The sequence below is a fragment of the Lonchura striata genome, chromosome 27 (genome assembly GCF_050655825.1).
Source record: "Lonchura striata isolate lonStrDom1 chromosome 27, ASM5065582v1, whole genome shotgun sequence".
NCBI lineage: Eukaryota > Metazoa > Chordata > Aves > Passeriformes > Estrildidae > Lonchura > Lonchura striata.
This window is the reverse complement of record NC_140729.1, coordinates 12,145,841-12,431,665: the sequence shown is the minus strand read 5'-3', so window position 1 is coordinate 12,431,665 and position 285,825 is coordinate 12,145,841. Positions and strand designations below refer to the sequence as shown.

General features: G+C 49.8%; 4 protein-coding genes and 2 long non-coding RNA genes across 19 annotated transcripts; 2 read left to right on the top strand and 4 right to left on the bottom strand.

Moving 5' to 3' along the window:
* Positions 1–147,235: 147,235 nt before the first annotated feature.
* MRC2 (mannose receptor C-type 2) lies at positions 147,236–174,103 on the bottom strand. Of its 2 annotated transcripts, XM_021542313.4 has the most exons (30): positions 173,879–174,102; positions 164,576–164,974; positions 164,129–164,302; positions 163,774–163,938; positions 163,487–163,600; positions 162,147–162,290; positions 161,448–161,636; positions 160,538–160,692; positions 160,159–160,266; positions 157,690–157,805; positions 157,404–157,552; positions 157,070–157,287; positions 156,719–156,861; positions 155,891–155,993; positions 155,664–155,802; positions 155,383–155,418; positions 154,731–154,891; positions 154,351–154,418; positions 153,991–154,088; positions 153,749–153,894; positions 153,223–153,337; positions 152,979–153,142; positions 152,666–152,774; positions 151,989–152,227; positions 151,733–151,901; positions 151,410–151,559; positions 151,014–151,133; positions 149,844–150,023; positions 149,417–149,443; positions 147,236–148,546 (listed from the first exon to the last, which is right to left on the bottom strand). In XM_021542313.4, the coding sequence occupies exons 1-30, from the start codon at positions 173,991–173,993 to the stop codon at positions 148,326–148,328; spliced, it is 4,434 nt and encodes a 1,477-aa protein (XP_021397988.3). In that variant the 5' UTR covers positions 173,994–174,102; the 3' UTR covers positions 147,236–148,325. The 2 variants fall into 2 exon arrangements, with proteins under 2 accessions (XP_021397988.3, XP_085418278.1); XM_085562152.1 differs by lacking the exons at positions 152,979–153,142; positions 153,223–153,337 and having other exon boundaries at positions 173,879–174,103.
* Positions 174,104–182,619: 8,516 nt separating this feature from the next.
* Positions 182,620–225,530, bottom strand: TLK2 (tousled like kinase 2). Of its 10 annotated transcripts, none has more exons than XM_085562155.1 (24): positions 225,059–225,429; positions 223,635–223,712; positions 223,155–223,243; positions 221,347–221,412; positions 214,691–214,762; positions 212,224–212,293; positions 211,148–211,191; positions 209,973–210,068; positions 207,178–207,345; positions 206,534–206,629; positions 203,647–203,739; positions 201,993–202,103; positions 200,725–200,861; positions 199,226–199,378; positions 195,388–195,454; positions 193,481–193,578; positions 193,030–193,111; positions 191,286–191,377; positions 190,151–190,240; positions 189,508–189,677; positions 187,957–188,095; positions 186,763–186,874; positions 185,730–185,837; positions 182,620–185,254 (listed from the first exon to the last, which is right to left on the bottom strand). In XM_085562155.1, the coding sequence occupies exons 3-24, from the start codon at positions 223,233–223,235 to the stop codon at positions 185,081–185,083; spliced, it is 2,319 nt and encodes a 772-aa protein (XP_085418281.1). In that variant the 5' UTR covers positions 223,236–223,243; positions 223,635–223,712; positions 225,059–225,429; the 3' UTR covers positions 182,620–185,080. The 10 variants fall into 10 exon arrangements, with proteins under 10 accessions (XP_085418281.1, XP_085418282.1, XP_085418284.1 ...); XM_085562156.1 differs by lacking the exon at positions 225,059–225,429 and adding an exon at positions 224,817–224,900; XM_085562158.1 differs by lacking the exon at positions 221,347–221,412 and having other exon boundaries at positions 223,635–223,709; positions 225,059–225,451.
* Positions 225,300–228,258, top strand: LOC146765238 (uncharacterized). Of its 2 annotated transcripts, XR_014950241.1 has the most exons (4): positions 225,300–225,440; positions 227,279–227,311; positions 227,613–227,714; positions 228,131–228,258. It is a non-coding gene; the product is annotated as an uncharacterized LOC146765238 (long non-coding RNA). The 2 variants fall into 2 exon arrangements; XR_014950242.1 differs by lacking the exon at positions 228,131–228,258 and having other exon boundaries at positions 227,539–227,677.
* Positions 228,259–228,644: 386 nt separating this feature from the next.
* LOC146765237 (uncharacterized) lies at positions 228,645–231,496 on the top strand. The gene is made up of 4 exons (XR_014950240.1): positions 228,645–228,783; positions 228,890–229,006; positions 229,587–229,982; positions 230,131–231,496. It is a non-coding gene; the product is annotated as an uncharacterized LOC146765237 (long non-coding RNA).
* A 10,376-nt stretch (positions 231,497–241,872) lies between these two features.
* Positions 241,873–257,495, bottom strand: LOC110476972 (tRNA N(3)-cytidine methyltransferase METTL2). Its single transcript, XM_021542304.3, has 9 exons — positions 257,389–257,495; positions 255,796–255,887; positions 251,058–251,419; positions 249,085–249,134; positions 248,433–248,493; positions 247,113–247,252; positions 246,254–246,360; positions 245,990–246,055; positions 241,873–244,696 (listed from the first exon to the last, which is right to left on the bottom strand). The coding sequence occupies exons 1-9, from the start codon at positions 257,475–257,477 to the stop codon at positions 244,545–244,547; spliced, it is 1,119 nt and encodes a 372-aa protein (XP_021397979.1). The 5' UTR covers positions 257,478–257,495; the 3' UTR covers positions 241,873–244,544.
* A 4,948-nt stretch (positions 257,496–262,443) lies between these two features.
* Positions 262,444–283,170, bottom strand: ITGB3 (integrin subunit beta 3). 3 transcript variants are annotated; one of them, XM_021542300.4, is made up of 15 exons: positions 282,766–283,170; positions 278,026–278,111; positions 273,691–273,883; positions 271,522–271,774; positions 270,653–270,815; positions 269,905–270,066; positions 269,652–269,747; positions 269,398–269,487; positions 268,877–269,011; positions 267,825–268,254; positions 265,429–265,651; positions 265,065–265,165; positions 264,824–264,943; positions 263,671–263,837; positions 262,444–262,778 (listed from the first exon to the last, which is right to left on the bottom strand). In XM_021542300.4, exons 1-15 carry the CDS (start codon positions 282,869–282,871, stop codon positions 262,710–262,712), a joined length of 2,394 nt encoding a protein of 797 aa, XP_021397975.3. In that variant the 5' UTR covers positions 282,872–283,170; the 3' UTR covers positions 262,444–262,709. The 3 variants fall into 3 exon arrangements, with proteins under 3 accessions (XP_021397975.3, XP_085418280.1, XP_085418279.1); XM_085562154.1 differs by lacking the exon at positions 278,026–278,111 and having other exon boundaries at positions 282,766–282,830; XM_085562153.1 differs by lacking the exons at positions 262,444–262,778; positions 263,671–263,837 and adding an exon at positions 264,620–264,717 and having other exon boundaries at positions 282,766–283,010.
* Positions 283,171–285,825: the final 2,655 nt, after the last annotated feature.

Below are 285,825 nucleotides of genomic sequence, written 5' to 3'. Positions count from 1 at the left end.
CATAATTGTGCTGCCCTGATACATCCAAGGGAGCCCTACAAACTGACATCAGGAAGCTGGAATGGTGAAGTTTCTTTCCCAGGGAAAATGGCCAAAGGATGTGCCCAGGGGCCCCTGGCCCTGGGTTGGCACCTGACTGCAAGGAATCCTTATATCTAAGGATGGATCGCAGAGCGAAGTTTTCCCCTCCTCAAACTTGCGCGGCCCAGATAGACTCAAGTGAGCACAACAAACTGACATCAGCAACCTGGACTGGTGAGTTTTCTTTCCCAGGGAAAATGGCCAAAGGATGTGCCCAGGGGCCCCTGGCCCTGGGCTGGCACCTGACTGCAAAAAACTCCTTATATCGAAGGATGGAACCCAGACCGAAGTAGTCCCCATCTCAAACTTGTGCTGACCTGATAGACCTAAGGAAAGCCTACAAACTGACATCAGGAACCTGGACTGGTGAGTTGTATTTTGCATGGATAATGGCCAAAGGGTGTGTTCAGGGGCCCCTGCCCCTGGGTTGTGACCCAACTTCAAAAAATCCATACATCGAAGCATGGAGCCTAGACCGAAGTTGTCCCCTCCTCAAGGTTCTTCTGTCCTGATAGACCCAAGGGAGCCCTTCAAAGTGACATCAGCAACCTGGACTGGTGAGTTTTCTTTCCCAGGGAAAATCGCCAAAGGTTGTGCCCAGGGGCTCCTGGCCCTGGGAAGGGCACCTGACTGCAAAAATCATTACATCGAAGGATGGACCCCACACCGAAGTAGTCCCCACCTCAAACTTGTGCTGCCCCGATAGACCCAAGGGAGCCCTACAAACTGACATCAGGCACCTGGACTGGTGAGTTGTATTTCGCATAGAAAATGGCCAAAGGATGTGCCCAGGGGCCCCTGGCCCTGGGCTGGCACCTGACTGCAAAAAATCCTTATATCGAAGGATGGATCGCAGACCGAAGTTTTCCGTAACTCATAATTGTGCTACCCTGATAGACCCAAGGGAGCCCTACAAACTGACATCAGGAACCTGGACTGGTGAGGTTTCTTTCCCAGGGAAAATGGACAAAGGATGTGCTCAGGGGCCCCTGGCCCTGGGCTGCGACCTCACTGCAAAAAATCCTTATATCGAAGGATGGACCCCAGACCGAAGTAGTCCCCACCTCAAACTTGTGCTGCCCAGATAGACCCAAGGGAGCCCTACAAACTGACATCAGCAACCTGGACTGGTGAGTTGTATTTCGCATGGAAAATGGCCAAAGGTTTTGCCCAGGGGACCCTGGCCCTGGGCTGGGCACCTGACTGCAAAATATCCATACATCGAAGGATGGACCCTAGACCGAAGTTGTCCACCCTTCAAGGTTCTTCTGCCCTGATAGACCCAAGGGAGCCCTACAAAGTGACATCAGGAACCTGGACTGGTGAGTTTTCTTTCCCAGGGAAAATCGCCAATGGTTGTGCCCACGGGGTCCTGGCCCTGGGATGGGTCCTCACTTCAAAAAATCCTTATATCGAAGGATGTACCCTAGACCGAATTTGTTCCCTCCTGAAACTTGTGCTGCCCTGATAGACCCAAGGGAGCCCTACAAACTGACATCAGGAAGCTGGACTGGTGAGTTTTCTTTCCCAGGGAAAATGGCCAAAGGATGTTCCCAGGGGCCCCTGGCCCTCGGCTGGGACCTCACTGCAAAGAATCCTCATATCGAAGTATGGATTGCAGACGGAAGTTTTCCGTACCTCATAATTGTGCTACCCAGATACATCCAAGGGAGCCCTACAAACTGACATCAGGAAGCTGGACTGGTGAGTTTTCTTTCCCAGGGAAAATGGCCAAAGGATGTGCCTAGGGGCCCCTGGCACTGGGCTGGGCCCTGACTGCAAAAAATCCTTATAGCGTAGGATGGATCGCAGACCGAACTTGTCTCTACGTAAACTTGTGCTGCCCTGGTAGACCCAAGGGAGCCCTACAAACTGACATCAGCAACCTGGACTGGTGAGTTTTCTTTCCCAGGGAAAATGGCCAAAGGATGTGCTGAGGGGCCCCTGGCCCTGGGCTGGCACCTGACTGCAAAACATCCTTATATCGAAGGATGGATAGCAGACCGAAATTCTCCATACCTCATAATTGTGCTGCCCTGATAGACCCAAGGGAGCCCTACAAACTGACATCAGGAAGCTGGACTGGTGAGTTTTCTTTCCCAGGGAAAATGGCCAAAGGATGTGCCCAGGGGCCCCTGGCCATGGGGTGGCACATGACTGCAAAGAATCCTTATATCGAAGGATGGATCGCAGACCGAAGTTTTCCCCTCCTCAAACTTGTGCGGCCCTGATAGACCCAAGTGAGCACAGCAAACTGACATCAGGAACCTGGACTGGTGAGTTTTCTTTCCCAGGGAAAATGGCCAAAGGATGTGCCCAGGGGCACCTGGCCCTGGGCTGGCACCTGACTGCAAAAAACTCCTTATATCGAAAGATGGATAGCAGACCGAAGTTGTCCCCTCCTGAAACTTGTGCCGCCCTGATGGACCCAAGGGAGCCCTACAAACAGACATCAGGAACCTGGACTGGTGAGTCTTCTTTACCAGGGAAAATGGCCAAAGGATGTGCTCAGGGGCCCCTGGCCCTGTGCTGGGCCTTGACTGCAAAAAATCCTTATATCATAGTATGGACCCTAGATCTAAGTTTTCCCCACCTCAAAATTGTGCTGCCCCGATAGACCCAAGGGAGCCCTACAAACTGACATCAGCAACCTGGACTGGTGAGTTTTCTTTCCCAGGGAAAATGGCCAAAGGATGTGCCCAGGGGCCCCTGGCCCTGGGCTGGGGCCTGAATGCAAAGAATCCTTATATCGAAGGATGGATCACAGACCGACGCTATCCCCTCCTGAAACTTGTGCTGCACTGATAGACCCAAGGGAGCCCTACAAACTGACATCAGGAACCTGGACTGGTGAGTTTTCTTTCCCAGGGAAAATGGCCAAAGGATGTGCCCAGGGGCCCCTGGCACTGGGCTGGGGCCTGACTGCAAAAAATCCATATATCGAAGGATGGACCCCAGACCGAAGTTGTCCCCTCCTCAAAGTTGTGCTGCCCTGATAGACCCAAGGGAGCCCTACAAACTGACATCAGCAACCTGGACTGGTGAGTTTTCTTTCCCAGTTAAAATGGCCAAAGAATGTGCCCAGGGGCTCTTTGAACTGGGCTGGGACCTTAATGCAAATAATACTTATAACGATGGATGGACCCCAGACCGAAGTTGTCCCCTCCTCAAAGTTGTGCTGCCCTGATAGACCCAAGGGAGGCCTACAAACTGACATCAGCAACCTGGACTGGTGAGTTTTCTTTCCCAGGGAAAATGGCCAAAGGATGTGCCCAGGGGCCCCTGGCACTGGGCTGGGGCCAGACTGCAAAAAATCCTTATATCGAAGGATGGACTCCAGACTGAAGTTGTCCCCTCCTAAAACTTGTGCTGCCCAGATAGACCCAAGGGAGCCCTACAAACTGACATCAGCAACCTGGACTGGTGAGTTTTCTTTCCCAGGGAAAATGGCCAAAGGATGTGCCCAGGGGCCCCTGGCACAGGGCTGGAGCCTGACGGCAAAAAATCCTTATATCAAAGGATGAACCCCAGACCGAAGTTGTCCCCTCCTCAAAGTTGTGCTGCCCTGAGAGATCCAAGGGAGCCCTACAAACTGATATCAGCAACCTGGACTGGTGAATTTTCTTTCCCAAGGAAAATGGCCAAAGGATGTGCCCAGGGGCCCCTGGCCCTGGGCTCAGGCGTGACTCTAAAGAATCCCTCTATCGAAGAATGGATCACAGACCAAAGTTGTCCCCACCTCAAAGTTGTGCTGCCCTGATAGACCCAAGGGAGCCGTACAAAGGGACATCAGGAAGCTGGACTGGTGAGTTTTCTTTCCCAGGGAAAATGGCCAAAGGATGTGCCCAGGGGCCCCTGGCCATGGGCTCGGACCTGACTGCAAAAAATCCTTATATTGAAGGATGGATCGCAGACCAAAATTGTCTGCTCCTCAAATTTCTGCTGTCCAGATAGACCCAAGGGAGCCCTACAAACTGACATCAGCAACCTGGACTGGTGAGTTTTCTTTCCCAGGGAAAATGGCCAAGGGATGTGCCCAGGGGCTCTTTGAACTGGGCTGAGACCGGACTGCAAAAACTCCATATATCGAAGAATGGACCGCAGACCGAAGTTATCCCCTCCTCAAAGTTGTGCTGCCCTGATAGACCCAAGGGAGCCCTACAAACTGACATCAGCAACCTGGACTGGTGAGTTTTCTTTCCCAGGGAAAATGGCCAAAGGATGTGCCCAGGGGCCCCTGGCACTGGGCTGGGGCCTGACTGCAAAGAATCCTTATATCGATGGATGGACCCCAGACAGAAGTTGTCCCCTCCTCAAAGTTGTGCTGCCCTGATAGACCCAAGGGAGCCCTAGAAACTGACATCAGGAACCTGGACTGGTGGGTTTTCTTTCCCAGGGAAAATGGCCAAAGGATGTGCCCAGGGGCCCCTGGCACTGGGCTGGGGCCTGACTGCAAATAATCCTTATATCGATGGATGGACCCCAGACCAAAGTTGTCCCCTCCTCAAACTTGTGCTGCCCTGATAGACCCAAGGGAGCCCTAGAAACTGACAAGAGCAACCTGGACTGGTGAGTTTTCTTTCCCAGGGAAAATGGCCAAAGGATGTGCCCAGGGGCCCCTGGCCCTGGGCTGGGGCCTGACAGCAAAGAATCCTTATATCGCAGGATGGATCGCAAACCGAAGTTGTCCCCATCTCATACTTGTGCTGCCCTGGTAGACCCAAGGGAGCCCTACAAACTGACATCAGGAACCTGGACTGGTGAGTTTTCTTTCCCAGGGAAAATGGCCAAAGGATGTGCCCAGGGGCACCTGGCCCTGGGCTGGCACCTGACTGCAAAAAACTCCTTATATCGAAAGATGGATAGCAGACCGAAGTTGTCCCCTCCTGAAACTTGTGCCGCCCTGATGGACCCAAGGGAGCCCTACAAACTGACATCAGGAACCTGGACTGGTGAGTCTTCTTTACCAGGGAAAATGGCCAAAGGATGTGCTCAGGGGCCCCTGGCCCTGTGCTGGGCCTTGACTGCAAAAAATCCTTATATCATAGTATGGACCCTAGATCTAAGTTTTCCCCACCTCAAAATTGTGCTGCCCCGATAGACCCAAGGGAGCCCTACAAACTGACATCAGCAACCTGGACTGGTGAGTTTTCTTTCCCAGGGAAAATGGCCAAAGGATGTGCCCAGGGGCCCCTGGCCCTGGGCTGGGGCCTGAATGCAAAGAATCCTTATATCGAAGGATGGATCACAGACCGACGCTATCCCCTCCTGAAACTTGTGCTGCACTGATAGATCCAAGGGAGCCCTACAAACTGACATCAGGAACCTGGACTGGTGAGTTTTCTTTCCCAGGGAAAATGGCCAAAGGATGTGCCCAGGGGCCCCTGGCACTGGGCTGGGGCCTGACTGCAAAAAATCCATATATCGAAGGATGGACCCCAGACCGAAGTTGTCCCCTCCTCAAAGTTGTGCTGCCCTGATAGACCCAAAGGAGCCCTACAAACTGACATCAGCAACCTGGACTGGTGAGTTTTCTTTCCCAGTTAAAATGGCCAAAGAATGTGCCCAGGGGCTCTTTGAACTGGGCTGGGACCTTAATGCAAATAATACTTATAACGATGGATGGACCCCAGACCGAAGTTGTCCCCTCCTCAAAGTTGTGCTGCCCTGATAGACCCAAGGGAGGCCTACAAACTGACATCAGCAACCTCGACTGGTGAGTTTTCTTTCCCAGGGAAAATGGCCAAAGGATGTGCCCAGGGGCCCCTGGCACTGGGCTGGGGCCTGACAGCAAAGAATCCTTATATCGAAGGATGGACTCCAGACTGAAGTTGTCCCCTCCTAAAACTTGTGCTGCCCAGATAGACCCAAGGGAGCCCTAGAAACTGACATCAGGAACCTGGACTGGTGAGTTTTCTTTCCCAGGGAAAATGGCCAAAGGATGTGCCCAGGGGCCCCTGACCCCGGGCTGGGGCCTGAATGCAAAAAATCCTTATATCGAAGAATGGATCACAGACCGAAGTTGTCCCCTCCTCAAAGTTGTGCTGCCCAGATAGACCCAAGGGAGCCCTACAAACTGACATCAGGAACCTGGACTGGTGAGTTTTCTTTCCCAGGGAAAATGGCCAAAGCATGTGCCCAGGGGCCCAAAGCACAGGGCTGGGACCTGACTGCAGAGAATCTTTATATCGAAGGATGGATCCCAGACCAAAATTGTCCGCTCCTAAAATTTCTGCTGTCCAGATAGACCCAAGGGAGCCTTACAAACTGACATCAGCAACCTGGACTGGTGAGTTTTCTTTCCCAGGGAAGATGGCCAAAGGATGTGCCCAGGGGCCCCTGGCCCTGGGCTGGGGCCTGACAGCAAAGAATCCTTATATCGCAGGATGGATCGCAAACCGAAGTTGTCCCCATCTCATACTTGTGCTGCCGTGATAGACCCAAGGGAGCCCTAGAAACTGACATCAGCAACCTGGACTGGTGAGTTTTCTTTCCCAGGGAAAATGGCCAAAGGATGTGCCCAGGGGCCCCTGACCCCGGGCTGGGGCCTGACTGCAAAAAATCCTTATATCGAAGAATGGATCACAGACCGAAGTTGTCCCCTCCTCAAAGTTGTGCTGCCCAGATAGACCCAAGGGAGCCCTACAAACTGACATCAGCAACCTGGACTGGTGAGTTTTCTTTCCCAGGGAAAATGGCCAAAGCATGTGCCCAGGGGCCCCTGGCACTGGGCTGGGGCCTGAATGCAAATAATCCTTATATCGAAGGATGGATCGCAGACTGAAGTTGTCCCCATCTCATACTTGTGCTGCCCTGATAGACCCAAGGGAGCCCTACAAACTGACATCAGCAACCTGGACTGGTGAGTTTTCTTTCCCAGGGAAAATGGCCAAAGGATGTGCCCAGGGGCCCCTGGCACTGGACTGGGGCCTGAATGCAAATAATCCCTATATCGAAGGATGGTTCGAAGACCAAAGTTGTCCCCTCCTCAAATTTCTGCCTCCCAGATAGACCCAAGGGAGCCCTACAAAGTGACATCAGGAACCTGGACTGGTGAGTTTTCTTTCCCAGGGAAAATGTCCAAAGCATGTGCCCAGGGGCCCCAAGCACAGGGCTGGGACCTGACTGCAGAGAATCCTTACATCAAAGTTTGGACCCCCAACCGAAGTTGTCCCCTCCTCAAAGTTGTGCTGCCCTGATAGACCCAAGGGAGGCCTACAAACTGACATCAGCAACCTGGACTGGTGAGTTTTCTTTCCCAGGGAAAATGGCCAAAGGATGTGCCCAGGGGCCCCTGGCACTGGGCTGGTACCTGACTGCAAAAAATCCTTATATCGAAGGATGGACTCCAGACTGAAGTTGTCCCCTCCTAAAACTTGTGCTGCCCTGATAGACCCAAGGGAGCCCTACAAACTGACATCAGCAACCTGGACTGGTGAGTTTTCTTTCCCAGGGAAAATGGCCAAAGGATGTGCCCAGGGGCCCCTGGCACAGGGCTGGAGCCTGACGGCAAAAAATCCTTATATCGAAGGATGGATCGCAGACCGAAGTTGTCCCCACCTCAAACTTGTGCTGCCCAGATAGACCCAAGGGAGCCCTACAAACTGACATCAGCAACCTGGACTGGTGAGTTGTATTTCGCATGGAAAATGGCCAAAGGTTTTGCCCAGGGGACCCTGGCCCTGGGCTGGGCACCTGACTGCAAAATATCCATACATCGAAGGATGGACCCTAGACCGAAGATGTCCACCCTTCAAGGTTCTTCTGCCCTGATAGACCCAAGGGAGCCCTACAAAGTGACATCAGGAACCTGGACTGGTGAGTTTTCTTTCCCAGGGAAAATCGCCAATGGTTGTGCCCACGGGGTCCTGGCCCTGGGATGGGTCCTCACTTCAAAAAATCCTTATATCGAAGGATGTACCCTAGACCGAATTTGTTCCCTCCTGAAACTTGTGCTGCCCTGATAGACCCAAGGGAGCCCTACAAACTGACATCAGGAAGCTGGACTGGTGAGTTTTCTTTCCCAGGGAAAATGGCCAAAGGATGTTCCCAGGGGCCCCTGGCCCTCGGCTGGGACCTCACTGCAAAGAATCCTCATATCGAAGTATGGATTGCAGACGGAAGTTTTCCGTACCTCATAATTGTGCTACCCAGATACATCCAAGGGAGCCCTACAAACTGACATCAGGAAGCTGGACTGGTGAGTTTTCTTTCCCAGGGAAAATGGCCAAAGGATGTGCCTAGGGGCCCCTGGCACTGGGCTGGGCCCTGACTGCAAAAAATCCTTATAGCGTAGGATGGATCGCAGACCGAACTTGTCTCTACGTAAACTTGTGCTGCCCTGGTAGACCCAAGGGAGCCCTACAAACTGACATCAGCAACCTGGACTGGTGAGTTTTCTTTCCCAGGGAAAATGGCCAAAGGATGTGCTGAGGGGCCCCTGGCCCTGGGCTGGCACCTGACTGCAAAACATCCTTATATCGAAGGATGGATAGCAGACCGAAATTCTCCATACCTCATAATTGTGCTGCCCTGATAGACCCAAGGGAGCCCTACAAACTGACATCAGGAAGCTGGACTGGTGAGTTTTCTTTCCCAGGGAAAATGGCCAAAGGATGTGCCCAGGGGCCCCTGGCCATGGGGTGGCACATGACTGCAAAGAATCCTTATATCGAAGGATGGATCGCAGACCGAAGTTTTCCCCTCCTCAAACTTGTGCGGCCCTGATAGACCCAAGTGAGCACAGCAAACTGACATCAGGAACCTGGACTGGTGAGTTTTCTTTCCCAGGGAAAATGGCCAAAGGATGTGCCCAGGGGCACCTGGCCCTGGGCTGGCACCTGACTGCAAAAAACTCCTTATATCGAAAGATGGATAGCAGACCGAAGTTGTCCCCTCCTGAAACTTGTGCCGCCCTGATGGACCCAAGGGAGCCCTACAAACAGACATCAGGAACCTGGACTGGTGAGTCTTCTTTACCAGGGAAAATGGCCAAAGGATGTGCTCAGGGGCCCCTGGCCCTGTGCTGGGCCTTGACTGCAAAAAATCCTTATATCATAGTATGGACCCTAGATCTAAGTTTTCCCCACCTCAAAATTGTGCTGCCCCGATAGACCCAAGGGAGCCCTACAAACTGACATCAGCAACCTGGACTGGTGAGTTTTCTTTCCCAGGGAAAATGGCCAAAGGATGTGCCTAGGGGCCCCTGGCCCTGGGCTGGGGCCTGAATGCAAAGAATCCTTATATCGAAGGATGGATCACAGACCGACGCTATCCCCTCCTGAAACTTGTGCTGCACTGATAGACCCAAGGGAGCCCTACAAACTGACATCAGGAACCTGGACTGGTGAGTTTTCTTTCCCAGGGAAAATGGCCAAAGGATGTGCCCAGGGGCCCCTGGCACTGGGCTGGGGCCTGACTGCAAAAAATCCATATATCGAAGGATGGACCCCAGACCGAAGTTGTCCCCTCCTCAAAGTTGTGCTGCCCTGATAGACCCAAGGGAGCCCTACAAACTGACATCAGCAACCTGGACTGGTGAGTTTTCTTTCCCAGTTAAAATGGCCAAAGAATGTGCCCAGGGGCTCTTTGAACTGGGCTGGGACCTTAATGCAAATAATACTTATAACGATGGATGGACCCCAGACCGAAGTTGTCCCCTCCTCAAAGTTGTGCTGCCCTGATAGACCCAAGGGAGGCCTACAAACTGACATCAGCAACCTGGACTGGTGAGTTTTCTTTCCCAGGGAAAATGGCCAAAGGATGTGCCCAGGGGCCCCTGGCACTGGGCTGGGGCCAGACTGCAAAAAATCCTTATATCGAAGGATGGACTCCAGACTGAAGTTGTCCCCTCCTAAAACTTGTGCTGCCCAGATAGACCCAAGGGAGCCCTACAAACTGACATCAGCAACCTGGACTGGTGAGTTTTCTTTCCCAGGGAAAATGGCCAAAGGATGTGCCCAGGGGCCCCTGGCACAGGGCTGGAGCCTGACGGCAAAAAATCCTTATATCAAAGGATGAACCCCAGACCGAAGTTGTCCCCTCCTCAAAGTTGTGCTGCCCTGAGAGATCCAAGGGAGCCCTACAAACTGATATCAGCAACCTGGACTGGTGAATTTTCTTTCCCAAGGAAAATGGCCAAAGGATGTGCCCAGGGGCCCCTGGCCCTGGGCTCAGGCGTGACTCTAAAGAATCCCTCTATCGAAGAATGGATCACAGACCAAAGCTGTCCCCACCTCAAAGTTGTGCTGCCCTGATAGACCCAAGGGAGCCGTACAAAGGGACATCAGGAAGCTGGACTGGTGAGTTTTCTTTCCCAGGGAAAATGGCCAAAGGATGTGCCCAGGGGCCCCTGGCCATGGGCTCGGACCTGACTGCAAAAAATCCTTATATTGAAGGATGGATCGCAGACCAAAATTGTCTGCTCCTCAAATTTCTGCTGTCCAGATAGACCCAAGGGAGCCCTACAAACTGACATCAGCAACCTGGACTGGTGAGTTTTCTTTCCCAGGGAAAATGGCCAAGGGATGTGCCCAGGGGCTCTTTGAACTGGGCTGAGACCGGACTGCAAAAACTCCATATATCGAAGAATGGACCGCAGACCGAAGTTATCCCCTCCTCAAAGTTGTGCTGCCCTGATAGACCCAAGGGAGCCCTACAAACTGACATCAGCAACCTGGACTGGTGAGTTTTCTTTCCCAGGGAAAATGGCCAAAGGATGTGCCCAGGGGCCCCTGGCACTGGGCTGGGGCCTGACTGCAAAGAATCCTTATATCGATGGATGGACCCCAGACAGAAGTTGTCCCCTCCTCAAAGTTGTGCTGCCCTGATAGACCCAAGGGAGCCCTAGAAACTGACATCAGGAACCTGGACTGGTGGGTTTTCTTTCCCAGGGAAAATGGCCAAAGGATGTGCCCAGGGGCCCCTGGCACTGGGCTGGGGCCTGACTGCAAATAATCCTTATATCGATGGATGGACCCCAGACCAAAGTTGTCCCCTCCTCAAACTTGTGCTGCCCTGATAGACCCAAGGGAGCCCTAGAAACTGACAAGAGCAACCTGGACTGGTGAGTTTTCTTTCCCAGGGAAAATGGCCAAAGGATGTGCCCAGGGGCCCCTGGCCCTGGGCTGGGGCCTGACAGCAAAGAATCCTTATATCGCAGGATGGATCGCAAACCGAAGTTGTCCCCATCTCATACTTGTGCTGCCCTGGTAGACCCAAGGGAGCCCTACAAACTGACATCAGGAACCTGGACTGGTGAGTTTTCTTTCCCAGGGAAAATGGCCAAAGGATGTGCCCAGGGGCACCTGGCCCTGGGCTGGCACCTGACTGCAAAAAACTCCTTATATCGAAAGATGGATAGCAGACCGAAGTTGTCCCCTCCTGAAACTTGTGCCGCCCTGATGGACCCAAGGGAGCCCTACAAACTGACATCAGGAACCTGGACTGGTGAGTCTTCTTTACCAGGGAAAATGGCCAAAGGATGTGCTCAGGGGCCCCTGGCCCTGTGCTGGGCCTTGACTGCAAAAAATCCTTATATCATAGTATGGACCCTAGATCTAAGTTTTCCCCACCTCAAAATTGTGCTGCCCCGATAGACCCAAGGGAGCCCTACAAACTGACATCAGCAACCTGGACTGGTGAGTTTTCTTTCCCAGGGAAAATGGCCAAAGGATGTGCCCAGGGGCCCCTGGCCCTGGGCTGGGGCCTGAATGCAAAGAATCCTTATATCGAAGGATGGATCACAGACCGACGCTATCCCCTCCTGAAACTTGTGCTGCACTGATAGATCCAAGGGAGCCCTACAAACTGACATCAGGAACCTGGACTGGTGAGTTTTCTTTCCCAGGGAAAATGGCCAAAGGATGTGCCCAGGGGCCCCTGGCACTGGGCTGGGGCCTGACTGCAAAAAATCCATATATCGAAGGATGGACCCCAGACCGAAGTTGTCCCCTCCTCAAAGTTGTGCTGCCCTGATAGACCCAAGGGAGCCCTACAAACTGACATCAGCAACCTGGACTGGTGAGTTTTCTTTCCCAGTTAAAATGGCCAAAGAATGTGCCCAGGGGCTCTTTGAACTGGGCTGGGACCTTAATGCAAATAATACTTATAACGATGGATGGACCCCAGACCGAAGTTGTCCCCTCCTCAAAGTTGTGCTGCCCTGATAGACCCAAGGGAGGCCTACAAACTGACATCAGCAACCTCGACTGGTGAGTTTTCTTTCCCAGGGAAAATGGCCAAAGGATGTGCCCAGGGGCCCCTGGCACTGGGCTGGGGCCTGACAGCAAAGAATCCTTATATCGAAGGATGGACTCCAGACTGAAGTTGTCCCCTCCTAAAACTTGTGCTGCCCAGATAGACCCAAGGGAGCCCTAGAAACTGACATCAGGAACCTGGACTGGTGAGTTTTCTTTCCCAGGGAAAATGGCCAAAGGATGTGCCCAGGGGCCCCTGACCCCGGGCTGGGGCCTGAATGCAAAAAATCCTTATATCGAAGAATGGATCACAGACCGAAGTTGTCCCCTCCTCAAAGTTGTGCTGCCCAGATAGACCCAAGGGAGCCCTACAAACTGACATCAGGAACCTGGACTGGTGAGTTTTCTTTCCCAGGGAAAATGGCCAAAGCATGTGCCCAGGGGCCCAAAGCACAGGGCTGGGACCTGACTGCAGAGAATCTTTATATCGAAGGATGGATCCCAGACCAAAATTGTCCGCTCCTAAAATTTCTGCTGTCCAGATAGACCCAAGGGAGCCTTACAAACTGACATCAGCAACCTGGACTGGTGAGTTTTCTTTCCCAGGGAAGATGGCCAAAGGATGTGCCCAGGGGCCCCTGGCCCTGGGCTGGGGCCTGACAGCAAAGAATCCTTATATCGCAGGATGGATCGCAAACCGAAGTTGTCCCCATCTCATACTTGTGCTGCCGTGATAGACCCAAGGGAGCCCTAGAAACTGACATCAGCAACCTGGACTGGTGAGTTTTCTTTCCCAGGGAAAATGGCCAAAGGATGTGCCCAGGGGCCCCTGACCCCGGGCTGGGGCCTGACTGCAAAAAATCCTTATATCGAAGAATGGATCACAGACCGAAGTTGTCCCCTCCTCAAAGTTGTGCTGCCCAGATAGACCCAAGGGAGCCCTACAAACTGACATCAGCAACCTGGACTGGTGAGTTTTCTTTCCCAGGGAAAATGGCCAAAGGATGTGCCCAGGGGCCCCTGGCACTGGGCTGGGGCCTGAATGCAAATAATCCTTATATCGAAGGATGGATCGCAGACTGAAGTTGTCCCCATCTCATACTTGTGCTGCCCTGATAGACCCAAGGGAGCCCTACAAACTGACATCAGCAACCTGGACTGGTGAGTTTTCTTTCCCAGGGAAAATGGCCAAAGGATGTGCCCAGGGGCCCCTGGCACTGGACTGGGGCCTGAATGCAAATAATCCCTATATCGAAGGATGGTTCGAAGACCAAAGTTGTCCCCTCCTCAAATTTCTGCCTCCCAGATAGACCCAAGGGAGCCCTACAAAGTGACATCAGGAACCTGGACTGGTGAGTTTTCTTTCCCAGGGAAAATGTCCAAAGCATGTGCCCAGGGGCCCCAAGCACAGGGCTGGGACCTGACTGCAGAGAATCCTTACATCAAAGTTTGGACCCCCAACCGAAGTTGTCCCCTCCTCAAAGTTGTGCTGCCCTGATAGACCCAAGGGAGCCCTACAAACTGACATCAGCAACCTGGACTGGTGAATTTTCTTTCCCAGGGAAAATGGCCAAAGGATGTGCCCAGGGGCCCCTGGCACTGGGCTGGAGCCTGACTGCAAAAAATCCTTATATCGAAGGATGGACCCCAGACCGAAGTTGTCCCCTCCTCAAAGTTGTGCTGCCCTGATAGACCCAAGGGAGCCCTAGAAACTGACATCAGCAACCTGGACTGGTGAGTTTTCTTTCCCAGGGAAAATGGCCAAAGGATGTGCCCAGGGGTCCCTGACCCCGGCCTTGGGCCTGACTGCGAAGAATCCTTATATCGAAGGATGGATCGCAGACCGAAGTTGTCCCCTCCTCAATGTTGTGCTGCCCTGATAGACCCAAGGGAGCCCTACAAACTGACATCAGCAACCTGGACTGGTGAGTTTTCTTTCCCAGGGAAAATGGCCAAAGCATGTGCCCAGGGGCCCAAAGCACAGGGCTGGGACCTGACTGCAGAGAATCTTTATATCGAAGGATGGATCCCAGACCAAAATTGTCCGCTCCTAAAATTTCTGCTGTCCAGATAGACCCAAGGGAGCCCTACAAACTGACATCAGCAACCTGGACTGGTGAGTTTTCTTTCCCAGGGAAAATGGCCAAAGGATGTGCCCAGGAGCTCTTGGAACTGGGCTGAGACCGGACTGCAAAATCTCCATATATTGAAGAATGGACCGCAGACTGAAGTTATCCCCTCCTAAAACTTGTGCTGTCCTGATAGACCCAAGGGAGCCCTACAAACTGACATCAGCAACCTGGACTGGTGAGTTTTCTTTCCCAGGGAAAATGGCCAAAGGATGTGCCCAGGGGCCCCTGGCCCTGGGCTGGGGCCTGACAGCAAAGAATCCTTATATCGCAGGATGGATCGCAAACCGAAGTTGTCCCCATCTCATACTTGTGCTGCCGTGATAGACCCAAGGGAGCCCTACAAACTGACATCAGGAACCTGGACTGGTGAGTTTTCTTTCCCAGGGAAAATGGCCAAAGCATGTGCCCAGGGGCTCTTTGAACTGGGCTGAGACCGGACTGCAAAAACTCCATATATCGAAGAATGGACCGCAGACCGAAGTTATCCCCTCCTCAAAGTTGTGCTGCCCCGATAGACCCAAGGGAGCCCTACAAACTGACATCAGCAACCTGGACTGGTGAGTTTTCTTTCCCAGGGAAAATGGCCAAAGCATGTGCCCAGGGGCCCAAAGCACAGGGCTGGGACCTGACTGCAGAGAATCTTTATATCGAAGGATGGATCCCAGACCAAAATTGTCCGCTCCTAAAATTTCTGCTGTCCAGATAGACCCAAGGGAGCCTTACAAACTGACATCAGCAACCTGGACTGGTGAGTTTTCTTTCCCAGGGAAGATGGCCAAAGGATGTGCCCAGGGGCCCCTGGCCCTGGGCTGGGGCCTGACAGCAAAGAATCCTTATATCGCAGGATGGATCGCAAACCGAAGTTGTCCCCATCTCATACTTGTGCTGCCGTGATAGACCCAAGGGAGCCCTAGAAACTGACATCAGCAACCTGGACTGGTGAGTTTTCTTTCCCAGGGAAAATGGCCAAAGGATGTGCCCAGGGGCCCCTGACCCCGGGCTGGGGCCTGACTGCAAAAAATCCTTATATCGAAGAATGGATCACAGACCGAAGTTGTCCCCTCCTCAAAGTTGTGCTGCCCAGATAGACCCAAGGGAGCCCTACAAACTGACATCAGCAACCTGGACTGGTGAATTTTCTTTCCCAGGGAAAATGGCCAAAGGATGTGCCCAGGGGCCCCTGGCACTGGGCTGGAGCCTGACTGCAAAAAATCCTTATATCGAAGGATGGACCCCAGACCGAAGTTGTCCCCTCCTCAAAGTTGTGCTGCCCTGATAGACCCAAGGGAGCCCTAGAAACTGACATCAGCAACCTGGACTGGTGAGTTTTCTTTCCCAGGGAAAATGGCCAAAGGATGTGCCCAGGGGTCCCTGACCCCGGCCTTGGGCCTGACTGCGAAGAATCCTTATATCGAAGGATGGATCGCAGACCGAAGTTGTCCCCTCCTCAAACTTGTGCTGCCCTGATAGACCCAAGGGAGCCCTACAAACTGACATCAGCAACCTGGACTGGTGAGTTTTCTTTCCCAGGGAAAATGGCCAAAGCATGTGCCCAGGGGCCCAAAGCACAGGGCTGGGACCTGACTGCAGAGAATCTTTATATCGAAGGATGGATCCCAGACCAAAATTGTCCGCTCCTAAAATTTCTGCTGTCCAGATAGACCCAAGGGAGCCCTACAAACTGACATCAGCAACCTGGACTGGTGAGTTTTCTTTCCCAGGGAAAATGGCCAAAGGATGTGCCCAGGAGCTCTTGGAACTGGGCTGAGACCGGACTGCAAAAACTCCATATATTGAAGAATGGACCGCAGACTGAAGTTATCCCCTCCTAAAACTTGTGCTGTCCTGATAGACCCAAGGGAGCCCTACAAACTGACATCAGCAACCTGGACTGGTGAGTTTTCTTTCCCAGGGAAAATGGCCAAAGGATGTGCCCAGGGGCCCCTGGCCCTGGGCTGGGGCCTGACAGCAAAGAATCCTTATATCGCAGGATGGATCGGAAACCGAAGTTGTCCCCATCTCATACTTGTGCTGCCGTGATAGACCCAAGGGAGCCCTACAAACTGACATCAGGAACCTGGACTGGTGAGTTTTCTTTCCCAGGGAAAATGGCCAAAGCATGTGCCCAGGGGCTCTTTGAACTGGGCTGAGACCGGACTGCAAAAACTCCATATATCGAAGAATGGACCGCAGACCGAAGTTATCCCCTCCTCAAAGTTGTGCTGCCCCGATAGACCCAAGGGAGCCCTACAAACTGACATCAGCAACCTGGACTGGTGAGTTTTCTTTCCCAGGGAAAATGGCCAAAGCATGTGCCCAGGGGCCCAAAGCACAGGGCTGGGACCTGACTGCAGAGAATCTTTATATCGAAGGATGGATCCCAGACCAAAATTGTCCGCTCCTAAAATTTCTGCTGTCCAGATAGACCCAAGGGAGCCTTACAAACTGACATCAGCAACCTGGACTGGTGAGTTTTCTTTCCCAGGGAAGATGGCCAAAGGATGTGCCCAGGGGCCCCTGGCCCTGGGCTGGGGCCTGACAGCAAAGAATCCTTATATCGCAGGATGGATCGCAAACCGAAGTTGTCCCCATCTCATACTTGTGCTGCCGTGATAGACCCAAGGGAGCCCTAGAAACTGACATCAGCAACCTGGACTGGTGAGTTTTCTTTCCCAGGGAAAATGGCCAAAGGATGTGCCCAGGGGCCCCTGACCCCGGGCTGGGGCCTGACTGCAAAAAATCCTTATATCGAAGAATGGATCACAGACCGAAGTTGTCCCCTCCTCAAAGTTGTGCTGCCCAGATAGACCCAAGGGAGCCCTACAAACTGACATCAGCAACCTGGACTGGTGAGTTTTCTTTCCCAGGGAAAATGGCCAAAGGATGTGCCCAGGGGCCCCTGGCACTGGGCTGGGGCCTGAATGCAAATAATCCTTATATCGAAGGATGGATCGCAGACTGAAGTTGTCCCCATCTCATACTTGTGCTGCCCTGATAGACCCAAGGGAGCCCTACAAACTGACATCAGCAACCTGGACTGGTGAGTTTTCTTTCCCAGGGAAAATGGCCAAAGGATGTGCCCAGGGGCCCCTGGCACTGGACTGGGGCCTGACTGCAAATAATCCCTATATCGAAGGATGGTTCGAAGACCAAAGTTGTCCCCTCCTCAAATTTCTGCCTCCCAGATAGACCCAAGGGAGCCCTACAAAGTGACATCAGGAACCTGGACTGGTGAGTTTTCTTTCCCAGGGAAAATGTCCAAAGCATGTGCCCAGGGGCCCCAAGCACAGGGCTGGGACCTGACTGCAGAGAATCCTTACATCAAAGTTTGGACCCCCAACCGAAGTTGTCCCCTCCTCAAAGTTGTGCTGCCCTGATAGACCCAAGGGAGCCCTACAAACTGACATCAGCAACCTGGACTGGTGAATTTTCTTTCCCAGGGAAAATGGCCAAAGGATGTGCCCAGGGGCCCCTGGCACTGGGCTGGAGCCTGACTGCAAAAAATCCTTATATCGAAGGATGGACCCCAGACCGAAGTTGTCCCCTCCTCAAAGTTGTGCTGCCCTGATAGACCCAAGGGAGCCCTAGAAACTGACATCAGCAACCTGGACTGGTGAGTTTTCTTTCCCAGGGAAAATGGCCAAAGGATGTGCCCAGGGGTCCCTGACCCCGGCCTTGGGCCTGACTGCGAAGAATCCTTATATCGAAGGATGGATCGCAGACCGAAGTTGTCCCCTCCTCAATGTTGTGCTGCCCTGATAGACCCAAGGGAGCCCTACAAACTGACATCAGCAACCTGGACTGGTGAGTTTTCTTTCCCAGGGAAAATGGCCAAAGCATGTGCCCAGGGGCCCAAAGCACAGGGCTGGGACCTGACTGCAGAGAATCTTTATATCGAAGGATGGATCCCAGACCAAAATTGTCCGCTCCTAAAATTTCTGCTGTCCAGATAGACCCAAGGGAGCCCTAGAAACTGACATCAGCAACCTGGACTGGTGAGTTTTCTTTCCCAGGGAAAATGGCCAAAGGATGTGCCCAGGAGCTCTTGGAACTGGGCTGAGACCGGACTGCAAAAACTCCATATATTGAAGAATGGACCGCAGACTGAAGTTATCCCCTCCTAAAACTTGTGCTGTCCTGATAGACCCAAGGGAGCCCTACAAACTGACATCAGCAACCTGGACTGGTGAGTTTTCTTTCCCAGGGAAAATGGCCAAAGGATGTGCCCAGGGTCCCCTGGCCCCGGGCTGGGGCCTGACTGCAAAAAATCCTTATATCGATGGATGGACCCCAGACTGATGTTGTCCCCTCCTCAAAGTTGTGCTGCCCTGATAGACCCAAGGGAGCCCTACAAACTGACATCAGCAACCTGGACTGGTGAGTTTTCTTTCCCAGGGAAAATGGCCAAAGGATGTGCCCAGGGGCCCCTGGCCCTGGGCTGGGGCCTGACAGCAAAGAATCCTTATATCGCAGGATGGATCGCAAACCGAAGTTGTCCCCATCTCATACTTGTGCTGCCGTGATAGACCCAAGGGAGCCCTACAAACTGACATCAGGAACCTGGACTGGTGAGTTTTCTTTCCCAGGGAAAATGGCCAAAGCATGTGCCCAGGGGCTCTTTGAACTGGGCTGAGACCGGACTGCAAAAACTCCATATATCGAAGAATGGACCGCAGACCGAAGTTATCCCCTCCTCAAAGTTGTGCTGCCCCGATAGACCCAAGGGAGCCCTACAAACTGACATCAGCAACCTGGACTGGTGAGTTTTCTTTCCCAGGGAAAATGGCCAAAGGATGTGCCCAGGGGCCCCTGGCACTGGGCTGGGGCCTGACTGCAAAAAATCCTTATATCGATGGATGGACCCCAGACCAAAGTTGTCCCCTCCTCAAACTTGTGCTGCCCTGATAGACCCAAGGGAGCCCTAGAAACTGACATCAGCAACCTGGACTGGTGAGTTTTCTTTCCCAGGGAAAATGGCCAAAGGATGTGCCCAGGGGCCCCTGGCCCCGGGGTGGGGCCTGAATGCAAAGAATCTTTATATCGAAGGTTGGATCGAAGACTGAAATTGTCCCCATCTCATACTTGTGCTGCCCTGATAGACCCAAGGGAGGCCTACAAACTGACATCAGCAACCTGGACTGGTGAGTTTTCTTTCCCAGGGAAAATGGCCAAAGGATGTGCCCAGGGGCCCCTGGCACTGGGCTGGGCACCTGACTGCAAAGAATCCTTATATCGAAGGATGGATCGCAGACCAAAGTTTTCCGTACCTCATAATTGTGCTGCCCTGATACATCCAAGGGAGCCCTACAAACTGACATCAGGAAGCTGGAATGGTGAAGTTTCTTTCCCAGGGAAAATGGCCAAAGGATGTGCCCAGGGGCCCCTGGCCCTGGGTTGGCACCTGACTGCAAGGAATCCTTATATCTAAGGATGGATCGCAGAGCGAAGTTTTCCCCTCCTCAAACTTGCGCGGCCCAGATAGACCCAAGTGAGCACAACAAACTGACATCAGCAACCTGGACTGGTGAGTTTTCTTTCCCAGGGAAAATGGCCAAAGGATGTGCCCAGGGGCCCCTGGCCCTGGGCTGGCACCTGACTGCAAAAAACTCCTTATATCGAAGGATGGAACCCAGACCGAAGTAGTCCCCATCTCAAACTTGTGCTGACCTGATAGACCTAAGGAAAGCCTACAAACTGACATCAGGAACCTGGACTGGTGAGTTGTATTTTGCATGGATAATGGCCAAAGGGTGTGTTCAGGGGCCCCTGCCCCTGGGTTGTGACCCAACTTCAAAAAATCCATACATCGAAGCATGGAGCCTAGACCGAAGTTGTCCCCTCCTCAAGGTTCTTCTGTCCTGATAGACCCAAGGGAGCCCTTCAAAGTGACATCAGCAACCTGGACTGGTGAGTTTTCTTTCCCAGGGAAAATCGCCAAAGGATGTGCCCAGGGGCTCCTGGCCCTGGGAAGGGCACCTGACTGCAAAAATCATTACATCGAAGGATGGACCCCACACCGAAGTAGTCCCCACCTCAAAGTTGTGCTGCCCCGATAGACCCAAGGGAGCCCTACAAACTGACATCAGGCACCTGGACTGGTGAGTTGTATTTCGCATAGAAAATGGCCAAAGGATGTGCCCAGGGGCCCCTGGCCCTGGGCTGGCACCTGACTGCAAAAAATCCTTATATCGAAGGATGGATCGCAGACCGAAGTTTTCCGTAACTCATAATTGTGCTACCCTGATAGACCCAAGGGAGCCCTACAAACTGACATCAGGAACCTGGACTGGTGAGGTTTCTTTCCCAGGGAAAATGGACAAAGGATGTGCTCAGGGGCCCCTGGCCCTGGGCTGCGACCTCACTGCAAAAAATCCTTATATCGAAGGATGGACCCCAGACCGAAGTAGTCCCCACCTCAAACTTGTGCTGCCCAGATAGACCCAAGGGAGCCCTACAAACTGACATCAGCAACCTGGACTGGTGAGTTTTCTTTCCCAGGGAAAATGGCCAAAGGTTTTGCCCAGGGGACCCTGGCCCTGGGCTGGGCACCTGACTGCAAAATATCCATACATCGAAGGATGGACCCTAGACCGAAGTTGTCCACCCTTCAAGGTTCTTCTGCCCTGATAGACCCAAGGGAGCCCTACAAAGTGACATCAGGAACCTGGACTGGTGAGTTTTCTTTCCCAGGGAAAATCGCCAATGGTTGTGCCCACGGGGTCCTGGCCCTGGGATGGGTCCTCACTTCAAAAAATCCTTATATCGAAGGATGTACCCTAGACCGAATTTGTTCCCTCCTGAAACTTGTGCTGCCCTGATAGACCCAAGGGAGCCCTACAAACTGACATCAGGAAGCTGGACTGGTGAGTTTTCTTTCCCAGGGAAAATGGCCAAAGGATGTTCCCAGGGGCCCCTGGCCCTCGGCTGGGACCTCACTGCAAAGAGTCCTCATATCGAAGTATGGATTGCGGACGGAAGTTTTCCGTACCTCATAATTGTGCTACCCAGATACATCCAAGGGAGCCCTACAAACTGACATCAGGAAGCTGGACTGGTGAGTTTTCTTTCCCAGGGAAAATGGCCAAAGGATGTGCCTAGGGGCTCCTGGCACTGGGCTGGGCCCTGACTGCAAAAAATCCTTATAGCGTAGGATGGATCGCAGACCGAACTTGTCTCTACGTAAACTTGTGCTGCCCTGGTAGACCCAAGGGAGCCCTACAAACTGACATCAGGAACCTGGACTGGTGAGTTTTCTTTCCCAGGGAAAATGGCCAAAGGATGTGCCCAGGGGCCCCTGGCACTGGGCTGGGGCCTGACTGCAAAAAATCCATATATCGAAGGATGGACCCCAGACCGAAGTTGTCCCCTCCTCAAAGTTGTGCTGCCCTGATAGACCCAAGGGAGCCCTACAAACTGACATCAGCAACCTGGACTGGTGAGTTTTCTTTCCCAGGGAAAATGGCCAAAGAATGTGCCCAGGGGCCCCAGGCACTGGGCTGGGACCTTAATGCAAATAATACTTATAACGATGGATGGACCCCAGACCGAAGTTGTCCCCTCCTCAAAGTTGTGCTGCCCTGATAGACCCAAGGGAGGCCTACAAACTGACATCAGCAACCTGGACTGGTGAGTTTTCTTTCCCAGGGAAAATGGCCAAAGGATGTGCCCAGGGGCCCCTGGCACTGGGCTGGGACCTGACTGCAAAAAATCCTTATATCGAAGGATGGACTCCAGACTGAAGTTGTCCCCTCCTAAAACTTGTGCTGCCCTGATAGACCCAAGGGAGCCCTACAAACTGACATCAGCAACCTGGACTGGTGAGTTTTCTTTCCCAGGGAAAATGGCCAAAGGATGTGCCCAGGGGCCCCTGGCACAGGGCTGGAGCCTGACGGCAAAAAATCCTTATATCGAAGGATGGACCCCAGACCGAAGTTGTCCCCACCTCAAACTTGTGCTGCCCAGATAGACCCAAGGGAGCCCTACAAACTGACATCAGCAACCTGGACTGGTGAGTTGTATTTCGCATGGAAAATGGCCAAAGGTTTTGCCCAGGGGACCCTGGCCCTGGGCTGGGCACCTGACTGCAAAATATCCATACATCGAAGGATGGACCCTAGACCGAAGATGTCCACCCTTCAAGGTTCTTCTGCCCTGATAGACCCAAGGGAGCCCTACAAAGTGACATCAGGAACCTGGACTGGTGAGTTTTCTTTCCCAGGGAAAATCGCCAATGGTTGTGCCCACGGGGTCCTGGCCCTGGGATGGGTCCTCACTTCAAAAAATCCTTATATCGAAGGATGTACCCTAGACCGAATTTGTTCCCTCCTGAAACTTGTGCTGCCCTGATAGACCCAAGGGAGCCCTACAAACTGACATCAGGAAGCTGGACTGGTGAGTTTTCTTTCCCAGGGAAAATGGCCAAAGGATGTTCCCAGGGGCCCCTGGCCCTCGGCTGGGACCTCACTGCAAAGAATCCTCATATCGAAGTATGGATTGCAGACGGAAGTTTTCCGTACCTCATAATTGTGCTACCCAGATACATCCAAGGGAGCCCTACAAACTGACATCAGGAAGCTGGACTGGTGAGTTTTCTTTCCCAGGGAAAATGGCCAAAGGATGTGCCTAGGGGCCCCTGGCACTGGGCTGGGCCCTGACTGCAAAAAATCCTTATAGCGTAGGATGGATCGCAGACCGAACTTGTCTCTACGTAAACTTGTGCTGCCCTGGTAGACCCAAGGGAGCCCTACAAACTGACATCAGCAACCTGGACTGGTGAGTTTTCTTTCCCAGGGAAAATGGCCAAAGGATGTGCTGAGGGGCCCCTGGCCCTGGGCTGGCACCTGACTGCAAAACATCCTTATATCGAAGGATGGATAGCAGACCGAAATTCTCCATACCTCATAATTGTGCTGCCCTGATAGACCCAAGGGAGCCCTACAAACTGACATCAGGAAGCTGGACTGGTGAGTTTTCTTTCCCAGGGAAAATGGCCAAAGGATGTGCCCAGGGGCCCCTGGCCATGGGGTGGCACATGACTGCAAAGAATCCTTATATCGAAGGATGGATCGCAGACCGAAGTTTTCCCCTCCTCAAACTTGTGCGGCCCTGATAGACCCAAGTGAGCACAGCAAACTGACATCAGGAACCTGGACTGGTGAGTTTTCTTTCCCAGGGAAAATGGCCAAAGGATGTGCCCAGGGGCACCTGGCCCTGGGCTGGCACCTGACTGCAAAAAACTCCTTATATCGAAAGATGGATAGCAGACCGAAGTTGTCCCCTCCTGAAACTTGTGCCGCCCTGATGGACCCAAGGGAGCCCTACAAACAGACATCAGGAACCTGGACTGGTGAGTCTTCTTTACCAGGGAAAATGGCCAAAGGATGTGCTCAGGGGCCCCTGGCCCTGTGCTGGGCCTTGACTGCAAAAAATCCTTATATCATAGTATGGACCCTAGATCTAAGTTTTCCCCACCTCAAAATTGTGCTGCCCCGATAGACCCAAGGGAGCCCTACAAACTGACATCAGCAACCTGGACTGGTGAGTTTTCTTTCCCAGGGAAAATGGCCAAAGGATGTGCCCAGGGGCCCCTGGCCCTGGGCTGGGGCCTGAATGCAAAGAATCCTTATATCGAAGGATGGATCACAGACCGACGCTATCCCCTCCTGAAACTTGTGCTGCACTGATAGACCCAAGGGAGCCCTACAAACTGACATCAGGAACCTGGACTGGTGAGTTTTCTTTCCCAGGGAAAATGGCCAAAGGATGTGCCCAGGGGCCCCTGGCACTGGGCTGGGGCCTGACTGCAAAAAATCCATATATCGAAGGATGGACCCCAGACCGAAGTTGTCCCCTCCTCAAAGTTGTGCTGCCCTGATAGACCCAAGGGAGCCCTACAAACTGACATCAGCAACCTGGACTGGTGAGTTTTCTTTCCCAGTTAAAATGGCCAAAGAATGTGCCCAGGGGCTCTTTGAACTGGGCTGGGACCTTAATGCAAATAATACTTATAACGATGGATGGACCCCAGACCGAAGTTGTCCCCTCCTCAAAGTTGTGCTGCCCTGATAGACCCAAGGGAGGCCTACAAACTGACATCAGCAACCTGGACTGGTGAGTTTTCTTTCCCAGGGAAAATGGCCAAAGGATGTGCCCAGGGGCCCCTGGCACTGTGCTGGGGCCAGACTGCAAAAAATCCTTATATCGAAGGATGGACTCCAGACTGAAGTTGTCCCCTCCTAAAACTTGTGCTGCCCAGATAGACCCAAGGGAGCCCTACAAACTGACATCAGCAACCTGGACTGGTGAGTTTTCTTTCCCAGGGAAAATGGCCAAAGGATGTGCCCAGGGGCCCCTGGCACAGGGCTGGAGCCTGACGGCAAAAAATCCTTATATCAAAGGATGAACCCCAGACCGAAGTTGTCCCCTCCTCAAAGTTGTGCTGCCCTGAGAGATCCAAGGGAGCCCTACAAACTGATATCAGCAACCTGGACTGGTGAATTTTCTTTCCCAAGGAAAATGGCCAAAGGATGTGCCCAGGGGCCCCTGGCCCTGGGCTCAGGCGTGACTCTAAAGAATCCCTCTATCGAAGAATGGATCACAGACCAAAGTTGTCCCCACCTCAAAGTTGTGCTGCCCTGATAGACCCAAGGGAGCCGTACAAAGGGACATCAGGAACCTGGACTGGTGAGTTTTCTTTCCCAGGGAAAATGGCCAAAGGATGTGCCCAGGGGCCCCTGGCCCTGGGCTCGGACCTGACTGCAAAAAATCCTTATATTGAAGGATGGATCGCAGACCAAAATTGTCTGCTCCTCAAATTTCTGCTGTCCAGATAGACCCAAGGGAGCCCTACAAACTGACATCAGCAACCTGGACTGGTGAGTTTTCTTTCCCAGGGAAAATGGCCAAGGGATGTGCCCAGGGGCTCTTTGAACTGGGCTGAGACCGGACTGCAAAAACTCCATATATCGAAGAATGGACCGCAGACCGAAGTTATCACCTCCTCAAAGTTGTGCTGCCCTGATAGACCCAAGGGAGCCCTACAAACTGACATCAGCAACCTGGACTGGTGAGTTTTCTTTCCCAGGGAAAATGGCCAAAGGATGTGCCCAGGGGCCCCTGGCACTGGGCTGGGGCCTGACTGCAAAGAATCCTTATATCGATGGATGGACCCCAGACCGATGTTGTCCCCTCCTCAAAGTTGTGCTGCCCTGATAGACCCAAGGGAGCCCTAGAAACTGACATCAGGAACCTGGACTGGTGGGTTTTCTTTCCCAGGGAAAATGGCCAAAGGATGTGCCCAGGGGCCCCTGGCCCTGGGCTGGGGCCTGACAGCAAAGAATCCTTATATCGAAGGATGGATCGCAAACCGAAGTTGTCCCCATCTCATACTTGTGCTGCCGTGATAGACCCAAGGGAGCCCTACAAACTGACATCAGCAACCTGGACTGGTGAATTTTCTTTCCCAGGGAAAATGGCCAGAGGATGTGCCCAGGGGCCCCTGGCACTGGGCTGGGGCCTGACTGCAAATAATCCTTATATCGAAGGATGGATCGCAGACCGAAGTTTTCCGTAACTCATAATTGTGCTACCCTGATAGACCCAAGGGAGCCCTACAAACTGACATCAGGAACCTGGACTGGTGAGGTTTCTTTCCCAGGGAAAATGGACAAAGGATGTGCTCAGGGGCCCCTGGCCCTGGGCTGCGACCTCACTGCAAAAAATCCTTATATCGAAGGATGGACCCCAGACCGAAGTAGTCCCCACCTCAAACTTGTGCTGCCCAGATAGACCCAAGGGAGCCCTACAAACTGACATCAGCAACCTGGACTGGTGAGTTGTATTTCGCATGGAAAATGGCCAAAGGTTTTGCCCAGGGGACCCTGGCCCTGGGCTGGGCACCTGACTGCAAAATATCCATACATCGAAGGATGGACCCTAGACCGAAGTTGTCCACCCTTCAAGGTTCTTCTGCCCTGATAGACCCAAGGGAGCCCTACAAAGTGACATCAGGAACCTGGACTGGTGAGTTTTCTTTCCCAGGGAAAATCGCCAATGGTTGTGCCCACGGGGTCCTGGCCCTGGGATGGGTCCTCACTTCAAAAAATCCTTATATCGAAGGATGTACCCTAGACCGAATTTGTTCCCTCCTGAAACTTGTGCTGCCCTGATAGACCCAAGGGAGCCCTACAAACTGACATCAGGAAGCTGGACTGGTGAGTTTTCTTTCCCAGGGAAAATGGCCAAAGGATGTTCCCAGGGGCCCCTGGCCCTCGGCTGGGACCTCACTGCAAAGAGTCCTCATATCGAAGTATGGATTGCGGACGGAAGTTTTCCGTACCTCATAATTGTGCTACCCAGATACATCCAAGGGAGCCCTACAAACTGACATCAGGAAGCTGGACTGGTGAGTTTTCTTTCCCAGGGAAAATGGCCAAAGGATGTGCCTAGGGGCTCCTGGCACTGGGCTGGGCCCTGACTGCAAAAAATCCTTATAGCGTAGGATGGATCGCAGACCGAACTTGTCTCTACGTAAACTTGTGCTGCCCTGGTAGACCCAAGGGAGCCCTACAAACTGACATCAGGAACCTGGACTGGTGAGTTTTCTTTCCCAGGGAAAATGGCCAAAGGATGTGCCCAGGGGCCCCTGGCACTGGGCTGGGGCCTGACTGCAAAAAATCCATATATCGAAGGATGGACCCCAGACCGAAGTTGTCCCCTCCTCAAAGTTGTGCTGCCCTGATAGACCCAAGGGAGCCCTACAAACTGACATCAGCAACCTGGACTGGTGAGTTTTCTTTCCCAGGGAAAATGGCCAAAGAATGTGCCCAGGGGCCCCAGGCACTGGGCTGGGACCTTAATGCAAATAATACTTATAACGATGGATGGACCCCAGACCGAAGTTGTCCCCTCCTCAAAGTTGTGCTGCCCTGATAGACCCAAGGGAGGCCTACAAACTGACATCAGGAACCTGGACTGGTGAGTTTTCTTTCCCAGGGAAAATGGCCAAAGGATGTGCCCAGGGGCCCCTGGCACTGGGCTGGGACCTGACTGCAAAAAATCCTTATATCGAAGGATGGACTCCAGACTGAAGTTGTCCCCTCCTAAAACTTGTGCTGCCCTGATAGACCCAAGGGAGCCCTACAAACTGACATCAGCAACCTGGACTGGTGAGTTTTCTTTCCCAGGGAAAATGGCCAAAGGATGTGCCCAGGGGCCCCTGGCACAGGGCTGGAGCCTGACGGCAAAAAATCCTTATATCGAAGGATGGACCCCAGACCGAAGTTGTCCCCACCTCAAACTTGTGCTGCCCAGATAGACCCAAGGGAGCCCTACAAACTGACATCAGCAACCTGGACTGGTGAGTTGTATTTCGCATGGAAAATGGCCAAAGGTTTTGCCCAGGGGACCCTGGCCCTGGGCTGGGCACCTGACTGCAAAATATCCATACATCGAAGGATGGACCCTAGACCGAAGATGCCCACCCTTCAAGGTTCTTCTGCCCTGATAGACCCAAGGGAGCCCTACAAAGTGACATCAGGAACCTGGACTGGTGAGTTTTCTTTCCCAGGGAAAATCGCCAATGGTTGTGCCCACGGGGTCCTGGCCCTGGGATGGGTCCTCACTTCAAAAAATCCTTATATCGAAGGATGTACCCTAGACCGAATTTGTTCCCTCCTGAAACTTGTGCTGCCCTGATAGACCCAAGGGAGCCCTACAAACTGACATCAGGAAGCTGGACTGGTGAGTTTTCTTTCCCAGGGAAAATGGCCAAAGGATGTTCCCAGGGGCCCCTGGCCCTCGGCTGGGACCTCACTGCAAAGAATCCTCATATCGAAGTATGGATTGCAGACGGAAGTTTTCCGTACCTCATAATTGTGCTACCCAGATACATCCAAGGGAGCCCTACAAACTGACATCAGGAACCTGGACTGGTGAGTTTTCTTTCCCAGGGAAAATGGCCAAAGGATGTGCCTAGGGGCCCCTGGCACTGGGCTGGGCCCTGACTGCAAAAAATCCTTATAGCGTAGGATGGATCGCAGACCGAACTTGTCTCTACGTAAACTTGTGCTGCCCTGGTAGACCCAAGGGAGCCCTACAAACTGACATCAGCAACCTGGACTGGTGAGTTTTCTTTCCCAGGGAAAATGGCCAAAGGATGTGCTGAGGGGCCCCTGGCCCTGGGCTGGCACCTGACTGCAAAACATCCTTATATCGAAGGATGGATAGCAGACCGAAATTCTCCATACCTCATAATTGTGCTGCCCTGATAGACCCAAGGGAGCCCTACAAACTGACATCAGGAAGCTGGACTGGTGAGTTTTCTTTCCCAGGGAAAATGGCCAAAGGATGTGCCCAGGGGCCCCTGGCCATGGGGTGGCACATGACTGCAAAGAATCCTTATATCGAAGGATGGATCGCAGACCGAAGTTTTCCCCTCCTCAAACTTGTGCGGCCCTGATAGACCCAAGTGAGCACAGCAAACTGACATCAGGAACCTGGACTGGTGAGTTTTCTTTCCCAGGGAAAATGGCCAAAGGATGTGCCCAGGGGCACCTGGCCCTGGGCTGGCACCTGACTGCAAAAAACTCCTTATATCGAAAGATGGATAGCAGACCGAAGTTGTCCCCTCCTGAAACTTGTGCCGCCCTGATGGACCCAAGGGAGCCCTACAAACAGACATCAGGAACCTGGACTGGTGAGTCTTCTTTACCAGGGAAAATGGCCAAAGGATGTGCTCAGGGGCCCCTGGCCCTGTGCTGGGCCTTGACTGCAAAAAATCCTTATATCATAGTATGGACCCTAGATCTAAGTTTTCCCCACCTCAAAATTGTGCTGCCCCGATAGACCCAAGGGAGCCCTACAAACTGACATCAGCAACCTGGACTGGTGAGTTTTCTTTCCCAGGGAAAATGGCCAAAGGATGTGCCCAGGGGCCCCTGGCCCTGGGCTGGGGCCTGAATGCAAAGAATCCTTATATCGAAGGATGGATCACAGACCGACGCTATCCCCTCCTGAAACTTGTGCTGCACTGATAGACCCAAGGGAGCCCTACAAACTGACATCAGGAACCTGGACTGGTGAGTTTTCTTTCCCAGGGAAAATGGCCAAAGGATGTGCCCAGGGGCCCCTGGCACTGGGCTGGGGCCTGACTGCAAAAAATCCATATATCGAAGGATGGACCCCAGACCGAAGTTGTCCCCTCCTCAAAGTTGTGCTGCCCTGATAGACCCAAGGGAGCCCTACAAACTGACATCAGCAACCTGGACTGGTGAGTTTTCTTTCCCAGTTAAAATGGCCAAAGAATGTGCCCAGGGGCTCTTTGAACTGGGCTGGGACCTTAATGCAAATAATACTTATAACGATGGATGGACCCCAGACCGAAGTTGTCCCCTCCTCAAAGTTGTGCTGCCCTGATAGACCCAAGGGAGGCCTACAAACTGACATCAGCAACCTGGACTGGTGAGTTTTCTTTCCCAGGGAAAATGGCCAAAGGATGTGCCCAGGGGCCCCTGGCACTGTGCTGGGGCCAGACTGCAAAAAATCCTTATATCGAAGGATGGACTCCAGACTGAAGTTGTCCCCTCCTAAAACTTGTGCTGCCCAGATAGACCCAAGGGAGCCCTACAAACTGACATCAGCAACCTGGACTGGTGAGTTTTCTTTCCCAGGGAAAATGGCCAAAGGATGTGCCCAGGGGCCCCTGGCACAGGGCTGGAGCCTGACGGCAAAAAATCCTTATATCAAAGGATGAACCCCAGACCGAAGTTGTCCCCTCCTCAAAGTTGTGCTGCCCTGAGAGATCCAAGGGAGCCCTACAAACTGATATCAGCAACCTGGACTGGTGAATTTTCTTTCCCAAGGAAAATGGCCAAAGGATGTGCCCAGGGGCCCCTGGCCCTGGGCTCAGGCGTGACTCTAAAGAATCCCTCTATCGAAGAATGGATCACAGACCAAAGTTGTCCCCACCTCAAAGTTGTGCTGCCCTGATAGACCCAAGGGAGCCGTACAAAGGGACATCAGGAACCTGGACTGGTGAGTTTTCTTTCCCAGGGAAAATGGCCAAAGGATGTGCCCAGGGGCCCCTGGCCCTGGGCTCGGACCTGACTGCAAAAAATCCTTATATTGAAGGATGGATCGCAGACCAAAATTGTCTGCTCCTCAAATTTCTGCTGTCCAGATAGACCCAAGGGAGCCCTACAAACTGACATCAGCAACCTGGACTGGTGAGTTTTCTTTCCCAGGGAAAATGGCCAAGGGATGTGCCCAGGGGCTCTTTGAACTGGGCTGAGACCGGACTGCAAAAACTCCATATATCGAAGAATGGACCGCAGACCGAAGTTATCACCTCCTCAAAGTTGTGCTGCCCTGATAGACCCAAGGGAGCCCTACAAACTGACATCAGCAACCTGGACTGGTGAGTTTTCTTTCCCAGGGAAAATGGCCAAAGGATGTGCCCAGGGGCCCCTGGCACTGGGCTGGGGCCTGACTGCAAAGAATCCTTATATCGATGGATGGACCCCAGACCGATGTTGTCCCCTCCTCAAAGTTGTGCTGCCCTGATAGACCCAAGGGAGCCCTAGAAACTGACATCAGGAACCTGGACTGGTGGGTTTTCTTTCCCAGGGAAAATGGCCAAAGGATGTGCCCAGGGGCCCCTGGCCCTGGGCTGGGGCCTGACAGCAAAGAATCCTTATATCGAAGGATGGATCGCAAACCGAAGTTGTCCCCATCTCATACTTGTGCTGCCGTGATAGACCCAAGGGAGCCCTACAAACTGACATCAGCAACCTGGACTGGTGAATTTTCTTTCCCAGGGAAAATGGCCAGAGGATGTGCCCAGGGGCCCCTGGCACTGGGCTGGGGCCTGACTGCAAATAATCCTTATATCGATGGATGGACCCCAGACCAAAGTTGTCCCCTCCTCAAACTTGTGCTGCCCTGATAGACCCAAGGGAGCCCTAGAAACTGACATCAGGAACCTGGACTGGTGAGTTTTCTTTCCCAGGGAAAATGGCCAAAGGATGTGCCCAGGGGCCCCTGGCACTGGGCTGTGGCCTGACTGCAAATAATCCTTATATCGATGGATGGACCCCAGACCAAAGTTGTCCCCTCCTCAAACTTGTGCTGCCCTGATAGACCCAAGGGAGCCCTAGAATCTGACAAGAGCAACCTGGACTGGTGAGTTTTCTTTCCCAGGGAAAATGGCCAAAGGATGTGCCCAGGGGCCCCTGGCACTGGGCTGGGGCCTGACTGCAAATAATCCTTATATCGATGGATGGACCCCAGACCAAAGTTGTCCCCTCCTCAAACATGTGCTGCCCTGATAGACCCAAGGGAGCCCTAGAAACTGAGAAGAGCAACCTGGACTGGTGAGTTTTCTTTCCCAGGGAAAATGGCCAAAGGATGTGCCCAGGGGCCCCTGGCCCTGGGCTGGGGCCTGACAGCAAAGAATCCTTATATCGCAGGATGGATCGCAAACCGAAGTTGTCCCCATCTCATACTTGTGCTGCCCTGGTAGACCCAAGGGAGCCCTACAAACTGACATCAGCAACCTGGACTGGTGAGTTTTCTTTCCCAGGGAAAATGGCCAAAGGATGTGCCCAGGGGCCCCTGGCCCTGGGATGAGCCCTGACTGCAAAGAATCCCTATATCGAAGGATGTATCGCAGACCAAAGTTGTCCCCACCTCAAACTTGTGCTGCCCTGATAGACCCAAGGGAGCCCTACAAACTGACATCAGCAACCTGGACTGGTGAGTTTTCTTTCCCAGGGAAAATGGCCAAAGGATGTGCCCAGGGGCCCCTGGCCCTGGGCTGTGGCCTGAATGCAAAGAATCCTTATATCGCAGGATGGATCGCAGACCGAAGTTGTCCCCATCTCATACTTGTGCTGACCTGATAGACCCAAGGGAGCCCTACAAACTGACATCAGCAACCTGGACTGGTGAGTTTTCTTTCCCAGGGAAAATGGCCAAAGGATGTGCCCAGGGGCCCTTGGAACTGGGCTGGGGCCTGACTGCAAAAAATCCTTATATCGAAGGATGGACTCCAGACTGAAGTTGTCCCCTCCTAAAACTTGTGCTGCCCAGATAGACCCAAGGGAGCCCTACAAACTGACATCAGCAACCTGGACTGGTGAATTTTCTTTCCCAGGGAAAATGGCCAAAGGATGTGCCCAGGGGCCCCTGGCCGTGGGCTCGGGCGTGACTCTAAAGAATCCCTCTATCGAAGAATGGATCACAGACCAAAGTTGTCCCCACCTCAAAGTTGTGCTGCCCTGATAGACCCAAGGGAGCCCTACAAACTGACATCAGGAACCTGGACTGGTGAGTTTTCTTTCCCAGGGAAAATGGCCAAAGGATGTGCCCAGGGGCTCTTTGAACTGGGCTGAGACCGGACTGCAAAAACTCCATATATCGAAGAATGGACCGCAGACCGAAGTTATCCCCTCCTCAAACTTGTGCGGCCCTGATAGACCCAAGTGAGCACAGCAAACTGACATCAGGAACCTGGACTGGTGAGTTTTCTTTCCCAGGGAAAATGGCCAAGGGATGTGCCCAGGGGCACCTGGCCCTGGGCTGGCACCTGACTGCAAAAAATCCTTATATCGAAGGATGGTTCGCAGACTGAAGTTGTCCCCATCTCATACTTGTGCTGCCCTGATAGACCCAAGGGAGCCCTACAAATTGACATCAGGAACCTGGACTGGTGAGTTTTCTTTCCCAGGGAAAATGGCCAAAGGATGTGCCCAGGGGCCCCTGGCACTGGACTGGGACCTGAATGCAAATAATCCCTATATCGAAGGATTGTTCGCAGACCAAAGTTGTCCCCTCCTCAAATTTCTGCCTCCCAGATAGACCCAAGGGAGGCCTACAAACTGACATCAGCAACCTGGACTGGTGAGTTTTCTTTCCCAGGGAAAATGTCCAAAGCATGTGCCCAGGGGCCCCAAGCACTGGGCTGGGACCTGACTGCAGAGAATCCTTACATCAAAGTTTGGACCCCCAACCGAAGTTGTCCCCTCCTCAAAGTTGTGCTGCCCTGATAGACCCAAGGGAGCCCTACAAACTGACATCAGCAACCTGGACTGGTGAATTTTCTTTCCCAGGGAAAGTGGCCAAAGGATGTGACCAGGGGTCCCTGACCCCGGCCTTGGGCCTGACTGCGAAGAATCCTTATATCGAAGGATGGATAGCAGACCGAAGTTGTCCCCTCCTCAAAGTTGTGCTGCCCTGATAGACCCAAGGGAGCCCTACAAACTGACATCAGCAACCTGGACTGGTGAATTTTCTTTCCCAGGGAAAATGGCCAAAGGATGTGCCCAGGGGCTCTTTGAACTGGGCTGAGACCGGACTGCAAAAACTCCATATATCGAAGAATGGACCGCAGACCGAAGTTATCCCCTCCTCAAAGTTGTGCTGCCCTGATAGACCCAAGGGAGCCCTACAAACTGACATCAGCAACCTGGACTGGTGAGTTTTCTTTCCCAGGGAAAATGGCCAAAGGATGTGCCCAGCGGCCCCTGGCACTGGGCTGGGGCCTGACTGCAAAGAATCCTTATATCGATGGATGGACCCCAGACCGAAGTTGTCCCCTTCTCAAAGTTGTGCTGCCCTGATAGACCCAAGGGAGCCCTAGAAACTGACATCAGGAACCTGGACTTGTGAGTTTTCTTTCCCAGGGAAAATGGCCAAAGGATGTGCCCAGGGGCCCCTGGCCCTGGGCTGGGGCCTGACAGCAAAGAATCCTTATATCGCAGGATGGATCGCAAACTGAAGTTGTCCCCATCTCATACTTGTGCTGCCGTGATAGACCCAAGGGAGCCCTAGAAACTGACATCAGGAACCTGGACTGGTGAGTTTTCTTTCCCAGGGAAAATGGCCAAAGCATGTGCCCAGGGGCCCCTGGCCCTGGGCTGGGGCCTGAATGCAAAGAATCCTTATATCGCAGGATGGATCGCAGACCGAAGTTGTCCCCATCTCATACTTGTGCAGACCTGATAGACCCAAGGGAGCCCTACAAACTGACATCAGCAACCTGGACTGGTGAGTTTTCTTTCCCAGGGAAAATGGCCAAAGGATGTGCCCAGGGGCCCTTGGAACTGGGCTGGAGCCTGACTGCAAAAAATCCTTATATCGAAGGATGGACTCCAGACTGAAGTTGTCCCCTCCTAAAACTTGTGCTGCCCAGATAGACCCAAGGGAGCCCTACAAACTGACATCAGCAACCTGGACTGGTGAGTTTTCTTTCCCAGGGAAAATGGCCAAAGGATGTGCCCAGGGGGCCCAAGAACACGGCTGGAGCCTGACTGCAAAAAATCCTTATATCGAAAGATGGACCCCAGACCGAAGTTGTCCCCTCCTCAAAGTTGTGCTGCCCTGAGAGACCCAAGGGAGCCCTACAAACTGATATCAGCAACCTGGACTGGTGAATTTTCTTTCCTAAGGAAAATGGCCAAAGGATGTGCCCAGGGGCCCCTGGCCCTGGGCTCGGGAGTGACTCTAAAGAATCCCTCTATCGAAGAATGGATCACAGACCAAAGTTGTCCCCACCTCAAAGTTGTGCTGCCCTGATAGACCCAAGGGAGCCGTACAAAGGGACATCAGGAACCTGGACTGGTGAGTTTTCTTTCCCAGGGAAAATGGCCAAAGGATGTGCCCAGGGGCCCCTGGCCCTGGGCTCGGACCTGACTGCAAAAAATCCTTATATCGAAGGATGGATCGCAGACCGAAGTTGTCCCCATCTCATACTTGTGCTGCCCTGATAGAACCAAGGGAGCCCTACAAACTGACTTCAGGAACCTGGACTGGTGAGTTTTCTTTCCCAGGGAAAATGGCCAAAGGACGTGCCCAGGAGGTCGAAGAACAGGGCTGGGACCTGACTGCAAAAAATCCTTATATCGAAGGATGGATCGCAGACCAAAGTTGTCCCCTCCTCAAATTTCTGCCTCCCTGATAGTCCCAAGGGAGCTCTACAAACTGACATCAGGAACCTGGACTGGTGAGTTTTCTTTCCCAGGGAAAATGTCCAAAGCATGTGCCCAGGGGCCCCAAGCACTGGGCTGGGACCTGACTGCAGAGAATCCTTACATCAAAGTTTGGACCCCCAACCGAAGTTGTCCCCTCCTCAAAGTTGTGCTGCCCTGATAGACCCAAGGGAGCCCTACAAACTGACATCAGCAACCTGGACTGGTGAATTTTCTTTCCCAGGGAAAATGGCCAAAGGATGTGCCCAGGGGCCCCTGGCACTGGGCTGGGGCCTGTCTGCAAAAAATCCTTATATCGAAGGATGGACCCCAGACCGAAGTTGTCCCCTCCTCAAAGTTGTGCTGCCCTGATAGACCCAAGGGAGGCCTACAAACTGACATCAGCAACCTGGACTGGTGAGTTTTCTTTCCCAGGGAAAATGGCCAAAGGATGTGCCCAGGGGCCCCAAGCACAGGGCTGGGACCTGACTGCAGAGAATCTTTATATCGAAGGATGGATCGCAGACCAAAATTGTCCGCTCCTAAAATTTCTGCTGTCCAGATAGACCCAAGGGAGCCCTACAAACTGACATCAGCAACCTGGACTGGTGAGTTTTCTTTCCCAGGGAAAATGGCCAAAGGATGTGCCCAGGGGCTCTTGGAACTGGGCTGAGACCGGACTGCAAAAACTCCATATATCGAAGAATGGACCGCAGACCGAAGTTATCCCCTCCTCAAAGTTGTGCTGCCCTGATAGACCCAAGGGAGCCCTACAAACTGACATCAGCAACCTGGACTGGTGAGTTTTCTTTCCCAGGGAAAATGGCCAAAGGATGTGCCCAGGGGCCCCTGGCACTGGGCTGGGGCCTGACTGCAAAGAATCCTTATATCGATGGATGGACCCTAGACCGAAGTTGTCCCCTCCTCAAAGTTGTGCTGCCCTGATAGACCCAAGGGAGCCCTAGAAACTGACATCAGGAACCTGGACTGGTGGGTTTTCTTTCCCAGGGAAAATGGCCAAAGGATGTGCCCAGGGGCCCCTGGCCCTGGGCTGGGGCCTGACAGCAAAGAATCCTTATATCGAAGGATGGATCGCAAACCGAAGTTGTCCCCATCTCATACTTGTGCTGTCGTGATAGACCCAAGGGAGCCCTACAAACTGACATCAGCAACCTGGACTGGTGAATTTTCTTTCCCAGGGAAAATGGCCAGAGGATGTGCCCAGGGGCCCCTGGCACTGGGCTGGGGCCTGACTGCAAATAATCCTTATATCGATGGATGGACCCCAGACCAAAGTTGTCCCCTCCTCAAACTTGTGCTGCCCTGATAGACCCAAGGGAGCCCTAGAAACTGACATCAGGAACCTGGACTGGTGAGTTTTCTTTCCCAGGGAAAATGGCCAAAGGATGTGCCCAGGGGCCCCTGGCCCTGGGCTGGGGCCTGACAGCAAAGAATCCTTATATCGAAGGATGGATCGCAAACCGAAGTTGTCCCCATCTCATACTTGTGCTGCCGTGAGAGACCCAAGGGAGCCCTACAAACTGACATCAGCAACCTGGACTGGTGAATTTTCTTTCCCAGGGAAAATGGCCAAAGGATGTGCCCAGGGGCTCTTGGAACTGGGCTGAGACCGGACTGCAAAAACTCCATATATCGAAGAATGGACCGCAGACCGAAGTTATCCCCTCCTCAAAGTTGTGCTGCCCTGATAGACCCAAGGGAGCCCTACAAACTGACATCAGCAACCTGGACTGGTGAGTTTTCTTTCCCAGGGAAAATGGCCAAAGGATGTGCCCACGGGCCCCTGGCACTGGGCTGGGGCCTGACTGCAAAGAATCCTTATATCGATGGATGGACCCTAGACCGAAGTTGTCCCCTCCTCAATGTTGTGCTGCCCTGATAGACCCAAGGGAGCCCTAGAAACTGACATCAGGAACCTGGACTGGTGGGTTTTCTTTCCCAGGGAAAATGGCCAAAGGATGTGCCCAGGGGCCCCTGGCCCTGGGCTGGGGCCTGACAGCAAAGAATCCTTATATCGAAGGATGGATCGCAAACCGAAGTTGTCCCCATCTCATACTTGCGCTGCCGTGATAGACCCAAGGGAGCCCTAGAAACTGACAAGAGCAACCTGGACTGGTGAGTTTTCTTTCCCAGGGAAAATGGCCAAAGGATGTGCCCAGGGGCCCCTGGCACTGGGCTGGGGCCTGACTGCAAATAATCCTTATATCGATGGATGGACCCCAGACCAAAGTTGTCCCCTCCTCAAAGTTGTGCTGCCCTGAGAGACCCAAGGGAGCCCTAGAAACTGACAAGAGCAACCTGGACTGGTGAGTTTTCTTTCCCAGGGAAAATGGCCAAAGGATGTGCCCAGGGGCCCCTGGCCCTGGGCTGGGGCCTGAATGCAAAGAATCCTTATATCGATGGATGGACCCCAGACCAAAGTTGTCCCCATCTCATACTTGTGCTGCCCTGGTAGACCCAAGGGAGCCCTACAAACTGACATCAGCAACCTGGACTGGTGAGTTTTCTTTCCCAGGGAAAATGGCCAAAGCATGTGCCCAGGGGCCCCTGGCCCTGGGATGAGCCCTGACTGCAAAGAATCCCTATATCGAAGGATGTATCGCAGACCAAAGTTGTCCCCACCTCAACTTGTGCTGCCCTGATAGACCCAAGGGAGCCCTACAAACTGACATCAGCAACCTGGACTGGTGAGTTTTCTTTCCCAGGGAAAATGGCCAAAGGATGTGCCCAGGGGCCCCTGGCCCTGGGCTGTGGCCTGAATGCAAAGAATCCTTATATCGCAGGATGGATCGCAGACCGAAGTTGTCCCCATCTCATACTTGTGCTGACCTGATAGACCCAAGGGAGCCCTACAAACTGACGTCAGGAAGCTGGACTGGTGAGTTTTCTTTCCCAGGGAAAATGGCCAAAGGATGTGCCCAGGGGCCCTTGGAACTGGGCTGGGGCCGAACTGCAAAAAATCCTTATATCGAAGGATGGACGCCAGACTGAAGTTGTCCCCTCCTAAAACTTGTGCTGCCCAGATAGACCCAAGGGAGCCCTACAAACTGACATCAGCAACCTGGACTGGTGAATTTTCTTTCCCAGGGAAAATGGCCAAAGGATGTGCCCAGGGGCCCCTGGCACAGGGCTGGAGCCTGACGGCAAAAAATCCTTATATCGAAGGATGGACCCCAGACCGAAGTTGTCCCCTCCTCAAAGTTGTGCTGCCCTGAGAGACCCAAGGGAGCCCTACAAACTGATATCAGCAACCTGGACTGGTGAGTTTTCTTTCCCAAGGAAAATGGCCAAAGGATGTGCCCAGGGGCCCCTGGTCGTGGGCTCGGGCGTGACTCTAAAGAATCCCTCTATTGAAGAATGGATCACAGACCAAAGTTGTCCCCACCTCAAAGTTGTGCTGCCCTGATAGACCCAAGGGAGCCGTACAAAGGGACATCAGGAACCTGGACTGGTGAGTTTTCTTTCCCAGGGAAAATGGCCAAAGGATGTGCCCAATGGCCCCTGGCACTGGGCTGGGGCCTGACTGCAAAAAATCCTTATATCGAAGGATGGATCGCAGACCGAAGTTGTCCCCATCTCATACTTGTGCTGCCCTGATAGACCCAAGGGAGCCCTACAAACTGACATCAGGAACCTGGACTGGTGAGTTTTCTTTCCCAGGGAAAATGGCCAAAGGATGTGCCCAGGGGCTCTTGGAACTGGGCTGAGACCGGACTGCAAAAACTCCATATATCGAAGAATGGACTGCAGACCGAAGTTATCCCCTCCTCAAAGTTGTGCTGCCCTGATAGACCCAAGGGAGCCCTACAAACTGACATCAGCAACCTGGACTGGTGAGTTTTCTTTCCCAGGGAAAATGGCCAAAGGATGTGCCCAGGGGCCCCTGGCACTGGGCTGGGGCCTGACTGCAAAAACTCCATATATCGATGGATGGACCCCAGACCAAAGTTGTCCCCTCCTCAAACTTGTGCTGCCCTGATAGACCCAAGGGAGCCCTAGAAACTGACATCAGGAACCTGGACTGGTGAGTTTTCTTTCCCAGGGAAAATGGCCAAAGGATGTGCCCAGGGGCCCCTGACCCCGGGCTGGGGCCTGACAGCAAAAAATCCTTATATCGAAGAATGGATCACAGACCGAAGTTATCCCCTCCTCAAAGTTGTGCTGCCCAGATAGACCCAAGGGAGCCCTACAAACTGACATCAGCAACCTGGACTGGTGAGTTTTCTTTCCCAGGGAAAATGGCCAAAGGATGTGCCCAGGGGCCCCTGGCACTGGGCTGGGGCCTGACTGCAAAGAATCCTTATATCGATGGATGGACCCCAGACCGAAGTTGTCCCCTCCTCAAAGTTGTGCTGCCCTGATAGACCCAAGGGAGCCCTACAAACTGACATCAGCAACCTGGACTGGTGAGTTTTGTTTCCCAGGGAAAATGGCCAAAGGATGTGCCCAGGGGGCCCAAGAACACGGCTGGAGCCTGACTGCAAAAAATCCTTATATCGAAGGATGGACCCCAGACCGAAGTTGTCCCCTCCTCAAAGTTGTGCTGCCCTGAGAGACCCAAGGGAGCCCTACAAACTGATATCAGCAACCTGGACTGGTGAGTTTTCTTTCCCAAGGAAAATGGCCAAAGGATGTGCCCAGGGGCCCCTGGCCGTGGGCTCGGGCGTGACTCTAAAGAATCCCTCTATTGAAGAATGGATCACAGACCAAAGTTGTCCCCACCTCAAAGTTGTGCTGCCCTGATAGACCCAAGGGAGCCGTACAAAGGGACATCAGGAACCTGGACTGGTGAGTTTTCTTTCCCAGGGAAAATGGCCAAAGGATGTGCCCAATGGCCCCTGGCACTGGGCTGGGGCCTGACTGCAAAAAATCCTTATATCGAAGGATGGATCGCAGACCGAAGTTGTCCCCATCTCATACTTGTGCTGCCCTGATAGACCCAAGGGAGCCCTACAAACTGACATCAGGAACCTGGACTGGTGAGTTTTCTTTCCCAGGGAAAATGGCCAAAGGATGTGCCCAGGGGCTCTTGGAACTGGGCTGAGACCGGACTGCAAAAACTCCATATATCGAAGAATGGACTGCAGACCGAAGTTATCCCCTCCTCAAAGTTGTGCTGCCCTGATAGACCCAAGGGAGCCCTACAAACTGACATCAGCAACCTGGACTGGTGAGTTTTCTTTCCCAGGGAAAATGGCCAAAGGATGTGCCCAGGGGCCCCTGGCACTGGGCTGGGGCCTGACTGCAAAAACTCCATATATCGATGGATGGACCCCAGACCAAAGTTGTCCCCTCCTCAAACTTGTGCTGCCCTGATAGACCCAAGGGAGCCCTAGAAACTGACATCAGGAACCTGGACTGGTGAGTTTTCTTTCCCAGGGAAAATGGCCAAAGGATGTGCCCAGGGGCCCCTGACCCCGGGCTGGGGCCTGACAGCAAAAAATCCTTATATCGAAGAATGGATCACAGACCGAAGTTATCCCCTCCTCAAAGTTGTGCTGCCCAGATAGACCCAAGGGAGCCCTACAAACTGACATCAGCAACCTGGACTGGTGAGTTTTCTTTCCCAGGGAAAATGGCCAAAGGATGTGCCCAGGGGCCCCTGGCACTGGGCTGGGGCCTGACTGCAAAGAATCCTTATATCGATGGATGGACCCCAGACCGAAGTTGTCCCCTCCTCAAAGTTGTGCTGCCCTGATAGACCCAAGGGAGCCCTACAAACTGACATCAGCAACCTGGACTGGTGAGTTTTCTTTCCCAGGGAAAATGGCCAAAGGATGTGCCCAGGGGGCCCAAGAACACGGCTGGAGCCTGACTGCAAAAAATCCTTATATCGAAGGATGGACCCCAGACCGAAGTTGTCCCCTCCTCAAAGTTGTGCTGCCCTGAGAGACCCAAGGGAGCCCTACAAACTGATATCAGCAACCTGTACTGGTGAATTTTGTTTCCCAAGGAAAATGGCCAAAGGATGTGCCCAGGGGCCCCTGGCCCTGGGCTCGGGAGTGACTCTAAAGAATCCCTCTATCGAAGAATGGATCACAGACCAAAGTTGTCCCCACCTCAAAGTTGTGCTGCCCTGATAGACCCAAGGGAGCCCTACAAACTGACATCAGCAACCTGGACTGGTGAATTTTCTTTCCCAGGGAAAATGGCCAAAGGATGTGCCCAGGGGCCCCTGGCACTGGGCTGGGGCCTGACTGCAAAGAATCCTTATATCGAAGGATGGACCCCAGACCGAAGTTGTCCCCTCCTCAAAGTTGTGCTGCCCTGATAGACCCAAGGGAGGCCTACAAACTGACATCAGCAACCTGGACTGGTGAGTTTTCTTTCCCAGGGAAAATGGCCAAAGGATGTGCCCAGGGGTCCCTGACCCCGGCCTTGGGCCTGACTGCGAAGAATCCTTATATCGAAGGATGGATCGCAGACCGAAGTTGTCCCCTCCTCAATGTTGTGCTGCCCTGATAGACCCTAGGGAGCCCTACAAACTGACATCAGGAACCTGGACTGGTGAGTTTTCTTTCCCAGGGAAAATGGCCAAAGCATGTGCCCAGGGGCCCCAAGCACAGGGCTGGGACCTGACTGCAAAGAATCTTTATATCGAAGGATGGATCGCAGACCAAAATTGTCCGCTCCTAAAATTTCTGCAGTCCAGATAGACCCAAGGGAGCCCTACAAACTGACATCAGCAACCTGGACTGGTGAGTTTTCTTTCCCAGGGAAAATGGCCAAAGGATGTGCCCAGGGGCCCCTGGCACTGGGCTGGGGCCTGACTGCAAATAATCCTTATATCGATGGATGGACCCCAGACCGAAGTTGTCCCCTCCTCAAAGTTGTGCTGCCCTGATAGACCCAAGGGAGCCCTAGAAACTGACATCAGGAACCTGGACTGGTGGGTTTTCTTTCCCAGGGAAAATGGCCAAAGGATGTGCCCAGGGGCCCCTGGCCCTGGGCTGGGGCCTGACAGCAAAGAATCCTTATATCGAAGGATGGATCGCAAACCGAAGTTGTCCCCATCTCATACTTGTGCTGCCGTGATAGACCCAAGGGAGCCCTACAAACTGACATCAGCAACCTGGACTGGTGAATTTTCTTTCCCAGGGAAAATGGCCAAAGGATGTGCCCAGGGGCCCCTGGCACTGGGCTGGGGCCTGACTGCAAAAAATCCTTATATCGAAGGATGGACCCCAGAACGAAGTTGTCCCCTCCTCAAAGTTGTGCTGCCCTGATAGACCCAAGGGAGGCCTACAAACTGACATCAGCAACCTGGACTGGTGAGTTTTCTTTCCCAGGGAAAATGGCCAAAGGATGTGCCCAGGGGCCCCTGGCACTGGGCTGGGGCCTGACTGCAAAAAATCCTTATATCGATGGATGTACCCCAGACCGAAGTTTTCCCCTCCTCAAAGTTGTGCTGCCCTGATAGACCCAAGGGAGCCCTAGAAACTGACATCAGGAACCTGGACTGGTGAGTTTTCTTTCCCAGGGAAAATGGCCAAAGGATGTGCCCAGGGGCCCCTGGCACTGGGCTGGGGCCTGACTGCAAAGAATCCTTATATCGATGGATGGACCCCAGACCAAAGTTGTCCCCATCTCATACTTGTGCTGCCCTGATAGACCCAAGGGAGCCCTACAAACTGACAAGAGCAACCTGGACTGGTGAGTTTTCTTTCCCAGGGAAAATGGCCAAAGGATGTGCCCAGGGGCCCCTGGCCCTGGGCTGGGGCCTGACAGCAAAGAATCCTTATATCGCAGGATGGATCGCAAACCGAAGTTGTCCCCATCTCATACTTGTGCTGCCCTGGTAGACCCAAGGGAGCCCTACAAACTGACATCAGGAACCTGGACTGGTGAGTTTTCTTTCCCAGGGAAAATGGCCAAAGCATGTGCCCAGGGGCCCCTGGCCCTGGGATGAGCCCTGACTGCAAAGAATCCCTATATCGAAGGATGTATCGCAGACCAAAGTTGTCCCCACCTCAAACTTGTGCTGCCCTGATAGACCCAAGGGAGGCCTACAAACTGACATCAGGAACCTGGACTGGTGAGTTTTCTTTCCCAGGGAAAATGGCCAAAGGATGTGCCCAGGGGCCCCTGGCACTGGGCTGTGGCCTGACTGCAAAGAATCCTTATATCGCAGGATGGATCGCAGACTAAAGTTGTCCCCACCTCAAACTTGTGCTGCCCTGATAGACCCATGGGAGCCCTACAAACTGACATCAGCAACCTGGACTGGTGAGTTTTCTTTCCCAAGGAAAATGGCCAAAGGATGTGCCTAGGGGTCCCTGGCCGTGGGCTCGGGCGTGACTCTAAAGAATCCCTCTATTGAAGAATGGATCACAGACCAAAGTTGTCCCCACCTCAAAGTTGTGCTGCCCTGATAGACCCAAGGGAGCCGTACAAAGGGACATCAGGAACCTGGACTGGTGAGTTTTCTTTCCCAGGGAAAATGGCCAAAGGATGTGCCCAATGGCCCCTGGCCCTGGGCTCGGACCTGACTGCAAAAAATCCTTATATCGAAGGATGGATCGCAGACCGAAGTTGTCCCCATCTCATACTTGTGCTGCCCTGATAGACCCAAGGGAGCCCTACAAACTGACATCAGGAACCTGGACTGGTGAGTTTTCTTTCCCAGGGAAAATGGCCAAAGGATGTGCCCAGGGGCTCTTTGAACTGGGCTGAGACCGGACTGCAAAAACTCCATATATCGAAGAATGGACCGCAGACCGAAGTTATCCCCTCCTCAAAGTTGTGCTGCCCTGATAGACCCAAGGGAGCCCTACAAACTGACATCAGCAACCTGGACTGGTGAGTTTTCTTTCCCAGGGAAAATGGCCAAAGGATGTGCCCAGGGGCCCCTGGCACTGGGCTGGGGCCTGACTGCAAAAAATCCTTATATCGATGGATGGACCCCAGACCAAAGTTGTCCCCTCCTCAAACTTGTGCTGCCCTGATAGACCCAAGGGAGCCCTACAAACTGACATCAGCAACCTGGACTGGTGAGTTGTATTTCCCAGGGAAAATGGCCAAAGGATGTGCCCAGGGGCCCCTGACCCCGGGCTGGGGCCTGAATGCAAAGAATCTTTATATCGAAGGATGGATCGAAGATCGAAATTGTCCCCATCTCATACTTGTGCTGCCCTGATAGACCCAAGGGAGCCCTAGAAACTGACATCAGGAACCTGGACTGGTGAGTTTTCTTTCCCAGGGAAAATGGCCAAAGGATGTGCCCAGGGGCCCCTGACCCCGGGCTGGGGCCTGACTGCAAAAAATCCTTATATCGAAGAATGGATCACAGACCGAAGTTGTCCCCTCCTCAAAGTTGTGCTGCCCAGATAGACCCAAGGGAGCCCTACAAACTGACATCAGCAACCTGGACTGGTGAGTTTTCTTTCCCAGGGAAAATGGCCAAAGGATGTGCCCAGGGGCCCCTGGCACTGGGCTGGGACCTGAATGCAAATAATCCTTATATCGAAGGATGGTTCGCAGACTGAAGTTGTCCCCATCTCATACTTGTGCTGCCCTGATAGACCCAAGGGAGCCCTAGAAACTGACATCAGGAACCTGGACTGGTGAGTTTTCTTTCCCAGGGAAAATGGCCAAAGGATGTGCCCAGGGGCCCCTGGCACTGGACTGGGGCCTGAATGCAAATAATCCCTATATCGAAGGATGGTTCGCAGACCAAAGTAGTCCCCTCCTCAAATTTCTGCCTCCCAGATAGACCCAAGGGAGCCCTACAAAGTGACATCAGCAACCTGGACTGGTGAGTTTTCTTTCCCAGGGAAAATGGCCAAAGGATGTGCCCAGGGGCCCCTGGCACTGGGCTGGGGCCTGACTGCAAAGAATCCTTATATCGATGGATGGACCCCAGACCGAAGTTGTCCCCTCCTCAAAGTTGTGCTGCCCTGATAGACCCAAGGGAGCCCTACAAACTGACATCAGCAACCTGGACTGGTGAGTTTTCTTTCCCAGGGAAAATGGCCAAAGGATGTGCCCAGGGGGCCCAAGAACACGGCTGGAGCCTGACTGCAAAAAATCCTTATATCGAAGGATGGACCCCAGACCGAAGTTGTCCCCTCCTCAAAGTTGTGCTGCCCTGAGAGACCCAAGGGAGCCCTACAAACTGATATCAGCAACCTGGACTGGTGAATTTTCTTTCCCAAGGAAAATGGCCAAAGGATGTGCCCAGGGGCCCCTGGCCCTGGGCTCGGGAGTGACTCTAAAGAATCCCTCTATCGAAGAATGGATCACAGACCAAAGTTGTCCCCACCTCAAAGTTGTGCTGCCCTGATAGACCCAAGGGAGCCCTACAAACTGACATCAGCAACCTGGACTGGTGAATTTTCTTTCCCAGGGAAAATGGCCAAAGGATGTGCCCAGGGGCCCCTGGCACTGGGCTGGGGCCTGACTGCAAAGAATCCTTATATCGATGGATGGACCCCAGACCAAAGTTGTCCCCATCTCATACTTGTGCTGCCCTGATAGACCCAAGGGAGCCCTACAAACTGACAAGAGCAACCTGGACTGGTGAGTTTTCTTTCCCAGGGAAAATGGCCAAAGGATGTGCCCAGGGGCCCCTGGCCCTGGGCTGGGGCCTGACAGCAAAGAATCCTTATATCGCAGGATGGATCGCAAACCGAAGTTGTCCCCATCTCATACTTGTGCTGCCCTGGTAGACCCAAGGGAGCCCTACAAACTGACATCAGCAACCTGGACTGGTGAGTTTTCTTTCCCAGGGAAAATGGCCAAAGCATGTGCCCAGGGGCCCCTGGCCCTGGGATGAGCCCTGACTGCAAAGAATCCCTATATCGAAGGATGTATCGCAGACCAAAGTTGTCCCCACCTCAAACTTGTGCTGCCCTGATAGACCCAAGGGAGGCCTACAAACTGACATCAGCAACCTGGACTGGTGAGTTTTCTTTCCCAGGGAAAATGGCCAAAGGATGTGCCCAGGGGCCCCTGGCACTGGGCTGGGGCCTGACTGCAAATAATCCTTATATCGATGGATGGACCCCAGACCGAAGTTGTCCCCTCCTCAAAGTTGTGCTGCCCTGATAGACCCAAGGGAGCCCTAGAAACTGACATCAGGAACCTGGACTGGTGGGTTTTCTTTCCCAGGGAAAATGGCCAAAGGATGTGCCCAGGGGCCCCTGGCCCTGGGCTGGGGCCTGACAGCAAAGAATCCTTATATCGAAGGATGGATCGCAAACCGAAGTTGTCCCCATCTCATACTTGTGCTGCCGTGATAGACCCAAGGGAGCCCTACAAACTGACATCAGCAACCTGGACTGGTGAATTTTCTTTCCCAGGGAAAATGGCCAAAGGATGTGCCCAGGGGCCCCTGGCACTGGGCTGGGGCCTGACTGCAAAAAATCCTTATATCGAAGGATGGACCCCAGAACGAAGTTGTCCCCTCCTCAAAGTTGTGCTGCCCTGATAGACCCAAGGGAGGCCTACAAACTGACATCAGCAACCTGGACTGGTGAGTTTTCTTTCCCAGGGAAAATGGCCAAAGGATGTGCCCAGGGGCCCCTGGCACTGGGCTGGGGCCTGACTGCAAAAAATCCTTATATCGATGGATGTACCCCAGACCGAAGTTTTCCCCTCCTCAAAGTTGTGCTGCCCTGATAGACCCAAGGGAGCCCTAGAAACTGACATCAGGAACCTGGACTGGTGAGTTTTCTTTCCCAGGGAAAATGGCCAAAGGATGTGCCCAGGGGCCCCTGGCACTGGGCTGGGGCCTGACTGCAAAGAATCCTTATATCGATGGATGGACCCCAGACCAAAGTTGTCCCCATCTCATACTTGTGCTGCCCTGATAGACCCAAGGGAGCCCTACAAACTGACATCAGCAACCTGGACTGGTGAGTTTTCTTTCACAGGGAAAATGGCCAAAGGATGTGCCCAGGGGCCCCTGGCACTGGGCTGGGGCCTGAATGCAAATAATCCCTATATCGAAGGATGGTTGGCAGACCAAAGTTGTCCCCTCCTCAAATTTCTGCCTCCCAGATAGACCCAAGGGAGCCCTACAAAGTGACATCAGCAACCTGGACTGGTGAGTTTTCTTTCACAGGGAAAATGTCCAAAGCATGTGCCCAGGGGCCCCAAGCACTGGGCTGGGACCTGACAGCAGAGAATCCTTACATCAAAGTTTGGACCCCCAACCGAAGTTGTCCCCTCCTCAAAGTTGTGCTGCCCTGATAGACCCAAGGGAGCCCTACAAACTGACATCAGCAACCTGGACTGGTGAGTTTTCTTTCCCAGGGAAAATGGCCAAAGGATGTGCCCAGGGGCCCCAAGCACAGGGCTGGGACCTGACTGCAGACAATCTTTATATCGAAGGATGGATCGCAGACGAAAATTGTCCGCTCCTAAAATTTCTGCTGTCCAGATAGACCCAAGGGAGCCCTACAAACTGACATCAGCAACCTGGACTGGTGAGTTTTCTTTCCCAGGGAAAATGGCCAAAGGATGTGCCCAGGGGCTCTTTGAACTGGGCTGAGACCGGACTGCAAAAACTCCATATATCGAAGAATGGACCGCAGACCGAAGTTATCCCCTCCTCAAAGTTGTGCTGCCCTGATAGACCCAAGGGAGCCCTACAAACTGACATCAGCAACCTGGACTGGTGAGTTTTCTTTCCCAGGGAAAATGGCCAAAGCATGTGCCCAGGGGCCCATGGCACTGGGCTGGGGCCTGACTGCAAAGAATCCTTATATCGATGGATGGATCCCAGACCGAAGTTGTCCCCTCCTCAAAGTTGTGCTGCCCTGATAGACCCAAGGGAGCCCTAGAAACTGACACCAGGAACCTGGACTGGTGAGTTTTCTTTCCCAGGGAAAATGGCCAAAGGATGTGCCCAGGGGCCCCTGGCCCTGGGCTGGGGCCTGACAGCAAAGAATCCTTATATCGCAGGATGGATCGCTGGGGCCTGACTGCAGAGAATCCTTACATCAAAGTTTGGACCCCCAACCGAAGTTGTCCCCTCCTCAAAGTTCTGCTGCCCTGATAGACCCAAGGGAGCCCTACAAACTGACATCAGCAACCTGGACTGGTGAATTTTCTTTCCCAGGGAAAATGGCCAAAGGATGTGCCCAGGGGCCCCTGGCACTGGGCTGGGGTCTGACTGCAAAAAATCCTTATATCGAAGGATGGATCGCAGACCGAAGTTGTCCCCTCCTCAATGTTGTGCTGCGCTGATAGACCCAAGGGAGCCCTACAAACTGACATCAGGAACCTGGACTGGTGAGTTTTCTTTCCCAGGGAAAATGGCCAGAGCATGTGCCCAGGGGCCCCAAGCACAGGGCTGGGACCTGACTGCAGACAATCTTTATATCGAAGGATGGATCGCAGACCAAAATTGTCCGCTAGTAAAATTTCTGCTGTCCAGATAGACCCAAGGGAGCCCTACAAACTGACATCAGGAACCTGGACTGGTGAGTTTTCTTTCCCAGGGAAAATGGCCAAAGGATGTGCCCAGGGGCTCTTGGAACTGGGCTGAGACCGGACTGCAAAAACTCCATATATCGAAGAATGGACCGCAGACCAAAGTTATCCCCTCCTCAAAGTTGTGCTGCCCTGATAGACCCAAGGGAGCCCTACAAACTGACATCAGCAACCTGGACTGGTGAGTTTTCTTTCCCAGGGAAAATGGCCAAAGGATGTGCCCAGGGGCCCCTGGCACTGGGCTGGGGCCTGACTGCAAAAAATCCTTATATCGATGGATGGACCCCAGACCAAAGTTGTCCCCTCCTCAAACTTGTGCTGCCCTGATAGACCCAAGGGAGCCCTACAAACTGACATCAGCAACCTGGACTGGTGAGTTGTATTTCCCAGGGAAAATGGCCAAAGGATGTGCCCAGGGGCCCCTGGCCCCGGGCTGGGGCCTGAATGCAAAGAATCTTTATATCGAAGGATGGATCGAAGATCGAAATTGTCCCCATCTCATACTTGTGCTGCCCTGATAGACCCAAGGGAGCCCTAGAAACTGACATCAGGAACCTGGACTGGTGAGTTTTCTTTCCCAGGGAAAATGGCCAAAGGATGTGCCCAGGGGCCCCTGACCCCGGGCTGGGGCCTGACTGCAAAAAATCCTTATATCGAAGAATGGATCACAGACCGAAGTTGTCCCCTCCTCAAAGTTGTGCTGCCTAGATAGACCCAAGGGAGCCCTAAAAACTGACATCAGCAACCTGGACTGGTGAGTTTTCTTTCCCAGGGAAAATGGCCAAAGGATGTGCCCAGGGGCCCCTGGCACTGGGCTGGGACCTGAATGCAAATAATCCTTATATCGAAGGATGGTTCGCAGACTGAAGTTGTCCCCATCTCATACTTGTGCTGCCCTGATAGACCCAAGGGAGCCCTAGAAACTGACATCAGGAACCTGGACTGGTGAGTTTTCTTTCCCAGGGAAAATGGCCAAAGGATGTGCCCAGGGGCCCCTGGCACTGGACTGGGGCCTGAATGCAAATAATCCCTATATCGAAGGATGGTTCGCAGACCAAAGTTGTCCCCTCCTCAAATTTCTGCCTCCCAGATAGACCCAAGGGAGCCCTACAAAGTGACATCAGCAACCTGGACTGGTGAGTTTTCTTTCCCAGGGAAAATGTCCAAAGCATGTGCCCAGGGGCCCCAAGCACAGGGCTGGGACCTGACTGCAGAGAATCCTTACATCAAAGTTTGGACCCCCAACCGAAGTTGTCCCCTCCTCAAAGTTGTGCTGCCCTGATAGACCCATGGGAGCCCTACAAACTGACATCAGCAACCTGGACTGGTGAGTTTTCTTTCCCAGGGAAAATGGCCAAAGGATGTGCCCAGGGGCCCCTGGCACTGGGCTGGGGCCTGACTTCAAAGAATCCTTATATCGAAGGATGGTTCGCAGACTGAAGTTGTCCCCATCTCATACTTGTGCTGCCCTGATAGACCCAAGGGAGCCCTACAAACTGACATCAGCAACCTGGACTGGTGAGTTTTCTTTCACAGGGAAAATGGCCAAAGGATGTGCCCAGGGGCCCCTGGCACTGGGCTGGGGCCTGAATGCAAATAATCCCTATATCGAAGGATGGTTGGCAGACCAAAGTTGTCCCCTCCTCAAATTTCTGCCTCCCAGATAGACCCAAGGGAGCCCTACAAAGTGACATCAGCAACCTGGACTGGTGAGTTTTCTTTCCCAGGGAAAATGTCCAAAGCATGTGCCCAGGGGCCCCAAGCACTGGGCTGGGACCTGACTGCAGAGAATCCTTACATCAAAGTTTGGACCCCCAACCGAAGTTGTCCCCTCCTCAAAGTTGTGCTGCCCTGATAGACCCAAGGGAGCCCTACAAACTGACATCAGCAACCTGGACTGGTGAGTTTTCTTTCCCAGGGAAAATGGCCAAAGGATGTGCCCAGGAGCTCTTGGAACTGGGCTGAGACCGGACTGCAAAAACTCCATATATCGAAGAATGGACCGCAGACCGAAGTTATCCCCTCCTCAAAGTTGTGCTGCCCTGATAGACCCAAGGGAGCCCTACAAACTGACATCAGGAACCTGGACTGGTGAGTTTTCTTTCCCAGGGAAAATGGCCAAAGGATGTGCCCAGGGGCTCTTTGAACTGGGCTGAGACCGGACTGCAAAAACTCCATATATCGAAGAATGGACCGCAGACCGAAGTTATCCCCTCCTCAAAGTTGTGCTGCCCTGATAGACCCAAGGGAGCCCTACAAACTGACATCAGCAACCTGGACTGGTGAGTTTTCTTTCCCAGGGAAAATGGCCAAAGCATGTGCCCAGGGGCCCATGGCACTGGGCTGGGGCCTGACTGCAAAGAATCCTTATATCGATGGATGGATCCCAGACCGAAGTTGTCCCCTCCTCAAAGTTGTGCTGCCCTGATAGACCCAAGGGAGCCCTAGAAACTGACACCAGGAACCTGGACTGGTGAGTTTTCTTTCCCAGGGAAAATGGCCAAAGGATGTGCCCAGGGGCCCCTGGCCCTGGGCTGGGGCCTGACAGCAAAGAATCCTTATATCGCAGGATGGATCGCGGGGGCCTGACTGCAGAGAATCCTTACATCAAAGTTTGGACCCCCAACCGAAGTTGTCCCCTCCTCAAAGTTCTGCTGCCCTGATAGACCCAAGGGAGCCCTACAAACTGACATCAGCAACCTGGACTGGTGAATTTTCTTTCCCAGGGAAAATGGCCAAAGGATGTGCCCAGGGGCCCCTGGCACTGGGCTGGGGTCTGACTGCAAAAAATCCTTATATCGAAGGATGGATCGCAGACCGAAGTTGTCCCCTCCTCAATGTTGTGCTGCGCTGATAGACCCAAGGGAGCCCTACAAACTGACATCAGGAACCTGGACTGGTGAGTTTTCTTTCCCAGGGAAAATGGCCAGAGCATGTGCCCAGGGGCCCCAAGCACAGGGCTGGGACCTGACTGCAGACAATCTTTATATCGAAGGATGGATCGCAGACCAAAATTGTCCGCTCCTAAAATTTCTGCTGTCCAGATAGACCCAAGGGAGCCCTACAAACTGACATCAGGAACCTGGACTGGTGAGTTTTCTTTCCCAGGGAAAATGGCCAAAGGATGTGCCCAGGGGCTCTTGGAACTGGGCTGAGACCGGACTGCAAAAACTCCATATATCGAAGAATGGACCGCAGACCGAAGTTATCCCCTCCTCAAAGTTGTGCTGCGCTGATAGACCCAAGGGAGCCCTACAAACTGACATCAGCAACCTGGACTGGTGAATTTTCTTTCCCAGGGAAAATGGCCAAAGGATGTGCCCAGGGGCCCCTGGCCCCGGGCTGGGGCCTGACTGCAAAAAATCCTTATATCGATGGATGGACCCCAGACCAAAGTTGTCCCCTCCTCAAAGTTGTGCTGCCCTGATAGACCCAAGGGAGCCCTAGAAACTGACACCAGGAACCTGGACTGGTGAGTTTTCTTTCCCAGGGAAAATGGCCAAAGGATGTGCCCAGGGGCCCCTGGCCCTGGGCTGGGGCCTGACAGCAAAGAATCCTTATATCGCAGGATGGATCGCAAACCGAAGTTGTCCCCATCTCATACTTGTGCTGCCCTGGTAGACCCAAGGGAGCCCTACAAACTGACATCAGCAACCTGGACTGGTGAGTTTTCTTTCCCAGGGAAAATGGCCAAAGCATGTGCCCAGGGGCCCCTGGCCCTGGGATGGGGCCTGACTGCAAAGAATCCCTATATCGAAGGATGTATCGCAGACCAAAGTTGTCCCCACCTCAAAGTTGTGCTGCCCTGATAGACCCAAGGGAGCCCTACAAACTGACATCAGCAACCTGGACTGGTGAGTTTTCTTTCCCAGGGAAAATGGCCAAAGGATGTGCCCAGGGGCCCCTGGGCCTGGGCTGTGGCCTGAATGCAAAGAATCCTTATATCGCTGGATGGATCGCAGACCGAAGTTGTCCCCATCTCATACTTGTGCTGACCTGATAGACCCAAGGGAGCCCTACAAACTGACATCAGCAACCTGGACTGGTGAGTTTTCTTTCCCAGGGAAAATGGCCAAAGGATGTGCCCAGGGGCCCTTGGAACTGGGCTGGGACCTGACTGCAAAAAATCCTTATATCGAAGGATGGACTCCAGACTGAAGTTGTCCCCTCCTAAAACTTGTGCTGCCCAGATAGACCCAAGGGAGCCCTACAAACTGACATCAGCAACCTGGACTGGTGAGTTTTCTTTCCCAGGGAAAATGGCCAAAGGATGTGCCCAGGGGCCCCTGGCACAGGGCTGGAGCCTGACGGCAAAAAATCCTTATATCGAAGGATGGACTCCAGACCGAAGTTGTCCCCTCCTCAAAGTTGTGCTGCCCTGAGAGACCCAAGGGAGCCCTACAAACTGATATCAGCAACCTGGACTGGTGAATTTTCTTTCCCAAGGAAAATGGCCAAAGGATGTGCCCAGGGGCCCCTGGCCCTGGGCTCGGGCGTGACTCTAAAGAATCCCTCTATTGAAGAATGGATCACAGACCAAAGTTGTCCCCACCTCAAAGTTGTGCTGCCCTGATAGACCCAAGGGAGCCGTAAAAAGGGACATCAGGAACCTGGACTGGTTAGTTTTCTTTCCCAGGGAAAATGGCCAAAGGATGTGCCCAGATGCCCCTGGCCCTGGGCTCGGACCTGACTGCAAAAAATCCTTATATCGAAGGATGGATCGCAGACCGAAGTTGTCCCCATCTCATACTTGTGCTGCCCTGGTAGACCCAAGGGAGCCCTACAAACTGACATCAGCAACCTGGACTGGTGAGTTTTCTTTCCCAGGGAAAATGGCCAAAGGATGTGCCCAGGGGCCCCTGGCCCCGGGCTGGGGCCTGAATGCAAAGAATCTTTATATCGAAGGATGGATCGAAGATCGAAATTGTCCCCATCTCATACTTGTGCTGCCCTGATAGACCCAAGGGAGCCCTAGAAACTGACATCAGGAACCTGGACTGGTGAGTTTTCTTTCCCAGGGAAAATGGCCAAAGGATGTGCCCAGGGGCCCCTGACCCCGGGCTGGGGCCTGACTGCAAAAAATCCTTATATCGAAGAATGGATCACAGACCGAAGTTGTCCCCTCCTCAAAGTTGTGCTGCCCAGATAGACCCAAGGGAGCCCTACAAACTGACATCAGCAACCTGGACTGGTGAGTTTTCTTTCCCAGGGAAAATGGCCAAAGGATGTGCCCAGGGGCCCCTGGCACTGGGCTGGGACCTGAATGCAAATAATCCTTATATCGAAGGATGGTTCGCAGACTGAAGTTGTCCCCATCTCATACTTGTGCTGCCCTGATAGACCCAAGGGAGCCCTAGAAACTGACATCAGGAACCTGGACTGGTGAGTTTTCTTTCCCAGGGAAAATGGCCAAAGGATGTGCCCAGGGGCCCCTGGCACTGGACTGGGGCCTGAATGCAAATAATCCCTATATCGAAGGATGGTTCGCAGACCAAAGTTGTCCCCTCCTCAAATTTCTGCCTCCCAGATAGACCCAAGGGAGCCCTACAAAGTGACATCAGCAACCTGGACTGGTGAGTTTTCTTTCCCAGGGTAAATGTCCAAAGCATGTGCCCAGGGGCCCCAAGCACAGGGCTGGGACCTGACTGCAGAGAATCCTTACATCAAAGTTTGGACCCCCAACCGAAGTTGTCCCCTCCTCAAAGTTGTGCTGCCCTGATAGACCCATGGGAGCCCTACAAACTGACATCAGCAACCTGGACTGGTGAGTTTTCTTTCCCAGGGAAAATGGCCAAAGGATGTGCCCAGGGGCCCCTGGCACTGGGTTTGGGGCCTGACTTCAAAGAATCCTTATATCGAAGGATGGTTCGCAGACTGAAGTTGTCCCCATCTCATACTTGTGCTGCCCTGATAGACCCAAGGGAGCCCTACAAACTGACATCAGCAACCTGGACTGGTGAGTTTTCTTTCACAGGGAAAATGGCCAAAGGATGTGCCCAGGGGCCCCTGGCACTGGGCTGGGGCCTGAATGCAAATAATCCCTATATCGAAGGATGGTTTGCAGACCAAAGTTGTCCCCTCCTCAAATTTCTGCCTCCCAGATAGACCCAAGGGAGCCCTACAAAGTGACATCAGGAACCTGGACTGGTGAGTTTTCTTTCCCAGGGAAAATGTCCAAAGCATGTGCCCAGGGGCCCCAAGCACTGGGCTGGGACCTGACTGCAGAGAATCCTTACATCAAAGTTTGGACCCCCAACCGAAGTTGTCCCCTCCTCAAAGTTGTGCTGCCCTGATAGACCCAAGGGAGCCCTACAAACTGACATCAGCAACCTGGACTGGTGAGTTTTCTTTCCCAGGGAAAATGGCCAAAGGATGTGCCCAGGGGCCCCAAGCACAGGGCTGGGACCTGACTGCAGACAATCTTTATATCGAAGGATGGATCGCAGACGAAAATTGTCCGCTCCTAAAATTTCTGCTGTCCAGATAGACCCAAGGGAGCCCTACAAACTGACATCAGCAACCTGGACTGGTGAGTTTTCTTTCCCAGGGAAAATGGCCAAAGGATGTGCCCAGGGGCTCTTTGAACTGGGCTGAGACCGGACTGCAAAAACTCCATATATCGAAGAATGGACCGCAGACCGAAGTTATCCCCTCCTCAAAGTTGTGCTGCCCTGATAGACCCAAGGGAGCCCTACAAACTGACATCAGCAACCTGGACTGGTGAGTTTTCTTTCCCAGGGAAAATGGCCAAAGCATGTGCCCAGGGGCCCATGGCACTGGGCTGGGGCCTGACTGCAAAGAATCCTTATATCGATGGATGGATCCCAGACCGAAGTTGTCCCCTCCTCAAAGTTGTGCTGCCCTGATAGACCCAAGGGAGCCCTAGAAACTGACACCAGGAACCTGGACTGGTGAGTTTTCTTTCCCAGGGAAAATGGCCAAAGGATGTGCCCAGGGGCCCCTGGCCCTGGGCTGGGGCCTGACAGCAAAGAATCCTTATATCGCAGGATGGATCGCTGGGGCCTGACTGCAGAGAATCCTTACATCAAAGTTTGGACCCCCAACCGAAGTTGTCCCCTCCTCAAAGTTCTGCTGCCCTGATAGACCCAAGGGAGCCCTACAAACTGACATCAGCAACCTGGACTGGTGAATTTTCTTTCCCAGGGAAAATGGCCAAAGGATGTGCCCAGGGGCCCCTGGCACTGGGCTGGGGTCTGACTGCAAAAAATCCTTATATCGAAGGATGGATCGCAGACTGAAGTTGTCCCCTCCTCAATGTTGTGCTGCGCTGATAGACCCAAGGGAGCCCTACAAACTGACATCAGGAACCTGGACTGGTGAGTTTTCTTTCCCAGGGAAAATGGCCAGAGCATGTGCCCAGGGGCCCCAAGCACAGGGCTGGGACCTGACTGCAGACAATCTTTATATCGAAGGATGGATCGCAGACCAAAATTGTCCGCTCCTAAAATTTCTGCTGTCCAGATAGACCCAAGGGAGCCCTACAAACTGACATCAGGAACCTGGACTGGTGAGTTTTCTTTCCCAGGGAAAATGGCCAAAGGATGTGCCCAGGGGCTCTTGGAACTGGGCTGAGACCGGACTGCAAAAACTCCATATATCGAAGAATGGACCGCAGACCGAAGTTATCCCCTCCTCAAAGTTGTGCTGCCCTGATAGACCCAAGGGAGCCCTACAAACTGACATCAGCAACCTGGACTGGTGAATTTTCTTTCCCAGGGAAAATGGCCAAAGGATGTGCCCAGGGGCCCCTGGCACTGGGCTGGGGCCTGACTGCAAAAAATCCTTATATCGATGGATGGACCCCAGACCAAAGTTGTCCCCTCCTCAAAGTTGTGCTGCCCTGATAGACCCAAGGGAGCCCTAGAAACTGACAAGAGCAACCTGGACTGGTGAGTTTTCTTTCCCAGGGAAAATGGCCAAAGGATGTGCCCAGGGGCCCCTGGCCCTGGGCTGGGGCCTGACAGCAAAGAATCCTTATATCGCAGGATGGATCGCAAACCGAAGTTGTCCCCATCTCATACTTGTGCTGCCCTGGTAGACCCAAGGGAGCCCTACAAACTGACATCAGCAACCTGGACTGGTGAGTTTTCTTTCCCAGGGAAAATGGCCAAAGCATGTGCCCAGGGGCCCCTGGCCCTGGGATGGGGCCTGACTGCAAAGAATCCCTATATCGAAGGATGTATCGCAGACCAAAGTTGTCCCCACCTCAAAGTTGTGCTGCCCTGATAGACCCAAGGGAGCCCTACAAACTGACATCAGCAACCTGGACTGGTGAGTTTTCTTTCCCAGGGAAAATGGCCAAAGGATGTGCCCAGGGGCCCCTGGGCCTGGGCTGTGGCCTGAATGCAAAGAATCCTTATATCGCTGGATGGATCGCAGACCGAAGTTGTCCCCATCTCATACTTGTGCTGACCTGATAGACCCAAGGGAGCCCTACAAACTGACATCAGCAACCTGGACTGGTGAGTTTTCTTTCCCAGGGAAAATGGCCAAAGGATGTGCCCAGGGGCCCTTGGAACTGGGCTGGGACCTGACTGCAAAAAATCCTTATATCGAAGGATGGACTCCAGACTGAAGTTGTCCCCTCCTAAAACTTGTGCTGCCCAGATAGACCCAAGGGAGCCCTACAAACTGACATCAGCAACCTGGACTGGTGAGTTTTCTTTCCCAGGGAAAATGGCCAAAGGATGTGCCCAGGGGCCCCTGGCACAGGGCTGGAGCCTGACGGCAAAAAATCCTTATATCGAAGGATGGACTCCAGACCGAAGTTGTCCCCTCCTCAAAGTTGTGCTGCCCTGAGAGACCCAAGGGAGCCCTACAAACTGACATCAGCAACCTGGACTGGTGAATTTTCTTTCCCAGGGAAAATGGCCAAAGGATGTGCCCAGGGGCCCCTGGCACTGGGCTGGGGCCTGACTGCAAAAAATCCTTATATCGAAGGATGGACCCCAGACCGAAGTTGTCCCCTCCTCAAAGTTGTGCTGCCCTGATAGACCCAAGGGAGGCCTACAAACTGACATCAGCAACCTGGACTGGTGAGTTTTCTTTCCCAGGGAAATCGGCCAAAGGATGTGGCCAGGGGTCCCTGACCCCGGCCTTGGGCCTGACTGCGAAGAATCCTTATATTGAAGGATGGATCGCAGACCGAAGTTGTCCCCTCCTCAATGTTGTGCTGTCCAGATAGACCCAAGGGAGCCCTACAAACTGACATCAGGAACCTGGACTGGTGAGTTTTCTTTCCCAGGGAAAATGGCCAAAGGATGTGCCCAGGGGCTCTTGGAACTGGGCTGAGACCGGACTGCAAAAACTCCATATATCGAAGAATGGACCGCAGACCGAAGTTATCCCCTCCTCAAAGTTGTGCTGCCCTGATAGACCCAAGGGAGCCCTACAAACTGACATCAGCAACCTGGACTGGTGAGTTTTCTTTCCCAGGGAAAATGGCCAAAGGATGTGCCCAGGGGCCCCTGGCACTGGGCTGGGACCTGACTGCAAATAATCCTTATATCGATGGATGGACCCCAGACCAAAGTTGTCCCCTCCTCAAAGTTGTGCTGCCCTGATAGACCCAAGGGAGCCCTAGAAACTGACAAGAGCAACCTGGACTGGTGAGTTTTCTTTCCCAGGGAAAATGGCCAAAGGATGTGCCCAGGGGCCCCTGGCCCTGGGCTGGGGCCTGACAGCAAAGAATCCTTATATCGCAGGATGGATCGCAAACCGAAGTTGTCCCCATCTCATACTTGTGCTGCCCTGGTAGACCCAAGGGAGCCCTACAAACTGACATCAGCAACCTGGACTGGTGAGTTTTCTTTCCCAGGGAAAATGGCCAAAGCATGTGCCCAGGGGCCCCTGGCCCTGGGATGGGCCCTGACTGCAAAGAATCCCTATATCGAAGGATGTATCGCAGACCAAAATTGTCCCCACCTCAAACTTGTGCTGCCCTGATAGACCCAAGGGAGCCCTACAAACTGACATCAGCAACCTGGACTGGTGAGTTTTCTTTCCCAGGGAAAATGGCCAAAGGATGTGCCCAGGGGCCCCTGGGCCTGGGCTGTGGCCTGAATGCAAAGAATCCTTATATCGCAGGATGGATCGCAGACCGAAGTTGTCCCCATCTCATACTTGTGCTGACCTGATAGACCCAAGGGAGCCCTACAAACTGACATCAGCAACCTGGACTGGTGAGTTTTCTTTCCCAGGGAAAATGGCCAAAGGATGTGCCCAGGGGCCCTTGGAACTGGGCTGGGGCCTGACTGCAAAAAATCCTTATATCGAAGGATGGACTCCAGACTGAAGTTGTCCCGTCCTAAAACTTGTGCTGCCCAGATAGACCCAAGGGAGCCCTACAAACTGACATCAGCAACCTGGACTGGTGAGTTTTCTTTCCCAGGGAAAATGGCCAAAGGATGTGCCTAGGGGCCCCTGGCACAGGGCTGGAGCCTGACGGCAAAAAATCCTTATATCGAAGGATGGACCCCAGACCGAAGTTGTCCCCTCCTCAAAGTTGTGCTGCCCTGATAGACCCAAGGGAGCCCTACAAACTGATATCAGCAACCTGGACTGGTGAATTTTCTTTCCCAAGGAAAATGGCCAAAGGATGTGCCCAGGGGCCCCTGGCCCTGGGCTCGGGCGTGACTCTAAAGAATCCCTCTATTGAAGAATGGATCACAGACCAAAGTTGTCCCCACCTCAAAGTTGTGCTGCCCTGATAGACCCAAGGGAGCCGTAAAAAGGGACATCAGGAACCTGGACTGGTGAGTTTTCTTTCCCAGGGAAAATGGCCAAAGGATGTGCCCAGGGGCCCCTGGCCCTGGGCTCGGACCTGACTGCAAAAAATCCTTATATCGAAGGATGGATCGCAGGCCGAAGTTGTCCCCATCTCATACTTGTGCTGCCCTGATAGTCCCAAGGGAGCCCTACAAACTGACATCAGGAACCTGGACTGGTGAGTTTTCTTTCCCAGGGAAAATGGCCAAAGGACGTGCCCAGGAGGCCGAAGAACAGGGCTGGGACCTGACTGCAAAGAATCCTTATATCGAAGGATGGATCGCAGACCAAAATTGTCCGCTCCTCAAATTTCTGCTGTCCTGATAGACCCAAGGGAGCCCTACAAACTGACATCAGCAACCTGGACTGGTGAGTTTTCTTTCCCAGGGAAAATGGCCAAAGGATGTGCCCAGGGGCTCTTGGAACTGGGCTGAGACCGGACTGCAAAAACTCCATATATCGAAGAATGGACCGCAGACCGAAGTTGTCCCCTCCTCAAATTTCTGCCTCCCAGATAGACCCAAGGGAGCCCTACAAAGTGACATCAGCAACCTGGACTGGTGAGTTTTCTTTCCCAGGGAAAATGGCCAAAGCATGTGCCCAGGGGCCCCAAGCACAGGGCTGGGACCTGACTGCAGAGAATCCTTACATCAAAGTTTGGACCCCCAACCGAAGTTGTCCCCTCCTCAAAGTTGTGCTGCCCTGATAGACCCAAGGGAGCCCTACAAACTGACATCAGCAACCTGGACTGGTGAATTTTCTTTCCCAGGGAAAATGGCCAAAGGATGTGCCCAGGGGCCCCTGGCACTGGGCTGGGGCCTGACTGCAAAAAATCCTTATATCGAAGGATGGACCCCAGACCGAAGTTGTCCCCTCCTCAAAGTTGTGCTGCCCTGATAGACCCAAGGGAGGCCTACAAACTGACATCAGCAACCTGGACTGGTGAGTTTTCTTTCCCAGGGAAATCGGCCAAAGGATGTGCCTAGGGGTCCCTGACCCCGGCCTTGGGCCTGACTGCGAAGAATCCTTATATTGAAGGATGGATCGCAGACCGAAGTAGTCCCCTCCTCAAAGTTGTGCTGCCCTGATAGACCCAAGGGAGCCCTACAAACTGACATCAGGAACCTGGACTGGTGAGTTTTCTTTCCCAGGGAAAATGGCCAGAGCATGTGCCCAGGGGCCCCAAGCACAGGGCTGGGACCTGACTGCAGACAATCTTTATATCGAAGGATGGATCGCAGACGAAAATTGTCCACTCCTAAAATTTCTGCTGTCCAGATAGACCCAAGGGAGCCCTACAAACTGACATCAGCAACCTGGACTGGTGAGTTTTCTTTCCCAGGGAAAATGGCCAAAGGATGTGCCCAGGGGCTCTTGGAACTGGGCTGAGACCGGACTGCAAAAACTCCATATATCGAAGAATGGACCGCAGACCGAAGTTATCCCCTCCTCAAAGTTGTGCTGCCCTGATAGACCCAAGGGAGCCCTACAAAGTGACATCAGGAACCTGGACTGGTGAGTTTTCTTTCCCAGGGAAAATGGCCGAAGGATGTGCCCAGGGGCCCCTGGCAATGGGCTGGGGCCTGACTGCAAAAAATCCTTATATCGAAGAATGGATCACAGACCGAAGTTGTCCCCTCCTCAAAGTTGTGCTGCCCAGATAGACCCAAGGGAGCCCTACAAAGTGACATCAGCAACCTGGACTGGTGAGTTTTCTTTCCCAGGGAAAATGGCCAAAGGATGTGCCCAGGGGCCCCTGGCACTGGGCTGGGGCCTGAATGCAAATAATCCTTATATCGAAGGATGGATCGCAGACTGAAGTTGTCCCCATCTCATACTTGTGCTGCCCTGATAGACCCAAGGGAGCCCTACAAACTGACATCAGGAACCTGGACTGGTGAGTTTTCTTTCCCAGAAAAAATGGCCAAAGGATGTGCCCAGGGGCCTCTGGCACTGGGCTCGGACCTGACTGCAAAATATCCTTATATCGAAGGTTGGATGACAGACCGAAGTTGTCCCCTCCTCAAAGTTGTGCTGCCCTGATAGACCCAAGGGAGCCCTACAAACTGACATCAGCAACCTGGACTGGTGAGTTTTCTTTCCCAGGGAAAATGGCCAAAGGATGTGCCCAGGGGCCCCTGGCACTGGGCTGGGCCTGACTGCAAAGAATCCTTATATCGAAGGATGGATCACAGACCGACGTTATCCCCTCCTGAAACTTGTGCTGCCCTGATAGACCCAAGGGAGCCCTACAAACTGACATCAGGAACCTGGACTGGTGAGTTTTCTTTCCCAGGGAAAATGGCCAAAGGATGTGCCCAGGGGCCCCTGGCACTGGGCTGGGGCCTGACTGCAAAAAATCCATATATCGAAGGATGGACCCCAGACCGAAGTTGTCCCCTCCTCAAAGTTGTGCTGCCCTGATAGACCCAAGGGAGCCCTACAAACAGACATCAGCAACCTGGACTGGTGAGTTTTCTTTCCCAGGGAAAATGGCCAAAGTATGTGCCCAGGGGCTCTTTGAACTGGGCTGAGACCGGACTGCAAAAACTCCATATATCGAAGAATGGACCTCAGACCGAAGTTATCCCCTCCTCAAAGTTGTGCTGCCCTGATAGACCCAAGGGAGCCCTACAAACTGACATCAGCAACCTGGACTGGTGAGTTTTCTTTCCCAGGGAAAATGGCCAAAGGATGTGCCCAGGGGCCCCTGGCACTGGGCTGGGGCCTGACTGCAAAAAATCCTTATATCGATGGATGGATCGCAGACCGAAGTTGTCCCCATCTCATACTTGTGCTGCCCTGATAGACCCAAGGGAGCCCTACAAACTGACATCAGGAACCTGGACTAGTGAGTTTTCTTTCCCAGGGTAAATGGCCAAAGGACGTGCCCAGGAGGCCGAAGAACAGGGCTGGGACCTGACTGCAAAGAATCCTTATATCGAAGGATGGATCGCAGACCAAAATTGTCCGCTCCTCAAATTTCTGCTGTCCAGATAGACCCAAGGGAGCCCTACAAACTGACATCAGCAACCTGGACTGGTGAGTTTTCTTTCCCAGGGAAAATGGCCAAAGGATGTGCCCAGGGGCTCTTGGAACTGGGCTGAGACCGGACTGCAAAAACTCCATATATCGAAGAATGGACCGCAGACCGAAGTTGTCCCCTCCTCAAATTTCTGCCTCCCAGATAGACCCAAGGGAGCCCTACAAAGTGACATCAGCAACCTGGACTGGTGAGTTTTCTTTCCCAGGGAAAATGGCCAAAGCATGTGCCCAGGGGCCCCAAGCACAGGGCTGGGACCTGACTGCAGAGAATCCTTACATCAAAGTTTGGACTCCCAACCGAAGTTGTCCCCTCCTCAAAGTTGTGCTGCCCTGATAGACCCAAGGGAGCCCTACAAACTGACATCAGCAACCTGGACTGGTGAATTTTCTTTCCCAGGGAAAATGGCCAAAGGATGTGCCCAGGGGCCCCTGGCACTGGGCTGGGGCCTGACTGCAAAAAATCCTTATATCGAAGGATGGACCCCAGACCGAAGTTGTCCCCTCCTCAAAGTTGTGCTGCCCTGATAGACCCAAGGGAGGCCTACAAACTGACATCAGCAACCTGGACTGGTGAGTTTTCTTTCCCAGGGAAATCGGCCAAAGGATGTGCCTAGGGGTCCCTGACCCCGGCCTTGGGCCTGACTGCGAAGAATCCTTATATTGAAGGATGGATCGCAGACCGAAGTAGTCCCCTCCTCAAAGTTGTGCTGCCCTGATAGACCCAAGGGAGCCCTACAAACTGACATCAGGAACCTGGACTGGTGAGTTTTCTTTCCCAGGGAAAATGGCCAGAGCATGTGCCCAGGGGCCCCAAGCACAGGGCTGGGACCTGACTGCAGACAATCTTTATATCGAAGGATGGATCGCAGACCAAAATTGTCCACTCCTAAAATTTCTGCTGTCCAGATAGACCCAAGGGAGCCCTACAAACTGACATCAGCAACCTGGACTGGTGAGTTTTCTTTCCCAGGGAAAATGGCCAAAGGATGTGCCCAGGGGCTCTTGGAACTGGGCTGAGACCGGACTGCAAAAACTCCATATATCGAAGAATGGACCGCAGACCGAAGTTATCCCCTCCTCAAAGTTGTGCTGCCCTGATAGACCCAAGGGAGCCCTACAAAGTGACATCAGGAACCTGGACTGGTGAGTTTTCTTTCCCAGGGAAAATGGCCAAAGGATGTGGCCAGGGGCCCCTGGCACTGGGCTGGGGCCTGACTGCAAAAAATCCTTATATCGAAGAATGGATCACAGACCGAAGTTGTCCCCTCCTCAAAGTTGTGCTGCCCAGATAGACCCAAGGGAGCCCTACAAACTGACATCAGCAACCTGGACTGGTGAGTTTTCTTTCCCAGGGAAAATGGCCAAAGGATGTGCCCAGGGGCCCCTGGCACTGGGCTGGGGCCTGAATGCAAATAATCCTTATATCGAAGGATGGATCGCAGACTGAAGTTGTCCCCATCTCATACTTGTGCTGCCCTGATAGACCCAAGGGAGCCCTACAAACTGACATCAGGAACCTGGACTGGTGAGTTTTCTTTCCCAGAAAAAATGGCCAAAGGATGTGCCCAGGGGCCTCTGGCACTGGGCTCGGACCTGACTGCAAAATATCCTTATATCGAAGGTTGGATGACAGACCGAAGTTGTCCCCTCCTCAAAGTTGTGCTGCCCTGATAGACGCAAGGGAACCCTACAAACTGACATCAGCAACCTGGACTGGTGAGTTTTCTTTCCCAGGGAAATCGGCCAAAGGATGTGCCCAGGGGCCCCTGGCACTGGGCTGGGCCTGACTGCAAAGAATCCTTATATCGAAGGATGGATCACAGACCGACGTTATCCCCTCCTGAAACTTGTGCTGCCCTGATAGACCCAAGGGAGCCCTACAAACTGACATCAGGAACCTGGACTGGTGAGTTTTCTTTCCCAGGGAAAATGGCCAAAGGATGTGCCCAGGGGCCCCTGGCACTGGGCTGGGGCCTGACTGCAAAAAATCCATATATCGAAGGATGGACCCCAGACCGAAGTTGTCCCGTCCTCAAAGTTGTGCTGCCCTGATAGACCCAAGGGAGCCCTACAAACAGACATCAGCAACCTGGACTGGTGAGTTTTCTTTCCCAGGGAAAATGGCCAAAGTATGTGCCCAGGGGCTCTTTGAACAGGGCTGAGACCGGACTGCAAAAACTCCATATATCGAAGAATGGACCTCAGACCGAAGTTATCCCCTCCTCAAAGTTGTGCTGCCCTGATAGACCCAAGGGAGCCCTACAAACTGACATCAGCAACCTGGACTGGTGAGTTTTCTTTCCCAGGGAAAATGGCCAAAGGATGTGCCCAGGGGCCCCTGGCACTGGGCTGGGGCCTGACTGCAAAAAATCCTTATATCGATGGATGGACCCCAGACCAAAGTTGTCCCCTCCTCAAACTTGTGCTGCCCTGATAGACCCAAGGGAGCCCTAGAAACTGACATCAGCAACCTGGACTGGTGAGTTTTCTTTCCCAGGGTAAATGGCCAAAGGACGTGCCCAGGAGGCCGAAGAACAGGGCTGGGACCTGACTGCAAAGAATCCTTATATCGAAGGATGGATCGCAGACCAAAATTGTCCCCTCCTCAAATTTCTGCTGTCCAGATAGACCCAAGGGAGCCCTACAAACTGACATCAGCAACCTGGACTGGTGAGTTTTCTTTCCCAGGGAAAATGGCCAAAGGATGTGCCCAGGGGCTCTTGGTACTGGGCTGATACCGGACTGCAAAAACTCCATATATCGAAGAATGGACCGCAGACCGAAATTGTCCCCACCTCAAATTTCTGCCTCCCAGATAGACCCAAGGGAGCCCTACAAAGTGACATCAGCAACCTGGACTGGTGAGTTTTCTTTCCCAGGGAAAATGGCCAAAGCATGTGCCCAGATGCCCCAAGCACAGGGCTGGGACCTGACTGCGGAGAATCCTTACATCAAAGTTTGGACCCCCAACCGAAGTTGTCCCCTCCTCAAAGTTGTGCTGCCCTGATAGACCCAAGGGAGCCCTACAAACTGACATCAGCAACCTGGACTGGTGAATTTTCTTTCCCAGGGAAAATGGCCAAAGGTTGCGCCCAGGGGCCCCTGGCACTGGGCTGGGGACTGACAGCAAAAAATCCTTATATCGAAGGATGGACCCCAGACCGAAGTTGTCCCCTCCTCAAAGTTGTGCTGCCCTGATAGACCCAAGGGAGGCCTACAAACTGACATCAGCAACCTAAACTGGTGAGTTTTCTTTCCCAGGGAAGTCGGCCAAAGGATGTGGCCAGGGGTCCCTGACCCCAGCCTTGGGCCTGACTGCGAAGAATCCTTATATTGAAGGATGGATCGCAGACCGAAGTTGTCCCCTCCTCAATGTTGTGCTGCCCTGATAGACCCAAGGGAGCCCTACAAACTGACATCAGGAACCTGGACTGGTGAGTTTTCTTTCCCAGGGAAAATGGCCAGAGCATGTGCCCAGGGGCCCCAAGCACAGGGCTGGGACCTGACTGCAGACAATCTTTATATCGAAGGATGGATCGCAGACCAAAATTGTCCGCTCCTAAAATTTCTGCTGTCCAGATAGACCCAAGGGAGCCCTACAAACTGACATCAGCAACCTGGACTGGTGAGTTTTCTTTCCCAGGGAAAATGGCCAAAGGATGTGCCCAGGGGCTCTTGGAACTGGGCTGAGACCAGACTGCAAAAACTCCATATATCGAAGAATGGACCGCAGACCGAAGTTATCCCCTCCTCAAAGTTGTGCTGCCCTGATAGACCCAAGGGAGCCCTACAAACTGACATCAGGAACCTGGACTGGTGAATTTTCTTTCCCAGGGAAAATGGCCAAAGGATGTGCCCAGGGGCCCCTGGCACTGGGCTGGGGCCTGACTGCAAAAAATCCTTATATCGATGGATGGATCCCAGACCAAAGTTGTCCCCTCCTCAAAGTTGTGCTGCCCTGATAGACCCAAGGGAGCCCTAGAAACTGACATCAGCAACCTGGACTGGTGAGTTTTCTTTCCCAGGGAAAATGGCCAAAGGATGTGCCCAGGGGCCCCTGACCCCGGGCTGGGGCCTGACTGCAAAAAATCCTTATATCGAAGAATGGATCACAGACCGAAGTTGTCCCCTCCTCAAAGTTGTGCTGTCCAGATAGACCCAAGGGAGCCCTACAAACTGACATCAGCAACCTGGACTGGTGAGTTTTCTTTCCCAGGGAAAATGGCCAAAGGATGTGCCCAGGGGCCCCTGGCACTGGGCTGGGGCCTGACAGCAAAGAATCCTTATATCGAAGGATGGATCGCAGACTGAATTTGTCCCCATCTCATACTTGTGCTGCCCTGATAGACCCAAGGGAGCCCTACAAACTGACATCAGGAACCTGGACTGGTGAGTTTTCTTTCCCAGAAAAAATGGCCAAAGGATGTGCCCAGGGGCCCCTGGCACTGGGCTCGGACCTGACTGCAAAATATCCTTATATCGAAGGATGGACCCCAGACCGAAGTTGTCCCCTCCTCAAAGTTGTGCTGCCCTGATAGACCCAAGGGAGCCCTACAAACTGACATCAGCAACCTGGACTGGTGAGTTTTCTTTCCCAGGGAAAATGGCCAAAGGATGTGCCCAGGGGCCCCTGGCACAGGGCTGCAGCCTGACTGCAAAAAATCCTTATATCGAAGGATGGACCCCAGACCGAAGTTGTCCCCTCCTCAAAGTTGTGCTGCCCTGAGAGACCCAAGGGAGCCCTACAAACTGATATCAGCAACCTGGACTGGTGAATTTTCTTTCCCAAGGAAAATGGCCAAAGGATGTGCCCAGGGGCCCCTGGCCCTGGGCTCGGGAGTGACTCTAAAGAATCCCTCTATCGAAGAATGGATCACAGACCAAAGTTGTCCCCTCCTCAAAGTTGTGCTGCCCTGATAGACCCAAGGGAGCCGTACAAAGGGACATCAGGAACCTGGACTGGTGAGTTTTCTTTCCCAGGGAAAATGGCCAAAGGGTGTGCCCAGGGGCCCCTGGCCCTGGGCTCGGACCTGACTTCAAAAAATCCTTATATCGAAGGATGGATCGCAGACCGAAGTTGTCCCCATCTCATACTTGTGCTGCCCTGATAGACCCAAGGGAGCCCTACAAACTGACATCAGCAACCTGGACTGGTGAGTTTTCTTTCCCAGGGAAAATGGCCAAAGGACGTGCCCAGGAGGTCGAAGAACAGGGCTGGGACCTGACTGCAAAGAATCCTTATATCGAAGGATGGATCGCAGACCAAAATTGTCCGCTCCTCAAATTTCTGCTGTCCAGATAGACCCAAGGGAGCCCTACAAACTGACATCAGCAACCTGGACTGGTGAGTTTTATTTCCCAGGGAAAATGGCCAAAGGATGTGCCCAGGGGCTCTTTGAACTGGGCTGAGACCGGACTGCAAAAACTCCATATATCGAAGAATGGACCGCAGACCGAAGTTATCCCCTCCTCAAAGTTGTGCTGCCCTGATAGACCCAAGGGAGCCCTACAAACTGACATCAGCAACCTGGACTGGTGAGTTTTCTTTCCCAGGGAAAATGGCCAAAGGATGTGCCCAGGGGCCCCTGGCACTGGGCTGGGGCCTGAATGCAAAAAATCCTTATATCAATGGATGGACCCCAGACCAAAGTTGTCCCCTCCTCAAACTTGTGCTGCCCTGATAGACCCAAGGGAGCCCTAGAAACTGACATCAGGAACCTGGACTGGTGAGTTTTCTTTCCCAGGGAAAATGGCCAAAGCATGTGCCCAGGGGCCCCTGGCACTGGGCTGGGGCCTGACTGCAAAAAATCCTTATATCGAAGGATGGATCGCAGACCGAAGTTGTCCCCATCTCATACTTGTGCTGCCCTGATAGACCCAAGGGAGCCCTACAAACTGACATCAGGAACCTGGACTGGTGAGTTTTCTTTCCCAGGGAAAATGGCCAAAGGATGTGCCCAGGGGCCCCTGGCACTGGACTGGGGCCTGAATGCAAATAATCCCTATATCGAAGGATGGTTCGCAGACCAAAGTTGTCCCCTCCTCAAATTTCTGCCTCCCAGATAGACCCAAGGGAGCCCTACAAAGTGACATCAGCAACCTGGACTGGTGAGTTTTCTTTTCCAGGGAAAATGTCCAAAGCATGTGCCCAGGGGCCCCAAGCACAGGGCTGGGACCTGACTGCAGAGAATCCTTACATCAAAGTTTGGACCCCCAACCGAAGTTGTCCCCTCCTCAAAGTTGTGCTGCCCTGATAGACCCAAGGGAGCCCTACAAACTGACATCAGCAACCTGGACTGGTGAATTTTCTTTCCCAGGGAAAATGGCCAAAGGATGTGCCCAGGGGCCCCTGGCATTGGGCTCGGGCCTGACTGCAAAAAATCCTTATATCGAAGGATGGACCCCAGACCGAAGTTGTCCCCTCCTCAAAGTTGTGCTGCCCTGATAGACCCAAGGGAGCCCTACAAACTGACATCAGCAACCTGGACTGGTGAGTTTTCTTTCCCAGGGAAAATGGCCAAAGGATGTGCCCAGGGGTCCCTGACCCCGGCCTTGGGCCTGACTGCGAAGAATCCTTATATCGAAGGATGGATCGCAGACCGAAGTTGTCCCCTCCTCAATGTTGTGCTGCCCTGATAGACCTAAGGGAGCCCTACAAACTGACATCAGGAACCTGGACTGGTGAGTTTTCTTTCCCAGGGAAAATGGCCAAAGCATGTGCCCAGGGGCCCAAAGCACAGGGCTGGGACCTGACTGCAGAGAATCTTTATATCGAAGGATGGATCCCAGACCGAAGTTATCCCCTCCTCAAAGTTGTGCTGCCCTGATAGACCCAAGGGAGCCCTACAAACTGACATCAGCAACCTGGACTGGTGAGTTTTCTTTCCCAGGGAAAATGGCCAAAGGATGTGCCCAGGAGCTCTTGGAACTGGGCTGAGACCGGACTGCAAAAACTCCATATATCGAAGAATGGACCGCAGACCGAAGTTATCCCCTCCTCAAAGTTGTGCTGCCCTGATAGACCCAAGGGAGCCCTACAAACTGACATCAGGAACCTGGACTGGTGAGTTTTCTTTCCCAGGGAAAATGGCCAAAGGATGTGCCCAGGGGCCCCTGGCCCTGGGCTGGGGCCTGACAGCAAAGAATCCTTATATCGCAGGATGGATCGCAAACCGAAATTGTCCCCATCTCATACTTGTGCTGCCGTGATAGACCCAAGGGAGCCCTACAAACTGACATCAGCAACCTGGACTGGTGAGTTTTCTTTCCCAGGGAAAATGGCCAAAGGATGTGCCCAGGGGCCCCTGGCCCTGGGCTGGGCACCTGACTGCAAAGAATCCTTATATCGAAGGATGGATCGCAGACCAAAGTTTTCCGTACCTCATAATTGTGCTGCCCTGATACATCCAAGGGAGCCCTACAAACTGACATCAGGAAGCTGGAATGGTGAAGTTTCTTTCCCAGGGAAAATGGCCAAAGGATGTGCCCAGGGGCCCCTGGCCCTGGGTTGGCACCTGACTGCAAGGAATCCTTATATCTAAGGATGGATCGCAGAGCGAAGTTTTCCCCTCCTCAAACTTGCGCGGCCCAGATAGACCCAAGTGAGCACAACAAACTGACATCAGGAACCTGGACTGGTGAGTTTTCTTTCCCAGGGAAAATGGCCAAAGGATGTGCCCAGGGGCCCCTGGCCCTGGGCTGGCACCTGACTGCAAAAAACTCCTTGTATCGAAGGATGGAACACAGACCGAAGTAGTCCCCATCTCAAACTTGTGCTGACCTGATAGACCCAAGGAAAGCCTACAAACTGACATCAGGAACCTGGACTGGTGAGTTGTATTTCGCATGGAAAATGGCCAAAGGGTGTGCTCAGGGGCCCCTGCCCCTGGGTTGTGACCCAACTTCAAAAAATCCATACATCGAAGGATGGAGCCTAGACCGAAGTTGTCCCCTCCTCAAGGTTCTTCTGTCCTGATAGACCCAAGGGAGCCCTTCAAAGTGACATCAGCAACCTGGACTGGTGAGTTTTCTTTCCCAGGGAAAATCGCCAAAGGTTTTGCCCAGGGGCTCCTGGCCCTGGAAAGGGCACCTGACTGCAAAAATCATTACATCGAAGGATGGACCCCAGACCGAAGTAGTCCCCACCTCAAACTTGTGCTGCCCCGAGAGACCCAAGGGAGCCCTACAAACTGACATCAGCAACCTGGACTGGTGAATTTTCTTTCCCAGGGAAAATGGCCAAAGGATGTGCCCAGGGGCCCCTGGCATTGGGCTCGGGCCTGACTGCAAAAAATCCTTATATCGAAGGATGGACCCCAGACCGAAGTTGTCCCCTCCTCAAAGTTGTGCTGCCCTGATAGACCCAAGGGAGCCCTACAAACTGACATCAGCAACCTGGACTGGTGAGTTTTCTTTCCCAGGGAAAATGGCCAAAGGATGTGCCCAGGGGTCCCTGACCCCGGCCTTGGGCCTGACTGCGAAGAATCCTTATATCGAAGGATGGATCGCAGACCGAAGTTGTCCCCTCCTCAATGTTGTGCTGCCCTGATAGACCCAAGGGAGCCCTACAAACTGACATCAGGAACCTGGACTGGTGAGTTTTCTTTCCCAGGGAAAATGGCCAAAGCATGTGCCCAGGGGCCCAAAGCACAGGGCTGGGACCTGACTGCAGAGAATCTTTATATCGAAGGATGGATCCCAGACCGAAGTTATCCCCTCCTCAAAGTTGTGCTGCCCTGATAGACCCAAGGGAGCCCTACAAACTGACATCAGCAACCTGGACTGGTGAGTTTTCTTTCCCAGGGAAAATGGCCAAAGGATGTGCCCAGGAGCTCTTGGAACTGGGCTGAGACCGGACTGCAAAAACTCCATATATCGAAGAATGGACCGCAGACCGAAGTTATCCCCTCCTCAAAGTTGTGCTGCCCTGATAGACCCAAGGGAGCCCTACAAACTGACATCAGGAACCTGGACTGGTGAGTTTTCTTTCCCAGGGAAAATGGCCAAAGGATGTGCCCAGGGGCCCCTGGCCCTGGGCTGGGGCCTGACAGCAAAGAATCCTTATATCGCAGGATGGATCGCAAACCGAAATTGTCCCCATCTCATACTTGTGCTGCCGTGATAGACCCAAGGGAGCCCTACAAACTGACATCAGCAACCTGGACTGGTGAGTTTTCTTTCCCAGGGAAAATGGCCAAAGGATGTGCCCAGGGGCCCCTGGCCCTGGGCTGGGCACCTGACTGCAAAGAATCCTTATATCGAAGGATGGATCGCAGACCAAAGTTTTCCGTACCTCATAATTGTGCTGCCCTGATACATCCAAGGGAGCCCTACAAACTGACATCAGGAAGCTGGAATGGTGAAGTTTCTTTCCCAGGGAAAATGGCCAAAGGATGTGCCCAGGGGCCCCTGGCCCTGGGTTGGCACCTGACTGCAAGGAATCCTTATATCTAAGGATGGATCGCAGAGCGAAGTTTTCCCCTCCTCAAACTTGCGCGGCCCAGATAGACCCAAGTGAGCACAACAAACTGACATCAGGAACCTGGACTGGTGAGTTTTCTTTCCCAGGGAAAATGGCCAAAGGATGTGCCCAGGGGCCCCTGGCCCTGGGCTGGCACCTGACTGCAAAAAACTCCTTGTATCGAAGGATGGAACACAGACCGAAGTAGTCCCCATCTCAAACTTGTGCTGACCTGATAGACCCAAGGAAAGCCTACAAACTGACATCAGGAACCTGGACTGGTGAGTTGTATTTCGCATGGAAAATGGCCAAAGGGTGTGCTCAGGGGCCCCTGCCCCTGGGTTGTGACCCAACTTCAAAAAATCCATACATCGAAGGATGGAGCCTAGACCGAAGTTGTCCCCTCCTCAAGGTTCTTCTGTCCTGATAGACCCAAGGGAGCCCTTCAAAGTGACATCAGCAACCTGGACTGGTGAGTTTTCTTTCCCAGGGAAAATCGCCAAAGGTTTTGCCCAGGGGCTCCTGGCCCTGGAAAGGGCACCTGACTGCAAAAATCATTACATCGAAGGATGGACCCCAGACCGAAGTAGTCCCCACCTCAAATTTGTGCTGCCCCGAGAGACCCAAGGGAGCCCTACAAACTGACATCAGGCACCTGGACTGGTGAGTTGTATTTCGCATAGAAAATGGCCAAAGGATATGCCCAGGGGCCCCTGGCCCTGGGCTGGCACCTGACTGCAAAGAATCCTTATATCGAAGGATGGATCGCAGACCGAAGTTTTCCGTAACTCATAAATGTGCTACCCTGATAGACCCAAGGGAGCCCTACAAACTGACATCAGCAACCTGGACTGGTGAGGTTTCTTTCCCAGGGAAAATGGACAAAGGATGTGCTCAGGGGCCCCTGGCCCTGGGCTGCGACCTCACTGCGAAAAATCCTTATATCGAAGGATGGACCCCAGACCAAAGTAGTCCCCACCTCAAACTTGTGCTGCCCAGATAGACCCAAGGGAGCCCTACAAACTGACATCAGCAACCTGGACTGGTGAGTTGTATTTCGCATGGAAAATGGCCAAAGGTTTTGCCCAGGGGACCCTGGCCCTGGGCTGGGCACCTGACTGCAAAATATCCATACATCGAAGGATGGACCCTAGACCGAAATTTTCCACCCTTCAAGGTTCTTCTGCCCTGATAGACCCAAGGGAGCCCTACAAAGTGACATCAGGAACCTGGACTGGTGAGTTTTCTTTCCCAGGGAAAATCGCCAAAGGATGTGCCCAGGGGCCCCTGGCACTGGGCTGGGGCCTGACTGCAAAAAATCCATATATCGAAGGATGGACCCCAGACCGAAGTTGTCCCCTCCTCAAAGTTGTGCTCCCCTGATAGACCCAAGGGAGCCCTAGAAACTGACATCAGCAACCTGGACTGGTGAGTTTTCTTTCCCAGGGAAAATGGCCAAAGAATGTGCCCAGGGGCCCAAGGCACTGGGCTGGGACCTGAATGCAAATAATACTTATAACGAAGGATGGACCCCAGACCGAAGTTGTCCCCTCCTCAAAGTTGTGCTGCCCTGATAGACCCAAGGGAGCCCTACAAACTGACATCAGCAACCTGGACTGGTGAGTTTTCTTTCCCAGGGAAAATGGCCAAAGGATGTGCCTAGGGGCCCCTGGCACAGGGCTGGAGCCTGACGGCAAAAAATCCTTATATCGAAGGATGGACCCCAGACCGAAGTTGTCCCCTCCTCAAAGTTGTGCTGCCCTGAGAGACCCAAGGGAGCCCTACAAACTGACATCAGCAACCTGGACTGGTGAATTTTCTTTCCCAGGGAAAATGGCCAAAGGATGTGCCCAGGGGCCCCTGGCCCTGGGCTCGGGCGTGACTCTAAAGAATCCCTCTATCGAAGAATGGATCACAGACCAAAGTTGTCCCCTCCTCAAAGTTGTGCTGCCCTGATAGACCCAAGGGAGCCGTACAAAGGGACATCAGGAACCTGGACTGGTGAGTTTTCTTTCCCAGGGAAAATGGCCAAAGGATGTGCCCAGGGGCCCCTGGCCCTGGGCTCGGGCCTGAATGCAATCAATCCTTATATCGAAGGATGGATCGCAGACCGAAGTTGTCCCCATCTCATACTTGTGCTGCCCTGATAGACCCAAGGGAGCCCTACAAACTGACATCAGGAACCTGGACTGGTGAGTTTTCTTTCCCAGGGAAAATGGCCAAAGTACGTGCCCAGGAGGTCGAAGAACAGGGCTGGGACCTGACTGCAAAGAATCCTTATATCGAAGGATGGATCGCAGACCAAAATTGTCTGCTCCTCAAATTTCTGCTGTCCAGATAGACCCAAGGGAGCCCTACAAACTGACATCAGCAACCTGGACTGGTGAGTTTTCTTTCCCAGGGAAAATGGCCAAAGGATGTGCCCAGGGGCTCTTGGAACTGGGCTGAGACCGGACTGCAAAAATTCCATATATCGAAGAATGCACCGCAGACCGAAGTTATCCCCTCCTCAAAGTTGTGCTGCCCTGATAGACCCAAGGGAGCCCTACAAACTGACATCAGCAACCTGGACTGGTGAGTTTTCTTTCTCAGGAAAAATGGCCAAAGGATGTGCCCAGGGGCCCCTGGCACTGGGCTGGGGCCTGACTGCAAAAAATCCTTATATCGATGGATGGACCCCAGACCAAAGTTGTCCCCTCCTCAAACTTGTGCTGCCCTGATAGACCCAAGGGAGCCCTACAAACTGACATCAGCAACCTGGACTGGTGAGTTGTATTTCCCAGGGAAAATGGCCAAAGCATGTGCCCAGGGGCCCCTGGCCCCGGGCTGGGGCCTGAATGCAAAGAATCTTTATATCGAAGGTTGGATCGAAGACCGAAATTGTCCCCATCTCATACTTGTGCTGCCCTGAGAGACCCAAGGGAGCCCTACAAACTGACATCAGGAACCTGGACTGGTGAGTTTTCTTTCCCAGGGAAAATGGCCAAAGGATGTGCCCAGGGGCCCCTGACCCCGGGCTGGGGCCTGACTGCAAAAAATCCTTATATCGAAGAATGGATCACAGACCGAAGTTGTCCCCTCCTCAAAGTTGTGCTGCCCTGATAGACCCAAGGGAGCCCTACAAACTGACATCAGCAACCTGGACTGGTGAGTTTTCTTTCCCAGGGAAAATGGCCAAAGGATGTGCCCAGGGGCCCCTGGCCCTGGGCTGGGACCTGAATGCAAAGAATCCTTATATCGAAGGATGGATCACAGACCGACGTTATCCCCTCCTGAAACTTGTGCTGCCCTGATAGACCCAAGGGAGCCCTACAAACTGACATCAGGAACCTGGACTGGTGAGTTTTCTTTCCCAGGGAAAATGGCCAAAGGATGTGCCCAGGGGCCCCTGGCACTGGGCTGGGGCCTGACTGCAAAAAATCCATATATCGAAGGATGGACCCCAGACCGAAGTTGTCCCCTCCTCAAAGTTGTGCTGCCCTGATAGACCCAAGGGAGCCCTACAAACTGACATCAGCAAGCTGGACTGGTGAGTTTTCTTTCCCAGGGAAAATGGCCAAAGAATGTGCCCAGGGGCCCAAGGCACTGGGCTGGGACCTGAATGCAAATAATACTTATAACGAAGGATGGACCCCAGACCGAAGTTGTCCCCTCCTCAAAGTTGTGCTGCCCAGATAGACCCAAGGGAGCCCTACAAACTGACATCAGCAACCTGGACTGGTGAGTTTTCATTCCCAGGGAAAATGGCCAAAGGATGTGCCTAGGGGCCCCTGGCACAGGGCTGGAGCCTGACGGCAAAAAATCCTTATATCGAAGGATGGACCCCAGACCGAAGTTGTCCCCTCCTCAAAGTTGTGCTGCCCTGAGAGACCCAAGGGAGCCCTACAAACTGACATCAGCAACCTGGACTGGTGAATTTTCTTTCCCAAGGAAAATGGCCAAAGGATGTGCCCAGGGGCCCCTGGCCCTGGGCTCGGGCGTGACTCTAAAGAATCCCTCTATCGAAGAATGGATCACAGACCAAAGTTGTCCCCACCTCAAAGTTGTGCTGCCCTGATAGACCCAAGGGAGCCGTACAAAGGGACATCAGGAACCAGGACTGGTGAGTTTTCTTTCCCAGGGAAAATGGCCAAAGGATGTGCCCAGGGGCCCCTGGCCCTGGGCTCGGGCCTGAATGCAATCAATCCTTATATCGAAGGATGGATCGCAGACCGAAGTTGTCCCCATCTCATACTTGTGCTGCCCTGATAGACCCAAGGGAGCCCTACAAACTGACATCAGGAACCTGGACTGGTGAGTTTTCTTTCCCAGGGAAAATGGCCAAAGTACGTGCCCAGGAGGTCGAAGAACAGGGCTGGGACCTGACTGCAAAGAATCCTTATATCGAAGGATGGATCGCAGACCAAAATTGTCTGCTCCTCAAATTTCTGCTGTCCAGATAGACCCAAGGGAGCCCTACAAACTGACATCAGCAACCTGGACTGGTGAGTTTTCTTTCCCAGGGAAAATGGCCAAAGGATGTGCCCAGGGGCCCCTGGCCCTGGGCTGGGCACCTGACTGCAAAGAATCCTTATATCGAAGGATGGATCGCAGACCAAAGTTTTCCGTACCTCATAATTGTGCTGCCCTGATACATCCAAGGGAGCCCTACAAACTGACATCAGGAAGCTGGAATGGTGAAGTTTCTTTCCCAGGGAAAATGGCCAAAGGATATGCCCAGGGGCCCCTGGCCCTGGGTTGGCACCTGACTGCAAGGAATCCTTATATCTAAGGATGGATCGCAGAGCGAAGTTTTCCCCTCCTCAAACTTGCGCGGCCCAGATAGACCCAAGTGAGCACAACAAACTGACATCAGGAACCTGGACTGGTGAGTTTTCTTTCCCAGGGAAAATGGCCAAAGGATGTGCCCAGGGGCCCCTGGCCCTGGGCTGGCACCTGACTGCAAAAAACTCCTTGTATCGAAGGATGGAACACAGACCGAAGTAGTCCCCATCTCAAACTTGTGCTGACCTGATAGACCCAAGGAAAGCCTACAAACTGACATCAGGAACCTGGACTGGTGAGTTGTATTTCGCATGGAAAATGGCCAAAGGGTGTGCTCAGGGGCCCCTGCCCCTGGGTTGTGACCCAACTTCAAAAAATCCATACATCGAAGGATGGAGCCTAGACCGAAGTTGTCCCCTCCTCAAGGTTCTTCTGTCCTGATAGACCCAAGGGAGCCCTTCAAAGTGACATCAGCAACCTGGACTGGTGAGTTTTCTTTCCCAGGGAAAATCGCCAAAGGTTTTGCCCAGGGGCTCCTGGCCCTGGAAAGGGCACCTGACTGCAAAAATCATTACATCGAAGGATGGACCCCAGACCGAAGTAGTCCCCACCTCAAATTTGTGCTGCCCCGAGAGACCCAAGGGAGCCCTACAAACTGACATCAGGCACCTGGACTGGTGAGTTGTATTTCGCATAGAAAATGGCCAAAGGATATGCCCAGGGGCCCCTGGCCCTGGGCTGGCACCTGACTGCAAAGAATCCTTATATCGAAGGATGGATCGCAGACCGAAGTTTTCCGTAACTCATAAATGTGCTACCCTGATAGACCCAAGGGAGCCCTACAAACTGACATCAGCAACCTGGACTGGTGAGGTTTCTTTCCCAGGGAAAATGGACAAAGGATGTGCTCAGGGGCCCCTGGCCCTGGGCTGCGACCTCACTGCGAAAAATCCTTATATCGAAGGATGGACCCCAGACCAAAGTAGTCCCCACCTCAAACTTGTGCTGCCCAGATAGACCCAAGGGAGCCCTACAAACTGACATCAGCAACCTGGACTGGTGAGTTGTATTTCGCATGGAAAATGGCCAAAGGTTTTGCCCAGGGGACCCTGGCCCTGGGCTGGGCACCTGACTGCAAAATATCCATACATCGAAGGATGGACCCTAGACCGAAATTTTCCACCCTTCAAGGTTCTTCTGCCCTGATAGACCCAAGGGAGCCCTACAAAGTGACATCAGGAACCTGGACTGGTGAGTTTTCTTTCCCAGGGAAAATCGCCAAAGGATGTGCCCAGGGGCCCCTGGCACTGGGCTGGGGCCTGACTGCAAAAAATCCATATATCGAAGGATGGACCCCAGACCGAAGTTGTCCCCTCCTCAAAGTTGTGCTCCCCTGATAGACCCAAGGGAGCCCTACAAACTGACATCAGGAACCTGGACTGGTGAGTTTTCTTTCCCAGGGAAAATGGCCAAAGAATGTGCCCAGGGGCCCAAGGCACTGGGCTGGGACCTGAATGCAAATAATACTTATAACGAAGGATGGACCCCAGACCGAAGTTGTCCCCTCCTCAAAGTTGTGCTGCCCTGATAGACCCAAGGGAGCCCTACAAACTGACATCAGCAACCTGGACTGGTGAGTTTTCTTTCCCAGGGAAAATGGCCAAAGGATGTGCCTAGGGGCCCCTGGCACAGGGCTGGAGCCTGACGGCAAAAAATCCTTATATCGAAGGATGGACCCCAGACCGAAGTTGTCCCCTCCTCAAAGTTGTGCCGCCCTGAGAGACCCAAGGGAGCCCTACAAACTGACATCAGCAACCTGGACTGGTGAATTTTCTTTCCCAGGGAAAATGGCCAAAGGATGTGCCCAGGGGCCCCTGGCCCTGGGCTCGGGCGTGACTCTAAAGAATCCCTCTATCGAAGAATGGATCACAGACCAAAGTTGTCCCCTCCTCAAAGTTGTGCTGCCCTGATAGACCCAAGGGAGCCGTACAAAGGGACATCAGGAACCTGGACTGGTGAGTTTTCTTTCCCAGGGAAAATGGCCAAAGGATGTGCCCAGGGGCCCCTGGCCCTGGGCTCGGGCCTGAATGCAATCAATCCTTATATCGAAGGATGGATCGCAGACCGAAGTTGTCCCCATCTCATACTTGTGCTGCCCTGATAGACCCAAGGGAGCCCTACAAACTGACATCAGGAACCTGGACTGGTGAGTTTTCTTTCCCAGGGAAAATGGCCAAAGTACGTGCCCAGGAGGTCGAAGAACAGGGCTGGGACCTTACTGCAAAGAATCCTTATATCGAAGGATGGATCGCAGACCAAAATTGTCCGCTCCTCAAATTTCTGCTGTCCAGATAGACCCAAGGGAGCCCTACAAACTGACATCAGCAACCTGGACTGGTGAGTTTTCTTTCCCAGGGAAAATGGCCAAAGGATGTGCCCAGGGGCTCTTGGAACTGGGCTGAGACCGGACTGCAAAAATTCCATATATCGAAGAATGCACCGCAGACCGAAGTTACCCCCTCCTCAAAGTTGTGCTGCCCTGATAGACCCAAGGGAGCCCTACAAACTGACATCAGCAACCTGGACTGGTGAGTTTTCTTTCTCAGGGAAAATGGCCAAAGGATGTGCCCAGGGGCCCCTGGCACTGGGCTGGGGCCTGACTGCAAAAAATCCTTATATCGATGGATGGACCCCAGACCAAAGTTGTCCCCTCCTCAAACTTGTGCTGCCCTGATAGACCCAAGGGAGCCCTACAAACTGACATCAGCAACCTGGACTGGTGAGTTGTATTTCCCAGGGAAAATGGCCAAAGCATGTGCCCAGGGGCCCCTGGCCCCGGGCTGGGGCCTGAATGCAAAGAATCTTTATATCGAAGGTTGGATCGAAGACCGAAATTGTCCCCATCTCATACTTGTGCTGCCCTGAGAGACCCAAGGGAGCCCTACAAACTGACATCAGGAACCTGGACTGGTGAGTTTTCTTTCCCAGGGAAAATGGCCAAAGGATGTGCCCAGGGGCCCCTGACCCCGGGCTGGGGCCTGACTGCAAAAAATCCTTATATCGAAGAATGGATCACAGACCGAAGTTGTCCCCTCCTCAAAGTTGTGCTGCCCAGATAGACCCAAGGGAGCCCTACAAACTGACATCAGCAACCTGGACTGGTGAGTTTTCTTTCCCAGGGAAAATGGCCAAAGGATGTGCCCAGGGGCCCCTGGCCCTGGGCTGGGGCCTGAATGCAAAGAATCCTTATATCGAAGAATGGATCACAGACCGACGTTATCCCCTCCTGAAACTTGTGCTGCCCTGATAGACCCAAGGGAGCCCTACAAACTGACATCAGGAACCTGGACTGGTGAGTTTTCTTTCCCAGGGAAAATGGCCAAAGGATGTGCCCAGGGGCCCCTGGCACTGGGCTGGGGCCTGACTGCAAAAAATCCATATATCGAAGGATGGACCCCAGACCGAAGTTGTCCCCTCCTGAAAGTTGTGCTGCCCTGATAGACCCAAGGGAGCCCTACAAACTGACATCAGCAAGCTGGACTGGTGAGTTTTCTTTCCCAGGGAAAATGGCCAAAGAATGTGCCCAGGGGCCCAAGGCACTGGGCTGGGACCTGAATGCAAATAATACTTATAACGAAGGATGGACCCCAGACCGAAGTTGTCCCCTCCTCAAAGTTGTGCTGCCCAGATAGACCCAAGGGAGCCCTACAAACTGACATCAGCAACCTGGACTGGTGAGTTTTCATTCCCAGGGAAAATGGCCAAAGGATGTGCCTAGGGGCCCCTGGCACAGGGCTGGAGCCTGACGGCAAAAAATCCTTATATCGAAGGATGGACCCCAGACCGAAGTTGTCCCCTCCTCAAAGTTGTGCTGCCCTGAGAGACCCAAGGGAGCCCTACAAACTGACATCAGCAACCTGGACTGGTGAATTTTCTTTCCCAAGGAAAATGGCCAAAGGATGTGCCCAGGGGCCCCTGGCCCTGGGCTCGGGCGTGACTCTAAAGAATCCCTCTATCGAAGAATGGATCACAGACCAAAGTTGTCCCCACCTCAAAGTTGTGCTGCCCTGATAGACCCAAGGGAGCCGTACAAAGGGACATCAGGAACCAGGACTGGTGAGTTTTCTTTCCCAGGGAAAATGGCCAAAGGATGTGCCCAGGGGCCCCTGGCCCTGGGCTCGGGCCTGAATGCAATCAATCCTTATATCGAAGGATGGATCGCAGACCGAAGTTGTCCCCATCTCATACTTGTGCTGCCCTGATAGACCCAAGGGAGCCCTACAAACTGACATCAGGAACCTGGACTGGTGAGTTTTCTTTCCCAGGGAAAATGGCCAAAGTACGTGCCCAGGAGGTCGAAGAACAGGGCTGGGACCTGACTGCAAAGAATCCTTATATCGAAGGATGGATCGCAGACCAAAATTGTCTGCTCCTCAAATTTCTGCTGTCCAGATAGACCCAAGGGAGCCCTACAAACTGACATCAGCAACCTGGACTGGTGAGTTTTCTTTCCCAGGGAAAATGGCCAAAGGATGTGCCCAGGGGCTCTTTGAACTGGGCTGAGACCGGACTGCAAAAATTCCATATATCGAAGAATGGAGCGCAGACCGAAGTTATCCCCTCCTCAAAGTTGTGCTGCCCTGATAGACCCAAGGGAGCCCTACAAACTGACATCAGCAACCTGGACTGGTGAGTTTTCTTTCTCAGGGAAAATGGCCAAAGGATGTGCCCAGGGGCCCCTGGCACTGGGCTGGGGCCTGACTGCAAAAAATCCTTATATCGATGGATGGACCCCAGACCAAAGTTGTCCCCTCCTCAAACTTGTGCTGCCCTGATAGACCCAAGGGAGCCCTACAAACTGACATCAGCAACCTGGACTGGTGAGTTGTATTTCCCAGGGAAAATGGCCAAAGCATGTGCCCAGGGGCCCCTGGCCCCGGGCTGGGGCCTGAATGCAAAGAATCTTTATATCGAAGGTTGGATCGAAGACCGAAATTGTCCCCATCTCATACTTGTGCTGCCCTGATAGACCCAAGGGAGCCCTACAAACTGACATCAGGAACCTGGACTGGTGAATTTTCTTTCCCAGGGAAAATGGCCAAAGGATGTGCCCAGGGGCCCCTGACCCCGGGCTGGGGCCTGACTGCAAAAAATCCTTATATCGAAGAATGGATCACAGACCGAAGTTGTCCCCTCCTCAAAGTTGTGCTGCCCAGATAGACCCAAGGGAGCCCTACAAACTGACATCAGCAACCTGGACTGGTGAGTTTTCTTTCCCAGGGAAAATGGCCAAAGGATGTGCCCAGGGGCCCCTGGCACTGGGCTGGGGCCTGAATGCAAATAATCCTTATATCGAAGGATGGTTCGCAGACTGAAGTTGTCCCCATCTCATACTTGTGCTGCCCTGATAGACCCAAGGGAGCCCTACAAACTGACATCAGCAACCTGGACTGGTGAGTTTTCTTTCCCAGGGAAAATGGCCAAAGGATGTGCCCAGGGGCCCCTGGCACTGGACTGGGGCCTGAATGCAAATAATCCTTATATCGAAGGATGGTTCGCAGACCAAAGTTGTCCCCTCCTGAAATTTCTGCCTCCCAGATAGACCCAAGGGAGCCCTACAAAGTGACATCAGGAACCTGGACTGGTGAGTTTTCTTTCCCAGGGAAAATGGCCAAAGGATGTGCCCAGAGGTCCCTGACCCCGGCCTTGGGCCTGACTGCGAAGAATCCTTATATCGAAGGATGGATAGCAGACCGAAGTTGTCCCCTCCTCAATGTTGTGCTGCCCTGATAGACCCAAGGGAGCCCTACAAACTGATATCAGGAACCTGGACTGGTGAGTTTTCTTTCCCAGGGAAAATGGCCAAAGGATGTGCCCAGGGCCCCAAAGCACAGGGCTGGGACCTGACTGCAGAGAATCTTTATATCGAAGGATGGATCGCAGACCAAAATTGTCCGCTCCTAAAATTTCTGCTGTCCAGATAGACCCAAGGGAGCCCTACAAACTGACATCAGCAACCTGGACTGGTGAGTTTTCTTTCCCAGGGAAAATGGCCAAAGGATGTGCCCAGGGGCTCTTGGAACTGGGCTGAGACCGGACTGCAAAAACTCCATATATCGAAGAATGCACCGCAGACCGAAGTTATCCCCTCCTCAAAGTTGTGCTGCCCTGATAGACCCAAGGGAGGCCTACAAACTGACATCAGCAACCTGGACTGGTGAGTTTTCTTTCCCAGGGAAAATGGCCAAAGGATGTGCCCAGGGGCCCCTGGCACTGGGCTGGGACCGGACTGCAAATAATCCTTATATCGATGGATGGACCCCAGACCGAAGTTGTCCCCTCCTCAAAGTTGTGCTGCCCTGATAGACCCAAGGGAGCCCTAGAAACTGACATCAGCAACCTGGACTGGTGAGTTTTCTTTCCCAGGGAAAATGGCCAAAGGATGTGCCCAGGGGCCCCTGGCCCTGGGCTGGAGCCTGAATGCAAAGAATCCTTATATCGCAGGATGGATCGCAAACCGAAGTTGTCCCCATCTCACACTGGTGCTGCCGTGATAGACCCAAGGGAGCCCTACAAACTGACATCAGCAACCTGGACTGGTGAGTTTTCTTTCCCAGGGAAAATGGCCAAAGCATGTGCCCAGGGGCCCCTGGCCCTGGGATGGGCCCTGACTGCAAAGAATCCCTATATCGAAGGATGTATCGCAGACCAAAATTGTCCCCACCTCAAACTTGTGCTGCCCTGATAGACCCAAGGGAGCCCTACAAACTGACATCAGCAACCTGGACTGGTGAGTTTTCTTTCCCAGGGAAAATGGCCAAAGGATGTGCCCAGGGGCCCCTGGCCCTGGGCTGTGGCCTGAATGCAAAGAATCCTTATATCGCTGGATGGATCGCAGACCGAAGTTGTCCCCATCTCATACTTGTGCTGACCTGATAGACCCAAGGGAGCCCTACAAACTGACATCAGGAACCTGGACTGGTGAGTTTTCTTTCCCAGGGAAAATGGCCAAAGGATGTGCCCAGGGGCCCTTGGAACTGGGCTGGGGCCTGACTGCAAAAAATCCTTATATCGAAGGATGGACTCCAGACTGAAGTTGTCCCCTCCTAAAACTTGTGCTGCCCAGATAGACCCAAGGGAGCCCTACAAACTGACATCAGCAACCTGGACTGGTGAGTTTTCTTTCCCAGGGAAAATGGCCAAAGGATGTGCCCAGGGGCCCCAAGAACAGGGCTGGAGCCTGACTGCAAATAATCCTTATATCGAAGGATGGACCCCAGACCGAAGTTGTCCCCTCCTCAAAGTTGTGCTGCCCTGAGAGACCCAAGGGAGCCCTACAAACTGATATCAGCAACCTGGACTGGTGAATTTTCTTTCCCAAGGAAAATGGCCAAAGGATGTGCCCAGGGGCCCCTGGCCCTGGGCTCGGGCGTGACTCTAAAGAATCCCTCTATTGAAGAATGGATCAGAGACCAAAGTTGTCCCCAACTCAAAGTTGTGCTGCCCTGATAGACCCAAGGGAGCCGTACAAAGGGACATCAGGAACCTGGACTGGTGAGTTTTCTATCCCAGGGAAAATGGCCAAAGGATGTGCCCAGGGGCCCCTGGCCCTGGGCTCGGACCTGACTGCAAAAAATCCTTATATCGAAGGATGGATCGCAGACCGAAGTTGTCCCCATCTCATACTTGTGCTGCCCTGATAGACCCAAGGGAGCCCTACAAACTGACATCAAGAACCTGGACTGGTGAGTTTTCTTTCCCAGGGAAAATGGCCAAAGGACGTGCCCAGGAGGCCGAAGAACAGGGCTGGGGCCTGACTGCAAAGAATCCTTATATCGAAGGATGGATCGCAGACCAAAATTGTCCGCTCCTCAAATTTCTGCTGTCCAGATAGACCCAAGGGAGCCCTACAAACTGACATCAGCAACCTGGACTGGTGAGTTTTCTTTCCCAGAGAAAATGGCCAAGGGATGTGCCCAGGGGCTCTTTGAACTGGGCTGAGACCGGACTGCAAAAACTCCATATATCGAAGAATGGACCGCAGACTGAAGTTATCCCCTCCTCAAAGTTGTGCTGCCCTGATAGACCCAAGGGAGCCCTACAAACTGACATCAGCAACCTGGACTGGTGAGTTTTCTTTCCCAGGGAAAATGGCCAAAGGATGTGCCCAGGGGCCCCTGGCACTGGGCTGGGGCCTGACTGCAAAAAATCCTTATATCGATGGATGGACCCCAGACCAAAGTTGTCCCCTCCTCAAACTTGTGCTGCCCTGATAGACCCAAGGGAGCCCTACAAACTGACATCAGCAACCTGGACTGGTGAGTTTTCTTTCCCAGGGAAAATGGCCAAAGGATGTGCCCAGGGGCCCCTGGCCCCGGGCTGGGGCCTGAATGCAAAGAATCTTTATATCGAATGATGGATCGCAGACTGAAGTTGTCCCCATCTCATACTTGTGCTGCCCTGATAGACCCAAGGGAGCCCTAGAAACTGACATCAGGAACCTGGACTGGTGAGTTTTCTTTCCCAGGGAAAATGGCCAAAGGATGTGCCCAGGAGCCCCTGACCCCGGGCTGGGGCCTGACTGCAAAAAATCCTTATATCGAAGAATGGATCACAGACCGAGGTTGTCCCCTCCTCAAAGTTGTGCTGTCCAGATAGACCCAAGGGAGCCCTACAAACTGACATCAGCAACCTGGACTGGTGAGTTTTCTTTCCCAGGGAAAATGGCCAAAGGATGTGCCCAGGGGCCCCTGGCACTGGGCTGGGGCCTGAATGCAAATAATCCTTATATCGAAGGATGGATCGCAGACTGAAGTTGTCCCCATCTCATACTTGTGCTGCCCAGATAGACCCAAGGGAGCCCTACAAACTGACATCAGGAACCTGGACTGGTGAGTTTTCTTTCCCAGGGAAAATGGCCAAAGGATGTGCCCAGGGGCCCCTGGCACTGGACTGGGGCCTGAATGCAAATAATCCCTATATCGAAGGATTGTTCGCAGACCAAAGTTGTCCCCTCCTCAAATTTCTGCCTCCCAGATAGACCCAAGGGAGCCCTACAAAGTGACATCAGGAACCTGGACTGGTGAGTTTTCTTTCCCAGGGAAAATGGCCAAAGGATGTGCCCAGGGGCCCCTGGCACTGGGCTGGGGCCTGAATGCAAAAAGTCCTTATATCGATGGATGTACCCCAGACCGAAGTTTTCCCCTCCTCAAAGTTGTGCTGCCCTGATAGGCCCAAGGGAGCCCTACAAACTGATATCAGCAACCTGGACTGGTGAGTTTTCTTTCCCAGGGAAAATGGCCAAAGGATGTGCCCAGGGGCCCCTGGCACTGGGCTGGAGCCTGACTGCAAAAAATCCTTATATCGATGGATGGACCCCAGACCAAAGTTGTCCCCTCCTCAAAGTTGTTCTGCCCTGATAGACCCAAGGGAGCCCTAGAAACTGACAAGAGCAACCTGGACTGGTGAGTTTTCTTTCCCAGGGAAAATGGCCAAAGGATGTGCCCAGGGGCCCCTGGCCCTGGGCTGGGGCCTGACTGCAAAAAATCCTTATATCTAAGAATGGATCACAGACCGAGGTTGTCCCCTCCTCAAAGTTGTGCTGTCCAGATAGACCCAAGGGAGCCCTACAAACTGACATCAGCAACCTGGACTGGTGAGTTTTCTTTCCCAGGGAAAATGGCCAAAGGATGTGCCCAGGGGCCCCTGGCACTGGGCTGGAGCCTGACTGCAAAAAATCCTTATATCGATGGATGGACCCCAGACCAAAGTTGTCCCCTCCTCAAAGTTGTGCTGCCCTGATAGACCCAAGGGAGCCCTAGAAACTGACAAGAGCAACCTGGACTGGTGAGTTTTCTTTCCCAGGGAAAATGGCCAAAGGATGTGCCCAGGGGCCCCTGGCCCTGGGCTGGGGCCTGAATGCAAAAAATCCTTATATCGAAGAATGGATCACAGACCGAGGTTGTCCCCTCCTCAAAGTTGTGCTGTCCAGATAGACCCAAGGGAGCCCTACAAACTGACATCAGCAACCTGGACTGGTGAGTTTTCTTTCCCAGGGAAAATGGCCAAAGGATGTGCCCAGGGGCCCCTGGCACTGGGCTGGGGCCTGAATGCAAATAATCCTTATATCGAAGGATGGATCGCAGACTGAAGTTGTCCCCATCTCATACTTGTGCTGCCCAGATAGACCCAAGGGAGCCCTACAAACTGACATCAGGAACCTGGACTGGTGAGTTTTCTTTCCCAGGGAAAATGGCCAAAGGATGTGCCCAGGGGCCCCTGGCACTGGACTGGGGCCTGAATGCAAATAATCCCTATATCGAAGGATTGTTCGCAGACCAAAGTTGTCCCCTCCTCAAATTTCTGCCTCCCAGATAGACCCAAGGGAGCCCTACAAAGTGACATCAGGAACCTGGACTGGTGAGTTTTCTTTCCCAGGGAAAATGGCCAAAGGATGTGCCCAGGGGCCCCTGGCACTGGGCTGGGGCCTGAATGCAAAAAGTCCTTATATCGATGGATGTACCCCAGACCGAAGTTTTCCCCTCCTCAAAGTTGTGCTGCCCTGATAGGCCCAAGGGAGCCCTACAAACTGATATCAGCAACCTGGACTGGTGAGTTTTCTTTCCCAGGGAAAATGGCCAAAGGATGTGCCCAGGGGCCCCAAGCACAGGGCTGGGACCTGACTGCAGAGAATCTTTATATCGAAGGATGGATCCCAGACCAAAATTGTCCGCTCCTAAAATTTCTGCTGTCCAGATAGACCCAAGGGAGCCTTACAAACTGACATCAGCAACCTGGACTGGTGAGTTTTCTTTCCCAGGGAAGATGGCCAAAGGATGTGCCCAGGGGCCCCTGGCCCTGGGCTGGGGCCTGACAGCAAAGAATCCTTATATCGCAGGATGGATCGCAAACCGAAGTTGTCCCCATCTCATACTTGTGCTGCCCTGGTAGACCCAAGGGAGCCCTACAAACTGACATCAGCAACCTGGACTGGTGAGTTTTCTTTCCCAGGGAAAATGGCCAAAGCATGTGCCCAGGGGCCCCTGGCCCTGGGATGGGCCCTGACTGCAAAGAATCCCTATATCGAAGGATGTATCGCAGACCAAAATTGTCCCCACCTCAAACTTGTGCTGCCCTGATAGACCCAAGGGAGCCCTACAAACTGACATCAGCAACCTGGACTGGTGAATTTTCTTTCCCAGGGAAAATGGCCAAAGGATGTGCCCAGGGGCCCCTGGCCCTGGGCTGTGGCCTGAATGCAAAGAATCCTTATATCGCAGTATGGATCGCAGACCGAAGTTGTCCCCATCTCATACTTGTGCTGCCCTGATAGACCCAAGGGAGCCCTACAAACTGACATCAAGAACCTGGACTGGTGAGTTTTCTTTCCCAGGGAAAATGGCCAAAGGATGTGCCCAGGGGCTCTTGGAACTGGGCTGAGACCGGACTGCAAAAACTCCATATATCGAAGAATGCACCGCAGACCGAAGTTATCCCCTCCTCAAAGTTGTGCTGCCCTGATAGACCCAAGGGAGGCCTACAAACTGACATCAGCAACCTGGACTGGTGAGTTTTCTTTCCCAGGGAAAATGGCCAAAGGATGTGCCCAGGGGCCCCTGGCACTGGGCTGGGACCGGACTGCAAATAATCCTTATATCGATGGATGGACCCCAGACCGAAGTTGTCCCCTCCTCAAAGTTGTGCTGCCCTGATAGACCCAAGGGAGCCCTAGAAACTGACATCAGCAACCTGGACTGGTGAGTTTTCTTTCCCAGGGAAAATGGCCAAAGGATGTGCCCAGGGGCCCCTGGCCCTGGGCTGGAGCCTGAATGCAAAGAATCCTTATATCGCAGGATGGATCGCAAACCGAAGTTGTCCCCATCTCACACTGGTGCTGCCGTGATAGACCCAAGGGAGCCCTACAAACTGACATCAGCAACCTGGACTGGTGAGTTTTCTTTCCCAGGGAAAATGGCCAAAGCATGTGCCCAGGGGCCCCTGGCCCTGGGATGGGCCCTGACTGCAAAGAATCCCTATATCGAAGGATGTATCGCAGACCAAAATTGTCCCCACCTCAAACTTGTGCTGCCCTGATAGACCCAAGGGAGCCCTACAAACTGACATCAGCAACCTGGACTGGTGAGTTTTCTTTCCCAGGGAAAATGGCCAAAGGATGTGCCCAGGGGCCCCTGGCCCTGGGCTGTGGCCTGAATGCAAAGAATCCTTATATCGCTGGATGGATCGCAGACCGAAGTTGTCCCCATCTCATACTTGTGCTGACCTGATAGACCCAAGGGAGCCCTACAAACTGACATCAGGAACCTGGACTGGTGAGTTTTCTTTCCCAGGGAAAATGGCCAAAGGATGTGCCCAGGGGCCCTTGGAACTGGGCTGGGGCCTGACTGCAAAAAATCCTTATATCGAAGGATGGACTCCAGACTGAAGTTGTCCCCTCCTAAAACTTGTGCTGCCCAGATAGACCCAAGGGAGCCCTACAAACTGACATCAGCAACCTGGACTGGTGAGTTTTCTTTCCCAGGGAAAATGGCCAAAGGATGTGCCCAGGGGCCCCAAGAACAGGGCTGGAGCCTGACTGCAAATAATCCTTATATCGAAGGATGGACCCCAGACCGAAGTTGTCCCCTCCTCAAAGTTGTGCTGCCCTGAGAGACCCAAGGGAGCCCTACAAACTGATATCAGCAACCTGGACTGGTGAATTTTCTTTCCCAAGGAAAATGGCCAAAGGATGTGCCCAGGGGCCCCTGGCCCTGGGCTCGGGCGTGACTCTAAAGAATCCCTCTATTGAAGAATGGATCAGAGACCAAAGTTGTCCCCAACTCAAAGTTGTGCTGCCCTGATAGACCCAAGGGAGCCGTACAAAGGGACATCAGGAACCTGGACTGGTGAGTTTTCTATCCCAGGGAAAATGGCCAAAGGATGTGCCCAGGGGCCCCTGGCCCTGGGCTCGGACCTGACTGCAAAAAATCCTTATATCGAAGGATGGATCGCAGACCGAAGTTGTCCCCATCTCATACTTGTGCTGCCCTGATAGACCCAAGGGAGCCCTACAAACTGACATCAAGAACCTGGACTGGTGAGTTTTCTTTCCCAGGGAAAATGGCCAAAGGACGTGCCCAGGAGGCCGAAGAACAGGGCTGGGGCCTGACTGCAAAGAATCCTTATATCGAAGGATGGATCGCAGACCAAAATTGTCCGCTCCTCAAATTTCTGCTGTCCAGATAGACCCAAGGGAGCCCTACAAACTGACATCAGCAACCTGGACTGGTGAGTTTTCTTTCCCAGAGAAAATGGCCAAGGGATGTGCCCAGGGGCTCTTTGAACTGGGCTGAGACCGGACTGCAAAAACTCCATATATCGAAGAATGGACCGCAGACTGAAGTTATCCCCTCCTCAAAGTTGTGCTGCCCTGATAGACCCAAGGGAGCCCTACAAACTGACATCAGCAACCTGGACTGGTGAGTTTTCTTTCCCAGGGAAAATGGCCAAAGGATGTGCCCAGGGGCCCCTGGCACTGGGCTGGGGCCTGACTGCAAAAAATCCTTATATCGATGGATGGACCCCAGACCAAAGTTGTCCCCTCCTCAAACTTGTGCTGCCCTGATAGACCCAAGGGAGCCCTACAAACTGACATCAGCAACCTGGACTGGTGAGTTTTCTTTCCCAGGGAAAATGGCCAAAGGATGTGCCCAGGGGCCCCTGGCCCCGGGCTGGGGCCTGAATGCAAAGAATCTTTATATCGAATGATGGATCGCAGACTGAAGTTGTCCCCATCTCATACTTGTGCTGCCCTGATAGACCCAAGGGAGCCCTAGAAACTGACATCAGGAACCTGGACTGGTGAGTTTTCTTTCCCAGGGAAAATGGCCAAAGGATGTGCCCAGGAGCCCCTGACCCCGGGCTGGGGCCTGACTGCAAAAAATCCTTATATCGAAGAATGGATCACAGACCGAGGTTGTCCCCTCCTCAAAGTTGTGCTGTCCAGATAGACCCAAGGGAGCCCTACAAACTGACATCAGCAACCTGGACTGGTGAGTTTTCTTTCCCAGGGAAAATGGCCAAAGGATGTGCCCAGGGGCCCCTGGCACTGGGCTGGGGCCTGAATGCAAATAATCCTTATATCGAAGGATGGATCGCAGACTGAAGTTGTCCCCATCTCATACTTGTGCTGCCCAGATAGACCCAAGGGAGCCCTACAAACTGACATCAGGAACCTGGACTGGTGAGTTTTCTTTCCCAGGGAAAATGGCCAAAGGATGTGCCCAGGGGCCCCTGGCACTGGACTGGGGCCTGAATGCAAATAATCCCTATATCGAAGGATTGTTCGCAGACCAAAGTTGTCCCCTCCTCAAATTTCTGCCTCCCAGATAGACCCAAGGGAGCCCTACAAAGTGACATCAGGAACCTGGACTGGTGAGTTTTCTTTCCCAGGGAAAATGGCCAAAGGATGTGCCCAGGGGCCCCTGGCACTGGGCTGGGGCCTGAATGCAAAAAGTCCTTATATCGATGGATGTACCCCAGACCGAAGTTTTCCCCTCCTCAAAGTTGTGCTGCCCTGATAGGCCCAAGGGAGCCCTACAAACTGATATCAGCAACCTGGACTGGTGAGTTTTCTTTCCCAGGGAAAATGGCCAAAGGATGTGCCCAGGGGCCCCTGGCACTGGGCTGGAGCCTGACTGCAAAAAATCCTTATATCGATGGATGGACCCCAGACCAAAGTTGTCCCCTCCTCAAAGTTGTTCTGCCCTGATAGACCCAAGGGAGCCCTAGAAACTGACAAGAGCAACCTGGACTGGTGAGTTTTCTTTCCCAGGGAAAATGGCCAAAGGATGTGCCCAGGGGCCCCTGGCCCTGGGCTGGGGCCTGACTGCAAAAAATCCTTATATCTAAGAATGGATCACAGACCGAGGTTGTCCCCTCCTCAAAGTTGTGCTGTCCAGATAGACCCAAGGGAGCCCTACAAACTGACATCAGCAACCTGGACTGGTGAGTTTTCTTTCCCAGGGAAAATGGCCAAAGGATGTGCCCAGGGGCCCCTGGCACTGGGCTGGAGCCTGACTGCAAAAAATCCTTATATCGATGGATGGACCCCAGACCAAAGTTGTCCCCTCCTCAAAGTTGTGCTGCCCTGATAGACCCAAGGGAGCCCTAGAAACTGACAAGAGCAACCTGGACTGGTGAGTTTTCTTTCCCAGGGAAAATGGCCAAAGGATGTGCCCAGGGGCCCCTGGCCCTGGGCTGGGGCCTGAATGCAAAAAATCCTTATATCGAAGAATGGATCACAGACCGAGGTTGTCCCCTCCTCAAAGTTGTGCTGTCCAGATAGACCCAAGGGAGCCCTACAAACTGACATCAGCAACCTGGACTGGTGAGTTTTCTTTCCCAGGGAAAATGGCCAAAGGATGTGCCCAGGGGCCCCTGGCACTGGGCTGGGGCCTGAATGCAAATAATCCTTATATCGAAGGATGGATCGCAGACTGAAGTTGTCCCCATCTCATACTTGTGCTGCCCAGATAGACCCAAGGGAGCCCTACAAACTGACATCAGGAACCTGGACTGGTGAGTTTTCTTTCCCAGGGAAAATGGCCAAAGGATGTGCCCAGGGGCCCCTGGCACTGGACTGGGGCCTGAATGCAAATAATCCCTATATCGAAGGATTGTTCGCAGACCAAAGTTGTCCCCTCCTCAAATTTCTGCCTCCCAGATAGACCCAAGGGAGCCCTACAAAGTGACATCAGGAACCTGGACTGGTGAGTTTTCTTTCCCAGGGAAAATGGCCAAAGGATGTGCCCAGGGGCCCCTGGCACTGGGCTGGGGCCTGAATGCAAAAAGTCCTTATATCGATGGATGTACCCCAGACCGAAGTTTTCCCCTCCTCAAAGTTGTGCTGCCCTGATAGGCCCAAGGGAGCCCTACAAACTGATATCAGCAACCTGGACTGGTGAGTTTTCTTTCCCAGGGAAAATGGCCAAAGGATGTGCCCAGGGGCCCCAAGCACAGGGCTGGGACCTGACTGCAGAGAATCTTTATATCGAAGGATGGATCCCAGACCAAAATTGTCCGCTCCTAAAATTTCTGCTGTCCAGATAGACCCAAGGGAGCCTTACAAACTGACATCAGCAACCTGGACTGGTGAGTTTTCTTTCCCAGGGAAGATGGCCAAAGGATGTGCCCAGGGGCCCCTGGCCCTGGGCTGGGGCCTGACAGCAAAGAATCCTTATATCGCAGGATGGATCGCAAACCGAAGTTGTCCCCATCTCATACTTGTGCTGCCCTGGTAGACCCAAGGGAGCCCTACAAACTGACATCAGCAACCTGGACTGGTGAGTTTTCTTTCCCAGGGAAAATGGCCAAAGCATGTGCCCAGGGGCCCCTGGCCCTGGGATGGGCCCTGACTGCAAAGAATCCCTATATCGAAGGATGTATCGCAGACCAAAATTGTCCCCACCTCAAACTTGTGCTGCCCTGATAGACCCAAGGGAGCCCTACAAACTGACATCAGCAACCTGGACTGGTGAATTTTCTTTCCCAGGGAAAATGGCCAAAGGATGTGCCCAGGGGCCCCTGGCCCTGGGCTGTGGCCTGAATGCAAAGAATCCTTATATCGCAGTATGGATCGCAGACCGAAGTTGTCCCCATCTCATACTTGTGCTGCCCTGATAGACCCAAGGGAGCCCTACAAACTGACATCAAGAACCTGGACTGGTGAGTTTTCTTTCCCAGGGAAAATGGCCAAAGGACGTGCCCAGGAGGCCGAAGAACAGGGCTGGGGCCTGACTGCAAAGAATCCTTATATCGAAGGATGGATCGCAGACCAAAATTGTCCGCTCCTCAAATTTCTGCTGTCCAGATAGACCCAAGGGAGCCCTACAAACTGACATCAGCAACCTGGACTGGTGAGTTTTCTTTCCCAGGGAAAATGGCCAAGGGATGTGCCCAGGGGCTCTTTGAACTGGGCTGAGACCGGACTGCAAAAACTCCATATATCGAAGAATGGACCGCAGACTGAAGTTATCCCCTCCTCAAAGTTGTGCTGCCCTGATAGACCCAAGGGAGCCCTACAAACTGACATCAGCAACCTGGACTGGTGAGTTTTCTTTCCCAGGGAAAATGGCCAAAGGATGTGCCCAGGGGCCCCTGGCACTGGGCTGGGGCCTGACTGCAAAAAATCCTTATATCGATGGATGGACCCCAGACCAAAGTTGTCCCCTCCTCAAACTTGTGCTGCCCTGATAGACCCAAGGGAGCCCTACAAACTGACATCAGCAACCTGGACTGGTGAGTTTTCTTTCCCAGGGAAAATGGCCAAAGGATGTGCCCAGGGGCCCCTGGCCCCGGGCTGGGGCCTGAATGCAAAGAATCTTTATATCGAATGATGGATCGCAGACTGAAGTTGTCCCCATCTCATACTTGTGCTGCCCTGATAGACCCAAGGGAGCCCTAGAAACTGACATCAGGAACCTGGACTGGTGAGTTTTCTTTCCCAGGGAAAATGGCCAAAGGATGTGCCCAGGAGCCCCTGACCCCGGGCTGGGGCCTGAATGCAAAAAATCCTTATATCGAAGAATGGATCACAGACCGAGGTTGTCCCCTCCTCAAAGTTGTGCTGTCCAGATAGACCCAAGGGAGCCCTACAAACTGACATCAGCAACCTGGACTGGTGAGTTTTCTTTCCCAGGGAAAATGGCCAAAGGATGTGCCCAGGGGCCCCTGGCACTGGGCTGGGGCCTGAATGCAAATAATCCTTATATCGAAGGATGGATCGCAGACTGAAGTTGTCCCCATCTCATACTTGTGCTGCCCAGATAGACCCAAGGGAGCCCTACAAACTGACATCAGGAACCTGGACTGGTGAGTTTTCTTTCCCAGGGAAAATGGCCAAAGGATGTGCCCAGGGGCCCCTGGCACTGGACTGGGGCCTGAATGCAAATAATCCCTATATCGAAGGATTGTTCGCAGACCAAAGTTGTCCCCTCCTCAAATTTCTGCCTCCCAGATAGACCCAAGGGAGCCCTACAAAGTGACATCAGGAACCTGGACTGGTGAGTTTTCTTTCCCAGGGAAAATGGCCAAAGGATGTGCCCAGGGGCCCCTGGCACTGGGCTGGGGCCTGAATGCAAAAAGTCCTTATATCGATGGATGTACCCCAGACCGAAGTTTTCCCCTCCTCAAAGTTGTGCTGCCCTGATAGGCCCAAGGGAGCCCTACAAACTGATATCAGCAACCTGGACTGGTGAGTTTTCTTTCCCAGGGAAAATGGCCAAAGGATGTGCCCAGGGGCCCCTGGCACTGGGCTGGAGCCTGACTGCAAAAAATCCTTATATCGATGGATGGACCCCAGACCAAAGTTGTCCCCTCCTCAAAGTTGTTCTGCCCTGATAGACCCAAGGGAGCCCTAGAAACTGACAAGAGCAACCTGGACTGGTGAGTTTTCTTTCCCAGGGAAAATGGCCAAAGGATGTGCCCAGGGGCCCCTGGCCCTGGGCTGGGGCCTGACTGCAAAAAATCCTTATATCTAAGAATGGATCACAGACCGAGGTTGTCCCCTCCTCAAAGTTGTGCTGTCCAGATAGACCCAAGGGAGCCCTACAAACTGACATCAGCAACCTGGACTGGTGAGTTTTCTTTCCCAGGGAAAATGGCCAAAGGATGTGCCCAGGGGCCCCTGGCACTGGGCTGGAGCCTGACTGCAAAAAATCCTTATATCGATGGATGGACCCCAGACCAAAGTTGTCCCCTCCTCAAAGTTGTGCTGCCCTGATAGACCCAAGGGAGCCCTACAAACTGACATCAGCAACCTGGACTGGTGAGTTTTCTTTCCCAGGGAAAATGGCCAAAGCATGTGCCCAGGGGCCCCTGGCCCTGGGATGGGCCCTGACTGCAAAGAATCCCTATATCGAAGGATGTATCGCAGACCAAAATTGTCCCCACCTCAAACTTGTGCTGCCCTGATAGACCCAAGGGAGCCCTACAAACTGACATCAGCAACCTGGACTGGTGAATTTTCTTTCCCAGGGAAAATGGCCAAAGGATGTGCCCAGGGGCCCCTGGCCCTGGGCTGTGGCCTGAATGCAAAGAATCCTTATATCGCAGTATGGATCGCAGACCGAAGTTGTCCCCATCTCATACTTGTGCTGCCCTGATAGACCCAAGGGAGCCCTACAAACTGACATCAAGAACCTGGACTGGTGAGTTTTCTTTCCCAGGGAAAATGGCCAAAGGACGTGCCCAGGAGGCCGAAGAACAGGGCTGGGGCCTGACTGCAAAGAATCCTTATATCGAAGGATGGATCGCAGACCAAAATTGTCCGCTCCTCAAATTTCTGCTGTCCAGATAGACCCAAGGGAGCCCTACAAACTGACATCAGCAACCTGGACTGGTGAGTTTTCTTTCCCAGGGAAAATGGCCAAGGGATGTGCCCAGGGGCTCTTTGAACTGGGCTGAGACCGGACTGCAAAAACTCCATATATCGAAGAATGGACCGCAGACTGAAGTTATCCCCTCCTCAAAGTTGTGCTGCCCTGATAGACCCAAGGGAGCCCTACAAACTGACATCAGCAACCTGGACTGGTGAGTTTTCTTTCCCAGGGTAAATGGCCAAAGGATGTGCCCAGGGGCCCCTGGCACTGGGCTGGGGCCTGACTGCAAAAAATCCTTATATCGATGGATGGACCCCAGACCAAAGTTGTCCCCTCCTCAAACTTGTGCTGCCCTGATAGACCCAAGGGAGCCCTACAAACTGACATCAGCAACCTGGACTGGTGAGTTTTCTTTCCCAGGGAAAATGGCCAAAGGATGTGCCCAGGGGCCCCTGGCCCCGGGCTGGGGCCTGAATGCAAAGAATCTTTATATCGAATGATGGATCGCAGACTGAAGTTGTCCCCATCTCATACTTGTGCTGCCCTGATAGACCCAAGGGAGCCCTAGAAACTGACATCAGGAACCTGGACTGGTGAGTTTTCTTTCCCAGGGAAAATGGCCAAAGGATGTGCCCAGGGGCCCCTGGCCCTGGGCTGGGGCCTGACTGCAAAAAATCCTTATATCTAAGAATGGATCACAGACCGAGGTTGTCCCCTCCTCAAAGTTGTGCTGTCCAGATAGACCCAAGGGAGCCCTACAAACTGACATCAGCAACCTGGACTGGTGAGTTTTCTTTCCCAGGGAAAATGGCCAAAGGATGTGCCCAGGGGCCCCTGGCACTGGGCTGGGGCCTGAATGCAAATAATCCTTATATCGATGGATGGACCCCAGACCAAAGTTGTCCCCTCCTCAAAGTTGTGCTGCCCTGATAGACCCAAGGGAGCCCTAGAAACTGACAAGAGCAACCTGGACTGGTGAGTTTTCTTTCCCAGGGAAAATGGCCAAAGGATGTGCCCAGGGGCCCCTGGCCCTGGGCTGGGGCCTGACTGCAAAAAATCCTTATATCGAAGAATGGATCACAGACCGAGGTTGTCCCCTCCTCAAAGTTGTGCTGTCCAGATAGACCCAAGGGAGCCCTACAAACTGACATCAGCAACCTGGACTGGTGAGTTTTCTTTCCCAGGGAAAATGGCCAAAGGATGTGCCCAGGGGCCCCTGGCACTGGGCTGGGGCCTGAATGCAAATAATCCTTATATCGAAGGATGGATCGCAGACTGAAGTTGTCCCCATCTCATACTTGTGCTGCCCAGATAGACCCAAGGGAGCCCTACAAACTGACATCAGGAACCTGGACTGGTGAGTTTTCTTTCCCAGGGAAAATGGCCAAAGGATGTGCCCAGGGGCCCCTGGCACTGGGCTGGGGCCTGAATGCAAATAATCCCTATATCGAAGGATTTTTCGCAGACCAAAGTTGTCCCCTCCTCAAATTTCTGCCTCCCAGATAGACCCAAGGGAGCCCTACAAAGTGACATCAGGAACCTGGACTGGTGAGTTTTCTTTCCCAGGGAAAATGGCCAAAGGATGTGCCCAGGGGCCCCTGGCACTGGGCTGGGGCCTGAATGCAAAAAGTCCTTATATCGATGGATGTACCCCAGACCGAAGTTTTCCCCTCCTCAAAGTTGTGCTGCCCTGATAGGCCCAAGGGAGCCCTACAAACTGATATCAGCAACCTGGACTGGTGAGTTTTCTTTCCCAGGGAAAATGGCCAAAGGATGTGCCCAGGGGCCCCAAGCACAGGGCTGGGACCTGACTGCAGAGAATCTTTATATCGAAGGATGGATCCCAGACCAAAATTGTCCGCTCCTAAAATTTCTGCTGTCCAGATAGACCCAAGGGAGCCTTACAAACTGACATCAGCAACCTGGACTGGTGAGTTTTCTTTCCCAGGGAAGATGGCCAAAGGATGTGCCCAGGGGCCCCTGGCCCTGGGCTGGGGCCTGACAGCAAAGAATCCTTATATCGCAGGATGGATCGCAAACCGAAGTTGTCCCCATCTCATACTTGTGCTGCCCTGGTAGACCCAAGGGAGCCCTACAAACTGACATCAGCAACCTGGACTGGTGAGTTTTCTTTCCCAGGGAAAATGGCCAAAGCATGTGCCCAGGGGCCCCTGGCCCTGGGATGGGCCCTGACTGCAAAGAATCCCTATATCGAAGGATGTATCGCAGACCAAAATTGTCCCCACCTCAAACTTGTGCTGCCCTGATAGACCCAAGGGAGCCCTACAAACTGACATCAGCAACCTGGACTGGTGAATTTTCTTTCCCAGGGAAAATGGCCAAAGGATGTGCCCAGGGGCCCCTGGCCCTGGGCTGTGGCCTGAATGCAAAGAATCCTTATATCGCAGTATGGATCGCAGACCGAAGTTGTCCCCATCTCATACTTGTGCTGACCTGATAGACGCAAGGGAGCCCTACAAACTGACATCAGCAACCTGGACTGGTGAGTTTTCTTTCCCAGGGAAAATGGCCAAAGGATGTGCCCAGGGGCCCTTGGAACTGGGCTGGGGCCTGACTGCAAAAAATCCTTATATCGAAGGATGGACTCCAGACTGAAGTTGTCCCCTCCTAAAACTTGTGCTGCCCAGATAGACCCAAGGGAGCCCTACAAACTGACATCAGCAACCTGGACTGGTGAGTTTTCTTTCCCAGGGAAAATGGCCAAAGGATGTGCCCAGGGGCCCCTGGCACAGGGCTGGAGCCTGACGGCAAAAAATCCTTATATCGAAGGATGGACCCCAGACCGAAGTTGTCCCCTCCTCAAAGTTGTGCTGCCCTGAGAGACCCAAGGGAGCCCTACAAACTGATATCAGCAACCTGGACTGGTCAATTTTCTTTCCCAAGAAAAATGGCCAAAGGATGTGCCCAGGGGCCCCTGGCCCTGGGCTCGGGCGTGACTCTAAAGAATCCCTCTATTGAAGAATGGATCACAGACCAAAGTTGTCCCCACCTCAAAGTTGTGCTGCCCTGATAGACCCAAGGGAGCCGTACAAAGGGACATCAGGAACCTGGACTGGTGAGTTTTCTTTCCCAGGGAAAATGGCCAAAGGATGTGCCCAGGGGCCCCTGGCCCTGGGCTCGGACCTGACTGCAAAAAATCCTTATATCGAAGGATGGATCGCAGACCGAAGTTGTCCCCATCTCATACTTTTGCTGCCCTGATAGACCCAAGGGAGCCCTACAAACTGACATCAGGAACCTGGACTGGTGAGTTTTCTTTCCCAGGGAAAATGGCCAAAGGACATGCCCAGGAGGCCGAAGAACAGGGCTGGGACCTGACTGCAAAGAATCCTTATATCGAAGAATGGATCGCAGACCAAAATTGTCCGCTCCTCAAATTTCTGCTGTCCAGATAGACCCAAGGGAGCCCTACAAACTGACATCAGCAACCTGGACTGGTGAGTTTTCTTTCCCAGGGAAAATGGCCAAAGGGTGTGCCCAGGGGCTCTTGGAAGTGGGCTGAGACCGGACTGCAAAAACTCCATATATCGAAGAATGGACCGCAGACCGAAGTTATCCCCTCCTCAAAGTTGTGCTGCCCTGATAGACCCAAGGGAGCCCTACAAACTGACATCAGCAACCTGGACTGGTGAGTTTTCTTTCCCAGGGAAAATGGCCAAAGGATGTGCCCAGGGGCCCCTGGCACTGGGCTGGGGCTTGACTGCAAAAAATCCTTATATCGATGGATGGACCCCAGACCAAAGTTGTCCCCTCCTCAAACTTGTGCTGCCCTGATAGACCCAAGGGAGCCCTACAAACTGACATCAGCAACCTGGACTGGTGAGTTTTCTTTCCCAGGGAAAATGGCCAAAGGATGTGCCCAGGGGCCCCTGGCCCCGGGCTGGGGCCTGAATGCAAAGAATCCTTATATCGAATGATGGATCGCAGACTGAAGTTGTCCCCATCTCATACTTGTGCTGCCCTGATAGACCCAAGGGAGCCCTACAAACTGACATCAGGAACCTGGACTGGTGAATTTTCTTTCCCAGGGAAAATGGCCAAAGGATTTGCCCAGGGGCCCCTGGCACTGGGCTGGGGCCTGACTGCAAAAAATCCTTATATCGAAGGATGGACCCCAGACCGAAGTTGTCCCCTCCTCAAAGTTGTGCTGCCCTGATAGACCCAAAGGAGGCCTACAAACTGACATCAGCAACCTGGACTGGTGAGTTTTCTTTCCCAGGGAAATCGGCCAAAGGATGTGCCCAGGGGCCCCTGACCCCGGCCTTGGGCCTGACTGCGAAGAATCCTTATATTGAAGGATGGATCGCAGACCGAAGTTGTCCCCTCCTCAATGTTGTGCTGCACTGATAGACCCAAGGGAGCCCTACAAACTGACATCAGGAACCTGGACTGGTGAGTTTTCTTTCCCAGGGAAAATGGCCAAAGCATGTGCCCAGGGGCCCCAAGCACAGGGCTGGGACCTGACTGCAGACAATCTTTATATCGAAGGATGGATCGCAGACCAAAATTGTCCGCTCCTCAAATTTCTGCTGTCCAGATAGACCCAAGGGAGCCCTACAAACTGACATCAGCAACCTGGACTGGTGAGTTTTCTTTCCCAGGGAAAATGGCCAAAGGATGTGCCCAGGGGCTCTTGGAACTGGGCTGAGACCGGACTGCAAAAACTCCATATATCGAAGAATGGACCGCAGACCGAAGTTATCCCCTCCTCAAAGTTGTGCTGCCCTGATAGACCCAAGGGAGCCCTACAAATTGACATCAGCAACCTGGACTGGTGAGTTTTCTTTCCCAGGGAAAATGGCCAAAGGATGTGCCCAGGGGCCCCTGGCACTGGGCTGGGGCCTGACTGCAAAAAATCCTTATACCGATGGATGGACCCCAGACCAAAGTTGTCCCCTCCTCAAAGTTGTGCTGCCCTGATAGACCCAAGGGAGCCCTAGAAACTGACAAGAGCAACCTGGACTGGTGAGTTTTCTTTCCCAGGGAAAATGGCCAAAGGATGTGCCCAGGGGCACCTGGCCCTGGGCTGGGGCCTGACAGCAAAGAATCCTTATATCGCAGGATGGATCGCAAACCGAAGTTGTCCCCATCTCATACTTGTGCTGCCCTGGTAGACCCAAGGGAGCCCTACAAACTGACATCAGCAACCTGGACTGGTGAGTTTTCTTTCCCAGGGAAAATGGCCAAAGCATGTGCCCAGGGGCCCCTGACCCTGGGATGGGCCCTGACTGCAAAGAATCCTTATATCGAAGGATGGACTCCAGACTGAAGTTGTCCCCTCCTAAAACTTTTGCTGCCCAGATAGACCCAAGGGAACCCTACAAACTGACATCAGCAACCTGGACTGGTGAGTTTTCTTTCCCAGGGAAAATGGCCAAAGGATGTGCCCAGGGGCTCTTTGCACAGGGCTGGAGCCTGACGGCAAAAAATCCTTATATCAAAGGATGGACCCCAGACCGAAGTTGTCCCCTCCTCAAAGTTGTGCTGCCCTGATAGACCCAAGGGAGCCCTACAAACTGATATCAGCAACCTGGACTGGTGAATTTTCTTTCCCAAGGAAAATGGCCAAAGGATGTGCCCAGGGGCCCTGGGGTCGGGCGTGACTCTAAAGAATCCCTCTATTGAAGAATGGATCACAGACCAAAGTTGTCCCCACCTCAAAGTTGTGCTGCCCTGATAGACCCAAGGGATCCGTACAAAGGGACATCAGGAACCTGGACTGGTGAGTTTTCTTTCCCAGGGAAAATGGCCAAAGGATGTGCCCAGGGGCCCCTGGCCCTGGGCTCGGACCTGACTGCAAAAAATCCTTATATCGAAGGATGGATCGCAGACCGAAGTTGTCCCCATCTCATACTTGTGCTGCCCTGATAGACCCAAGGGAGCCCTACAAAGTGACATCAGCAACCTGGACTGGTGAGTTTTCTTTCCCAGGGAAAATGGCCAAAGCACGTGCCCAGGAGGCCGAAGAACAGGGCTGGGACCTGACTGCAAAGAATCCTTATATCGAAGGATGGATCGCAGACCAAAATTGTCCGCTCCTCAAATTTCTGCTGTCCAGATAGACCCAAGGGAGCCCTACAAACTGACATCAGCAACCTGGACTGGTGAGTTTACTTTCCCAGGGAAAATGGCCAAAGGATGTGCCCAGGGGCTGTTGGAACTGGGCTGAGACTGGACTGCAAAAACTCCATATATCGAAGAATGGACCGCAGACCGAAGTTATCCCCTCCTCAAAGTTGTGCTGCCCTGATAGACCCAAGGGAGCCCTACAAACTGACATCAGCAACCTGGACTGGTGAGTTTTCTTTCCCAGGGAAAATGGCCAAAGGATGTGCCCAGGGGCCCCTGGCACTGGGCTGGGGCCTGACTGCAAAAAATCCTTATATCGATGGATGGACCCATGACCGAAGTTGTCCCCTCCTCAAACTTGTGCTGCCCTGATAGACCCAAGGGAGCCCTAGAAACTGACATCAGCAACCTGGACTGGTGAGTTGTATTTCCCAGGGAAAATGGCCAAAGGATGTGCCCAGGGGCCCCTGGCCCCGGGCTGGGGCCTGAATGCAAAGAATCCTTATATCGAAGGACGGATCGCAGACTGAAGTTGTCCCCATCTCATACTTGTGCTGCCCTGATGGACCCAAGGGAGCCCTACAAACTGACATCAGGAACCTGGACTGGTGAATTTTCTTTCCCAGGGAAAATGGCCAAAGGATGTGCCCAGGGGCCCCTGGCACTGGACTGGGGCCTGAATGCAAATAATCCCTATATCGAAGGATGGTTCGAAGACCAAAGTTGTCCCCTCCTCAAATTTCTGCCTCCCAGATAGACCCAAGGGAGCCCTACAAAGTGACATCAGCAACCTGGACTGGTGAGTTTTCTTTCCCAGGGAAAATGGCCAAAGCATGTGCCCAGGGGCCCCAAGCACAGGGCTGGGACCTGACTGCAGAGAATCCTTACATCAAAGTTTGGACCCCCAACCGAAGTTGTCCCCTCCTCAAAGTTGTGCTGCCCTGATAGACCCAAGGGAGCCCTACAAACTGACATCAGCAACCTGGACTGGTGAGTTTTCTTTCCCAGGGAAAATGGCCAAAGGATGTGCCCAGGGGCCCCTGGCACTGGGCTGGGCCTGACTGCAAAGAATCCTTATATCGATGGATGGACCCCAGACCAAAGTTGTCCCCTCCTCAAAGTTGTGCTGCCCTGATAGACCCAAGGGAGCCCTAGAAACTGACATCAGGAACCTGGACTGGTGAGTTTTCTTTCCCAGGGAAAATGGCCAAAGGATGTGCCCAGGGGCCCTTGGCCCCGGGCTGGGGCCTGAATGCAAAGAATCCTTATATCGAAGGATGGATCGCAGACCGAAATTGTCCCCATCTCATACTTGTGCTGCCCTGATAGACCCAAGGGAGCCCTAGAAACTGACATCAGGAACCTGGACTGGTGAGTTTTCTTTCCCAGGGAAAATGGCCAAAGGATGTGCCCAGGAGCCCCTGACCCCAGGCTGGGGCCTGACTGCAAAAAATCCTTATATCGAAGAATGGATCACAGACCGAAGTTGTCCCCTCCTCAAAGTTGTGCTGCCCAGATAGACCCAAGGGAGCCCTACAAACTGACATCAGCAACCTGGACTGGTGAGTTTTCTTTCCCAGGGAAAATGGCCAAAGGATGTGCCCAGGGGCCCCTGGCACTGGGCTGGGGCCTGACTGCAAAAAATCCTTATACCGATGGATGGACCCCAGAACAAAGTTGTCCCCTCCTCAAAGTTGTGCTGCCCTGATAGACCCAAGGGAGCCCTAGAAACTGACATCAGGAACCTGGACTGGTGAGTTTTCATTCCCAGGGGAAATGGCCAAAGGATGTGCCCAGGGGCCCCTGGCCCTGGGCTGGGGCCTGACAGCAAAGAATCCTTATATCGCAGGATGGATCGCAAACCGAAGTTGTCCCCATCTCATACTTGTGCTGCCCTGGTAGACCCAAGGGAGCCCTACAAACTGACATCAGCAACCTGGACTGGTGAGTTTTCTTTCCCAGGGAAAATGGCCAAAGCATGTGCCCAGGGGCCCCTGGCCCTGGGATGGGCCCTGACTGCAAAGAATCCTTATATCGAAGGATGGACTCCAGACTGAAGTTGTCCCCTCCTAAAACTTTTGCTGCCCAGATAGACCCAAGGGAACCCTACAAACTGACATCAGCAACCTGGACTGGTGAGTTTTCTTTCCCAGGGAAAATGGCCAAAGGATGTGCCCAGGGGCCCCTGGCACAGGGCTGGAGCCTGACGGCAAAAAATCCTTATATCAAAGGATGGACCCCAGACCGAAGTTGTCCCCTCCTCAAAGTTGTGCTGCCCTGATAGACCCAAGGGAGCCCTACAAACTGATATCAGCAACCTGGACTGGTGAATTTTCTTTCCCAAGGAAAATGGCCAAAGGATGTGCCCAGGGGCCCCTGGCCCTGGGGTCGGGCGTGACTCTAAAGAATCCCTCTATTGAAGAATGGATCACAGACCAAAGTTGTCCCCACCTCAAAGTTGTGCTGCCCTGATAGACCCAAGGGAGCCGTACAAAGGGACATCAGGAACCTGGACTGGTGAGTTTTCTTTCCCAGGGAAAATGGCCAAAGGATGTGCCCAGGGGCCCCTGGCACTGGGCTCGGACCTGACTGCAAAAAATCCTTATATCGAAGGATGGATCGCAGACCGAAGTTGTCCCCATCTCATACTTGTGCTGCCCTGATAGACCCAAGGGAGCCCTACAAACTGACATCAGCAACCTGGACTGGTGAGTTTTCTTTCCCAGGGAAAATGGCCAAAGCACGTGCCCAGGAGGCCGAAGAACAGGGCTGGGACCTGACTGCAAAGAATCCTTATATCGAAGGATGGATCGCAGACCAAAATTGTCCGCTCCTCAAATTTCTGCTGTCCAGATAGACCCAAGGGAGCCCTACAAACTGACATCAGCAACCTGGACTGGTGAGTTTTCTTTCCCAGGGAAAATGGCCAAAGGATGTGCCCAGGGGCTGTTGGAACTGGGCTGAGACTGGACTGCAAAAACTCCATATATCGAAGAATGGACCGCAGACCGAAGTTATCCCCTCCTCAAAGTTGTGCTGCCCTGATAGACCCAAGGGAGCCCTACAAACTGACATCAGCAACCTGGACTGGTGAATTTTCTTTCCCAGGGAAAATGGCCAAAGGATGTGCCCAGGGGCTCCTGGCACTGGACTGGGGCCTGAATACAAATAATCCCTATATCGAAGGATGGTTCGCAGACCAAAGTTGTCCCCTCCTCAAATTTCTGCCTCCCAGATAGACCCAAGGGAGCCCTACAAAGTGACATCAGGAACCTGGACTGGTGAGTTTTCTTTCCCAGGGAAAATGGCCAAAGCATGTGCCCAGGGGCCCCAAGCACAGGGCTGGGACCTGACTGCAGAGAATCCTTACATCAAAGTTTGGACCCCCAACCGAAGTTGTCCCCTCCTCAAAGTTGTGCTGCCCTGATAGACCCAAGGGAGCCCTACAAACTGACATCAGCAACCTGGACTGGTGAGTTTTCTTTCCCAGGGAAAATGGCCAAAGGATGTGCCCAGGAGCCCCTGACCCCGGGCTTGGGCCTGACTGCGAATAATCCTTATATCGAAGAATGGATCGCAGACCGAAATTGTCCCCTCCTCAAAGTTGTGCTGCCCTGATAGACCCAAGGGAGCCCTACAAACTGACATCAGCAACCTGGACTGGTGAGTTTTCTTTCCCAGGGAAAATGGCCAAAGGATGTGCCCAGGGGCCCCTGGCACTGGGCTGGGGCCTGAATGCAAAAAATCCTTATATCGAAGAATGGACCCCAGACCGAAGTTGTCCCCTCCTCAAAGTTGTGCTGCCCTGATAGACCCAAGGGAGCCCTACAAACTGACATCAGCAACCTGGACTGCTGAGTTTTCTTTCCCAGGGAAAATGGCCAAAGGATGTGCCCAGGGGCCCCTGGCACTGGGCTGGAGCCTGACTGCAAAAAATCCTTATATCGATGGATGGACCCCAGACCAAAGTTGTCCCCTCCTCAAACTTGTGCTGCCCTGATAGACCCAAGGGAGCCCTAGAAACTGACATCAGCAACCTGGACTGGTGAGTTGTATTTCCCAGGGAAAATGGCCAAAGGATGTGCCCAGGGGCCCCTGGCCCCGGGCTGGGGCCTGAATGCAAAGAATCCTTATATCGAAGGATGGATCGCAGACTGAAGTTGTCCCCATCTCATACTTGTGCTGCCCTGATAGACCCAAGGGAGCCCTACAAACTGACATCAGGAACCTGGACTGGTGAATTTTCTTTCCCAGGGAAAATGGCCAAAGGATGTGCCCAGGGGCCCCTGGCACTGGACTGGGGCCTGAATGCAAATAATCCCTATATCGAAGGATGGTTCGCAGACCAAAGTTGTCCCCTCCTCAAATTTCTGCCTCCCAGATAGACCCAAGGGAGCCCTACAAAGTGACATCAGGAACCTGGACTGGTGAGTTTTCTTTCCCAGGGAAAATGGCCAAAGCATGTGCCCAGGGGCCCCAAGCACAGGGCTGGGACCTGACTGCAGAGAATCCTTACATCAAAGTTTGGACCCCCAACCGAAGTTGTCCCCTCCTCAAAGTTGTGCTGCCCTGATAGACCCAAGGGAGCCCTACAAACTGACATCAGCAACCTGGACTGGTGAATTTTCTTTCCTAGGGAAAATGGCCAAAGGATGTGCCCAGGGGCCCCTGGCACTGGGCTGGGGCCTGACTGCAAAAAATCCTTTTATCGAAGGATGGACCCCAGACCGAAGTTGTCCCCTCCTCAAAGTTGTGCTGCCCTGATAGACCCAAGGGAGGCCTACAAACTGACATCAGCAACCTGGACTGGTGAGTTTTCTTTCCCAGGGAAATCGGCCAAAGGATGTGCCCAGGGGTCCCTGACCCCGGCCTTGGGCCTGACTGCGAAGAATCCTTATATTGAAGGATGGATCGCAGACCGAAGTTGTCCCCTCCTCAATGTTGTGCTGCCCTGATAGACCCAAGGGAGCCCTACAAACTGACATCAGGAACCTGGACTGGTGAGTTTTCTTTCCCAGGGAAAATGGCCAAAGCATGTGCCCAGGGGCCCAAAGTACAGGGCTGGGACCTGACTGCAGACAATCTTTATATCGAAGGATGGATCGCAGACCAAAATTGTCCGCTCCTAAAATTTCTGCTGTCCAGATAGACCCAAGGGAGCCCTACAAACTGACATCAGCAACCTGGACTGGTGAGTTTTCTTTCCCAGGGAAAATGGCCAAAGGATGTGCCCAGGGGCTCTTGGAACTGGGCTGAGACCGGACTGCAAAAACTCCATATATCGAAGAATGGAGCGCAGACCGAAGTTATCCCCTCCTCAAAGTTGTGCTGCCCTGATAGACCCAAGGGAGGCCTACAAACTGACATCAGCAACCTGGACTGGTGAGTTTTCTTTCCCAGGGAAAATGGCCAAAGGATGTGCCCAGGGGCCCCTGGCACTGGGCTGGGGCCTGAATGCAAAAAATCCTTATATCGATGGATGGACCCCAGACCAAAGTTGTCCCCTCCTCAAAGTTGTGCTGCCCTGATAGACCCAAGGGAGCACTACGATGTGACATCAGCAACCTGGACTGGTGAGTTTTCTTTCCCAGGGAAAATGGCCAAAGGATGTGCCCAGGAGCCCCTGACCCCGGGCTGGGGCCTGACTGCAAAAAATCCTTATATCGAAGAATGGATCACAGACCGAAGTTGTCCCCTCCTCAAAGTTGTGCTGCCCAGATAGACCCAAGGGAGCCCTACAAACTGACATCAGCAACCTGGACTGGTGAATTTTCTTTCCCAGGGAAAATGGCCAAAGGATGTGCCCAGGGGCCCCTGGCACTGGGCTGGGGCCTGAATGCAAATAATCCTTATATCGAAGGATGGATCGCAGACTGAAGTTGTCCCCATCTCATACTTGTGCTGCCCTGATAGACCCAAGGGAGCCCTACAAACTGACATCAGGAACCTGGACTGGTGAGTTTTCTTTCCCAGAAAAAATGGCCAAAGGATGTGCCCAGGGGCCCCTGGCACTGGGCTCGGACCTGACTTCAAAATATCCTTATATCGAAGGATGGATGACAGACCGAACTTGTCCCCTCCTCAAAGTTGTGCTGCCCTGATAGACCCAAGGGAGCCCTACAAACTGACATCAGCAACCTGGACTGGTGAGTTTTCTTTCCCAGGGAAAATGGCCAAAGGATGTGCCCAGGGGCCCCTGGCACTGGGCTGGGGCCTGAATAAAAATAATCCCTATATCGAAGGATGGTTCGCAGACCAAAGTTGTCCCCTCCTCAAATTTCTGCCTCCCAGATAGACCCAAGGGAGCCCTACAAAGTGACATCAGCAACCTGGACTGGTGAGTTTTCTTTCCCAGGGAAAATGGCCAAAGCATGTGCCCAGGGGCCCCAAGCGCAGGGCTGGGACCTGACTGCAGAGAATCCTTACATCAAAGTTTGGACCCCCAACCGAAGTTGTCCCCTCCTCAAAGTTGCGCTGCCCTAATAGACCCAAGGGAGCCCTACAAACTGACATCAGCAACCTGGACTGGTGAATTTTCTTTCCCAGGGAAAATGGCCAAAGGATGTGCCCAGGGGCCCCTGGCACTGGGCTGGGGCCTGACTGCGAAGAATCCTTATATCGAAGGATGGACCCCAGACCGAAGTTGTCCCCTCCTCAAAGTTGTGCTGCCCTGATAGACCCAAGGGAGGCCTACAAACTGACATCAGCAACCTGGACTGGTGAGTTTTCTTTCCCAGGGAAAATGGCCAAAGGATGTGCCCAGGGGCCCCTGGCACTGGGGTGGGCCCTGACTGCAAAAAATCCTTATATCGAAGGATGGACCCCAGACCGAAGTTGTCCCCTCCTCAAAGTTGTGCTGCCCTGATAGACCCAAGGGAGCCCTACAAACTGACATCAGCAACCTGGACTGGTGAGTTTTCTTTCCCAGGGAAAATGGCCAAAGGATGTGCTAAGGGGTCCCTGAACCCGGCCTGGGGCCTGACTGCGAATAATCCTTATATCGAAGGATGGATCGCAGACCGAAGTTGTCCCCTCCTCAATGTTGTGCTGCCCTGATAGACCCAAGGGAGCCCTACAAACTGACATCAGCAACCTGGACTGGTGAGTTTTCTTTCCCAGGGAAAATGACCAAAGGATGTGCCCAGGGGCCCCTGGCCCTAGGCTGGGCCCTGACCTCAAAGAATCCTTATATCGAAGGATGGACCCCACACCGAAGTTGTCCCCTCCTGAAAACTATGCTGCACTGATAAAGCCAAGGGAGCCCTACAAACTGACATCACAAACCTGGGCTGGTGAGTTTTCTTTCCCAGGGAAAATGGCCAAAGCATGTGCCCTGGGGCCCGTGGCCCTGGGCTGGGGCCTGACTGCAAAGAATACTTATATCGAAGTTTGGACCCCAAACCGAAGTTGTCCCTTCCTGAAACCTCTGCTGCCCTGATAGACCCAAGGGAGCCCTACAAACTAACATCAGGAATCTGGACTGCTGAATTTTCTTTCCCAGGGAAAATAGCCAAAGGATGTTCCCAGGGGTCCCTGGCACTGAGCTGGGCCCTGACTGCAAAAAATCCCTATATCGAAGGATGGACCCCAGACCGAAGTTGTCCCCATCTCATACTTGTGCTGCCCTGATAGACCCAAGGGAGCCCTACAAACTGACATCAGGAACCTGGACTGGTGAGTTTTCTTTTCCAGGGAAAATGGCCAAAGGATGTGCCTAGGTGCCCCTGGCCCTGGGCTCAATCCTGAATGCAAACAATCCTTACATCGAAGGATGGATCACATACCAATTTTGTCCTTTCCTCAAACTTGTGCTGCCCTGATAGACCCAAGGGAGCCCTAGAAACTGACATCAGGAACCTGGACTGGTGAGTTTTCTTTCCCAGGGAAAATGGCCAAAGGATATGCCCCGGGGCCCCTGGCCCTGGGCTGGGACCTGATTGCAAAGAATCCTTATATCGAAGGATGGAACCCAGACCGAAATTGTCCCCATCTCAAATTTCTGCTGCCCTGATAGACCCAAGGGAGCCCTACAAAGTGACATGAGGTACCTGGACTAGTGAGTTTTCTTTCCCAGGGAGAATGGCTAAAGATTGTGCCCAGGGGCCCCTGGCCCTGGGCTGGAACCTGACTGCAAATAGTCCCTATATTGAAGGATGGATCGCAGACCAAAGTTGTCCCCTCCTCAAATTTCTGCTGTCCACATAGACCCAAGGAAGCCCTACAAACTGACATCAGGAACCTGGACTGGTGAGTCTTCTTTCCCAGGGAAAATGGCCAAAGGGTGTGCCCTGGGTCCCCTGGCACTGGGTTGGAACCTGACTGCAAAAAATCCTTATATTGAAGCATAGACCCCAGACCGAAGTTGTCCCCATCTCATACATGTGCTGCCCTGATAGACCCAAGGGAGCCCTACAAAGTGACATCTGGTACCTGGACTAGTGAGTTTTCTTTCCCAGGGAAAATGTCCAAAGGATGTGCCCAGGGGCCGCTGGCACTGGCCAGGGACCTGACTACAAAGATTCCTTATATCGAAGGATGGATCGCAGACGAAAGTTGTCCCCTCCTCAAAGTTGTGCTGCCCTGATAGACCCAAGGGAGTCCTACAAAGTGACATCAGCAACCTGGACTGGTAAGTTTTCTTTCCCAGGGAAAATGGCCAAAGGATGTGCCCTGGGGCCCCTGGCCCTGGGCTGGACCCTGATTGCAAAGAATCCTTATATCGAAGGATGGATCGCAGACTGAAGTTGTCCCCTCCTTAAATTTCTGCTGCCCTGATAGACCCAAGGGAGCCCGAAAAACTGACATCAGGAACCTGGACTGGTGACTTTTCTTTCCCAGGGAAAATGGCCAAAGGATGTTTCCAGGGGTCCCTAGCCCTGGGCTGGGACCTGATTGCAAAGAATCCTTATATCGAAGGATGGACCCCAGACAAAAGTTGTCCCCTCCTCAAACCTCTCCTGCCTGACAGACGCAAGGGAGGCCTAGAAACTGACATCAGGAACCTGGACTGGTGAGTTTTCTTTCCTAGGGAAAATGGCCAAAGGATGTTTCCAGGGGGCCCTGGCCCTGGGCTGGGCCCTGACTGCAAAAAATCCTTATATCAAAGGATAGACCCCAGACTGAAATTGTCCCCATTTCATACTTGTGCTGCCCTGATAGACCCAAGGGAGCCCTACAAACTGACATCAGCAACCTGGACTGGTGAATTTTCTTTCCCAGGGAAAATGGCCAAAGGATGTGCCCAGGGGCCCCTGGCCGTGGGCTGTGTCCTGACTGCAAAGAATCCTTATATCGAAGGATGGATCGCAGACTGAAGTTGTCCCTGTCACCCTGATTCTTAAGACTTCCGAAAGCCTTCTGAGTTTACATTCCTTTGGAGAACTTTCCTACACAATTTCTGTAAACAACGTATTGGTGACATCCTTTTATGGGGGTGGAGAACACTTGATGTACTAGTAGTTTGTCCAATGTCTTTGGAGAGGTGGCCCATTCACTCTCCAATCCAATGTCACCCTTGGGAAGGTATAAAAGACAGAGTCAGATAATAAACATCCTTTTTTTCTCCTTACAAGCAGCAAGAAGTCTGCGTTGTGCTTTCACGTGTCCCACAGCGACAGTCCCCTCCTCAAACTTGTGCTGCCCTGATAGACCCAAGGGAGCCCTACAAACTGACATCAGGAACCTGGACTGGTGAGTTTTCTTTCCCAGGGAAAATGGCCAAAGGATGTGCCCAGGGGCCCCTGGCCCTAGGCTGGGCCCTGACCTCAAAGAATCCTTATATCGAAGTTTGGACCTAAAACCGAAGTTGTCCCCTCCTGAAACCTCTGGTGCCCTGATAGACCCAAGGGAGCCCTACAAACTGACATCAGGAACCTGGACTGGTGAGTTTTCTTTCCTAGGGAAAATGGCCAAAGGATGTGCCCAGGGGCCCCTGGCACTGGGCTGGGGCCTGACAGCAAAGAATCCTTATATCGAAGGATGGATCGCAAACCGAAGTTGTCCCCATCTCATACTTTTGCTGCCCTGATAGACCCAAGGGAGCTCTACAAAGTGACATCAGCAACCTGGACTGCTGAGTTTTCTTTCCCAGGGAAAATGGCCAAAGGATGTGCCCAGGGGCCCCTGGCACTGGGCTGGGACCTCACTGCAAAGAATCCTTATATCGAAGGATGGACCCCAGACCGAAGTTGTCCCCATCTCATACTTGTGCTGCCCAGATAGACCCAAGGGAGCCCTACAAAGTGACATCAGGTACCTGGACTGGTGAGTTTTCTTTCCCAGGGAGAATGGCCAAAGTTTGTGCCCAGGGGCCCCTGGCACTGGGCTGGGGCCTGACTGCAAACAATCCTTATATCGAAGGATGGATCACAGACCAAAGTTGTCTCCTCCTCAAATTTCTCCTGCCCTGATAGACCCAAGTGAGCCCTACAAACTGACATCAGCAACCTGGACTGGTGAGTTTTCTTTCCCAGGGAAAATGGCCAAAGGATGTGCCCAGGGGCCCCTGGCACTGGGCTGGGACCTGACTTCAAAGAATCCTTATATCAAAGGATGGACCCCAGACTGAAATTGTCCCCATCTCATACTTGTGCTGCCCTTATAGACCCAAGGGAGCACTACGATGTGACATCAGCAACCTGGACTGGTGAATTTTCTTTCCCAGGGAAAATGGCCAAAGGATGTGCCCAGGGGCCTCTGGCCGTGGGCTGGGTCCTGACTGCAAAGAATCCTTATATCGAAGGATGGATCGCAGACTGAAGTTGTCCCTGTCACCCTGATTCTTAAGACTTCCGAAAGCCTTCTGAGTTTACATTCCTTTGGAGAACTTTCCCACACAATTTCTGTAAACAACATATTGTTCACAAGTTTTTATGGGCGTGGGGAACAATTGATGTACTAGTAGTTTGTCCAATGTCTTGGGAGAGGTGGCCCATTCACTCTCCAATCCAATGTCACCCTTGGGAAGGCATAAAAGACAGAGTCAGATAATAAACATACTTTTTTTTACCTTAAAAGCAGCAAGAAGTCTGTGTTGTGCTTTCACGTGTCCCACAGCGACAGTCCCCTCCTCAAACTTGTGCTGCCCTGATAGACCCAAGGGAGCCCTTCAAACTGACATCAGGAACCTGGACTAGTGAGTTTTCTTTCCCAGGGAAAATGGCCAAAGCTTGTGCCCAGGGGCCCCTGGCCCTAGGCTGGGCCCTGACCTCAAAGAATCCTTATATCGAAGGATGGACCCCACACCGAAGTTGTCCCCTCCTGAAAACTCTGCTGCCCTGATAAAGCCAAGGGAGCCCTACAAACTGACATCAGGAACCTGGACTGGTGAGTTTTCTTTCCCAGGGAAAATGGCCAAAGGATGTGCCCTGGGGCCCGTGGCCCTGGGCTGGGGCCTTATTGCAAAGAATCCTTATATCGAAGTTTGGACCCCAAACCGAAGTTGTCCCCTCCTGAAACCGCTGCTGCCCTGATAGACCCAAGGGAGCCCTACAAACTGACATCAGCAACCTGGACTGGGGATAATTCTTTCCCAAGGAAAATGGCCAAAGGATGTGCCCTGTGGCCCCTGGCATTGAGGTGTTCCCTGAATGCAAAAAATCCTTATATCGAAGTTTGGACCCCAGACCAAAGTTGTCCCCTCCTCTAACTTGTGCTGCCCTGATAGACCCAAGGGAGCCCTACAAACTAACATCAGGAACCTGGACTGCTGAATTTCCTTTCCCAGGGAAAATAGCCAAAGGATGTTCCCAGGGGTCCCTGGCACTGAGGTGGGCCCAGACTGCAAAAAATCCCTATATTGAAGGATGGACCCCAGACCGACGGTGTCCCCATCTCATACTTGTGCTGCCCTGATAGACCCAAGGGAGCCCTACAAACTGACATCAGCAACCTGGACTTCTGAGTTTTCTTTCCCAGGGAAAATGGCCAAAGGTTGTGCCCAGGGGCCCCTGGCCCTGGTCTGGGCCCTGAATGCCAAAAGTCCCTATATTGAAGGATGGATCGCAGACCAATGTTGTCCCCTCCTAAAATTTCTGCTGCCCTGATAGACCCAAGGGAGCCCTTAAAACTGACATCAGGAACCTGGACTGGTAAGTTTTCTTTCCCAGGGAAAATGGCCAAAGGATGTGCCCTGGGGCCCCTGGCACTGGGCTGGGGCCTGAATGCAAAAAATCCTTATATCGAAGTTTGGACCTAAAACCGAAGTTGTCCCCTCCTGAAACCTCTGGTGCCCTGATAGACCCAAGGGAGCCCTACAAACTGACATTAGGAACCTGGACTGGTGAGTTTTCTTTCCCAGGGAAAAAGGCCAAAGGATGTGCCCAGGGGCCTCTGGCACTGGGCTGGAACCTGACTGCAAAGAATCCCTATATTGAAGGATGGACCCCAGGCAGAAGTTTTCCCCTCCTCAAACTTGTGCTGCCCTGATAGACCCAAGGGAGCCCTACAAACTGACATCAGCAACCTGGACTGGTGAGTTTTCTTTCCCAGGGAAGATGTCCAAAGGTTATGTCCTGGGGCCCCTGGCACTGGGCTGGGGCCTGACTGCAAACAATCCTTATATCGAAGGATGGACCCCAGACCAAAGTTGTCTCCTCCTCAAATTTCTCCTGCCCTGATAGACCCAAGTGAGCCCTACAAACTGACATCAGCAACCTGGACTGGTGAATTTTCTTTCCCAGGGAAAATGGCCAAAGGATGTGCCCAGGGGGCCCTGCCACTGGGCTGGGTCCTGACTGCAAAGAATCTTTATATCGAAGGCTGGATCGCAGACTGAAGTTGTCCCTGTTACCCTGATTCTTAAGACTTCCGAAAGCCGTCTGAGTTTACATTCCTTTGGAGAACTTTCCCACACAATTTCTGTTAACAACATATTATTCACATCCTTTTATGGGGGTGGAGAACACTTGATGTACTAGTAGTTTGTCCAATGTCTTTGGAGAGGCGGCCCATTCACTCTCCAATCCAATGTCACCCTTGGGAAGGTATAAAAGACAGTCAGATAATAAACATGCTTTCTTTTACCTTACAAGCAGCAAGAAGTCCGCGTTGTGCTTTCACGTGTCCCACAGAGACAGTCCCCTCCTCAAACTTGTGCTGCCCTGATAGACCCAAGGGAGCCCTACAAACTGACATCAGGAACCTGGACTGCTGAGTTTTCTTTCCCAGGGAAAATGGCCAAAGGATGTGCCCAGGGGCCCCTGGCCCTAGGCTGGGCCCTGACTGCAAAAAATCCTTATATCGAAGGATGGACCCCAGACCGAAGTTGTCCCCTCCTGAAACCTCTTCTGCCCTGATAGACCCAAGGGAGCCCTACAAAGTGACATCAGCAACCTGGACTGGTGAGTTTTCTTTCCCAGGGAAAATGGCCAAAGGATGTGCCCAGGGGCCCCTGGCCCAGGGCTGGGGCATGAATGGAAAGAATCGTTATATTGAAGGATGGACCCCAGACCGAAGTTGTCCCCATCTCATACTTGTGCTGCCCTGATAGACCCAAGGGAGCCCTACAAAGTGACATCAGCAACCTGGACTGGTGAATTTTCTTTTCCAGGGAAAATGGCCAAAGTATGTGCCCAGGGGCCACTGGCCCTGGGCTAGGCCCTGGCTGCAAAGTATCCTTATATCGAAGGATGGATCACATACCAATTTTGCCCCCTCCTGAAACTTGTGCTGCCCTGATAGACCCAAGGGAGCCCTTCAAACTGACATCAGGAACCTGGACTGGTGAATTTTCTTTCCCAGGGAAAATGGCCAAAGGATGTGCCCAGGGGCCCCTGGCCCTGGGCTGGGCCCTGACTGCAAATAGTCTCTATATTGAAGGATGGATCGCAGACCGAAGTTGTCCCCTCTTCAAATTTCTTCTGCCCTGATAGACCCAAGGGAGCCATGCAAGCTAACATCAGGAACCTGGACTGGTGAGTTTTCTTTCCCAGGGAAAATGGCCAAAGGATGTGCCCTGGGGCCCCTGGCACTGGGCTGGGACCTGAATGCAAAGAATCCCTATATCGAAGGATGGATCGCAGACTGAAGTTGTCCCTGTTACCCTGATTCTTAAGACTTCCAAAAGCCTTCTGAGTTTACATTCCTTTGGAGAACTTTCCCACACAATTTCTGCAAACATTGTATTGGTGACATCCTTTTATGGGGGTGGAGAACATTTGATGTACTAGTAGTTTGTCCAATGTCTTTGGAGAGGTGGCCCATTCACTCTCCAATCCAATGTCACCCTTGGGAAGGTATAAAAGACAGAGTCAGATAATAAACATCCTTTTTTTTACCTTACAAGCAGCAAGAAGTCTGCATTGTGCTTTCACGTGTCCCACAGCGACAGTCCCCTCCTCAAACTTGTGCTGCCCTGATAGACCCAAGGGAGCCCTACAAAGTGACATCAGCAACCTGGACTGGTGAGTTTTCTTTCCCAGGGAAAATGGCCAAAGGATGTGCCCTGGATCCCCATGCACAGGGCTGAGACCTGACTGCAAAGAATCCTTATATCGAAGTTTGGACCCCAAACCAGCGTTGTCCCCATCTCATACTTTTGCTGCCCTGATAGACCCAAGGGAGCCCTACAAATTGACATCAGGAACCTGGACTGGTGAGTTTTCTTTCCCAGGGAAAATGGCCAAAGGATGTGCCCAGGGGCCCCTGTTCCTGGGCTGGGCCCTGACTGCAAAGAATCCTTATATCGAAGGATGGACCCCACACCGAAGTTGTCCCCTCCTAAAAACTCTGCCGCCCGGATAAAGCCAAGGGAGCCCTACAAACTGGCATCAACAACCTGGACTAGTGAGTTTTCTTTCCCAGGGAAAATGGCCAAAGGATGTGCCCAGGGGCCCCTGGCCCTGGTCTGGGCCCTGAATGCCAATAGTCCCTATATTGAAGGATGGATCGCAGACCAAAGTTGTCCCCTCCTGAAATTTCTGCTGCCCTGATAGACCCAAGGGAGCCCTTCAAACTGACATCAGGAACCTGGACTGGTGAGTTTTCTTTCCCAGGGAAAATGGCCAAAGGATGTGCCCAGGGGCCCCTGGCCCTGGGCTGGGACCTGATTGCAAAGAATCCTTATATCGAAGTTTGGACCGCAAACCGAAGTTGTCCCCTCCTGAAACCTCTGGCGCCCTGATAGACCCAAGGGAGCCCGACAAACTGACATCAGGAGCCTGGACTGGTGAGTTTTCTTTCCCAGGGAAAATGGCCAAAGGATGTGCCCAGGGGCCCCGGGCACTGGGCTGGAACCTGACTGCAAAAAATCCTTATATCGAAGGATGGACCCCAGACCAACGTTGTCCCCATCTCATACTTCTGCTGCCCTGATAGACCCAAGGGAGCCCTACAAACTGACATCAGGAACCTGGACTGGTGAGTTTTCTTTCCCAGGGAAAATGGCCAAAGGATGTGCCCAGGGGCCCCTGGACCTGGGCTGGGCCCTGAATGCAAACAATCCTTATATCAAAGTTTGGACCCCAAACCGAAGTTGTCCCCTCCTGAAAACTCTGCTGCCCTGATAGACCCAAGGGAGCCCTGCAAACTAACATCAGCAACCTGGACTGGTGAGTTTTCTTTCCCAGGGAAAATGGCCAAAGGATGTGCCCAGGGGCCCCTGGCACTGGGCTGGGACCTCACTGTAAAGAATCCTTATATCGAAGGATGGACCCCAGACCGAAGTTGTCCCCATCTCATACTTGTGCTGCCCTGATAGACCCAAGGGAGCCCTACAAACTGACATCAGGTACCTGGACTAGTGAGTTTTCTTTCCCAGGGAAAATGGCCAAAGGTTGTGCCCAGGGGCCCCTGGCACAGGGCTGGGGCCTGACTGCAAAGAATCCTTATATCGAAGGATGGACCCCAGGCAGAAGTTTTCTCCTGCTCACACTTGTGCTGCCGTGATAGACACAACGGAGCCCTACAAACTGACATCAGCAACCTGGACTGGTGAGTTTTCTTTCCCAGAGAAGATGGCCAAAGGATGTGTCCTGGGGCCCCTGGCACTGGGCTCGGACCTGAATGCAAAAAATCCTTATATCGAAGGATAGATCCCAGACCAAAATTTTCTCCTCCTCAAATTTCTGCTGCCCAGATAGACCCAAGTGAGCCCTACAAACTGACATCAGCAACCTGGACTGGTGAGTTTTCTTTCCCAGGGAAAATTGCCAAAGGATGTGCCCTGGGGCCCCTGGCCCTGGGCCGGGGCCTGAATGCAAAAAATCCTTATATTGAAGGATGGACCCCAGACCTAAGTTCTCCCCTCCTCAAAGTTGTGCTGCCCTGATAGATCCAAGGGAGCCCTACAAACTGACATCAGCAACCTGGACTGGTAAATTTTCTTTCCTAGGGAAAATGGGCAAAGGATGTGCCCTGGGGCCCCTGGCCCTGGGCTGGGGCCTGAATGCAAAGAATCCTTATATCGAAGGATGGACCCCACACCGAAGTTGTCATCTCCTCAAATTTCTGCTGCCTGATAGACCCAAGGGAGGCCTACAAACTGGCATCAACAACCTGGACTAGTGAGTTTTCTTTCCCAGGGAAAATGGCCAAAGGATGTGCCCAGGGGCCCCTGGCCCTGGTCTGGGCCCTGAATGCCAATAGTCCCTATATTGAAGGATGGATCGCAGACCAAAGTTGTCCCGTCCTGAAATTTCTGCTGCCCTGATAGACCCAAGGGAGCCCTTCAAACTGACATCAGGAACCTGGACTGGTGAGTTTTCTTTCCCAGGGAAAATGGCCAAAGGGTGTGCCCAGGGGCCCCTGGCCCTGGGCTGGGACCTGATTGCAAAGAATCCTTATATCGAAGTTTGGAACCCAAACCGAAGTTGTCCCCTCCTGAAACCTCTGGCGCCCTGATAGACCCAAGGGAGCCCGACAAACTGACATCAGGAGCCTGGACTGGTGAGTTTTCTTTCCCAGGGAAAATGGCCAAAGGATGTGCCCAGGGGCCCCGGGCACTGGGCTGGAACCTGACTGCAAAAAATCCTTATATCGAAGGATGGACCCCAGACCAACGTTGTCCCCATCTCATACTTCTGCAGCCCTGATAGACCCAAGGGAGCCCTACAAACTGACATCAGGAACCTGGACTGGTGAGTTTTCTTTCCCAGGGAAAATGGCCAAAAGATGTGCCCAGGGGCCCCTGGACCTGGGCTGGGCCCTGACTGCAAACAATCCTTATATCAAAGTTTGGACCCCAAACCGATGTTGTCCCCTCCTGAAAACTCTGCTGCCCTGATAGACCCAAGGGAGCCCTGCAAACTAACATCAGCAACCTGGACTGGTGAGTTTTCTTTCCCAGGGAAAATGGCCAAAGGATGTGCCCAGGGGCCCCTGGCACTGGGCTGGGACCTCACTGTAAAGAATCCTTATATCGAAGGATGGACCCCAGACCGAAGTTGTCCCCATCTCATACTTGTGCTGCCCTGATAGACCCAAGGGAGCCCTACAAACTGACATCAGGTACCTGGACTAGTGAGTTTTCTTTCCCAGGGAAAATGGCCAAAGGTTGTGCCCAGGGGCCCCTGGCACAGGGCTGGGGCCTGACTGCAAAGAATCCTTATATCGAAGGATGCACCCCAGGCAGAAGTTTTCTCCTGCTCACACTTGTGCTGCCGTGATAGACACAACGGAGCCCAACAAACTGACATCAGCAACCTGGACTGGTGAGTTTTCTTTCCCAGAGAAGATGGCCAAAGGATGTGTCCTGGGGCCCCTGGCACTGGGCTCGGACCTGAATGCAAAAAATCCTTATATCGAAGGATAGATCCCAGACCAAAATTTTCTCCTCCTCAAATTTCTGCTGCCCAGATAGACCCAAGTGAGCCCTACAAACTGACATCAGCAACCTGGACTGGTGAGTTTTCTTTCCCAGGGAAAATTGCCAAAGGATGTGCCCTGGGGCCCCTGGCCCTGGGCCGGGGCCTGAATGCAAAAAATCCTTATATTGAAGGATGGACCCCAGACCTAAGTTCTCCCCTCCTCAAAGTTGTGCTGCCTGATAGACCCAAGGGAGGCCTAGAAACTGACATCAGGAACCTGGACTGGTGAGTTTTCTTTCCTAGGGAAAATGGCCAAAGGATGTGCCCAGGGGCCCCTGGCACTGGGCTGGGACCTGAATGTAAAAAATCCTTATATCGAAGGATGGACCCCAGACTGAAATTGTCCCCATCTCATACTTGTGCTGCCCTGATAGACCCAAGGGAGCCCTACAAAGTGACATCAGCAACCTGGACTGGTGAATTTTCTTTCCCAGGGAAAATGGCCAAAGGATGTGCCCAGGGGCCCCTGGCCGTGGGCTGTGTCCTGACTGCAAAGAATCCTTATATCGAAGGATGGATCGCAGACTGAAGTTGTCCCTGTTATCCTGATTCTTAAGACTTCCGAAAGCCTTCTGAGTTTACATTCCTTTGGAGAACTTTCCCACACAATTTCTGTTAACAACATATTATTCACATCCTTTTATGGGGGTGGAGAACACTTGATGTACTAGTAGTTTGTCCAATGTCTTTGGAGAGGTGGCCCATTCACTCTCCAATCCAATGTCACCCTTGGGAAGGTATAAAAGACAGAGTCAGATAATAAACATACTTTTTTTTACCTAAAAAGCAGCAAGAAGTCTGCGTTGTGCTTTCACGTGTCCCACAGCGACAGTCCCCTCCTCAAACTTGTGCTGCCCTGATAGACCCAAGGGAGCCCTACAAACTGACATCAGGAACCTGGACTGGTGAGTTTTCTTTCCCAGGGAAAATGGCCAAAGGATGTGCCCAGGGGCCCCTGGACCTTGGCTGGGGCCTGAATTCAAAAAATCCATGTATCGAAGGATGGACCCCAGACCAAAGTTGTCCCCATCTCGTACTTGTGCTGCCCTGATAGACCCAAGGGAGCCCTACAAACTGACATCAGCAACCTGGACTGGTGAGTTTTCTTTCCCAGGGAAAATGGCCAAAGGTTATTCCCAGGGGCCCCTGGCACTGGGCTGGGCCCTGACTGCAAAGAATCCCTATATTGAAGGATGGATCGCAGACCAAAGTTCTCCCCTCCTGAAAGTTGTGCTGCCCTGATAGACCCAAGGGAGCCTTACAAACTGACATCAGGAACCTGGACTGGTGAGTTTTCTTTCCCAGGGAAAATGGCCAAAGGATGTCCCCAGGGGCCCCTGGCCCTGGGCTGGGACCTGAATGCAAAAAATCCTTATATCGAAGGATGGTGCGCAGACCAAAATTTTCCCCTCCTCAAAGTTGTGCTGCCCTGATAGACCCAAGGGAGCCCTACAAAGTGACATCAGCAACCTGGACTGGTGAGTTTTCTTTCCTAGGGAAAATGGGCAAAGGATGTGCCCAGGGGCCCCTGGACCTGGGCTGGGCCCTGACTGCAAAGAATCCTTATATCGAAGGATGGACCCCAGACCGAAGTTGTCATCTCCTCAAATTTCTGCTGCCTGATAGACCCAAGGGAGGCCTAGAAACTGACATCAGGAACCTGGACTGGTGAGTTTTCTTTCCTAGGGAAAATGGCCAAAGGATGTGCCCAGGGGCCCCTGGCACTGGGCTGGGACCTGAATGTAAAAAATCCTTATATCGAAGGATGGACCCCAGACTGAAATTGTCCCCATCTCATACTTGTGCTGCCCTGATAGACCCAAGGGAGCCCTACAAACTGACATCAGGTACCTGGACTAGTGAGTTTTCTTTCCCAGGGAAAATGGCCAAAGGTTGTGCCCAGGGGCCCCTGGCACAGGGCTGGGGCCTGACTGCAAAGAATCCTTATATCGAAGGATGGACCCCAGGCAGAAGTTTTCTCCTGCTCAAACTTGTGCTGCCCTGATAGACACAACGGAGCCCTACAAACTGACATCAGCAACCTGGACTGGTGAGTTTTCTTTCCCAGAGAAGATGGCCAAAGGATGTGTCCTGGGGCCCCTGGCACTGGGCTCGGACCTGAATGCAAAAAATCCTTATATCGAAGGATAGATCCCAGACCAAAATTTTCTCCTCCTCAAATTTCTGCTGCCCAGATAGACCCAAGTGAGCCCTACAAACTGACATCAGCAACCTGGACTGGTGAGTTTTCTTTCCCAGGGAAAATTGCCAAAGGATGTGCCCTGGGGCCCCCGGCCCTGGGCCGGGGCCTGAATGCAAAAAATCCTTATATTGAAGGATGGACCCCAGACCTAAGTTCTCCCCTCCTCAAAGTTGTGCTGCCCTGATAGATCCAAGGGAGCCCTACAAACTGACATCAGCAACCTGGACTGGTAAATTTTCTTTCCTAGGGAAAATGGGCAAAGGATGTGCCCTGGGGCCCCTGGCCCTGGGCTGGGCCCTGACTGCAAAGAATCCTTATATCGAAGGATGGACCCCAGACCGAAGTTGTCATCTCCTCAAATTTCTGCTGCCTGATAGACCCAAGGGAGGCGTAGAAACTGACATCAGGAACCTGGACTGGTGAGTTTTCTTTCCTAGGGAAAATGGCCAAAGGATGTGCCCAGGGGCCCCTGGCACTGGGCTGGGACCTGAATGTAAAAAATCCTTATATCGAAGGATGGACCCCAGACTGAAATTGTCCCCATCTCATACTTGTGCTGCCCTGATAGACCCAAGGGAGCCCTACAAAGTGACATCAGCAACCTGGACTGGTGAATTTTCTTTCCCAGGGAAAATGGCCAAAGGATGTGCCCAGGGGCCCCTGGCCGTGGGCTGTGTCCTGACTGCAAAGAATCCTTATATCGAGGGATGGATCGCAGACTGAAGTTGTCCCTGTTACCCTGATTCTTAAGACTTCCGAAAGCCTTCTGAGTTTACATTCCTTTGGAGAACTTTCCCACACAATTTCTGTTAACAACATATTATTCACATCCTTTTATGGGGGTGGAGAACACTTGATGTACTAGTAGTTTGTCCAATGTCTTTGGAGAGGTGGCCCATTCACTCTCCAATCCAATGTCACCCTTGGGAAGGTATAAAAGACAGAGTCAGATAATAAACATACTTTTTTTTACCTAAAAAGCAGCAAGAAGTCTGCGTTTTGCTTTCACGTGTCCCACAGCGACAGTCCCCTCCTCAAACTTGTGCTGCCCTGATAGACCCAAGGGAGCCCTACAAACTGACATCAGGAACCTGGACTGGTGAGTTTTCTTTCCCAGGGAAAATGGCCAAAGGATGTGCCCAGGGGCCCCTGGACCTTGGCTGGGGCCTGAATTCAAAAAATCCATGTATCGAAGGATGGACCCCAGACCAAAGTTGTCCCCATCTCGTACTTGTGCTGCCCTGATAGACCCAAGGGAGCCCTACAAACTGACATCAGCAACCTGGACTGGTGAGTTTTCTTTCCCAGGGAAAATGGCCAAAGGTTATTCCCAGGGGCCCCTGGCACTGGGCTGGGCCCTGACTGCAAAGAATCCCTATATTGAAGGATGGATCGCAGACCAAAGTTCTCCCCTCCTGAAAGTTGTGCTGCCCTGATAGACCCAAGGGAGCCTTACAAACTGACATCAGGAACCTGGACTGGTGAGTTTTCTTTCCCAGGGAAAATGGCCAAAGGATGTCCCCAGGGGCCCCTGGCACTGGGCTGGGACCTGAATGCAAAAAATCCTTATATCGAAGGATGGTGCGCAGACCAAAATTTTCCCCTCCTCAAAGTTGTGCTGCCCTGATAGACCCAAGGGAGCCCTACAAAGTGACATCAGCAACCTGGACTGGTGAGTTTTCTTTCCTAGGGAAAATGGGCAAAGGATGTGCCCTGGGGCCCCTGGCCCTGGGCTGGGCCCTGACTGCAAAGAATCCTTATATCGAAGGATGGACCCCAGACCGAAGTTGTCATCTCCTCAAATTTCTGCTGCCTGATAGACCCAAGGGAGGCCTAGAAACTGACATCAGGAACCTGGACTGGTGAGTTTTCTTTCCCAGGGAAAATGGCCAAAGGATGTGCCCAGGGGCCCCTGTTCCTGGGCTGGGCCCTGACTGCAAAGAATCCTTATATCGAAGGATGGACCCCACACCGAAGTTGTCCCCTCCTAAAAACTCTGCCGCCCGGATAAAGCCAAGGGAGCCCTACAAACTGGCATCAACAACCTGGACTAGTGAGTTTTCTTTCCCAGGGAAAATGGCCAAAGGATGTGCCCAGGGGCCCCTGGCCCTGGTCTGGGCCCTGAATGCCAATAGTCCCTATATTGAAGGATGGATCGCAGACCAAAGTTGTCCCCTCCTGAAATTTCTGCTGCCCTGATAGACCCAAGGGAGCCCTTCAAACTGACATCAGGAACCTGGACTGGTGAGTTTTCTTTCCCCGGGAAAATGGCCAAAGGATGTGCCCAGGGGCCCCTGGCACTGGGCTGGGACCTCACTGTAAAGAATCCTTATATCGAAGGATGGACCCCAGACCGAAGTTGTCCCCATCTCATACTTGTGCTGCCCTGATAGACCCAAGGGAGCCCTACAAACTGACATCAGGTACCTGGACTAGTGAGTTTTCTTTCCCAGGGAAAATGGCCAAAGGTTGTGCCCAGGGGCCCCTGGCACAGGGCTGGGGCCTGACTGCAAAGAATCCTTATATCGAAGGATGGACCCCAGGCAGAAGTTTTCTCCTGCTCACACTTGTGCTGCCGTGATAGACACAACGGAGCCCTACAAACTGACATCAGCAACCTGGACTGGTGAGTTTTCTTTCCCAGAGAAGATGGCCAAAGGATGTGTCCTGGGGCCCCTGGCACTGGGCTCGGACCTGAATGCAAAAAATCCTTATATCGAAGGATAGATCCCAGACCAAAATTTTCTCCTCCTCAAATTTCTGCTGCCCAGATAGACCCAAGTGAGCCCTAGAAACTGACATCAGCAACCTGGACTGGTGAGTTTTCTTTCCCAGGGAAAATTGCCAAAGGATGTGCCCTGGGGCCCCTGGCCCTGGGCTGGGGCCTGAATGCAAAAAATCCTTATATTGAAGGATGGACCCCAGACCTAAGTTCTCCCCTCCTCAAAGTTGTGCTGCCCTGATAGATCCAAGGGAGCCCTACAAACTGACATCAGCAACCTGGACTGGTAAATTTTCTTTCCTAGGGAAAATGGGCAAAGGATGTGCCCTGGGGCCCCTGGCCCTGGGCTGGGGCCTGAATGCAAAGAATCCTTATATCGAAGGATGGACCCCACACCGAAGTTGTCATCTCCTCAAATTTCTGCTGCCTGATAGACCCAAGGGAGGCCTACAAACTGGCATCAACAACCTGGACTAGTGAGTTTTCTTTCCCAGGGAAAATGGCCAAAGGATGTGCCCAGGGGCCCCTGGCCCTGGTCTGGGCCCTGAATGCCAATAGTCCCTATATTGAAGGATGGATCGCAGACCAAAGTTGTCCCGTCCTGAAATTTCTGCTGCCCTGATAGACCCAAGGGAGCCCTTCAAACTGACATCAGGAACCTGGACTGGTGAGTTTTCTTTCCCAGGGAAAATGGCCAAAGGATGTGCCCAGGGGCCCCTGGCCCTGGGCTGGGACCTGATTGCAAAGAATCCTTATATCGAAGTTTGGAACCCAAACCGAAGTTGTCCCCTCCTGAAACCTCTGGCGCCCTGATAGACCCAAGGGAGCCCGACAAACTGACATCAGGAGCCTGGACTGGTGAGTTTTCTTTCCCAGGGAAAATGGCCAAAGGATGTGCCCAGGGGCCCCGGGCACTGGGCTGGAACCTGACTGCAAAAAATCCTTATATCGAAGGATGGACCCCAGACCAACGTTGTCCCCATCTCATACTTCTGCTGCCCTGATAGACGCAAGGGAGCCCTACAAACTGACATCAGGAACCTGGACTGGTGAGTTTTCTTTCCCAGGGAAAATGGCCAAAGGATGTGCCCAGGGGCCCCTGGACCTGGGCTGGGCCCTGACTGCAAACAATCCTTATATCAAAGTTTGGACCCCAAACCGAAGTTGTCCCCTCCTGAAAACTCTGCTGCCCTGATAGACCCAAGGGAGCCCTGCAAACTAACATCAGCAACCTGGACTGGTGAGTTTTCTTTCCCAGGGAAAATGGCCAAAGGTTGTGCCCAGGGGCCCCTGGCACAGGGCTGGGGCCTGACTGCAAAGAATCCTTATATCGAAGGATGGACCCCAGGCAGAAGTTTTCTCCTGCTCACACTTGTGCTGCCGTGATAGACACAACGGAGCCCTACAAACTGACATCAGCAACCTGGACTGGTGAGTTTTCTTTCCCAGAGAAGATGGCCAAAGGATGTGTCCTGGGGCCCCTGGCACTGGGCTCGGACCTGAATGCAAAAAATCCTTATATCGAAGGATAGATCCCAGACCAAAATTTTCTCCTCCTCAAATTTCTGCTGCCCAGATAGACCCAAGTGAGCCCTACAAACTGACATCAGCAACCTGGACTGGTGAGTTTTCTTTCCCAGGGAAAATTGCCAAAGGATGTGCCCTGGGGCCCCTGGCCCTGGGCCGGGGCCTGAATGCAAAAAATCCTTATATTGAAGGATGGACCCCAGACCTAAGTTCTCCCCTCCTCAAAGTTGTGCTGCCTGATAGACCCAAGGGAGGCCTAGAAACTGACATCAGGAACCTGGACTGGTGAGTTTTCTTTCCTAGGGAAAATGGCCAAAGGATGTGCCCAGGGGCCCCTGGCACTGGGCTGGGACCTGAATGTAAAAAATCCTTATATCGAAGGATGGACCCCAGACTGAAATTGTCCCCATCTCATACTTGTGCTGCCCTGATAGACCCAAGGGAGCCCTACAAAGTGACATCAGCAACCTGGACTGGTGAATTTTCTTTCCCAGGGAAAATGGCCAAAGGATGTGCCCTGGGGCCCCTGGCCGTGGGCTGTGTCCTGACTGCAAAGAATCCTTATATCGAAGGATGGATCGCAGACTGAAGTTGTCCCTGTTATCCTGATTCTTAAGACTTCCGAAAGCCTTCTGAGTTTACATTCCTTTGGAGAACTTTCCCACACAATTTCTGTTAACAACATATTATTCACATCCTTTTATGGGGGTGGAGAACACTTGATGTACTAGTAGTTTGTCCAATGTCTTTGGAGAGGTGGCCCATTCACTCTCCAATCCAATGTCACCCTTGGGAAGGTATAAAAGACAGAGTCAGATAATAAACATACTTTTTTTTACCTAAAAAGCAGCAAGAAGTCTGCGTTGTGCTTTCACGTGTCCCACAGCGACAGTCCCCTCCTCAAACTTGTGCTGCCCTGATAGACCCAAGGGAGCCCTACAAACTGACATCAGGAAACTGGACTGGTGAGTTTTCTTTCCCAGGGAAAATGGCCAAAGGATGTGCCCAGGGGCCCCTGGACCTTGGCTGGGGCCTGAATTCAAAAAATCCATGTATCGAAGGATGGACCCCAGACCAAAGTTGTCCCCATCTCGTACTTGTGCTGCCCTGATAGACCCAAGGGAGCCCTACAAACTGACATCAGCAACCTGGACTGGTGAGTTTTCTTTCCCAGGGAAAATGGCCAAAGGTTATTCCCAGGGGCCCCTGGCACTGGGCTGGGCCCTGACTGCAAAGAATCCCTATATTGAAGGATGGATCGCAGACCAAAGTTCTCGCCTCCTGAAAGTTGTGCTGCCCTGATAGACCCAAGGGAGCCTTACAAACTGACATCAGGAACCTGGACTGGTGAGTTTTCTTTCCCAGGGAAAATGGCCAAAGGATGTCCCCAGGGGCCCCTGGCCCTGGGCTGGGACCTGAATGCAAAAAATCCTTATATCGAAGGATGGTGCGCAGACCAAAATTTTCCCCTCCTCAAAGTTGTGCTGCCCTGATAGACCCAAGGGAGCCCTACAAAGTGACATCAGCAACCTGGACTGGTGAGTTTTCTTTCCTAGGGAAAATGGGCAAAGGATGTGCCCTGGGGCCCCTGGCCCTGGGCTGGGCCCTGACTGCAAAGAATCCTTATATCGAAGGATGGACCCCAGACCGAAGTTGTCATCTCCTCAAATTTCTGCTGCCTGATAGACCCAAGGGAGGCCTAGAAACTGACATCAGGAACCTGGACTGGTGAGTTTTCTTTCCTAGGGAAAATGGCCAAAGGATGTGCCCAGGGGCCCCTGGCACTGGGCTGGGACCTGAATGTAAAAAATCCTTATATCGAAGGATGGACCCCAGACTGAAATTGTCCCCATCTCATACTTGTGCTGCCCTGATAGACCCAAGGGAGCCCTACAAACTGACATCAGGTACCTGGACTAGTGAGTTTTCTTTCCCAGGGAAAATGGCCAAAGGTTGTGCCCAGGGGCCCCTGGCACAGGGCTGGGGCCTGACTGCAAAGAATCCTTATATCGAAGGATGGACCCCAGGCAGAAGTTTTCTCCTGCTCAAACTTGTGCTGCCCTGATAGACACAACGGAGCCCTACAAACTGACATCAGCAACCTGGACTGGTGAGTTTTCTTTCCCAGAGAAGATGGCCAAAGGATGTGTCCTGGGGCCCCTGGCACTGGGCTCGGACCTGAATGCAAAAAATCCTTATATCGAAGGATAGATCCCAGACCAAAATTTTCTCCTCCTCAAATTTCTGCTGCCCAGATAGACCCAAGTGAGCCCTACAAACTGACATCAGCAACCTGGACTGGTGAGTTTTCTTTCCCAGGGAAAATTGCCAAAGGATGTGCCCTGGGGCCCCCGGCCCTGGGCCGGGGCCTGAATGCAAAAAATCCTTATATTGAAGGATGGACCCCAGACCTAAGTTCTCCCCTCCTCAAAGTTGTGCTGCCCTGATAGATCCAAGGGAGCCCTACAAACTGACATCAGCAACCTGGACTGGTAAATTTTCTTTCCTAGGGAAAATGGGCAAAGGATGTGCCCTGGGGCCCCTGGCCCTGGGCTGGGCCCTGACTGCAAAGAATCCTTATATCGAAGGATGGACCCCAGACCGAAGTTGTCATCTCCTCAAATTTCTGCTGCCTGATAGACCCAAGGGAGGCGTAGAAACTGACATCAGGAACCTGGACTGGTGAGTTTTCTTTCCTAGGGAAAATGGCCAAAGGATGTGCCCAGGGGCCCCTGGCACTGGGCTGGGACCTGAATGTAAAAAATCCTTATATCGAAGGATGGACCCCAGACTGAAATTGTCCCCATCTCATACTTGTGCTGCCCTGATAGACCCAAGGGAGCCCTACAAAGTGACATCAGCAACCTGGACTGGTGAATTTTCTTTCCCAGGGAAAATGGCCAAAGGATGTGCCCAGGGGCCCCTGGCCGTGGGCTGTGTCCTGACTGCAAAGAATCCTTATATCGAGGGATGGATCGCAGACTGAAGTTGTCCCTGTTACCCTGATTCTTAAGACTTCCGAAAGCCTTCTGAGTTTACATTCCTTTGGAGAACTTTCCCACACAATTTCTGTTAACAACATATTATTCACATCCTTTTATGGGGGTGGAGAACACTTGATGTACTAGTAGTTTGTCCAATGTCTTTGGAGAGGTGGCCCATTCACTCTCCAATCCAATGTCACCCTTGGGAAGGTATAAAAGACAGAGTCAGATAATAAACATACTTTTTTTTACCTAAAAAGCAGCAAGAAGTCTGTGTTGTGCTTTCACGTGTCCCACAGCGACAGTCCCCTCCTCAAACTTGTGCTGCCCTGATAGACCCAAGGGAGCCCTACAAACTGACATCAGGAACCTGGACTGGTGAGTTTTCTTTCCCAGGGAAAATGGCCAAAGGATGTGCCCAGGGGCCACTGGACCTTGGCTGGGGCCTGAATTCAAAAAAATCCATGTATCGAAGGATGGACCCCAGACCAAAGTTGTCCCCATCTCGTACTTGTGCTGCCCTGATAGACCCAAGGGAGCCCTACAAACTGACATCAGCAACCTGGACTGGTGAGTTTTCTTTCCCAGGGAAAATGGCCAAAGGTTATTCCCAGGGGCCCCTGGCACTGGGCTGGGCCCTGACTGCAAAGAATCCCTATATTGAAGGATGGATCACAGACCAAAGTTGTCCCCTCCTGAAAGTTGTGCTGCCCTGATAGACCCAAGGGAGCCCTACAAACTGACATCAGGAACCTGGACTGGTGAGTTTTCTTTCCCAGGGAAAATGGCCAAAGGATGTCCCCAGGGGCCCCTGGCCCTGGGCTGGGACCTGAATGCAAAAAATCCTTATATCGAAGGATGGTGCGCAGACCAAAATTTTCCCCTCCTCAAAGTTGTGCTGCCCTGATAGACCCAAGGGAGCCCTACAAACTGACATCAGCAACCTGGACTGGTGAGTTTTCTTTCCCAGGGAAAATGGCCAAAGGTTGTGCCCAGGGGCCCCTGCCCTTGGGCTGGGACCTTACTGCAAAGAATCCTTATATCGAAGGATGGACCTTAGACCAAAGTTGTCCCCTCCTCAAAGTTGTGCTGCCCTGATAGACCCAAGGGAGCCCTACAAATTGACATCAGGTACCTGGACTGGTGAGTTTTCTTTCCCAGGGAAAATGGCCAAAGGATGTGCCCAGGGGTCCCTGACCCTTTGCTGGAGCCTGACTGCAAATAATCCTTATATCTAAGTTTGGACTCCAAACCAAAGTTTTCCCCTCCTCAAACTTGTGCTGCCCTGATAGTCCCAAGGGAGCCCTACAAACTGACATCAGCAACCTGGACTGGTGAGTTTTCTTTCCCAGGGAAAATGGCCAAAGGATGTGCCCAGGGGCCCCTTGCACTGGGCTGGGGCCTGACTGCAAAAACTCCTTATATCGAAGGATGGACCCCAGACCAAAGTTGTTCCCAACTAAAACTTGTGCTGCCCTGATAGATTCAAGGGAGCCCTACAAACTGACATCAGCAACCTGGACTGGTGAGTTTTCTTTCCCAGGGAAAATGGACAAAGGTTGTGCCCAGGGGCTACTGGCCCTGGGCTGGACCCTGAATGCAAAGAATCCTTATATCGAAGGATGGATCGCAGACCGAAGTTGTCCCCTCCTCATAGTTGTGCTGCCCTGATGGACCCAAGGGAGCCCTACAAAGTGACATCAGGAACCTGGACTGGTGAGTTTTCTTTCCCAGGGAAAATGGCCAAAGGATGTGCCCAGGGGCCCCTGGCCCTGGGCTGGAGCCTGACTGCAAACAATCCTTATATCGAAGTTTGGACCCCAAACCGAAGTTGTCCCCTCCTCAAAGTTCTGCTGCCCTGATAGACCCAAGGGAGCCCTACTAACTGACATCAGCAACCTGGACTGGTGAGTTTTCTTTCCCAGGGAAAATGGCCAAAGGATGTGCCCAGGGGCCCCTACCTGCTCTGCCTTCCAGGGACATTCCGTATGTCCTGTTATCCCATCCTGCCTGCCAGGGACATGCCCTCTATTTGGCAGGACTTGCCACTCCTGCCTGCCAGGACACCTGCTCCCCCTGCCAGGGATATCCCACCTGCCCTGTTGTGGACATTCCCTTTGCCCTGATTGGCAGGGACTTACTTTACCCATACAGAAACTCCACACATCCAGAGGAGGGCCTTTACCTCTAAGGAGATGCCTCAGTCACTCCTCTGTTCCACTTGCTTCCCCTCATTCCTGGCCAGCCCTTTTGCAGGAGTCTGGAAACACGGTTCTAGCAGGTCCCTCTCACTTCAGGGGTCCGTGCTGCTGGCCCCCGTCTCACTCACTCACTCACTCACTCACTCACTCACTTGCTCATCTCCCGGTTTTTCTTACCGATCCATCACTCCTCCGCGTCACTCCTCCATCACTCCTCCGCATCACTCCTCTGCGTTGCTTGTCTCATGCAGATCCTAGGGTCCGGAGGTAGCTAGCAAGTCCCTAGGGTACCTTGACACAGGTGGTCAAGCCGTCCAGCTGTCCTGGGGTCCTCTTTGGGTGTGGCTATCACAGATGAGCCCCCAAATTGAAATGAACAGGGCTTATGCCTTTATTAATGTTCAGCTCTTTATTAAAAAGGTCAGCTGGGCAGGGGGCCCCACATGGAGCTCACCGCTAGTGTTGTAGCTTTTCCAGGTAGCCAAAGGGTGAGGAGGTGTACAGAGTCTGTTGCTGAAGTCCCAACAGCAGCTGTCCTCTCTTCTTTCCTCGTGGTTAACACCAGGAAAATCTTGCCCCTTTGTTTTTGCTTTCCATGGCCCACTCTAGCCTAGTCTTCCATAGGCTATGGTGACAGGTCAAATGTCAATCAGGGGATGTGTTTTCCTCTTCCTCAGCCAGCCTACTGTACCTGTCGAGCCCCCTCAACTGTGTTTTGTTCTCCATGTAGGGGTGTCCATATCCCCCAAAACATGCTCCCTTGGTTCCATGGGTTTCCCTATTTGCATCTTATTCCTAGAATGGCAGGTGAGTGGCGGGATAGGTGATTCTCCAGGTGGTTTAGAGAAAACAAACAGAGCTATTAGCTAATTAACATTTCAATATTGGTACTTAACTAGAACTAGCAACTGTTCCATTGTTGCCATAGGAACCAGGAAGGCCCTGTCTGCCCTGTCTGCTGGGTGACCCTGGGGGCACTGGGAACTTTGTTCATTACAAGGATCACTGGTGGTACATAGCACACGTGGCATTCCTCACCCCTTACATTAGGAGAGGAAGGGAAGGAGAAGTGTAGGTGACAGTAGAAAAACTGTTGTGTATTGTCAAGGGGCACCTCTTACCCCTTAACTGAGGGAAGGTACCTGTGGTCCCTCTTTCTGTGGAAGGCAGCTCACAGTCTCTTAGGGATCAGGCACAGACAATAAGGAAAGCTCCAGGCCTCACTGCAAGACTGACAGTGGCTTTGAAACAGAGTTCATAATTGAAATTAACAGGGTCTATGCCTTCATTAATGTTCAATTCTTTATTAAAAAGTCAGCTCGGCAAGGGGCTGTTGTAGCTTTTCTGGTAGCCAAAGGGTGAGAAGGATGCAGAGTCTGTCCCTGGAGTCTCCATGGCACACTGGTAGCCAGAGGTGAAGAAGTGTCCAGTCTGTATCTGAAGTCCCAATCAGCAGACTGTCCTCTCTCCTTTCCTCCTGGCACACTGGTAGCTGAAGGGTGGGGGGATGTGCAGAGCCTGCTGCCAAGATCCAGCAGCAGCTATCCCTCTCCTTCCCTCCTGGAAACATCAGGAAGAGTGTCTGTTTTTCTTGTGCCTGCTTCCCACAGCCCAGTCCAGTCTGGTCCTCTGCAGGTTATGGTGACAGATCAAACACAGACTAGAGATGTGGTTCCCTTTTCCCCAACCAGCACACCCATCTAGCCCCCTCCACTGTGCCCATGTTTTTCATTTAGGGGTGTTTTTCATCCCCAAAACCCCCTCCCATGATTCCACTGGATTATTTTGCATCCTGGTCCTAGTGTGGGTGGGGTTGTAGGTGATTCCCAGGATCAACTGGCTAATTAACATTTCAATGTCAGTACTTAGCTCAAGCCAAAGTGTCCCAGCCAGGCTGTTCTGTTCATAATAATAATTATATTATCTTGAACTGAAAGAGGAAATGTTTTGACACCCAAGCTCTTCTCTTGAAAGAGGAAAACAAAGCATACCTCAAGCCAATGTTTTCCTCAAATTCAGGATTTTTTGTTTGGACAGAGTAGGGTGCAGAGTAGCTTTCTTTTGAGATTTAGGACTGTGAAGCTAGAGCTAGAAGGGTTGTTCAGTGAGAAGTCCCTTTTCCCTGATCTTTACTGGGTCTGTTCTTTAATTTTTATATGGATGTTTAAAACCAGACACATCCACTCTTCTTTCCACTTACCACAGCCAGTACACCTGGTTGGACCTGGTCTCCCTCTTAGTCCATTCTATCACACAATACTGCATAACCTTATCTTCACTCTTGGTATTGGGGTCACATCTCCACCAGGTTAGTCTTCTTCCCAGAGGGCTGTTTAGGGTTATCCTTTCATTTTTCCCCTTGCTTTGGGGATTCTTGTTCTTAGTCCCATTTCTTTCTATCAGCCCTTTGCAACAAAACCTCCCTCTTAGTATCTACTCATATATCTTTGCAAGAAGATCTCACCTTCTTAACAGCTAAGAGAAGACAAAGAAAAATATATTAAAAAAAAAAAAAAAAGAAAGAAAAAAATCTCTGTCTTTCTCTAAGGAAGTAAAAGCAAACAAACAGAGAACCAGCCAGAGACAGGTGACTCACTGCTCTTGCTAAAATAAGCTGATGTGATTTCTGCCCCGGCTTTACTGCACACTGCCAATGTTGGCTTTTCCCCTCTCCCAGCCCACCCACCAGGAGTTGTGGCCACCACTCTTCCAGGGACTGCGGCAGGCTGGCGCTCCCATGCCCCTGCGTGTTACTACCGTGCTAGCAGTAGTTGTTGTCGCCCACGTGGATTCTCACGGGGCTTGGTCCAGAAACCCTGCGCAACCAGGTCCACCCTGCCAGGTGCTACCGGACTCGGCACCTTTCAGGCGCCACTGGCAGCCCTGCACAGGGGAACCTGTGACGCTGGGGTTTTACTGTGGCTAGCACTTTCAATTGCCGCCCGCAGTTTTTGCCGCTTCTCATCCCCGCCGATTGTGGTTCCCGCACTGGCAGCCCCACACTCAGGGTCGCTGCAGCCCATGTAGATCAGCCCCGGTCCGTGGCCTGGCCCCTGACCACTGGCAGTGCCGCACCCCACGTCGCTGAAGTGCCAGCGGCAGCCTCGTATTTCCTCCACTTCCTGCCGCTGACGACCCTGGATAAGCGTGGTCCTTGCCATTCTAACATCCCCTATATCCAGTAACTGAGCCTGACCTTTCCAAGTGATCATGAGTTCCTGTGTCACTTCCGGTTCCCTCTGTGGATTCTTTTTTTTTTTTTTCTTCCCTACCCTTCTTTCACTCGCGTCCCACCTTTTGCTGTCCACCCACTTCCCTCTTACTTCGTGTCCCACCCTATATCTGCCGAACCGTGGCAACAACACGGGGGTGGGAAAGGGGACTATGGGGACAACAGAGGACATCTAGACAACAAGCCACAATAACATAACCATACATCAATAAAACCTCTTTTAACATACAAACAATAATCATCCCCTAATTGTGAGAGCAAATCAGTATATTACCTACTTATAACACTGCCTTCTTCTGAGTGTTATAGGACGTTACCAGTTCTCTTTTGTTGTTGAGCTCTTTTTACCAGGAATGACTAAGAAATGAGGCTTATGAAATGAACAGGGTCTATGCCTTTATTAATGTTCAGCTCTTTATTGAAAAGATCAGCTGGTCAGGTGGCTTGACATGGAGCTCTCCCCCGCTGTTGTAGCTTCCCCAGCAGCCGAAGGGGGAGAAGGCATGCAGAGTCTGTCCCTGGAGGCTCTGTGGCACCCTGGTAGCTGGAGGTGAAGAGGTGTGCAGTCTGTATCTGAAGTCCCACTCAGCAGACCGTCCTCTCTCCTTTTCTCCTGACACACCGGTAGCCAAAGGGTGAGGGGACGTGCAGAGCCTGCTGCTGAAGTCCAACAGCAGCTGTCCTATCTCCTTCTCTCCTGGTAACATCAGGAAGAGTGTCTGTTTTCCTTGTGCCTGCCTCCCACAGCCCAGTCCAGTCTGGTCCTCTGCAGGTTATGGTGACAGGTCAGACACAGACTAGAGATGTGGTTCCCTTTTCCCCAACCAGCACACCCATCCAGCCCCCTCCACTGTGCCTAGCCTTCCATTTAGGGGTGTTTTCATCCCCAAAACCCCCTCCCATTATTCCGCTGGTCTTCCTATTTTGCATCCCAGTCCTAGAATGGTAGTGAGGGTGGGGCGGTAGGTGATTCCCAGAAGCAATTAGCTAATTACCATTTTAGTGTCAGTATTTACTTCGAGCCAAGTGTCCCAGCCAGGCTGTTTTGTTCATAACAGCTTATAAGGATGTTTTTGACACTGCTGATTTACATGAGTAGAGATACAGCCAATGCTAACAAGTCACCAGATCTCTTCAGTAGTTTTGGCAGCAATGAATTAGGGAAACTTATTTAAACTAAGGGTGAAAATGAGGGTTTGATGAGGTCTTTTTCCAGCACTTGTTCTTATGATAACATCAAACTCCATGTGAAAGCTCTTCTTGGCTTGGTGAATACAATTTCCATCTTGAGAGATCCCTCATTATTCCACTCATTTCAGGCATACACACAGAAAGGCATACACACAGAAAGATCCATTTGTGGTGCTGTCATTTTTGATGAAGTCAGAGGGTCAAACCTATGGACATGTCAAATTAGAACCCATTTCCCCTTTCTTAGATTGTAACAAGCTGCAAAACAATGGAGGAAACTTTCCAGTTAATTGGCAGTCAAACTCTGCATGGAACTGTGTTCTGTACCTTGCAAAGCTCTCTGGAAGGACATTTTTTAATGTTTTAAAATTCATAGACTATATTTTCACTGGAGCATTAGGGGTGTACTAGAGCTGTTCTAAAAAATGTCATGTCAGCTGATCCAGTGTCTGCTTGTGGTTTGTCTGAAGTCTTTCATCAGTCATCCTGAAACTACAGGGATAGCAACTTCCTGACTGTCTTGAGGTTGGAAGGGATTTTAATTAGAACCCAGGCTATGAGATGTTGGATTTTTGTGACTCTTTTCTAGTCTTCTAATTTTGAAATGTCCAGTTTAAAATAACACTGTGATAAGAATAATTATTTTCTTTTATTGTTATTGTTTTATATGTGTACCCTTAAAATTAGTGGGTATTTTGGGTTTAATTATGGTTGAACATCACTAAAAACAAGACAACATCTCTCAAAAAACCCCAAAGAACCAAGCAACCTCATAGTTTTCTTCTGAAAAACCATTGGTTCACAATAAAAAGTGAAGTAATATTTTGCAATGAAGCACATAAATCACCTCTCTGTGGTGTATTAGGTTTTGGCAGTTCCACAAATTCTCACTTGAAATATCATTTTGTGTGTCTATTATAATTATATTAAAACCTTTCAATTTACCATTCAAAAAATTGAATGCAGTACCAACAGAGAATTTTACACTCACAAAAATTGGGCAAAAGAAGGGAGATTCATTTTCGATACCCCCAGTACTAAGCCAATATCAGTTGGCCACAATTTTTTTAAGGTCGGTGTACAATCTAAGACATAGAAATATTATACTCTATATGTGGTTCATCTTATATTGCAAAAGATAACTTTAACTGGTTAGAGAAGCCTCACTGTGGAAAATCTCGTCTTTTTAACAGCATAACCAGGTGATCTAGAAATACCTCTGAAATGCTGGGTTCAGGTGTGAGATACCAAATAACAGATGAGAGGACTAGGTGTAGAATCTGCTCTGGTGGGTAGGACTCATCCAGCAGCAGGTCAGAATTATAACCAGAATGAGTCTGTTTTTTGAGCAGCCTCAGTTGTTAGTTAATGCACCAGCATTACATGGTCAAATGTGCTCTAAATTAGTCCAACTCCCTCTCCTGTAACACAAGCCTGTTCGTACATGTGGTACATTGACTGTAAGCAGAAGAAACAGTACAAAATGCGAAATATTTTTATTTGCTATAATTTTCCTAAAAGAATCAGGAATCGAAGTGACAGCTTTAATGTCAAATGATGCAATGTTGCAGCCAGAAGTTACAGATGGCCTGGCTGAAAACTCCTGAGGCTGTCGGCAACAGGCAGAATGAAAGTGAAACTGCTTTCAAACAAGCACTTCAGAGATAATACTGAATTAAAACACAAAGCCATGGCATGGGTTCAGGGTGGATTTTCACAATATTTTATCAGTTGATAATTCAAATATTTTGATACAGAATCATTTACATTCAGTTGTGAAGTACATAAGCTTTTTGATACCTGAGTTGGTCCACTCCATGCAAATAAATCATTGCAGAAAATATAAAGGAGCAGAGGCACTGTCCCAAAGGTGGCATAGTGGTGGAACTGCTGTGTCCATGATGGACAATTGATGAGAGTTTGATCCTGTTTTGATAAAAGTTTGCCATCAGTACTCTTCTACTGCTGAGCTGTTTGCATCATTTCACCTTTCACCAATGCAGGTCTATGTTTCTACAGCTTGGACGTGGAACAGGGAGTGAAAACAGGAGCTTTCAGTTATAGGAGACCTTTGGGTTTTGAAAAAAGCCCTGTCTACCCCCCTCCAATCAGCCAAAGTTCAAAGGGAGGATAGAGATTTCCTCATGCTCCAGGTGCCGTCCTCTAAGAAAGGGGCAAATGGCCTTATGCTAAGATGATAATAAGGTTATATTAGCAAATGTCATGTTCATGCACCTCTCTTTCAGTTTCAGTTCAAATTTGACTTGGAAATGACAAACATCAAGTGCGGATGCCACACTCCCTCCCACATGAATCTCAGAAGAACATATTCTCTTCTTTAGTCCTAGTTTAAGTTCTGTTGTACTCTGAAGTTTGAGTGTTATTAGCACATTATTAAATAATTATTAAATCCATAAAAATATCTGAGGGTCTGGTAGACTTTCCCCATGTATTAATTCCAAAAGCCAACAACTTTTTTAAAAATCCTAAAAATATACAACTTTAAGTTTGTCTTAGTACCAGATGCTTAAATGAAACAAATCTTTTAAGTATAATGTAATAGATGGGTAAAATTTAATGGTAAATCAGTCATGTCTGTTTACAAGTAATTTTGATATTGAATGTAATCCAAAGCTTTAGTGTATCTTAAGTATTTCCACACTTATCCTGTTTTTTAAGCATTTCCACATTTTATTTTCTTACAAAGCATTCTCTTTGCTTTTTCTAGTTATATTAAATTGTACATCTAAACAGTGTTAAAATGGGAAACCTTTATTAATCTTGGCTGCCTTTCTTCTGGTGCTCAAGACAGCCTAAAGCAGAAGAAAATGAAAGTCAGCTTTGGAGCTTAGAACTCCAAAAGACCTTTATTTTTTACAAAATTCTTGTTTAGTTATTCTCATTAAATATTAACAATCTCATTAATTGTCAAGAGGGATGTTAGATATAAATGAAACACACTAGACAACAAAAAGATGGAGGAAAAAAGATCAGGAAATTCAAGTTTCAGTAATTAGGAATATTTACATGGTATCAAGTGTGAAGTAAAGATATTTAATTGAAGTTCTCCACAAAAACAATAAACAATGACAAGAAAAAATAGACCCCCTACAGTGTACAAGTTCTGCTGTTGGGCTTTGGTCCTTTTATTCTTTGGAAGTTTGTTGCAGTAAAATTCAATTTGTTCCGTGTTTTATGTGCTGGCGATGCCCAATTATTCGCTTCAATAAAATGAAATTTCCTGTACCAGCATTAAGAGCTTTCTCTGGAACATCTAGAAAGAATGCTGGCATCTCTTTAAAGACTTTTTGCATTTAATAAGGCTTTTGTTCTCATCTAATTCTAACAAAGTCACTGTATATTCTTTCCTTTGAGCCGATCAGCAAATTCTACATACCCACACTGTTTACCAGAGCATTGCTAACAGTGAGGCATTGACATATGCAAACCAGGGCAAGGAGCTGGATTACTTTTTAAGGTGCAATGACAAACTAAGGAAATTTCCAATTTCTTACATTTTCTGTAAGAAAATACTCTGCTTTTACTTGCAAAATAATTTTTGATTCTGTGGATTAGAGCATTGAGTGTTTACTCATACAGTTGTGATGTCAAAGACCAGGGCTACATCAAACAGAGGAGGACCCCCAAGCTGTTTTCCCCACCAAGTTTAGTGTCTGAATGAAGACCAGCTAAAGCCTTATCCTTTGAGGAAACTTCCTGAGTTGTTCCTTTTCTCAGGGTTCAAGACCTACAACTACATTAAGCCATTGGATTTTTAGGTGTCCATCCCTGCTGAGTTCAGAAGGATGTTGGGACTTCTAGTAACCTGCTAAAACCTATTCATAATTTTAATTTTTTTACCTTGCATTACAGACAGGAATTTTAAAGAGGTGCTGGTGTTACTGACTAAAAATTATGTTTTCAGCAGTCTTTGTTGTTCAACAAACTCTTTCAGTCTGAGCTGCCTTTCCCTTCCTTCAAGCTCTGTTTTGCCTCACAGCTTTTCCTGAATGTGAGCATTGCTCCCATAAAATAAAATCATCTTCAATCCTGCAGTACATCTAAGGCACAGCAATACCTACCGTGGAACATCTTCTATGAACAAGAGGGGTTTTAATTGAATCTATGAGAAGTGAAGAAAGAAATTTAAATGTAGTTATGAAACTTGCTTGAACTTATTTTTTTATTGATACCTCTATCACCTGGTGAGTCAGGGATCACTCACTTCCTATGTCTGAGTGTAACATACTCTATGTTTGCTCTTTGCCTTGCAATTGTAAATCTGCTGCCTCCAAAGCTCCTGCTCACAACCTTCACCTTGATCTTGGAGTTAAACTATCCATTGCACAGGTATTTCTTCTGCTTTCCATTACAGAGATAATTTTCTTTGTCCCAGTTCTGAGTTTTAATGGGTATTTTGGCAAAGTAAACATCATATTTAACTAAGTTTTGTGGACAATGATTATTGGCTTAAAAGAGATTAACTCTCTATTCCTGATGCAACACTGCTGAATTGTGTTGCAGAACAGGAGCTCCTGTCCCTCAACTGATAAATGCAGTTGTATTCTTTTAAAAAGTTGAAATAAAATGCAAATACAAGGGTAAGAAAACTTTCATAATACTAAATGATTTATTACCATAGCATAATAATATTTTCCAGAGTGTGAATTTGCCTTCTTTGGCCAAACCAGATATTTTTCCTTCACCTTTCAGGTCCTACTACAATCTATTGTCCATGTAGTGAAGAGAAAAATGAGAATGCATATTTTAAATAGGCATTTTCCCAGTGACTGACAGGTATTTGTTATCTTGCAGATCTGTTTACCAAGGAGCTGATGATGAAGTTGCAGATTGTGATGCTGCTGCTAAAGTGACGTTCCTCTTTCAAACGTGCCAGTTATAGGAAAAATACCACATATAAATAGGATTTAAAAGGCTTGGAATGACTGGGAACAATGTGAAATGCCAAACGAGTGGAGCAAGGTTTCAGTTCCTGTGTCTACAACACAACTCACGTTCTCAGGAAAACTCGAATACCTGGAGTGAGTCCCTTTCATGGATGCGCTTCCCTTTCCATGGGTTTTGATCAAAGGAGCACTCTTCCGGTGCTATTGGCTGGGGCTGCAGGGACATCTAGTAACTGCCTGGCTAATTACAGCTGGGATGTTCACTGGCTCTATCTTATTAGCTCCAGCAGTGAGGAATTCCTATAGCAGGACTTGCCTTTTCTACTTCCAACATGTCACTTTCCATTAGAGCACAGGGCAAAACGTTCTCAAACACAGAGACATAAAAAGTGACTTGCTTACGCTGACACATTCCTCAGATTATAAAATTGTGTTTTGAAATAAATTTTAATTAACTAATGATCATGTCTCTTCTAAATAGACCTTGCTGCTTTTTTTTTTATTTTTTTAACACTGTCCCCATCTAGCCACTATACCAAAAGAACTATGTCTGGTAGTTATTGAATGGACTAAATTTACTTGTTACATAATATTGGAGAGTTAACAATACAATAGATTTGACAAACCCATCAAAAAGAAAACTGTTTTTTCAGCTGTATTGTAAATAATAGCTAATCTAAGCAAGCAGGACTCTGCATGGTTTTGCATGATTTGCAACCAGTGGCTTGAAAAGATTTAGCACATATTAAAACTTACTAACACTACTGTAAGGATTACAAAATTCCCATTTTAAGCAAAAAAGACACCGAGACACTGGAGTTCTTAGAAGTTTATGTGTAATGAGAAAACCTTATTTACACCTTATACTTTCTCACAGTAGGTCAAACTGTATAAATGAAGGCTACATCATGGCTTTTGATAAACACCTTTGAATGCTGAGGAAGCTGTTGTATCCTCAGATGGACAGCAGAAACAAGTTCAGAAGAGATTGTGCAGGTGCCTTAGAGAGCAGAACAGCAAGATAACTCTGCAGATAATTGGAATCAAAATAATTATTCAGTGATTGTTCTCTATCTCCAAGCTTAAGAGAAAGCAATGGCTTTTCATCTTGTTAACTTCACTTAGTTTTTTTTCTTGTTGATGAAGAAAGGAATTCCAAACCACCCTTCATTCTTCATTTACAGATCCTGACTCTGAGAAAAACAATTAAAACTCTCACAACCTTGGAATTACACCAAGATGCCTTTGTATCAAGTACCCTTTTCACAGTTTTTTTATACTCCTACTTTAACTAAAGCCAGAACAAGTGTGTTTATGTCACACAGTCCTTTTTTAACTTCTGCTGTTGTCTTTTAAAGTCCAAGCACTGACAAATAATTACTTTCAAAGACCACAGGTCAAGGTAACTAGTAGTGAAGTCAACAGCATTTCTGTTGATTATGTCCCAAAACTGCCTCACCTAATTGGAAACAGTTGGCTAGTAAGTTGTGGTTTTAACCTCCTTTAACCTTTAAAATGACAAGCTGTGGAGATGCTGTAGTCCCTTGATGTGCATCTGGATTCACATTTAACACTGACATACTTTGCTTCTGAGGTTTCTTCTGATTAGAGTTTGAGCTTATAAAGTGATGTGATCCTGTCCACAGCTTCCAGCCAAGGGGACCAGAACACACTTTTACATTTGCGAACAACTCATAGAGTGTTTTCTCTCAGGTAGAGTGGGATGAACTTTCAAGACAGTTCTTTTATTTAATAATCACTAATAAATATCATGGCCTCAACAAAGTGTGAATTTTCCTTTGTTTTATAAGGGAGAATGTAGGCAGAAGGAAAACAATTGCTCAGATCTTGACTTGAGTGCTGACACACAGAGTTGAATCCGTGGAAAGGAACTAGAAAATACAACTGTTGTTTGGAAGTGAAGCTAGGAAAGATCCTGAAAGCTTCACTGCACTGTACAGTAAGAAGCATCTCAGCAAAAGAATTGATCAGTACAAACGGATCCATATAAATTCTTTTAAGCTTATTTTTAAGGCTCAGATTTGTACATGAACTTTCTGAATTCTTGCCTGATTTATACATTTTCTCTATTACATGAACTTGAGACATATTGCTCAATACATTATAATTCTTTTTACTCTGTGATAAGATGGTATAATTTTGTAAATTTTAAGGGACTTATTATCCCCTTTCCTGCTGGTTAACTCTGTACTGGTTATTGTCCATCACTGAAACCTGATCCATATGTGTAACTGTGCTCACTGGTGTTCATGTTGGACCTTACAAACTGAGTACTGACTACATGAATTAGAAGGTAACAATTAAGCATGAACTGGTAATCATCCCAAGTGAGGAGCACCCAGCATACTTGATTGGTCCTGAACAAAATCACTTACTAAGCAGACACCACATTCACAGAACATTGGATTCCTCCTTTATCCCACATAGATTAATACTTTCTGAGTCAGGCTTATGCCTGGCTTCTGGGAATGTGGAAACAAAGATCTGTGGTGACTCATTTTGTACAAACTCGTTGTTTTCAGAGTAGTGGTTTTTACCACAGGGTAAAATGAAAACAGCTGCCAAGTACAATTTGATTCAAAAAGGCAGTGGCCACTGGTCACAGCCCAGACACATCTGTGGCTCTTCAAAGCCCTGACCTCTGTTGTGCTGCAGCCCCTCAGCATATTTGTGTTCCTGAACATATAACACTGAATTGTGACCTTCACAAGCACCACCATATTGGATCCGAGTGGCAAAGAGCAGCTCAGCCAAGCAGACTCCTCCACCCTCTCTACACTCTGCTAGCTACAGCTTATAGACAAACCTGCCACACGCCTTAAGTAGAGCTGAGTGTGGATTCTGCACTGCCTATGCTGTAGGACTCGTAAATATATTAGAGTGCTTCTCACACACTGTGGATATTGGGGCCACCTCACTGCATGGCTACAAGTATCCAAGGCAGATGATTAGTAAGGCACAAGCAGCTTAAGTCTGTTTTTACCTATCAAATTGAGGGATTTAGCCTTTGAGGGCAGGATTCTGTGCACCTGTATCAGGTGTGATGTAGACACTGCAGCTCACCAAGCTGCCCCAGTCTCCTATTTTTATTCAAAACAGGGAACTTTAGGTCACCGTCCACCCGACCCAATTTAGATCTGCCAGTGCCTGGTGAGTGCACCAGAGCAACGAGAGGCTCAGGCTGTGCCAACACACTGAGCTGACTGATTTATCAGATGAAGCCCAGCCTGGGGTCTGGGTGTTGTATGCTGCCCTTACATGTGCTATAAACTGCCTCTGGAATAAAAGGGACACTTCCCTTCCACACCCCCACACTCACCCATGATCCAGGGCTGAGCTGTGGGCTAACAGGCAGCTCACCTGCCAGGGAATAATTTAGAATGTGCTAGTTGCCTCCTTTGGAGATGCTGCCTTCCTTCTGTCTGATACCTTGGTATTCAGCAGGGAAATTAAAGGAGATCGAAATAACAAGGCTATTATTCAGATGAATCCATTCTGAACCAGATCACATTGAATTTTCTAGTCTTTTAAAATGAGCATGTTCAATTCAAGTTTGGAAGAGTTGATAAAAGGCAGATATTCTTCAGGCCTGTGAGAAAGGGCCTCTGGCTATTAGAAACTGACTTTTTCCCAAAGGCCACATTTCTTTTAGATTAAAATATAAATAAACAAACCACATTCTGATCATTACTGTTTCACACCAGTAGTACAAGCTTTGCTAAGCTTCCTTTGAAAACACATACCTGAATTCAGGTCAGGTCACTCTGAGAGGGTTTAAGCTCCAAAAGGAAGGTGAGTCCAGTCTCCTTTTCCCTGCTGTAGTGGAGTGTCTCTCCACTTTATTTTCACTGCTGTCTGTTTGCAATTAAACAAAGCAGCCCTCCCTGAGATACTCTCACCTCTTGGGTGAAAAACAATAGAAGAGAAAAATTTCATCCTTCAAAGCATCCAGAGAGTTTCTGCTCCAGGTGCCTGCCCTGTGCTCTTCACCCAGTCAAAGACAAAATAAAATGGCCTCGGTAAACCCAAACAAAACCTCATTGAAATTTAAAAACTGTGTGGATGAGGCAGCTTGGAACATGGGTTAGTGGTAGGCTTGACAGTGCTGGGGCAATGGGTGAACCTGATGAACTTAGAAGACTTTCCCAACCTAAACAATTCCATAATTAAGTGATTCTGTGATTATGCAATCACATCTCTCCCGGGCAGAGTGGTCGAGCAGGGACAGTGCTGGTTCTGACCTCAGGAAAAAGAGTGGTGGGTGTAGACAGTCTCAGGTTACTGAAGGGATGGGGAAGCCCCAGAAAATAGGGAGGTGATGAAACAGCACCGAGTGACCAGTGCAAGCAAGGGAAGCCTGGTGTGTGGCAGTGCTCTAGCCAACACTTCAAAAAAAACAGTGGAGCAGAGACATCATATCCATGGGACATGCAACCAAAAAACTTAAGGAATCAATACATCCCCCTCATCTGGGCACCTTGGAACCTCCACTGCTGCAGGCAGGTAAGTGTCATTTCAGCTTTATATTCATTACTTGTTGGGGACATAGGGAAAGACAAGTTTTGCTTTTCCCAATTAAAAGGAAGGAAAAGAAATAAAAGGAAGAAAAGAAGTGGGAAAGGAAATTTTATTTCCAAGCTTCTAAAAGGATCTTACAAAAGACAGAAAGTAAAAAAAAAAGCATATATATATATATATATATATATACATACACACACACACACACACACACACACACACACACACACACACACATATATATATATATATTTGACAGGGTCTTGTTAAGCAATTCTTCACATTATCTAATGGTGATAGATGATACCATGTAATCATATATGCATTTCCCTGTAATCCTGATCACTGCCAACAGCTCACAAAAGTCTTCTTAGACACCATTTCTCCTAGACTGTACAGATCTTTCTCAAAAGCAAATGAGAAGGAAAAAATACAAAAGTAATCCAGAAGAAAGGAAAAAAGAAAACTCTCTTAAGCAAGGTCTTCCAGGTGAGAGCCAAGTTTAACACCTCCTGCAAGGCTGTGTGAGTTCCTTCCCAGCCTCTCCATGGCACAGAATTTCCTCCAGCACCTATCAATCCCCACCATCCCATCCATAATGCCTTGTGTTACCCTGCTTCTACCCTGCGCAGTCTCTTCACTTCAAAGGAACCCCAACCCTGCCCAGCTGCACCCTCAGTACTGCTCCACCCTCACACCTGCCCATCAATCCTAACCTCAATCTTTATTTTTTAGGACTTCCTAACGCCTCTGCCTACCTAGAAGGAGTTAATCCTAGACCTCCACTCCCACTGCTTCCAGCTCAGTATGCTATTCCAAGCATCCCTGCAGCAGGAATTCTAGCTGCTGGGGATGAGAAGGAATTCACACTTGGCTTTCCAGGATCTAGCTCCCACATCAGGAAGACATGGGCTCATGGATAGAACCAACTGCTCCAAATTAGAAAGGACCTCAGGAAATAAACGCAGAGAAAGCTGAGAGAGAGAAATGAAGCCACGGCAGATCTATGTGCTCCAGATTCTTCCTCACCCTGAAATGTCATGGCAGCTTTTGTAGGTTGCCAAAAATTAAACAAAAACTCAGCAATACCTGGTTCCCCTATTCCACCCCCCAACAGTTTCTTAAACACCTAATGTCCAGCTTAAGTGAAATCAACAGATTTTAAAATCCACACAGGTGTTAAAAAAGAGAAAAAATTTGCTTGTTCCTGTTCTTGCAGCAAAACCAACCCCAACTTGAGCCTCATAGGCAGAGAGCTAAAGGCAACATCTTTTGTAGGGCTGTGTTACCCCTCTTCAGAGGTCCAAGGGGTTCTTTGGATCTCCTTCCTAGCAGAGAATCTTTGTTGGGGACCTAACAATTCTCACTGTATCCAGGCATCCTTCATCCTAGGGATGCTGCTGCATGCAGCTGATGGAGAATGGCTTAGCCCTGGGCATCCCCACTTCTTTCTGCACAGCTCAAAAGCCAGACAGGGGATTAGCCAAACACTGCCTTCCTCCTTCCCCTCTACTTCCTCCTCTGCTATACTCTACATGGAAACAGGCAACCACACACACCCCAGTCAGCTGTGTGAAAAAACGTATATATTCAGCACACACTCAGTACAGTATAGTAACAAAAACTACCATAATTTCCTTAAAAAACCAACAAACCACCAACTTCAAAACCACCAAAACTTCCAAATCCTCCCCACCCTACAGCACTGATCCTCATCCCTCTGGGCCCAACAAGGCACCAGTGGCAAGTTACCCCATCCCCGTGCCATCCCTGCTTGGTAAGGCACAGAGAGTGGTCCCAGATCTCTGGCAGCCATCTCCTGCCTCAGCACCCAACTCCTCCTGTGGGGGTCTGGGGTGCTGAGGGTGCTCCCACCAGAGGGGCTTGGCCAGCAGTTTGCTGTGGTGCTCTCCCGTGCAGTTATTTGGGGGACACACACATCAAAGGAAACGGGACAAGCTCTGGCTTACAGAACAGGGAAGCTGCAACAGCATCACTGGGGGTGTACACAGCCCTAGGAATGTGCCAAGGAGGAGAGGATTCCATCGCTGATCATGTGGGGCTCCACGCTGAAATTGTTGCAACAGTGTCTGCTGCTTTCTGCTGGAGGTGGGGATGAGGCTGAAGAGAGGGAAGAAGCAGCAGTTGTGGGGCTGGGAGCTGGCAGGGCCCTTGCTGCTGCACACAGAGGGGAGGTAGATCGGCTTTGGAGATCTCTTGCCTGAAAGGATGTCTTCATGGACACCAGCTTGGTTCCTGGGGGAAGACCCTGCTACAGGGCCCTGAATCCCTGTGCTTGCCTTCTCTCAAGGCAAAGGTATCTTGTAGCCCGTTTGTACCACTGGAAAGCTCTCAAACTTGTGCAGCAACTTCTCTCAAAACTTTTCAGCCCTTAAAACTGCCACCACAGCTGCTACAGGTAAAATCGCAGCAGCTGGGAAACAAACCCAGAGGTGACGGCAGTGACATGCGGGGCAGGAGGGACCCTGGCTTCTCCTCTTGCCTACCTGGCTGGACCGCAACCCTGACACCAGCTCCTCTCCCTTTCCTGCCACACCAGTCCTGCTGCCACCCCTGCCCCGAGCACCATGGGGATAGCATGTGTGATGCTCTCCATCCTCCCCCCTCCCTAGATCCCCATCCCCAGCATCCCCTCTGCCATTAGTCTTGCTGCTCATTCATCTCCATGTCCGATACCAGGATGTTCTTCTCAGCAGATTCACTGGGGTTGGATGTGTTGCGACTGTAGCGAGCGCTCTCAAAGGCGCCACGCTCTGCTCTCTCTCGGCGTTTGTACAGGAAGACAACGACCCCCAGCACAGTGCACAGTGCCAGCATTGACAGCACGACCACTGCAACGGCTGTTGTGTTCTCTGGCAGAGCTGCAGGGAGGAAAGGCTGTTGAGAGGGAGACAGATGACTCCTGTTCCATCCTCAGCCTGCAGGAGAGGCTGGGGCTGGTGGGGGTCCAGCCACACTCATGTATCTGGGCAGGGTCATTTAATCATAGAATGTCCTGAGTTGGAAGGAATCCACAAAGGCCACCAAGTCCAACTCCTGGACCTGCACAGGACACCCCAAGAATCCCACTCTGTGCCTAAGAGCACTGACCAAACACCTCCTGAGCTCTGGCAATCTTGGGGCCAACCACTGCTCTGGGGAGCCTATTTCCCCTGTGGTGGGTCAGAGCAGGACAGGACTGAAATGAGATTAGCTCAGTCGGTTGAGCATTATGCTAATAACACCAAGGTTGTGAATTTAATTTCTGAATGGGTCATTCACTTAAAGAACTGGACTCAATGATCCTTGATCCTGGTGGGTCCCTTCAAACTCAGCATATTCTGTGACTCTGCCAATCTGCTTTGGTGTTTTGTGAACATCTTGCTCCCGGCAGACCTCCTGGAGCTGGGCAGACTTCCTGGGTCTTTCGTGGTGTGTATGAACATTTAGCAGCTGCCTGGGATGGATCTTTGGGATCCTACTAGCAGACATGCTGGCCATCTCTCTGACTGACCAGTAAGTGTGAGCACTGGAAGGAAAGTCTGGCAAGCGGCTGGGCAGACACACACCTTCATGAAAAGGTGGCTCCTGCTGCTGAGGAGTCCTAAGTCAAGGCCAAAGTCACTTGGGAATGGCATTCCCCACACATAAACGCCATTCCTTTCATTATTTACACAAGTCGGGCTGTAGCACAGGCTCCCAGTCCTGGTTTCCAGTGCCAGTACTATGCCCAGGCTAATGGTGCTACTCACCTGTCCTAGAAAAGCTGCTCTCCTCCACTGCAATGGCAACACAGACAGGTGAGTGCACAGCCATGACACCCTTCCATCTTCCCACAACCAGCACCTCTGGACCTACACCCTGCACTGCTCCCAGTGCTGCACCACATGGGCAACAGGAGGTGAATAGTTGGGGTGGTCCTCTGGCTCTGCTCTACCACTGTCCCACTGGCCTCATCCTACCCCATGGAGCTGACACAACCAAATGAGACATGCACAGCCCATCACTGAGCCCAATAGAGACTTGTAGACCCCAACACCAACCCATATAAGCCCTGGAATTACCCAAAACATGTGGTTGATGCTGCCACTGTGACAGTTCTACCATGCACCACCCTGCCCAGACCCCCATCTTACCCTACATCAGCCCAGAAGCCTCAGACAGCAGAGAGGGCCCTACCTCGGGGGATCTTGCAAATTACACCCATGGTTATGTTTGTGCAGGAGCCTAGACGCCACATGCCATTGCTGCTCTGGATCCAGTAGCAGCTGTTCTGGCTAAGCATGCTGGGCCCCGTGTCATGCTGGCCCCAGTTGGAGTAGTTCACGGCACTGTTGTCATGCCAAACCAAGGTGCCACCTGGGAAATGAGAAAATTAGGTTTGAGGAGGCTGAAGAGGACACCCCATCTTTGCCCCAGTTCAGAAAGTACAAGAAGTGTGACAGGGCTCTGGGAAACTTGGTCTAGTGGAAGGTGGCCCTGCCCATGGCAAGAGGTGGGACTGGATTGGCCTTAAGGTCTCTTCCAACCCAAAACATCCTGTCATTCTGTGATTCTATGATGGGGATGTGTGATGGGGTGGAGCAGGGGCTACAGCACACCTTCCTGAATCTGCAGGCTCCAGTGCCTTGAAGAAGGCTTTGGGTTTCTGTTGCAGAGGATAGATAGATATGATTGTTCTCTCAGCTAGCCGGATGTCACTTCTGCCCTTGGATGAATCCTGGAGTGAAATGGACTGTTCCATCCCACCCCGCAAAAGATTGTGGCTCATCCCACACCTCTGTACCTGCCCCTAAAACATCAGAGTCTGTAACCCCACTGGCCCATGCCTTGTCCCGGCCCACCTGGGAACTCCTGATAAGGGAGCTCTGAGGGGCCATGCGGTCTCTTGGACTGCCTCCCCCTCTTGGAACCTCTCCCCCCTCTTGGACCTCTCCCCCTCTCTTGGACTTCCTCCCCCCCTGGGGCTTCCCCTCTCCTAAACCCTCCATTTCTCTCTCCCCTCCCCTGTCCTCCTAAGCCCGTCCACGTGCTACGCCTGAGAACACGAGGCTCGGGCATCCCTGGTCCCCCAATAAACCTCTTTCCCCAAGAGCAAGCTTCAGAGATCCCTGCCTCCCTCCACCCACACCGTGCTGGAGCGTGATCCCATCTCACAGGTTTCCTATTCCACCAAACCAGAGGAGGACACATGCAGTATGCCCAGCACAGCCTGAGACACTGGTCACACTATGGTATGAGTTCTCCTCACTGGTGCCACCACCAAGGGCTTCCTCTGCTCACCAGAGACTTGGTGGGAATTCATGGAGTTGCCTAGGGGAATCTCAAACCTCATTCCTTCCTTTGTACCTTTGGGGTTGAAGGTCATGCCCAGCCAGGCCCCCTTGGAAAGGCCCTCGTACGCCTGAAGATGCTCCCACACAAAGACGTTCTCCATCTCATCCTGGATGGACAACACTGTGCCACCAACTGCAGAGGAAAGACTGTCATGGAGAAGCCCACAACTGAGAGGATAGAGTTAGGGCGCAGCAGTGCCCTACAGGACAAATTTCAGGACCCACCCATGAACCACAAGATGATTGTGGAACCCTAACACAGAACAGCAAGGAGACGATGGCTGACCAAGGCTGGACAGGGGCACAGGGACAAGGGGGCTCTGCTGCACCCACAAACATCCTGGGGATCCCACTGTCTTCCATTTCCAAAGATACATCATCCTCCTTTACCACCCCATCTCCCTCGTACCTTTCTGGCACCTCTTCATAGCATCCTTCTGCCCAAGAGTGATCTCCATGTGGAAGGTGTAGCAGTGATCCCGGAAGGGGATCCAGGACGAGTCCTCCAGTGATTTGGGACAGCTGCCACTGTAGGTCCACTTGTGCATGCGGGGGTGACCTGGGGAGCATATGGTACATTAAAGGTGTGGTGGGCCACAGGATGCTGAGGCTCCAGAACACACTGGTGCACCCAGACCCACAAGGACATGCTCCAGAAGGTCCCTGGTGGGATGCCTTCTACAGCCCTTGGTCACACCTCACCCAGACCACCCCAGGCCCCCTGGGCAGCACCTGCTTGGAGCTGGCAGATGCCCCCCTGCAGCTTGGTGTCACAGCCAGCTGTGCGCCAGCTCCCATCCATGTCCATGTAGGAGCAGCCAGTGATCTGCTGGGGCTCCCCGTCCTGCCAGTTAGTGTAAATGAGATTCTCCTCTGTCAGCCATGAGTAGCTCCGGCCTCCCTGGAACACCAAAGGGAGGAGGTGCCTGGGAGGCTGCTGTGATCCCTCTGGGGACCTATGCCCCAGGTGCCTGCCCCCTTCCCTCACCTCATCATTGGCCAACCCAATCCAGAGTGGAACCTGCAGGCTGCTGATGGCCTGTGTGAGGAAGGCCTGGCTGTAGGGGTTGGGGATGGTGGCCAGGGTGGCGTTGAGGGTCTCGCAGAGCAGCAGTGCCTCGTGCCACCTGAGTGGTTTCTGCAGGATGCGGTAAGTGCTGTTGTGGTAAAAGAGGGTGCCAGTAGGAGAAGGGGGGAATGGTGCCTGCGCAGGGCTCAGGGCTGGGTCTGGAGGAGCAAAGAGACACTGTCAGAGAGCACAGAGAGGACATTCCTGCATCCCAGGTGGGTCACCCTTTTGTCCATCCCTACCCAGGCCAGGCTGTCCCTGGCAGTATTGTGCTGGTTGCACCTGGCAACATACTGGTGCAACTGGGGAGAGCAGAGGGATGTCCCCAGGAATGACAAGCAGTCATACCCTATCACTATCTCCACCTGGGATGTACATCCCTGTGGGGACACACCGAGTCAAGTTGGTGTGCACAGGTTTCAGGCTGTCCCACAAAAGGCTGGGACCAGGGTCTCACCTGCCCAAGTTAAGTCTGTCTCCCCAGGCTAAACCCATTGCCCCAAGCTCCCCAGTCCCACCACAGCATGGGGCACCAGGGTGGCAGTGGCAGATCCCCAGCCAAGAGAGCTGGAGCTGTCCCCTCATCCCTCTCCTACCTATGCTCCGCTGGCAGACATAGCCATGTTTCTCCTCCAGGCAGCTCCGGTCATCCCAGCGTCCCGTGAAGAGGGGGGGTGAGCCATGCCACACCACAACACAGTTGGTCTGCACAGCCAAACCACAAGGTCATCACTGTCCTTAGCACTACACCACAGAGATTCCCATGCCAGAAAATCCCACCCTGCAGGGCTGCATCCTGCACTGCCCTTGGACAGCCATCCCAGCCCACTAAATCTTTTCTTTTTCAAGGCTGGGTCTGGCACTGAGACCTTCCTGGGAGATGGGGGTGCTATGGGGAATCTCCCTCACCGGCTTGTCAGTGGGGCTGGAGGAGCTGCAGCCTGAGGGTTCTCCAGGTGCCCAGTTCATGTGCCGCAGTGGTTCCCCCTCCACCCACTGGAACTCCCCCTGGGCATCGTGTAGACCAATCCAGAGGTCAAAGGAGATGTTGGGCAGCATGGATGTGATGAAGGCTGCAAGTGACAGGTGACATGCTAAGGACCACCCCTAGCAGGTAGAACCCTGGTGGGGTGATGGGGCAGAGAAGACGTACCCTGCTCCAGGGGGCTGGCAATGGTGGCCAGGATGGCACCCTGGCTCTCGCACACCTGCTTCGCCTCTGGCCACTTCACTATCTCGCCTTTGTTATGGCCATAGAAGCTGAAACACTGCACAGGCAGGGGCACAGGATGGGCCAGGAGGTGCAGCTGACCCCAACCCTGAGCCCTGCACTCTCCCCACTCAGCCACCTCCTCCAGCCCCATTCTGCCCCAATAGTCTTTCTCCCCTTCACACCCTCATGCATGCCACCCTCCAACCCCTCTGGCCCTTTCACATCTCTCCTGGCAAACCTGTGCACACACTTCACCTTCCCTATCCCACAGCATGTCTCCCAGCATCCCTGTAAATGCATCCCCCACAGAACTCCCCACAAAACGTGCAGGCATCTCCATCCTGCCATTTTGCAGCCAACCCCTCTGCGCCTCAGCAGGGCTGGTGGAAGACCAGGAAGTAGTCATCACCTCTCCATCCTTCCATCCCCTCTCCCATCCTGCTCTCTCCTCTCCCTCCAGTGGTACCTTGCTGAGGAAGGGCAGCCAGCCTTGGGGACAACCCCCGCTTGTGGCAGCAGGTACTGTAGAGAGGGAAGGCTTCACAACTGTCCCGTTGCTTCGCTTGCAGATATAAGGCAGTGCTGTCATACACTTCTGGTCCCCCCAGTCCTCTGCAGGGAGAGACAGGCTGGGCATGATGCCCCTCTGCACTGGTACCAGTGCCCCAGCCCCTCAGAGCCCCATATGGAGCCCTGCCCTGCTCTCACCTCGGCTGGCTGTCATGTACACACACTTCCTGTCCTTGCTGGGCCGAGGCTTGCCTGGTGCCCAAGAGACAAAGTTGAGGAGGGACCTATCAGACCACCTGGAACAGCATCAAGAGGATGAGCAGTGATTTAGTGAATGAGACCACCTGAATGCCCTAACTCAGAGCATTTCCCACCACTGCTCTCTTGGAAGAGGAATCTCCAGCCCAGCACCCCAGGATGAGACCCCTGAGATGCAGTTGCTGAGTCATAGTACTCTGACATGTGCAGACAGTAGTGTTCAGGGACATAGTGGTGTGAGATATGATGGAGACTGTAGTTTGGGGATGTCCAGGGATACAGTGGATGTCTGTGACTTACTTGAACCTCCCGTCGTTCTCATAGGTGTGCAGCCCAATCCACCAGTGCTGCTCCTGGGCCCTGGAGAACTGCATGCCCAGAGAAGACAGATCAGTGCCCTTCAGGGACTGGAGGGTTTTTGGGGGTAACTGAGGCAGCCATAGGGATCAGGCACTCTTCCCCAGCTTACAAAAGCAAGGCCCATGACTTTGCTAAACCCCAAATCCACCCCCAGGCATCAGGACCAGCCACCACACAAATCCATCATGATCCCAGCAAAACCCAGCACCCCCAAATATGGTCCCTCCAGAAAAGGGTGAAAGAAGACAAGGAAGAGCAGCCCACAAGGCAGCAGAGCCCATGGTCACTGGTACCCTGGGAAGTTCCTGTCTCCTTGGTACCTTCTTCAGGTTCTGGCCCAGGAAGTGCAGCTCGGCCTTGCTGTGCACTGACGTTAGCTCAGCCTGGAACCAGCTGCAGATGCGCTGTGCTTGCAGCCATGTTGAGTGGTGTTCAAAGAACTTGTACTCGGCCTCCTGGTATTTCACCCACTCTTTGCTGCCTGCAGGCAAAGACCAGTTTCACACTGAGGCTGACACCCCTGCCACGGTATCCTGCCAGGGCACCCAGGTCCCTGCCCGTAGGGCTGCTTTGGTTTCATCCCTCTCCTGCAATGAAGCTGCAGCAGGATGCCTGGGTTCCCCTCCCCCCCACAACCCTGCCCACAACCCCTCCTCTTAATAACACTGCAGCAGACACCCACTGAAAACATCAGGGGGTCTATGCATGACCTGAAGTTGAGCCACGAGAGGCTGAGGTTGGGTATCAAGAAAAGGTTCTTTCCCTAGAGGGTAGTCAGGCACTGAACAGGCTCCCCAGGGCAGTAACTATGGCTCCAAAGCTGCCAGAGATCAAGGAGCATTTGGAAAACACTCTCAAGGCCAGGGTGAGATTGCTGGGGTACAGGGCCAGGAGCTGGACTCAATGGTCCTTGTGGGCCCTGTCCAACTCAGAATATTCTGTGACTGTATCAAAAGGCTGTGGCTAACACACCTTGGGTTGTGATCTCTGGCTCCTTCACATCGGCACCTGGAGAAAGGGCAAGTGAAGTTGTCAGTGGTGTGCAGGCTGGGATGCTCCCATGGATGCCCCTCTGCAAATCATCCATGGGCTACAAAGGCAGTATGCCTCTCCTGAATTCTCCCAGAAGTGACACCACCTCTCCCAGTCCCTGAATTAGGAATCATCCTCCCTCCCAACAATTCAACCACCCAGAGTCCATGCTCCTCCAGGTCAGTCACAGCTGATGGGTTTGGGGACCCCTTTGCCAGTACCTTTAGGCAGTTTGCAGATCCAATCCAGCTGGGCTTCACACTGCATTGGCATCCACTGCAGGGAGGCCAGATCCAGCACTACACAGCTCCGGATGTCATCGTCATCATAGTTACTGCGGTCGAAGTTGTGGTAGAAAAACTGGAGGTTGAGAGAGATGGGCAGTGCTGGTCCTTTCCACTAGCACTAGATTTGTCCCTCCCACAACCCAAATGCCCCCTGGACTCACTCCCAGCCCGTCGCTCCACCTCCAGCTCTGGTCCCCAGCAGGGTCTCGCCGGTTCAGGCCGATCCAGAACCAGTGCTGCTCATGGAGCTCCGGTTCTGACTCCCTGTGGGGACCCACGGGGACAGGTGACTACACAACCCCCTTCAAATCACAGGGGTTTATACTTATATACAAATATGTATTTATAATCTGTGGGATTCTTTAAAATTAGAGGGTTTTGGGTACGTTACAAAAGGCAAGCCTCAGAGACAGTAGGTTGGCGATTTAAAGCTAAGTAGTAGCTATAAGATTTGTTAGTAGATAAATAAGATTGTCATAACCATGTTATGAGACTAATGCTAAAAAATAAACAGCTCAAGATGCGTTCCACAGCAGTCCTGTCCCGTTCGCGATTTGTACGTAGCCCCCAACCAACGATAATAATCAAGGCTTTTTCTGTTTGTTTTCAAAGCCTGCCATCCCCACACACCTGAAGATAGGAACTTGGATAACAGGCATGCTGTCTCAGAACTGGAGCTGCTTTAAACCCAAGCTCCATCCCCAAATTACACTGAACTTCCTGCACATCTCCCACATCACCCACACCAACTGATGCACCTTCTGTACCTCAATCTGTGCTCAGAGAGATCCACCCATCCATCCACCCCTCCATCATCCACCCATCCATCCATCCATCCATCCATCCATCCACCCATCCATCCATCCATCCATCCATCCATCCATCCATCCATCCATCCATTCACATGTGCTAGACCACCAGGAGGGCTGTGGACTTGTGGTAAGCACACACCAGCAGTGGGACACACACTGATGCCCCCAGCCTCTCACCCAAAAATCTTGTTGAGGGTGTTGACAACAAAATGCTCCTCCTCGTAGCTGCCTAGGCTGAGCAGCTGTGCTCCCAGCTCCCGGCAGGATTCCTGTGCAGTAATCCACGTTTTCTTCTCTTGCAGCTTTTCAAAGTTGAACACCTGGAAAGAAGAACCCACAGCATGGAGGGCTCAGCAGAAGAACAGAAGCAGAGCCCTGTTCGCACCTGGAGGCAGCCACGTCCCAGGGCACAGTGCTGCCATCTAGCCCCAGCCAGGGTTGTGGAGTGCCTCTTGCAAGCACCAAAATGTGCCCCTGCACTGGGGAGGCACGTGCATCCCTGCACCAACTTGTCCAACCCCCCTTCACCTTGTAGCAGTGACGAAGTTTGGGGTCGGAGCTCCATCCTGGGGGACAGGTGGCAGTGAGGCTGGGCGTGGGGAAAGGACCAGGCAGTTCAGGATTGACTGGGGTGCCCAGGTTCTGCCGACAGATGTACTTGGCCTTGAAGGTGCTGCAGTTCTTCACCTCCCACAGCCCCATGGAGCTGCCGGTGGCCAGGGCCACGCAGCCACCTTTGTTGTAACCTGGAGCGCTCACGAGAGCAGGGGAGATGCCAGCCTTAGAGTTGGACTGTGCTGAGGGGCAGTGCCAGCCCCGCCCTGCATGAAAAGGAAGTCCTCATCCCATCCCCATCCCTTACCAGGCTGGTTGCGGTTCCAGTGAGTGTACATCACCTCATCACCGCTCAGCCAGCGGAACGCGCCTGTCTCATTAATGTCCTGCAGAGCTGTCCAAAAATACTCCCCATCCCAGCCATAAATGAGGCTGTTCACATATGCCTGCTCGAACCTGGAGGGACAGTGAGAGTGTGCTATGCAGCGAGCTGAGACACTGAGCTGCCCATGATGCTCCAGCCCTCAGAAGTCACACTCCACCTTGCAGGGCTCATTTTGGGGCAAACTCACCACCAGTGGCATGGCACTGACCTGTTGGTGATGGTAACCAGCGTGGAGCTGTAGTCAGAACATGTCTTGCGGGCGCCACTGTAGGGGACACGGTCCTCACCCAGCCAGAAGCAGGATGGGCTGTGCCACTTCCAGCCCTGGGAATGGGTGACAGGGAATATCCACCACTGTCCACCTGGACCTCCCCAGAAGGATGGGAGCAATCCCAGGGCATGAGAGCAACATCCCAAGTTCCCCACCACCGCCTCTGCCTTCTCCTGGGAGGTCTCCTGCCCCCAGCTGCCCCAGATTGATCCCACTCAGCTTTGACCATTAACAAGACCCTGGCCCCAGAGGACATGGCTACAGGGAAAACAAACAACCAGACAGCTTCAAAGATGGGGAAACAGCTCTCCCTGCCAGCGTCCAGCCCCAGCGAGGGCACAGGCAGGGGAACACAATCCTCCTCTTTACACTTAGGACTGAGTCCAAAGTGAGTACCACCGCAGCCAGCTTTTATTCCCCACCTTGTTGATGCTGGAGTCTCTCTGGGGTTGGAGACACAATAGTGTCTGTTTTCTGCCAGAGCAGGGAGCAAGATGGCCCTGGGGCTGGTGGCAGTAGTGGCAGAGTGGGGAGGGACATGGGGGCTCATCTGCAAGTGGGGACACACACCCTTCACAAGGGTGAAGTGGCTCAGCCAAGGAGCCAAGTGGCCCCAGGTCCAGGGACCCCCTGGAAGGGGAAGCATCACTAGGGTTCTACTCCTGGGTCCCCAGGCATTGGAAGGACAGTAGGGGCACATGCCATATGCAGTGTCATCAGCACAGTGGGGAAGAAAGCAGGGGAGCAGCTTTGGGAAATGAAAACAACCACAAATCCTAGTTTTCCCCCCAAGTTCCTGCTCCTACAGCCTTTTTCTGAAGCTGGCACATCCAGGTACAGACCCATAAGCTGGGTCCCTCTAGAACAGTATAGATGCAACTGAGCAGCCAAGAAAGGAGGCCTGTCCTGGGACAGTGCAATCTCCCCAGATGGGTCCCCAACCAACAACAGCCTCAGCACCCCTAATACCCCAAGGGTGTACTCCCACACATTGATTATGACAGCAAGTCCGTGTGATCTAAAAGAGGACCAGGCTAGGCCTCCTTTCTTGGCTGGATCCCCAACCCCAAGTGTTGCTTCCAGTTTCCAACCCAGTGTGCCCCTACATTCCTCTCCATATCTGTCTTTCCCATTGCCCAAACCTCTATCCTTCATTGCTTCCTTTTTAAGGCTCTTCTGAAATAAAGGAGATTTTTAAAGGGGGGAAAAAGCAGCAAAGCCACCATGAAAAACCAGCACAGTGTCTGGAGTGGATAAGACCAAATGCCTGAGCAGGATGTGCCTCCTCTCCACCAGCTTCTGCCTCTGGGTGGCAAAAGTCCTCATTTAGAATGAGGAAATAGAGGAAGGATGGTTCTTGGTTAATTTGTCCCTTGCATTGGTTCATTGGTTTGTTCATCCATCACGGTTTGGTTCCCAGTGCATCACTACTGGGCACCCAGGGCCAGGATAAGACTGTGGCTGGAGAGCCAGGAGGGAGTTAAATCTGAACAGGGAGTCCTCAGGACTGCTTTAGGGACACACAGATGCGTGGTAGCAGAACTTTGCAACTGAGTGTCTCATCCCCAGCACCTGTGGACATGGGAGATCTTTCAGCTATGTCTGGCAGCCCTCCAATTTGGCTCTGTATGGCAGCTCTCCTACCTGCTGTGCTCCCCTGAGCTCTGGCAGAGCCAAGCAATTGCTAGAAATGGGGCAAGGACATGGGAGGAGCCCAGCAGCACCTCTGGGAGCTGGCCTGGAGTGGCTGCTTGCTAGTCAGGGCACAAGCATGCTGGTCAGCTCTGAAAGGCTGGGAGAGGTTCAAGAGCCACAATGCTGCCAGACTCAGTGCTTGGAGGTTTTGCAGAGAACCACAAAAGACACTTCCCAGAAGTGGGGAACAGGCCAGCTTCAGCCTCATGCGACAGCCAGGGAAACTGAGGCAGGGCACGGGCTGAGTGAGAATCTGCTGGTTTGGTGTCCCCAAAATGCCCATGCCTTGCCTGGGGGAGGCAACCTCATATCAACCATCATGTCAAGGCATAGGGCTGGCACCTCCATCTTGCCAGGCTCCCACATGCTCCCGTGTTTTGGCACAAAGAGAGGCAAGGGGGAATAAAATGAACATTCCCGCTGGCAAACAAGGCTGCCTGATGGGGAAAGTCTTGGACAATGTGCCCAGATGCATGTGTTTTGTGTCCATGGACACAAATTTCTTCCCATGGGCTCCTCCACCGCAGCAGCAAGGGGCTCAGCAGCCCCAGAGTGCTCCAGCTCAGCAGCTCTCAGGCACAGACCAACTGCTCTGGGTGCTGCTCATTGGGGCTCCCCAAAATGGTTTTAGGGAAATATCCCCTTGAAGCCTTGAGCACCATGCAGAGCCATGGAGCAGCCAGAACCACTGATGCCCCAGGTGCCCCTCACCTTTCGGCACCCATGGTCATCCTCCTCCTTCTCCTGGCTCACCCGACCAGGCTTTTTGCAGATGGATGGCAGGGTCTGGTTGCAGGGGCTGTCATTCCACCTCCCTTCCTGCAGGTGAGAAGAAGAGTGGCAATGACCCCATCTGACAGCCTGGGGCATGTCCAGCCCCTTCTCCTCTACCTTGGGTCCAAAGACTTTCCTTCCCTATACTAAATCCCCAAGGATGATGAGATGGATTCCTCCCATCCCAATGGCTCAAGTGAGCTAGACTGAAGCCAGCTGGAGACACTCCCTGAGGAACGCCTTCCTCAGCAATGAGGATGCTGCGGTGCTCCCTGCAGAGGTGCAGGATAATTCCCCATCCCCTCCAGGTTCTCACTGGTCCCCAGATGGTAACACAGTCCTCCAGGCTGTCACGGAAGTTGTTGGGCTCGAAGGGGTGCCAGTACGTGAACCTCACAGGCGTCCCGTCTGACCACTCGAAGTTCATTTGCAGCTTGAGGTCATTTAGGCCAATCCAGAGCTCTTCCACATCTGCCAGGATAGGAAGGGAGGGAGTGAAGTTCCCTCGTTCTGGCTGACCCCATGCAGAACCCCCCCATGACTTCAGCTCTCGTGACGGAACTGGTCTCTGCACCAGCACCTGCCAAAACCCACTCAGGGCTCAGCACTGATCTCCTTGTGCCAGTGGGCAGAAGAAGGCAGGAGAGGGCAGGGCAGCTCTTGCCTGCAAGGATGGACCCCCGGAGTGGGAAATACAAGGACATGGACCCCCAGAGTGGGAAACACAGAGACATTTGCCTGCAGCTTTCAGAGAGGGGCCAGTATGGTAGTAAAAGTCCAGGTCTGAAGGCTCAGGTACAGGGAACTACTGGTTTTCAACCATTCCTTTCCAGCACATCTCATTCTGCTCCCAGCCTGGGGGCAGCAGCTTTTCCTCTCCTTCCTCCACTCTCCTATACCTCCTTGCTGGCCTCCTCCGGCAAGTCCAGCAGGAATTTTTTTCCCATCTTTTCCTACATTAACTAGCTTGGACTAGCACCATTCCCAGCTGCAGCTGTGTAGCTTTGACTCAGCACTGCAGGCTCTGGGAACAGCTTTTACATTTGCTGCACAGAGAATGCGTCCAGATTATGGGCTCCTCCAAGGAACACAACACCTGCCAGCCTGGGACTTCCGCTCCCTGCACAAGCACAAAGACAACTCTGCAGCTTCCAGCACATCCAGGGACTTTTCCATGGACCCCATAAGACAGGAAAGGGGCTGCTGGCACAGCAAGCTCCTCTTACCTTGCTTGATCTCCTTGGTGACAAATTCCAGCTCAGAGAGGGTGTGGATGCTGACTAGATCACCCCCACTTCGCAGGCAGGTCTTCTTGGCCTCCTGCCAGCTCTTCTTCTCTCCTACCAACCGGTAGCAGTTGGATTGGAAGGGCTGCCAGCTGGGCTCACAGTCCACCTTCACTTCTGACCACGAGTCTGTCAAGACACAAGACAGCCTGAGGGTTCCTGCCCAGCCATTCATCCCTCTCCTTGGCAATGAAAGGACCACAGTCCTACGGGTGCTCAGCAGACAAAGCCAAAGCCAAAGTGGGAAAGCCATGGCCAAAATATAATAAGCAGTGCAAGACGTGGGAATGGTGGCTTCAGAGCTCCAGGGACAAAACAAAATTCCTTCTGTCTGCAGAGGAATGAGGGCAGAGCAGAAAAGAAAGCATCCCTTCTCCTGGGGACCACAGGGACTGGCTGCTCTCCATTCCTCCCTTACCACCCAACCTGGAATGGCACCAAGCACTTCTTGGAAATGTTCCCTGGGGATGACTTTTCCTAAATTTAGGGAGCTCAAGCCCTGCTCTGCACATTTAGGACACCAACAAGCTGAGGACACTATGGGTACCTATATGGGCAGCATCCCCTGACCATGTTGGGATGGGAGCACATATGGGTTATAGAGCTGTGCATTCCCAGTGCTGGCCATCCCCTTCTCACCTGTCAGGAAGGGGTCAGCTGTGGCATTGGGCTTCTTCTTGCAGACGTAGGGGAGGGCAATTCCACAGTCACGGTTCTGCCATCCCCCGGATGACTCGGTGCGAATCACCCCGCAGTTCTCCTCACTGGGGTTGTCAGGCTGGTCTGGAGAGTGGGTTAAGTAGAGGACAGGCTAATGGGGATAAGGAGGAGCCAGGACAGACCCACCAATGCAGCTTTCCCGGCTTCAACACTATTAAAACCCTTTTTAGTTTGTTATTTTGCATGATGAAGACATGACCCCAATATGCCCAAGATTTATAGTGCCTCAATGCACAAGAACCCAAAGGGTCACTGTTTTACCTGGAAATATTAATAGCAATCAGGAAGTCAAAATACCAGACCTGAACTTCTCCTGCCTGTCCTCAAACCTACTCCAAGAGTGTTGCAGAAGATAGATAAATATGATTATCCATAAATAATACAGCCAGGATGAGAACAGTTCTCCCAGCTGGCCGGACAACACCCCTGCCTAAGGATGGGTCCTGGGGTCAAGTGGACTGTTCCATCTCACCCCCCAAAATGTATGGTTCACCCCACACCTGTAACCCTCCCCTAAAACATCAAGTGCCTGTAACCCCATTGGCCTGAGCCTTGTTCCAGCCCACCTTGAAGCTCCTTGAAAAGGGGGATTCGAGGGGCCACACGGGCTCTTGGAACTTCCTCCCCTCTCTTGGAACTTCCCCTCTCCTAGAGCATCCTTTTGTCTCTCCCCTCCCCCACCTATTTAAGCCTCGCCACATGCTGTGGTTGGCAGCACAGGCAGGACCTTTCTGAATCCCCAGTAAACCTCATTCCCGAAGAGCAGCCTTGAGACATCTCTCGTCATCATTCACCCAAACTGTCCTGGAGAGGCAGAAATCTTCTACACAAGAGTATCACTGTTTTCCCCCAAGTGCCTTTGGGTGATGGCACCAGGCATGACCAACAGGCCATCTTCCCTCTGAGTACCCCAGAGTTAAGGATGGGTGTCTGCAGCTGGGGACCATTCCTCAGCTGGAATGGTCCCCAGCACTAAGCAGGGATGCAGCAACCTGCCAAACAAGGAATGGCAATCCATGTTATCCACAGGGTCAACGAGAGTTTGCAGAGGACCAATTCCCCCTTAGCACCCTGTGTCCCTGCTCCAGCTCCACAGATGTCCCAGGTTGTTGTTACACAGACCACTGGGGCTCTCTGTCCCCATGCAGCAAGGGGATACCCTGCAGCAGCCCAGGCCACTTCCCTTGCCATGGGGCCACCTCTAGTGGTCACACGGTGTTCCTCAAGCCCCATCACCAGTACAACCTCCCCCATCTCACCATTCTCCCAGTTGAGGTACTTGAGGGGTGAGTTGTCTGACCACTGCCAGCCCCCATTGATGTCAAGGTCATTCAGGCCAATCCAGAGTGTGGAGCTGTACCCAGTCAGCAGACCTGGAGCCAACACAGGCAGAGGGGCAGGATCAATTCCCCAAGCCCAGTTCAGTCGCCAGCTTGTCACCCCCTCAAACCTGGAGCAGGCAGAGCAAACAGGCAGTGGCAATGCCCACACTGCCATCAGTTCTGCCCCAGATGAGAAGTGCACAAATAGGCTGCCAGAATCTCACCATTGATGTATGTCTGCTCATGGATCTCTGTGATGCTCAACAGGTTGGCCCCTTGCTGCTCACAGCTATTCCAGGCCTCCTGCCACGACAGTGTCGATTGAAAGTTGAACTGGTAGCAGCTGTTTGTGAGGTGGTCTTTGTCCCAAAAGGTCTCACAGTCGTTGCCTGTGGGGATGAGCAGGGTGAGCACCCAACACAGACACAAAAAAACCCCTCAATAACCCAATAAACCTCAATAACCTGTTGCTCTGGCACTGCAGACTGCTCACAGGGGAAGATGAGAAGCCTGGAAGTCCCCAAGAGGGACTAGCATGGGTTTTTTGCTTTTTCCCATGGGATGTGTCCCCCTACTTACTCTTTATGGGGCAGAAGCCCCACCGCTCGTCCTTGCCATAGTCCTGGGTAGTGGCACACCAGAGGTGCCCGTCCTCCCGTCCTGTGCTGGTGCACTCGTGAAACCACTGGTTGTCGTACTTGAAAGGGATGGTGCAGGGCTTCCCATGAGAGTTTCCCTGGATGGTGTAAATCTCTGAGGAAAAAGCGGAGCCCTTGCTTGAGGATATGTCTATGGGGGCTAGAGGGAGATTTGGGGTGAGGAGTTCAGGCTGGCCCAGTATGGGGGGCTATGGGGTGCCCAGAGGCTTCCCACTCCCCATCACCCTGATCTTGGGGTTCTGTAGCCCCAAAAATCTGGAACTGAGCTTCCCAGGCAGGACCCAATTGCTGCAGCACCACAGCTTCAGCTCACATTTTGGGGTTGGTTTGGGTTACAGGACAACAGTAATGCCCAATGAGGCTTTACCAGAGTAGGGCATGGAGCACAGATCCTCCTCGGTGCCATACGTCCTCCACTGTGAGCCTTGCACCTGGTCCCCCCTGTCCAGGGAGGAATTGCCTAGGCGGGCACCCAGATGCTGCAAGAGCTGCTCCCCGAGCCCACGGCAGCTCCAGCGCATGTTGACTGACTCATGGTCACACTCATAGGTGGCCAAGAGGTGCAGGCCTGCTGTGGTATTGGTCTCATGCCATGATACTCCCAGGCACTGCATGGCCCCCACATTGAAGAGGCGATTTCGGGAGACCCATTTCCACTGCTGGGCTGGAGTACTGGCATTGCAGCCCTTGGCCAGTCGCACCAGCGAGTCCTTGGTCTCCAGGCAGCCCTGCGTGCCCGTGTTGTAGATGAGAAAGACTTTGGAGTCTGGGGAGAGAACAAATGGAAAGGATGAAAGCATCACTGGGTGAGATTCAGTATGCGCCATGCACGGCCCTGAGTCCTAACAGGACATCCTGGCTCTGTGCAAAGCAAGTTTTGGCATGCACCCCTGGGCACAACACCCAGAATGCTGGGGGCCACCACTTCCCTTCAGCACTGACTCAGGGCTTGCCGCAGTGCCCATTTCCACTGGTGGGCTCTGGGCAGAGTGACATGGGTGGGTGTCTGTAGCCAGTGTGGCATCACCAAGGGTGGCTCTTGGGCATCAGAGCCAGTGCAAAGTGCTCACACACTCTAACTGCACCCGTTAGAGCCGTTCAAAGCTACCTCCCATGGGCAACACTTGGCTGCAGCATTCCCAGGCATTGCAATGGTGCCAGTGCTGGAGAAGCCAATGGCTTTGGCACCAGCCATCTGCTCCAGGCGGAGAAAAACAGAGCAGGAAAACAGCACATCCATCACTGCTATCTGTGTCTGGGGACCTGCTAAAAACTGTGGAGCAAACAGGAACTGCTGGACAAAGTCTCTTATCCTGTGAATGAAAACGCCTGCACAGCCCCAGGAAATACAAAATGTCATGTCAGGACCCTTTGTAATCCCAGCCCAGGCATTGGGAGGAGGAAGCCAAGTGAGGGGAATCGCTGATGGCAGATAGAGGTGCAGCCAACAAAGGAAGACAGGCCAAGATCAGCCCTAACTCCACACACATCCCACAGTCCTGCCTGCTGCCACGGGCCAACCATGCTTCTCCAAGGAAATTCCCTGACCCCCAGCATCACTGCAGGCAATTCCACCATGTTACTTTATCCCAACACCTGCATAAACCAATAAATCCCAGACATTATGCTGGAACATGCTGTTCCAGCTGATATGTCATGTTTAAAAGACACTTTATTTCTTCAAATGAATGTTTCTAAGCAAAAAAGCCACCTCAGGGCTTGTCACTGTGTCTTCCCACCCCAACACCCCAGCAAGAATCTTCCCAAAGCACCACATCAACACCACCACTTTTGTTGTTCTTTGTTATAACACATCCCATTTTTTAACACCACAACCATTCACCTGAAGTCCAAGTGAACTCACGGGCTCCACTATATTTAGCTTTGGTTTGCTTTGGTTTTTTGCCATTGTATGACTTTTTTGGGCTGAAAACATTTTCATTTCCTATTTCCCCACAACCTCACCATGCCCCAGCTCTGTTGTTACAGACAACTCTTGCACATTCAAGCAACAAACATCTTGGCTCACAGAACTTCTCTGCCCTGTGTATGAAAGGGAAAAAGAAGTGGAGGAAGACAGAAATCCCCACTTCTCTGGGAGTTCCAGCATCGACCCAGTTCTGGGTCTGAAATTATGACAGAGGCCCCTTCCCTAGACCAGATAACATTTATTTGATGACGTCAAATAAACAAAAGTGAAGCTTGTTTGCAGAGCTTTATTTAATTTGTGGGAAGCATTTCATTGCACTGAAATTATTTTTTATATCATGGCAAGTGAAAAAATAAATATAAATCTAGACAGAGCTGATTCTGGCTGGCTGGAGCTCAAGCTCCTTAAGTTGGCGCTGGTGTTTCTCCAGCTGGAACTGGCCTGATCCACACCTGGACAGTGTGATACTAACTCGTCTCCCACTAAACACATTCTCCCCATGTCACCACGACCCATGCCACACCCAGCCCATTGCTTTCCCCTTCCCACTGCAGCGAGGGCAGTGAAGCTCCTCCAGCACCAGGCCTATGGGGGTCTTTAAGCAGGTTTGGGTGATGTACTGTGACCCACTGGAGCAGGATGAGGCCTCCCTGGGGCACAGCCTGATGCCACAGTGGCTCTTCTGCAAGGAGCCAAACACCAGAGCTTTGCTTCTTAGAACAGAAAAAGCTGCTCTACCATGAGCATCACCACAGGGAGCATCAGCAACAGGACACCCTGTCTTGCAAGAAAAAAATTAACATTGGGTTGGAAAAGCCCTGGAGCAGCTCAGGAATCGGTGTCAGGGTGCTCAGTGCCACATTGGGGCTGGCAGCATCATGCAAGGGCCACACTCACCAGTGGTCCTGCAGTGACACCATGTTCAAGGAAACCATTCAGACTGCAGTGGGCAGGCCCAGGGCCAGAGAAGCACAAAATACCATTTTACTCTAAAAAGAGAAGAGCTGGAGGTAGGAAATTATAGGCTACAGGATTTTGGCAGCCCCTGCATGCTGCAAGTAGCTCAGCCCCTTGGCTCAAAGAAGGCAGGAGGCCACACAATGTGTATTCCCAGTGACTGCTGGGCCATGGAGGAATGGGAAAGCTCCAGCACCAGCTCACCCCTGACACCCCCACCAACTTTTCCAGCAAAACAACTTGCTGTGCACTGCTGGGGAGGAGCTGGGAGGACAACCTGCACGAGCTCAACACAAGGCAGCAAATCTATGCTTCATCAAAAATACACTTCTTTCCCTTATTCCTATGGAATTTGGGGTTGATTGAGTCCATGGTGTCCATGACATTGGCAGTGGTGTTTGGATAAGCTTCTGGGCACTGAAAGGAGCATTCAGCATTCCTGACCTCAGAACAGATGTGCAGTTGGGTGGGAGAAGGCAAGTTTGGACCAATGAATCCCTTTGCCCAAGCTGGTATTCTTCAGACCAAACCTAATTCTTGCAGGAGGTGGCTCCAGAGGAACATCCCAAAGGGACTGGGAATGCTCCCATCCCTTCCAGGGCCTGCTCTCCTGCACTGCCTTCAGTAGCCATAGCACAGCTATGGCTGACTCCTTTCAGAGATGTTCCTCAGGTTTTGGTACCCACCTGTGGACCTGAAATCACACAGGCAGAGCTTTCCAAACGCTCCCCAGTTATGCAAACCCACCCACAGCAACACCTGCAGATCCTTCCCAAAGAGCACATGTCCTCTGGCACAGGACAAAGAGCATTGGAAAACACAATCCTGCTGGATGCTCTTGCTTGGAATCACCAGAATTAAACCAGGGCTGGTATTGGCATGCTTCATCTCTCCCTCCTACCTTCTCCCTCTTTTGAGCAGGGCCAGCTTGGAGCAGCTCTGACCCATCACATCCTGGTCCTCCTCCTCTGTGGAGGACTTGTGAAAGTAAAGCAAAATCCCACACACTTCCATCAAAGATGGTCTCTTGCTCCAGCCATGCAGCCACTGGGATGCTGCCTTCAGCCTACTGGTGGGATCACAGAAAGCAGCTGGAGCTACAAGGCAGTGTTGTGGTGGGGACAGGGGGAACTGGGACTGAAAGCAGGACACTGGCTCTGCCAGCAGAAACACTCTTCTCACCCATGTGGGAAATACTGGGTGCTCGTGACCAAGCGCCACAGGAGAAACTGGCCTCGGCACTGGTGGCTGAACACTGCAGAGATGGAGAAGCAGCCATCTTTTGAGGCAGCCCTCAGAGAGCTTTTACACCCTGTGTTGGCTCCAGGTTATTTTTCTTACTCAAAAAAAGCAAGTTCTTTGCCAGCAGGAAGCCTGAACTGAAGGAACTCAGCTCAACCCTTCCCACAACAGCTTTACCACCCCGAAGCAAATATGGAAAACTTCACAAACTTTCAGCAGTTCTGGGGACTGTGGGCAGCACTGGATGAGAGGCCACAATGACAGTGGACAGAGAAAGCCCTGCAGCACAACACGGATGGGCATCCTTGGCATCACCCAGCCCCCAGCACATTCTAGCTCAGCCACCCACAACACCCAGAGCATCCCTGCTCCATTGTATTTGTCACCCTCCTACCACCAGCACAGAGCACATTCAAGAAAGGACCCTGGCCCCAGTTATCCTGGACTGGAGCAGCTCCAGGGCTCTGGCTTCAGTTACAACTGAAAGCAAATGCTGTCCCCAAAATGTCAGCTCTGCAAGGCTCTGATACCACAGCCCTGCCAGTCCCTGCCACCTCTCTGGCTCTGTGAGGGAGATCACCCTCTGTGAGGGTCATCATGGCACTGTGTGATGCCAGAGCCCCTTGCAAACCTCTGGAACTCAGCCCTGCCCTGGGAAAGGTGCTCCCTGCCCTTGTTCTCACTCAAGGTTCCCCTTTATGTAGGATGTCCCAAAAAACATAGCTCCAAGTTGCTTGTGCAGGAGGCTGAATACACCTGAGCAACAGGGATAGCTCTAGGTGCTCCAAGCCAAGCTCCAGAATAAAAGAGGGTGGTTGTTGTTTTGTTTTAAAAACAGATCTCTGGGAGTTAAGGACCTCTTGCTACAAAAAGGAAAGTGAAGCTTCTGACAGTCTCGTTGGGGGTATGGAGAAGCTGGATGTGCATCTGGAGCTGAGAAACTTCTCTTGGCTGGCCCAGCAGAGAGAAGCTGCTGTTTATATGGTGGGAGCTGTATGAGAGGAGCTCCTTACTTGGCTGCAATGAAGATGGTAGCCCTGCTCACTCCTGCTGTCTCATAAAAGGTTTTGGAAAGAGGCCACATACTTCACTTCAGCCTCTCTGCAGACATTAAGAAGCCCATTCTCCCAGCATCCTGCCTGGGTCACAGATGAATGAATGCATTCCAGAAGGGATGCATGTCCCTTGACAGCCCAAGGTACTCACCACAGCAGTGGCCACAAGAGAGACAAGAGCCCCAGAATCTGCCCTCTGGTACACAGCAAAGGATAGAAATATGGAAATTTTTCCCAATTTCTCCCTAGACTTGGCCCAGGCTCCAGCCCTGCAGCAACTCCATTCATCCAGAGGTTCTGACTCCCAAGGAACATAGGGAGATGCAGGCAGCACCATCCATTGAATGGGCACCAGCCAGGATGGAGGAGTGCAATGGACCCACCAAGAACAGTGGGAGAGGCAAAGGCACTCTCCCAGGACACAGTGGCCAAACACTCACCCCTGAGCACTGCTCTGGCCCACATCCTCTGACTGTTCCCATTCCCTCACACACCAGCACCCCAGACCCCCTGGACAGCAACATGGCCAGTGGTGTGATGTGACATGCAGGACAGCCCTGACACGTCCGCATAGGCAAGGTGCTTCCAGCACAGTTGGCTGAGGACTTATCAAAATTTTCAAAACTACTAAAGAAACTCCCCACAAAATGATGAAAGATCCATGGATTTCTCCTCCCTTGTTTTTCCAGTACCACTCCTAGTGTTACTTCCCTGAGCAGTGGTATCATTGTCTCTTGCCAGGGACATCCCTATTCACCAAACCCAAGAACATTCACACTACTAGGGGCAGCCTCTGGCGTCCCATATATATATTTATATTTTTTAAATTAAAATTATATTTACCATAAAACTTCCCACCGGCTGCCTTTGTCTGCCTCATGCCCAGCACTTCCAGACCAGGCATTACTGGGTTAATGGGGCCTTTACTACAGAGCCTCAAGTTGCCATGTCAGGATTCAGATGGAGGAATGGGAAAAACTCAATCTGTCCATTCCACCTAAGCACCATCCTGCAAACAAATCTGTTTTACTTGGAAAAACCCATATGCGTCCCTATTGCAACATCACAAAGTGCAGTGCAGGACTGAGCAGTGGCATGGAAATATTGGAAAATACTTTGTGCCCCCTGAAACCACCAAACTTTTGGACTAAAGAGTGCTCCCAGAAATTTGCAAGTCAATCCACTAATCATTTTCTAATCCTTAAGAAACTACAGATGGGCTCTTTAAGAAGAAGAGCATCTGTGTGGGTCTCTTGGGCTCCAAGCAATCTTAGGAATGAGAAAAATGTTGATGCTCTTTGAGCTGTGCACAGTTCAGATTAATTAAAGTTCTTCTTCTCACTGCATGTGAAGAACCAAATTTTATAATTTGCTTAAACAACCCTTCAGGAAATGCTGACTTAGGCTGGGCTGAAGTGGGTGAGAGGGAAGCTACCACTCCCCCTCCCACCCAAGATCCAGCCACATTCATAGAGCTGAGCAGGGCATGATGATCTAGTGTGTAACACTGGGACCTCTGCCAGAGCTGGACCAAAGCCTTCCCTTCCCTGCTCCAAGCACCCACTGAGGCAATGGGACCAGAGCTTCTTGTGATGGATTTATCATCTGGAAAAATTTATTTAGTACAGAAGGATGATAACACCCTCAGAACACATTTGTTTTGATTTTGGGGCAAAATGTTTCCTTGGAAAACACTTAAGGGAAAGGTGCAGGGAAAGGTGCAAAATACAGCCAGAGAGAAAATGAAACCAGAGAGAAAAATCTGCAACGTGGCTTTAACCATCACCAAGACCTCAATGCCTGAAAATGCCTTTGCACATGCTGGCAAGAAGCACCTCCCCATGGGAAACCTCCTAGAGTCCCGACACCAGCTGGGTGGCTTTAGGGGAAGAGGAGAGATTTGCAGTTGAACAGTTTTGCATGGAAGGTTAAATTAAATCTCTTTTCACTCTTGTCATTCTTGCACAAGCACCATCCTCAACCCTGCTGCCATATCCTGGTGGCTGCTGTGGCTGCAGATGGTGGTGAAGTCTCCACTGTCTCTTGTGCCCTGCCAGGCTCTAGCAGCAAAGCTAACACCTCTCACCCCTTTTCCTGCTCCCAAACAGTCTGAAGAAGATCAAGATATAATTTCTAGGGGCTCCATTTGCCATGCAACAAGCTATTTCCATTAGGAAGGGGAAAATGGGGGACATTAATGTAATGGCTGCTCTGTTTGCTCTACAGGCTGTAAATTCTTCCCAGGTCCCTTTTGTGTTCTCTCTTGCCCCACAGCTGACATGGTGGGACCTACACTGAGCATTGGATAGGTGGAAAGTCAATCCAGCACCAAGACCTGGCAGTGAGACAAGGACCTTGTCCTGCCTGCAGCCATGGCAGGATGGGAGCTGCTGCCTCTGTTTCCCTGAGAAGGTATGTGGGTGCCCACACGACACTGCACAGATGTGTGAACTGAAGGAGATATTCCACCAAAGAGCCCAAAACCTCCTGCCAAGAGCTCTGCTCCACCTTTCTGGCTGTCCTGGAGGTGAGGGTTTGGCACAAAACTCTTAAAGAAGCAAGAGTTCCCCAGGGGAATCAATGTCTGTCTGCTGGGCTGGCCCCCACTAAAAGTGTCTTTGGGAACAAGGAACTCTTGGGATTACTCCATCCTGATCCCAAACTCCCAGTAAGGATCCTCTCTCAGCTGCAATCCAGCCTGGTGCTGGGGAATCCTGGATGTGGCACCTCCATTGGTGCCATCCTCTGCCCCCTTCATCCACTAGGTCTGAAACAGGACTGATGCAGGGCAGGAGCAGCTGAAAGTGGGGATGGGGAGGAGAAAGAGCTGAGGGTGCTCAGCACCAGCAAGGCCTGAGTGACACAGCCCTGCAGGCTGGAGGCCACTGAAAGCTGCCTTGTTCCTTGCCCAGGCCCAGCATGAGGTCGGCTGCCACTGCTCCTGCTCCACAGCCAGAATAGAGGTGCCTCTGTTCTCAGAATTGTCAGACTTGGATCCCACTGACATTTTTTGGGATGAAACAGCAAGAATCAGCCTGTAAAGGTAGCAAAACCTTGCTGAAATGAAATAACTCCCTAAAAGCCCACAGAAGGAGGAATTCATGGCCCTCAAGAAAATTATGGGGAAGTCTAACAGGAATTCAGCTGTGTGAAGTCCAGCTGAGACGTCCAACAAACAGCAGCAAATCCTGACTGCTCTTCCAAATGCCCCAGGGTACAGGGGTCTCCTTTCCCATTGCTTCCTACTTTCTCATATCCCAGCCAAGCAGTTTCTCCTCTGAACTCAGAACTGACCCCTTGCTTGGCATGGGATTGCTGCCCACTGTCATCATGTCCATGAGACCATGTTTGCCCCTTGGGTGAGGCAGCTCAGCCCCAGGCACTGTGAGACTGAGGGGAGAGGGGAAAGGCCTGGGGGCGCAAGGGGAGATGGGGGAAGGGATCAGTGTGATCCTATGCTGCCTCTTCCAAATGTGCTTCAGATTTGCTAAATGTGCTCTGACAAAATAGGTCAGGGGATCTGAGTTGTTATTTTCAGGCAAAAGTAGCCAATTTTGCTTTCTTTTCAAATCTTAAAATTTTCTTAATAGAGCCAAAATAATTCAAGGAAGCCCCAAAAGCAATTCCTTAGTTCTAGGCTAGACTGTCCTGGGATGAAAAGGGTCTCAAACGGCAATTTCAGGGGCCATGCAGTGGATCTTCCAGTGTCTGACTCATGGTGCCATCGGAAGGTTAAAATAAAAGATAAAATACAATCCACTGACTTTTTTTTTTTTTTTCCTAGTAACTCTTCACAATAAAGTTTGCAAATATTCACTCGGGCCCCTATCCCGGAGGGCCCTTTTTCCTAAGATAGACACGTCGGGAGAGGGGAGTGAGTCAGGATGGGAGAGGGCAGCAAGAGCCAACAAAGCTATTCGCCCCCCTCCCAACCTCCCGCTCCGCGAACTGCCCTCCCCGGGGAGACAAAGGGCCGGAGCGGGGCTGCGGAGCGCAGCGGGCCGGCGGCCGTCCCGGCCAGGAGCCGCCCTGGGCCCCCCCGCGGCCGCGGAAGCGTTTCCGCTGGCCTCGGCCGGCGCTGCGTGGCCACTCGGCGCGGGGAGTTAAACTCAAGAGTGATAAAAGTGAGTGAAAACGCGGCGGAACGGGAAGAAAACACGACACCACCAAACTGGAGAAAAGAAAACGCGGCGGAAGACACCACGACCGGACAAGGATGGAGTAAAACAAACCGTAGTAAAAGCAAATAAAACACTCCGCGAGGAAATAAGCCACAGCGATGTGATCCGCGTTAGTGCCAGGCGGCCCCCCCGCCCTGCGCGCCGCCGCGGGGGTCCCACCGCCCCCTCTCCGGAGGAGCCCGGCCCGGGGGGGATCCCACAGCCCTGGTCTGGCTCCTCGACGTGGTTTGGCTCCTCGCCCCCCCTTTTCCCCCCGATAAGAAAACTCGGGAAAGTGGAAGGAGGGAGGGAGAGCGCGGTCCCACCTGGGTGAGCAGCGCCGAGCACCAGCTGGAGCCCGAGGAGGCAGCAGAGGGGGCCGCGGAGTTGGGGGCACAGTGGGGAGCACACGGACCGCGGGCCCCCTGAGCCGCGCCCCATTCCCGGCGCTGCCCGCTCCGCTCGGGCCCCTCCTGCCGCTCCTGCCGGGCCGGGGCCGCGGACGGGGACAGGGGTGAGGGGAGAAGGAGGAGGAGAAGAAGGAGGAGAAGAAAGAGGAGGAGGAGGAGGGACGCGAGCGGGAAAGGGAGGGAAAGAAGGGGACGGCGGGGGGGGGGGGGGAGGATATGTTACAAAATAAAATAAGAAAAAACACGAAGCGTGCGCGCCGGGCTTAGACACTGCGTCAGCAGACCGGGGCCCGGCCCAGCGGCGGCGACAGAGCGGGGCGCGACCCGAGCTCCGGGGGGCTCCACCGCTGCAGCGCATGGCTGCGGCGGGGGGTCCGGAGATGAAGCGGGGGACTGGCAGAAACGAAGGCCGGACTGGCCAGGGCATCCCTGCAGACGCCCAGGGATGGCTGGCTCTCCCCAGCAGGGTACCCACGCAGCTCTCTTCACACCCTGAGAGGTCTCAATGCCCTAGTACGGGGCGGAGGGTGTGGGGGAGATGCCCGCGGTGCCACCGGCCCCGCATCCGCTTCCGCTGTGGGTCCTCAGCGTGGGACCCCACCTCGCCGGAGACAGCAGCCAGGGTCTGCTTTGAACTCCCACCACACATCGTCGCTTGCACTTCTGGGTGCCAGGCAGTTATCATTCCAAGCACAGCCAGCCCAGCTGGATCATCCTCCATCCATCCCTGTGGCACAGAGCTAGGCAGCTCCCAATCCAGCTGTGGATGCTGAAGTTGGACATGGCTCACTGCACTTTCCACCACAAGCCCAGTGCCTCCAGCCATAGGGTGCTGGTGCAGCTCTCCAGCTTCTGGTACTGTGCTTAGGGCATGAGACAAAGAACATCCACAATATTTCATGTAGGTATATCCCACATTCTGGAGCTGAACATAAAAGGCTTTTAAAAACTTTTGAAGGACTTTTAAACTTTTATTTTTCACACTTCCACTCTAGCAGGACTAGCCTCCCAAAGAAGGCAATATACGTGGAAAACACTGGAAGTTGGCATATTCCTGGCTTTTTACATCCATTTGGTGCATTTAGGCGATGCTCACGGTGCCCATTATTGTAGGAATAAGCCTAAGGGTGTAGAAGCCTCACCTCCTCAAACTCTTCTGGGATTTGAGCAGTGCAGGGAGGATCAGTCAGTCCTTGACACACAGACTGTGCCATACAGATTCAGGGGAGATTATGCTTTTGAGGGGACCAAGCTGATGGCAGAGCTCCCTTGAGCAGGGAGCAGGATCTGTTCCCAAGGTGGCACAAACCTCTGAGTGGGTGAGAAATGGGTGTGAGCCAGCCATGTTTTGTCTGTTGTTCAGAAAATAAAGGAATCCGTTGTTTCCCAGTGAGGCAGGAAAGACCTCCAGGCTGGTGCCAGAATGGGCTTTTGGGGATGAAAACCCTCTGGAGGGGCTAATTAAACACATCAGCATCTGGGCTGTTGGTTTTTCTAAAGCAGGGATTATTTTTTAATTGCAGCAGCACTGAGAGAAAGGCCTTGCTGGCCTCCATGGCTGCCACAGGAAACAAGCATGGCAGCCCAGAGGAGAGGAAGGAATCATCCAGATCCTCTCCCCTATCCCAAAGACTTGGACTCCAGGGGGATGCCACCCACAGAGACACCAGTGGCTGGACATGATGGGGCTGTGAAGTCCCATGAGTGGGACCCTCCACACATTCTGGACAAACCTGACATCCCTTTCAAGGAAGTTTAACCCATCAGAAAGAAGGAACATAGCAGAGTCAAAAGCCTTTGGATCCCATGGGGCATTGCCGCTTCCTGGTCTGGTTCATCTTGTGACTTGGAGGCCCCTATGCTGCATGTGATTAGCAGATAATTAGCACTTCTTAATTAATTTCTTCAACACAGGCCAACAGCTCCTTACCTACTCTCTTCCTAATCCAGTTGAGTACCAGTTGAGTTGCTACTCAGCAGAGTGGATCAGGAGGAAATGTGTTTTTCTCTTGGGAGATTTCCAGGCTGACTGACCCCTCTGGCCCTAATGAGTTGCTGCCAGGCAAGGACAAGTTGACATGGCTGTATGCACGGGATGGCCAACTGCACCTCTGGCCACAATCTCAGGAGAGCTCCTTGCCTTGGAAGATCGATTCAGAGCAAATGGGTTTATCCCAGGATTACCCAGAACTTGGGGTATTCAGTGTCAGTAGCTGATTCCCACAGTTGAAGCATCTGTATCTTGTAATTTAATTCGAAAAATAAATTCTGGGTTTGGGCCAAAGCAATATCCCATGTAGGGAGTGGTCACAGTGCCAGGACTGCGGTGGGATGGGGTGAAACAGCATTGGCTCGAGTAAAAGTCATCCTGGAGAAGGTCTGAATAACATTTCTGGAGATAGATACAAGCCACTTGCCTGCCTTTGGCTGGACATCTGACCTGGTCAGGAACACTCGGGAGAAAGCAGGTCAGTCAGGATGCTCAGCAAGTTGCAAAATATGTCACCAACATGGAGTGGGATCCAACCATAGGGGTGGGGGAGAATCCTCAGATTTGGAGCTGGGGTGCTTAGTGGCAGTGAGGCACCACATGACTTACGAAGTTTGGGGCTGTAATGGGGCACATTTGGTGCATAGAGGCATTAGAGGAAATTTGGGGACCCGTGGACAGCATCTGTAGCCTTCAGAATTTTCTGAAGGAAGGGTCTGGCCACATCTGAGGACTGGCAAGTTCTAAGGGTCTATTTATTATATGAACAGGGAGGCAGCATATCATACTCTGTTGCATTCTTCCAAGGGTGTTCCCCCCAGCCCATTGCTTTCTGCAGGACTGAGGGCTCCAGGAGATCAAAGACCTGCCTCTGGGCAGCTGCTGTTAAAAGGACTCTGGTGTCAGGGGCTTGGCTTTGCTGGGGACCAGCAGTACCTGCCAGCTTCTGCCAAGAGCTCAGCATTGCCTTGGCCTCATTCTGGCTGCAAATAGGACTGGCTAGGCCAAGATCAACACCCACCTGGCAGGCGCTGTGCACTGAGGTCACTGCTTGGGGAAGAGGCTGTCTTGGCGTCTGCTGGCTCCTTCTCCCTTATGCCAGCAGCAGTGGAAGCAGGGAATGGCCATGTTGCTCTCTCTGTTGGAGACAGGCAGGAACAGCCAGTCCAGCTCCCTCTCCAAGCTCCAGGCTTTGCACTGCAGGCAGCGAGGATGATTGGTATCTTCTTGCTGGACTATGAGGTTTGGTGGGGAATCTCATGGGGGTACAGCAAGGGACTCGTCCCCAAGCTTTGCATTTGCACTCTTCCCTTTCAGGAGAAACCTGGGGACACCATGCAGAGGCTCAGCTCCTGAGCAGCCCCAGGCATGTTGGTTGTCATTGGGGTCCCATCCTGATGCTCCTGAGGATTTGGTTTTCTCATAATGGTTCAACACTGCAACAGTGCTCTCAGCGCTGCTGGCTGAGGTTCCACCAAGCACCTCCTGTTTGTGTCCCATTCTCCTCCCCCAGGAGCTGAAATACAGTGTTTGGGATCAGCCCCCTCAACACTCAGCTGCGAGTAGAGGGATCCTGGCCAAAATGAAGGGCCCTTTCCCTGCCTCCAGCCCAACCATCCCTTTGGCTCTTGCAAAGAGCAGATGGAGCTTTGCCAAGGTCCCTTAATGTGCTTGGTCAGCCTCATTCCCCCCAACCTCCTTCCCAAATTTGCTGCCTCCCCGCACTGAAAAGGGGGGTCCCTTCATGGGCGTCCCACATGGCAGCTCTCAGACCTCTTTGCTGCTCTGTCTTTTGCAGCCCTGAAAAGTCAGACAAGTTCAAGCTGCAAATAATTTATTAAAACCAGATGTGCTCACTTGGAGCTGCCATGAGGAATTTCAGGGCTCTCCAGCCTTGTGAAGACCAGTGCCGAGATCCTGGCCTTCTGCTGCAGGGGTGAGACAAGGCTGAGGGCTGCCCAAGGAGAAGTGCTGCCTTGTGAGCCCATTGCCTCTTCTTCCTGCCTGGCCTCCCCTGGAGGGCTCCTGGAAAGGGGCAGATACAGAATTCCACCCATGTACAGAAATTTTTCCTTTTAAAAAGACACTTGTTCTGCATGATTCATGAGCAAATTGGCAAAACTGGGCTGCAGAGTGGGGAGGGGCGGGGGGGGGGGGGGGGGAAGTAGCTGGAGAGTAGTGGAGGACAGCATATCCTAAACAGCATCTTCCTCCAGCCAGAAGTGGGTATCGGACCACAGAGCATAGCTCTTACCCTGTTCTCTGGCCCTTTCCAGCAAGTGCAGCATGGTCCAGTTGGCTCCAAGTGCTTCATATCCACCTCTGCCAATGCCATACCTCATAGCCATGGGCATGTTCCCTTCTACTTCCATCCTTCACCAGTTCTTTTAGCCTGGAGGGGTTTTGGCATCAATCCCTGACATTCTCCTGGGTTTGGGTGTGAGTGTGGATTTTCAGGATTAGTGGGAGCTGGGATGAGCCAATCCTGAACAAAGCAGGTTTGGAGTCCTGATCCTGATATGAAGTTGAGCCAAGAGCAGGGCAGTTGCCAGCAGGGCAGCGCATGCTTGTGGTTCCTACGCAGCCAGAGCCTTCAGCTGGGAGAAGACAGGGCTGAGCAGAGCTCTGGATTTTTTCTTCCCCTGAATGCAAAGCAGAGTCAATCACCATATAACTTTGCTGCTGGTGTTTCCCTGGGCAGGCCAGGTGGAAATCGGAGATCTGGCCTGAACATGAGATTGAATCTCCCTGTCTTCATCCTGCTTCTGATCACAGCATCCCTGCATTTTTATCTTAATTCCTGTGTTTTTACCTCCATCCATGTATTTTAACACCATTTGGACCATGGCACTGCTCTGCACCATCCCAACAGCCCAAGCAGGGAGCATGATAAAAGCAGCTCTTGGCCAGGGCTGCCTGGGAGCTGGTGAGGCTCATCCTGAAATGAACATGGCTTATGCCTTTATTAATGTTCAGTTCTTTATTGAAAAGATCAGCTGGGCAGGGGGCTTGACACTGAGCTCACCCTCGCTGTTGTAGCTTCCCCGGTAGCCGATGGGGGAGAAGGCATGCAGAGTCTGTCCCTGGAGTCTCCGTGGCACACTGGTAGCCAAGGTGAAGAGGTGTCCAGTCTGTATCTGAAGCAGCTGGAGGTGAAGAAGTGTGCAGTCTGTATCTGAAGTCCCAATCAGCAGACTGTCCTCTCTCCTTTCCTCCTGGCACACTGGTAGCCAAAGGGTGAGGGGATGTGCAGAGCCTGTTGCCAAGATCCAGCAGCAGCTATCCCTCTCCTTCCCTCCTGGTAACACCAGGAAGAGTGTCTGTTTTTCTTGTGCCTGCTTCCCACAGCCCAGTCCAGTCTGGTCCTCTGCAGGTTATGGGTGACAGGTCAAACAGAGACTAAGGATGGGGTTCCCTTTTCCCCAACCAGCACACCCATTCAGCCCCCTCCACTGTGCCCAGTCTTCCAGTTAGGGTGTTTTCATCCCCAAACCCCTCCCATTATTCCACTGTTCCCTCTATTTTTGTATCCCAGTCCTAGAATGGCAGCATGGGGGAGGGGAGGGGCGGCGGGAAGGTAGGTGATTCCCAGGAGCAATGGAGCAATTAGCTAATTAACATTTCAGTGTCAGTACTTAGCTCAAGCCCAAGTGTCACAGCAAGGCTGTTTTGTTCATAACAATCCCACACTAGCAGGGCAGATGGTGGATAACCTCTATTTTCAGGCTTCTCCGAATCAGCTCAAAACACTTCAGCTACCCCTTCACTGAATGTGTTTGGAAAGGAGTAGCAACAGAGAGTGAAACACAAGCTGCAGCTAAAGGTGGAGGGAGAAGACTACAGTAACCCATCCCAGGGGGAGATGCAGACTGGGAGCACAGAGGAGCAGGGCAGAGCACACAGGGCTGTGTCTTGGTTTGGAAAGACAGGTGTCTGCTAATAAAGGCAGGAGCCTCCGCTGAAATGGCAAAATGTAGACCCCTTCCCTCCGAATTGTTATAAAATTGAAATTAAGGGGGGCTCTCAGGCAAAAATATGGGAGCAGGAATAACAGTTGTTTATTAGGGAAGAAAATAAAAGTATAAAATAAACAATGCAGTGAACAAAAACAACACTGACAGAGTCAGAAGACAACCTGACACTCTGTTGGTAGCAGTCTAATTGGAATTGTGGCTGCAGTCTCTGGAGTGTCAGGTGGGTTTTATTGGAGCAGTGATTCTATCAAAAAGCGTGTAGTCTTCCTCTGAAGAGGCAGTGGAAGAGGCAGCTGTTCCTCTGGGAAACTCCAGCGCAGAAAAAGCTGTCCTGGTGTCCCAGAAACTCAAGACTAGATGCAGGTAGGAATGCTTGGCCCCTCCTTCTAGGCGGAGCATCTTACAATAGGATGTTACAGTTCTTTTCAGTCAGGTAGTGACATTCAATAGCCCATTATCAGCAGACGTCTCCCAGGAGGGAGGATTGATTGTGGAAGAGATAAGGAAAAACTGCCCACTTAACACAAGATAACGGCTATATAGGTGGCAAATGAATGCATCTTGCTTCTCAGTCTGGGACAAGCTGGTGGTAATATGCAGCTCCCCACCATCAGCACATGCCAGCAGCTTATCCTGGCTTTCACACCCCCTTGCAGCTAAAGCATGGAATGGGAGTGTGTCTCAGGCCTGCTCCCAGAAGAGACAATAGTGTCCTTGTGGCCAAGAGCCTTCTCCTGGGTGTGAATGTAGCAAGGGGAGGCCGAGCTGCTCTGCGTTTGTTTGGCCTTTTGCCCCCACCCAAGGTGATGTCCAGGGGGGCACCCAGCTGCCCCTGAGGGCAGCACTGGGGTCAGGGAGAAGCATACACCACAGGAGAGCCATGTGCAGCTGTGGAAAATCAGTGTCTGGCCGCAAAGATGCACCAGCACGTGGTAGCAAAGATTAGGTCCAGTCTCGGTAGGAGTCAGGGTTGTGCCTAAATTATGCTCCCACACACTCCAGTCTCCTGTTCTCCTCCAAGCTGTGAGTAGGAAGGTTTAGTTTAAGGCTGCTTGAGCCAAGCTTGTGTAGCACCAATAAAACAGCATCCTCCAGCAGCAGACCCCAGGCAGACAGTGGCAGCAGTTGCAAAGCTCACACTGCAGGTTTGCCAAGTCACAAAATAAACTGGGACTGGCCCATTTAGTAGAGGGAAGCTAATTTATAGCATGACTCCCAGCTGTGAATGTAGGAGGTGAAGCATCCAGCGAGGCAGCTCCTTGGTGAATCTTGATCCTGCAGGTGTCAAGGTGCATCCCTCTCACACATCCCTGCACGTGTGGGCACCTGCCTACCCACTGCAGGACGTTGCTGATGCTACTGAAGCACCACTGCTGCCTTTCCTGTCCCAAATCTGTGTCACATCACCTGAACTGGAACAGAGAGCTGGAAATCAATTGCAGCAGCAGGGAGGGAGCCAAGCTAACTCAGTGTTGGGTTTCACTTGCACTCACTGAGTTTGACTTCAGGCACAGTGAAGGTCAGGTTGTTATGAACAGAACAGCCTGGCTGGGACACTTTGGCTTGAGCTAAGTACTTGACATTGAAATGTTAATTAGCCAATTGCTCCGGGGAATCACCTACACCCCCACCCACACTAGGACCGGGATGCAAAATAATCCAGTGGAATCATGGGAGGGAGTTTTGGGGATGAAAAACACCCCAAAATGAAAAAGAGGGGCACAGTGGAGGGGACTAGATGGGTGCACTGGTTGGGGAAAAGGGAACCACGTCTCTAGTCTGTGTCTGACCTGTCACCATAACCTGCAGAGGACCAGACTGAACTGGACTGTGGGAAGCAGGCACAAGAAAATCAGATGCTCTACTTGGTGTTACCAGGAGGGAAGGAGAGGGATAGCTGCTGTTGGATCTTGGCAGCAGGCTCTGCACATCCCCTCATCCTTTGGCTACCATTGTGCCACGGAGACTCCAGGGACAGACTCTGCACACCTTCTTCCCTTTCGGCTACTGGAAAAGCTACAACAGCAGGGAGCCATGTCGAGCCCCCTGCCCAGCTGATCGTCTGAGGTAGCAGCTGTGGAGGCCCTGGCTCCTGGGGTTACCTGGGGACAGCCAATACATGCCTGTGGAGGAGCTGGATGTGCCAAGGATGCTAGCACTCCTCACTCCAGATACCAACTGACTCAACATCTTCAGCTGCCACCATCCTTTGTAATTTTCTGTTGCGTATTTTTTTAAAGTTGACAAAGCCCAGCCCCAAGAAATTAAAGGAGTTGAGCTTCATCACTGCTCAGGGTGGTTATTGTGGGTAACTGGGCGGGGGGACTTAGGTACCCATGGGCTGGGAGTGGATGGGAGGTTGTGACCCACACATTTTCAGCAACAGAGAAGGTGGGGTTTTTTTTATGTCCTCAACATATCTGGCTTCCAAAGGGCAGCTGCTGTTCTACAGGAAATGAGGGACAAATCCACCCCAGCTTTCTAATTTATGTTCCAGGACAAGATCAACACCAATAATTAAATTAATCAAATTTTCAGCAATTTCACCTCTGATGCAGAGATCTCACTGCTCTGAGCTATGGAATACATGCTTCCTCCATCCTTCCTCATCCTTCTTGTGTCATCTCTGTGCAGCCACGGCAAGAGAGCTCATGCCAATGCCAAGAGCAAAAAAATAGTAAAAGCCAAGCAAATCAGTTTCTTAAAACTTATTTTAATATCCGTATCTCATCTGTTGGGTAGAGCCAAAACAGTCTGGCCTGGCTTAAGTTACAAATTCTTCATACACTTTAAGTAAATGAACAGTGTGGCGACAGGGTCTGTTACTGGAAGTGAAACCCATCTTAACAAGGGAAGTGTTGCAGCCAGAATTCTACCAGGGTTCTTCCCTGCTATCAGCCTCAAAAAGCCATCACTGTCCCCTGGCACTAAATGGGTGTCACACAGCAGGAATAAATGCTTTTGACACAAATCACACCCACAAAGATGCACACACTGGATGGCCAAGAAACAAGGGGACCAGGATAGAAAAAAACCCTTTTAGAATTCTCCCTGATATGGAGAGATACCAAATCACCAGTTTTGGCAAATGCGATGAAGCACCAACCCTGATTTCTCCTGACAGAGGCTGAATAAACATGTTGAAGCTCCTTGCTGGACAATTAACTTCTGGCAGCAGGCATGGAAAGGGCTAAGAGAGGATGGCTGAGGATTTAAAGATGCAGTAATTATGTTTTTTGTATAAAACACTACAGCAGTTTAGACACCATCCTAAATGCAGCTGCAAGGGAGTAAATCCAATTAAAAGCCCAAGAGTCACTACAAAAATAATAAGAAAAATCAAAGCAGCAGAGTTCTCCAGTTCCCTGGCCTGTTGCTTAATTCCAACAGACTGCTCCATTTCTCAGTTAACAGATTCCTGATCAGGTTTAAGCACAGTATTTGCAGATGATGGCTTACAATAAGGCAGACAAGTGGCAGTTCTGAGTGCATGATGGAGAACAGCACTTGCCAGGAGATGCCAGTGGGGTAACAGAGCCACCCAAACAGCCCACAGGCTGCCACAACTGTGGGTACAATCCTGGAGGTGTCCCACAAAAAAATCCCCCAGCGCAGAGTAGTCCAGGGACTGGGCTGGGAAGTGTGCACAGGGTGGCTTGTTCAACCACCATCCTGAATTGCCATCATGCAGGGCTCATCTCCCCCCACCCCGCCCCGGGACAAACCCTGCTCCTTGACACTGCATCTTTAAATATTTCCGGCTAAGAACTCCTGCAACATGTTAGGAGCACTCCAACCTGGCTGCCACATGTTCAATTGCTGCGCTTTTTGCATTTTCAGTATTCTTTCTAAGTGGGAAGGAAAAGAAAGAGTGGGAGGCTCTCATTTCACAGCAGGCAGATCCAGCTGGAGGTACAAGACCCCTCCATGCAGATTACAGGAGGGAGACAATAATTAGGGTGTTTGCTCCTTTCAAGAACGTTAATTCCCTGCCATCTGAAATCCGATGCAGTGATGGCAGCAAGTTTCATGAGTCAGCAAGTTTGAAAATTGTTAAGGGAGAGAGGAAGCTTTGCTCCCAAGTCACCCAACAGAGAGGAGCAGACAAGGCTTCAGCTTCAGAACACTCTAACATGAACAAGATCAGTAGAGAGTTGTGTGGGCACAGATCACACCTGTGACACCTGAGCTGTACTTCAATCCCTGCCTGCCAGCCAAGATCAGGCTCACAAGTGTGGAGAGCTCAGTATGAGCATGATGGACTGGGTCTGCAAAAACAGCACTTCAACACATTAAAATGGTGCAACCAATTTGAGAGCGATGAAGCAGCAGCTGAGACCTTGTGGCAGCCTGAGCTGTGATCTCCTCTAATCACAGAATGACACAGGCCTGTTCTCCCAGGGCTTCACCACCCTCCTGAGATCGTGAATCATTCCTAAGAGGCCATCCCAAAGGAGCAGAAAGTTGCACCAGCTGCAGAATGGACACTGTCACAAACCTGCTAATACGGGTTTCACTGAGACCAGAAAACTGTCTTCTTCCAAGAAACTGTTATTAAAAAAAAAAAAAGAAATTAATTAGGGGTAAAACACTAACTCTAGTGCCATGAACAGGCAGGATCAACTTTTTTCCCCTCCAAAGGGCAAAGAGTCATATACCATCCCCAGCTGAACCTTGGTGCTTCGAGCTTTTCAAGGAGATGTTACCTAAACTTTATTAAAAGAAAAAGAACAATGTTTAAATATCAACACTGGACTAGCCCAGTCTTTTTTTCCAAAGTCCACATTCTTCATATGAAGCACACACGGCATCCTGGATTCCCCAAGGCTGCATGTTCAGAAGTTCACAGTACATGGAACCATTTCTTTTTGAATTTTTTTCTTGAATTTCCCCTCCTTGCTCAGAGCAGTCACCCCTTTGTGGTCACTGACTGGCTAAACCTTAAGCCATCTCCTATCCACATGGCTTGGCCTAGATGCTGAAGGCTTTCTTGATGAGAGTTGATGTTGTCATGCTCTATGGATGGAAAAAAGCAAGAGAAAAAAAGCACCTGGTACAGGTTTCTTGAGACCCTTGTGGATTCCTCTGTTCCAAAGGTGTTTCTGAAAGTCTTTTTGCCGGTTTCTCAAGCAGTTTTTGGCTTATGACTCTGTCTCAGTTTGAAGAGCTGTTATTGGATGATCCAGAGGTTGATGCAATTGCAGCTCCAGCTGGGCTGCTTGTGGATACAGATTTGCGGATGTGAGGCAGCAAGTAGGGGTCACAGGCCAGCTGCTGGACATCTATCCGGTCCTCCTTTCGATAGGCCAGACACCGCCTGATGAACGCCTGCAGCACCCCAAAACCAAATCAAGAATTAGTTTTTATGACAGAAGGAGAAAGCTTTTGACTCTTTGGGAGTGAGGCCAATGTGACAACCCCAGCACAGAAATTCCTTTCCTAGACAGAGCCCAGCTCTTGCACTAAATCTCATCTTGTACCACAAGAAGCATGGGCAGAGGCCGACAGCCGATGCTCGGCCTGACAGCTGCAGTAATCATGGAATCACAGAATGATTTGGACTGGAAGGACCTTATAGCTCATGTCATTCCAACCTCCCTGCCATGAGCAGGGACACCTTTCAGTAGACCAGGCTGCTCAGAGCTCCATCCAGTCTGGCCTTGAACACCTCCAAGGATGGGACATGCAAAGCCACTGATGACTGTGTGATAATAGGTGAGCATTAAACACAAGACTCCTGCTGGTTTTATGAAAACCAGGAGGCTGGAACTGCCTGTGCTGCCTGACCCTCAAGAAGATTTACCTTTGCTTCTGGTGTGACTACTGGCTTTGGAGGGAACTGAACCTCAGTAGCTTTCAGAATTGTGTTCTCCTGCAAAATATCCTGTTGTGACTGGTTGTGACCGAAGGGCTACCAAAAGAAAGAAAAAAGTTGTCAAAGGTTGGTGACAGGCATAAAACCCCCATAGTTCTACTGTTTATCATCACCTGACATCAACATTTTTCCAGGCAAGCAGCCCACAACTGCTAGGAAGGTGCTGAGGATACTAGAGGACCAGGACACATTGCTCCCATGCTCAACTGAACAAAAGGGATCAAGCTGGAACATGTCTGGCTTGCCCAGCAGGGATCTTCACCTGCTTCCAGACCTTGTGGTTTCCAGACCTTGTGGTTCCGTTACAGCATTTGTCATCCATTTGAGCTGGCAGAGATTCACCCACTCGTCTCTGCTGGGCTGGTTCCATGTGTCTGATGACAGCACTGAGCAGCACATATTTGTCAGTCCTGGCTTTCACAACACTTAGCTACTAGGGACTCCCGAAAACAAGAGCCCATGGAATCCTTTCCCTTCTCTGTCCAATCTTTCCTGTTGTCATAAAGCTGACAAATCACCTTTTCCTGATCCACACTTTTCCCTTCCAAAAAAGCCATCCTTCTAAAGTGGGTCTTTGTACCTACTTTTTTCCCCCCACCAAGCACTTGCAGCCATCAAGACCAACAAAGACTCAGGGCATGGAAAGTGTCACAGACAAGACCAGACCAAAAACCTCAGACAACGAATGACACACCTTTCCTGCCCAAAACAGCCTCAGTGGGAACATGCTCTGTGGAAAGAGATGTTCTGCAGAATGTCTTTTCTGAAGGAAATGCTAAAGGTAGAGCACAACACAGCCTAGTCTATGCTCCCCACTTCTATTAGCAGGCACTCTGCCCTGGAACTGATGGCAGGGAAACAAGGGAGCACAATCTAAATCTATGGAGAAGGAAGCAGAAGCCTGAGTTGCCTCCCAAAAGGTTTGGGAAATGCCACTAAAAGAAATTAAACGCCTTCTTACCTTTCTGCCATACAGACACTGATAGAAGATGACTCCCACTGACCAGACATCAACTTTATTTGAAATCTTTGGAGGTTCTTTCCCAACCACAAAACATTCTGGTGGCAAATACCTGATTAGAAGAAAGTGTTAAGAAGTTATGAGCAGCAGCTTCAGGTATTGTCCATTATTTCCTTTAGAACAGAAAATTCTATGATCAGATAGCTCATAGAAAATGGGACTCAAGGGTCCCATTACATTCCTGTGCATCTCTGGGACAAGATCACTAATGCCTACTACTCCTTCTGGGAACAGTGATCCCAAGGACTCTCCAGACACTTGTGTTCGGAGCTAGTCAGCACAGTCAGTTTCTTTTCACCAGAGCACGTAAAACAAGCCCATTCTCTTTTATCTTCAGAACTTGTATTTGCTTGGCCAACAATTCCACAATGAAAAGCACACAGCCAAAATACATATTTTTAGAAATACAACTCCAGATGCTATGCCCCAGTTAATGACATTTAGCTTCACTCAGGGTACAGCTAGTTTCATTTTTAGGAACAAAACAAAGCTGTACAACACAGAATGGCCCAATAAATTTTCTGTTGCCCATGGTGATAGTTTGCAGTTTGGATGACATCTAAGAGTGACACTTGGTGGCACTCACCAAGGGTCTGCTCTCAGTCAAGGGTGATACAGTGACACTTGGCACAGAAGATAAAGAATTGCTGAAAACATGACATTCAAGTGAAGCTCTGGCTACAGACAACACTGTGAGATTTACATATTTTTTGAGAGCTAACTATGGATCTTCACCTCCTAATTTCAGAAGAATACTCTTTTCATCTCCCTGATGCCCCTGAATTTCCAAATAGGTACAGTATTTCCCTTGTTCTTAAGATGCAAGACAGAGCCACTCTAGACTGTGAAAGAGCAGCCAAGCCCCACTCCATAGCTCACTATCTCAGCAGCATATGCAGCTTTTCACCAACCTTTTGAATATGAGCTGGTTTTCAAAAACTGAACTGTTAAACAGCGAAAATCTGCCAGCCTCAAAAGGAGCTGTGTGACAACAAAAGCAGTTTGCAGGCCCTCAGACCTCCAGTGTGTCAAGCTACCACAGCTAATGGCAGCACACATAGAGCTGACACACTTCCAAAGCTGTTTATAAACTGTTCTTGATCTTAACTTGCAAATTCCCCAGGCATTGCTTACCAGTAAGTACCAGCCCCCTGTGATGTCAGCTCCATGCCATCAACTGAGTTGTAGCTGTCATCATCCATAATTTTGGAAAGTCCAAAATCTGTAATTTTTATCTCTCCACATGCAGTACCATTGACTAGAAGAATGTTACCTAGACAGAGGAAGGAAATAGCCCTTAGCATACACATTTTGCAAGAATAAAATTGCACTGAGCCCTGCACTGCACAAGGACAAGAGACCTACAGTGAGCTGCACAAGATGTTTTATCTCTCAAAACCCTGAACTTCAGAAACAACTTGGGGACTACCAAGTGCTAGAGCTGATCTGCTCATCTTGAATGACCTCATATTGCTTGGAGTCTCCAGATCCTGAGCCCTGTTAGCCAAATAAGCTTCAAGCCCAGGCTATTTTGACCCCTTCCCAAAGGTCTTGTTGGAAGGGCAGGTCAAAAAGGAGGATTAAGGAGAGAAGTACACATACACAGTTATGACTCATTCTGCCTGGAAGTTCTGACTTGTCCTGTCTTCTCAACATGCCAGAAACTCTCTCGTTCCTGACAGTGTTCCCCAGTGACTTTCTAAGCTCAAAAAGGACAATCACTGCTTAGGCAAGAGTCTTTCATAAACCCATCAAGAAGTCAGATCGTTGCTGTTTTTCTTCAAGCCTACAGTAAAGTAGTAGAACTGTGTGTGATAGCAGGAGATGAATCACAGCTCTAGGCAGCTGCAGGCAGAGTTCAAACAACTTGGGAACAGCCAGAGAGGAAACCAGGTCACTACAACCAGTGCAACAGCACCATCTCCCGTACACATTCCTCATGCTGATGCAACAAACCACATCACAAACCAGTTACACAATGCTGATGAGGTGCCACCAGTACAAGGAGACAAGCCAGGGGTTAACTGCCCAAAGAGATGTATGAATTTACTGAACTAGGAAAAAAGCTATGTAGCCAAAATGCATCATCCCAAAACGGAGAATTTCCATTTTCTCCCTTGTGGCTCTGCCTCAGTGGTAGAAGGAAAATATACAACACCATTTGGGGAGGATCTTCTCCACAGCAGATGCAAGTGAATTAACTCAAAGGCAAACCTGAACAGTCTGACTGTACGTCCTCAGCTTTAGGAGCTGACACGCAACATGAAAAAACAAACATTTCAAAATTAGCTTCTGCCAACAAATTCTCAGCTAGATGATTACAGAAAGAGTCAGAAGAATGGGAACATGAAGCACACCAGTAATTGTGGAGCCTTTATGAAGCAGTAACAGAAGCTCTCAACAGCAGAATACAAGTAGGACGTTAAGAATAACACAGTCACTTGGTGATTCAAGGTCTCATTCTTGAAAATATTACACCTCCTTGTTCTATGTTGCAATTCTGGTAGACAACACCCTTTACACATTTTCCAAAGGTTCTGTGAATTTCATGTTCTTTTTTCTTGTTGCAAGTTAGCTGTCCCAGACAGCCCTGTCTTTTTGCTGTCTGAACAAAAGAAACTGCCTCATATTATCTCCAACCCATTACATCTCCTGAGCATCCTTAAGTATGTTAGCACAGCATACCTGGTTTAAGGTCATAGTGTATGATGGGAGGTTTGATTTCATTTAAGTATTTTAAAGCATTCACAATTTGCATGATAATGGATCGTGCCTCTTTCTCTGACATTAGCTTGTGCTGTTTCAGGTAGAAGTCCAGATCATTCCCCTCACAGTATTCTAACACTGTACAAAACCTGAAAGAAAAACACGAGTTGTTGCAATTAAGGCACCTGATAGAAACCAGAACATTTTTGTTACTGCTTGTCTTTAACTCACCCATTTGGCCAATATATTAAGAGTCATTCAGCCTATTAATCCCTTTCTAGAAGTAAGCTACCAGGAGCACAGACCTCAAGGCTCAACAGCACAAAAGTCAGAGATCCCCCATTAAACACCTAGAGGCTGAAAGCTGTATCAGCTGTGGCATTTGCCCAGGGCCAAGAGCAAGATTTACCAGTAAAGCACCACATCTGACAGAATACACCACATTGGTTTGTGAGCTGGAGTCTCTAGAAAACCAGTGTATGCTGGAAGTACACCTTGGTTATCTCTGCAGTAAAGTCCAACATTGGTGTGGACACCTTCTGGACTTTCCTGGAAACTTTTAAATACTTTGCCTTTAGTCAATTGGTCAAACCGTGGGAAAGGACAGAGCAACACAACTTACGAGTCAGTATCCAGTGAGAAGTAATCGTATAGTTTAACTATTCGAGGGTGATCCAGTTCTTTGTGAATTCTGTACTCTCTACATGCATGTCTGGAAACAGCAAAGTCTGAGTATTAGTCATACAAGGTACTTAATTCTAATTTCTCCAGATAGTGAATCCAGACATACCACACAGCATCCAGCTTCAATCAAACCCATGTACGTTCCTCAGACAGCTTCAGACAAATCAAGTGAAGGAGGGACTGCACAGAACAGCTCTTGAGAACCACAAAACCCCAGTGCAGCTCCAACCCTGGCAATGCTACAAAATAACTCATCTTGATTAATGGTACTGCTTGCCAAAATAGAAGAGCCTCACAATTCCTTAAGAGATCTAAGAGAGCTGAATACAAAAACCAACAAGTTCTAGAAGAATTCCATGATGCTTAACAGTCTAATTTCCAGGCTTCTAATTCAGCTTTATTTTTCCCAGTAACTTATTGAGGAATTAAGAACAGCTTTATCTTGAAAGTCCTATGGAGAAGGCTTGGTTGTCATTCTGCAGTTATCTAACCCATGACATTAGGAAGCAAGAGCTACCAACAGCAAAAGGCTTCCAGTAAAGGGTTTCTTCCTAATATTTAATTTAACCCTGCTCTCTGTCAGGCTGAAGCCATTCCTCCCTTGTCCCATCATTCCAGGCCCTTGTAAATAAGTCTCTTTTCATCTTTCTTGCAGGCTCCCTTCAGGTAGTGGAAAGCCACAATTACAATCACTTATTCTAGGAAACAAAGGGAAGGGGAAAGCTTCCAGAGAGCACAATGCAGGTGTGTATCTGAAAGATGGGAAGGAAAAACCATTTCCTATTGAATTGCTTGAACATTCCAGAGAGAAGCCACTTCAGCACTTTCCTCATAGAGCAATGATGTTTTAAAATGCAGAGGCACAGGGCTTATACAAAACTTTCTCTGAGTATGTACACATTTAAAACATTTCTAATCTGACTAGAACTTCTTCAATTAGTTACTAAGACAAAAAGCGGCTTTTGTAAAGTAGCAAAGACAGGAAAAAATAGCCAGCCTGCTCACTGGGTACTGGATAACCAAATGCAGGAGGAATTGGGAAACATTGCTGGCAGCTTTACAAACTCACTTACTTGTGATAGTTTTCTTTCTTCTCATCCCTCCAGTTTTTATTTAACTGGTGTATTTTCACAGCTACATATCTCTGTTCTGTTAAATCAAATGCCTGCAGAGAGAAGAGCTGAAAATCAGTAGGAATCGCAGGCTCAAGTTAATAATGCAAAAGCAGACAGGCTCTAACAAAGCAATATCTCCACCCAAGAAATCAGCATTAAAACAGAGTGAGGGAAAAGCAAACCCACATTTTGATTTGAAAAGTTGCACTAATGAATTCAAGCAACTCTGAAAACAACTGAATATTCTGTGCTTTGATCTGACTTTCCCCATAGGATCTAACTCAACTGCATTGATTTTGTCATTTTAGTACCAGAGTTACAAAGGGACCAGGAAGACCAAATTACCAAAATATAGTTTCTATATTGGGAAACCCTGCTATTATTCTCTCAAGTCCAAAATTCATTTTATACACTTGGGTTAATAAAAAATAACCACCAAAATACAGAAGATTTTTCAATGCTTTGTTTCTCTGGTAGCTCAGTCTCCAGCTTAGAGCATAATGTTTCAGCACATATAAAAGCTGGAGAATTCAAGAATTTAGCAGAGCTGTGTGATCTTGTGCTTTTATCCTTCCCTCCACTTCTTTATTATTTAAACAGTCCTTAAAGAATGGACCTCTGAAAATGCACTCACGATGCAATGCAGAAATCTTCTACCTCGCCTGAGAGTAGCAACAATAATATAATGATTTCCAGGACAGGACACGGTGCTGTGGTAAGCAAACAGGCATAATGTGTGTTCATCTCAAAAGTTGTCTACTTAATTCCTAATGCTTAATAGATTGGCCAAGACCCTGGAGAGGAAGGCCTAAGCACTTCTTTGTTTTAATAACAGTTACAGCTCGAGCAGGCAGGTAGGAAACATTCATACCCTCTTGCTTTCATCTGTGGAGCCAAAGCTTTCTGCTTAGTCAGCAAAGCACTTCAAAGTACTTAGACACTCACATGTTTTCCCCCCCATCTGAGCAGTCTAGTCCCCTTAGTTTAGGTTCCTATTGTTGTGCTGCATCAAAACAATAAAGCAACATGAAGTTTCCAATATTTGCACTGGCATAATTATTTCCATTCTAGCCAAATTCAACATAAATTCCAAACTTTTGAGTAAAACTGGGGAATACCGAGAACTGGAATAGCTCAAAGTGTAATAGTCAAACAACAAGAACCAAAGTATCCCATGTCTTGGCTGTTAGAGTGCTGACACCAGGAATCCTCAGCTCTAAGGAATTCCGAAAACTACACACACACAGCCCCCAGTCTGCTATTTCAGAGGGTAAAATGAAGGCACAAGAAATAGAGGCACAAGAGCCTTATACCCCTAGGAAGTACTGGCTTTGCTCTTATTAATTGAGCTATTTTCACTTATTTATAGACACATTCAGACTTGCTGTACCATCTCAGTAAGGCTTAGCTACTGCAAGTATTTGTGCAAGGCATTTGAAGACACAAGTGGTTTGCTCCTCTGTCCTAACAAAAACTGAAGACTTGGTGCAACACTTTTTGACACATATTTGAAGGAAATTTGACCCCTGAGGACAAGGCCAGCACCTGAAAATCTCAACTCTGATGTCTAACACAAGCCAGATGCACCATGAGCTTTGTACTCCTTTTTTCCCTCCGTAACATGTACAGCATTGAGAAAACAAATGTAAAAACTCTGCTTCCTGCAGATCCAGATTACATCAGATTGCCACTTCCAAGTTACCTTATATACTTCACTGAAGCCACCTCTACCCAGGAGATGTAGCAACAAATATCTATCATTTAGCGTTGGATGGTCTTTAAATCTGGTAAGAAAGACAGAGTTTAAGAAAACAGAAATAACGATCTCCTCCGCACAATAAATTACAGCTACCGCACAGTTAAGAAATGAAATTTTCACTTTCAGACAGAGAAATATAATTGTGTTAATGACTGACAAATTTGATGATATTTGATCACACTGCACCTTTTTAAGGGTGCCTTGATGCACGTGGAAGCCTGTTTTACGTGAACCTTCAAGCTATACCTGTACCACCCCACAATCAAGTGACTATTGAGTTGTAACATCAATTTAAAAATGGTTAAGTGAAAGATTATGAAAAGATGGTTTCTCATTATGAAGAGAACAAATAAAAAACTACTTAAGTTCTTATCCCTGAATCCCATGTGCTTACTGTGAATTATCTTCATTGTGTATCCTTTTCAATTCCCTGATGTGCAGATTTCTAACCCTCTCTAGCCGTTCCAGCTCTGCCTGGATCTCAGCTTCTTCCTGCACAAGGGAAAACCAAAACACAACACTCTGTAAGGCACTGCAGGTAGTGTTTCCACCTGATTTATGGAAACACAAATTAAATTCCGCTTCTGAAGAGGTTATTGGTATAAAACTTGTCTGGGAGATCAGAGAGATGGTCAGTGTCAATTTGCAGTCATGTGGCAAGCAACAGGAATGAAAACTGACTGGGCAGTTCTGTTCACACCTACACAGACAGGAGGAGACATATCTTTACACCTCCTTGTTTATAATATTTTCTGTAATTAAGAAGCCTTGTTGCTGTGGTCTTGCTTCTTCCCTGAATAAGTGTCATGCAGCTGTTTTTGAAGGAAGACAGCCCTCAGCAGTAAGAGCAGGGATGTCATGATGACACATGGGATGGGGCAGCATCTGGACAGGATGGGAAGTGTGAGAGAATGACCTTATATTCTACTAGTGATAACTGCTCAAACAGGAAAGAGTGTTCCTCAATGCCACGTGGAAGTTCTGACATAGTGCCTGTCTAGCTGGAAGTTCTGATGCCCTCAAAAATGACATGAGAATTCACATCACTGTGGCCAGGGCTGCAAACCTCAATTCAAACATGCTCTCTGAGCAGTACAATTTGTGTATGTGACTCAGAGGACACTGTTACCCATCTGTCTTATGATTCCACTCCTTCCCTTTCCAACTGGTTCTATTTTTAGACAAAGAATAAGCCAGTTTCCAAAAGTGGAGAAGGATAAGCACAGCTTCAGACAATGCCACGATCCCAACACATGACTTCATTTTCCATTAAGGTCCATTTCCAAATTTCCATTCCAGGGTGGCACTGTTATACCAGGATAGATCGACCTGTAGTTAATTCCCTGGAGCAATATGGGAGCTGTAGAGCCAGCATGCCTGCAGCAGTCTCCCACCTGTGTCACTTCTCTTTGTTCAGAGGTTAGTAAAGCATAATGGGCAGACTGCCAGCAGATTCTGGGTGTGCAGTAACTTTCCCTTCCACAGAAAATAACAACGAGTACAGACACATTAATGAGGCCTTGCATTCAACTTATGTGTCAAGGTTACAGGAAAAAAACTAAACACAGAGCTTAAGCACCAGCTGAGAAAGGAAAGGGCACTCCAGCGAGACATTTACTTCTTCTTTGGTTCATTTCCAAAAGAAAACTCCTTGGCCTAAGCAAATCAGGAAATGGCAGAAGACATCTACTTTTTTTCCCAGTATTTAATCTGTTGAAGTGTCCCAGAAAACTTATTTATAGGTCACTACAATCACTTTCAAGGTAACCAACAGCTTATCTAAATATAACCTCACCTGCAGGTACAGTTTCTACTGAGGCCAAGGTATTTGAGAACAAATGTGCATTGCTGCTGCCTGAACAGGACTGGCTTGCAACAGCCCAAGAGATTTTACTGGAATGATAACGTTGGTTACTCAATATTGCAAAGAATTGGAAAAGTCAATGACTTGCATTTTTTGGTTGTGTTTTTATAATTTTCTTCCCTTAGTTCATTCCTTACTGCTCCCTCATGTTACACACATTCAGAGTCCACCACCAGGCAGGTCACAGTGACAGAAGATGTATCAAAAAACTAGAACTTCTGTATGAAATCTTAACTGTAAGGACAGAGAAAGCTATTTATTGAAGCAAAGAACATCTTCTGTCAGTATCACCGCCCCCAGAAAATCATTACAAAATTCTGGCTATCCCTTTCAAGTGCAAAACCCTCTTGATTATCAAATGAGTACTGACCTCTACAGAGAAAGGCTCTTGTTCACAGAATACTGCACAAAAAGCCTTTGCTTCAACTAGTTCTTACCTTTTTAAGATGACCTAGTCGGAGTTTGAAGATTTCCTCCTGTTCATGGTATTCTGCTAATGTTAACCTGCATGAAAAAGAAAGACTCAACACATTAGGTTTCCAAACACGATAAAGTGAACAATCAGCAGAATGCACATTGCCAGTGGAAGTAACAACTCCACAAAGTAGATCAACAGCCAGCATAAAAAATTTTAGATAAACACTGTAACTTATATTTTTTAATAATCAGTCTAAAGGAGAACAAAACCTTAAACCTCAACAATATCCATTAATTTCAAAGTCAAGTCCCTAATAACACCTATATAGGCCACTGATTGACTTTTAACAAAGACAGCTAAACCACAATCTAAATATAGAAAAGCAAAGCCCAAATATTCCACATCTTATCTTCCATGTAAAGTTTGCTTTACTGACTAATTTTTAAATTTTTCCTTGTAATAAAAGCTGCATAATTCAATCCAGATATTCACTTTGAGACTAGAAACACACCTGGCCACACAGCCACTGTGAAAAGAACAATGACCTCGGATTCAGAACTTTTTCCTGTTTCAGGTTCTGCCAAGTAGTTTCTAGGGAAACCTTCAGAAAGTTATCGTATTTTTGACCTCATGTAGTTAGGAGAAGCAATGGGATGAGGGGAATAATCCCTACTTTATTTATAGCAAATTATGTGCAAAGTCTCTGCTCTAGGTGGTTGGTCAAAAGAAGTTTCATAATGTTTTTGACCTCTTTTCCATACAAGCATGCTATGTAGGACAAAGCACAGCCTTACACTAAACCAGTGACAGAGCCCATTGCTAGTGAAATGCAACGACAAACTGAGGTCTTTAGGACTAGGAAAATGAATCACTATATTAACTGTCTCATTACTACCTTGCTTTTACCAAGGAATTTGGTAAAAGCATCACATGCCAAAACAAAGTTATGACACGCTTATCAATGGCATCTGTTCACACTGTAAACGTGACCTGCATGTGACAGCATACAAATATCTTCTTTTAAACCTAAACTGAGTTCAAAGCATATCCCAGGAAGATTTCTGCAACAGCAATTATGGTCTACACAGTATTTTCACACAAAGTTGGTGAAGAAGGCCTCCAGAGCATCAACACCTCAACTTCTTTAAAAGGGGGACTGAGTCTGGTGTCTGTGCAGGGAGACCTTGCTCAGTAAATTGAGAGGAGAGAGCATTCAGCTCCTCAAGTGCTCATCTTGAAATGTCCCAACTTCCCTCTGTTGATAATGCAGAGTCCAGGTACTAGAAACAAGGCCTAAAGCAGCTACCTGACAAATTTAATGAAAAACTCATAAGTCAAGTTCCCTATGAAAGAATCTTGAGCAGAAGGAACTGCTTCATAAAAAACAAAGCCAGTACCAAAGATGGTCACATGCTGTCTCATTTCTTACACAACTGCTGGTGGCCCTGAGCTGGACTTGAGGATCTTTGGGAGTCCCCTCCAACTCGGGATATTCTGTGATTCTATGATTCTAATTCACACACACAGCCTGAATTTTAATTAGATTCAGATAATCTAAAAGACCGTCCCAAGAGTTTAGGTCTTTGTGACTCTGTGATTCTTTGGTTGCTGTTGCTATGTGAAGAATAAAGAGAAAACTGAATAAACCAGCAACAAGGTTTGCACATATGTTTGTGCACAAATAACAAACCCATCAGTCTACTCACTAGGGCAGAGATGTAACAAGCACCACCAGGCTAACAATGCCCAAAACAGCTGCCTAACACAGTAACCATCACAAAAATCAAGGGGGCTCTGAGACAAACACTACCCTGTTCACAGAAACATACTAGAAACACCCTACCTACCTCTAGCACAGCTCAAGGCTGCCCTGCTGAATCTCAACCAGTGCCAGTGGAATTAAAAAAACTCTTTTCTCATTCACAAACTAGAAAACTCATTTTGGGAGAGCTTGTGTTTAAATTTGCATCACAGGACCTTCCTCTCCTTTTTAAGACACAGCAGCAACCATAAACCACAGAGGAACCAAAAATCAAAAAGGAACTTGACTGTCTGCTTCTCATTCAACTTTTAGAAACATTTCTATTTAAATTACCTAAATATCACCCTCTCTAAGAGTTCCACAATGAAAAGCCTCTCTCTAGAGGTCATAAAATTTTGTTCCTGATACACAATGGTCCAACAAATGCACTTACTGGATAACTAATGATTATCACTTAGTTAGTTCAGTTGCTACAGCTGACTTGCAAAAATCTTATGTTTTCACATAAGCTACAACACTCCACACGAACCATATCCTTACCCTGGCAAGCAGTTTTTACAAAGTACACCACAGGAGCCTTTTCTAAACCATGAAAATATCACCCTAAAACGTATTAGTGAAGAATGATAAACCAGCAAGAAACAGAGAAAAAGTCTTGGGAACTCAAGAGGCTTCCTAGCAGAGCATGGTAAAGCTGGATTATGCCAAGGCAGGCTCACAGCACAAGCCAGGGGACACTAGGACCTGTGCTGCCATGTCTTCAGAATAAGCCATGCTACAGCTGCACCAGACTGCTGGAGAAAAAGTAGCCCACAAAAATGGAGAAAGCTCATCCTGCTCTTTGGAAGTGAAAGTTGCCAAGGTGAATAGCAATGCTTCAAAATATCCATGTACAGACATTCCATTTGCTTCTCCCAGCTCAAACCTGGCAATAAAAAGGATGACTTGGAAGTTTTATTTAGTTCTTTTCAGGCTCCCTTGGCCAGAATGAGTGGGTAAAAGGTCTCCAACCAGTTTAGTTATTTTCAGGAAGCAAATAGTGCTCTCCAACACAACCCACCTGATCTGCAGGTACCTGTATCGCACTCTGAGGACACAGCCCTGGAGCTGAGGGCACCCTGAATACCAGGATTTACACAGCCTTGTCCCATCTCTGCTGAGACTGCAGAGGCAGTGGGACCTTTTGCTTCACATGTCCTTTTAAAGATTAAGACCAAGAATTCAAAGGGCTTCTGGAACTTTTGAGGTCAAGTCAAGCCCAGGAGATTTAATAATGAAAAACGAAAAGCATCAATAAGGGTTATGGTATTAGCCTACCACAATAAAATGAAGTCTATAAAGGGAACTAGGAGAAGGTAGGGCTAAGTCTCTGCATTGTATGGAAATACATTGTATTTCTAACTCACAAAAGATTCTGAAAAAATAATATTCTAAGTTTCTTTCAAGCCCCAGCTTTACTCTAGAAGAATATCAAGTCTCTTAGAACAACAGTAACTTTAAAAGAGGCAGAAAAAAACCCCAAAAACATGAGAAGAGTAGCACTTCCACCATTTCCCTGAGTCACGTATGTGTGAAGAACTGTTTTGGAGAACAGGCCAATGCTCAATACACTATTTCTATAGAGAGCATCTTATTGCTTCAGCATCCCAAATGAAATGTTTCAAAACTCTTAACTCAGAATTCTCCAGAGTAAATACACAGAAATCAAGGCTTCTAAATGTGTACAATTTTGTTTTCCTTAAAAAAAGCACCACGTATACCCTGATACTGATACCAATTCTGAACTTACAACACTAAAGTCAGAGCCCACTTTTCAAACCTGACCACAACAGGAATACTGAAAAAAGTTACTGGACTCATAAAAAAATAAAGCTCATACATAATCTGAACTTGGCAATGATCTTTGTTTTACTTCAATGAAAACTATTTAGAACTGGAGCAAGATGTTGGTGAATGCCAGGCTAATTCCACAATATTCATTTCTGCATCGAGTGAAGCCTGGAGGCAAGGGCAAAATTCCATTTCCCAGGAGATATTCTGCACGCTAATCAAAGCATGTGGCTTTGCCATGCACCAAGAAGGCTAGAGAACCTACGTTTCATTTTCTGCTCCATTGGTCTTGTTCTTGCGTTGTTTCTGCTCTGTGCTTGCTGGAGGGGTCTGGCCCATTGCGGGTGGCTTCCGCTTTGCTAACATTTTTCGTTGTCTTTCTATTTCTTCCCGCTGGGAATTTATCCTTTCCTGTTGCCTGAAAAGCAGAGGAGAAAAAAAGAAAACAAATAATTAAGGGTGTGCACTTGGTTGTTTTCAGCATCTGTTCTTACCAAATTGGACCCATGAATTTCGAATCAGTTGCACTTGTAAGATTTGTAAGTATTTTTGTACAGAAAAGGGAGATGTGCCAAACATGATGAGTCAGAGTTTTAAAGGTATTTTTACATAAAACATGATTATTTTCCTGGCTCCCAGGAATCTTTCAGTAAGTGAAAGGTTTAATTCATGCAGAGGACCTCCAAAGGAATTGCCAACCCCACAGAAACCTAGGATCCATTTCAAGTCACTAACTTTCCACACACTTTTTCCTAAAAGCCTCTGTTAGAAATCTCAGATTTTCCTGTTAAAACTATTCCTCAAGTCTGGCACTGTCTGAGGAAGTATCCTTATCCTAAATTCTCTGGAATATAACCATCATCACTCCTGATTTCACTAAGGAACTGCCTCTCTTCCAAGATAAAAAGACTATCTCAAACATTTTACAGTGATAAAAGCACTCTTGGAATTTCAAGTCTAAGTGACCTAAGCATTTGCTTACCTATGTCCCTTTTAAAAAGGAACTGAGACTGCAGGTAACTATTCCAGAAGTATTTTTGCCATGACTTCCAGCATAAATGAAGAAAGAATTATTAAGTCCTTAATCTGTGCCTAACAAGCACTGCACCTCCCTATCAGACTACAGAGAAGTGGTGTGATTTTAAAGGATCACATATAACTCCCTAGTGCAACTAAATTGCCAAGTCCTACTTAAAGGTCTAGGCCAGGTGGGAATTGACTGGATCTTTCCATTAACATCCTGCACAAAGGGTCTCTGATCTTTATTTCCAGGTTTCTGCAGCCTCTTTGATCACTGTTACCAGAAGGCAAAACAAGTTACATAGTATGGATTTTTTCTTTCAAGCTTCTATCCTTTCTACTTAAGGGGAAAAAAAAGGGCAAGCTAATTAGCCTTCTTTGACTAATATATGCAAATATGCAAATCAAATTAACTCACAATATATGTGAGATTTTGGTCCACCCCTTCACCCCAAACACTACACAGCCAGGTGGGTGCACTGAGGATTCCCAACAGGTCGTAACAGTTGGACCAGAGGTCAACTGAAACCATTTCATTCCAGTTCAAGTCTCTGGAAGTTTCAGTGGAAATGGATTTCTCACTTCAGTGTGAAAGAGTTCCCCATTGTCAGGAGTTCCTATCCGATCCTTCCATGCATCAGTCACACCATTCTCACATTCTGATGTGCAAGACATCACACACAACTGCTAGGGTTTTTTCCCATTTCTGCCTCTGAAGTTAAAGACAATCCTGTTTGTCCTCACTTGATGAGGTTCTGGAAGGCATAACCATCTGTCCACTGCTCGGTGAAGGATGCGCCGTGCCGCACCGTGGTGAAGTGCCCCAGCCTCAAGCGATCCTGCATGCTTTTATCTCGGCATGCCATCTTCTCCTGCTTTGACTGAAAGCAAAATAAAGCCATGTAAAAATACAAGTAATGAATTACTAGCTAAGGGCTGTGCTGCATTTTAAAGCACCACCAATTCTTTCCACTTTCTATTATTTCTGATTATCTGAAACCCAGCTGAATATCACTGATCAAATTATTGCTGGTGCTTCACACTGGTCTGGCAGGCATTTGTTCACCTCCATCATGGCATTTCAGCCTCACTCTTCCCTCCTGATGACTGCCTGGGCAGCTCACCCATCCTCCGATCAGTTGAGATCAGCCTCACAGTAGGATAAAAACTATCTCTTTGTATCAGTACCTTAGAGAGACTTCAGGCCCAGCTCTGATCATGCCCTGCTTCAGGAGATGAAGAAAGAAAATATACCTTGAATCACTATTAAGACTAAGATACAGTGATCAGCCAGCTCAGTCCTACTCTCGTACATGTCCAGAAGTGACACAATCTCAGCAAGGTCATCATTCTGGAGAAGGGAGCCCTGCTCAGCCAAGAACAATCAGCTCTGTGACAAAATCAACTCTAACAGACAGCATGTCCCAGTCAGCACCTGGGTAGTTTTACCCACAAACAATAGGTATAACTGGCCAACAGGTGAAAGAGCAAACAAACCCCCACACTGTTTAACCACCAAGAAAGCTGGAAATCTTTCCGTAATAAACCAGGCTGGATGAACCCGGCACTGTCCCCAGTGTGTTGTTTTCAGTGTTACACAAACCAACAATTTCCAACTTTGCCATTTGAAAGAAGGTCTAAATCACCTGCCCATGTCCCAGAGTGTATCTGCAATTCCACTGCACAATGGGACACTGCTCCTGCATTCCCAGAGCTGCACAGTATTGCTTTTCAAGTGTATGGGTTTCCAAATCAAGCAATGCCTGCTGCATTTAGAGCTCTTTCATTTAAGCAAGAGATCACTCTGCCACTATGGAAAGTGACCAAATCTTAACATTGTGAACCACTTCAGTCTTTGGATTACCGTCCTGTCTGCAGAGAAGTAATTCAAGACAGAATTCTGGAACAGTTATCTTTTATCACTGAAGCAATAGGAGCAGATTTTTATTGCTAAGAAGACAGAGATGCTTTCAAGGATATGAACTGTGGCTGCAGAGATGTCCCCTGCTCACCTTTTCTATAAGAAGCTTCTTGCTCATCGTTACACATCGATTCAACCGCTCCTTGTACTTCTCCAGCATCTTTTGCTGCTCGTCTATCTGCCGTCTCAAATCACAGTTGGCCTAAAAGTGAACAGAGAACAAAGCCTGTGATTTCAAACCACTCAGAAGAGCCAAACTAAGCACCACTTAGGAAGAAGTTTCTCCATCAAGCCATGGGGATCAGACTAAAGTCAGAAAACCAGCAGGATAAAATAACAGGTTTTGTTTAGCAAAACACCCAAGACAAACTATTGAGTTTTTAACTCGCTCACATCTTAACACCCCTCTACAACAGGAAAGTTCCGACATCCTGGTTTAAATGTAAGGAACTAAGGTATAAAGAAACTGAAGACAAGCAAAAGTATTTTAATTTTTTTTTTTTTTAAGCATTCAAGACCTTGCCACAGCAACAAAGTTTCAAAATAGCTTATTAACTGCTGGACTGTGTTCCCCACTTTAGCTACAATATTGGCAGAGTAAAAGCGTGGGGGAACTCTTTGTATTTTCAGGTAAATTCTTGTTTGAGTCACTTTCCATCAGCCCCGACTGCACCCAGTGGCAAGCTGCTGATTCACACCATCACAGCATGCATCAGGACTGTATGTGCAACCACCTTCATTAACAGAGTTAAACTTAACCATTTCCCTTCCAACAAATAGTCTGATAAAAGCAAAAATAATAATTAAAAAAAAAAACCTATTTACTGCTTTGTGGATTGTTTCCCACAAGCATACATGTGCCTCATGTCTCTAATGAGCTTGACTGAGTTCTTTCAGGTGCTGAGACCAGACACACACAAAGCCTTCCCTCTACTCTCTTTAATGTGCTTTCTAATGCTTTTCAACACTTTACAAAAGCTCTCTCTCACAGCTGATGAAAGCTATCAGAACACCTCCATTAATACAAGATCCTTGATTTGAAGGTATTTATCTTTTACTGAAGACTACTAATGGGTTAAGAACTTTATTCTTTTGGTTTGGCCAAAGGATATTCTCATCTCTATACATGTCTCTGATTCTCCTGAGTGAGCATTTCAGAACACAGCTTCCTAGGCTACTGAGAGACTAGTGAACATGCTGCCAAACAGAAGGCAGAGTCAGCTCCTAAGGACTTGGAAGAGGGTAGCAACTGTTTGGAAGGAAAAGGGAGTCACCATCCCTGGAAGTGTTCAAAAAACATGCGGATGTGGCACTTGAGGACATGGTTTTGTGACAACATGGCGGTGCTGCTACACTGATGGTTGGATCTTCAAAGTCTTTTCCAACCTTAATGATTCCATGATTCTGTGAATTGTGCAGAGAAACCTGCTAGGTTAACCAACAAAAACACACAAGTGTGCAACAGATCAAAGGGAGGCCAGCACTGCTGAGAACACAAACAATTGAGCTACAACAACTCTGCACTGCACATCCCCAGACACTGCTTAGGTTCAAGCAGGCCCAATCAGAGTCCACAGGCCAGACAATTATCCTGCTGGTAAGGGTTCATTGGATTTGTTTTACCTTGCAGGTGTTGGTTCTACACCTGCTATACAAACCCCTACTCTGTAGCCTGGCTGGCACAAGCATTCTAAGTACCTTTAAATAGCAGCGTTTAGAAGAGTTGTCCCACTTTAAATACTTACTCTTAATAAGTCATCTATCCTCCCCTCCTTCTTCTCCAAGTCAGAGTTCTTACTGTTTTCTAGTGCAGATATTTTTTCCATTGTGAGGTCAGACTGTAGGGAAAAATCACCATAAGCCATGTTTAAGACAAATGGATAATGTTTAGAATAGTCAGTCAATAGACTAAAGTCCCAGCATAACCCCCTGCAGGGTCTCAGAAGAACCGATCCCCTGCATCCTGGCACTCAGGGGAAGAATGTTCTCCATTATTTATTTTGTTGTTGCATAGTGGGCTCTTCCGGCACAGGAGGTGCAGTCAGCCAGCAGAGCTATGAAGAGCACAAACTGGTAACTCTCAACAGCCTAAAATATCCTCTGTGTCCTGTGAATTTTACATTTATAGCTGAGTTTTGCACACTCTTTGGTGGTCTCTAAGCAGAAGAAATTGCACAGAAAAAAAGGCTTAAGAAAAAAAACCCACACCTAATCCCAGCCCTTAGCTGGAGTGTCAAATTTATGACCTTTCATGTGCACAGACAACCACCAGCAGAAAAAGACAACACCTGTGGGCTCTAAAGTAGTCCTGACAGAAAACACAGGTATTAATCTTAAAATATTGTAACAGATTGACAGCAAGAATACTGGGCACAAGCTTTTGTTTCTGATAAACTGATGTATTAGTGCCCACTGGGGACAGGAGCTTTATAGCTTTCGAGTGAAAACTATCTGGAAAAGTCTTATGCGATGCAGAACATCTCAAATACCTTCAGTGAAGCTGCGAAGTGAGGGTTATACCTGGGAACAGAAGACACATACTATATCTTTGAATATTTCAGATTCAGCACTCCAATTAAAGGGTGGGGAAGGGGAAGGAGTCAGTATGTACCTGAACACAGAACCTAAAACATGTCAACATAGAGGAAGTTCGCCAGGACTGTACAGACAGATTTCACACTTGTGGTTATCAGGCACCTATTCCATTTCTGAGAAGAGATTGCAGAGGCTTACCTGTGGAGTTGTTATATAGCTATTCTCCAAATTTTAAGCTTGCCTGGAAGCCAACACCATGGAATAAGAGGCAAACTTGGCTGACTTGCTTCCTGACATATGCCCAAGTATGGAAAAGTTCAATTAGAGCTCCTGCCAGCATGGTACATCAAGTAAGATGGGTCTAAATCCCAAGAGACAAAGTGGTGGCCTGAGCAGGTCACCTCACCTCTGACTCAACTTGGTGCATGCTTCCTTGCCTCCAGGAAAAGCTTTGCCATGGGAGGCACCATGCAGGATGTCTGTGGAGAACCTGGTGCAGCTGGTGGCCAAACAGCAGAACGTTTTAGTAAGTGACTGTTACTTTCCTTAGGCAAGTGCACAGACATGCTCGCCCCTTGTCAGATTAAGTCAGGATACATACCCTTACATGTGACTTCACCCCAAGTCATCTCAGAGCACTCGGGCCCTAGCACTAACTGAAAACACTGAGGAAATCATGCCAATTTGTTTTTGGCACTGCCACAAATGATTCAAGCTGGGAATCACTGAAGTTTATCTATTTTTTAACTCTATCAACTTCTAACAGGCTTGGAAGGGAAAAACAAAGAATCTGTACAGGACCTCTTCATGCCACCGAACATCTTCCTAGATTCCTTCCTGCATATATATATGCCCCACCTAGACCTCTGGGGAATATCATGAAGCTGAATATTGGCAGAAAGCTTGTTCAGATAATGTCTTGCTAAGAACATGGACCTTGTGTTAAGCGCAGAAGAAAATAAAACCACCTTGTTTTTTCCTCCAGGCGGGACCACTGTTTTAAGCATGGGTGTTGGGACAGCAAAGATTAACATAATCTCTGGCAGGTTCTTGAGTTGTGGCATCATTCTTACACAGAGACCTCTCCATGCACTGTCAGGAAACAGGGATCTTCCCAAGCCAATTTTAACAATACAGACGATAAACACGACCCTAGTGACAACATAGAGCCCAGACTTGAGTGAGTACCCCCAGAGGGGGGATTGCTGTCCTTGAAAAGAGAACTTGTACCACCTGCAGGGTTAATGGAGAATGGACCTTCCCAGCAACAAAATCACCTCTGACACAGACTGGTGTGAGGAAATGATTGTTTAAATATTACTCAAGAGAAGACACAGAGAAATCTGAGATGAAAATCCAAAGAAGACTAAAAGCCGGCTTGGAGAAGAGATAAACCAGGTGCATTGCAGATAAAGCTGGGCACCATGGTAAGCAACAGAAGATGACACATCTGTAAGAATCTTAGTAATTTAAAAGGCACCTAAAAGATATCAGTGCAGTCAGAAGAGCAACTCCTCTTATTAACTCCAGATAAGTGAAGTTGCTGGGAAGCACTTCCAGGAATACATCATGTTCCACCTTGACAGGACAACTACTCCACAAGTGGACTCTGCAGAGGTCAAAGAGCTGCCAGCAAGACTGTGGTGATTTGTACTGTAAGCAGCATGATGCACCCATGACCCAGCGCCTGAACAGAGACATTCACAACTATCACTCAGGTTTCCTTCTCACCTTCACTTCCAGAGAGAGGAAGAACACGGAGGATAAAACAGAGCAGAAACAGACAGAGCTGAAATGGTCCTCTCCCAAGCACAATTACATACAGCTGACAAACTGACCACAGCACTGACACAGAAAAGCCTCAGTAGCAGATTGGAAAAACTCCAGCAGCAGCAGCTGAAAACGTTCTTTACAGGATGAGGAACAAAGCTCAGAGAAATTAACTTCATTCAGTAGTTACAGTAGATAGAGCTGGGAATACTGGCTCTTCTCACTGGAAACATCATGTCCACTACCAGCAGCACCCTCTAGCACAGTAGACAACTGCATCAAGCTTCAACCTCACATCCAAGAGCTATGTTGTCTAGTGAGCTATACCTGTGACTGTTTGTGCTGGAAGGAAATCTGTTTTTGGGAGGTGCAGGAATGCTCAGTGTTCCCTGATCCGGTAGAAGATGGGCTGCCTTGCTGGGCCTGTAAAAGAAAGTTGTGTATTGTTACATGTCCCTCAGCACAACCACCAGTGCCTATGCAGATACATTCATCTCCACACTGGAGCTGCAGTCTGGCCTGCACCACACTTTCATGCTCAGGTTTAAGGATGCTTTATAGATACAGTTCATTAAAACAGAATCAGTTTCTTCCAAGAAGCCTGGCCCAACCTGCTGAACACAAAGCTTTTAAAAGCCGGATACAATCCACAGCAGCTGAGTTTAAGCAAGGCTAAACCGAACACTTCTCGTAACAAGACTATACTTCAATCTTTTGCTTTTCTGCATCTATCACATTATCCTCTCAGATTACATCATTTTGATCTAGGTGAGATTTTGAGCTGTTAACTTAAAACTCATGCCATTTTATTAAAAAAGCAAAGGCTGGGACCCAGAACTCTTCACAAGGAAGATGAACTTACCAGAAGGTGACAGCAAAAACAAGGTTGCACTTGGGCAGAAAAGCTTCAAATTCCCCATCCCTTAACTAGACACATGCCTTAGGATTCAAATCTTTTCAGAGCTGCTCACCGAGACAAAAGTAAAACAGAGGCCACCTCCCCTCTGTGCCAGCTGCTCATTCTCTAGCCGCTGCTTCGCCAGCATCACCGACATCAGCGTTGGCAGAGCAGAGTGTTCCTCCTGCGGCTCCTTGGCTGCGCTGCTGTCTACCCCATACAGCGGCTGCTCCACTCGCCGCTGCAACACAGTCAAAAAACAGACAATGAACTGTTTTTTTTTTAATTAAAAGAAGTGATTCTCTGACTCTGCCAAAACTGTTGTCAGTGAAGCAGCAGCTCAGGAACGAGCAGGCAGTATGGTGAGGATCTGATAACTCACAGAGGACTCCTGCAGTGATTGTTCCAATGGCAGACAGCAACAAGCAAACGAAGTTAACAATTGAAAAAAACTCTAACAAATGAACACACAGGATAAATTTCCTTGTCAGTTAACACATCCTCTTCATTTGCAAATACATGTGCTTCAGAGTCAGTGGAGCAAAACAGATTGCAGGTCCAAAAATCTACATTGGGATTTTGCTCAAAGCATTCACAATTATATTTCTTAATGCTTCTTAAGGACTCATTTTCAAACAGCCAATTTCATGATATGTTGCTATTCTGGTAAAGTAAACTGAGTCAGAAGCACTAAATGGCAGCAACCTAACCATGTCTAGGACCCAGACAGTAGGGTATGCTCACTTCTATCATTACAGCTTGGGCCCATCTCCTGCAAGATAAGCCAAGTACTTATTAATTCCCAAAATCCTTTAAAGGTCCATTACATCTCCTTTCTCCTGTAGTAGATTAGTTTTCCAGCTATGGTAGAGGAACTGAGTTTAACAAGAAGAATCATCTGACCTACACTGATTACAGCACATGGCATCTCAATGCCCTGGCTTCCATAGCCACACTATCACTGCTAGAACTTGGCAATCTGGGTAATAATCATGCAAGTCCTTCCAAGCTGTAACTCCAGGCCATGCAAATGCCTCCAAGAAAGCAGTCAGGTCAGGCTTCATTTTTTCTTAAAAATGTAAATTGCAACCTGTTTTCTGGTTAACATTACCAATTCCAAGAGTGTGCTTCCTTCCCCAAAAGAATGCTTGTGCATGGGAGAGGCCTCTGCAAGAGCCTCAAGACCTGCAGATCATTCTAATCAAATGAGTAGTGAGGCAATTCAAATCAGCCAAGAGGTTTGAAGAGAAGTAGTCACATCCTAAGGCCATTACAATTCCTCTGTAAGTTCTGATTGCAGCATTTTCTAGTACAGTACAGATAAATTCAGATCTGGAGGTTTCATGTATCATGTCAAAGACATTTTAACACTCTGCTTCCTTCCAAGATCATTACTAACACCTGTAATGGGTAAGACAGTGTCCTCCAGTTTTCACTCATCCCCCCATTTTTTGGGGGATTAGATCAAACCACTGATATTCTGTTTGTAAGGAGAAGACAGATCTTGCAAAGGCCAGAATAGCTTGTTATGAATAAGTAAACATCACAGGTTTAGCTGCAAGAACAAAGAACAGAAGATAAGCACCTGTGTAAGGAGAGAGACAAACTGGTCTGGCTGAAACTAACTGTGATGTCAATATTCACCAGAAACACTCTGTTCAACTTGTACCCACTCCACATATACAAGCACAGAAGAAGAAAATCAAAGGAAGAATCCACCTGTCCCATTGTGGGCTTCCGGAATAAAGAATTGTCCCTAATCCCTCACACATCTGCAATATTCAGAGATGCTATTTCTTCGTTAACTTCTCTTTAAAGAGATGTATTAGTGAATTGATACATGATATCACAAAAATCCATTCAATTAATAAGACATATTTTAATTTTTAGAAACACTAAAAAGTAACTGGAAGTGTATGTGAAGCTCTCCCTTCAAGTAGCATTACAAAGCTTCTGAAATTTATGAACACAGGGAATTTTGAGCAGTGTTTAGAGTTGGGGTTTAGTTCAGTACATTCAGGAAGTGTGCAAAGGTTTCTGCAGAATAATGTAATCACTAAAGACCCTGCATTTGGCTTTGGGAATACCCATCTTTCCCACAATGTCTCCAGTCTTTTGTGACACTCAACAAATGCTGAAAATTTTTAAAGAGAGGCTCAGCCAATGGTCAATACTAAAGCCCAGGCAACAGAGGCTCTGAATACTGCTTTGCTAGTTGCAACAAATTTTTTTAGCTGCTCTGTCCTAAAATGGTTTGAAAACACTGGTTACTTCCTTCACATCCAGACCTCACAGAAATGCTGCAAATAAAGTGGAATTACATGCTAAAACCCAGCACCAGCTGGGCATGTACACACATTTCTCTGGAAGCTTTTGCTAATGCCCCTTGCAAGTCATGTGCACACAAACAGAAGTAAAAGGCCTTCCCAAAATAATTATGGTGGGCACATTGTTCAAGATACCCAAGGGGTCCAATCAAGATCAGGATAATCCTGATTAGTACTGCACAAACACACAAAATACTCCCAACTCCATGGAGAAGTTCATGTCCTACAATAGAATAAAGGGTAACTAACAGGTCAGTTCCACCTTTATTAAGGACCAGCATCCCTCTGTACTCACACAGCACATTAGAAACATTCATAATTTAAGTTCAGATATTCATGACAGCTACAGCTGGACTAGTCACTGTCTCAGGGTCCTAGACATGGCTTTGCTCTCAGAACCCAGTTTCAGCTTTAAAATGGAGAACAAACCAAATGACTTGCCAAGAGACAATTCCCTGTCCAGAACTGTATTACCTGTCTGAAGCACGGCCACCAAGTTAACCGACACCAGGCCACCAGCTGTGTCCCCAAGAACACTCACCGGCAAGGGGTTGGACAGGGAATGCTGTGGAGAGGATCTGGCGACGGGTGGCACGCTTCTACCGGGACTGGTTCCTGGGCCACTGCCCCCAGCAAACTGGGTACACAAATAAACTTGATCATCAGGAATTCCACACAGATACTACATTTAACCAAATTTAAACACAGACAGAAGAAACACATTCACCATAAAAATGAGGCCATATAGGCTTCAGGGAATAATTTACATAAACTGAACATAAATTAAGAGAAGAACCTTAACAGTTAATGTAGTTTTCAAAATAACAGAAGTACCTAAGGCAAAAACTTGTATTTGCACTGAGTACATTTTCCTTTGTAATACAAAAATAAATAAACCTGCATGCTTGGCTGTATATCAGTTATTTACTCTGTGGAATTAGAAAGCCCATTCCCTGTGAGAAGTATCTGATGTGCACTATAAGAGTGGTAGGGAATGTTCATCTCCACTGAAGCACCTGTGCCAGTCATTGTTAAGAGGCAGGACAGGTAAGGAGGTGGGGAACTGCTCCATTCATACAGAAACCCCTACAGTGTACTGCTCATAAAAAAAATTTGCCCTGGAAAGAAGTAAACACTAATAAGCACTTAATTTCTGACTCCAAGTTATTCCATAAAATAGAGAACAAACTTAAGAGAAAAGCTACAGCTCTGGATTGTGCACATAGAAAAACTTCAGATATTATGAAATGCAAAAAGGATACTGAGTTTAGAATGTCCAACACTGTTTTAGGGACAGGTTTGGCCCCTATGGTGCCAGACCACCATGGGAAGTTTTTCTTAAGAGGGAACCCTGTAAACAACTTCCCACTCCAATCAGCAGGATTGTGCACATGGGCTCTTTTGCAACACTGGATCTTTATCAAAACTGTTTGCAAACCTAGAGATATCCTCAACTGAGATACAGGTTCCATTGGAAATAAACCTCAAACCTATACTTAAGTGAAAAAAAAATGCCCTATCAACTGTTCAACTAAATGTTAATTTAAAAATAAATTTCCTCATATCCTTTGCTAATCAGATCTGAACATATCAGGCTGACATCATCAATCCATGATCTCAATGACAGATCAGTAATACATATCACATTACAAATTTCTATCTACAGATTTTGCAAAATATGAATTAAGGCAGATTTGTCAATGAAAAGATGCTTACCTCAAAATAATCACTAATTTTATGTCCTCTAGGAGTGCCTTTCCCTAAAAAAGAAAGCAAAGGATTAAATTAAGAGCTGTACTTTAAAGAAGAGAAGTTACCATGCCATCCTAAAAATCTCCTCCTACGTTTTGACACTCCTCTTCCTGTTCAGTGCAACACCTATCACAACAAAGCTTCCGCACAACAAAAGCCCACCCCAAGGTTACAGCCCTTGTGCTGTTTTTGGGAGGCTCTACAGCTGACAATTCAATTAACTCTCAATTCCAAACATGTCAGATCCAATCAAACAGCATTTGCACTTGCTAAAGTACTTGGTAAACACTAAAGGTCTTGACTGTTGCATAGGTTCTCCAAACTTTCCTTCAAGATAAGGAGAGAGCAAAGGGTACTTTTACTCTTCTGCCTTCAAATAAATTAATGCATATTAGATCTCCTACAAGTATTCCTGTAAGAGTTTGAGAGATAATTAGCAGTGGCTTGACATCATCTCATTAAAAACTAGTCCTTTTTTCTTATTATCATATTATCAAAGCAGTTCTGTCAACACAATTCTCATTACTTTCTTGTTGAAGAATGAAAGAACTCAAAATCTGCCCCTCTGCCCATTTCCTAGAAAATGTGAACTTGGATTGAACACACCGGGTTTTTTACTCAGGACAGCACTGCCTGCTTGGGCACAGCTTGTTCCTGATTTGTCATGGTAAGAACTTGCTCCAACAAGGCAAGCATGTGTCTTGGAAAACAATGAAGAGAGTACAGGCTGTATTCTGAAGTCTGGCTGCTGTATATGCAGCGACACAGACCAAAACAACATTTCGGAGCAGAATTATGAAACCTCTGGGCAGCCTGTCCCATAAAAATGCAAGAGTTTGTGCAAATAAGCCAGGTATTTTCCTACCAATAAAGATAACAAGGCTCCCAGAAGAGAATACACCATCATGGAGTAGTCTATAATAAGCTGCCTGACACACCCTTGAGAAGAGCCATTAGTTTCCTAGGACACTGCCTGTGCACATTGTGCCCAAGTTACCAAGCAAGTGGCAATCCTATGGCAGGGTCAGAGCATGGATTACCTTGACTGGTCTCGTAGGCTTCTGCTTTTCTCTTCCTATTCCGCTGGTCATTCTGCTTTTTCTCGGGAGTCTGTTAAACAATACTTCAAAATTAACGTTACTGCAGTTACTACAAGATTTAAAGAAAATGTCTAAATACAATGATCTGTTCCATATCCCTAGTGGCCATTTCATTTCTCTGGTTAATTTCTTTCTATTGTTGGTACTTAAAAGAAACAACTGCTCTCAAAGAGTTGCAACCTTCTCATAGATGTGCTGCAGAAGGGAGAGAATGTGGTTAACAAGGAGGTAATTGATTTTTTCTATTTCAGCGGCTGCAAGCCAGTGACCTTACAAGGTTAGCAGAGCAAGCTCAAACATTTATAAAAACCTATGTAAACTCCTTCAAGGTGATCATGTACTGGTCCAAGGGGAATAATGATGAGAGGTTTAAGTACTGACATCCAAATCTGCAGTCCAATCACAGTCTCTTAACCAATTCACTCTGCCTGCAGGTAATGCTTCTTCTCAAAGCCCACTGCAGATGGCTGCAAGAACTATCCCAGGACAGCAGGCAGGACAAAGCTGTTACAGATGCAGCAATTCACCTAGGCTTCTGTTTGCTCCTCAACAGCTCTCATTAAAGTCATGGGTCAGTTGCATGCGCAATTCTGTGAGCACCCAGAGACCTGATGGGCAGCTATCAGTGGATTTATGAAAATCAATTTATTTATGCACAGGCACAACATAGAGCACAGCTGACAGGCCTGAGGGCTCCAAAAGTGTCACCCCTAATCTGTCTGTATGAGGCTAGCAAGCCTAAACATGAGAATGATGGAGGAGACCCTGGTGCTTTCCCCATCATCAGGGTCACATCTGTGGCCAAACCTACTGAAGACATTGGGAAGCACTGCTGGAAGCAGCTCACTGAGGCTGCTAGAAAGAGATGTCTTGCTATTCCCATTGCCACTGTCATTTAAAAAATATCTCTTATCCCAAATTGCCCCAAATAACTCCCAAGCTGTATGTTCTCCAATCACTGCAGCCACCACTGAACCATAGGCTGGGGGTGGGGAGAAAAACACTGCAAAACACAGCTCTAGAGGGAAAGAAATGGCCAGAGAGTCTGTGGTAAACCTAAGTTTCATGCTCTTTGGAAAACCATATCTCAAGTACCCTCTTTAAACATCTCTACCAAGACTTACACATTCTAAGCACAGAAATAAACCTCCCTCCATTAGTAGGATAAAAAGGATAAAGTTGAATCTAAACCTGGCTGTGTTGCCAGTGGGTGCTGGACATCTACAACCACCTGTTACCAGCTGAGCACTCACAGAGAGAGAGCTGCTTTGGTAAGGGGATGGAGGTGATGTTAAGACAAAGATGGTTATTATGTCTGCAAGGTACTTTTTTAGAATGAGGGGACTGAAAATTCCAAAACTACCTAGAGACTTGCTGCTCCAGCCCCTGTATGTATAAAAGTCAGTGACATTGCCTCCTCAAGTGTGTAGTTAAGAGCAGCTCCTGAACAGCGTTGGCGTGACTAACACCACAGGCTCCATTACAACCTCCATGGAGCTATGAGCATATTAATGAGAATCAGTTTAAGTTGTTTTTCCATTCAAGTACTTACATAATAAAAATGACACACAACATTATCTGTTACAGACTGAAAAAGTAAGGAATGGGAGATCTGAGTATGTCAGCTTGGTCAATTTGTATCTCTCCACAGAAGTTAATTAAAAAGAAAAACAATTAAAAGAATGAATACTCAGATTTTCACTATTAACTATACTTACTTTATGGAGTTTAAGATACTGCATACCTAAAAGCTCCTCAACCTAGTACTGCCATATAATAGAGGGAAATATGACCCAAAACTTACCTGGTAACTATGGGGGAAGTTTGTAAGAAATGCATAAGAAAATGCACTTAAATTTGAGGTTTTTGTTTATTTAACATAGAATTTTAGAATAAAATTAGATTAGATTTTAGAATAAAAATCCAAGTATAATTCATTTAGCTGCTTTAATGAACATTTTGAAATAGTTAATCCTAAAGAAGTGAGACTAACCATGGACAAAGCATCAATTTCTCCTCCGACACTTCCACAGAGTAACCCACAAAATGCTCTGCCTTGTACAGGCTTAGGCAAACTCACATTTTTATAGATATGGCAAACTTTTCCATTAATGCTCTCTGGCTTTTTATGTGTATCCAAAAATGTATCCCAATGAGCTAAAAACATTTTCCCAAGCTGAGCTTTATGAATGCTTTGTTTGGGACTGGGTAAAACCTTCCTGGTATGGTGGGAAGCTTTGAGAAGAGCTTCACAGAGAAGTTGAAAGCCTGCAGGGTAAGCTAAATACTTCCCTGGTCCCTTTCACTCTCCAAACTATGACAAACATCACTGACTCTCACAGTTTGCTTTGAGATGGATCATGTTCACTTTAAACCAAACTACCCCAAGCAAGTTATGCCTGCTTACCTCCAATTCTTTATCACTCAGAGAGCCCACGCTGCACAAGCTCTGATTGGAAGACTCACTATTTAACGGACCCTAGTGAAAAGCAAACAAAGACTGTTAGAAACAACTTCCCTACAAGGCAGACGCATCCCAAAAACCAGTCAGTCTCTGGGCTAGCTACAGTTATGGCAGCACCATGGGTCAAACTCCCAGAGAGGGGATGGGGCACTAAGAGCCTTCAGAAGCCATTTGCAGCAGGACAGTTGTATTGTTCAACAATTGTTTTCTCAGGATAATGATCTAGCCTTTGGAGTATTTCTGCATCAGCTTATTTCCTAACTGGTCTATTTACCCATATCCACAAAATAGCCAAGGTGGCATTTATAGAAGCCTGACACTTGAGGAAGAAAACCTGATTTGTTGAGTAGCAGGAGTTCCAAGCTCAGCTGTCTAGGCAAGCATCTGCTTGAGCCTGAGCTAAGCATTTAGATGCATCTTCATCTAGCAAGCCAGCTATTACTGTCATCAGATGCTGGCCGATTTAAACATGTCATTTTATGCCTTTTTAACACTAGGAAAGTGAACAAGTGAAACCTGTATTAACAGCAGTACAACTGATACCCATAACACAACCTTTCCCACTTGGCTATTTTATGGACCCATGCAGAGCATGGACCTGCCTGCGGAGCAGCTGCTCCCACCAGGCCAAAGCAGAAACTCAAGAGATCACAAAAGATTTAACAAAATTGTAACCAGGTACCTCAAGAGTCTGCTGCATCTTTGCAGGCTCTGCTGGATACATGTCTGCATTTTTACATATCCAAGTAGTTTGGAAATTATTTAAGATCTCTAATAAAACTGGTTTTAAAAGGAAAAAGTGAATCATGCAAAGTCACTGTGTTTTATACTGACACAAAAGTATCCTCCTACAGATCTAACTTAAGAAATTAGACAAACTTGACAAAGATGTAAAAACAAGATTCACAATTAATAATGGAATTTATTAACAGGAAGAATGACATGATAAAGCCAGTTCTCCACTAATAACTTGCAAGCATCTTTTCCGCAAGATGCATTATAATATTTTTAATTTTGCAGTAACCACTTCCCACCAATCAATCTTTCCTCAAAGCAAAGCCACTTCTCATTATACACTTGAGCAGAAGACTCCAGTGATGGAGTGGGGAAGAAGCCTTAACACCACAGAGAAACCCCACACTAGGCAATTTTTGAATAGATTAGTTTTTCTTCCCCTGTTTAGGGGACAAACACCACTATGAAATTGTAACATAACCTAGCTATTACTAACCAAAATTCCCAAGCAGCCATGTGCTTAAAAGTTTACCTTCTGTGTTCACTGTGAGTATTAAATATCAAATTCAGTTCTCTTAAAATGACATGCTCAGTTGCTTCACCAGAAAGAAAAAAAAAAAAAAAAAGAAAACCCAACACTTGAATAGCTCAAGAAACAGCACATTTAGGATTCCCTTAAGGAAAAATTTCAGGTTTACAATCTTTAAGCCATACTATGATCCCTTCAAGGGATCACACAAATAACCCAGGACCAGAAAAAAATGTTTCACCTCATCTTTTCAGCAATAGTTTCTTTTAAACAAAGCAACAAGCTCCTTACCACCCAATGTGATGGCTCACAAATGTTATAGGTACAGCTCTTGGTTATTCCAGGAATTGACTCTTGGGCCAAGAAGACTTAACAGAAGTGCCAACAACTAACCTTAGCTATATCCATGTGAAAGTCTCACTGCCAAAAAAATTGTAAAATCTTATGGCAAGTGGCAACAGAAAGTGAATCCTTCCACCCATGAAAAAACTTGTTTATAAACTGCACAAATGCTGCTCTCCAAAATCTTTCCATTCTCTCAGGGACTCCAACCTCAACAGCACATCCAAGGCACCAATTAACCAACCTCCTGTGCCAGGTGAGAACTTTGTAAGATACAGGAGCATCTGTCCAAACAAGCGTTTGCTGGGCTCACACTGGGGTTGTGACATGATAAAGATGAAAGTTGTTTCCACATTTGCTTAAATCTCACTGCCTCCATTTTGCACATGGATAGCAAATGATGGGAGCAGCTGTTTCAGAAACACCACATTTGAACTTTCCACTAACATTATGACTGAAGGGGAATGTCAGTGGCTTACACAGGACAATTCTTCTGTAAGGCCCCTGTATTCTGGGATCATCTGGAGAATAAACTGATGGAGCCACTCATATCTAGAAATTATATTAACAGTTTTCGTAGAAATACCAGTTTATCTTGTCCAGTACAAGAAAACCACTCAGTTTGCACCTGAATATAAAGTTCTGGAATGCAAACAGCTGGAAAAATGTCTCATACAAAATCCACGATATTCTTCTTACTTCTAGGACTAGAAGTACCTGCACTGACTACCCTGTGTGGCAAATTTTTAGCTCTACCACCTGGAATCAAAACAGTGTCTTGCATCAATGAAAGAGAAGTTCAATGTTGGTCAGATTCTTGAACAGAAAAAACCCCCTTTTTTCCCCCTTTATTTTAAACCTTCCTCTAGGACCTACACTGATGATGTGGTAAAATTCAACTCAGTGCAGTAGTAGAAAGGGTGAGAAGGAACCAACTTCTTCATTATGGAACTGGAACAGAACAGATTGCCATTGTCTACAGGTATCCAGCAATTTCACTGTCACATGTATTGATGTGTGAACAAATGCATAATTAATTCTTCGTAGACATGTTTTTGACCATGCAATGGATCAAATACATCACAATCCCTTTCCCCGGTTACATTTTAGAGAATCTTCCATTGACACTTTTCTTACTCTAAAGGATAAGACCTTTACAGATGAGAGCTGAACTTGGCAAAGTTGGCAAAAAGTTTTGTTTTGAAGCATTTCAGCTATGAAAACACAAATTATTCACTAGAAAGTGCTGTACTCAAAGCAAAGAAGATGCAATACCCAAGATGTTTCAGGAACATGACCTTGTGCTCAGCTGCACCTCTTGTCATGTAGTGTCAAGCTAAAGGAAAAGCAAATTTTCCTGATTATCCAGATAACATGGGGTTATGCGTGAAATTAGGTATCGACTGCTTATAGCAACAAGTTTAGGTATGGATGAGAGAAACCATATATCTGAGTACATCCATTCAGTTAACAGTCAGTGTGTCTATAAAAATGCTTCAAATTTGTATTTTATCATTTTTGACTGTTTAACTCAGCAACAGACTTGGGATAAATGTTAGTACTTAATTTAGCATACCATTTTTAAGTGGACACGACACAAAAGGAATTAAAGGAATGAATGTGAATTTTGGAAAAAAAAACAACCTGAAGTAAACAAAGAACATTAACAATAGGATATTGCCAGGGAAGTAGCAGGGTAGTATTAGTGCATAAAAAACATGCAATAGTTTATACAGAAAAGACTTATGAATTTTATTCCTGATTTTTCTAGCATAGACCGATTAGGGATAATACTGCACTTCTCTGCTCTCACTTCCAGCCCACTCATCCACTGTGCCCTGTCAAGGCAATGGTGATGGGGCGCAGCAAAAATTCAAAATACGTGGGTCATCTGAAACAAGCTAATAGTTCCTATAGTATTTACCCAAATGACAAGCACAAGAACAGTACACACTTCCTCCTCCACAAGGAATTTCTCTTCAAGATAAGCTGGCATGCTTTCTCTCCTTGTGATTCACCTATCAACTGCTGCTTCAAAGTCTGTAACCTACCTATGCATAATAAAGCCTCCATGTTGAGAATTGGATTCAACAGCAGCAGGCATTTTGAAGATTCCTACTCAAGAGGCAAGAATTTAAAATCTGGCCACTCACGGGAGCTGGTTAGTCATTTCTCCCTTTGCAAGAGGCCCTAGAAAGCTCACAGTGAGGCTTCAATGGCTGAGACTTCTAAAGAAAAAACTTATGCTGCTAATAGCTCCCACCAGATCATCTAGAACACCACCAAGCTGACTCAGCCCCCCTTACCATCTCCTGCCTCCCATGACTTGTGCATTTCCACAGTCTCCCCGAGTTCCCAGAAATGATCCATCACTCTACAACTCAAGCTGTGCAGTCTCCATTTTGTGCTTTCCAATTCCTCGTACTGAAAGGGAGCTCTAGGAATTCCAGCTGCCTAGCCAGAGTCTCCAACATAGCGTTACAGCAACATGCACTGCAAAATTCTCTTGCTGTGTAAATGAAGGAGACATGGAGATAGACATGCTTCATTACCTCAAGCCAGGATAACTAAATTTCTGCTGAATTCTGTAGCAGATCAATGGATTTCAAAGGCAAATAGTCAATCCTTTGTTCCACTAAAGCTTAGTGCTGGCTCCACACAGGTTTACACCAAAGTAAAATGGCCGCATGGTTTTACAGTTACTCTGGTCTAGTGCTACTGTGTCAGGTTTAATTAACATATTATTATCTTATTTCAAACATCACGTAAGTATGAGAATTACAACCTGCTTCTTAACTGGACTTTTAGAAAAGCTCAGTACTGCTGCTGATAATGAAATCCCTGAATCACTGAGGTCTTTCTGCCACGAGAAGTTAATCTACTCTCAGCTGCTCACAGGTAACCCCCACTTTATCAGATGGGGAAGCAGATTTGCAGCAGGATTTGATTGGCTTCCATTATGCTTTGAGAGTTCTCTCTGACTGGAAATATGGTATTTTTATTTTACTGACAGCAAACCAGACAGAAGGGTCACACAACTCATCCTAACCCTCAGCTCAGGAGCAGAGGGTTTGACAAGTATTTGAGATTTAACAACTATTTCTGGGCTCTAGCAGCCAGACAACACATTTGAAGTAATGTTGCACACAGAAGCATCCAAACAATTTTAAAGTATCTGGCATAAAGTCCTGGCACATTCTGTGGCAGCTGCAAAATTAAATTCTAAGTTTTAAAACTCTTATTAACCGGTTCTTCTCATGGACTATGACACCTGTTGGGGACCACCACTGTGCAGCACCACTTCCCTCCAAGGAAGACATTATTATCCTCAAACACAAATTCTCAACATGGTAACTTTGCTGCTAAAACTTATTGCTGAGTACATCACAAAACTGGAGTTGCTGAAGTGATCAAGACTTCAAAAGTTACAGAGAATTAGTAAAAACCAAACTAATACAAGCAAATACTGTTCTTTATGATAAATTTTTTGGCAGCACATATCCTGTATCGTTACCTCAAGAGCAGGAGGAAAGGGAACACTAGCTACCAAGACCAAGACATTTTCAATTCTGGCACAGTCAGATGGATCTACAAGATTCCTACAGCTCAGCTACACTCCCTAGAAGTACTTCAGCCATTTTAATTTCACTATAAAAGTGGCACACAGAGCTTGGTAGAGACATCTTTTGAAAACCAAACTTGCAGAAGATACATGTGCTGCTGTGAGGATCCACCCTGGTTAAGCTTGAGACAGGCTGCGTACAAATATAGGTTCACCCATCACAATTACTTACTCAAATTATTATCCAGGGAAAGGCTGTGGAAATCACACAAATCCCTTCAAGCTAACCCACTTGACATCTTAAAAGTAGCACCCAAATAGGAGGAAGGGAGGCAGAAGATGAGAACAGACTAAATTAAACAATATTATCTAGAGAAACAACTCACATTTTGTCTCCTGGGCCTCCTGACCCAAGGAAGATGTCAAGTCAGCATAATGCCTCATGGGAATATGCTTAGGTTTTCCCAATATGTAAATATAAACAGGCTAAATTAGCAGGAACAGTCAATGTCAGAGTTATGTCATGTGTTTTAATTCAGAGACTTGTTCTGGGAATTTGGGGAAGAATAGCACTTCACCATATGGCAAGAATAGACATCTAAAGATCTAAAGTAACACCAGCTTTATGAAGCTATCTAGTGACATGAGTGAAGCACAGGAGTATAACAGTTGCCTAGAAATATTCCTTGCTCATAAAAATTTGATTCAGTGAATTAACTCCAAGCTTCTAGTGAAATACATTCTTCAGCTACTAAGTAAGAAACTTCTTCAGACACTTGCAACAGAATTTTGAGGCTTTTGGAGCTGCAAATGACCTTGGTCATTGGGTTGTGTCTTCAGCTACCACAGGAGGCAACAAGCACACCTGTTTCTAAAACAGTTTAGGATTTATGTCCTCTACTGTTGTTACTGGAAAGTTCTTCCAGAATTCCATGAATCTGATGGCTAGAAGCTTTTTTCTAGTTTCCAGCCTGAAAACTTGTTCTAGATTAGCCTGCTCTCATTCATACCTCAAAACACAGCTGCTCTTTAACAACAAAGGGGAACTGTGGGCTTGAAGCTGAAGTTGTATTCAGGAATAAATGAATACTTTAATTTTATACAGGTCCAAAATATACTCTATACTTCTAAACATTAAAGAAAGAATCCATACACAGCAAGATACGCCAAGTGGGAGGAAGGCAGGAAGCTCAGTACAACTGCCTGCTGGCTTCACCCAATCACATCTGAAATGACATTTCTTCTTTTTATGCAGTAAACAGCACTGGATACCTTCCAGGATGGGCCAGGCCCTGTCCCACGAGATGGCACTCACTTACTCCACAGTTCTTTCCTTAAACATTTCACTGGAGCCAGCTAAAAATCCTAGCTGATTAACACAAAATTGTATCACAGCTTTCCCAATATATTCCCTTTAAGACAGTGACCTACCAATGCCAGTGCGGAGCATGACGGACGGAGGCTTGGGGGGGTAGGGAGGGAATTTGAAGCACCAACCTGGGAGGGAATGTAGTAGCTGAAATTAATATTGCAACCAAGATTTGCTGCAACATAGCAGAGTCATGCTAATTTATATCAGTGGTTGGCTGCTACTGCAAGTAAGCAAGAATGCAAGTAAATACATATTGTTTGCAGTAAGTGTAATGCACTTTAACAGTTTACTGGCTAGTACAACATAAAACCGCATAACAACAGGTAAAAATAAAACTCAGTAACAGAACAGCTTTGCTCAAAGTGAGGCCTCTAACAAATGAGGTTTCTTTCCCTGGATTGCTTTAGAAATGAGTTTTCAATATTCATCCCGACAGAAAAGGGCATTAACTTTCTGCTCCAAACATACTGGAAACATAACTAAGATTTGTTTTCCTGTATCTCTCAAAGGTTATTCCTTTAAAAGGAAGAGTTACTAACAGTCTTTGTGAAAGCTGAGTACATTGGCACTGCTTTAAAGCTATACCAGTGTCTATGCTTTTAGCTGTTCTAGTAAGATGTTTGGGTTTATCTGTACTGGTACAGCTAAAGATTCTGAAGTGACAAAATGGAGGAAAGGAGGCAAGAAACAGGTGATAAAGTACATGAAAAGTTGTAATGTTGTATGAAACAAGATTACAGTACAGTAAATGCCATCAATTTTCATGCAATAAAAGAATATGTTAAAAGTTTTAAGAGTAGGGGAAAAGATAAGAAATCCCCACACTCGTACTTCAGCAACTGAAATTGTTACTTCAACTTCTAGTGTTAATCTTTTTTACAGCTGAGCATTTGGTTTCCTTGGTCTTTCTTCCCAGACTCAACTTCATCTGAGAGGCAGAACAGAAAGAAAAGTGAGAATTCAAACAAAACTCGAATTTCAAGTTTTGAATCACTTTGTGTTTTTCTGTGAAATGCAGCATCTACAAGGTTTTATCTCAAAATAATTCTAAGTGGCTTTAGCAAATCATCTAACAATGTATTGCTTTACCTTCATGTTCAAAATTCAGTATCTCCCTCAAAAATTAACTCATTATCTGTGACCTAGTTTAAAATGAGTTCTGTCACCACTCCACTTCATTGCTCAGAAAGACTGACATTAACACTACCAGCAACCTTGAGAACTCACAGCTTAATGCCACGACACCAAGCAATGGCACAAGGCTGTTTCTCAGGTGCTTTGCTTTAGATAGCCCCTGACCAAGTGGAAGCTGTACATGAGGATAAAGATGGGATTTTATTAGCAGATTGCGGATCAGACACAGGAGTGCCGCCATGCAAATACATTTTTGTGTGTTCCATGTGAAGGAGTAGACAATTTCAGCTCCTGAACCCCAAAGAGTAGGACTCAATGGTTATGTTTCAGTATGGTTATGTTGTATCCAACACACAACACTTGAAACTGTATCCCATCAGCAGCCAAATTCAGCTCTCAAAGGTATTCTTGGAGAAAGGAAGACCCAGATGAGATTCCCACTTTTACAAAGTTGTCATGGAGTTTTTTGGGCATGCAAACTGCCTGAAGATGGAACAATTCCTAAGAACTTAATTAGAGCCCAAAATCTTATGTACAGCAAAACATCTGCTCAGACATCCCATTTTCATTCCTCTCTAACATACTTCACAAAAATTAGAGCTCAAAACACAACAAGTGACATAGAATTTGTTTGCAAAGAAAAATTATCCATGTAGAAACTTAAAAACCCAACCAAAGCACAAGGCATGATGGCTAAGCAGTCATACCTGTCACCACAGGTACTCACACTCACCTTGGCAACCCCAACCCCAGTGAACCTGGCCTCCAGGAGCTCCTGCCTGCGTGGGTCCAGGCTATGCAATTCTTCCATCATTTCTGCTGCTATGGAAGAATAACACTCAGATTATGCAATGTAAGGAAAGGAGAGAGACATTTAATAGTCCGTGCCACTGATGAGACTTAAAAGTGCCTGTTCTGCAGCACAACAGTGTAGAGAGCATTTTGTTGCAAGAGAAATACAAGATTACCATGTAGTAACAACATGACTTTGCCACCATATTATAGTATTTAAACCATAACCGTTCTGGAGTTTCCTCTCCTCTACTGTACCAGCCATTTCAAGATCTCTAAATCCAAGAAACCAGTTATGTCACATTCTCCCATTGGATGCTTTATTAAAATGAAAACATGGGACCAGAGTGTTATGACTAAAAGCTTCAGAGCTTTTCATCCATGCTTCATGACTTGAAGAAAAAAAAGCAACATTCTTTACCCCATAATTTATTTTTGGCCAATCCTGGAAATACTCGAGCTTCACGAACTCCAGATTTCACTGCTAACAGCTTTGCTTCTTCCAAGCAGAGTGGGATTATAAGAAGAAAATAATGCACAATTAAGCCTTTTGATTTACAATGTAAAGCATCAGATACTTCTAAAATAACAGCAGCTTTTAAACCCTGGATGTACCTGGAGTACCTCTTGGCAACCCAGCACTATGCGTTATTTGCAGGGTTAAAAAGCTACCCTGCATAACTATGTAAACAGGTTAAAAATCAGGAAGTACATAATTCCAATCCAGAACTGAGAAAAAATGGGACAAAATTCACTGTTCATTATAACTGAATCACATCTTCCCAACTGCACCAATCAAGTTTATTTCCAGAAATGTCTGTTCCAGTTTCATTTTCTGGACTAAGGTAGAAAAAAAAAAAAAAGGCCAGAAACAGAAGATAAAGATTTGCTGTGTAAAAAGCATATGCAATGAGGAAAGTTCTTGAAGGGCAGCAAGTGCCCTCTAGAACAAGCAGTGCACAATTGTTCCTTTTATGAACTGCCCATTTTGTCCCTGCCGCTTCCTCCAAATGCTGCGACTCCAAGTCACGGGGGCAAAGTGAATCCATCCGGGGGCATTCTCAACTGCTCTCCCAGATCAGTCCCAAGCTTCAAAAACTAATGGGATCCTAAACGTCGTTATTAAACAACCTATTTCTGCCACGGGCTCTAAAAGCCCAACAAAGCGCTCAGCCCAGTTTTCAAAACAGGAAATCTGAACAACGATGAAAATGAGAGACAAGCCGCAAACGCCAAGATGTTCAAGTGCTCTCAGGGCTCTCGTCCATCATGAGGCGACCATCCGCAGGGAATCGCATCCCCAAACCGGGATGCTGCTCTGGGGAAGGGGCTGACACAAGTTCCCCCCGTCGGGGACTGCTCCGGGACCCGTTGCACCCCTCCAGGCATGGCTGGAATTTCCTCCTGGGAGTGGATTTCCAGCACCCCTCTCCTACCCACTAGGGACGCAGAGGCACCAGCCGCCGAGCAAGCAGCCTTGCCCCGCTGCCAGCTGCTGCAACGCCTCGGCCTCTTCCTCCTCCTCCTCCCCTCCAGCACCGCTTCAGCCCTCATCCCGAGGCTTCGCAGGCCATGCCCACCCTCCGCCGCCCCCAGCTCTCACCCCCACCCGCTAGGCCGGGCCGGGCCGCGGGGCCTGCACTGCTCCGTGCCCGGCGAGGGGCCCAGGCCGCGCTGCCACCGCCCTGGCTCTCAGGCCGCGGCCCTCTCACCGTGACCTGGGCCGGCCCGCGGTACCAGCCCCCGCCACCGCCTTCCCCGTGGCCGCCCCCACCCACTCTCGTGCCGGGCGGGGACGAGGCGAGGTGTCCCTACGCTGCCCCCCGCCGCCCCTGGGGGTCTCACCTGGCGCTGCCGCTCCTGCCACCACCGCCCGGCCCAGCGCTCCCCGGGCACCGCGAGGATCCCGCCGCCGCCGGGGGCAGGAGCAGCAGCAGCAGGAGGAGGAGGAGGAGGAGGAGGAGGAGGGAGGGAGGGAGGGAGGGAACCTGCTGCAGCGGCGGCCACACGGACGGGAAGAGGAGACCGGGGGCGGCTCCGCGGCCTTCGCCGCAGGCACCGGGACTGAGAAGGGCGGAGGGGGAGGGTGGCGGGGGATGGAGAGAGCGGGCTCCGGGCTGGGGTAGGCCGCGGATCCCCGGCCTCGCGTGAGGGGCCTAGCCGGGCCGGAGCGCGCGCGGGCCGGCGGTGGCAGGACAAAGGCCTGGCGGGAGGACGCGGCGGCCAGGTGGGACGGGCGGGAGGGGCGGGGGGTGCCAGGGACCGGCGGGCGCGGTGGGGCCGGGGCAGGTGCGGCCCCTCGTCCCTCCCGCCCCGCGGCGCTGGGCCCGGCCCGGCCGATGGGGGCACACGCGCTGGGGAAACCGCGCCGCGTCTCGCGAGATTTGAGTGGGGGAGGGAGAGAGGGGGGTCAGAGGGGGCGTGGCTTGAGTGGGGTGGGGCCTAAGGGGCAGAGGGCGGGGCGGGGCGGCAGGTGGGGGGGGGGGGGCACTGGGGCCTGGGGGTCAGGGCAGGTGTGAGGGTAGCAGGAACTGGGGGTATCACACACAGGGCACGGCGGCAGCCGGGGTGGAGCTTGACCGTCATGAGGAGCTGCGGGTCAGGACAGGTCTGAGGGGGCAGGGGGCATGGCAGGTGTCACACAGGTCTGGGGGAGCAGCAAGGGCTCAGGATGGACCATGAGGTTACAGGGTTCGGGGGGGTGAGGCTGAAGGGGCAGCAGGCTCAAGGGCAGGTCGTAAATAGTTTCAGGATGGGCACGGTTCTGGGGGGGTATTGGGGAGTAATGCACATGAACAAATAGAGGTTCAGAGATCCGTAGGGTCAGGGTGGCTGGGGTGGTAGGCACCAGGTGGAGTCAGAAGGGCCTGGGGGTCAGGGCAGGTCTGGGGGGTGCATGAGGTATGGAGGGTGGTCATACAGGGCTGAGGGGAAACAGAATGTCAAGGTGGACTATGGGGTCATGGAGGGATGAGGCGGCAGGATCCAGCCTTGGAGTGAAGTCAGGGCTCAGGGTCAGCAAGGTGGGGGCAGTGGGTGATTGCAGGTGGTGGGGAAGCAATGGTCAGGGGCGGCCAGAGGGGCTGGGGTGTGACAGGCACAAGGAGGGGGTCAGGTCCAGCCAGGGCCTGGGGGTGGGGCAGGGCAGGCCTAGGGACATGTCACCACCAGGGGAGCAGAGGCTGACCTACCCCCTGCCCCAGAGACGGGGTGCAGGTATGACATCCATGCACCCCCTAGTTCTTCACCTCCTCTCCAGTCTCCATCTTACACACCCACGAACAATCTCACTCCCCAAACCACCCTCGTTCTCCTGAGGGAGGGTGCAAGGGCACCTCAGCACCCTCAACTCATCCATACTCCATCCTTGCCCCCTGGGAACAGCATCTGGAATGGGCTAGGCCCCTGGTTCAGGGCTGATGCAGCATGTATATCATCTGTGAGATACAAGCCAGGTGCCTCAGCAGCCCCCAAGATACACAGTCCACTCTTGTCTTTCCAAGGCCAAACTGCCACCACTTTGGGAAAACAGTCTCCAAAATTAATAAAGATAGGGCTTGTTCTGGCTGGAATGGAGCAATTCCAATGCAGTTCATTTGGCTCATTGCAGGCAGCAGGGGCAGGACCCAAAGCGCTGCGGGTGTTGCACCCCATCGCTCCAAGGCTGAATCAGCTGTCTGAAAAGCAAACAAGCAGGAGAGGATTGTTGGGAAAGGAAGTGGCTAGGCCTGTCCAAGGGGAGGCAGGCGCGGATTAGCAACGGGAGCAGAGGTTCCTGGAACTCGATAAAGGATTTGCCAGGGCTGGGAATGCGAAGGGACATCCGTCACCTCCCCTTCACTGCATGACATCGAGCGATTTATGACCAAACTGGAACAGACTAGTTTGGCAAAAGGGATGTGGAGAGGAGCCAGCGGAGCATCGTGGAAAAACTGCTCCTGCAAGGCAATAGGGGAAATTGTGTATTGCTAATTTATTGTACTTTGTTAAGTTGGTGCAGCAAATGGCTCTGTGAGTGCTGCCTGCTTGTGTAAGCTGCTTTTCCTGTGCTTTTTTTTTTTTCAGTACCAGAGGCACTCCAGTTTCAGCTCCTGCTCTGTAAGTCACATTTTCAGCATGATCAATGGCAGGAATTTGTAAAATAATTAATTAAATAAATAGTGGTTTGTGTCTGTGTTGGGTTGTTTTTTTTTTTTTAAAGAAAAAATTCTGGAGTAAATATTCCATCAGCTGGTTGCTAATTATAGCCATTTAGGGAACATTAATTAGGACCACTTGCAGTGAACTTTGTTCGAGGAGGTTTAAATTTCATTTGTGCATTTCAGTTTGATTTTGGGTGGAGAGAGGAAAAGTTGTGGGAGCTGTTACACCCAATAAAGGGACTTACTGAATCCCCCAGCTCTTCTGGACTCCACTGCCCTAAGAAACACCTCCAACTCCAAATGGAGCAGTTCATCCGCTCAGAATGCCAGAACTGGACACCAGTAACAACCAATCTATGGTACTGTCCCTCACCTTTGTGTTTTAGGGGATCATTTTGGTCTAATTTTTCCTGTGTGTTTTCAACAGCGCTTGATGGGGCACTTCCTCCTCCTCCATACATTACCAGGGACTTCCTTGCCAGGTATCACAATGCCATCAGTATTTCCATGTAGGACACCAGAAGAAACTTTTGCTGTCACAGAATCACAGAATGGTTTATGTTGGAAAGGTCCCCAAAGCCCATCCTATCCCACCCTCTACCACAGGGCAGAGACATCTTCCACCAGACCAGGTTGCTCTAAGCCCCATCCAACCTGGCCTTTCACACTTTCAGGGATGGAGCAGCCACAACCTCTGTCATTTCCCGATGGTCGTTTGCTCACTGTCATTGTCACTGAAATCATAGACCAATGCCCCTCTTCTCTTTCCCTCCAGCAGGACCAAATTCCCAGGGAGAGCTTCCTGGAGAATCCACTGCAGCCAGGAATGTTTACCAAGACATCCCTTGATGCACTGCTGAGTTCCAGGCCTGACAGAGGACCCATGGCAACAGCCCTGGGCTCTGCCAGGTTAGGCTGGAACAGGAGGTGGTGACATCTGATAAGGAACAGATAAACCGAGGTTGCACTATTCTACTCCTGTGACTCCCCCTCTCCTGCCCTGCATTAATCTGAAATAACTAGGGTTTCTCTTCTCACTCTCAAATTCAGATCTGGGGCATATCCCCTTCAGCATATTCTGTAAAGGCAGCCCTTGTGTTTTGCAGTCCAAGTGCTCTGCTAGCTCAGTTCTGCTCCTGGGTGTCCAGCAGTTCATCCTCGGCTGTAGTCATATCCTTCCTGACACTCCTCTGCTGCACACTCAACCATGGTCCTCTCCACCTTCATCCTTTGAAGAGCAGCTCAGAGCAACACTTCCAGCTGCAATTTCCTTTCCAAGATGCCAAAATTGCACCTCACACCAGATACGGCAGCTGGTTGCTTTGTGGCACAGAGAGGGAAGGAATCAAGTTGTAACTGTATTTTTGGCTGTAAGCAGGAATTTCAGAGCAGCCTTTAAGGATCCTGCTTGCTGTCAGCAGAGTACAGGTAGGTACAAGGGACTTTAGAAAAGTTTGTCAGATAACAGTAGGAAGGAAGTTACTGGAAAAATTTCCCAGTGATCTCAGAACTTTTTCCTTCTACACTCCATCAGGACACAACTCTTAGGACACGGGGATGCACTGTACAGCCCAGCCTGGTATGCCACTTCCAACTGTGCTGTGCCAGCACATGTGAGATTGGGCTCCCTGAAACAGCAAAGGTCTCTCAGGTAAAAATATAATTATCAGTGTTGACACATCAGTCTTGGACTACCTTTTATGACATGTTCTCTCCTGGGAGCTGATCCTACAGATTTGGACTTAGCAATGAATTGGTGGTGCGATTTTTTGTTTATGTTGGTGGTTTTTTGTTTGTTTGTTTTAATAAGAAAAGCCAACTTACTAGAAGGTGCTTCTGGTCAGAAAAGGTCAGTTTGTTCTTACAAGGAAAGGTTTGCTCTTGAAAGTGGCTCAAATATGTAAATAGTTCATCACTTTGTACAGGAAATTTTCTGATTAAATTAAAGATTCTAATGTCAACTTCTAAGATTCTACTTCTAAAAGCTTATGAAGCCTCAAAATTTAAACAACATAAGGTTAGAAATCAGGATTCTGTTGACCTCAACTTGCTTTTTCCCATCATATTACACTTAGGGAGCAATTTCTGTGTGCTTCACATTCTGGCCCAGCAAGAGAAGAGACTATTTGGACCTCCAAGAATTCTCATGCAGGAAAACTCCTCCTTCCAGCCCACACCTGAGTGGCATATGAAACTAATCTGTTTTCCCTTTTTCTCATTAACTTTTTAAGAGCCCCTAAGCTCTGGTCCTTTCAGAAGAGCTGGTTATGAGTAAGAGTATGTACATGGCTGACCAAGTATCTCATCCATGGGGACAAGCCAGCTCTCCTCCAGCATCAGCTCTGCCAGATTGCTCCTGTGCACATCCTGCTTTCCAGGTCTGCCGTCAACCAGTGTTAATGTCTCTGATTACATTGCTGTGGTAGCTCTCCTCTTGTCTCAGACTCCTTGGATGTCAGTAATATCGCTAGTACACAGCACTTGTGTCATGTTTTGAAGAACGACCCAGATGCCACAGCTATTTTCTTTGTTGGTGAAGCTTGGAGTTCCCTTCCACAAGCACAGCATGCTCAGCAAAACAGCAGCAAGCCCTGCCTTCCCACCACAGCCACTCTGCTAACCCACAGGTTAGATTAGACCAAAGTTGGGTAAGATTTTATAGATTTTAGCAGAACATATAACAATTTCCTTCTGCCTTTTTGAAAAGATAAAATGTCAGAAGATTCTGATTTTTTAATGTGTTTTTGGTGACTTTTCTTTGTCTTTGCTTTCCAGGCTTGTGGAGTACACTAACTGCATTTTCCCAAGCATTTCTGTACTGTCATAATGTCTGGAAATCTACTGATATGAAGTATACAACAGAAGACATGACATTCCTCAGTGATTCTAGGACACAGGCAGCTGGGGACTGGAGAAAAAACAAATAGCCTGAATTTTTAAAATATAAAAGATTGCATGAATTATCTCAAATCCAAACATTTTGTAGCACTGGGGAAAAAGAAACCCCAACCAAAACCCACAAGAGTACAATCCTGAAGAGGCCTACCCTTGTCTGCACAGCAGATACTGTTAGACCTAATGAGGCATGAGCTGCCAGTGAAGATTTTTCTAGGCTTGGGGCATTCAAAACATGTCACCCTTGTGCAGATTCTTGTCTATTAAGGGTAGGGCTTCTGCCATGCTAGGAACATTAAAAGTGTCTTTCCTCATTTTCCTTAGGGAGACAACTGGTATTTGAGTGCCTCAAAGATAACATGCCATCACCTGACTCCTTCCTGAGGCCATTCCAAGAGTTTCCACCCTCCTACACAATGGAGTTTGTCTCTGAGGTAGTTCCTGTCCCTCCATCTACACCTTCAGGTATTGCATTAGGGAGGCTTTGATACCCAAACCCAGTAGGAAAGCATCCAGGTCACTCAACCTCCACAGAAGCAGCAAGCCATGTGCAGCCTCAGAGCCCTGATCCAAGGCAATGTGTGTGCTGCTCTGGAAGAGGAAGGCAGCTGTGTGCAGGCACCTGTAATCATGCAGCCACCTGGAACTGCACAGCCACCATGGCCGGGGAAACAAACCTTGCAGGCAGGAAAGGAACACCTCTGTGATCCCAAAGCACACAGTACTGGAAACATCTGCTGGTTCTGCAAGCATCTGAAACAATGTGATCCTCCTGAATGTGCCAGCAAGTCATTCCCCGTCCTTGCTCACTCTTGGATTCCCAGAATGCAAGAGGGCTTTATTCTCAACAGGGATTGTCCCCTGCTTTTCTTTCTCCTGAATAAAATGGGCACAATTGTGGTCAGAGGTGGGACGGAGTTGAGCTGCAGGCTGTGGCATGCACCTGCAGGAGCACATCGGAGCACAAAGAAGCACCTGGCAGCACAGAGAGGCTCGCATCTGCCCAGCCTTGGCGGGAGGAGGTGCCACGTGGCAGAGCCTGCAGCGAGAAGCCCACCCGGAGCTGACAGACGGGTGAACAGCCGTGACCGCCCCATAGAAGGACATTGACAAAGCGTGTTGCTGACGTAGCCATGTGTGATAGGTCACTTACTGAGAATTACCATAAAAGGAAATACTGTGTCTTGAAGAAGTGTTTAAAAGTAGCTTGTTTCTTTGAATAAACGATTCTGATTTCTTGCTGGTCTGACTCTGTCCCTCAGTTGTTACAAAAAATACCTCTACCTTACAGGGCTTTGGAAAGCCTTAATTAGACAAACTGCTCTGAGATTTGTGTAAGAGGAAAATCAAACCAACATCTTATTGTAAAGCTGGAGTTTTCTTAGTATATTCAGCCTCTTTGTGAATGTCTGCAAATGCATTTCAACCTTCCTAATGAGACTCATCTCAATAGGGAAGAAGTCACCTGCAGCTGTGGAAAAGTCAGATTTAATTTTCTGCGTAACCTCCACTGACCTCTTAACATCCACTATTGGCACCAAATGTGGAAAAAGCTATTTGGCTGTGTAATTACAGACTGCAGTGAGGCGCTGCTGCCCAGGTACTACTCCCCAGGTGAGGGGGATATGCAGCATGCCTTGAGCCTGGTCCCAGGGATGAAGAAGGAGTCCGAGGGGAGATGAGGCAATTTAATCTCCAAATGAGGAAAGCCACATCCAGTGACCCCGGGGAAAAGTGGTACCTCTCTTGTTACACCTGAGCAGATCCCTTTGTGTTCCACACCCAGCACAGAGGTGTGAGCCTGGCCCCTGCGACCAGGGACTACCAACAGCAGCTTCCTGCTTCACAGGAGCTGAAAGTAAATTACATATTCCAAAGATCTGGCAATCCCCCAGAACTCCCTAACTTCCACATAACATGAAAGTGCAAGAGCTACAATGGTCCTTATCCAAAGACAACCTGAATACAGCAGTCTTGCTCCACCTGAAAATCAAGATGCTGATCCCATGCTATGTTTGTGCTTGCAGTGAGGGTTTTTTGGAGTTAGCACCAGAGAGCACAGTTTAGAGCAGCAGGGTCCAAACCTCACCAGGATTTTCTTCTTTCCTGGAAACTCCCAACAGGCTGGGAGCTGCTGGCAGGTGCTAACATGTAAGACTTGCTAGTGAGCTTTGCCATTACTGCTTTCCAACTGCTGCCATTTCCTGCTCATCCCCCTGTGGGTCAAAGACCAAGAATAAAAGCCTTCACTGGCATGACAACTGCCATGCCATATAATCCCTGGGCAGGAGGGAAAAAACAGAGGCACACATGGCTCAGATTCCCTTGCCTTTCCCTGCCTGCGTTCCAGCCAAGTGTCCAGGCCTGGCTCATGCTCTTCTGACTCATGCTGTATCTTATTTAGTTCAGATCAGCACCCAGAGCTGCCTACAAAGGTAATTTCCTGCAATATGTCCCACTTTTTAAGCAACACAAGCTGCCATTCAGGCAGGCAGTTACATACAGGAACTTACTGCCTTCAGTGAGAGCTTAAAACATGAACTCCAGAGCTTTGCTGGTTAAGCACAGACCTGACAACTCCTTTTTCTCCAGAGCACTTCACTTTGTAGAATTCCTCCTAATCATAATTTTCCTGGTAATTTCTATCTTGCCCTGAAACACAGTTAAAATCAGAACTTCTATTGAGTCAGTGTCTAGGGACACTACATACAAGAATGTGTGCCAGGCACCCCCATGAAGGAAGAGAAATAGTGACAATAGCAAAAATGGTCCTGATTGTGGCATCCTCCCTGATGGGCTTATTTTCCCCGGTATGGCAACAAACCAAAACTGGTGGCACTTCTCTGACTGACAAATCAGATCCTCTTGATTGATCAGAACAAAGACTGCGTGACTCAGTTTCCCTTCATCTGATCGTGTACAGAGATGGAAGGATAGTCCCTGAATCCTGTAATAACTTGATCCCTGCAGCCCCATCCTCACTTCTAGGCAGTAAAACCTGCATCTTTCAGCAGTGCTCAGGAAAAACAGCTAAGTTCAGTTTGGGGCTGCAATTCCTGTAGGGAATCCATTGGGGACAAGCCAGAGTTCATCCCAATGCCAATGACAGCAAGAAGCTCTTCCAGCATTTGTTACGATGCAGTGCCAAAAGCTGCTGGTGTGTGCACAAGGAGGTTCTCTCTGCTCACATTTCTATTGAAAATAGTCAGGTCTCATTTATCCCAGAGCTCTAGAACTCACTGTAGATTAGAGATGTTGGCAGCATACCCAAAGAAGGCAGAGCAGAATTATTTGTGAGAGAAGATAACTGTGTCTATGCCCCTGGTCAAAAGAATTTGATGACCACTGCTGTAACAATTCAAACCACTATGGATGACTGTTGGGAAGGATGGATAAATATAATTATTCATAAATAATACAGCCAGGATGAGAACAGTCCTCCCTGGTAGCTGGACAATGCCCTTGCTTATGGATGGGTCCTGGGGTCAAGTGGACTGTTCCATCTCACTCCCCAAAATGTATGGTTTACCCTGCACCTCTATCCCTCCCCTAAAACATCAAGTGCCTGTAACCCCATTGGCCCAAGCCTTGTCCCAGCCCACCTTGAAGCCCCCTGATAAGGGGCCCCCGAAGGGCCAGACACCCTCTTGGAACTTCCCCTCCTCTTGGAACTTCCCCTCTCTTGCATCTTCCCCCTCATAGGACTTCCACCCTTTCCTAGAACATCCTCCTGTCTCTCCCCTCCCCCATCTCCTTAAGCCTCACCACGTGCTGCGTCTGGCAGCTCGAAGCAGGACCTTTCTGCATCCCTAATAAACCTTATACCCCAAGAGCAGCCTTCAGAGATCTCTCGTCTCCATTCACCTAAACCATCCTGGAGCTCAGCGCTCCCTACAGTTGACTGCTGTTCTCACTTTGCTGTGCTGTCAGGAAGATAAGGTGAAAGCTCCGACTTGCAGTTGAATTTACAATTTACTTAATTTTGAAGTGATGGCATCAGAAGTAGCCCCCAGCCCCTTGTTCACATCACTTCCCCTGTTCCCTCCTGCCTCCCAATTCATAGCCTGTCTGTGAAACCACAATACTCTGAGAAGAATTATGTACCGGGGGAGGCAAAAACTTCTTTGGCCTTCACTGGAGCCAGTGAAGGGAGCCCTCAGCACCACGGCTGGATCAAAGTCCTTTCTGAAGGACTACCTCCAAGTCCAAATTGAAGTCACAGGCTTGATGGCATTATCCCTACGTAAAGGATTATGTGAGGGGTGACAACAGGTGATGATAAAGTTCCCTTCCAGCCAAAAAATGCTATGAATCTCCAAGGAAATTCACCATCTTCTGGCAAGACTCAGGACCAAATTTTCCAAAGTGTAACAATGCCTGGCTCCAAGATCGCCAGGGCAGCGCATGTGAAAAACTACAAAATCACCTCTTCTGCTTGGGAGTGTCATCAGGGCACACCAGCATTGCCTGTAAGCCACAGACCACAAGATTTGGAATACTTGGAACAAAACCAGAGTAGAAATGCTCAGAAAGGCTTTAGAGTTAATATTACTCTGCTAAGAAGGAAGAGAGGGAAAAAAAACCCCAAACACTAATGGCACTTAACCTGTCTTTTCAGCGTGGTGAAAGTCAATCTGGAGATTTCCTTTGAACATGCTGGAAGGCTTGAGCAACCCAGTCTGCTCAGCAGGCCCAAGGCAGGAATGGTAGGAGCTGCTGCAAGTCAGAACCAAAGTACCTGAGCAGAGCTGTGTGGCAGGCAAGGCCTCAAGTGGCAGGAAAGCAGCAGATTCTGAGAGAACAGGAGCTGGTAGGGATTAGTTAAGGAAGCTCAGTGTCTGTAGGCTGCCTGGCTCAATTCAGGGCCATTAACTTGTTGCTTTCTGAACACCACCAGGAGGACAAGAAACAAAAGCACATCTGCACAGCACGGGCCCTGCTGAGTGACTGCTTAAATATTCCAGCAGAACTAAGAGCACTGAGAAAGGCAAAAAGCCACTTCAATGGCTCCAGGCTCACAGGGCTGCAAGTTTTTGCTTGAAGTCCAAGTTAAAACCAGGCAACTGCGATACAGCCTTGAAAGCACAAACATATAAGCCTTCATTTTTTCCCATTCAGGAGTTTGAGTTTAAAGGGGAGTCCATCAACTTTACATAAATCATGTTTATAATTAAAAACATATTTTCCTGCACTGCTTACAAGCCTTTGGATGATTAATAAGACATTTTTCAAATTACTTTAATTTGCACTAATTATGCTGATTGTGTACCCCAATAATTTTTTCTTGCAGGGAGATAAAGCTATCCCAGGAGGAGGTCTTCCTTCAGGGACCAAGAGGGAAAGGACCCCAGGGAACTGCCTGAGGCCCCAGTAACACAGAGGAGGTCTGTCACAGAGGTCGTTACACTGAGTCATGTGAGGTCTAATCCTCATAGAGCTCTTGATAAGCCTGACTCTGCACCTGGATAAGCTGAGGAGACTTCAGCTTGCTCACCTGCTTCCAGAGGACTTGAGCTGTGTTTTGCCTAGACCTTGGCTGAGGCCCCAGCTTTGTCAGGGAACCAGACTTTGTAGGTTTAGCATGAAAACACAGCAGTGACTGCAGAGCTTCTGGGGTGGGCCAGACTTGTGCTCAGCAGAAGCCAAATAGGAATCCTTATCTACTGGATTCTCAGAGGACAAGAGCTACATAACCACCACTGGACCTTCAGAGGAAGACCAGACCCTTCTACAGGATCACTGCTTCAACAGAACCACATCTATAATTTAAAGAAGACTGCAGTCACCATTTAATGGGACTATCACCCCCCTGACCAACAGGGTGTCAGGTTATATCCTGACTTTGTCAGGTTAAGCCTGTGTTTCTTGCCTTTATTTACCTTTCCTATTAAATTGTAGCTCTGACCTGGTATCTCTTGTTGGTTTGTTTTCAAAGTAGCACAGCCTTTCTCTTCTGGTTCAAGACAGCAGTTATCTCATAACCTGTGTGGCTCTAGAGGTGACAATGTCAAGCTCCAAATACGAGTCTGTGGCTAATAAAATACAGGGGAGCTGTGCTTCAGCCAGGACACACACAACATATCTTGATGCTTCATGAACTAAAATAAGGCTACAGACACCAGCTAAGGCTTTCTTCTTCAACTAAAGGACAGACACAAGTGAGACTTGTAACGAGAGAAGACTGTAGTTCCCTAATGGTGGCCCAGGCTCAGACAAGCACATGAGGTTTTTTGTGGGATATGAGGCTATAACTGTTAAACTGCTGAAGTTGCTAAGGCTAATGCTCACCAGAAGGCCCTGTGGGAAAGGCACAGCTGCAGGCTGCATGGTTGGAAGCTGGCTGAGGGGTGAGAAGCAGCTATGAGTGAGGAGAGAGTCCTCACTCTGGAAACGAGGTTGTGGTATGGACAGTGTATGAGCAGGAAGGTGATTGCGTACGGACAGTAGCACGTATGGACAGCAGCACTGCAGCTGAGCCAACCAATGGGTGCCCTTCTTCTGTTAAGTTCTGTTAGGGCTTGGTTTGCTTTCAGTTATGTCAGGTGGAGATTAAAGGTATAAAAAAGGGTGATTTCTACAATAAAGCAATCTCTTTTGGATGCATAAGGGGGTCCATCTTGCTTTGTTCTCCATTGCTACAGAATGGCTGGCCTGAATGGGGACCTTTAAAGTGGTGCAGGGTGTGTTATCGCTCTGGTAGCAACTCCCACTGGCTCAAGGGATGGGCCAGCTGCAAAGAGTCTGGGAAGGGATCTGGGGAAAATAATCTGTGAGAGTTTGGGGAAGAACTCAAGAATCAAAAGTGTGCGCACCTCACGTACCATAGGTGAGTATACCTGTAGAAAGAATATGGGAGGTGGAATCCCCTGGAACAAAGCAGGAGCTTAGTCTGGGTATGGTGGCTCCTACATCAGCAATCTACTAATATGACTGATGCAAATATGCAAAACTGAGCACCCTGCTGGACTGGGTCTAATCATGCTAAAGATTTTCTCTTTAATGGGGTCCCTTCAGTCAGACTGGCAAGTGGTGGGGCAGGCAGAGACTTTTTGATACTACCAAAGATGGCTATGCTGAAGATTGTGAGTGCCTGGCCACATGGTGGCCTTTAAAGTAAATTGCATGAATGGCAGCCATTATGAAGCTTCAGAAGTTAATTTCCCCAAACCTTCAGAGCCACTAGTGCCTGTATATGACCCTGAGATTAACCCATACTCTACAGAATTGCCTTACTGCGAGATTAACCCAAGCCCCATGGAATTGCCTTACCCTAACGGAAATCCTTGCATAGGTGATCCTCTCAGTGCAGAATTCCCACGCCACAGGTGGGTGATGGGTTCTCTCCCTGTCCAAAATGGCAATGCAGTAGTCCAGCACTGGCAGAAATGCAGGGAAGCTGCCATGAAGGAGAGCGCCTTGGCAGTTGTTACAGCCTGCCTAGTAATATATGCGCCAAAATAACACCAACCTACCAAGAGCTAGACTATAAAGTAATTAAAGAACTGAGGATGCTAGTAAAAGAAAGCAGCATATCTTCCCAACATGCCCTACGCTATCAGTCTATCAGAACTGTTTGTCCTCATACCTCATGACTGGAAAAGCATAATGAAAATGATTCTAACAGCAATGGAGTCTGCAGTCTGGCTAACCAATTACTGAGAACTGTGTACAATCCAGGTGGAAGTGCTGTGAGAAAGAAATCCATCAATTGTGATGCACAGCTGACCAGAGAAGGTGCTTTTGTAGTCCCTACAGCGCAGGCAGGCCGCCTGCGTGATGTGTATGATATCATCACCCACCTAGCTTTGCAAGCGCTGCAGCAACTCCCGGGGACGGGTACCCATTCTAACATGTTGTCCACTAAGATTTTACAGGGTCCAGCAGAGTAGTTTGTGTAATTCCTGGATAGAATTACTGGACAAGCCGCACTCTCCTGGCAAGTTGATAATAATGAAGCCAGAGTTATTCTGTTGTGGCAGCTTGCTTTCACCAATGTGAACGAAGACATTCTTCCTTCATGAAGATATGCCTAGAAAGCCATTGCTTGCTGTTCACAACCCACATACTTGTGACATAGCAGATATGGTTAGAACATGCCAAAATGTGGGAACTACTGCTTATAATACTAACTCTTAAGCATCAGCTTTAGCCGAACTCTTTCAAGTTTTGGACATGCAGGCAGGGGGTTGTTTTAAATGCAGTTCAATGGGTCATTTTAAAAAGGGTTGCCCACAACAAAGGGACAGGATAAAAATATCACCTAGAGATTGTCATTGGTGTGGAAGAGGGAAACATTGGGCTGCTGAATGCTGCTCCCAGTGCCCTGTAAAAGGGAAGGCTACACAGCCAGGAAGCTTCTGGCGGGGGGCAGGTTTGCACATCCCAGAGAATCAAAAAAATGCAAGGCAAAATATTTGACAAGCAAGTTCCTGCCTGCAACCACAGGCAGTAAAGGGCTGGACCTTGCCTCCAGAGAATCAGTAACTCTTAGGACATTTTCAGTGCACTTAGTTCCTACTGGAGTGTGGGGACTCCTTGGTAATAACATCCATGCTTTGCTAATAGGGTGTTCCTCTGCTACTCAAATTGGGACATTTTGTACTACCTGAAGTTATTGATTCAGATTATGAAGGCGAAATACAAATTGTGCTATGCACTGCCGAGCCACCCTGCTTTATACCTGCAGGTCAATGTACAGCACAACTTATTCCCTTTTCCAACAAAACACCTACTGGCAAGGGTTAATGTTGCACAAGTAACTTTGGTAGCACAGGTTAGCCACAGGCGTTCTGGACAAACTCTATTACAACAGTTCACCCAACCTTAACTTGCAGTATAGATGGCAAATATTTTAAAAGGCTTGTTGATACTGGAGCTGATGTCTCTATTATTAAAAGCAATGAATGGCCTAGTAATTGGCCCACAATCAGCCTCACACTGACCCTAACTGGGGTGGGAGGAATGCAGTGCCCTAGACCTAGCACTCACCTTTGGCTTGTCCTTGGCTCTGATGGGCAAACTGCCTGAATTGCCCTATTCATTGCCTCTATACCATGCACATTATGGGGAAGAGATGTTCTGGGACAATTTGGAACAACCATACAAAGAGACTCAACCTCACTGGAGAACTTTCTTTCATAGGGGCCACTGAGCAGCCATTCCAAAATCAAATACTGGACATATGCAAACTCACATGGTGGACTGAAGACCCTGTTTGGATCGACCAATGGCCCCTATGAAAGGAATGGTTACTAAATTTAAAACAGCTTATGGAAGAGCAATTGTACTTAGGCAATATCTGCCCACCTTCTAGCCCTTGGAATACCCCTATATTCTGTATACCTAAGCAAAATGGCAAGTGGTGATTATTGGAGGATGTATGGGCAGCAAATGCAGTTATTGAACCTCTGGGGGCTCTGCAGCCTGGGCTTCCATCATCCACAATGATTCCCTAAGGGGAATCTTTGTTTAAGACTGGCTCTTAGTAATTTTAGACCTAAAAGATGTTTTTTTCATCATCCCTTTATATCCTGATAATGTACCTCAGTTTGCCATTTCTGTGCCTACCCTGAATCATGCATAACCAATGAAGATATTTCATTGGACTGTGTTGCCACAAAGCATGAGTAACAATCAAACTACATGCCAAAGGGTAGTTAATCTTGTCCTACAGCCTGTTTATCGTAAATTTCCGGCTGCAACCATGTATCAATTATGGATGACATTTTACTCGAAGCTCATGATCAATCCATCTTATGTTCTATTCAGGTAGCTGTCATGCAGGACTCATCATGGCACTTGAAAGCTGCAATGTGAGTCTCCATGGCATTATCTGGGGTGGAGAATTATTCTGCAGACTATCAGCCCTCAGCCTTTAAGGCTTTGTGTTAAAGACACCCTAACTTTAAATTAATTACAGAAACTGCTAGGTTCCTTGAATTGGTTGCATCCTGTTTTGGGTCTCTACAGAACTTTTACACCCTTTATTTGACTTACTCAGAGGAAACCCCCACCTGCCTTTGCTTTGACAGCTGACCCCAGAAGCTAAAACTGCCTTTTCACACTGTGCTCAAGTACTAGAAAACCAACACAATTGGAGGTGGGATCCTGATAAATCTGTGTACCTTGTTATAATTGCTAGCAAATGTCAACCTTTTGCCATTTTCTTTCAATGGTTTGTTAATGATAAAGACCCTTTACATGTGTTAGAATGGTTATTCTAACCTCACACAGCAACAAAGACTGTGTGGACTGTTAATGATATGTTCTCATATTTAATTAAGAAAGGCAAAGAGTGACAACAAATTCTCAATGGCCAAGATCCATGTACCATTTACACACCTGCAAGTAAAGACATGGCAAGAAATTTGGCAGGGTTACTATTAGAAGGCAGTATTTTTCAAATTGCACTTGCAAATTTTTCTGGACAATTATCTATCCATTATCCCTCAGGTTGTTTATGGACAAATACGGGTAATCTCCCCTTGTATGCAAAGCGTCACTGCAGCATGACCCCTGTCAACGGACCAACTGTTTTTACAGATGCATCCAGCAAAACTAACAAAACTGCAGTGATTTGGCATGGAGGTGACTCTGCCCAGTGGCATAAGAGGGTATTAATATTAAAAGATGCTTCTGTATAAATTTTAGAATTGGCTGCTATCCAATATGACTTTCAGTTATTTTCACAAGAACCACTTAACATTGTAACTGATTCCTCATATGCTGCCAATGTTGCATTCCATTTAGAATCTTCCTATTTAAAGCATGTTAATAACCATCTTTTGTTTACAGAGTTAACACTGTTGATTTCGATTAACAGCCAGCAGCATGATTTTGTGTTACATGTTTGCTCCCACACAGGTTTACCTGGGCCTATTGCAGAAGGTAGTAATTAGGCAAATATTACTGTTATGACAGGTGTGGTACCAAATACTTTTGCTCATGCCCAGCTATCTCATTACTTTTTCCATCAGAATGCTTGTTCTCTTTACAAACAATTTCAATTGACCTCCTCCTAAGCTCGTGATATGCTATTGTCTTGCCCCTCTGTAGTGGGATTGCTCCTGCTCCTTTAGGAGAAGGTACTAAGCTCAAGGTTTAATAGCTAACTCCATTTGGCAAACTGGTATTACCCATATCCCAGAGTTTGCTAATCTTAAATATGTTCATGTTTCTATTGACACCTATTCCCATTTCCTAATGGCAACTTCTTATACTGGAGAGAAGGCCTGTGATACTATCAGGCACTGGCTCACCTGTTTCCCCACTCTGGGCCTTCCCAACACCATCAAAACTCTGGGCCTTCCTGAGACCGTCAATAGACCTGCCTACACCTAAGAGCGAGTTGGTAACTTCTTGCAGCAATGGTGTGTATCTCACCATATGGGCATTCCCCACTCTCCCACAGGGCAAGCTATTGCAGAGCATGCCCATAAAACCCTAAAAACGATGCCTGAAAAACAAAAAGAGGGGGAGTTGCAGTGCCCTCATGGCAGACTAGCTAAAGCCTTGTATGTCCTCAGGTTTTTAAATTGGGATGAGATGGGACAAACTGCATGCGAAAGACAGTATTCCTTCAACACAAAGGCTCATCTAAGACCTCCAGTAATGGTAAAGGACTTTGGTAAATAAAAATTTAATGGTAAATTAACTGGACAATGGAAAAGACTCCTGGACTTAATCACATGGGGAGGAGGTTATGCCTGTGTCGCCACAGGCCACGAGGTGGAGAGGATTCCATCACAGTGCGTGCAACCTTTTGTTGTACTATCCTGATTCTAAATGCATATAGTTGCTATGTTATAAACACGTTACAGTTTTTGAAAAGTTTTTATAGTTATTATTGTTGTCACTGTTATTAATATTTTTAGGAGTTGTTTAGGTTTTTGTTGCCTGATTAAAAAAAACACAGGGGAAGATGTGGGATATGGGGGTATAATTATGAAAGTTGCTAAGGCTAATGCTCACCAGAAGGCCCTGTGGGAAAGGCACAGCTGCAGGCTGCATGGTTGGAAGCTGGCTGAGGGGTGAGAGGCAGCCATGAGTGAGGGGAGAGGCAGCTGAGTGACAGCGGGAAGTGAGGTGGTGGTAAGGACAGTGTATGAGCAGGAAGGTGATTGGGTATGGATGTATGGACAGCAGCACTGCAGCTGAGCCAACCAATGGGTGCCCTTCTTCTGTTAAGTTCTGTTAGGGCTTGGTTTGGTTTCAATTATGTCAGGTGGAGATTGTATAAAAAAGGGTGATTTCTACAATAAAGCAATCTCTTTTGGATGCATAAGGGGGTCTGTGTCACTTTGTTCCCCATTGCTACAGTTTTTGCAAAGCCTGATTTACATTAATCAAACAATCACTGAAAAGCACAAAACTTATTCTAATACCTGTTGTACCACAACCTAAAAATAACAGAAGAAAACAAGCTAAGGTAAGAGATACTTGTTGTCAAAGTCAGGAAAATACCTTCTGGAAGTTAGTGTTGGCTTAATCTTAAGAAATTAAACAAGGGTGCAAAAATTAAACTTCCTGCAGATTTCAGATCAAAGAAAGTGTCTCGTGTTTTGGTTTAGCACATCACCATGGAAGGGTGGTTTGTGACCTGGGAGCTGCAGCCACTAGGAAAAGCAGGTAATTATTTATAAACCCTGGTCCTGTTAGCTGCTTCTAATCTGCTGGACTCTGAAGGTGCCCTAAAATCAGCATCAGCACTGAACTTTTGAAAACCTGAACACTGCCTGAGCTATTGTTTAGTGGTTCCCTGGGAGGACATCCTTGTGGACAGTGAGGGCAGAGCAGCATAATTTCCTTTCTCCACAGGTCATCTCCACACCTTGAATCATCCACGGAAAGCTGGTACAGAGAGACTCATGTTGTCTCAGTTCCTGCCCTCAGATCAATGTATTTTAACTCCTGGATTGGCACACACCTGAATGACTAGGAAACAGCTGCATAAGATAAGCTGGCCAAGGGATTCATATCAATGAGCCATTCCAGAGAAGAGCAGGTTTATCCTTTGTATGTTTGTTGCCAAGACAAAAGTACACAAGACAGAGATAAGGTCAGAGCTTTCCTATTTCATGTGGAAATCTAGAGTATGAGACAGTTGCTACTCAACTTGCTCAGCTGCTGTAAGATACCATCTCTTAGGTTAAAACCATAAATAATTTTTAAAATTCAGACCAGTAGCATAACATTTAAAGGGCTCCCTTCTCAAGCTTGTGCTCTTCAACATCCACATTAATGACCTGGATGCAGAACGTGAAGGAGTACTAAGGAAGTTTGCTGTTTGCAGTGAACTGGGAGGAGCTGTCAAGTGTCTCAGGTGCAGAGAGGGCCTCCAGAGAAACCTTGACAAATCAGAGATATGGGCAATCACCAATCATGGGAAGTTCAACAAGGGGAAGTGCTGGATTCTGCATATGGGAAGGGGCAAGCCTGGATGTGTGGGTGAACTGGGGAATGAGGCTGAGAACAGCTGCAGGAAGGGACTCAGGAGTCCTGATCCATGGCAAGTTGAACATGAGTCATCAGTGCCCTGGCAGCCAGGAAGGACATCTGTGTCCTGGGGCATTAGGTAAAGCATTCCTGGTCAGGCAGGGGTTTGTCCTGCTCTGCTTTGGGGCAACCCCACCTCAAGTGCTATGTGCAGTTTTGGGCACTACAATATAAAAAAGACATTAAGCCACTAGAGACCATCCTGAGAATGGCCATGAGAATGGTGAAGGGCCTTGAGGGGAAGCTGTATAAGGACTTGGTCTGTTCAGCTGGAAAACAGGAGACTGAGGTCAGACTTCACTGGGATCTTCAACATCCTCCTGAGGGACAGCAGAGGGGCAGGAACCAATCTCTTCACTCTCCTGACTAGGGACAGGACTCGAGAAAATGGCTGGAGCTGTGTCCAGGGAGGGTTAGGCTGGATATCAAGAAAGGGTTCTTCCCACAAAGGGGAGTTAGGCACTGAACAGGTTCCTCAGGGAATGGGTCATAGCCCCAAAGCTTCCAGAACTCAAGGAGTGTTTGGACAACGCTCTCAGGCATGGGGTGGGATTGTTGGGGTGTCCTGTGCAGGGCCAGGAGTTGGACTTGATCTTCATGGGTCTTTCCCAACCCAGTGTATTCTGTGATTCTATGACATCTAAAATTCTTGCTCTACTTGCAGGGCATTCGTCCTTAGAAAAACTCACTTTAAGTGATGCCAGGCATGGTACAAGGCACTGAGGTCCTGGGTGTGCAGAACTGCACCACACAGGTCACCAGGAGGAGATGAAGAGGCTCCAGTCCAAAGTCCACATGCCTCATGGCTGAAGGGTGGTGGGTTTGCAGTACTTGCACTGGATCCACACCCGATACATTGTCATCTGTTTCCCACGGTTCACTTGCAATCGCCGATCAACCAGATTCTGGATTTTTTCCAGCCCAGCTGTGGTGAACAGATGATCTAATTCATCTGGAAGCAAAGAGAAGGAAACTGAGGAGACTACAGCTTTACTTTAACTGATACCTGCTCACACTGAGTGCAAAGCTAAGCTGAAAGATGGGCCAGAAGAAACACACAGTCTCATCTGAGCAGGGAAATGATCAAACAAGACTTAACTACTTTACTAAGGGAGTTTAACATCACAGTTTTCCAAGTTTTCCTTCCAGCAAAGAAGGAAAGAATTATTTGGAGTACACCTAGAACTAGAGACATGACAAAGGAAATGGGAGCAGTTTCAAATAAGGGCACTGCTCATAGTAACCAGTTAAGGAGCATCTTCTGGCAAGCTGGGACAGAGCCATTCCTTCTTCCCTGTGCAGAGGAATTTCAGAGTCCAAAAGAGCAAAGAACAGGATCAGACCTATGCTTTTAAACAGTGGCACTTAGATCTGTGCTGCCTAGGCTGGAGGGGAATGGGATTCATTATGGTTAAATGTGGGAAAAAAAAAAATCCTAAACCCCACACCCTGTTTGGGCCCAATTAAAGCACTAAGAGCCCTTGAGGCTTCAACAATTCCACTGGCAGGTAATCCTGACCAAACAAGTAAGTTTCACAGTGCCCCAGTCCTGCTGAACAGCAGAGCTTACTCCCAGAGCACATGGTTCGTCTGGAGTTTCTGTAGGAAAAGTCCAACAGGTCTTAGCTTGTGCTTCTTTATCAGATGCTTTCCATTGTGAGGTGTTTGCCAAACATGCATTAAACATTATTTTTCTTGTGCCAGACAAGACTTGTGCAGTGGAGAACAGTTCAGTTGTGCCACTGCTCTAGAACTGACTGTGCACAGGGGCCTGTAGTGGAGGGACTGGAGATGCAGCTGGTGATAAACTGGGAGAATAATTGCTGCTAACATCAAACAGCTGCAGAACTGGAGGGGCTGCCTTAGCTCCATGCTGTACCACAGCCTTCTGATTTCCTTACAGGAGAGGAGGAAACTTAAGGGAAGTTCTGCTAGGTGGCATCCATCTCTCTCCATCATCTGCAGCCAATATACAAGGAGAGCTCCTCCAATCCCACTCCTCCCAGGGTAACAAACACACCAGTCTTCTTCTTAAAGGATTTTCCACTAAGGAAATTGACCATGCCATGCTTGCACCAGAAGCTGACAAGCCCAGGTCACTGTTAGATACTTAACATTTCACAGTGCTCTAAGAAAGAGGCTGAAAAGATCTAGTGGCCAGTCTGGAGGGCACAGGGACAAGAAGTGGTGAAGAGAGTCAGAGAGATGTTTTTTGATGGTCAGAGGCATGTTTCTGTCCTCCTACCTTGTGTGAAGAAGTAGACTCTGGTGCCATCACCTCTCACATAGAAGTTATCAGACAGACATTGACCTAAGAGCAAGAGAGATATAAACAGTTACCAGTCATCACTTAAAAATCAACAACTGCCATCCAACAACAACAGGCCCTTCTCCAGCACACACTGTACTTCACGGAATTAATGAGCTGCCTCCAAACATGGCAGACACAACTCCAGGGAAGCAGAATCTAGTAGTGATGGGGCAAGAATTCCCAGGGGGAAGGAAATACCTTTCTTAAACCGAAGTTGGGCGAGATCATAACGGCCATAATCTCGTAACAAGATCATTCCCCCTGGTTTCAGAAGGCGACTCAGTCTGGTCACAATGCACTGCATTCTGAGAGAAAAACAAACCAGGAGTGCTCAACAAGCTGCAAAATCATGCTTATTTCCTTCCAAAAAGATGGAATATAGTTCTGTATGTTTCAACTTCATGTAATGAGCTACCCAAAGCCAGCAGCATTCTGAGCTCTCCCAGAGTCAGGTGGGTTCATTTTATTTGGCCTCTATTTTTTGACATTCCCCGATTATGCTTTTTTTCCTACAAGGATAACATCCTGCCAGAGCAGGGATTAACTGCTCTCTCTTACTGATTACGAAAGGATCTCCACTGATTTCTGCAAAACAAGTAGTAAGCAAACTTGAAGAGAAGTGTTGTGAAGTAAAACTAAAGGGAACAAAAGAAGAGACTAGTGTAGGTTGTAACAATTATCACACTAAGACCACAGAACTTTCCTTACCTTTTTTCTGAACCTGAACACTTCCTTCTTGCTACCTCCCATGTGAGAAATTAATCTACCCTTTGAGCCTGAAAATCCAGCAGAATACTTTCCAAAGTAAATGCTCAGTGTGGCTGGGGCTCAGAACAGTGACCCCAGCAATGATCACCTGCAGTCACTTAAAATCACCCTGTCCTCTATCAGAATTGGTAACAACAGCAAATACCTGCAATACCTCATTTTCTGAGGCTTCATGGAAAACTGGACCACAAATAGAACAAATTTTAATTTTCCTTGGTAGGAGATTATCAAAACACTCCAGTTTTAGAAAAATTATCTTCTGCAATCAGAAGGAATTATTAAAACTTACTTTTCTGGGAGAATTGCTGAGAGGACAAAGATAAGAATAACAATGTCAAGACTCTCCTCTGGCATTGGGAAAGGACTTTGGTCATTGCACAGGTCATGGACAAACACAAAGCAGCGAGAAGAATCGTATTCTGCATTTTTCTGTATTTGAGGGAGAAAAATTAAGAACATTAGTAGCAGACTCTGATCTCAGTATTAGCTGGACTACATGGATTATTAGTATTATATGGAGTATTTTAACTTTCACATTATCAAGAGGTGTGTCCAGAGATCTGTTTCAGTCTCACTGGACTTCTTTGTCAGGTATGTTCCTTGGTCAGGCAAGGAACAGATGAGAAATGTGAAAAAATATTTACACACAGGAGATATACAAAGAGCTTTGGTCTTGTTACAATCAATCAGCACTGAAAAAACCCGCAAAATTGGATCCAGGGTTTATCACAATTTTAAGGTCAGAATTTCCGCTAACAGTGGTAAGAAATGAGAGATTTATTCTGATAAATTTGAAACCTTTACATAAGTGAGAGTGTCAGGGCACTTCTCTGCATCATTGAAATCAAGATTCATTTCACATACAAGCAGATATTCCTTATACATCAAAAATCAAACTTGGTTGCCTAAAGTTTCAGTCTTAAAAACCAGATTTAGATGTCTTTTAGAAATTGCATATTTTTCTAAAGCTGCTGCAACAGATTGCAGAAGCCTCTACAAACAGTGCTTGTGTCAAATCCAGCGGACAAAATGGATGCTGTGGTGCTATGCTCCCCTCTCATCTCAAGAAGTGACTGATTGCATTTGATACTTCATATATTCTCAGTTCTCCCTTGACCTGAAATGTATCAGTGGTATTTGTCCTTCGACTAAATCCCAACCTCTTGCACCACAAACCTCCTCAGCTGACTGTGCAGAACCAATTAGACCATTTTCCCAGAACTGTGGTGACAGTAACACACACAAACCAAAACCAGCTTCAGTTCCTCTTAAAAAATAGCCTAAATATTTTCAAGGTTTGAGTTTATTTTCAAGTTACTTAGCTAAAAGAACACTGTATTGAGAAAAGTACTGCCAACCATAGGGAAAGAAAACCTGGCTGACTTGTTTGCTGCCAATATGACATTTTGAGAACTTTTACTTCCCTAATTTCTACAATCTTTGATGGCTCATTTTCCAGATTTCCCAATGCAAGGGTCAGCACCAGGGCTGGCTAAAATCAGAAAGCTGCCAGCACTGCCAGAGTCACTGGCAGCTGGTATAGATTTGTGTTAATAGGCAATTGGCCCCAGATGCTTCCCACATATTCATAAGTCACCATTGAGATTACCTGGACAAGATTCACAGCTGTTGTAGAAAAATCACAGCAATAAACAAATAGGCCAGGGTCACTGCAATAAATCAAAGAAACTTATCATTTATATAGAGTAATTAAGGAGTATTTCAAATGCACAAACCCCAGAAATCCTGAACTTCAGTTTTTGTGCAAATCTGGTGGATTCCATTGCTCCTCTATGCCCATTATTCTCACAGGAACAGACTGCTTCCTTTTTCTAAAGGAAAAGGACTAAAACCAAGGGCTTCCAAGCTCAAAACACAATAACCTGAAGCTGCAGATTACAAAGATACCATTTGCATTTGGCTTTTCTCAGAGATTGTCATAGAACATTTTTACAGTTGTTTTTCAGAGGCTGTTATCTCATGCAGGTGAAAGCCTACTGAGAATTACTTCACAGAATCCCAGAACGGTTTGGGTTGGGAGGAACGTTAAAGCCCATCCAGTCCCACCCTTGCCATGGGCAGGGACATCTTCCACTAGACCAAGGTGCTCCAAACCCTGTCCAACCTGGCCTTGGACACTTCTAGGAATGCAGCAGCCACAGCTTTTCTGAGCAACCCACCCTCACAGGGAACAATTCTTCCCATTTATCCCTGCCCTCTGGCAGTGGGAAGCCATTTCTTCTTGTCTTGTCTCTACTTACTTGTTGGTTTGTAAAATTGGGAAGACTGTATTCCCAGCCCCACAGCCAACCTGCATAAACAGAGCAGATGTATACAGTGAAAATAATTCCTTCAGCATGTACATACAGAGGATTTTCAATCATCTCTCTACAGCCATGGAATGAAGAGCTACACAATAGTAAAGCTGAGAATGACATTTACCATTCTTAAGTGTCCATGCAAGACCCAAGCATGTTAATGTCTGAGGAACAGGATTACATGCGTGGGAAACCACACAGCAAGCTTTTGTCAAAATCTTAATAACCATCTATACATTGTTACTCTTTTGAAAGCTGTTTTTGCTGGAATCCCAAGCATAGCAACCAGTACAAGTCAATGAAGCACTGGCAAAGGCCACGGATGAGTTACATTCACTTCCATAGAAAATCAGAGCAACAGAGAAGTTAAGTTTGCTTTACTCTAATTACTCCTTCTGCTCGTTTCCATTTGAAGACATAATGGCTCACACAACTTGGTTTAGGGAATTTGCCTCTGAATGTTTAAAGAATCAGTAAAATTAAAACTGAGCATAAAACACCACAGAGAGTTTGCAGTGACAGATGTTAAAGTGCTCAGGTGAGATAGGAAACGCACGTTGAGAACACTGAAGTCTGAGGAAATCTTAAAAGTGTCAAATTAAATTCAAAAATTGGGACAGCTCATACTAAGGGACAGTTCCTGCCCCTGGAAGGGCAGGACTTTCATATAATACTAGGTATTAAACAAATCCAGTAATATCTATAGTGAACAACTAGAGGTGGCAGAGCAAAAGGTTACAACCAGCTGTCATCAGTCCAATATTTATAACTGCCACAAACTTCTCTGGGACAAAGCCTGTGTCAGTCTGGGATTCCCTGTTATCACAAGGGCCCTAAGGAACAAACCCAAGAGCATCTTTACATTCTTGGCTTCATTGCTTTGTTTCACACCTCCCAAGGCAAACAGGAGTCAGCACAAACATGCGGAAGATAATGATAAGGTGTCCTAGGGTGACTATATGATGCTTGTATCCCCGATCATCAGTTCTGTTTATGCTGGATATTAAGTTCTGCACCTTTAAGACTGGTTTTGAGAGCAAAGGGGGAGAGAAGTGCGCAGTTTGTTTGCAGAAACTGCACTTGCTCCCCCCACTCTGCATTCCTTCTCACAGATTGTGTTGTCTGTAAGACAATAGGAGAGACCTCTCCTTCACTTTTCGTTAGTTTTGTTTAGGTAGGTAAAGGTAGCGAAGTTCCCCGGACCCTGGTTATTCTTTTCCTCGGAACTGATTGACCCTGCTCTGGACTAAAATCACAGAGGAACACTGGGAGCTCACGCCTGTGGCCCACTGAGGCCCGGGATGTGGTATTCCAGCACCAGAGAGACTGATAACAGTGAGCCAAACTGCACCCCACAACAGGGGCTTTCTGAAGTTGCCATCTCTTCAGAACAGTGAGAGGTTTTATGGCTTATTATTTATTTTTTTTATGCCTGTGAATTCTTTATGCTTGTTAAAGAAACAGGTTTTTTTTACTTTTCTCCAAGGAAATATTTTCCTGAGACACTTGGGGGAGGGGCCACTTGAATCTGCTTTCTAGTGAGACCCCTTTGGAAGTTTCCTCTCAAATTTGCCCTAAACCAGGACACAAGGGAAAGCTTTATACAGAGTAGAAGAATCAGAGTCTTCAAAAGATGACTTTTAAATGTTTGTTTGAACATCTGATAGCAATAGTTTGGCTTTTAAACTTGTAAACTTATTATGGTCCTTGTGCTCTGTTAATTCAGAGTCTGAACAAAATGAATCCAAACAGATTTAGTTCAGTTCTAAACTGCTCTCTGATTTTTGCATTTTACTGACTGAAGGTAATCATCCACTCCCTTGCTGTTTGGCAGTGACACACATATTTAGGTTCCAGTCACACTGACACAAGGGAGGCTTTGATGTGTGAGTGTGACTTTGATTTATAGTTTTTACCTCTAAGATACGGTAAGATGCAGCTGATCCTGGGTAATGCCCATCACTCAGACTCAGCTCACTGTCTTTCTGTGCAGCCAACTCCTCTGTGTGGCCTCCACGCGGGCTCTCTATCAGGTTTAACTGACTCTCTGTCCTGGTTTCCAATGAGCAATGGCCATTTTCACAGCTTCCCAGCCCTTCATTTTTGGATTCTTTTGTGTCACTAAATCCATGCACAGAATCTCCATTTTGGCTTGAGTTTCTGTTAGGTGCCAGCTCAGGAAATTCAGTGAAGAGCCAGTGTCTGTCCTTGAAGAAGCCATTTTCGTGGATTTTATAGAAGTCATCCCAGTATTTCTTAGCATTCACCTCATATTCCTCTGTGAACACAAGCAAAAATATCACCAGGCATCAAATCAGAAGGTCTCAGGGCTTAATCAGTTCAGAGAGTGAGGGATCACTGCAGGTATCTAGGCACCAACCTGCTGTAATAAGTGACATTACTGACTGAAAATCACCTTTATTTAAATTTGCAATCCCACATAGGCACTCAGCCTATGTTGTCACAGTCACTTTGTTAGGACTTAAAAAAAGAAATAGAGAAGAGGAAACTGTCTCCTGGTAGGATTTAAAGAAAGTTGGCAATAGAAAAAGTCTTTTTGAAGGAGACTGAATTAAAGAAATCCAGGTTTTACTTCCATCTCTAACACTGACTTGTTCAGCTCACCGGAACAATTAATTTGGAGCCTGGTGACATTAAGTGTCAAGCACAACTCTCCTAATTTTCTGAGAGCTGCTTGGAGCTGAAAGCTCCTGTCCAACACACTGCTCTTATTTTCAGGTGGAGAAACCAAAAAACGAGTCAACTCTCCAGGCCAGGAAGCTCAGTTGGAATTTATGCAATCCTGCAGGTAATACGACAGCATGTTTTCCACCAGTCCAGATAACTTTGCTTTCCATAGTTCTGTGTGTGTCAGAGCATCACACATGTATGAACAAAAGAGGGGAATCAACAGTGACCACTGCATTAAAGTACCAGTGGAGAGCTAAGGTGGACAGGCTAAAGTTGAACAGAATTAATTTGAGCAGCAGCACTTTCACATCAAATGGTTCATTCCAGGAGCAAGCTAGTATTACAGAGAGCTGGAATAGCTCTTATAAATCCATGATGAAGACATTTGAGTGACCTGCAAACTTATTTCTACACACTTTTACAGATTTCAGATCAAATACAGTCTGGGAGAACAATTTCTTCCTTGGGAAGCTGCAAATCCAAGTGACTTTCTATGACTTCATCAATGTGATGAGCTCTCTGTCCTGGGAATTAACACCTAATTATAGCATCCTATGCTTGGAGTCACCTACAGACATTAACATCCATGGCCAGAAATCCCAATTGCATGCCAATAACAAGTAACTCCTCAACCATCTTTGGATGGCAAGAAGTGCACTGCTGAATAAAAAAGACTGGGGGGCATTATTAGCTGAACTGCTGTTTATTTACTAGTCTTCCTGAAGAACATAAACCTGTTTCAAAGTGAAACAGTAAAGTGAACCCAGAACACCTGGAAAATATGTAGCCTCAGCTAAATATGGACAAAAATGGCTTTAACAAAGAAGCACTAATCAGTCATCTCTATTTTTAGTAGTATCTATTCCTGCAGCACAAAGAGCTATATATAAAAATAATGTCTTCACCTCAACTATAAGGATTTTCTCCTTTTAAGAAGTCTGGTTCTTAAACCTCAAGCCAAAGGAAATTTTAATGCCTGGCATTAGACACAAACAGTAAGTTTGTGCCATGATCTCACTGTGGGTCACAGTGAGCAGGGTCAGGTCAGTTCACTATTTGCATGGAAGAAGTCAATGACTGCTGATGCTGGAGGAAGTGCTATTGATCCAAACCCTCGCATACTCTATCCTGAACAGCCTTTCTCCCATGTACTAGCAGGAATCTGCAAGGCTTCTGAGGCTGAAACACTCTTTCACCTAACAAAAACACAGATCCTGATTTCTGCTCATCTCCAACAATCCCATGAGAACCTGACTGCTGTGGAACGCTTACTTGAGATGCTGGGACAAAATTCCAGCCCAGCCATTTTGGATTGCCCACATTTTTGCCACATTACACTGGTGAAGAAGACATTGTACTCTTCCTTTGTTACATTAGTGCAAAATTCTGTTGGATGCTACTGAAGAGCTGTCATACTCCAAACCACATGTGGGGAAGCTTTATTTAAAGTTCATTTACCTTGGAGCCTGCTGTTTTCAATAAACTGAATAAAGGATCAGTAACAATATAAATACAAAAAAATCAAGGGCCAGCTGACAAAGATCATACAAGAAACAGATTTAAGTGAAAATATGACCAAGTTAATTTTTCAGGAAGACTTCTTGCCAGAAAAGTTCACATCATACTTGTCCCAGGCCTTTTCGGGGTATTAGCTCACAGTGCCATTGGTGTGCAAGCCAGATTCCTCCAGAGACTTTCCTGATAAGGATTCCTGGCTCATCTTTACAAGCACACCCCCAAACCCAAGCCCATACTCACCCCTTCACTCTGTAAAAGAAGAGTAAACAAAAGTAATTGTTCAAAAAGACCGGAAAAGAATCAGAAACCTCCTGAATTGCAAGGGGGCTAATTATGGAGCCTCAAAAAGAAATCAAGAAGCTTGGATTTTTTTCTCTTTCTTTTGCCATCCAGAAGACACATCTTCCACATACCCACCAAGCTTACATCCTTCTTCAGAATAAATCCTGACATACCCAAGTAGTCCACAGAATAATACAACCATAATGACCAATATTCTGCCTTTGTTTTCCTCCTTGTACATCCTGATGCTCAAACTACCAGACCCTTCAGGCACATTTGCCTGGGCTGCTTTCCCTACTTTCCAGCCATCCCATTGTCTCCACAAGCTTCCCAGTGAATAGTAACCATCAACATTGGACTGGCCTCCATTGTTCAGTCTGGGAAATACATCATGGAGCTCTGACAAATGGCTCCAACAGCAAATTGCTCCACAATTTCCTAGTTGTATATAGGTTCTCAAAGCATGACAAACAGCACCCTTTAATGCTAAGCAGATTTTAAAATGAGCTCAACACAATGGGCATCACAATGGAAAACCACTGGATACCTCTAAGAGTCCAAGAAATTAGGAGGGTTACTCTTTGGTGTAATTAAATTTGCTATTGTGAACACAACTGGAAGCTATATGGAAGTGTCAATAGTTCCAGTAGTGCTCAACATCATCTTATGGGTGACATACTCAATTTAATTTGAACAAAAGGAGCAGATACACCTTAGAGCTCAGCAGGGTATACACATGTGGTGGTGTGACAGTTTTACAAGGATTTATAAGGTTTTGGTAATTAAGTTAGAAATTAGTTGTTAGACAGGTCTTGTTGGTATGTTCCATGTGTCCCCTATTCCTCCCTAGAAAGGTTTTTCCGCCACAGGGTTGTCAATCTCCCTATGTACCTAAAAATACCCCTGTCAGTCCAAGTTGTAATGCCCCCTCTCCCTGTCAAACCCTGAAACCACCCCCATTTTCTTCTAGAATGTTCGATGTCAGTCATCCCTGTTCTTGTTAGTAGTATTGGTCCCTGGAAGCCTTTCCCCTCCCTAAGTTCTCCTCATTGGCCCCCTGCATTGATGTAATCCCTTCCTATTGGTTGCACTGTGTTCATCCCCCTCATGCCAACACCCTTTATAATCCCCTGTCAGACCCCAGGTAGAGAGACATCTGTCACTGTCCCGGTTTGGGAGAACAAAGGCTCTGCAGACCTCATACAGGTGTCCGCTCCCCATTCCTTTGCTTTGGGTCTTCGTAGCTTTGCTGTGCCTTCGTCACCCACGCCGAGGCAATCACTGCCACCCGGTGCTCTAAGTGAGGAGCTGGGGGCAGCCACACTCGTAGCTCCCTCCAGTCACTTGAAGGGGATACGCTAGCCGGCACAAAAGATCCCCGTGACTGGGCAAGTGAAGCGTACAATCACACAAGTTTCTTAACACACCAAAGAAGAATTTCACCAACATTTGAGGGACTGGATGATCTCTATCAGGTGTGTAGAAAATGCATTATTAACCATTTCAGAATGGCTTCAACCATGACTTAACCAAAGAGCTGAGCTCACACTTGATTCAGAGACAAGTAAGCTCTGCATTTTGGATTGATAAATAACCTTTAAATCATATAAAATAAAAACTTTGGAATCTCTTTGCTGTCTGAGGGTAAACAATCAAGGTAAAATAGTTTTTCTTTCTCTGATGAAAGTGCTCTCATGCAGTTTGTTTACTCTGTAGAGACAGATACTGGACATTATCAGACCCTTTAAAGAGAAAATCAGCTTGGATCAGGGCTCACTCCACAGCAAGCCAGCAAAAAGAGATTGATTACTAGCAGTTAAGCTTTAAAGAGCAAAAATAAGCAGAGGCAACAACTCTACATTCAAAGAGGTTTGTTGACAATGAACATAACAAGTATTTAACGTACGCAACATGACAAAGAAACTCAACCCAATCTGACTCCTCCCAAATCGGAGGAGTATCTAGTGAAGGTGGAAGAGTCACAGAGAGATAAATTAAAAACGGAAAGGTTCCTCCTTTTCAATTTCCCATTTCCACACATGTGTTAATGCCTTCTGAATGACTGGGAGAGGGGGAAGAGAGGAACTGATGATGCTCCGATGTGACTCTGGCCAGACTGTTCCACAAAGCCAAGACTCACATGAAGATACTCTCCAAAAGTACCTTGTTTATCTTGTGGTAGTAGCTGTGAGGTGTTCTCTTGAACTTTACTCCTGGCACTGGCTTCCTGCTCTTCTGACCATTCCACATTGTCCCTGTTGTGAAAAATAAGATGAACTAGAGCTAAGCATGGGAGGAAAGAGAAAGGTCTGGAGAGCCCTCCACACGGACAGGGGTGCAGATGTGATCCCCAATTCCAGCCCAGCACCAGCACAACAGTCTAGTCAGCACATGCAGGTCCTAGTCCGGAATGAACTCATGGAATTGCAAACAGAAGGGATCCTAAATCTGTCCCATTTTGGATGCTCAGTCAAATTTAAAGGGACTAGATCCTTGCTAAAACCATGAGGGCACTCAGCACAGAACTCCATTGTCTTTCTCAAGTTAAAACAAAAAAGGCAGTTGGGTTATTTGGAAGGTAACTGTTAAATTAAATCTAATTATGAGAAAATTATGGTAAGCTTTAAAGCATTAAAAATTATTAATAACTTCAATGCACACACACAGCCATGCAGTCATTGAAGTAATTCACTTGGCCTTTTTTCATTAAAACAAGTCAGTGAAAAGCAGACTACAAGGCCCAAGAAGCAGTTCTTGTCTCCAAAGTGATCAATCTTCCAATTTTAACTCACAAAACAAAGGCTTAAATATTAAGCCTGTGAAAAAGCAGATTATTAAGAATTTCCACAGGAAAACTAAGGATATGCTTTTGTAACATACCTTTTGTATAGAATAGATACCTTTTGTATAGAAGAGTCTCAGAAGGAATGACAGACTGACACACATAAATATTACTTAATTACAAATTAAACACAGCCAATTCTTAAAATGGTATAGCAGCCAGAGAGCAAAATTTGATCTATTTACACCAAAAATGCAAAATACCTTCAGTTCCCAGCAAATTGGAGAATTTGGATGTTTAACTGACTTAAAACAACTTCTGTATTAAGAGCTCCTGTTCCAAGTACACACTTGGAACAACTTTACTGAAGGAATGACAGGTTATGGATTTCTAACAGCAGGTAATTAACCACAGCAATAAAACAATTGCTACAAACCACAGGAGCCTGAGGAATGCAACTGCTTCAGGAAGGGTTGAGAATGGCTCAAAGCTCCCTGTCTATCAGTCCTGAAGATTGAGGACATCCTGGGGATCAGTCCCAAAGGTTCAGGAGCCTCCAGAGGATCAGTCCCCAAGACTCAGAACCCCGCAGGGAGCAGTTTCAAGTGCTCAGGATCTCCGAGGGCCAGCACTCGTGACCAACACTGGCCACACAGGGCAATGCCCTGCTCGGGGATGCCGCTCCCCACCCGGGCTGCAGTTGCTGTCCAGCCGCCAGCCCTACACCAGCCCGCTCCACGCCCCGAGGGAATCTCTCGAGGCACGTCCGGGAGAAAAGGGACCCCGTGAGGCGGAACGGGCAGGTTGCGCTGGCCCATTGCACAGCACTTGGCCACAGACATCGCAAATCGGAGAGACGACGGCGAGCCCGCCCCGGCCACCCCCACCCCACCGCCGGGCGGCACCACAGGGCAGCAGAACCCCGGGCGGCTCACGGGGACCTAGAGCGGGTAGCGTCGGCAGCCCTGACGCACCAGGCGTTGTGCTGGAAAAGCCGAGCGGGGTCGGTGAGGAGCCGCCTCCCGAAAGGCCGCCGCTCCCCCGCCGCGCTGGGCGCCGCCATGCCGGCCCGGCCAGCGCCGGAAGCGGAAGCGGCACCGCCTTTCCGGCGCCGGTCGACCCGCAGGAGGCCTGCGGGCGGTGGTCACGTGGGAGGGGCGGTCAGGTGAGAGGTCCCGCCGGGTGAGGTGGGGAAAGGGTCCCGAAAAGGCCTCTTGGAGAGTTTATCCCGCGTTTCAGAGCTTCCGGAATGGGACAGGCTCGAAGATACCACAGGGGTTCCTCTGGTCCAGCCTTCCTGTTCCAGTAGGGTCATTCCAGAGTACATGGCACAGAATCCCAGAATGGTTTGGGTGGGAAAGGAACCTAAAGCCCACCCAGTGCCACCCCTGCTATGGCAGGAACACCTCCCACTGTCCCAGGCTGCTCCGAGCTCTGTCCAGCCTGGCCTTGGGCACTGACAGGGATCCAGGGGCACCACAGCTGCTCTTGGCCTCTGCTCTTTTAGCCAAGAACATCTGAAACAAAGCAGAAAAAGAGAAAAAGTCAGAGTCTGGACTAAATCCAGGAGCAGAAATCCCCATCATAGCATGATGCCTCTGTGGCATCTGGAGGTACAAAAATAAGGTATTAGACCCTGCTGAGACAGGGGAGGATGATTTTACTGCTGGAGGACCCATCAGTCCCTCATCACCAGAGACTTGCTTCCATGTTTATCCCATTTGTGTGGGAACCACTGCAATATTTTAAGGGAACCAATTGCTTCATGTTAACATTGCATCCTTGTCATCTGACAAGCACCAGTACAGGCATGCAGGAGGCTTTTAACTTACCTGTTGGTTCCCAAAGATTCTAGGTTTCCTCTAAGGAAAAAGACCTTAGATACCTAGCCTTACCTTCTTCTGTCCTAAGGCTTCCAGCTTTACTTGCTGGTCAGGTGAACCCTGCTGGCTGTGGAGCCCAGGATGGAGCTGAGGCACACACCCTTGTGCCCTAGGGAAGTGCCCAGGCAACGTTTGAGTGGAGCAGGGAGTGTTGCCAGTGCTCCAGGGAGATTTCAGGTTTTGGGAGTGACAGCAAAACGGCAGCTGGAGAGGCTCCATCCACAGAATCCAGACTTGACACCTCCCATGGCTCTGGGACCAAGTGAATCTCCTCTGTAACCAGGTCAAAGCCCAGATTATCCACAATGGTCACGCTCTTGGTAACAAGAAAGTCTTGGAAAACTGCCCTGCCTGCTGGCAGTCAGAACAGACAGACTTGAAAAAAGAGGTTAATAATAATAATAATAATAATAATAACAACAACAATAATAATAATGATTCCTTTGCCTTTCACCCACTCCATCCATCTCAGGATCTGAAGAAATGTAGCCACAATAATGCAATGAAACTCCCTCCCTCCCAGCAGGGTTGGATTCTGAGGCCAAGAAGATTAAATTACCTTTCCGTGGCCACTCATAACCAAACAATGCTCCACCAAGCATACAGACACAGCCCTTTCTCCTATGCCCCGCTGAGGGGTGGCACTGCTCAGACACACTGAGTTCACACTGTGCCTTTCTGCCATATAATGGAAAGCAAAAATTCAACCCAAGATTAAGGGAAGTGCAGAAATAGAGAGAATTTAAGCTGTCCTGAGTGCATGGTTTATCCCATGCCAGAGTGACCCAAAGAGAGTTGCAGAGACCCAGTATCTCCCTGTGTTTCTGTCGCTGGGTTGCTGAAGGAGTGGACAAGTAGGAGCCCAGAGCAAGAAGGGAAATGCCAGTCTCCTCCTGTGGTGTATCCTGGGCTTCCTGCACCTCCTCACTGGCAAAGGGGATAGCTGGAATCTACATTGTGGATGTCAACCATGTCCCCAGGACTATGGGGGAAGGTGGAGTTAGTTAGAGTAATGGAATGGTTGGGGTTGGAAGGGATCTTAAAAACCATCTCATTCCACCTCCTGCCATGGGCAGGGACATCTTCCACGCAACCAGGTTGTTCCAACCGCTGCCCAACCTGGACTTGAACCCTTCCAGGGATGGGGCAGCCACAGCTGCTCTGAGCACCCTGTGCTAGGGCCTCTCCACCCTCACAAGGAGGAATTTCATCCCAATATTCCATCTAACTCTGCCCTCTGTCAGTATGAAGCCATTCCCCCTTTTCCTGTGACTCTAGGCCCTTGTAAAAGAGTGTTGTTCCATCTTTCCTGTAATCTTCTTCAGGTACTGCAAAGCCACAATTAGGTCACTCCGAAGCTTTGTTTCTCCATGCTGAACAATCCCAATTCTCTCAGCAAGTACGTTTGAGGAAGGGGAGCCCAAAATACAACAACATAAATTATTCTGTGATTTTGTGCCAAGGAAAATGCAGCATTTTGGTTTTCTGTTTTTAATTCCAGCTTTCTTCTCTTCTCCAAATCTTAAGTTTTCTGCCCAGCAAATGCTTCAGATCCTGAACTGTCCTGAAGTGCCAATGTACTCATCATCTACAGTCATGTTCTTCAGTACCTCCTGCAGACTCTGTTCTGGAAAATGGATTTCCATTGAGAATGCTGGGACTTCAGCACTCCAACACTGGCCTGCTTCCCTAGAGTGAATGGGGAGATGTGTTTCATTTCAGAAAATTCCCCAGACATGTAGAAAACGCCATTCTGGGTTGTGAATCAGAAAAGATTCACCTTTTGTCATTTTCTGTCTGTATTGGAAATGCTTTGCTTATTTTTTGGGTTTACTAACAGGAAACAGTTTACAAAAGGAGTTGATGGGGTTCAAGGAAAGAGCACTTCAGCGCTTCCAGGAATTAAAGTAGCAGTAAAGAGAATTCTGGCCTTAAGTGTTGCTGTAGGAGCTGTGTCAGTGGGATGGGTTTCGGAGTATCCTCACTCCCTGGGAACCTCCGTGGGGCAAATGTCCCTGTCCAGTGTGGGAGATGATCACTCAGCAGCCCAGAAGGTGGGAAGCTCGGGCTGAACACATACAGACACCACCATCTAGTGGTGCCGGGCTCCATCAGCCTCCATGTAGCCCGGAATCGGCACGTGCCGCAGAGTTGCACCTAGTACAGCTTCCAAATGGCTTCTCCCGGGGAGCTGAAAGCAACCACAAAGTTCACGCCCTGTCCCAGGAGGGACCTCTGGCTGCTCCCTCTCCTCTACTCCAGCCGGCACTGCCTTGATTTTGGGGAAAAAAGTCACTCCAGACTCAGAACAGCTGCTCCTTGTGGTCATGGGCTTGATCTTGCAAATAGCCATGACCCCTGGCATCAAGGGGCAGTGAACTAGGATAAACTGGGGTCTTGCCTAATCCTACAGCTCCATGGGAAATGGAAGTCTCCTGCCTGAACAGCATATGTGGAATTGTTGGGGTTTCTCCAGTGGAAGCAGCCCCAGGCAGCCTGGGGGGAGCTCATCATGCTTCTTCATGTTGCAGCTAGGCTCTCCCTTTGCTTTTGCCTTTCCTGGAGCCCACTGGCAGGCCAAATGCTTAGCCTGGGGCCAAACCAAGCTGAGCCTACCTTCAACTCAGGCACAGATTCCACTTGGGTGCTGTAATCACCCACTGAGCTCCTGCCTGGCACAGCTGGTGACACTGAACACTGCCCAAGGTGCCTGAATATAGTGTGGGTTCAGAGCACCTGGTAGCATGGGGTGTGTGTGGGATATCAAAGACCCAAGCAAATAGGATGTGGCATTGTGGGGTTGACTCCCCTGCAAGGGAATGAGGTGCTACCTGTACCATAGTCTGCAGTGGCTTTGGCCCACCTTGTGCTCCCCATCTTGTTATTGACACTGAGGAGGGAACCAGTAACAGAGCAGAGACCCCCATGGGGAGTCCACAGCCCTGTTTGCCCTGGTTCTGCCATCTGCCAACCTATCTCATCTCAAACCAGCTCCCCGAGTTGTGCTGGGGTGTCAGGGACTGCCCTCAGGGCAGAAATCTGGGCATAGGCTGGGGACCACCCTGATAGTAGTCTGAGTGATGTTTTTTTCCTCCTGGTTTTTGTTTTTGTTTGTTTTTTATTTTTATTTTTGTGATGTGAATCACTGGCACTCTGGTGTTGCCCATCCATCCCTGGCCCCCCTACAGGGCTCACACCCAGATCCCACTCAGTACCAACTGCTGCCCCTGGTCCCACACTGCTGGGACAGGCCAGCCAGGGAACAGGGACACAGAGCCACCACCAGCTCAGCCAACAAACTGCTGGGGACATTGGGGCCAACCCCATGATGGGAGCAAGGTCACTGTTGCTTTTTGGGGCAATTGAGGGGAATTGAGCCATGTGTTCTGGCAGGGCAGGGACCAGGTAGCTGCACTGTTACAGCCCAGCACTGCCCCTGGGACAGCTCTTTGTTTTCCTCCACGGGTGACACACAGCTTCAGGCAGCAGGACATAGCCTGACCCCTGCCTGCTCTTCTGGAACCCTGAGCTACACAGAAGTCCAGGGATGCTGCAGTTACACAGTCCAAAAAACACAGTAAGGGGAGAGAGGTGGTCAGGCTCAAGGGATATCAGGCATCATGACCCTCCTGAAGCAGCTGCTTGGACATCCATGTGTGCTGTGGCATGGGGACAGTGGAGGCAGACAGGAGGAACTCAGTGCCATCCCAGGGGCTGAACCAAGGCTGCAGCTGGTACTAGCACAGCTAATCCTGTATGGAATTGGCAGGTTGTACAGACTGAATGCATTGGAGGGAGTGATGGAGGGCACTGTTATGTGGGGCACAGCTTTTTACCACCCTGGGTCACAGCAGCACCAGTGACATATGGCTGCAAGAAGAAAGGAGCTGCTGGGCTGCTCAAGCAGTGTCCTGAACCCCCAAAGCCAGTGATGGCTCCTGCCTGCTGGCAGCTGCCCTGTCCTGAAGGAGAAAGTCCCTGTGCCCAGATGGATCAAGGCCAGTGCAGAAGGGGATTCCGAGCGGTCAGAGCTTCACCAGCACAGGCTGTGGAGGAGAGCACAGCTCAGCATGTGGTTCAAGCAGCTGCTTCTGAAATTCCTGTGGCCCGATGAGCACCAAAGAATTCACAGACTGACAAAGATCATCCCATTTCTCTGTGCTCAGTGTATGGGGGGCTGGTGGCTTTGCAAGCAACCCGCTGAGGTAAGGACCGAGGTTTGCCATGGAAAGCACATCCCTGCAGTTACAGTGGGGTGACAGACAATATGGGTTGGAGGCAGTCAGGGACTTGTTAAATCACATGCAGTCATTCACACAGGCAGACACAAACAAGCTCTTCTATAAACTGGGTTCCAGGAGATCCCACGGATCACCAGCTGATCCCATGGCCAGTGCTGGATGTTGCAGTCCTTACATGTTCCCACGGTATGTAATGTTGGTGAAGGTAGATGTGGCTTCTTTATATAAAGGGTTATGGGTCTGGAGAAAGAAGGAAGATGAAAAAGAGCATCATCACTTTGATGCTCTTTGCTTGGCATCTGCCTTTGTTCTACTTAACATCTGGGGTAACTGAGGCACTGTCTCAGCATGGAGTGGTGGATCCCTGTCTCCACTCAAGGCTTTGGATGAGCAGTTTAATGGCTCCCCATAAGTTTTTATGGGGCAGAATAGGGAAAAGCTGCTGTGGAGGAAAGGAAAAGCAGCAGGAGCTCAGGAGAGAGACCTCTTGAAAGAGCCTCCCATCCCATCCCATCCCATCCCATCCCATCCCATCCCATCCCATCCCATCCCATCCCATCCCATCCCATCCCATCCCATCCCATCCCATCCCATCCCATCCCATCCCATCCCATCCCATCCCATCCCATCCCATCCCATCCCTTTGCAGGGGGTTAGGAGATGGAGGAGAGGTGGGGGACAGGTACCGGTGCTGTCCCACCCCCTCCCTTGTGCTTGGGGTTCCTCAGTGCTTTCCAGCATCCTGTAGCAGGAGGGACTTTCTGCCTCACTCATGGGATGGAAACACTGCTGTGAGTAGTGAGTAAGGGGGTCATGTTGCTGACAGGTGCTTTGGATGTGCTGGAGGGGGGAAGATAATCTAGGACATCTCATATCACCTGTGCACAGCCCCTGAGAGCACAGCAGGCTCAGGGAAGGGGTGTCCCAGCTGGCAGTGTCACCTTGAGTCCTGGCTGGGACAATGTCCCAAGCTTTAAAGAGGAATGGGACAAGCTGGCCCTTAAGGACCATGTCATGGGACAACAGACAGCAGCTGGGCTCTCATGCCAGGAGCACTGGGATCTGGATCCTTCAAGGCAGAAGCTATAGGGTTTTGGGACTCCTGCCCAGCACACAATCCACTGCCCCTCACCGTGTCCCACTTGGCCCTGGCCTTCTCTTCCTCGAAATGGGCGAACTCACGGCGGTCATGGATGGTGATGAGGAGCTTCCATATGAGCAGGGCAGTGAGGCCAATGAGCAGGATGGCACCTGTCACTGAGAGCAGGACCACCAGGATGTCTGGCCCCTTTGGACAGTCTGGAGCAGAGAGGAGGGCAGGGTTAAGGAGAGCTCAGCACCCCCAGGGCAACTTAAAGCAGCTCTGGGGCTACCTGGCCATGGGTACATGGAGCTCCTTTGATCTTAGGAGGGCATCATCCTCCTCTGCCAGCAAGCATGATCCTCTATCCTGAGCACAGCAGGCTCTGTGAAGGAGGATCCCATCCATGGGGCACCTGTGCCAAAATACTTGAGCACCTGTCTGTAGGGTGGGGGTCTGTACCCAAGCCTCGAGCTAGATCAGGGGCATCACAGGTCCACCCACGTGGGGGGGTGACACCGGAGGCCAAGTCCTTGTGCTTGTGAAGTTTGCCCCAAACCACCAGCCCACTGTCACCCCACCCCAGCCTCTGGCCGTGTGTCAACACTGAATTGGCAAATGGGGGCAGGGAGATCTAGTGTGAGCCTCCGCTGTTCCTGCTCCCTCTGCACACTGACCCGGCCTTCACCCTGCTTCTCCTCTCCCATCTGGATGTGAGGCTGGGAAGTGTGGGCTGTACCCTGCCATTGGCAGACAGCTGCAGTGAGAGCTAGTGGCTGCCTTTATGGCCCTGCTACTGAAGGATCTGCAGCCACACACTCCCAGGCTCAGCTGAGGTCAGTGGAGACCTTGGGGCTGCTGATGGGAGCCTCTTCCTATCTGCTTCCCAAGAAACACCCCCCCCCCCCCCAAAGTCAAACACAGGATCAAGGCGGTGGGAAGGTTGAGCCCCCATCCTTGGCCTCAGTGAGGGGATGAAATAACTTAGGAAATGTGATACCTGAGAGGCAGGAAATCATGGCCCACTGGCACTGAGAAGGGGACAAAAAAGTTCTTTAATCCCTCTCAGCCCCCAGCTGTGGTGCCTCATGAGCCTGGCTGGAGTGGGAGATACAAAGGGAACTCAACATCCCCCTGTTCCACACAGAAACCCAGCACAGTACATTCTGCAGCCCCCAGCCTGAGCATGGCAGCTGGGTCTTACCAGGCTCCTCGATGACATAGAGGATGGAATTGCCACTGGAGTCCTCATAGTACTGGAACCTCATCACACAGTCATTCTCATCCTTATAGGTGCAGTTCACGGCATTCTTGCCCCTGTCACCTGCCAGAGGGAGAGGCTCAGAGTCCCCATGCTGAGGGGTGCACACACAGAGGGAAATCATGTGGCATACACAGCCCCCTGGATTACCACGTATTAGGACAGGGGTTGGGTCTCCTCTTACCCAGTTCCTGCACTGTCTCAATCTCATCACGGCACATGCGGCTGCAGGACTGCTGCTCCATTAGCTTTCCCCGCTCAAACTTCTTGCACTCCACACAATCCCTGTGGAAAAGGAGGGAGGTACCGTGAGCTTTTCCATGCTCTCCTCAGGGAACTGTCACACCTTTCAGTTTCAGGTTGTGGAAATCACAGCAGTCCCAACCCTACTGGGCTGCAGATAGTGAGAGCTCCAGCCTTCAGTGCTGCCCTTTGCAGCATGACCCTTTGCAGCTCTCTGCCAGCTCCCCACTGGAATATGACCTATCCCAGCTCCCTGCCAGCCCACAATGTGGTATGACCTGTCCCAGCCCTCTGATCTTTCTCACTTTTTGATGGTGCAGGCATCCGGGCAGGTGGGGCACTTCTCGCAGGTGTCTCCGTAGGAGCCGGGTTGGGTGCACTCGCAACGGCCGCACACACAGGAGCCATGGCCGCTGCACACCAGCCCATTGCTGGACATGCAGGTGTCAGTGCGCGTGGTGCAGTTGCAGTAGTCTCCTGTCCAGTCTGAGTTGCACAGACAATCCCCACAGCTGCACTGCCCGTGGCCTGGGGACAACCAAAAGGCATCAGAATTCTTAAGTGTCTCCACAGAGCCTGTTAGCAATTCCCCATATGGATTCCTATGAACCAGAGTGGCAGCTCACCCTCTGTGGCACTGCAAGGCAGAGTGGCCACCTAGGACAACTCCTTTGCACTGTCCTCGGGGTGGGACACAGAGAAGCTCACACCAAACCCAGACCTTCACCATGTCCTAAACACTCCTCTTATCCCACCCAAGCAAGATCAAACTCCCACATTTCAGGCTAAGCTGCCCCAGCTCCAGCAGCACCAACTGGAGATGCTCCTTTAGATCTGTCTCTGAGTAAGTCAAGTTCTTTCTGTGGCTTTGAATTTCAGATTGAGTCAGGACATCTGGCCCCAAGCCTGACTCCTTTCTCACGCCTGGACCAGACAGGGAAAGCTGACTGCTGGGAAAAGCCGTACACACGCTCACTGAGAATGGTTTAGTCAAACAGATAGACAGGCATGCTCAAATCCTGCCAAACCCTGGAGCTATTGGGATTGTGGTTTATTTCATCTCAAAGACGAGACACAACAAGTGGTGGAAACACTGTGAAGCTGCAGGCGCTGACCTGTCCTAAGCCCCGAGCACAGTGGGACACGTTGGGAATGCTGCTCCCTGTGAAGGATCAGCTGGGCACCGTCCTGGCCATGGCTTTGGAGGCACCGCATGTAAAATAAATGTATAACCCCATTAATGAGGAACTAGGGCTGAGTCACAGGAAAATAGTGCCACGCTGGGTGACAAGGCAAGGAAACAGACGGGTAGGCTGGGGAGAAGTGGCTCAATGGGGTCAGAGAGTTCAGGTTAATTAACAGCCCACCCTGGTCAGGGGCAGCTCTTCATCATTGCCCTTCACACATCCTGGGGACCTGCAGCCCTTGTTCAAACAGGAACAGGCTCCTTGAGGACAAGGACTACTGACTACTCAGGGTGGGGGAAACCCAGTGTTTTCAACCTCCATTATCAGCAGGATGTTAAGATAAAGGATCAATCTGAGCAGCACAGAGGCAGTGTGAGCCATGAAGTTGGCCTGAGGGACAGGTGGGATCAATTTGGGGACATCAGGGAGCAAGAATTGAGTGTCATCTGGCCCCAGGTTTTCACCTCATCCAGGCTGGGCTCCAGTGGAGTGGAATCAGCTTTGGCTACTGATGTTTTTCTGGAGATTTTCGGGATTTCAGCAGGAAAGTGGTAGCTTTTTTTTGTCACTCTATTAGCAGCTACCTATTCTGGGCTTAGAGAGGGAGGCTGGGGTTAGGAATGGGAGTGGCTGCCCCTCTTCCATTCCCTTCTTAAATCAGTTTTGGGGTTCTCTGCTCCTGGAGACAACGTGCCACAGTTTCATGCCTCATTCCTACGCATTGTCACGTCTCTCATACCCCTTAAATACATGAGATAGGCAGCGCATCGCAATTCATTCAGACCTTCAGTGTTTAATGGAGATGTGGGTGGAAGGAACCTTAAATGAAGGTTCCTGGTGGGTAAGAGGCCTTGGCATATCAGGACATTCGGAACTGCTGTTGGGATGGGGTTTCTGCAGGAGGGCTTCTTCCCTGGGAGGAGAACCAGAGAACCCAAGGACCTGGTCCTCTCTTTCCAGTACCGAAAGCAAATGGACTGGAGAGGGAAAGTCTGGGAACATGTGGCAGAGATGAATATTCAGGAGGGGAGATGCTGTAAGGCCAGCAAGGAGGGAGAATTTACTTCCCCAACACTTTTGCCAATAGGAAGTCTCCAGAACTGAGTGAAGGATAAAACCCACCTCTCCCCACCCCTCCCCCTCCACCCTGGGGTTTCCTCCTGGAGAGCAGTACTTCTGATGTGTTTGAGCTGTATGAGTCAAGCAAGGTCCCTGACCTGTACACCCCAGAACTGCTTCTCTTGGTCCCCACCGGCCCCACGAGACCTTCTTTTTAACCTGCTTCTTTTTATCCCCACTCCCAGCTCTCAGGTACAGGAGGTGATATCAGTGCTCAAAAGGTAGTAATTTCTCTTGCATCACTTCAGACCAGGGCTGGTGCAGGGACAGCTGAACAAGTCAGAGATGGGGACAACTCACAAGACAAGCCCCAAAATGACTGGTGTGTCCCTTGCCCATGATCTCAGACAGCCTAAACAGCCCTAAGCTGCCTCCCTGCCAAGCCCAGCACTCACCTGAGCACATCTGGCCCTTGAAGCGAACACAGGAAAAGTCGTCACACTCACAGTACTTGCCCGTCACCTTCCCAAAGTCGCTGCTGTGGCACACACACTGCCCGCAGATGCACTCGCCACGCTGGCTGCACAGGGGCTGGTCTGGCCGGGGGCTGCAGTTGTCCTGCTGTGAGGGGTTGTACTCCTCCTCCGAGCACTCGCAGTGTGAGCCCAGGCGCCCCGGGTTGCAGCGGCACACGCCGCACTCCAGTGTGCCATTGCCATGGCTACAGGACGGGCTGTTGGCCTCGGCGTGGCTCTCACAGGAGCACTCACAGTCAAAGTTCACCACCACCGTCAGGTTGTCCTTGAAGCCCACAGGTTTGATGGTGAAGGATTTTTGCTGCTCCTGGGGGCAGCCCCGCACTTTGGCCTCGATGCTGAAGCTCACCTGGAGGGCAAAGGTGTGTGTCTGGATATCAGTACCTGCTCCAGTCCATGCCCCAACTTAAGGAGATCAGAAATGGGAGCCACCAGTTCTCTTTGGGCTCATCAAAGCTTATCAAAGCTGTCCCAGCACAATGTGGGCTAGATAATGTGCTTGCCACAGTAACCAAGCAAATTTTAGGTTTGATATTAGGAAAAATTTCTTCACTGAGAGGTTTGTCAGGCTCTGGCACAGGCTGCCCAGGGAAGAAGTAAAATCACTGTCCCTGAAATTGTTCAAAAAAACCTGTAAATATGGTACTTAAGGACATGGTTTAGTGGTGGACCTGTCAGAGATTAGCTAATGGATGGACTTGATGTTCTTAGAGGGCTTTTCCAACCCAAAGGGCAGCAGCCCAGGTTGAGCTAGAGAGATCACAGAGTTTGCATCCAGCAGATTCAAAAAAGCATTCTCCTCCTTGCACCCACCCTGCTGGACCCCTCTCTGTCTACTGCTGAAATTCCAGGGTCCGTGTCACCTGGGAGGTCATGGGACAAGCACGTGGTGCTGGTGCAGAGCAACAGGTGACCTGGCAGTGCTGCTATGTAGAGGGGAGAAAAGCCAAGCCCATGCGTGGGATCCTCACCGTGTCCCCGATCTTGAGCCCCATGCAAGACTTGAGCCCAAGGATGACCTCGTTGTTGAGGCAGGTGGCATTGAAGGTCAGGGACAGCTCTTCAGGGAGGTCACGCACCTCCAGCTCCACTTTGGAGCGGATTTTCTAGGGAAGGAGAGAGGACTGATGAAGACACAGCACAGGCTGGGCAGGGCATAGCCCTGGTGAGGTCCTCCCCTGCCCCCAGGACCACAGTGATGCTCCCATGCACATGGGAAAGGTGCCAAGTGCCCCAAGTCTTTCTCAAGCCTCAACCATGTCATTGTCTACAGGGAAAAGTTTTCAAGACAGGAAAGGACAGGCAGTGAACACAGTGATCTCCTGCCCCCAGGGTGCCTGCACACATAGTTGGAAGCAGATGCTCACAGCTGTTCCAAGGAGGATGCTTAGGACTGGGGGAGCTGACAAATCTGTGGGTTATTGGCAGTGGGAAGCAGTGGCTGTTTTGTTAGGGAGAGTGTTGTTGTGGGGCCATCACACTGCACACTCACCCCATAGGAATCTACTATGAGCTGCAGGACGTTGCTGGAATCTCTGGACAAGGTGCCCACGGTTGTGCCTGGGATCAGCTCGCTGTAGTTCTGTAAGAATATCATAAACATGTTATGTTTGTGATGGGTAAATGTGCTATGGCTGGGCAAAACCCTATCCAGGAACATGGGAGTTTGATAGGACAGACCACCAAGCCATGTCCAGGTACCCATGGCCCACCAGCCCCCTAGGAGGGTGGCTTTGCAGCTGGTACCTGGTAGAGGCCAACAACCGTATCTGTGACAGCAAAGATCAAGTTGATATTCTTCTGTGAGAGTTTCTCAGTCATCAGGCCCAGAGAGGGATAGTCCTGGGGAAGAGAAGAGCTATAGCCTAGGAACATGTACACTCCACCACCTTGGTCCCCATCATGCTCTCCAACCATGGCTGAAACATCTTTCCTATCCCATGGGGACCCAACAAATGCTCTGTGCTCTCCACAACCCCATGCCTGGGTCAGGCTTTACCAGTGTGGTGGTGGCAGAGTAGAAATTATCCTTGTCGATGTGGCACTGGGCATCATTGGGCTGCATGATGCCAGCCAGCCGCCCGTCCAGTGCTATGTGGGTCTTCGCATCCGTGGTGAAGACAAGCAGATGGGAAGCATCATTCCTCCAGCCAATTTTTTCCTGCAGTGAAAAGCAGCTCCCAGTCATGTGTCAGCACATGCTGAGGGCAGTCCCATGTGCCAGCACCCCACTGCTGCCTTTGTGCCAGGGGGTCATGGCTTGGCCATAGAAACCAACTGTTGCACAGGGAACCAAAGCAATTGCTCTCACAGGGAAGTGCTGTGAAAGTGTAGGGTCTGGAAGGTGGGCATGGACTGCTCGTAGGTCGAAGATGAGTTTTAATTGGTTAGAGTGTTAATTAACGTGGCTAATGACTCAGGGATGCAAGATCTCCAGCAAAACCAAGGTGAAGGTAGAGGAGGTGTTGTCCCTTCTGGACTGGTCACTGCACAGCTGACATGGGATTGTTCCCGAGCACCTGCTCTGCTCCTCTCCCCTGTCATGATCCCATGAGCATCCCGCTCTTCCCTTGACTATTGGGCTGGAAATGTTTCACTTGAATGTTCACCCTTTACAGAAATCAGTCATACAACAACTCAACAAGGCTTATGATCATGTCCTGGAGGTATTGATTGGCCCCTGCCAGCCCACCTGGCCCAGCCTGGTGACCCTTTCCTGACCCCAGCCAGGCCTTCCTGCCCCTTACATCGCACACAGTGGCCTGGATGATGGCATCAAAGCCGCCCTCAGGTGCATCACGGTTCCGGGAGACACTCTGCTTCCGCACCTCCTCGTTGAAGCGAGTCACCTCATCCGTGAGCGACAAGACGTGTTTGTACCCAAACATGGGCAGGCAGGTTTCCCCAATCCTGTGGGAGGAGAGCATTCAGGGCACAAAGCTCATCAGGCTCTTCCAGCTTCCATTCCTGCCCTACAGCCATCCCACATCCCATGGTCCTGCCCAGGATGTGCTGGAGGGACCCAATGCCCTCCAAAGAGCCTGAGGCTGGTGAAGGACGTTTTAAATAAAATTAATGTTGAAGGGATACTGGGCTCAGGTCAGCTCCCAGCCTCAGTTCTGCTGGGATTTTTAGGAGTCATTTTCTTCCAGCCTCAATATTTCTTTTGAAAACATAACACAATTTTTTTCCCTCAAGAGCTTTCCTGTGATAATGATATTTCTAATTTAGACCTGCTCCTCCTCCCTGTGCCAGCAGAACACAGATTGCACCAAGGTTTAAACCCTGTCCAGAATCAGGCACCCACTTTCTCCACTCCCCTATTTTCCTCTCAGGCTCAACTGCACTCCTCTGCATACCCCGCTCCTTAGTAGCACAGGTGAACAGGGAATGGGGGATGAATTCAGTTCCTAACACCTCTGCCATTCCTTCCTCCTCACACTCTCTCTTCCAGCCTGTTGTCCTTCCCATGGGAGACAGCCTTTCAGGAACCTTTCAAACAAAGGTCATTCCTATGGGCTGCAGTTCTTGGCCAACTAAAGTGTATTTCCAGCCACATTTCAGTGATGTCCCATCAACTTCTGGCCCTTACAGGACTCCCTCAACCTGGACTTACTCATAGCAAGGGTTCTTGATGGCTTCTGGAGGAGATATGTACATGTATGGGGAAATGGGTTTGTCCACAAAGGCCCCGAAGCCGATGCGTAGGTTGCTAGTGAGCTTACGCATCTCACTGGCCAGTTTTGTGCCCAGGTTCTGGATGTTCCTCAGATCATCCTTCATTGAGTTAGACAGGTCCATGAGGTAGTAGATGTCCACAGGGTAATCTTCCACTTGACGCACTTGGACATGAAAGACCTGGGAGTCATCTGCAAAGTGACAAGGCAGTAGAGTGAGATCTCATCTCCTGGAAGGGGGAGGGGGGCTCACCACAGGATTAAGGGGGAGGGGTCAGCAGGAACCCAAGGGGATGGTTAAAAATTCTAGGAGGAGAATATTACCTTTAGACAGAGAGAAAAAAACCTTTAGTCAGGTGCTTGCACAGGAGATATGCTGTGCACCCCTTGGAAGTGTCCAAAGCCAGGTTGGATTGAACTTGGAGGAACCTGGTCTAGTGGAAAGTGTTCCTGCCCATGGCAGGGACTGGAACAGTATTGTCTTCAAGGTGCTTTCCAACCCCAAAACCATTCTGGAATTCTATGGTAGATGGGGGTTATGTCTCCTGTTCTCCTAAACTCTCAGTGCTGGAACATGAGCAGATCTTCTTGTCCAGGGTTGACCTCTCAAGATATCCTATAGGAATAGCTGGATGGAATGAGGGAAACCCCCAGTGTGCGGGCAGCAGGTCTTAAAGGGATCACAAGGCAGGCTGCAAGGCTTCTTCGGATTTCTCTGAGCTTCCAAGGACTCTGACCATTTTCTGCACCCTCCCCCATCCCAGTTCCCTTTCTCTCCTCTTGGGTCTCCCAGCCCCTCCTGAGAAAATTTTGGTGAAACATTTTCCATTTAAACAAAAACCTCCTTAGAAAGAACCTTCTGGGAAACATCCCAGTTTTGATGACTTTTGCACATTAAAAAAAAAAAAAAAAAAAGCTGAAAACACTTAGAGTTGACCTTTTCTTTCTGCATTTTTAAGAGACATAGGTCCTTTCTTCTGATCTTTGAAAAGGTTTATTTGAAACATAACCCAGGGCACAGTTGCAGCCTTGTCAGAACACCTCACATGTTCAGAAAAAAAGGCCTTAACTAAGCTTAAATTATTATTAATTTCACATTTCTGTCTAAATCTGCATGCCATGTTCTTTCAGGATGAAGAAAGTTTCAAAATTTATGACAGCCCAAAAATCTCCATCCCCTCTCCAGCTGTGCTGGGAACCCACCATAGAGCCAGGAGTCCCATTTTTGTGCTTAGAGAGCAGCTGTTTGTCCTCACTGAGCTGAAACCATGAGGATCCTGAGCTTGTGGGACATGAGTTGTGACCTGTCCAGCTTGTATCCTTCATGATTTGGTCTTGGTTCATGAGCCAAGGCAGATGGCTTATGCCAAACCTTCTTGGTTTGGCAAAGATGGTATCAAGCTGGGGGTCTCTCCTCTTTATTCCAAGGAAGAGGGATCTACAGCACTCAGAGCAGCATACTCACCTGCCTCCTGACAACAACCTTTAGACCTAAAGAGAACAAAAGCCACTTAGAAGCACCATGTCCTGATTGTGTGGGGATTCCTCTGCCTGCTATCCTTCCAATGGGGCAGGATTCCTCCTGCCCATGCCCAGGGATGTACACAGAGTCCCTGTACCCTATAGTTTTGCCTCCTGCCTAGCATCCTTGAAACTCCTGAATTCTGGAAAAGGACCAGAGCAGTTAATTGGCTCCAGCCTGCCTGGCTGAGCAGAGCCTGGGATATTACAAGGATCTGGTGGCAGCCCAACCCTGATAGCTGCTCTGTGGCTCGTTAGGTATGAGCTGACTTCCATGCAGGCATTCTGAGCACAGCAGCAGTGCCTCAGGTCGGAATGGCTTTATAACATACCCCATGTGTTGTTTAAGTCACATCCTATCCTGCCTCTCAAATACCTCAGGATTGAGGCAAGAGAATGAACACAATGATCAGAGAGCTCAACTGCCCACCAGAGATGTTCTGGAGGATTCTGTGCTGCCAGCAGCTTGGCCTTGACCCCGAAGGACACAAAACCACCCTGGCCAGTGAGGCAGCGTGATGGCTCTGAGCCCTTTGTGTTATTCCCACTGCATCTCCCCCTTTCTGCAGCAGTCTGGGGGCTCTTACCTGGCCGCAGGTTCAGCTGTATTCTCTGGGGGCTCATCTGGGTGGTGGTGGACCCCCCTGAGCCCTTGTTGCTGAGGGGCCGGTCCTCCAGGATGGTGACACTGCTGCTGGGGAACTCGATGTGGTCCTGCCCGCAGCCATTGTGCAGGAGGTTGGCATGAAGGTCACAGCGAGGGGCTGAGTGTGCCCAGACCTGCAGGGGAGGGACACGGTCAGGAGTCTCCCAGGACTATGCTGGGAGAAGGAGAAAGGTCCCCACCTTTTCCCTGGAGAGCCCCTGCTTTGTCATGTCTAACTCCAGAATAGGATCAAAGGCTTCTTGGCGCACACGGTCTCTTGCCTGAGGAAGGCAGCAGACAGAGGGGATTTGTGATCAGCAGCTCCTGCTGGAGCAACTCCTGCAGAAGCCCATCAGCCCTTGCCAAGGAATGATGGATAGCATATCCCTGCCAACCTCCTCCTGACTCCTGGCAACTAGAGCCTTAGGTTTGGGTTTTGGCAGAGCTAAAAGGAAATCCTATCTCTCTGGGATGGCTAGAGAAGGGTGTGGCAGAATGTGATCATGGCAAGCTGGGTAGAGGCAGTGTGGGACTTTTAAAATTATTTATTACTTTGACAAAAGACAAATAACCTTTCCCCCCATTTTTCCAATATGGGCCCTCAGAAATCCTGCCATGAGCAAGGAGTGTGTCCACTGTGGGTGAGCTCATTGCACAGAGCAGTGCTCAGTTCCTGTCTGGAAGTGGATCAGACTTATCTCCAGCTCTCCAGCTTCCTAATGGATGGAGCCAACCAGGGAAAGGAGCACCAAAAAAGGAGTGAAAGAGTGCAAAGGCACTGAGGCTGCGGGAGAAGTCTTGAAAAGCCTGTCAGGGATAGGAAGCACAAAGTGTGGAGTCATGGTAAGCTCCAGCCTTGTCCCTCCTTTCCTAGAAAGATTCTGGCTCCTCATCCTTATCACAGAGCATTCAGGAGGGTTCCTATTCTTTGGTTGCTTATGAAGACAAATATGGGAGGAATTTGTCTCCCAGCCCAACACTTCTGTGATCTGCTGCCTCATATTCCTGCTCAGGAAGCACCCACCCTCCCCTCCAAAGGGATTCTTTATCTCCCTCCCTCAGCCCAAATCTTTTTATATTAGAATCCTCCAGCAGAGGACCACAACAGCCTCTTCCTACAGCAAAGGGAGGTGGCACAAGTCCTGGTGGGGCTGGTTCAGTGCCCTTCCTGCTCCTGGGATGCTGGAATCCAGTGCTGAGCCTTCCAGTGCTAGAGAAATTCCCATACAGGATATCAACTGCCCTGAACTGGGTTCAAGCTGGTTGAACCCAGGGATGAATTTGTATGCTTTATGCAAATGAGTCGAAAACCACAAATGGTGTCAGGAGGCCCTGGCTGGCCCACGGCCCTCTGGAAACTGTGGCCAAGCAATGGCCAAAAAAAACATCAGCAGGCGTGTTCCTACCCTGCCCCCGCCTAGACAGTGTGCTGACAGAGAGGAGGACGAGTCATTCCTCCAAATTAGCTCCCTCACACTCACCCACCCATAAGCTTACTACACAGGGCTCCGACTGTGGGAAGGGGTGGCTTGTTCACTCCAGATCCCATCAATCATCACGTACATTCCAGTCAGGGAAATCACTGGAAAAATATGTGGGTGAAAGGCATGCTGGGCAGGTGGGTTTTAACCATGATGCTCAGTAATACCTGGAGATCCTAGGGAGCTCCCAGAACCTCCGAGGCCTCATGGCACCTTATGGGATTAGCAGCATCATTCCTGCTGTGAGATTTCCATGGAGGAACTGTTTAATCCCAGGGCTGCATCCTTCCCTTTCTTTGAAGCCCTAAATATAGTGACTGACTCTAGACTTTCAGGAGCCTCTCCAACAACAAAAACTACCACAAAAGTGGGACATTTGGCTACAAGGCCCTGGCAACCCCCAGTTTTTGATCCCTGGCTCTGCCACTTTGCTGACTCAACACCTGGGGCACAGCCCCTAGTTAGGAGTGACCTAGAGGTAGCCCAAGCTTGGTGGTGACAAACTCATAGCACAGGAATTTCATCCATGAGAAACACATTCCCTGTCAGTACAGACCTGATGGCATCAGCTCCCTACACAGAGATGTGGGGAGATGTGTGCACACTCTCTATCCCAACCATCCCACAGCCCTTCCCAGAGACGTTCACCAGCTCTCCCTGCTCTCTGTCCCACTGCAAAGCAGACATTTGCTCATGCTCCCTTCAGAATAGGAAACCTGATTATTTTATCCCAATTACTGCCTCCAGAGCTGATTAGTGAGGGCAGAGTCAGGCAGGGCTCTGGCAGAGCCAATTCCATCCCTGAGCTCCCAGGGTGGCCGCCTGTGGCAGCCTGTTTTCATCTCGGACACAACCACATGCAGCATCAGCTTCTCTTCAGGACAGCTCTTGGGAGCACTCAGAGCACAGATACCACCACAAATTAAGCTAAAAACTCCCAGCAGCTTCTCTGAAATCTAAATCTGGTCCAGTCTAGCCTCCAAGAGACCCAGAGTGGGTAACATTTTGGGTGGGTGAGACCCTGAAGGATCTGTCACAATAATCTCCAAAGGGATTTTAGGGATACGTCTCAGTGTTACAGCTTGGCTGGCTTTTTCCAAAACAGCAGATGAGGACATCTATTTGTTAGTAAGATTGGTCAAGTGCGGTGGTGTGTCAAGGTTTCTGAAAAATAAATAAAACTCAGCTCTGTTCTTGATTAATGCTCAGGGGGTCAGTGGTCACAAGAGACCACAAAGAAATCCTTCTCCAATCCAAAACCCGACAGAGCAGAGTAAATCATCACTCCAGGCTCCTTGGGAAGGCAGTGTCAGTGGAAAAGGGCTGTAGTGGGAGCAGAAGGAGCACAAATATGGGCACTGTCCCTTTAAAAATGGGGGTGGGGGGGGGGGTGCAGTATCAGAACCCTCTCCCACCGCAGGGAAATTAAACAAACCCACACACAGAAAATACCCTCATTTGCTAAATTAAGACATTGCGGTCCAGATGTTGGAGGCAGAGTTGCTGAGTAGAGTGTGCAGCCCAGCTCTCTGGGGGCTGGGCCTAGCAGCAGGATGGCTCCCTCACTCTTGTTGTGTCTGCCTGGGAGCACAGCTCAGAGCAGCACTGGAAATATTTCCTTTTTTGGAAACCTTTACTGATCTGGAGGAAAAAAAGCCCATCACGGCTCCCTCTGCATTGTCAAATCATCAGTGCAGCCCAGGATCAGTGGCTGGGAAGGAAGAGCCCAGCCCAGCTACTGAGGGGGAATGGAGAGGGAAGCAAGGCCTTATCAAGCTGCATGTTTCAGCCACTCCTTGCGGGAGATAAGATTGGCACAAACATCTCTATTAACACCACATGCCAAGCTGCCAAGATCTGTTGGGCACATCAAGCCAGAGGCCTACCCTCTGGATATGCATTGATCCCAAAGCATTAGACAACTGCTGGCATGATCCAGCAGTTTTCCAGCTTGGATCACTTTTCCCAGATCTTTTCCAAGTCCCAGTAGGCATTATGGGCACAGTTGCAGCTGACAGAACTGGGTCTCCAGAAGGAGAAAACAAGGAAAGCCTTGAGGGTTTAATCACCTTTCCCCATCCCCATCACCTCCCTTGGCTCTGCCCTGAGGTTCCTCTCCCATCCCCTTGGGAAACTCCCTCCTCTTACCCAATGGATTAACCCCCAGGGCAGCATTTTTGGAGGGCAACGTGGCAGATCTGCTTGGCTCTCACCTACCCAAACCGGATGATGTGAGAGCCACAGCTCAGCACTCACATCCACTTTAGCTCAGCAACCAAAACCAGGCACCTTGTCTTCTCCCCTTATTTCTAATGAGAAAAGACTTTAAAACCCAGCCATTAACTTCTGATGAGTATTTTCAATTCCTCCTTGCAGGCCTTCCAGGCCCCTTTTCCTTTTCAGCCCTTCCAGGAATTAGGCTCCTTCAACCAGTGCTTTACAACAGGTTTCCAAGAAGCAAAAAGAAAGCAAACCAACTTTTTAAATGTACATTATTTGAAAGATAAAGTCAATTCCTAGTAGAAACACCACAATTTCCCAGCCAGCTCAATGTAGGTCCCACCAACACACTCGGAGATAAGAGGCATATTTTTGGAGCAGGGCAGAAGCAGTGCCCACTGACCAAGTGCCTTGATCTGAGGTCTCAGCTAGGTGCCACCAAGGAATCTGTTTAGATATAGTGAGAACAGATGGAGACTGAGCTTGTGGCTGTAACCTAGACTCATCCCAAAGGTTCTTCCCTTCCTTTACATCCCCTGCCCTTCTCAGGGCCCTGCTCAGGCCCCAGCTCTTACCTCAGCAGAGCACCAGGCACAGAGGGGACTGACAGCCAGGCACTGCTTGCAAGAGTTCACCCCACGGGTGGTGCAGATGTTGTCCCCTGAAACAGCAAAACAGAGCAATACAGCCCACAGAACCCAAACTCACTTGTGCTCAGCCACCAGCTTCTGAGCACCAGAGCCCCACCAGGACCCTTCTCTATCCCTGTGCCCATCTGGAAACCCTGGATGTTGCCTCCTTGCTCTCTCCAGCCTGGTATGAGCTAAGCTTCATCTTGCCCAAGGCTGAGCATCATTCCCTACCTCCCAGCTCCTCAATGGGTCCTCTCACCCCTGCAGCATCACATGGGTGTTGGAGTGAAGCCCCCTGGCAGGGGGTTCATGTATCCTTGCCGACACTCCTGCAGACACTTTGGGGCAGCAGGAGTAGAAAGAGTGAATTCCCAAGGGTGCAGGATGGTACCCACAGCCCCGCCAGGGATTGTCTGCCTCTTCCCATCACCTTGACCCAGGGTGGTTTTTGACACCTTGAGCAGACACTAAACTCAGTGGCTGGTCTTGGCTTGGCTTCAAATCCAGGGAAAGGAGAGGAGTGAAACAGTACAGGTCCAGAAATGTGCTGGTGGTAGTTGGCACCAATGTCCCAGGAAAGCTTGGGCTCTGTCAGTTGCTGTGGAGACTCTGGGAGATACCTGCTGCTAGCAGTCTTGAAGGTCAGAGGCCAGTGAGCCTGTGGGGGAGAATTAAAGGGCCACAAAATGCCCGTGGAGCTCAGGGGCAGGAGGAGCTCCTCTGACACAGACCAGAGTGGGCAGCCCTACAGTTCCTGCTGCCAACGGCTGATGTGACAGGTGGCTGGGACATCGCTGCCATGGTGTCACCCTTGGCTCTTCTTTCCTCCTGGGCACAAGCATCTTGACAGTTTTAGGATTCCCTGGGCAGAGAAAACTGCAGCCAAGTACCCACTTGGCTGGGACACGCTGCAGCCTAGGGAGCCTGGGGGATGCTCGTTGGGAGTAGTGTGCACTAGAGCCTCTCCCTCTGCCCTGTATGCCCCTATGGTTGCTCAGCACTGTCCCAGCAGTGTCCCACAACCACAGGAAATGGAACACAAAGCAGAAAGAGGAAATGGTGAAACAACATCATCAGATCTTTGAGCAGAACCACAACACAGCACTGTGAACTCCTGCCAGGGAGTGTACACATGAGTTCACACCTGTGTGTGTGTGTTTGCATGAATGTCTATCTGAGGGTAGTGTCACAGGCTGTGGCTGTCCCAGGGGCCAGTGGCTGCTTGGGGATGTGCCCCAGAGCATCCCCATCGCAACTCTGATACCTGCAGCTCCCCCTTGTCCCAGACTAAACCAAAGGCTGAGCCCAAGTGCTTTGCTTAGCACCAGTTTTGGGGTGGCACCCATGCCCAGAACTCTCATCATACCCTGAAATACCTGGCTCCATGTGAGGATGGGACAGATTTTAAATGTAACATTGCCCAAAAGAGTGACACGTTGGTCTCTGGTGCTTCCTGCCACCTCAGCAGTGTGCCAGCAGCAACACTGATCCTTGGGTGGACAGGGCTAGGAAGAGGGAAGGCAAAAGGCTCTCTGAAAACAGCAACGACAACATCACCTCCCACGACTCTCACTGGCTCCTGCTGCGTCCATGTGAAATCCCTTCTGCCCTGCCAAGTGCCGGTGGCTGCAGCCAGAGCATGTGCCATGGATTTGTGCTGTGCTGTGCAGCTGGGAGCCAGCTCAGCCCTCTGGGAAGTAGGGAGGCACTGCCCAGACAGCTCTCAGGGATAGGACAGGCTCCTGTTTAATGCCAGTGTGGATTTTGTCCTGTCATGGTGGGTTTTATCTGGTTTAGTCATCTGGCTCTGCCCCAGCACCTACCTTGCTGGGGAAGGGCAGAGCTGGCAAGGACTCCATGGGGATTCCAGGACGTGGGACTCACCAGTGCAAATCCTGCCTCAAACAGGTTTTCCCTGTGACTTGACCTAGTCCCTCAGCCACTTCCTGCCTCAGTTTCCCCTGTGCAGTGTTAACCCTGCTCTCAATGAGATCAGGTTCCACTAAAACTCCATGTGAAGGATTCCAGGGTCATGTCTGCTGGCAGAGCCCCAGGGTGCCTCCTCATGCTGTGAAATCTGATCTTGTGGCTAAGGAGCCCCAGAACTCTCTAAGCTCATCTGTTCCTCACCATTTGGTGCAAATTACCTCCTGCCTGTGTGCAGCCCCTGGACCCTGAAGGTTTCCTTTCCTCTCCTTCTGCTGCCACCCCAAAGCCCAGGGATCCTTTATCTGGCATCCCCTCTCTTTGTAAATCCAGTCTTCTCGTGGATTTTGGAATGAAGGACATAGACCTAGGCAGAGCACTGTCATGGCTGGGGAGCTGCACCTGGGCTCAGGTGGGGCTACAGTTGGGAAGTCCCTGTGGGAGGGATTTTGCCATTCCCAAGGCTGCCCTGGGGTCTGATGTCACATCATGCCACCACGCCATTGCTGGTGGCTTTGCCTGGGGGGTCCCTGGAGGTCTGTATCTGCTCCCAGATTCACACAGCCCTGTGGTCCCTATGGTGTCCATCACTCCATAACCAAGACACTTTCCTGGGGATGGAGGACCCTTCCCTTCCTTGGAACCAATCTCCAGCACTGCACAGGGCCATTCCTGGCTGCATTTCCATGGGGCTGGATGGAGCAGGGCCTGGGCAGTTATGACCATCCAAACATGAAGTTGGTCCTGCTGTGAGCAGGCAACTGCACACCCCCAACATGGGGAAATGTTCCTTTTTTGGCATTCCCAGGACCGTTTGTATGGCTGGATGCAGGGATGCAGTGTTGGGAGAGTTTTGTGAGAGCAAGGACCTTGTAAGGATGTTGGAACAAAAGCACAGATGGGTGGAAGTGGAGGATATGGAGGAGGTGGAGGATGTGAAAGATGGGAAAGATGCTGCAGCTGGAGTCCTCTAAGGTTTTGGCCCTGTGAGTGCCTGGCAGTCCTTCCCAGACTCAGACACTACCTGGCTGTGAGCAGCTCAACACCATCCCAGTACAGCCTATACTGACAAATTCTGTATTTTTTGGTGACTTTTTTCCCCATCTTTGGAGTTTTTTTTTTTTCCTAGCCATAAAAACTAATACACCCAAGTACAAAACCTGCATTTTTAAACCATGATAGCAGCTGCTCTCACACAATGAGCTGATCCTAAAGACTCCAATTTTTGAAAAAAAGCAATCTTAAACTAATATTAAATGAAAGAAAAACACACCACCGCATTGAACTACAAGGAAATGGGAGATAAACTGCACAGAATGATGGGAACCACCCATCTGGGGCTAGGCAGAGCTGTGGTCCTCAGAGAGGTGAAAACAGGGAATCCCAGACTGGTTTGGGTTGAAAGTGACCTTAAAGCCCATCCAGTTCCACCCCCTGCCATGGGCACAAACACCTTCCACTAGCCCAGGTTGCTTCAAGCCCCATCCAATCTGGGATTGAATTTAGGGAAATAATGCACTTGAAGCACCCCAGATATCTGTGGCTCAGCATCATCCTGTCCTGACTGGAGAAAATTACTCAGTCCCAGTGTAACCTCTGTGTGGTGCAGGAGCAGCCACACACTTTGTTTTCCCCCTCTGCCAAATTGAGCAAGAATGAGCACAGAGAAACCCTGATAAAGACATTTGAGGAAACTTGATAAATGTACAAACCACATCCTCTCCAGCCTTTCCGTTTGACTAAGTGATAAGAAGCTGGGCTTTCTTGGCAGATCCCCACCCTACCATTCTGGGGGTGTTTTTTCTCTCGAACCTTTCCCTTCCTGCCAGTGTCTTCCTGGGAATGGGATGCCCCAAACTGAGCACAGGCACCAGAGATATGTGCACAGCCCCAAACTGCAGCTCTATGAATTCAAACTCTTGCAGGGGTTATCCCATGTCCTGTTCTAATGACAGCTCCATCCGGCAGCAAATCAGAGCCTCAGGCTGTTCCTGGGAATTCACTAAAACCTGGAATTCTTTAGACAGAACAATGTTGCTCCAAATCCCAAGTCTAGCCGTGAAAACAATGTGACCAATTTATAAATCACCATTTTTAAATTTCCTTTCAGGCCTAGTCATTAGGAACACACCTGGAGAGGACATAATGCTTTTCCAGGCTTTTCTGTACCTCTGACATTTGAGAACTTTTTAAAAATACAAACTACATTTATCCTGAGATCATATGATGCCAGAAATCAGATTTCTTAAAGAAAAGCATCAAAAAAACCATGAGAAAAATAACACCGGACAGCAATGCTGGCATAATTCCCCCCGCCCCCCCACCCGCACCCTTAAAGTGTCCTGACACTGGGAGGGATTACTTGACATGATTTCTCCCAGAGAATTTCTGTTTATAAAGGATGAAGCCCAAGTCACACCCCAGTCCTTGCATTATAAACTAGTAACCAGAGCCAAACACAGAGCAGGTAGATCCAGTAAGATCTACCACATCCAGTAAGAATAACCCACTAAAGTATGTCTTGATTCTTTAACATAGAAGTTCCTGGCCCCGACCCAGATGAAGCCCAACCGGCCTGAGCAGTGCTTCCTATGTGGGAATGCGCTGCAGCTCAGGCTGCCAGCTCCCCCTCCGAGTGATTTTCCCATGAAATCACAGACCCTGGGAATGCAGAAAGTCCTGGGATTTGTAGAAGTAACAGGCAACATCTTCACTAAATGGCTATAAGCAGTGACAGAAGCGACAGAGTTAACCTACCCCAGCTGCCAGTAGCGCAGAGCAGCAGGATCCCGAGTGTCACGGAAAGTTGATCCATCTTGTCTGAACCCCGGAGTGGGGGGACGGCTTGGACCAGCCCCTCCATGAGTGATGGGCAGCGGCTCTGGAGTAGCTGGAGGCTTTTAGCGGCTGAGGGGGTGAATCACAGGGCTGGGTGAATGACACACACGGCGAGTGGGGCGGCTGGAGGAAACTGCTGCCTCGTCACTTCGGAGTCCGTAGTGTCCCCGCCCGCTCTGCCGCCAGCTCTTTATGAGGTTTTCGCTCTCTCGGCTTAAACAAGGACCAAATAAACCCTGGCAGCGAGTCCTCCCTCGGCACTGGTGACCTGCAGCCCCGGAGCTCGTAACAGGCTCTTTCACATAGACTCTTCCGCCTGGCTTTAATTCCTTACAAAACCTTGCTCACTCCTTCCTTTTGTTAACTATTGAAAGGCAGCTGGTTTTAAACCCCGTCTGAACTGCTGGAGTTCAAGGATTCAAGGAGAAATAGAGGAAATGTACATTAATACGAAAGTGTGGGTTCTCAGCTCCCTCACCTGAGAGGGAATATCCCTGCTAAAGCAGAGCTGGGAGCTGAGGGAGACCCAGCCAGGAAGTGCACCTGATGGAGCCAGTAGTTTGGATATAAACCTGGACATCTCAAAGGGAGGGAAGCTCAGCTTGGGGTCACATAATTTGGACCTGATTTTCTTCTCACTTGTATTGTTTTTTTCCCCACTGTGTCCTCAGGAATTGATTCTGTGCTGAACAAATCCAGGGATTGGGATCTGCATAGGCACTGAGCCCACTGAAGCATCAGAACTGCCTGTGGGTGTCTCTTGAAGGTGTTTTACAAACCCCTTGTTCCCCTGCAATACCAAGGTCCTAGTCAAAGCTGGGGAAATTGAGGCACTTGGAATACACATTGGGAGCAAAATGGAGAGAAGGGCTGGAGTAATTTCCCTGGGATGCTCTATCCCACCAGCTGACAAGGGTTGGGGGCAATAATGACACAGTCCTGGCTCAAGACAACCCAGCACACAGAAATACCAAGCTGTGGAATACAAGTTTTTGTGGGTGCCAAGAGCTGCAGACACATCCTGGAGACAATGTGCAGAGAGCTGTACAAGAGCCACAGCCCCATGCTGGGAGATGGGGACAACAGCACTTGTCCCAGACCTGGCAGCTGTCCACAAGAGGTAACAGTTTTTGTGAAGATGAAGTAGCAATACAGACTCTTCCTCAGGACCTGGGGACTTTCCTTGGCTTTAAAAGAAGTTTTGGCCCCTCTTTGCTTCTCCACACTGCCTCACCAACCTTGAGGATGCTGCTGTCCTCTTCAGTGGGGATCACTGTCCAACTGGAATCCAATTGCTTCCCTAGGACTTGTTAATGAAGATTTGGCAAAGGGGACTAGGAGAAGCCCATCAACCCTCATGCAGTATCAAATATGGCTGTACCTTGGCTAAGACAAATCCTAAACCTGGAGCCATATCTCACGGCAGACCCCATTAGCCAGTTTTAGGGCATCTAAATTCCTTATTTTACTTCCTTGACATCCTGCTTATATGGCCTTTCCCATCATGTGGAGCTTTCTGCCCACACGGTTGCCTGTCCCCATATGCTGTGCTGTGTCATCTTGTGACCATGTCTGAGTGTTTCATGGAAAGGAACATTAGTCTTTATTGTCTAGAGAGGACTATGGCATCCTGTTTGGCTCTGCACACCCCCAGATCCAACCTGCCATCCATCTCCCAGGCTCTCTTCACCAGGGACTCATTCTACCCAGCTCCTGGCTCCCCAAACTGGCAAGTGCTGCTGCTCCCAAACAACATATTACCCTGTGTGTCCTGGAATCCCTTACCCAGGGTGGGCTGTGATACTTTCAGCATGGTGCAAAAATGCTAAAGAAAAAGGAAAAAGTCACAAAATGAAGTGTTTGACCTGTCTTCACTTTCCTGGGCTGGTCCTGCCTGAGGACAAGGATGGAATTAACTCAGTCCAAGATGTTCGGGTGGAATTCCCCTGCAAACTGCAAGAAGGTGCTGCTTGTCCTGAAAACATTGCTGGGATGTGAAATTCCCATACCTGGTAGTGTTCAAGGACAGTTTGGACAGGTTTAGCAGATGTCCTTGCCCATGACAGAGTGTTAGAATGACTTGAGGTTCTTTCCAAACCATTCCAAGATTCCACAATGCTACCTCCAGGCACTGCATAATAGACAGTGGGATGCTCCAGATTTTGGGGTGCCTGGTGGGATGAAGGCAGAAGCCAGCAGGGGAGTGTTTGGGAGCCCTAGCTGACCCATCACCACAGGCTGTGACCCAGGAGCAATGGGTGCAGCCCAAATCCATGCTGGGGTGTGCTGGGAGAGGAGATGCTGGATCTGGAGCCACCAGAGGGAGCAGAAAGTCCTTCAGTCTGAGAGCATGCAGGAAGAGGATCCCCAGTGTCAGGCTGGGGCACTGGGTATATGCTGTGATTTCCTGTGGGATTGTCCCAGGTTAAACACAAGCAGATGCTCCTTGGATCAGGGTTTTCCCCTCCTTCATGCACAACTTCTGCTTCAACTGCCCTAGCAGAGTGGGCAGCAACCTGGAGAGAAATACCAAATCCAGAACAAGGAGGAAAATGCAACAAGTAAACCCTGAACTGAACAGGTCTGAGCCCGTAAAGTCACAGCAGCAGATCAGGGGATCCCAGCTGTCTAAAAGGAAGATCACTTGACACTGTCCCTGCCAAGTTGCCTGCCACCCTCAGCCAGCCATATGTCCCTGACTTGAGCTACAACTCATCAATCGTCATTTTTGTTTTATTAAAATCCCCTAGAAGGTTGGGCAAAGGAAACAAGCCAGTATGTACGTGGATAAACCAGGGCAAAGTCCTCACACTGTGCTTTGGGGGTGATCTGCTACTCTGGGCCGTCCAGACAGATTTCCAGGCAAATGCCAATGGGCAAAGCCAGGAAGCTTGGACATGGCAGTCCTATGGGCAGAACCTTGGGATGAGCAGGAATAGGAGTAAGCCTGACAAGCTGGACACCCTGGCTCATGGTGTC

Bases quoted from the DNA above. Each gene is read 5' to 3' on its own strand.
- MRC2 (XM_021542313.4), bottom strand. From the start codon at position 173,993: ATGGGGCGCGGCTCAGGGGGCCCGCGGTCCGTGTGCTCCCCACTGTGC. The intron at 164,303-164,575 runs GTAAAGCCTCAT...CTTTTTCCTCAG, and splicing joins GTGCTCCATGCCCTACTCTG to AGATTTACACCATCCAGGGA. The intron at 151,902-151,988 runs GTGAGGGAAGGG...TTGGTGTTCCAG, and splicing joins TTGGGTTGGCCAATGATGAG to GGAGGCCGGAGCTACTCATG.
- TLK2 (XM_085562155.1), bottom strand. From the start codon at position 223,235: ATGATGGAAGAATTGCATAGCCTGGACCCACGCAGGCAGGAGCTCCTG. The intron at 211,192-212,223 runs GTAATCCATGCT...TTTCTTTTTTAG, and splicing joins AGCCTACGAGACCAGTCAAG to GGAAAGGCACTCCTAGAGGA. The intron at 206,630-207,177 runs GTGAGCAGCTCT...TTTCTTTTACAG, and splicing joins TCTGTTTTACTTTTGTCTCG to GCCCAGCAAGGCAGCCCATC.
- LOC110476972 (XM_021542304.3), bottom strand. From the start codon at position 257,477: ATGGCGGCGCCCAGCGCGGCGGGGGAGCGGCGGCCTTTCGGGAGGCGG. The intron at 251,420-255,795 runs GTACTTTTGGAG...TTGTGTTCACAG, and splicing joins ACTACCACAAGATAAACAAG to AGGAATATGAGGTGAATGCT. The intron at 244,697-245,989 runs GTAGGAGGACAG...CTTTGCTTCCAG, and splicing joins AGTCTACTTCTTCACACAAG to ATGAATTAGATCATCTGTTC.
- ITGB3 (XM_021542300.4), bottom strand. From the start codon at position 282,871: ATGGAGGGGCTGGTCCAAGCCGTCCCCCCACTCCGGGGTTCAGACAAG. The intron at 269,748-269,904 runs GTAAAGCCTGAC...TCTCTTCCCCAG, and splicing joins ACTCTGCCACCACCACACTG to GACTATCCCTCTCTGGGCCT. The intron at 263,838-264,823 runs GTAAGACCCAGC...TCTCTGCTCCAG, and splicing joins CTATGTCATCGAGGAGCCTG to ACTGTCCAAAGGGGCCAGAC.